Raw genomic sequence first — 288,358 nt, forward strand, 5'->3', positions numbered from 1 at the left:
AAAAATCCTAATAAAATGTGGGCAAAGGACAGCAACAGACACTTCTCAAAAGATGACATTCATGCAGCCAACAAACATGAAAAAAAGCTCAACATCACAGATTATTAGAGAAATGCAAATCAAAACCACAATGAGATACCATCTTATGAGAGTCAGAATTATGATCATTAAAGAGTCAAGAAACAACAGATGCTGGTGAGGATGTGGGCAAAAAGGAACGCTTTTACACTGCTGGTGGGAATACAAATTAGTTCAACCATTGTGGAAGACAGTGTGGCAATTCCTCAAAGATCTAGAAGCAGACATACCATTTGACCCAGAAATCCCATTACCGGGTATAAAAGGAATATAAAGGAATATAAATCATCCTATTATAAAGATGCATGCATGTGTATGTTCATTGCAGCACTATTCACAATAGTAAAGACGAAGACATGGAATCAGTCCAAATGCCCATCAGTGACAGACTGGATAAAGAAAATGTGGTACATACACCATGGAATACCATGCAGCCATAAAAAGGAACAAGATCATGTCTTTTGCAGGGACATGAATGGAACTGGAAGCCGTTAGCCTCAGCAAACTAACACAGGAACAGAAAACCAAAACTAACCTCAGCAAACTAACACAGGAACAGAAAACAAACACCACATGTCCTCACTTACAAGTGGGAGCTGAACTATGAGAACATGTGGATGCAGGGAGAGGAACAACACCCACTGGGGCCTGTTTTTGGGGGAGGCCAGGGGAGGGAAAGCACCAGGAAGAATAGTTAATGGATGCTGGCTGGGCTTAATACCTAGGTGATGGGTTGATCTGTGCAGCAAACCACTATGGCACACGTTTACCTATGTAACAAACCTGCACATCCTGCATGTGTACCCCAGAACTTAAAATAAAAGTTGCAAAAAAAAAAAAAAAAGTTACATCACCTAGAGATATATATATATATGGCCTGTATAATGCAACTCAGCAACATCTACTGTCTGGCCAATATATGATTAATTTTTGTAAATATTCAATATCACATATTTGGATATAAATTTCTGTGTGTGCATATGTAGGTATGTATACACACACACATATATATATGTACACACATATGTATATATAAAATTCTCTCTCTTTTTTTTTTTTTGAGATGGAATCTTGCTCTGTCGCCCAGGCTGGAGTGCAGTGGCAGATCTCAGCTCACTACTAGCTCTGCCTCCTGGATTCACGCCATTCTCCTGCCTCAGCCTCCCGAGTAGCTGGGACTACAGGCACCCACCACCATGCCCGGCTAATTTTTTGTATTTTTAGTAGAGATGGGGTTTCACCGTGTTAGCCAGGATGTTCTCCATCACCTGACCTCGTGATCCGCCCACCTCAGCCTCCCAAAGTGCTGGGATTACAGGCGTGAGCCATCATGCCCGGCCAAAATTCTCATTTTTTATATATATCCAAAATTTCTAAGCTTTATGTATGTATGATATATATACATATGTAGATATAATCTAATTGTAAAATTTGCTACTTGAATCCTGTATGTTAACTGACATAGAACTCCACAATGGCAGAGATTTTTGCTTATTTTTTCCTTGCTATAATCCTCAGCATGAAAAACAGTTTCTAATAGATGTTTATGGAATGAATACTAAATATACATATATTTTCTGCTTTGCAGTTCAATTTTTGAGAGAGATATATTAAAATGCCTCAATGGGCTATAACAGAAACTCCTCCGAGGGGCCAAATAATTGGGAGAAAAAGGAGTTGACAACATTGTTGAGAAATATAAAGGCCCACACAAAACTGACTGATTCAACAAAGACTTACTGTATACCTCAGGTCGTCAGGCACTGAGAATTTAAAGACGCCAGAGCTACTGTTTTGCGTCAATCCAGGGGGCACCATCCACATCCCAGTTAATGTGAGTGTGACCTCTGAAGTTGTGCCGTGCACTCCTGCACCGCTATTTGCTAGGGACCTATGCTTGTTCTCAACGGTGCTTAAAATACCTACTGGGAGGCTCAGAGGTTTGTATTTTGAGGTCCAAAAACTCTTATGTAACAAATTCTATAGTGATTTCTAACGAAATCACTATATTCAAGGCATGGATTCCCCTGTTCTCTGCCCTGCCTCAATCTTAACACCTCAAAACATACATCTCTCTCTCTCTCTCTGTCTCTCTCTGTGTGTGTGTGTGTGTGTGTGTCTCACCATGGCCAACCTGTAATGTGTTGGCAAATTCATTATAGCAGCAGATGCTCTTCTTTTCAGGGACTATTTAACTCTGGACTTTTGTAATAGTCCAAAACACACACACCTACAATGAAAAACATCTGTGTAATGAAAATATTTGTGCAATGAAAAAACATCTGTCTGAAATCTTATTTAGGGCTGTCTGCCACAAGTCAGGAGAGTTCAACCCCTGAATATGTTCCTGGTCAATGATAGTTAAACTGTTATAGCTTTGGGTAAACCAGACCTTGACAGAGCCTCCAATCAGTAATTCAATAGCTGGAAAACTGACCCCAATCATTGCTCATTGCCCCTGCTCAAAAACTGCTTCCACAGAATTAAATCATTTCTCTAAGGAAATTTTCAAAGTGAATGATTTATTAGCAATTACAAAAGAACCATGACTCTGCTTGGCAGCTATCAGAATGCCATGACCTCAATGAGTTACAATGGAATTTTCTGGAAGAATGTAGAAGAGAAAAAAAATGTCACCAAAATTTTGCCAGAAATTCTGTAAGCATTTTGATGTTTCGACCATTTTATTCCTTCCTAGGACATTTTTCTATTCCTAGCTGAATATAGAACCTGGTTGTCAAAATCATGATCATCCCTCTTTCTTATTCCAAGCAGTCAGATTCCCTGATACCTCCCTTCAACAATGCTATCAATGTCCATCTCTGAATAGCAATGTTTTCTTCCTCACCTGCTTCCATCACTCCTATATGCCCTGGGGTCTGTTGTTGTTGTTGCTGTTGTTGTTGTTGTTGTTGTTTTTGAGACGGGGTCTCACTCTGTCGCCCAGGCTGGAGTGCAGTGGCACTATCTCGGCTCACTGCAAGCTCCACCTCTTGGGTTCACGCCATTCTCCTGCCTCAGCCTCCCAAGTAGCTGGGACTACAGGCGCCCACGACCACGCCCAGCTAATTTTTTGTATTTTTAGTAGAGACAGGGTTTCACTGTGTTAGCCACGATGGTCTCGATCTCCTGACCTTGTGATCTACCCGCCTTGGCCTTCCAAAGTGCTGGGATTACAGGCGTGAGCCACTGTGCCTGGCCTGCCCTGGGGTCTTAAAAGTATGAGGAAAATATGTGCTTCGAGAAAAATAGCAGTGAAATTTGGGAACATAAAAACTGCTTCATGCACTGAGAAAATTTCCACCGCTGCACTTAGACCTCTCTTGAATGCCAAGTGCCTGAAAACTAGGGCAGGGCTTCTCTCCCACTACAAACCAAGTGTGTTAGGCTATAAGGTCTCTGAAGGCAGCAGCAGTATGGCAGGCCAGTTCTCACTAATGCAAGCCTCCGTAATAACAGTTTCAGTACTAAGTGGTTAAGTTAAATATTGAAAGTTTAAAAAGCCAGTGCCCTTATATAAAGGCTGGAATGTAACCAAAGCCCACCAAGAGTTTTGCCTAGGCTTTTTCTGGGCCTTAAAGCAGGATTCAACAAGTTTTATTGTGGGTCTGAAGAAACTCTCCAGGCTTCCACAAACAAGTTTACTGGGGCTCTGAAGGAACTCCCCAGACCTCCGTGATTTAGCAGGAGATAAGATAGGAGTAATCACCCCAGCACCTGGACCCACTTAGATTAAGTAAATTACTGAGGCTCCAGACGAAGCTCTTCAGGACTAGACCTTAGTTACAGATTAAAAGAAATTAATCACTTATGTCTTTAGATGAATGCACACTTACACGTAGACAAGACATACAGCTTACAGGGTATATAAGCTCTAGAAAACTTTCTAATTTTGAGTTGGTCTGGTGATAATTTCCAGGCCTTCTACCTGTAACTGGTTACAGAAATAAAACCTCTCCTCCTTCCCAGTTCATCTGCATCTCGTTATTGGGCCACAAGAAATAGCAGCCTAACCCTCAGTTTGACCCGGAAGCAGAATTTGGCATGCCAGCCAGGAGATACAGGGACGGTGCTGTGTTCATCGGCCAGCGGCTTGTGATGAGACAGTGTTCAGGAGGATCCCAGCAGCTGTCAGTGAGATCTTCCTGGGAACCCTCTTGAAGGGTCCTGTGGATAAAAATGCACGTCCCTTTCACTACTGGGGAAGAACGGAGATCAAAAGCAGACATGCTCAACGGGTGAGTTAACCTGATGGCATGCCAGGAGCATATTGCTTTCCTATCTGGGCTTGCTAAGCTGTTTGTCCGGTACCACCATGGGAAGTAATAGGGCTCGCTCATACACCCACTTTGCATTTCTGTTGAGATCAGGTTTTGAGTTGGTTTTGAGTCTGTTTTGCCTTAGTGCACTCCCCCTTATGTTGTCCACGTTTTGCCTTTACTTATTTGTGTATCTGTCTTATTCCCTTTGATATCATGTAAACTTGAAAATGGAAGATATTGGGTCCATTCCCGCTGGGAGGCCTCTGAGAAGGGAAAATATTTTTTAGAAGCTCAATGGTTGAGGGTCAGCTTAATTAAAAGCTAACCTCCAAGATGTGTATATGTATGTGAGCATGTTTGCATTTAAAAGGCCTTCATGTTTTTGTTTATTTCTCTCCTAGGACCTTGTCTTTTTAAGCCAAAGTTTTTTCTTCTCAGTTAACTAGATTCTGTTTTCTTCATTCATAGCTGTTTCAACAGAAGCTACTTTGGGGCTTTTAAGAAAAAGTGTAATTTAGACACTTAGAAATGTCTTTGTTTGGAAAACGTTTTTTTAAGTGCACTGTAAAAACATCACATAGTCTAGCCTCATAATACTTCTACCTTTTTGAAAACCCAGGATTCAGTGTGGGCTCTGCCTGGAGCTCAAAGATGCAGTTTAAAGATAGGGAAAGGAGGTCTTATGAATCTATAAAATGTACTTCTATTGGCATGCCTAATACGTGTATGTATTTATGTCTTTGCACACCATGTTTCACTATTGAAAATATATACAGGAGTTCTAATTAATTGGCTCAAAGAAAAATAAAAGTGCTTAAATACTTTAACAGAAAAAAGAAAAGACTAGTCAAATGCTTTTTCAAGTTATGTGACTAAAATAAAATCTTTAATAAACAAGCTAGCTTTAAAAATTATTGGTAAAGTAATATTAGAGATGTCTTAAGAGTTGCCAACGTACATTTTTGTTTGCATTTATTGATCACGTAATTTCATATTTATCTCTACCAAATACTGTAAGGTGTCAAAATTTGGCATAGAAGTTACAAAACTATAACTCATCCCAAAACAGAATGATCTTTGCTTGTGTAATTTTAAATAAATGAAACATTAATAATGGTTTAATGGAGATAGCTAAATCTTGAATTATTTAGTAAAAATACCCCAACTTCTAATCTTGTAGCCTTAGGCAGTCTAATCCACAGACATGAAGGAAGTTTGTTCTGGGAAAGGACTGCTATCATCTTTGTTTCAAAGCTAAACTATAAACTAAGTTAATGAACAAGAATAACTTGGAGGCTAGAAGCAAGTCAGTTAGGTCAGATCATTTTCACTATCTCAGTTATAATTTTACAATGGCGGTTTCATGACTTTAACTGATGACTATTGCAGTTTTCATAAATAATCGAGGTAAATGATTAAAATAAATAGATAAATGTAATGGGATAAATACTCCATAAACTTGTCATGATTTAGATTCTAAAGTTAAATTAAACAACGGATATTTCATTATTTGCGTATTTGCCAATAAGATGTATTGCAGGAAAACATTCTTTTTTGGTTCTTATTGATTTGAATAAGTGTTCTGCTGCTTGCTCTTTCTCAGCTCCCTCTTCATGGCAAATGACTCTTAGATTTGCTCTTTTGGAGTTATTTTCTAGATCTCATGGGCATTCTTTATCCCTTTTATTCTTTTTTTCTTTGTTTTTCCACTGGCTATGTATTTTCAAATAGTCTGTCTTTGAGCTCACTACTTCTTTCTTCTGCCTTATTAGTTCTGCTGTTGAGACCCTCTGATGCCTTTTTCAGTTCAGCCAATGTATTTCTCAGTTCTAAAATTTGTTTAATTTTGTAAAAAATTATTTCAATCTGTTAAATTTCTCTGATAAACTTCTGAATTGCTTTTATAAGTTATCTTGGAGTTTGCAGAGTTTCCTCAAAACTGCTATTTTGGATTCTTGATCTGAGAACTTACATATCACTTTCATTAGGGTCAGTACTGGAATCTTGCTCTATCCACTTAGGGAGGTCATAGTTCCCTATTTGCTGTTGTTTCTTATAAGCATACAACTACGTCTTCGCATTGAAGGATTCATTATTTATTCCAGTCTTTGCTGTCTGTGTTGTTTTGCTCTTGCTAGCGTATGTATGTTTAGAGGTTCCCTGTGAAGTTTGCCTGTTGATTCCCTTAGCACTAGATCACTACCTCCTTTTTGGCACTAGATGGTGCCCTAAGACCAGGTTTGTCACAGCTTTTACAACCTTTCAAAGCACCGCCCATCTTGGAAGGGAGGTGTCCCAGAGGGGATTCCCTGGCTGGGTAGGAAAGCTGGCTAGGGGTTTGTGTCCCCAAGGATCCATGCAGTGCACCTCCTACAGCATGGTGCTGCCAAACTGCCTCTCTGATTTGACATCTCTTTGTCTGGGATGGAGAGCAGCTCCCAAGTTGTATGCACTGGGGCTGCGAGCCCCACCTCTTCTATCTGGCTCCAGATGCCCTCAGGGTCCTTCTGTCTGCAGACACTTATGATGCTTCCCATCCGCCGAGACAGGAACAGCTTTCCTGCATAGGAATTCAAGATATTTTGGAAGCTGGCTGTCCACCTTGACCTCACTTTTTCTGGTGTTGAAAGCATGAGTGCTGGGGGACATTTCCAGGAAGTGCCTCACAGTTTGAAGAAACGGCATTATGAGTAGAGAAATCAATTTCTCCTATGTTCTGCTTGCAGTTTTTCACATCTTTGTGTCTGCAGGGATTGTCACAGCCTCGGTTTTGAGTTCTTGGATACTGGTGGTGATGATCTTTACACTGGCTAGTTCTGTTTCATTTCCTGTATGGGAGAGTGAAGTCAGATTACTTCTGTGCCATTTTGGTGACATCATCTCAGCCCTTATACTTTTTCACATCAGTGTGAAAAGCTTAAATTCTCACATTTTTAGTCCTATATATTTTCAAACTAGATTTCTTAAATGCCTCCTCCAAAAAAGGAATTGTAAAATCTTATCTTCTAAAAATTATATTAAATCTGGAGTTTTGTTTTTGTTTCTTAACAAGCACATTTAAACTCTAAGCATGCGCCTTGTTTGAATGGTGATTGAAGGTAATGGTAGTGGCTTTGGCGTTTCTAGGCCTGAATTGCCCCAACTTTGCTTTTACTCATCCAAACCCTGCTTTGGGAAAATTGAAATCCATTAATATTAAAAATTCAAATTTATACATAATTAATCTGAGTAATACATTTTACTACAAAAGAACTAAAAAGGGGTTTTAAAAGGTTTCACTTCTAGTTTCTCCTAAGAGTTTCACTTGCGCCTTTAAAATACCATTTTCCAAAACTAAATGTATATATAATTTTCATAAATAAATCAATCGAGTATTTTTTTAATGCATATCAAAATAAGTTTCTTGCTGTTACCCATTTCTCTAGCCATCAAGAATAGTGATACTGGTTTTGGGAGGCTGAGGCGGGAGAATTACTTGAGACCAGGAGTTCAAGACCAGCCTGTACAATAAAGTGAGCTGTAAAAAAAAAAAAAAAAAAAGAATAATGATACTTTCCTTATTTTATTTTATTGTTATTTTTTTTGAGAGAGTCTCACTCTGTCACCCAGGCTGGAGTGCAGTGGTGCCATCTTAGCTCACCGCAACCTCTGCCTCCCTGGTTCAAGTGATTCTATGGAGTAGCTGGGATTATAGGTGCAGGCCACCATGCCCTGCTACTATTTTTATTTGTATTTTTTAGTAAAGATGGGGGTTCACCATGTTGGCCAGGCTGGTCTCAAACTCCTGACCTCAGGTGATCCACCTGCCTTGGCCTCCCAAAGTGCTGGGATTACAGGTGTGAGCCACCACACCTGGCTGAATAATAACACTTTCAAAGAGCTAATCTTCTGGTCCAACCTTTTACACCATCTCCCACTCTCTCACCAAAGTGTCCTATAACTGCCCTTCTTAAAACTTTTACATCTGCAATACTAAGTCCAAATTCCCAAGCATGACATACAAACCCTTTATGATCCGGTTCTTTCTTATCTCTCCAGCCTAAACTCTTGACAATTTCTCCTTTCCAAGCCCCAAGTGCCCCACCACTTCCTCTTCCAGCCTCTCCAACTATGTTGGACTCCCCAGCGCACTACACAGAGTATACTAGTACAGGGTGTGGCCTGTTCTGTGTCTAGGCCTGAATGGTTGCAAACACCTAAGCATGTGAGCAATTTATTTGTGTATTTGGCTGTTTCCCTCCTCAGGTTCTGAGTTCTTTGAGGCCTGGGATTACGCTCTATTATATTCATATACCCACATTGTGCCTGACCCGCCGTAGGTGCTAATAAATATTTTATGAATATAAAATCGTTGAAATAATTGATATAAGAATAACCAACCAATGTTTACACAGAAGACAATACTCAGAATCTCATAAGGGATGGGAATTTTATTCGATGCTGTACATTACTGTCAGTCAAAGTGACCATTAGCACAGTTGGATCGTCAAATGTTGATGAATAATCTAAACAATGGAAAACTAACTTTAAGCCACACATTAAACAAAATAAAACATTACTGGTAGATGCATTATATTGCATTTAATAAAATGTGTTAATACTTATGAAAGTATTGCCTTTATGGAAACTTTTTTTTTTTTTTTTTGAGATGCAGTCTCTCTCTGTCGTCCAGGCTGGAATAGTACAATGGCCTGATCTCGTCTTACTGCAAGCTTTGCCTCTCAGGTTCACGCTATTCTCCTGCCTCAGCCTCCTGAGTAGCTGGGACTACAGGCGCCCGCAACCACACCTGGCTAATTTTTTGTATTTTTAGTAGAGACAGGGTTTCACCGTGTTAGCCAGGATGGTCTCGATCTCCTGACCTCATGATCCACCCACCTAGGCCTCCCAAAGTGCTGGGATTACAGGCGTGAGCCACTGGCCCCAGCCTTGAAGCTGCATCATTGTCTAGGGTAAATATCCGAGGTTCATCGTCTCACACCAAGGGAATCGAGGACACAAATACATAAGAATTGAGTTTAAGAGTAGAGGTTTAATAGGCAAAAGAAAGCGAAAAGAGAATAAGTCTCCTGCAGACAGAGGGGTGCCAGAGTGAGTCTTCTGGTTCTGTGGTGAAATGCATAGCTGAGCTTGAGGAAGTGGTGTCTCATTCACACAGGACTCAAGAGATTGGTTGGGCCAGGTGTGCTGTTAACATAGCATGCGAAGAAGCTGGCTGCCCCACCCTCATATGTTATTATGCTAATGGGCTCTTTACCTGGCCAGCACCATGTTATCCGCTTCTTTACTGCACACATGGTTGACAAAGCAAAGGGAAGACGGAGTCTCCATGTTGAACATACTTGGCCCCAGTTAGCCTTTTCCTATTGGCCCAGCTGCTGTCATTCACCTGTGCAAGCTTCCAGTTAGATTGCCAACGTCTGCAGCTCAATTTTAAGGCTGCTCTTTGTTAGAAAAGAAATGATTTGAGGGTGCTTTTCATTAAAAGGAAAACCTTACTGAGGACTTCCTTACCCTCACTATCTGCCTAAATAATTTCTTTTTAATTTCTATGTGAATATTATACCGATTATGGCATTTCACAATCATTCTAGATTAAAGGGGGCTTGATTACAAACTGAAAACCTGTATTAAAATACATACATTTTATCTCACATACAGGTAACTATTGCCTTTACAAAACAGATTTTAGAACCTGTTATAATAGAGGATGAAAGTAAACACAGCACTTACTCCTAGCTTAGGATCAAACACTTGGAAAACATCTGACAAAAGTCAATATTCAGCATCTGTAAGAAACTTAAATATACAAGAAAAAGCAAACAACCCCATTAAAAAGTAGGCAAAGGATATAAACAGACACTTTCTCAATGAATACATAGAGAAATGCACATCAAAACGACAATGAGACATCATATCACAGCAATCAGAATGACTATTACTAAAGAGTCGAAAAATAACAGATGCTAGTGAGGGTGCAGAGAAAACGGAATGCTTATAAACTGTTGGTGGGAGTGTAAATCAGTTCAACTATTGTGGAAAGTAGTATGATAGTCCCTCACAGAGCTAAACATGGAACTACCATTTGACCCAGCAATCCCATTACTGGGTATATACCCAAAGGAAAGTAACTCATTCTACCGAAAGACACATGCACATGTAAGTTGATTGCAACACGATTCACAACAGCAAAGACATGGAATCAACCTAAATGCCCATCAGTGGCAGCCTGGATAAAGGAAATGTGGTACACAAACACCATGGAATACTATGCAGCCATAAAAAAGAACTAGATCATGTCCTTTGCAGGAAAGTGAGTGGAACTAGAGACAATTATCTTCAGCAAACTAATGTAGGAAAAAAAAAAACAAATACCGCATGTTCTCACTTACAAGTGGGAGCTAAATGATGCAAACACAGGGACACAAAGAGGGGAACAACAGACACGGGGTCCTACTTGTGGGTGGAGGGTGGGAGGATGGAGAGAATCAGAAAAAATAACTATTGGGTACTAGGCTTAGTACCTAGCTGATGAAATAATCTGTACAACAAACCCCCATAACACAAGTTTACCTATATAATAAACTTGCACGTGTACCCCTGAACCTAAAATAAAAGTTTTAAAAATGAACACTTAGAGAAGAAACTTGGGCAAAAGTATTCCTGCAGGAGAAATGTCAGACAGAAACTCCCTTAATGGAGGACGTAGCCCTGTGTCTACTACTCTCCACCTGAGAAATGTGGAGAATACTTAATATCTTAGCCATCTCCCTAAATTTTCTGTCCTCACACACTTATTGCCTCAGAGGCTTGGTGGCCCAGGTTTCCTGGAACAATGTATTTGGCATAGCTCAGTAAGCTTTCTCTCGAGTTTACAATCTCCTTCTTTGGAAGTATTTTTTAAAATTCTTAAAACATATTATTTGGCCCCAAATAGTTCCTATTGTTTACTTAAGCAAGTTTGAGCCATTCTTAATTTTAGTAGGTTCTGAAATAATATTCACTTGACTTTTTTCTCTTAATTGCTGTCTTACCTTATTAATGCACATTCCCAATGGTGGCCAACAGTTACTAGCTGCTTTACTGCTGCATCATATTTCATCAAATTCAAACAGGCATAAAGAAAAAAAGGAATAGAAGATGTACAGCTCAAGGGTTGGTGATTCAGTTTGGACATTGCCCCCTCTAAATCTCATGTTGAATTGTAATCCCCAGTGTTGGAGGTGGGGCCCCTGGTGGGAGATGTTTGGGTCATGGGGGCTGATCTCTCATGGCTTGGTGCTGTCCTCACGACATGGAGTGAATTCTCATGAGGTCTGGTTGTTTAAAGGTGTGTGACAGCTCCTCCCACAACTCTCTCTCCTGCTCTCACTCTTGCATGATGATACATCAGCTCCCCTTTGCCTTCCACCATGATTGGAAGCTTCCTGAGGTGTCACCAGAAGCTGAGCAGATGTCCAGCACCTTGCTTCCTATACAGCCTACAGAACAGCCGTCTGATTAAACTTCTTTTGTTTTTAAATTACCTAGCCTCAGGTATTTCTTTTTGGGATTTTTTTTTTTTTTTTTTTTTTTTTTTTTTGAGACAGGGTCTGGCTCTGTCACCCAGGCTAGAGTGCAGTGGTGCAATCTCAGCTCACTGCAACCTCTGCTTCCTGTGCTCAAGCCATCTGTCCACCTCAGTCTTCCGAGGAGCTGGGATTACAGGTGTGTGCCACCGTGCCTGGCTAATTTTTGTACTTTCGTAGAGATGAGGTTTTGCTATGTTGCCCAGGCTGGTCTCAAACTCCTGACTCAAGTGATCCACCTGCCTCAGCCTGCCAAAGTGCTGGGATTACAGGCATGAGCCACTGCACCCGGCCAGGTATTTCTTTATAGCAACATGAGAACAGTCTAATACAGTTGGATCATCTAATAAAAAAATAAGAAACAACTTTCAAGTAAAAGAAAAGAAAACCCAGGATCCCTGCTCCAAGCTTTTGCTTGCTCAGTGGCATTCCCTCACAAATTCTCCAGTGCCACTTATGGAGAATTCTTTCCTGTATTCCAAGGGAAATCTCAGTCAGGAATCTGCATGCCCACAAATGTCTCTCAGTTTACAACAGTGAACAGGCCTCACACCTCCACCAATGTGCAAGACAACTCACAGTCAGTAATGGTGACACGTGTCTCTTCCAACTCTCTTCTGTCACCTCTTTCATCCCTCCCCACCTCCACCCTGTTGTGACCCCCATTTTTGACAAACCTGGTGTGTTAGACACTAGCTGGATTCAGAACCATGGAGAAACTATGGCACATATTGACTGAAACAAGAACTGCCACCTGACCTTGCCCAAGATTGTGTATCCAAGAGTGATACAGAGAGACTCACATTGGGAAGAAGGGATGACTCCACGTGAAGCAATACTCAAGTATTCCAGACGTTCCTGAAACATTCTAAGAATTGTCATTAATAACTTGAGACTTGCATCATCTAAAAGTGTATTTCCATCCTTCCTCCCATGCAGAATATTCTATGACATGTTTTAAAAATCCTACAAGAAAATTTCAGACAACCTCATTAGCTTTTTCCCATGATACTTAAGAAAAACATCTTTTTTTCTCATAGAAAGCTTCTCACCAGAGCTTTTAAAATTTCAACTACAATTTATTCCCCGGAGTCTTCCCACATGGCTATGAATACTTCATATATTAATGCTGCACGAAGAATACAGGGGTACATTTTCTCAGAAATCCAAGAGGGGAGGCAGTTTGCATTTACAGAGTTGGACTTTAATCACTAAGTCCATCCCTGTGAACTTACTTTACCTTAGCAAATAGTATGACAAAAAGTGGGAAACTTACCAAATACCTGACGGCACATAAAGCAAACAGAAATTTGAGGGAGAGGTCTGGTACAATGGCTCATACCTATAATTCCTTCACTTTAGGAAGCTGAGGTGGGAGGATCTCTTGAGTCCAGGAGTTCAAGGCTATAGTGAACTATGAACGCACTACTGCACTCCAGCCTGGGTGACAGAGCAAGACTGAGAAAGAAAGAGAAAGAGAAAGAGAAAAAGAGAGGAAAGGAAAGGAAAGGAAAGGAAAGGAAAGGAAAGGAAAGGAAAGGAAAGGAAAGAAGAAAGTAGAGAGGACAGGAGGAAGGAAGGAAGGAAGGAAGGAAGGAAGGAAGGAAGGAAGGAAGGAAGAAGGAAGGAAGGAAGGAAGGAAGGAAGGAAGGAAGGAAGGAAGGAAGGAGGGAGGGAGGGAGGGAGGGAGGGAGAGAGGGAGGGAGGAAAGGAAGGGAGGAAAGGGAAGAAAGGAAGGGAGCAGAGGAGTGGAAGGAGGAAGGAAGAGAGAGAGGAAGGAAGAAGGGAAGGAAAGAAGGAAAGGAAAGGAGAATGGAAAGGAAAGAAAGGAAGAAGGGAGGGAGTAGAGGGAGGAAGAGAGAGGAAGGAAGGAAGGAAGAAAGGTAGGTAGGTGAGGGAGACACAAGAACTCAACATTGAACTGGACACCTGAATATTTGAGTTTCTTTCCCAATTCTTTCACCCCATGTTGAAGTTTCTAAAACTTCAACACCCACATGCAATATTCCCATTAGTGCCCCACAGATTCACCCTTCAATGAAAGATGAAGCCACCTGAAGTTGTCTTTTTCATCAGCATCTGTATGGCTCACATCTGGCACCTAGTTAATGCCCGAAACCTGGTACCAATATTATTATCAGAGAACCTGTTCTGGCATCTAGATGCCTGCTGTCACCAGTATAGTTTCAACCTGTAAACATGGCAGTGCTAGGCAGTAGCAGTATTTTCTTCAAGGAAGTCATGATTTCCCCCCAATTTTGCATGTGTCTTTTTATTCAGACAGCATTTTTACATTTTCATTCTTTCCCTCCAGTGTTCACTTAAAATAAATGGATTCTCTTAGCTGTTTCAGGAATCATCTGGTCTAAGGAAAACTGCGTTTTCTGAGTTTTCATTTTTATTTTCTTCTTCTCCTTTCACCCTGCCAGAAACTTGGAGCACAATGATATTTTTATTTGAAGAGCTGGTCATCTTCCCTCAGTAACCAGTGGTTTCTGTGAGTGCTCTCATCAATGGTAAATTTCTGGCTTATACAGACTTTCACCTCGATTTCTAAGGACATGCAGAAAATTATTATTTGGTATTCTTGCTATTTTCTCATCTTCCATTTCTAATTCTCTATTGTGGTTCTTGGAGGGCAAATCTTTTATTTTCATTTATCGATTCTTCATGTATAATTAGATCCCTCAACTTCCTTTCACAAGCAGAGCTTGGACCTGAGCAGGTTTAAATCAAGAGACAGGGGATTCTGAGTCACATTGCCAGCATGCTGATGAATGCTATCACGGAGGCAGGCAAGGCGTAATTAACAGAACTTTCAAAGCGTAAAATGCTCGACAGTCTCTCTCTACATGCTACAGGCAGGGTGTTATATTACTCGCCAGGATTCATGGGTTCTGTGAGATTCCACTAAGAACACCTAACAATATAAATTAGGAAAAGTACACACACACACACACACACAGAGGATGGAGGGAGGAACGAGGGAGAGTGAGACATTTAGAATTTTAAGTTCTACATTTATGCTCTTTTCATTCCCCTTCCCCTAAAAATAATAAGAAACAGTAAACATGTCAAAAAGAGCAAGGAGAAGAAAGTCAGGAGACTGGATAATCCTCAGTTCCACAATGGGCTCCTGAGAGGCGGAGGCATGGGCTGTGTGTTTCTCCACATGACGCCCACACATTACTTGCCGTTGTGCTGAGGAGGGAGGGTCACCAGCAACTTTTGTTTGTTGGTTTGTTTTTAAGTAAAGAGTCCACGATTCCAGAAACCATCCTGCATTCATACGATGGCTATAAAATCATTTCATGTATTTTGCTGAAAATGTAAAACCTGGGAATATGTTCAGTCCTCATTTTACCATTTTTAGTCCTTTCTTTCAACACTCGATTTTATTTTTAAGTCTATTTTTTTGCCAGAACAATAAAACATGTAGAGAATCCAGCCAATACAGAAAGATGAAAATCAAGCCGAGAGGCCGGGCGCGGTGGCTCAAGCCTGTAATCCCAGCACTTTGGGAGGCCGAGGCGGGCGGATCACAAGGTCAGGAGATCGAGACCACAGTGAAACCCCGTCTCTACTAAAAATACAAAAAATTAGCCGGGCGCGGTGGCGGGCGCCTGTAGTCCTAGCTACTCAGGAGGCTGAGGCAGGAGAATGGCGTGAACCCAGGAGGCGGAGCTTGCAGTGAGCCGAGATTGCGCCACTGCACTCCAGCCTGGGCAACAGCGTGAGACTCCGTCTCAAAAAAAAAAAAAAAAAAAAAAAAAAAAAAAAAAAAAAAAAAAAAAAAGAAAATCAAGCCGGAAGCCCTTTTACAACCCCACTCCGTAGAGATAACCTCCGTGAACAGGTTTGGTTCTATCACACTGGAGTCTTTCTAGACATTTACAAACATATAGATGTACAAAGATACAGATTTATAGAGACATCAAAAAATTTTACATATATAAGCATATTTGAGGTATATGTGTATCTGTATTTACACATGTGATTAAACATGGAGGCAAACACGGCAAAATCTGAGAAATATACAAATGTGTGAGGCTATATTTCTAAGTATTGTGCTTGTGTGAATGTGAGGTCATGTATATTTCTAAGTATTGTGCTTGTGTGAATGTGAGGTCATGTATATTTCTAAGTATTGTGCTTGTGTGAATGTGAGGTCGTGTATATTTCTAAGTATTGTGCTTGTGTGAATGTGAGGTCATGTATATTTCTAAGTATTGTGCTTGTGTGAATGTGAGGTCATGTATATTTCTAAGTATTGTGCTTGTGTGAATGTGAGAGTCATGTAGACAGACACACATTTGTCTTTTTAAACTCTGGCACTGGCACGGTAATTCCTCTCAGGATGGTAACTGCATTTGTTTAAAAAAACTCTTTTTGTATATTTCAAACTAGCTAGAAGAGAACTATAATGTTCTCAATACAAAGAAAAAAGATTGAGGTGATGAATATCCCAATTTCCCTGATTTTATCATTACACATTGTATACATGTGCCAAAATATCACATGTACCCCCAAAATACATGCAACTATGATACATCGATAAAAAATCAACACTAAAAAAGAAAATCCTCTTGCAGGGCCTTTTGAGATGGGAGATGAGACACTGATGACATGGATATTTGTAGGAGATGAAGTAACACACCAGATAATTTTTACATTATTATTATTGCTGTTATGGCTGATGTTTATTGAGTACCTACTATGTGTCAGGTCCTATTCTAAGATGACCAAATCGATGCCCAGGAATAAAAGAGGAAAACTTGCTTCTGCCACAAGGAGGATGAGGAGAGAAGAGACAGGAGAACAGAAAAGGGTTAGGGGAAAGGGAGGCCCTCTGGCTAGGGCTACATGAGTAGTAGAGACAGTGACATGGCTCAGGGTCAGCCCTGTCCTCCCTCTTTTTCCACATTTGTCTTTTCTTCACTTTCCTTCCTAGTGCAAAAACAATTATTTTTTTCTTTTTTCAGGCACAGAAACTTAGTCAATCTTAAGTTTTGTCAATGTCCTCTTTTTTTATGGCTAGAGAGGACTTTTTGTTTTTGCTTTTATTACTTATGTATGTATGTATGTATTTATGTATGTATGTATGTATGTATGTATTTTGAGACGGGGTCTTGCTCTGTTGCCCAGCCTGGAGTGCAGTGGCGCAATCTTGGCTCACTGTAACCTCTGCCTCCCGGGTTCAAGCGATTCTCTTGCCTCAGCCTCCCGAGTAACTGGGACTACAGGTGCGTGCCACCATGTCCAGCTAATTTTTGTATTTTAGTAGAGATGGGGTTTCATCATGTTGTCCAGGATAGTCTCGATCTCTCGACCTCGTGATCTGCCTGCCTTGGCCTCCCAAAGTGCTGGTATTACAGGCATGAGCCACCGCTCCCGGCTGCTTTTATTTTTTGTTTTGATTGTTGGTTTTCTTTTCACCATAAAAAAGCTTAAATTTTCACACAAGCATATTTATTAGCATTTTCCTTATGGATTCTGGTTTTATGCCTACTCGTAAAGACCTTCCATATCCCGAGATTATAAAAACAATTTTTATTCATGCTTTCTATTAGTACTTCTGTGATTGTATTTCTTACATTTAAGTCTTCACTGTAACCAAAAATTGTTGTGAGCTATAATATCATGCAAGTGTGTTAATAAAATGCAGTGTAAGTAATATAAGAATCCATGTTTAATGACTAACCACTTGGTCCAACATTATTAGTAATTCACCTTTCCTACTGATTTGAAATGCTACTTTTATTTATATACTGTAATCCTATTAGTTCTTGCATTTTTTTCTGAATTCTCTGTTCCTTTCCATTGATTACACCATCTATTACAATGCAAATATCCTATGTTATTAATTGAGGTCACTCCATAATGGCAATGGTTAAGGTTTGTTGAATACTTATTATATACAGGTACGATTTTACATGTTTTACAAGTAGAACATAGGCATGGAGAATTTCAGTAATTTACCTAAGTGCACACACATATTAAGTGGAATAGTAAAGATTCGAACCTAGATTGTCTGGCCCTAGAGAATATCCCTTAGCCATTACATGAAACTGCCTCATAACACAGCCTAATATTATAAGGCTGTTCTACTCTTGTGACTCTTCTCTTTCCAAATTTTCCTTAATATTATTTTATACTTATTTTTATACATGAACTTTGGAATTATTATTGATAAATTCCACCCCAAATCTAATTTTACATGGGGATCCTAAAGAATGTACACATTGGGCTGGGCGTGATGGCTTGTGGCTATAACCCAGCACTTTGGGAGGCTGAGGCAGGTGGATGACTTGGGGTCAGGAGTCTGAGACCAGACTGGCCAACATTGTGAAACTTCATCTCTACTAAAAATAAAAAAATGTGCAGAGAGTAATGGCAGGCACCTGTAATCCCAGCTACTCAGGAAGCTGAGGCAGGAGAATTGCTTGAAACCAGGAAGCAGAGGTTGCAGTGAGCCGAGATTGTGCCACTGCAATCTGGGTGACAGAGCGAGACTCCACCTGAAAAAAAAAAAAAAAAAAAGAAGAAGAAGAAGAAGTAGAAGAATGTACACATTGATTTAGGAAGAACTGGTATGTCCAATAAGCCTTCCTATCCCTGAATAGAGAATACCTATTTGTCTTACTTTAAATCCCTCTGTAGGAATATTTGCAAAAATATTTATTGTGAGAAGACTTGATCTGTTCATTTTATTTCCTCACTAATTACTGCTGATATAAGAAAAGATTAACTTTTGTAAATTAATGTCAAATAGTGGTAGTAATAGTGGCATCTTAGCCTTATTTGTGATTTTAATGTGACTACTTCCAGTATTTTGCCATAAGTATAATCCTACACTTTGGTTGGAAGAGGTACTTTTATCATATTAAAGGAGTATTCCTCTATTCCTATTTTACCGTGATTTCTTTAAAGTCTGGAATAAACATTGACTTTTATCAAATGCCTCTTCTGTACCTGTCAATGTGATTATATATTTTTATCTTTTGACCTATATATATGGTGAGTTACGTTAATAAATATCCTAATACTAAACCTTTCTTAAAGTCTCAGAATAAACCCATTTGGCTTTGTGTACTCTCTTAGTCTATTGTTGGATTCTATTTGCCTTGTCATTTAGGATTTTTGCATAGATAGTCACATGTGAGAGAAGTCTATAATTTTCTTTTTGTGCTATTTTTGTCAAAATGTATATGCTGGTTTTATAAAAGTTTTTTCATGCTGTATGCTCTGGTACAGTTTTAAAATCATCATAATTATCTTAATTTCTTGAACATTTGAAAGAATTCACTTAGGAAAAAACATCAGAGCTCGGCACTTCTTAAAGGCACAGCTTTCAGAAAACCTGAAGGGATCAAATACATAAATAAAGAAAGCTGATACCATGTTGACGCATGTCTATATTGGCTCAAATCTCCACAGTTTAGGAAGAGATTGACCTAGGTAAGTAAAAAAGATTATTCATAGAAAGGACACAGAGTAAATTCATGACACATGGCAGAGAGATTGGCAATGTCATCCAGGACAGCTGGAGATGCAAGTTTCTCTTCTGGACTCCAAAACCCCTGACCAGCGGATGTACAACTGCAGATGGCCCTAGAAGCCTAACTCCCTCCTCCCAGGCTGTCCTCATCTGGAGTGTGTTAGAGATCACCTCACCTGTGCTGGGGCACCTTATTCATCATAGTTATACACGCAACAATACAACCTCAAGGACCAACACACTATCTTCCTCCTCCCCAGGCTCTCCCAGTGTGGTTCAAGTTCACTTCTGACTCTGTGTGAGAACCAGAATAAAGATTAGTTTTCCAGAAGCCTCTGGGTCTCAAGCCAGCAACCTGTAGAACAGCCTGGGGTGTGTGTACTACCTATCAAAGATAAAGAAAATACACTATATTGTAAAATGCACTATTGTGGACAAAGTAATCATTGCATACTTGCCAGATCATAATCTTCTTGAGATTGACTCCAGGTCTCATATAATTGCAAAAGCTTCATAGTGGACTTGATAACCTAAAAATAATTTTCTAATATCCTTTAGACTTTTGTCCACCTTTCCGAATCTCACATAAAAATCCTTAACAATGATGCACTTTAGCAATAATAACAACATTCTCAGATGACATCTATACCCACCCTTGCTCCGTGCTCTATGATCTAATAAAATTTTCTTCTTCCTGAGCTTGAAGGAAACTAGAAGTTGCATAGAAAATGTGTGGTAGGAAATATACTTCACAGCAAAGGATATAGAATGAATTAGGAAGGGAGACAAGAAAACAGAAAGCAAGTCCAATGAAAAGTTAATGGATTTGCGAGGTTTGGTTTGGAGAATGACAGGATATAAGTCCAAGTAATAAATTAGGGCCAGAAGGTGCAGAGCTTTGAATCCAGGCTTGCTTTATTTCATGCTTTCTTTTCATCAGGGAATGACATAGATGGATTTACATTTTGAAAAGCCCTTTCTGACATGTTGCGGGAAGTCAGGGACCCCGAATGGAAGGACCAGCTGGAGTCACATCAGAGGAACATAAATTGTGAAGATTTCATTTTAATATGGACATTTATCAGTTCCCAAATAATACTTTTATAATTTCTTAAGCCTGTCTTTACTTTAATCTCTTAATCCTGTTATTTTTGTAAGCTGAGGATGTACGTCACCTCAGGACCACTGTGATAATTGTGTTAACTGTACAAATTGATTGTAAAACATGTGTGTTTGAACAATATGAAGTCAGTGCACCTTGAAAAAGAACAGAATAACAGCAATTTTTAGGGAACAAGGGAAGACAACCATAAGGTCTGACTGCCTGTGGGGTTGGGCAGAAAGAGACATATTTTTCTTCTTTCAGAGAGCCTATAAATGAACGTGCAAGTAGGAGAGATACTGATAAATTCTTTTCCTAGCAAGGAATATTAATATCAATACCCTGGGAAAGGAATGCATTCCTAGGCAGAGGTCTATAAACGGCCGCTCTGGGAATGTCTATCTTATGTGGTTGAGGTAAGGACTGAGGTATGCCCTGGTCTCCTGCAGTACCCTCAGGCTTACTAGGGTGGGGAAAAACCCCGTCCTGGTAAATTTGGGATCAGACCAGTTCTCTGCTCTCAAACCCTGTTTTCTGTTGTTTAAGATGTTTATCAAGACAATATGTGCACTGCCGAACATAGACCCTTATAAGTTCTGCTTTTGCCCTTTGCCTTATGATCTTTGTTGGACCCTTATCAGTAGTTCTGCTTTTGCCCTTTGTCCTGTTTCCTCAGAAGCATGTGATCTTTGTTCCATTTTTTTGCCCTTTGAAGCATGTGATCTTTGTACCTACTCTCTGTTCTTAGACCCCCTCCCCTTTTGAAACTCTTAATAAAAAATTTGCTGGTTTGAGGCTCAGCTGGGCATCACGGTCCTACCAATATGTGATGTCACCCCAGGTGGCCCAGCTGTAAAATTCCTCTCTTTGTACTCTTTGTCTTTATTTCTCAGCTGGCCAACACTTATGGAAAACAGAAAGAATCTACGTTGAAATATTGGGGGTGGGTTCCCCCACTACTGGCAACTATAGGAAATGTGTATGAGGGATGGAAGAGATGAGAGGTGGGGAGACCAGAAATAACAAACAGTTCAGGAGAGGGATGGAAAAGACTGGGGAGAGAACAGCAGGCAGTAGGAATAGAGGAAGGAGAGGGAGCCCAGACTTAAGATGTACTAAGAGGAAAAATCAGTAGAACCTAGAGACCAGTTAGATGTAGGGAGCTGAAGAGACAAGGGTACCAGAGTATATCCCAGTTTTATGAGACTCATTGAAATAAGAACAGGATGAGGAACTAGGCAGCTTGGAGTTCCATTGTGGTGACTTTAAGGTGACTGTGGACACCATGTGGAAATGTTTACCTAGGAATTCTGCTTAGAAATTTGGATTATTTTGTTGCTGAACAAAAAGGAACAGAAAAATCTCAAGGAAAGGGGAGATTCTTTCAAAGGACATGGGAAGCTGAGGCACACCAGAAGTAAAAGCTAGCAGGAATTTACTCTCTCCATTACCCACCTCTCCACCCTTATGGGCTTTGAGAGCCACAGATGTCCACCCTCTACTCACTGCAACAGATTTTCCACTCTGCACCCAGAGAGAACTTTCAAGAACAAATCTATTCAGGTCACTTTGGATTCATATCTTCCAAGACCCTGAGGATAAAGTTCAAAATCCTAAATTTAGCTTTTGTCCACCTTTACAGTCAAGCCCTAGTGTATCCCTCTGCCTCATCTCCCATAACCCTGTCCCTTGCAACTGATGAATGGTGGGAGATTGAAGGCAGAGTAAAGGAATGAAGTGGCTGGAGAGATGATCTCTCATCTTCTTCTTTCTGTGGATCAGATCCACTTCCATGAGCCTCTAAATTCCTGCTCTTCTTTAACTTTCTTGCATGTGGCTCTGTCTTATCATGGAACTTACCTTTATTCCTGACATCATGTCTCAGTAATATATACATACATATATATATGTGTGTGTGTGTGTATATATATACGTGTGTGTGTGTGTATATATATAGAGAGAGAGAGTTGGTTTTTTGTTGTTGTTTTATTTTGTTTTGTTTTTGAGACGGAGTCTCGCTCTGTCACCCAGGCTGGAGTGCAGTGGCCTGATCTCAGCTCATTGCAAGCTCCACCTCCCAGGTTCATGCCATTCTCCCACCTCAGCCTCCCGAGTAGCTGGGACTACAGGTGCCTGCCACCATGCCTGGCTAATTTTTTGTATTTTCAGTAGAGACGGGATTTCACCTTGTTAGTCAGGATGGTCTCGATCTCCTGACCTCATGATCCACCTGCCTTGGCCTCCCAAAGTTCTGGGATTACAGGCATGAGCCACCGCACCCGGTCAATTTGTTTATTTTTTGAGATGGAGTCTTGCTCTGTCACCCAGGCTGGAGTGCAGTGGTATGACCTTGGCTCACTGCAACCTCCACCTCTTGGGTTCAAGAGATTCTCCTGCCTCAGCCTCCCGAGTAGCTGGGATTACATGTGCGTGCCACCACACTTGACTAATTTTTGTATTTTTAGTGGAGATGGGGGTTTCATCATGTTGGCCATGCTGGTCTTGAACTCCTGACCCCTTGATCTGCCTGCCTCAGCCTCCCAAAGTGCTGGGATTACAGTGGTGAGCCACTGTGTGCCTCTGTAATATTTTTTAACAGCATAAAGCAAACCTCCCTTAGTCTTTATACTGCGGTTCCGGATTCCCATGAGAGATACTCTGATTGACTCATTTTGAGGGTCAGGTGACCACCTTTATTCCGATCAGCTTGGACAAGGGTCAATGTCACAGAGAAAGGAGGAGAGCCTCCTCAGGGAGAGGGGAACAAGCAGGCTCTCAGAGATGGAGGTGTAGGCATCAAATCAGTGATTAGCTCTTCTATCCCAAATTCTCTCCTTTTTGTTATGTGACCATATTTCTAATTTTTCAATTCATATTTAAATTTTGTTCTAATATCACAAAGAATCAGTGCAGTCCACCCTCTGTATCTGCAGGGAATTGGTTCCAGGACCTCTCAGATACCAAAATCCAAAGATGTTGAAGTCCCTTATGTAAAATGGCATAGTATTTGCATATAACCCCTACACACATCCATGTGTGTGTGTGTGTGTGTTTGTATATATATATATATATATATTTTTTTTTTTTTTTTTTTTTGTAGAGACAGGGGTCTTACTATGTGTCTCAAGCTGGTCTCAAACTCCCAGCAATCCTCCCACCTTGGCCTCCCAAAGCGCTGCTATTACAAGCATGAGCCACCAAAGCCTGGTCCTCTCTTATATTTTAAATAATCTCTAGATTCCTTAGAATACTTAATACAATGTAAATGATGCATAAATAATTGTTATATTGTATTTTTTATTGTTTTATTGTTATTCTTATTAGATTTCTTTCCCAACTTTTTTCTATGTGTATTTGGTGGAATCTGTGGATTTGGAGGGCCGACTGTTTTAACTAAGGTAGTTTTAAAATTTCAGCTAATTCAGTATCATCTGATAGGCATGTTCTTTCTTTTATCAGATTACTTGTAGGAATACTATAATTTAAACAGAAATTTAGCTTTCTACAGTAGTCACAGAAGGCTCAGGGCTCTTCCAAAAAAAAATTAGGTTTAGAATAAAAACATTTTTATAAATCAGGAAGCCAAAAAGCACAGGTTATTGACTACATCTGTCTTTAGTAACAGATGGTAGTACTAATTGTTATTCAGGAGTGGCATATTGTTTTAATTTCTCAGGGTAAAATATGAAAGTAAATGTGCATAGATGTTTAGCTTTGAAAATGTTGTGACTCCCTTAAAACAATTCAAAAATAAGAAATAAAATGTGTTGTCTTTTTTGGGGGAAAAATGATGTGGCCTTTTTTAAGCAGAAACATTTTTAGAAAAGATCAGAAAATATCCCAAATTAGAAAAACTCATTTGAAATTAAGTTGTATATTTGCATTTGAATGAGGTGCTATTTCTGTTCATTTTGATAAAATCAGCATTCTGCTTCCAGTAATACTCAGAGATTTGTGTCAGGCCTCTGAGCCCAAGCTAAGCCATCATATCCCCTGTGACTTGCACGTATACATCCAGATGGCCTGAAGCAACTGAAGAATCACAAAAGAAGTGAAAAATGGCCGGTTCCTGCCTTAACTGATGACATTCCACCATTGTGATTTGTTCTTGCCCCACCTTAACTGATCGATTAACCTTGTGAAATTCCTTCTCCCAGCTCTGAACCTCCTGCACTGAGCACCTTGTGACCTCTGCCCCTGCCCGCAAGAGAAAAACCTCCTTTGACTCTAATTTTCCACTACCCACCCAAATCCTATAAAACAGCCCCACCCCTATTTTCCTTGCTGACTCACTTTTCGGACTCAGCCTGCCCGCACCCAGGTGATTAAAAAGCTTTATTGCTCACACAAAGCCTGTTTGGTGGTCTCTTCACACGGACGCACGTAACAATTTGACTATCAAACTTTCATTGCAAGTCACGGTGATGAAGAAGTTCTACACTTCTCACAATTCCAGAAGATTCAGAACTGACCCCTTGTTCATGGGCTCCTTTAGTGCAGATAGGGATTTTATTAATAGTTGGAAAGATAAAGCATCTCCTTCTACCCATGGCAGCTGGATCATTCTCACTACACACAGCTAAAAATGTAAATAAATAAAGGAGAGTAAGATGGAGGTGTGCATGGACATTTCACAGTTCATCAGACTGAATGCTAACAGTATATAGCTGTATGTTTAACAAAGAGGAACTCTTGAGTTTTGAATTTGACACTTGCCAAACTTAAGCATCACCTTTGAAAGAACAGCTTTGAAATCTCCAGTTACATATTCAAATTCTATTCTATCTTGGGCATAAAATAAGGCCACTGGACACCCACCTACGTAGTCTGCTTTAGGATGGAATTTCCTGCTGATCACACTCCAAAATATTTCATCCTGTGCTGTGTCCTTTCAAGGTGCAGGTAAATTTAGCATTAAATGGCTACCCTTTTGGATTAAGCATTGTGCTTCGCAGGGGACCAATTTGAAAATGTCAGTTTTTCTGAGAGAGGTCATATAGAACATCACTGGGATCTGCACCTGTAAGGATTTATCAAATAGCTGTGTAGAGTGTGGAGTAACAAGAGGGAGAACAAGAGACCAAAAATGAACCAGAGAGAGAGAGAGAAAGAAAGAAAGAGAGAAAGAAAGAAAGAGAGAAAGAGAAAATGCTATTCGTCAGCCCAGCATGAATTCAGTGATTACGCTGATGTTTCCCTCAGTGAAATACCTCTAACAACTAACAAAACTGTTGCAAGCTTGGCTCCTGCTTTGTTAGACTTATTTAAAACACAAAACTACCCCAATTAGATAGCCTCTGTGATTTGAATTATATTGTATCCGAAGGCTTGTCTGCCACATTAAATGAAGTCATTTCTATGACCTTCACTACACAACTACATGAAGAACACAAATAGCCTGTAATTTGCAACTCAATCACAATCCTGTTCTCATTTTCCAAACTGACAGAGCTAATTTGTAAAATGTATAGACACTTAGCGCAGTACCTGGCAGTGCTATTCGAGAACTTGGCATCAAATGAAACTGGCTTTATCAGATTTTTTTTTCTTCCCCAAAATTTGTGATTAGCGAGCCAGAAAGAGAAGGAGATAGAGATCCCCCATGGCTGGGATTGAGAGATGTAATTGGAGAAGATAGGGTGGCCTGTTCTTCCCTTTGAACTCAAGAAGCAAGAGAAAAAGTCAGACTATTGAAAGAGAAAGGAGGACGCAGTGAGTATACAGAGAGAGTCTAGACAGCTTGACAGTTCCTAGTTCCAGTTCCTTACTGAGTCTGACTTCACTTCTGATCCTGGGGTCTAGGAGACCCCTTGTGCCCACAAAGTAAATTCCCTTCTGCTACCTGTTTATATTTTTGCTTTCAGTCAACCTAAATGGAATTCTGTGCTCGACAGAGTTGCAATTAATACGGTACTTGGGATGGTTCTGTAGACACACCCTAATCTGTAACTGTACCACGTCAGAGAGAATTTCCAAGAAGACTTCCAACAGAGGCTTCCTTGTTTTAATGAAAGGTGAAGATGCATTTCAGAAGAATGCCCTACATACCACTGAGAAGATCAAGCAGTTGGCCACTCCTATCATCAGTATATCGAGAGCATAAAAAGTAGTCAAATGGGATTGTCCTCTGAGAAGGCAACAGAAATGCTTCTTCCATTGCCAACTGCATATCTATGTGTGCACAGATTTTCTTCATATGCTTCCACTGAGGCAACAGATTACAACAGATCAATGGCTGAAGTGTATAGGTAAATCTAGCTTAAGGATATATATTTTATATGGATACAACTTTGTATTCTTCTCATCTGATGAATGAATATGTGGTTGATTTATGATCTGATGTTCCTCAGAGAAAAATCTATTTGGAGTACTCTTACATGGAGTGATCCTATAGTTATGACTTCTCTAAGCTTTAACAAGAACTTATATTTGAGAAGAAGCAGAGTATTCCTAAGTGTTGTGGGAAGTCAGGGACCCTGGATGGAGGGACCGGCTGGAGCTGTGGCAGAGGAACATAAATTGTGAAGATTTCACTTTAATATGGACATTTATATAATACTTTTATAATTTCTTATGCCTGTCTTTACTTTAATCTCTTAATCCTGTTATCTTCAGAAGCTGAAGATGTATGTCACCTCAGGACCACTGTGATAATTGTGTTAACTGTACAAATTGATTGTAAAACATGTGTGTTTGAACAACATGAAATCAGTGCACCTTGAAAAAGAAGAGAATAACAGCAGTTTTTAGAGAACAAGGGAAGACAACCATAAGGTCTGATTGCCTGCAGGGTTGGGCAAAAAGAGCCGTATTTTTCTTCTTGTAGAGAGCCTGTGAATGGACGTGGAAGTAGGGAAGATATCACTCAATTCTTTTCCTAGCAAGGAATATTAATATTAATACCCTGGGAAAGGAATGCATTCCTGGGGGAGGTCTATAAGTGGTTGCTCTGGGAGTGTCTGTCTTATGTGGTTGAGATAAGGACTGAGGTATGCCCTGGTCTCCTGCAGTACCCTCAGGCTTACTAGGGTGGGGAAAAACCCCATCCTGGTAAATTTGTGGTCAGACCAGTTCTCTGCTCTCAAACCCTGTTTTCTGTTGTTTAAGATGTTTATCAAGACAGTACGCACACCACTGAACATAGACCCTTATCAGTTCTGCTTTTGCCTTTTGCCTTGTGATCTTTGTTGGACCCTTATCAGTAGTTCTCCTTTTTGCCCTTTGAAGCATGTGATCTACTCCCTGTTCTTACACCCCCTCCTCTTTTGAAACCCTTAATAAAAACTTGCTGGTTTGAAGCTCAGGTGGACATCAAGGTCCTACCGATATGTGATGTCACCCCAGGTGGCCCAGCTGTAAAATTCCTCTCTTTGTACTCTTTGTCTTTATTTCTCAGCCGGCCAACACTTATGGAAAATAGAAAGAACCTATGTTGAAATATTGGGAATGGGTTCCCCTGACACCTAAGGCAATATTTTTGGGGTGAGAAATGAGTGTTAGGATCCGCAGATGAGTCCAAGAAGTCCCAGAGATGAAGCAATTGTCTAATTGGTAAAGAAAAGGGCCCTTTCTCTCAGAAGAAAAAAAAAAAGCACACTGTTATTCTTTGCTCTTGGATGTATTGTTCTGGTTTTTGGAGGGAAAATAGGTGTCTTAAATCAAGAGCTCTGTTATGTGTAAAAGTTTCTTTCAAAAGGATGGGGGCTGGAAGATCTTCTGGGGATATAAAATCTATCTTTAGGATGATGGAAAATGGAAATGTAAGAGAGATTTTTCAAGTAGTTGGTGAACACATCTGAGTTGAGAGCTTTGAGAAAGCAAGTGTCTTGTGTCCTTCAGCAAGGTGGTTTCAGGGGAAGGTCTTGTGATGAGGAATTTCTCCTGTCTTTCTATCTCCACTTTTCTGCTTCACAGAATCCCTCTCCCAGACATCCACCTGTCTTTAGGTGGGAGTGCATGAGTTTGAAAGCAATGAGCATCAATCCTCTCTTTCTGGAAGACCTTAACTAATAACAAGTCTCTAATATATAGAAAATAAAACTATTTGGTATGATGAAGCAGAAAATACCTCTACACATGGACAAAACAAAATGGCCAATCTCACCATAACCAATGTTGAAAATTGGAAAAATGATAAACATTTCTTACCATTCTGCATTTTTATGAGCTCTTTGTGACACAGACCTATCCAGGAGAAATATTCCTCAGAGAATTTATGAGATGAAAAGTCATAAAAAAATCCTCTATGGTTTCTCTTTATCTTGCTATTTGAAACCCTTGTAAACATTTATGTGGGGTTTTCAGGAGACTTAAACCCCCGGTTCAATTTGAATTCAAGGTCTTTGAAGATAGTCATCAGTTTCTGCTTCCTTTAAAACTTATAATTACACAAGCACAGCCTTTCCTAATATATGGCTATTGGTCTGATTTAAAACTTGCTCATTTCAGTTTGTACCTTCAGTCTCATAGCAGCCTGAATTCTAAATATAACCCACTTCATCACAGCCTGAATTCTAAATATAACCCACTTTTCTTGAAGACATGAACCCAGTGGAGGGTGAATTCTACATAGAATTTCACACAACTGTAAATATTAGTACTACATTTACTGCCTTGGTCCTAAATCTCTTAAAATACGAATTTTTAAATATACAATTAAGTCAATAAAGCAGTTTACTCTTAATGACTGCTACACTTACATGGTCAGAGACAACTATTTTTAAATCTCATCTTAGTGACAAAAAGTTTCCAATGGATTCATTTCAACAAGGATCGATACCCAACTTCCAGGAGGAGTAATACTCCATGGAAGACTGTCTAAATATGCTCTTATTTTGGATGCCATGTTTTCCACCCTGTTAGCTACTTTCACATGCAGGCTCAGCCCTTGGTTTAGTTCCTGACTCCAGAGGAGTATATAAGAGGCCCCCAGTCTTCTGGTCTTCCTTTCTCTTGTTCTGTTTTGTTTTTGTTTGTTTGTTTGTTTGTTTTCTGTTTCTTCTTGGCATTTTATGCTCTTCAATTTTTTTCCCAGCTTTTTTCCTCTTTTGCCATCACCAGCTTTTCTGTTACAACCAAAGCTTTAACCTAAATACTTGCCAGGCAATGAGCGTTGCCAAGTTTGTGGCTTTGAATCAGTAGACCCCATATCTGAGCCTTCTCTCTGGGAAACTGAGAACATACCAGACATTCCCAATGGTTTCGAATTAAGTGAGGTTTGCTGCAACCTACTATGAAGTGATCTTGCACCAGCATCCTAGGTTATTCTCTGGGCCTCTACACATCTCTGTTCTTATTCTCCATGAAAACCTCATTGACCCTCGATACTGGAAACTTCCATGCAGAGAAGCAGAGAGCCTGACTTCATACCGCTGAATTCACATTAGTAATATCACTTCCTCAGTTATGCAAACTATTTTCCTTTTATACGTTTACTGTTTGGGACTGAGCTACTCTTGGTACATCTAATGCTACATCTATTTTTCCAAAGCTTGCAGAATTTTTAAAATGGCAATTCCATGCTGAATTATGAAAAAGAGGGTAGCATTCTAAAATGAAAACATTTTACATATATAATTCAGTTCTGAAAATCCTTGAGAAAAAGATTCATGGCAATTTGTTTTAGTGTGAAACTTATAGTAGCATTGTGGCAAGGCTATTCTAAGGTACCTAATATACACATGAGTATCCTTAGATGTACAGGGAAATGATTCTGTAGTTTTTGCGCCAAATTTTGCCAGTCAAGAAAAATGACCTTATAAAGAAATTCAAGAAGCAGAGAGTAGCCATGACCCTCCCTTCCACTAAGGTGGTACCAGCTTTTCAGAAGGAGGAATGTTTCAGCCCATAACTACCTGCCACTGAAAATATGCTTAGACTGTTCCACAATATCTCCATTTCTAGATAAAAATCCAGTGTGGAAAGAATTTGTAGCATCATAGGCAGAAGTGATAATCAAAATATTTAGTGTCTGGTAGGGTGGGGATACGGGCTGCTCAGAATGGTAGCCTAACCAATCAGACTAGATGCCATAGTACATACCTGTCAATATCAACTCTGGTTTTGGAAATCTAAGGAACAATGAATCCAAGAGACTAAGAGTATCAATATTTTGTATTGCATGCATTTTCAGTATGCCTTTTGCTCATTTGAAAGAAAGAGATGGTTTGGGTAAGTGGAAATTTGGAAAGCCTCATTTCTTAAAGTAAAACTGAGTTGCACATTACGTTATCATGCAAGAGTTTCCTAAGTTGAAGGTGCTGGACACAGTGCCTGAACAGGCAAAATAGGTAGTTAAAATAGTACTATTTGTATTGTATGGTTTTTTTTCAACAAATGCTTATCCAGAATTTTTTGAAAATCCGTGACCACCCTGAGGACCTGTCTAGGTAATTTAGAGGCTTCACAGCAATATCTGACTATACAAAAAAAAATCAGTTGAATGCTCACAGAAAATGATAATAAGGAAGAGAAAATTGATGACTGTATAAAGTAGAAGATACCAGTGGATAGGAGACAAAGAAAAGAAAGTCAGCATAGAACTGCCAAAATAGAAGAGGAAGTAATAAGGGAGCTGGGAAAACAAGGTAGTCTAAAAATAGGCTTTGTGAAAACGCATAGCACTAGGATGGGAAGTAAACAAGTTTGGGCACACGAATGTAAGAACTACAGTGACTTAGATGATAGAAAGCTGTGCTCAGAGCACCTTTCCTTTTCTTCTCTTGTCATTCAGGACAAAAGGAGTCTTTTTTGTTTTTTTTTTTTTTTTTAATTTTTTGAGACAGAGTCTTGCTCTGTCACCCAGGCAGGAGTGCAGTGGTATGATCTTGGCTCACTGCAACCTCCGCCTCCTGGGTTCAAGTCATTCTCCTGCCTCAGCCTCCCCAGTAGCTGGGATTCCAGGTGCGCACCACCATGCCCAGCTTATTTTTGTGTTTTAGTAGAGACAGGGTTTCACCATGTTGGCCAGGTTGGTCTAGAACTCCTGACCTCATGATCCACCCACCTCGGCCTCCCAAAGTGCTGAGATTACAGGCATGAGCCCCCACACCTGGCCAAAAGGAGTCTCTTAAAAAGCCAAATGAGCAGGGCCTCCAGGAGCCTTGGGTAGGCTCAACAAATGTATGGATCTTGAAGCCCTTTCTCCACCACTCACACCCACACTCTAGCCCTGGGATTTAGCTAGTACCAGGAGTCTGTGGTCCTTTGTTAGCGTTAGATGATGAATAATAAAGTGAAAAGAGACAGCATTTAAAAATAACTGTAGCTACCAAGAAAGAAAGTTTTGCCCTGTGGGAAGAGGAGGGAGAAAGGGAAGAGAGAAGGAATGAGCCTCTTGTAACCACAGTGCCATGCTATACTTACAGCAAAGGACGTTTTCTAACAAAGATGTTCAGTCAACTTGAATACATAAATGTTGAGGGATGTGTATGCAGTAGTCAAAAGTCTACCTGTAAATCGTTGTTTCATTTTTTAACCTAGTTACATATATATGTAAGTCACAGGTGATTAAAACATCTTTTAATTGAACAATGTTGATTTTTTTTCACTCTCATGTTCCATTAAAAAATTGTATTCAAACTGGGGGTGGTGGCCCATGCCTGTAATCCCAGCACTTTGGGAGGCCAAGACAGGCAGATCAACTGAAGTCAGGAGTTCGAGACTGGCCTGGCCAACATGGTGAAACCCCGTCTCAACTAAAAATACCAAAAAACTTAGCTGGGCTTGGTGGCAGGCACCTGTAATCCCAGCTACTCAGGAGGCTGAGGCAGGAGAATCACCTGGACCCGGGAGGTGGAGGCTGCAGTGAGCTGAGATTACACCACTGCACTCTAGCCTGGGTGACAGAGTGAGACTCCATCTCAAAAAAATTTATTTAAATTTGTATTTAAATTATCCACATGTACCTCTGACATCATTGTTGTCACCATCACTTTGGAATCACTGAGTACAGTGTCTACATTTTATATGTATGATTCTGGCTCTGCAATCTTTATTCTAAGCCACAAATAAGCATTCATGAAATATTATCAGTTAGTTACTTCATTCATCTTTTAGATGCTTTCCTTTTTTTTTTTTTTTTTTGGAAACAGGATCTCACTCTGCCACGTAGGCTGGAGTACAGTGGCATGATCACAGCTCACCGCAGCCTCAACTTCCCAGGCTCAAGCAATTCTCCCACCTCAACCTTCTGAGTAGTTGGGACCACAGATACACATCACCACACCCAGGTAATTTTTGTATTTTTTATAGAGTCGGGGTCTTGCCATGTTTCCCAGGCTACTGTCAAACTCCTGTGCTCAGCGATCCACCCACACTGGCCTCCCAAAATGCTGAGATTCCAGGCATGAGACAACACGCCTAGCCCATTGATGCATATTCTTGATGTCTAAACATTACCACTCGATGCATGATTCTTCAGAGAATATAGTAAATATTGAATAAATACAAAATGTTTATAATATGTGAATGAGTTATAAGTCAAAAGAACTTATAAGTCAAAAGGACTCATAAGTCAAAAGAAAAATAACTTATGCATCCTATGCTTAGCTTAAGACATGAACATTACCTGTCTTCTGAAGCTCTCTGTGGGCTTCTTCCTAATCTCATTGCCCGTCCTGCTCATCCATTTCACTCCCACTAGTAATTTATCCTTTTAAAATTTGTGTTTATCATTCCTTTGCTTATAGTTTTTTTTTTCTTTTTTCTTTCTTTTTTTTTTTTTTTTTTTTGAGAAAGAGTCTCACTCTGTCGCCCAGGCTGGAGTGCAGTGGCGCGATCTCCACTCACTGCAAGCTCCGCCTCCCGGGTTCACGCCATTCTCCTGCCTCAGCCTCCCGAGTAGCTGGGACTACAGGCGCCCGCCACCTCGCCCGGCTAATTTTTTGTATTTTTAGTAGAGACGGGGTTTCACTGTATTAGCCAGGATGGTCTCCATTTCCTGACCTCGTGATCTGCCCGCCTCAGCCTCCTAAGGTGCTGGGATTACAGGCGTGAGCCATCACCCCCGGCCGCTTATAGCTATTTTTAAAGCATTATCATTGTATTCCTGTACAATATATAGTTTCATTTTGCACATGCTTTATCTCTTTAAAAATGATACCATGCATATCCCAAAGCTGCCTTTTTGGGCTTAACATTTTGTTTATGAAATTCATTTATGTTGGGTGCACATGACCGTAGCCCTTGGTTTTAGTTGTTGTGCAGTATTCTATTACGATTATATCAGCATGTATTTATCCTTTCTACTATGGATAGCCATTCAGGTTGTTTCCAGTTTCTGCCATTACAAACAATGCTTTTATCAAATATTCTTTTGGTATTTATTGGTGTACATTTGAGGGATTTCCTCGAGAGTATTTTATTGGTTTAGGTAGAGTTGCAGAAAGCAGAATTGATTCTATAAAATTTAAATGCAAATGTGTTTATTACCAAATAAGAAATATTATAAGTTAAATTTCCTATTACAACTGACACAGCTATTTTAAAAAAATAGGGATTACCTTTATACACTACTGTGAAGTGATCATCAAAATATAACATTAGGTGAAAAAAAGTAAGATGAGGAAAAATATATACAGGTCGAGCATCCCTAATCTGAAAATTCAAAATGCTCCAAAATCTAACTTTTGGAGTGCTGGCATGACACTCAAAAGAAGTGCTCATTGGAACATTTAGGATTTTGAATTTTTGGATTAGGGATGCCTAACTGGTATACATTCTGCAAATATTCCAAAATCTGAAAAAATCCAAAATTTGAAACACTTCTGGTCCCAGGCATTTTGGATAAGGGTTACTCAAGCTGTAGAGTATTTGTCTAATCAGGGAGAATATAAAAATAAATAAATATGTACATACACGCTCACTCACATACACACTTATACTCTTTTTATTTTGTTTTTATTTTTTGAGGCGGAGTCTCACTGTGTTGCCCAGGCTGGAGTGCAGTGTCGCTATCTCGGCTCACTGCAAGCTCTGCCTCCCGGGTTCACCCCATTCTCCTGCCTCAGCCTCCTGAGTAGCTGGGATTACAGGCGCCCACCACCACGCCCAGCTAATTTTTTGTGTTTTTAGTAGAGACAGGTTTCACCGTGTTAGCCAGGATGGTCTCGATCTCCTAACCTGGTGATACGCCCACCTCAGCCTCCCAAAGTGCTGGGATTATGGGTGTGAGCCGCGGCAACCGGCCCACACTTATACTCTTAAAAGATAAACCATAAAACAAATTAAAGGATTCTCTGCAATGGGAAGGAAAAACCAGAAATAGGAACTAGACTTTCTTGAATATAAGCTGTGTTATAGACTTGACTTTGGAATAAGTGAATATTTTACATATCTTTAAAACAAATTAAAAGGAAAATAAAGCAACCCTAAAATTTCAAAAGTAAAATGAAACAAATGAAGACATTTGTGTATAAAATTGGTGGCTTAACCACATGGAGTGAAATTATTTGAGAGATTTTAAAATACAGTGATATGGCCATATATCAAATCACTCATGAGACAACTTGAAGAGGCTCCCATTGGCCAAAGATGGAGCAATTTGACTAGCAATGAAAATAATAATACATACGCCGGGCGCGGTGGCTCACGCCTGTAATCCCAGCACTTTGGGAGGCTGAGGCAGACGGATCACGAGGTCAGGAGATACAGACCATCCTGGTTAACACGGCGAAACTCCGTCTCTACTAAAAATACAAAAAATTAGCCGGGCATGGTGACGCGCACCTGTGGTTCCAACTACTCAGGAGGCTAAGGCAGGAGAATTGCTTGAACCCGGGAGGCAGAGGTTGAAATGAGCCGAGATTGTGCTACTGCACTCCAGCCTGGGCGACAGAGAAAGATTCCGTCTAAATGATAATAATAATAATACATAAACAATATTTAAAACCCATTTATTCATAATGATACTAAAATAACTGATCTAAACCTACGTGTGAATTTAACAAAACATCCAAGAGACAATTAGGGAATGCCAAATGTTGACTGAATAGTTGATGGTATTAAGAAATTGTTGGCTGGGCATGGTGGCTTAACCCTGTAATCCCAGCACTTTGGGAGGCCGAGGTGGGCGGATCACCTGAGGTCAGGAGTTCAAGACCAGCCTGGTCAACATGTTGAAACCCCGTCTCTACTAAAAATACAAAAACTAGCTGGGCATGGTGGTGTGTGCCTGTAATTCCAGCTACTCGTGAGGTTGAGGCAGGAGAAACGCTTGAACTCAGGAGGCGGAGGTTGCAGTGAGCCAAGATCACAATGCTGCACTCCAGCATGGGCGACAGAGCAAGACACTGTCTCAAAAAAAAAAAAAAAAAAAAAAGAGAGAGAGAGAAATTACTGTTATTTCTTTCAGATGTGACAAGAGTATTTTAGTCATACTGCTTTGTAGAAATACTCACTGAAATATTTATGGATAAAATAATATGATGTTATCTAAATCATTTTCCAAATGAGACCAAAATTCAGGAAACTCTATCTAGAAAAACAATGTGACCATTAAAAATACACATTAGTTTGAAAAGTTCCACCATCAGATAAGATTTAAAATGAAAACAGTGTGTTCTGGACATGAGTACTGATTGTAAACAGCTTAATTGTTTGTTTGTTTTGAGAACTGGCCTCCCTCTGTCACCCAGGCTGGAATGTGGTGCCACAATTATAGCTCACTATAACCTCCAGCTCCTGGGTTCAAGCAATTCTCGCACCTCAGCTTCCACAGTAGCTGAGACTACAGTCATGCACAACCACACCTGGTTAATTTTTTAATTTTATATTGTGGAGATGGGGTCTTCCTATGTTGTGCAGGCTGGTCTAGAACTTCTGGCCTCCATCAATCCTCCCACCTCTGCCTCCTGAAGCCCTGGCATTATAGGCATGAGCCCGGAGAGCTTGCTTATATTTTAAGTAGAATTGGTAAAACTTATCAACACACAAAAATAAAAACATATAAATGATCAAGGACAATTTCTAAAAGAGGCGAAATGCAGTCATGCAAAGTTACCATGAAGAAATTTAATTGATAATTCATTAGCAATGGGCTTACCCATTGATGTGCCAAAAATCAGAAAACCATCTTTTTCAGATAAGATTGGTGTGGATGACCTTCCAAGAGAACATCTCACAGTGCTCTCTGGAATCAACGAGTTACAGCATGAGTAGAGAGGCATGGTGTTCAAACACATCAGCAATGGCTCAATAACAAACCAACTAGAAGAACATGTTCCAGACCTGGTTCTGGAGGCTCCTCATTGGCCGGGCAGGACCCATTTATTCACTGACCAAGAAGAAGCCCTGGGTTGGGCAAGGAAGTGCCAAAATGCAGCAGGAGTCACTTAGAAGCTCTGTGTAACAGCTCTTAATGACCCAGTACAGAATTTGTTTGATATTTCAACACCTAGAGGATCCCTAGAAGATATTTGGGTTGGCTAAACATTAACTCTGTGAGTAGAAACACTCATATCATAATCAAATCCAATATTATTAAAGTGAGGACTAAGCAACATTGTTTCTCACTCACAATGCTAGCTCACCTTTTATGTGTGACTGGGAGTAGCTCCGTGGCTAGCAACCTTTGACTCTTAAATCTGTCTGTTTATATCTGTGTATTCATATGTATCTCATATATATGTGCATATATGTGTAGATACTTTTAGGCAAAAATCAACATACATCACAGAAATTCATTCTGCTCCTCTACCCACACTTATTGCTATGTTCAGCCAAAATTTTAGACTCCATTTAGTTTGAGACTCTTATCAGAATGACCTTGCCAGCCAGCCTCGTCTTGTAAATTCTACATACAAGATACTTTGTGGTGATATGACTCCCTAGCTACATTTTCAGCATTTTATCTTGCCATGACACTCTATGTTCTTGCCACATTAAATTATGTATAGATCCTTCAACAAGTACTTTATTATTAATAAGATTTTTCTCTCCTTGGAATGTCTCTCAGGCCCCCTTCATTTATAGGTTATTTCAGGGGTCAATTCAGATTTTTAGCACTTCCTGAAAGTCTCTAAGGTCACAAGTATAGCATTATAGAAAGTTCTGGAGAGCTTGCTTTTCCAAACAAGAAAACTTTCTTCCAGATCAATTAGTCAAAATCACCATTCACTACTCTCCCAAATTCTTAGCATTGCAGAGTCAATAATTTAACGGATTTATCTCCAACAGTCTGTTTATTCTGCTTACATCTATGTTCCTCCATTTCCACTGGTCCTTTCCTCATCTGGTTCAGAATTAGTGGGAGTAATTAGAAATCACTAGCAGCCAGGTATTGGGAAAATCTTCCTTACCACGGAAGGTGAAGGGATGGTTCAGCACCAAGGACAGAGGCATATGCACAGGCTTACTTTCCTGCCCTCTCCACCTCATGCATATTTTAGTCATGCTGTGTGATTATGTCTTAGATTAAGTACCCTTCCTCATTGCTGAGTCTAACTGTATTATCGTTTTCACTTTATGCTGAAATTTGTTTCTTATTTATCTCCTTTATCATTTCTCCTCCTTACCCTCACTTAGTACAATTCCTGGGGCATAGTAGGCTAAATACATTTTAGATTAATTAATAATGAATCAATCACTCAATAAATTAACAAATATATTTCAGAAAAAGACTAAAATCCAAAGAGACACAAATAAAACAATTATGCCAGGAAGCAAAAATAATATATTTGTTATTATTCCTTCAGACATCACTTCTCACCCTGGTTTTGCATCAGAATGATCTGAAGAGATTATTGACAATGCAAACTCCAACCTGGGGGACATAGGAAGACCCTGTCTCTACAGAATATTTTAAAACTTAGCCGGGCATAATGGTAAGGGAAGCGGAGGCAGGAGGATTTCTTGAGCCCAGGAGTTCAGAGCTACAGTGAGCTATGATCGCACCACTGCACTCCAGCCTGGGCAACAGAGCAAAAACCGTGACTCAAAAAAAAAAAAAAAAAAAAAAAAAAAGCAAAAGCAAACTCAAAGGTGCTTCCCCAGAAATACTAGAAATACAGAAAGTAAGAGAATTCTGATGGCGTGGACTTGGCATGTGTATAGAAGTAGGGGGACAGCTTCCACAGGTGATTTCCAAAGGCATGAAATAATTCTATAAATAATAGTTATAAGTTGTGCTATATTCCTAAGGAGAAATTAAGCATGTGGGAGGGAAAGAAAGCTCCAGCTGTCCTGCTTCATATGAGCAACAGGACCCAATCTTTTCAGCTGGATGAAATGAAAATCAGCAGGAGATGCATCTTTATTCTGATACCTGCTGGTCTCCCACTCATGATGTAATAGTACAGGCAAAGTTATTCTTTGATTAAGTTCCTTAATCAAAGTACAATCACTTAATAAAATTCTGGATATTAGACCTTTGTCAGATACATAGTTTGTGGATATTTTGCTTTCATTCTGTGGGTTGTCTGTTTACTCTGTTAGTAGTTTCTCTTGCTGTGCAGAAGCTCTTTGGTTTAATTAGGTCCCACTTGTCAATTTTTGTTTTCATTGCAATTGCTTTTGGGACTTAGTCAAAAATTATTTGCCAAGGCTGATGTCAAAAAGGCTATTTCCTAGGTTTTCTTCTAGGATTTTTATAGTTTAAGGTCTTACATTTAAATCTTTAATATATATTGAATTAATTTTTATATATGCTGAAAAGTAAGGGTCTAATTTCATTCTTCTGCATATGACTAGCCAGCTATTCCAGCACCATTTATTGAATAGGGAGTCCTTTCCCCATTGCTTGTTTTTGTCAGCCTTGTCAAAGATCTGAAGATTGTAGGTGTGTAGCCTTATTTCTCAATTCCTATTCTGTTCCATTGGTCTATATGTCTGTTTTTGTACCAGTACCATGCTGTTTTGGTTACTGTGGCCTAATAGTATAGTTTGAAGTCAAGCAGTATGATCTCTCCATCTTTGTTCTTTTTGCTTCAGATTGCTTTGGCTGTTTTGGGTCTTTTTGGTCTCATATAAATTTTAGAATTTTTTTTCTCTAATTCTACAAAGAATGACATTGGTAGTTTGATAGAAATGGCATTGAATTTGTAAGTTGCTTTGGGCAATATGGTCATTTTAATGATATTGATTCTTCCAATCCATAGGTATGGAATGGCTTTCCATTTATTTGTATTATCTCTGATTTATTTCAGCAGAGTTTTGTAGTTTTTGTAGAGATCTTTCACCTCCTTTGTTAGGTGTATTTTCAGTGTTTCATTTTCTTTGTGGCTATTGTAAATGGAATCGTGTTCTTGATTTGACTCTCAGCCTGAGCACTATTGGCGTATAGAAATACTATTGGTTTTTGTACATTAATTTTGTCTCCGGAAACCTTGCTAAAATCGTTTATCAGTTCTGTTAGCCCTTTGGCAGAGTCTTTAGGGCTTTCCAATTATAGAATCATGTCAATGAAGAGAGAGAGTTTGACTTCTTTTCCTCTTTGGATGCCTTTTATTTCTTTCTCTTGCCTAATTGCTCTGGCCAGGACTTCCAATACTATACGAATTATATAGTATAGGAGTGGTGAGAGTGGATATCCTTGTCTTGTTCCAGTTCTCAAGGGGAATGGTTCTGGCTTTTGTCTGTTCTGTAAGATGGCAGCTATGGGTTTATCATAAGTGGCTCTTATTATTGTGAGGTATGTTCCTTTTCTTGCCAAGTCTGTTGAAGGTTTTATCATGAAGAGATGTTGGATTCAATAAAAAGTTTTTTCTGCATCTATCGAGATAATCATATGGTTTTCACTTTTAATTGTTTATGTGGTTAATTACATTTATAGACTTGCATATGGTGAACCAACATTGCACTCCAGGAATAAAGTCCACTTGGTTATGGTGGATGAATGTTTTAATGTGCTGTTGGATTCAGTTTACTAGTGTTTTGTTGAAGACTTTTGGGTCTATTAACATAGATCAGGGATATTGGCCTGAACTTTTCTTTCATCGTATCTATGCTGGATTTTTGTAGTAGGCTGATACTGGCTTCATAGAATGAGTTGGGAAGGAGTCCCTCCTCCTCATTTTTTTGGAATAGTCTCAATAGGATTGGTGGCAGTTCTTTATACATCTGATAGAATTCAGCAGTTAATCCATCTGGTCCAGAGATTTATTTGGTTGGTAGGTTTTTTGTTTGCTTGTTTGTTTGTTTTGTTTTTTGTTTTTTGTTTTTTTACTGATTCAATTTTATTGCTTGATATTGGTCTATTCAGGGTTTCAATCTCTTCCTGATTCAATCTTGGGAGATTGTGTGCTTCCAGGAATTTATCTATTTCTGCTAGACTTTCTAGTTTGTATAAATAGAGTGGTTCACAGTATTCTCTGAGGATCTTTTGTATCTCTGTGGGATCAGTTGTAATGTCATCTTTGTCATTTCTGATTGTACTGATTTGGATATTGTCTTTGTTCTGTGTTAATTTAGCTAGCAGCCTATCAATCTTGTTTGTTGTTTTAAAGAACCAACTTTTGGTTTCATTGCTCTTTATGGATTTTTGCATCTGAATTTTATTTAGTTCTCTAATTTTAGTAATTTATTTTCTTCTGATAGCTTTGGAGTTCGTTTGTTCTTTTTTCTAGTTCTATTAAGTGAAAAGTTAGAATGTTAATTTGATATTTTTTAACTTTTTGATGAAGGCATTTAGGGCTTATTAATATTTTTGAATCCCTAGTTAATATGGTATGAAGTTGTTTTCTTGCAGGACGGTGATCAAACTCTAAAAATTATAATTGGTTTTAAAAATAACATTTGGTGATACACTGAAAATTTCAGTGTATTTGACACCATGTTGAAAAAGATAAAAATTATTTTAAAGTATATCTCTACTTTAGTTAGTACAAAATTTATATTTTCTTCCTTTAAAATGAAAAATAATATTTTCCATATTCCTGATCTTTCCAGAAAGTTTAATCTTCAAAATATAACAAAAGATCTTTGTTAGTTAAGGTATTCCCATTGTTCAAGGAAGAAAATCCTCTCTTAAATACAACTAGAAGCAATCTGTTTAGAGTAATATTACTAAGGATTGTGACATATGGCTTCCATGTCCTGTTTTGTCAAAATAGAAGCAGAAGAAACAACGCTGGAGGAGAAATGAAAATGAGAAAGACCATTACAAATCATCTATGGATAAACATAAAATTTATAGCTAAACAATTTGGGGTATGAATTATCAAAGACAGAAAAGCTATTCAAGGTCTAATCCAGAATCACTTCTGTACTGGTTTATGTCTTAGGAGTTTAAAATGTAAGGCATTGTAAGAGTTGTATGTGTGAGCAATGGAGTTTCTTCTGTATTAAGAAAGGAGTCTATACTTATCGAAACTCAAAAACTTCCTGGTAATTTAATTCAAAATGCTTTGTACAACCCATCAGCCATCCCTTCATCTTCAGACTGGTAAGATATTTTCCAACCAACTGTTTTTCATAACTGGGTCTGAGGTCATGTTCACATCCAGACCTGTATTTTTCACCTTGCTTGATACTTTGCCCCGTTTAACACTTCTAAATCAGAAATAAATAAGTCTGCCACACCATTCTCAGAGAGTGTCTCTCTGAGGTTGTTAGAAAGCTTTCCTAGAGACTTCCTTGAAATTGTATTGTCCTGTACAACAAATAATAGACTAGGAGTCAGGAAAACCACATGCTGAGCAACTCACCTAACATCTCTAGGCTTCAGATATTTTTATCAGCTTCCGTAGAAAAAAATTTAACAAAGTAAAATTGCTACATTATTGTCCATTTTTTGAGATTTTTGAGATTTTTACCAGTTATCAATTTATTGCCTCTTAGTTCCAAATCCACCCTTTTTTAATTAAAAAAATTTTTGTAACACTGCATTGAGATGTAATTCACAAACCATACAATTCACCCTCTTAAAATATTCAATTTCATAGTTTTTAATACTCACAGAGTTGGCAATTATCACCACAATCAACTTTAGAACATTTTTATCAACCCAAAGAAACCCCATACCTTTCAGTAACACCTCTCAATTCTTCATCCTCTCCCCATCAGCCCTCAGCAATTGCTAATCTACTTTCTGTCTCTACAGTTTTGCTCATCCTGGACATTTCATCTAAATGGAACCATACAATATTTAGTCTTTTGCGACTGGCTTCTTGCACTTGGCATCATGGTTTTGACTTTTACCCATGTTGTAGCATACATCAGTACTTCATTTCTTTTATTGCCAAATAGCATTCCATTGTATGGATATGCCCCATTACATTTATTCTACCAGTTGATAGACATTTGTGTTGTTTCAACTTTGTAGCTGTTAGGAATAATGCTGCTGGGAACATTTCTGTGTAGGTGTTTATGTGGACATGTGTTTTCATTTCTATTTTTATCCCTGGGAGTGAAACTGTTGAATCATATGCTAACTGTATGTTTTAACCATTTGAGGACCTCCCAGACTATTTTCCAAAGCAGCTATACCACTTTCCCTTCCCATAAGCAGTGTATGGGCACCAACTGCTCCACACCCTCACCTTCACTTGTTACCTGTCTTTTTGACATCTTTTGGACAGTAACAGCTATCTTAGTACATGTGAAGTGGTATCTTACTGTGGCATCCACCCTTCTTTGCAGTGCTCCGTGAAAGAGAGCATTTTTTTTTCTTTGCTGCCACAAAGTGAAACTTCCTATATAGGCTGTGGAAGGGATGCCACAAGAGGTAGGAGCTTCTTCCTGATTCTGGTATGCTTTTCTTCTCTTTCCTAAGGCAAGGCTGCCAGTGGCATGCAGGTGACCTACTGATGTCCACCTTCCTCCACGTTTGGCTGACTCCTAGGCAGGCAACTTCCTTCTTACCAGCCCCAGCGCACCTACTGCAGACCAGCTCTGGTCAGAGACAGCTCAGGAACCTCATTGACATAGGCTACCAGTGCTTTACGCCAGAGCTGGTCCGCAGCGGGTGGGGAACCCTCTTCCAGTTTATCCTTCCTTGGATTCTCTTTCCCTTAGCCCTAAAGGGTGTAACTGTCCCCTATCCTTGCTATTGCTGTGTCATTTGGGATTTTCCTTTTTCCCTTTTACTAATTGTGATTCCTAGTTAATAATATTTGTTTTTAAGAGATGGGGTCTCACTCTATTGCCCAGACTAAAGTGCAGTGGCACAATCATAGCACACTACAACCTCAAACTCCTGGGTTCAAGTAATCCTCCCATCTCAACCTCCTGAGTGGCTGAGAGTACAGGCATGAGCCACCTCGTTAGGCCCTAGTTAATCATCTTTCTCTTAAATAGTCCTTTGTGTATATTACTGATGTGATCTCTGTTACCTGTCTGGACCCTGACAAATATAAGATTCACCATCTTTTAATGCAACTAGATATATTGAATATTTTTTTAAATTAATCATATCAGCACTACTCTAAAACAGAGTTTAATTATATTTTAGAAACTTAGGTGCATTAAACTACCATTGTAATGCAGTCTAAATGACTTTTACAAATTTTCCACAGGATTATAATGTAAAAATATCTAGTAAACAAATGTAAAAAGAAAATTATAAAGGAAATTCTAAAACTGCTGAATTGTTATCATTTCAATGAAAAAACTATAGTTTTATATGATATTTTATTTTCAAATTTTCATCAGCTATCATTTGAAACAAATGCAAACACATGTGTCCAACATGAAAACAAAAGTTGGAATCAGTTGCTTCATGTATTTGCAATATGTGTGTCCCTTTAGCAGCTACTTTCTATCACATTCAGTCTAAAGGTTATGATCTGTCTTCAAATTACAGGTGAAATGAGAGCACTTGCTTATGATACAGAAGAAAATGGACTAAGGAGAACTTTCTCTGGCCATTAAGATCAAATTACAATGGAAACTAAGGAAGTGGTTCTGCATTGTCATCAGTTAGAACTGCCAAGTTTATAGCGAGCCAGTCTGGCATAGGCACAGCCCCAAACTGGGTGGAACTCTATTCATACTTCTCTAATCTATTTTTATCTTGCTACTTCCTTAAAGCTGCCTTAAATCATGTCAGAAGTCCACATCCATGCTCAATACCCAGCGTTTGTTCTGGCACCTGCTGACCTCTTGCTGCTATGACCTCTTGCTTCATTTGACACTTTCTACTCAACATATAACTGTTGGTAAATCCTGATGTGAATGTCCATGCTACAGCATTGTGGCCCTGAGATACTATCAGATACCAGAAAAAAACTGACTTTAAATATTAAGAAGCCATTAACCTGGGCCACTCAAGTGAAAAATAAAGCACCAAAATTTTACTCTCAGGTCAATGTGAACGTGGCTATCAAGGCATTCAAACTAAGCTCCAGATTGCTCTGCAGAAATACAGCCTGACCTTCATTACCATGATGCTATCATTGAAGTTGTACACAGGCTACAATTATCAAGATGGCTCCTCGAAAATTTTTAAAAATTTCTTTTTAAAATTTCTCTAGAATAACAGTGTTGGGCGTCTGTTAAATAGAGCAGTCTTATGGCTCTCCCAAACAGTTAATAGGAACAAGGCTATATAGCCCAGAATCCCAAAGTAGGAGAATCCCAATGCAGTACTTCCTTTTGTTCCATTACATCCCCAGACATATAATACTTCCCCATGAGACTAAGAAAAGGGCACAGACTTTGAGATGGCCAAACAGGGTTCAAATCAGGCCTCTACCAGAACAAGCACCATGAGTCTGCCAAATCATTGACTTCTCTAGACCACCATAAAGAGGGCAAAATACTACCTACCTAACACAGTTATCATACAGATTGAAATAAGGAAAATAAAAATTGTAGGTAATTCCTGGCACATGCGAACTATTGAATAAATGGTTATTAGGAGTGTGAAGAGAAGAAATGAGATAGCACTCTTTTTAAAGTTGGTTAGCTCACGCACAGTGAAAGAATGGCATTGATATTACTGCATTTGGTGTAAATGGCTAAAAAATAAAAGCAACTTCATATAAATTTGTGGCATGTCTCTGCCATCATTCAAACATCAAGTATGACACTGTCTCATAAGTCAATGTTCCCAACTATACGTGAAAGTTCCAGACAGCAGTCATATAGGGTAATTTGCCTTCTGTAGATAAACCTGCAGATTATCAATTATTATTAACTAAATATCTATCACCTCTTGTCCTCCCAAAATGTATATGTTGAATCCCTAACCCCTAGTATGACTACATTTGGAGACAGGGACTTTAAGGAAGTAATTAAAGTAAAATGAGGTCAAAAGGGTGGGGCACTGATCTGATAGAATTAGTGTCCTTAGATGAAGAGACACCTGAAAGCTTCCTGTCTTTCCTCCCCTTCCAATGATTCGTGCACCTGAGAAACGGCCCTGTGAGGACACAGTTAAGAAGGCAGCCACCAGCAAGCCAGGAAGAGAGCCCTCACCATAAACCAATTCAGCCAAAACCTTGATCTTGAACTTTCTAGCCTCCATAACTGCAAGAAATTCAGCCCAAGCTGATTGAGATACCAGTCAGTTCCTAAAGTGTGCTTGAAAGAATGACAAGTCTCAGAAAAAATTATGTATTCCTTGAACGTCTTAAATTCTTATGTATAGGGGTTGAGCTCACTTAAATGCATAACATGCACAACTTAGCATTCCTGATGTTTCAACAGATAATTTACTGTTTATAACCCTAATAGATTCCTCTTATTACTAAAAGGCTAGAAATATTGAAATATATTTAATCAGAAACTGCTTGATGGCAAACTAGCTTTTATAAGATTAAATACATGAATAGGAGGCATTGCATTAAAACCACTGAGAAATATTTAAATGTAAGAATTTAAATAGCCAGTTTCAAGACAATAATTATGTATTTTGAATAAAAATGCCCTAGAGTAGACTACTTCCGGTACATCCTATATTCCTATCTTTGATATTTCAAAACGTGTAGTTTTTTAGTGACTTTAAGATTCACGGATTGAGTGTGCTAGTTGATGTCAAACGTGACTGGCAGGCACATTGCCACTGAATGTGGCGGAAAATAAGCCACACGGAGAGCCAACAGCATCATCATCAGCGGGCTTAAGAATCACAGCACCACAGATCAGAGATTGACTTCTTATCAACCCTCCAGCTCCATCTCAAGGCTTTATTTCACAGCCACATCCGGGACACAAGCCCTCCCGTATATGTCCGTAGTGTTCAGTCCAGAGTTACTGCACAGTGTTGAAATTTTGCTTATTCATGGGTGAAACCAGGAATAATTTTTTAACTTGGCTTTGGTACCAAACATTTTAGTTTGGCATATAAAGCTCCTTTATTATTCTGCGGATATGAAGTCTGCCCTTTTTTGCTCATTATCTGACTTAAAGGCTAGAGGGAAAAAGGCACTTTGCTGATTCTCTAAGTATCCGTATAACAATAAACAAGTCAGAGTTTGTAGACACAAACAGGAATGCTCACACACTACTGCGAAAACATCAGTAATAAGTAACCACCATCTTTCAAATAATCTGATCTATGCACAGCTAAGCTGGATACTACAGTTTCTCCATAGTGCCAGTCTTATGACAAATTTGCAAGTTTCATGAATTTTAAAGAAACAGTGGAATGCTATAGGGCAGATTCAATAGAAAGAAAAAAGCATGGCAATTATTATAACCACCTGTATACTATAAACTAGCTACTGAAGACTGACTTGCAGGAAGGAAAAAATGCAAAGAAAACAATAAAGGTAAGTGGCAAAAGGCAAGAGTCCTTGAGAATTCTACAAATAAGCAAATAATAAAAGTATAACCAACTGTTTGAAAGAAAGCCCAAAATACTCTTAAAAAGTAGAGAAGGATTGAGAGTATAAATAAATGTGATAAAAAGTAAATAAAAGTCAGCAAAACAAATATCAGTAGTTTCAGCATATAGATGTTGAACTTCATTGTTAAATACAACCATAGTTTATAAAAAGCCTTATCATTGGTATTAATACGGTAGTTAACAAGTGAGAAGTATACACTTGTCTTACAGCTAAAGTGTTCTTACGAGGTTTGCTTAAACAAATACAAGTAGACGTTGGCTTGACTTGAAGTTAGGTGAACATAATTTCTGTGGCATTTATTTAGTAACATATATTTTTGTCCAGTAAATGTAAGAAAGTCCTGAATTTACTGTACTAGTTGAAGTTAGAGCTTATGTTTAATCCAAATCTCTTTAGCTGTAATGCTCGGGAAATAAGACCACATTTTGTATAGATTTCTTAAAAGAGACTGGTCTTTTTATGGAGTGGATCCCACTGACAATGACTCAAATATATTTCAAAAGCCCAGTCCTATTAAGTGTTGATTTCACAATATGTAAACATCAGGTAGTGCTCTTTTGGGACAATTCAAAATATTTCAGTAGGGTTTTACTAGTCTCCCAGGACATTGGGTAGCAATCTATATAATAGACATGCTAGTCCCATGTCCTGAGCAAACTGATAGGTTCTTCCAAGAACACAACCAGGAAAAGCAGCGATCATGGTGTAGTTGTGAGTCTCAAAAGAAGAAAGAAGGCTTACATCATCGTCCAGGCTTCCCTTGGGCATCTGGCCACATTTGCTGAGCAATTGCAACTGGCTGGATGTCATCACGAGCCAACTGATTTAAAGCAATGTGAACTATATTACACTAATGGATCAACTATGTTAACAACACGCTTTGCAGAAAATCTAACATACTTCAAAGCAAATCAACCAGAACAGACCAGATGTGTCTGTTTCTCATGAGATTTAAGTAGATAAGGAAATTGAAACACAAGAATTTGTCAGGACATAGTCCAGTAGGTAATTCTGTCTTGGAAACAGTGGCTAAAAGAGCCATAGAAATTGCTGATGGGATCCAGATGAGATTAAACATCTCACATCAGAGCTGTCTCCAAAACGCACACAAGACCCTGAGCAGGGGAGAGAATCTCAACGTCCATCAGTTCTCCGGCCTGGACCCCAAGCTGCTCCAAAAGTAGAAAGTGCTGTGGCTCAGTAATTGACACCTGATTGCATATGTTCATCAGTTTTACATTTGTACCATCCCTGCTGATATAAGAGATCAAGGGAAACCCTTCATGGACACCAGAGGCACCTATGGAATAGAAAATCTTGTAGAAACAAACTTGTTATTGGCAAGCTTCCATGAACCATACAGCCCACCCAACATGGAATAGGCTGGTCTTGTGTGGGTAAGATATGGTTCATTTTAAACTAGGATGGTAGTTACTGACACTGCATTGCTGTTGAAATCTGTGCATTCGTGTTCACCGCTCTATGTCATGAGACATCCAAAACAAGCTGAATAGGTATGTGAAGACAAACCAATGGCAGTCTTTGCTTTGGCTGCAAAGCTGATGAGGACTTCTGAGGCCTACTTAGAGGACATGGCCAGGCCTCACTTGGGCAAGCTGCTGACACCAGTGCTCCAAGAGTGCCTCCCCGCAGGGGGCTTAATCCCAGCTCCACTGAGCTCAGATACCTCCTCACTGTAACTTAAAAGAAGAACTAGAGAGAGTTTCTGCAGTTGTGTTTTACAGCGTAATTGAGGTCAGCCCATAGTAAACAGCTTTGCCTGAATGCCATCCTCACTGGATGCTACAAAACCAGCTTCCTTTCCTTTTACTTTGAGTTTTAGCCCAGGATAGGTTTAAGGAGAAGATCTGGCTGAGGGTAACTCAACAGCTGCAGCCAAGGTCTTGGCAAGCTGATTTTCCACCAGGTTCTGAATAAGCCATGCCTGACAAGCCTGACATTCTCGTACTTCTTTATTGAAGAAATAGCCACCACCACCCCATCCCAGTAGAGCATCTTTCTCAGCAACACCCAGGCACTGGAAGCCACCTATTTAGAAAGGAAATCATATGCATAGTATCTATACTTTTAAATAAGTTTCAAGATAATAGTTCAGTTAGATTAAAAGGCTTACTACCATTTATGTGAGAGGAAATAAAATATTTTAAAAAACAAGTGGTCTATAAACAGCCTTGCTTGCAGAAAGTATTAAAATATATTAGAAAAAAAGAAGAATTTAGATAGAAGGCATAAAGAAGTCGTAGGGTTTGGAAGAATTGGAGATTATATTTCTGCAAAAATTCAGAGAGAAAAGTTAAGAAAAACCTACCAGGACCTGAATACTGCACTTTTTTCTGTTGTTGATAAGAAAAAAGTGCTTGAGAAAACTGATGGTGCCACATCACAATATTGTGCTAGATTCTGCTCTGCTTTGGCAGGGAATTTCCAGGGAATCATTACTCTGTGTCCTGTGGGAAGGGGTGGGGGTAACATCCCCAGGCCTATCTGAAAGCTCCCTCTGAGCTACGCAGCATGTATATGTGAGATAATACAAAGCCTTTTTTAGCTTAGTCACTGAAAATGCTCTTGCCCACTCAAGGTAAAAATAGTCACTTCCAGTTTGAAACTTTGGGTAAATAGTCATTTCAAGACAATCTCCCTCCCTCCCTCTTCCTCCTCTTTCTCAGTCTTTTCTTCCCAGAGATGATATAAGTTCCTGAGGGACCTGGGTGGCCCTGACCCTAAACATTCCTCTATGTCCGATCACAAGAATGACATTAAAGTTGTAGTCTAACATCAGAAGAGAATAAATGTAGATTTGAAGCCCTGCCAGACAGAAACAGTTCATTCATATTCTACAGATATTTATCAGGTACCTCCCATGTGCCAGATGCTGTCTGGGTACTAGACTCCGCAGTGATTAAAATAGATAAAAACCTGCATTTGTTGAGCTTTCATTCTAGTGGGAGGGAAAGCAGAAACTAAATAACATGAGAACGTATTTAATTTTCTCAATCAAATTATCTTACATATCTAAACACAACTCGACTAATTGTAACCAAGACACTTTCATTGTTGCCACCAGATAGCTCATGACAGAGAGACATTCAGCCCAAATGCCATTATTACTATTAATTCTCCAAGGCCCTTCTCCTCTGAGCCCAGATACTACCTAAGGATCCTTCTTACCACAATTCTCCAGGTATTTCTTACCAATAAGAGCAGTCATCCAAGAAATAATTGTATTCTTTTGACATCCAGAATATAGCTCAAACTAGCTGCTATGGTCTTAATGTTTGTGTTATCCCAACATTTTCATGTTGATACCTAATCCCCAATGCAATAATTTTAAGAGGTGGGACTTTGGGGAGGTGATTAGATCATAAGAGTTCAACCCTTGTGAATGGGATTAGTGCCCTTATAAAAAAATCTCAAGGGAACTTGTTTGCCCTATCCTTCTGCCTTGCTAGGACACAGCTCAGAAGGTGCCATCTTTGAAGCAAAGAGGGAGCCCTCACCAGACACCAAATCTGCTAGTGCCTTTTTCTTGGTCTGTCCAGCCTCCAGAACTGTGAGCAAGAAATTTCTGTTATTTATAAATTATCCAGTTGATAGGGTTTGGCTCTGTGTGCCCACCCAAATCTCATGTTGAATTGTAATCCCCAGTGTTGGGGGAAGGAACCTGGTGGGAGGTAATTGGATGATAGTGGTGGTTTCCTCTTGTTCTCTTAATAGTCAGGGAGTTCTCACAAGATCTGATGGTTTAAAAGTGTGTGGCCCTTCCCCCGTGTATTAGTCAAGGTTCTCTAGAAGGACAGAAATAATAGGATAGATGTATATATAAAGGAGAGTTTATTAAAGAGGATTGACTCACACAATCACAAGGTGAGGTCCCACAATAGTCCATCTGCAAGCTGAGGAGTAAGGAAGCCAGTCTAAGTCCCAAAACCTCAAAAGTAGGGAAGACAACAGGGCAGCCTTTAGTCTGTGGTCAAAGGTCCAAAAGTCCCAAAGCTGTAGAACTTGGAGTCCAATGTTTGAGGGCAGGAAGCATCCAGGACAGGAGAAAGATGGAGGCCAGAAGACTAAGCCAGTCTAGTTCTTCTGCCTATCCACCCAGATTGAGGGTGGGTCTGCATCTCCCAGTCCACTGACTCAAATGTTAATCTCCTTTAACCACACCCTCACAGACACACCCAGGAGCAATACTTTGCATCCTTCAATCCAATCAAGTTGACACTCAATATTAACCATCACATCCCCTCACTCTCTCCCTGTGAAGAAGCTGCTTGCTTCCCCTTCACCTTACATCAAGTTTGTAAGTTTCCTGAGGCCTCCCTGTTAAGCCTGTGAAACTATGAGTCCCTTAAACCTCTTTTCTTCATAAATTACCCAGTCTCAGGTAGTTCTTTACAGCAGTGTGAGAACAGATGAATACATGGTATTTTGTTACAGCAGCCCAAATGGACTAAGACACTAAGTTTCAAGCTTAATTCTCCAATGTACCATCCCCCAAATTTTCACAGTTATCTTGAAAGGTAATGACTCTCTTGACCCTGATAATTTTCAATCACTGGTTAGGCAACTTTATGATAAAAATATTTTGGAAGAACTTTTGGATATAGTAGAAATTCAGAAAAAAAGACCTTGGCATTTCTTTCTAAATTTAAGATACTATTCTACCGTTAAACACTGAAAGCCAGATGTATACATCTTCATATATAAGCGTACATATGTGCTTTATGTATTTTATGCTCATATGTGTTTTATATGTGTATGCAAGGGAAAGAGTAGAAAAAAATGCTGAATCAATGATTTCCAATACTGTAAAATAGAGATATTATACATTAATTAAAATTCTCTGAGTTGAGCTCGGGCGGCGGCCGCGGGGGACAAAGGGCGGGCGGATCGGCGGGGAGGGGGCGGGGCGCGGCCAGGCCAGGCCCGGGGGCTCCGCATGCTGCAGCTGCCCCCGGGCGCCCCCGCCGCCGCCCTCGCCGCGGAGCCGCGCGGAGCTGAGCCGGCGAGCTAACCCGAGCCAGCCGGCGGGCGTCCCGGAGGCGGCGGCACAGGGAGGGGCCCAACGCACGAACGTGGCCCCGGCGGCCGCCATGGCGGACAGCGGCACGGCGGGGGGCGCGGCGTTGGTGGCCCCGGCCCCCGGGCCGGGCAGTGGCGGCCCAGGACCACGCGTCTACTTTCAGAGCCCCCCCGGGGCCGCAGGAGAGGGCCCGGGTGGCGCGGACGATGAGGGCCCAGTGAGGCGCCAAGGGAAGGTCACCGTCAAGTATGACCGCAAGGAACTACGGAAGCGCCTCAACCTAGAGGAGTGGATCCTGGAGCAGCTTACGCGCCTCTACAACTGCCAGGAAGAGGAGATCCCAGAACTGGAGATAGATGTGGATGAGCTCCTGGACATGGAGAGTGACGATGCCCGGGCTGCCAGGGTCAAGGAGCTGCTGGTTGACTGTTACAAACCCACAGAGGCCTTCATCTCTGGCCTGCTGGACAAGATCCGGGGCATGCAGAAGCTGAGCACACCGCAGAAGAAGTGAGGGTCCCCGACCCAGGCGAATGGCGGCTCCCACAGGACAATCGCTGCCCCCTGACCTCGTAGCAACAGCAATACCGGGGGACCCTGCGGCCAGGCCTGGTGCCATGAGCAGGGCTCCTCGTGCCCCTGGCCCAGGGGTCTCTTCCCCTGCCCCCTCAGTTTTCCACTTTTGGGGTTTTTTATTGTTATTAAACTGATGGGACTTTTTGTGTTTTTATATTGACTCTGCAGCGCGGGCCCGTTAATAAAGCTAGGAGATGCCTTTGGTGCAGCTAAAAAAAAAAAAAAAAAAAAAAAAAAAAATTCTCTGAGTTAACATAAAATTATCTAAGTCTGCATAATGAAAGCTAAAGCATTATCTAACCCTAACCCACTACAATTCAATTTAGGGAAAAATAAACAAATCTGAGAAAAATGTATTATCCTGAGGGGGTTAATTATCAGCCTTCACAAGTTCAACACAGTCTTTTTTTTTTTTTTTTTTTTTGAGACGGAGTCTTGCTCTTTTGCCCAGGCTGGAGTGCAATGGCATGATCTTGGCTCACTGCAACCTCTGCCTCCCAGGTTCAAGTGATTCTCCTGCCTCAGCCTCCTGAGTAGCTGGGATTATAGGCATGTGCCACCTCACCTGGCTAATTTTTGTGTTTTTAGTAAAGATGAGGTTTCACCATGTTGATTAGGCTTGTCTCGATCTCCTGACCTTGTGAGACACCCTCCTTGGCCTCTCAAAGTGCTGGGATTACAGGTGTGAGCCACTGCACCCAGCCCAACATAGTTTTATAGAAGGGCTACATAATACAGTCATTATCTTTCTGAGCAAATCATATCCATAGAGACTCATATGTTTAACATTTTTCTATCATAACTCAGAGGTTAAGGGTCCTACTTTAAATTTAAAAGTATTGGATGTGACTGTAACCACAATGGCTGACCACTATAAAAAATTTAATATTCCTATTTCATTAAAAAAGATAAAACAACATTTGGAAGCAAAGCTTGTCAGGAGAGATGTTTCTTAACGTTACCCTGACCCCCCTAATAATTAAGTACACTAGATGCCCACATCCCCATTTGTATTTTATTCATTACTTCTGGTCTCTTCTTCGTGGCTCCTTTCACCATCAATGGGAGGTAGGCCTGGGCTTGGCAGATGATGAGGGAACTGATCTAACTCCTCTCTAAATAATAAACAGCATCCCTTCAGAACATATCAAGTCCTTTACTCGTTGGCCTCTATCCTTTATTAAATATTTATAAAAAGTACAATAGTTGAATTACCAAGATCTAGCCTTTCTCTCCTTTTTTGAGTTTTTTTAACCAAAAGATTCTAAAGCTACTAACTAGCCTGAAAGACAGCAAGCCCAAAGACAGGGAAAGAAAACAAACAACAAAGTTTAAATCAAAAACAACAAAGCTTCTGAAGCATAAAACGCCAGTCTCTTTTATGCAAAAAAATTTGTGAGCTAACCATATTGTAAATTCTAGAGAACTCTTCTAAATGTATCCTGATTCCAAGTAAATATGCTTCCAAATTCAGGCAAGACTCCAAAAATGGCAGACACAGACCACTGGACAACTTCATCGAATCAGACAATAGGCTTAAACAGTAACAGCTGTCCACTCCCAGAGTGGGCTTGTACGGTCAGGTAATTCACAGGTCTTTTGTTGATCAATGGGAAAAGAATCACAGGAAGTTCAAGGCATTAATCAGTCTATACTCACTGCAAGCCCTAGTCAGCCTTCTCTCTAATGGAAATGCACTCCTCTCTCACATTTGTGGTTTTCTACCTTGCTTCCTAGCAACTAACCATGGGCTAGAGTGATGGCAGGCAGAGACCTTTGCACTAGTCCATGAAGTAAGATGGGGAAGCAGAATCCTCCTGTCTCTTTCATCAGCTCAATGAGCTCATTCTGCAAAGGGAGGGGAACCAGGACCACACTCATTCACTCTCCTTTACTGTTGCTGAGAACCGGACTCCGCCCCAGGGAGAAAATACTAATAGCACAGACATTTAACCCTGTTAATGAATTCTTGCTATCTACCAAGAGGGAGTTCCCACTTAATCACAGAACTAATCCTGACCTGGCTGGGTGCTGTGGCTTATCCCTGCAATCCCAGCACTTTGGGAGGTCGAGGCGGGTGGATCACTTGAGCTCAAGAGTTCAAGACCAGTCAGGCCAACATGGTGAAACTCCGTCTCTATGAAAAATACAAAAACTAGCTGGGCATAGTGGCATGCCTGTGATCCCAGCTAGTCAGGAGGCTGAGGCAGTAGGATCACTTGAACCTGGGAGGCAGAGGTTGCAGTGAGTCAAGACTGAGCTACTGCACTCCACCCTGGGCAACAGAGCGAGACTCCGTCTCAAAAAAAAAAAAAAAAAAAAGAACTAGTCCTAACTTTTTGACCTGGGTCAGTCACCTACATTTATTAAAAGAAACCTCAAGGAATAAAAATAAAAATTAAAAATTTTTTTAAAAACCCTAACTCCTTTTTTTTGACTTTCAAATGCACTATTAAATTCCTTTGACCCCAATTTATTTTCTGAGCTGCATTCTGACTTGATAACTCTTAAGACATCTTTAGATTTCCTAAGAAGTCACAGGCAGATGATAGAGGAACTCCTAAAGGAATTCTCAGAGGTGTCTGGGTTTTTTTTGTTTGTTTTATTTTGTTTTGTTTTGAGACAGTCTCACTCCATCACCCAAGCTGGAATGCAGTGATGCGATCTCGGCTCACTGAAACCTCCGCCTCCTGGGTTCAAGTGATTCTCCTGCCTCAGCCTCCCAAGTAGCTGGGATTACAGGTGCCCACCGCCACACCTGGTTAATTTTTTTTGAGACCCAGGCTTGTTTTGTCGCCCAGGCTAGAGTGCAGTGGCACAATCTCGGCTCACTGCAACCTCCACCTCCTGGGTTCAAGCAATTCTTGTGCCTCAGCCTCCCTAGGAGCTGGGATTACGGACTTGTGCCACCACGCCTGGCTAATTTTTTTGTATTTTTAGTAGAGATGGAGTTTCACCATGCTGGTCAGGCTGGTCTCAAATTCCTGGCCTCATGTGATTCACCCCCCTTGGCCTCCCAAATCAGCCCTCGGAAGTTAAAGGAAGTTAATTTGCAACAAGAGTTTTCCCCTAGAAAGTCCAGAAATTTACTAACCAGCACAGAAATAAGTAAGGGTTAACTGCTTACATGTTTGAGTTCATGTGAGTATGTATGTGTTTGAAAAGACCTTGAGTGATCAAATCCAGGCCTATTATCCTTTCTCACATTTTTATAAAAAATAGACACTTCTTAAATATATTACACAGGCTATTGAGATATTTTATCTTTTTACCACATATATTTGGAGATTTAATGCATTTATTTCTATCCTGAAAAGTATAATCACGTTGTGAGTCATGAAAACAGAAATTATAGAAAGACACTATAATGTTGATTGGATCACCTTGTTTGGAGGAAATTGTGTAACTTCCTTGTTAAATTATGGAAAGATACACTTAGAATTGGAAACACTAGGGGAGTTTAGAAACATTCTGTTTGCAAATATGAATATAAGAGGTTATTTAGGTTACACCAGTTTGACCACTATATTTTTGGCAAATAAAAATGTTAAAATTGCTCATTATATATCATTTAAACATTAACGCAATAGATTTTACTTTTGCTTTTTAAAAATCGCATATAAAATTGAACTTAAGAGTCATAATTACTTCACAGCGCAGCCCACCACCTTACAGAGGTATTTTTAAATCACTAAGTATAAAAGTTACAATATTTGACCAGACAAATCCAATCTGCATTTGTGGAACATTCAGACATGTGATGGGGCGGGGTTGGCAGGGGCAGCCCTGCAGGGCACAAAGTATATTTTTCTTTTCTTTTTCTTTTTTTTTTTTGTTTTTGAGACAGAGTCTCCATCTGTCACCCAGGTTGGAGTACAGTGGCGCGATCTCGGCTCACTGCAAGCTCCATCTCCGGGGTTCATGCCATTCTCCTGCTTTAGCCTCCCGAGTAGCTGGGACTACAGGCACCCACCACTACCCCCGGCTAATTTTTTGTATTTTTTTTTAGTAGAGACGGGGTTTCACTGTGTTAGTCAGGATGGTCTCGATCTCCTGACCTCGTGATCTGCCAGCCTCGGCTTCCCAAAGTGCTGGGATGACAGGTGTGAGCCACCACGCCCGTCCACATTTTTCACACTGTGATAGTCTCTTTTGGAAACTGCAAAATTCATCAGTTTCACAAAGGCCATCGTCTAGGGAGCTTGCTCCATCATTAATCACTTTCACATCGCCTTCAGCTTTCTGCACAGTGTATGACTTCTAGAGATGACTTTCAGACCTGGTTTTGTGGTCCATTAACAGGAGTTTCAAAAATCACACTGAACGTCCTCCCACAAGCTACAGAAGACATATACTCTTCACAGTATCAAAGAGTAGACTCTACCGGATTTTCTTTCAGTTCATTTGCTCATATATTTTCTTTTGCTGGTCTAGAACAGCTTGTTGCTAGCTAATCAATATTTGCTATATTTCTGTGAGTTTTTGCTGCAAATCAGCAATAACTGTGTGCTGACTCTTTTGTATCTCAACCAGTTTTTCTTATTCCTTTGCAAGTTCCAGATATAGGACTAGTGCATCCCAGATGGGTCTTCATCTTCTATAACATCACAGGAACAACAAAGATGTCTCCAGGCCGGGCATGGTGGCTCATATCTGTAATCCCAACACTTTAGGAGGCTGAGGTGGGCAGATCCCTTGAGCCCAGGAGTTTGAGACCAGCCTGGGAAACATGGTGGTCTCACAAAAAAAAATAGCCCGTGGTGGCCCACGTAGTCCAGATACTCGGGAGGCTGAGGTGGGAGGATTGCCTGAGACCAGGAGGTCGAGGCAGTGAGTCCTGTTAACGCCACTGCACTCCAGCCTGAAGGACAGAGTGAGACCCTGTCTCCAAAAACAAACCAAAATAAAAAAAGATGTTTCCAGTATAACAATTCTTCATCTTCCATTCCATCTTCAACACTGTAAAACGCTTTATGTTAAATTTAAAATGACCATGTTAATAACATAACTTCCTATTTCAGAAACTTTAATCTTAAAGAAATCTTAAGACCGGGCGCGGTGGCTCACGCCTGTAATCCCAGCACTTTGGGAGGCCGAGGCAGGCAGATTACGAGGTCAGGAGATCGAGATCATCCTGGCTAACACAGTGAAACCCCTTCTCTACTAAAAATACAAAAAATTTAGCCAGGCGCCTGTAGTCCCAGCTACTCAGGAGGCTGAGGCAGGAGAATGGCGTGAACTTGGGAGGCGGAGCTTGCAGTGAGCCGAGATCGCGCCACTGCACTCCAGCCTGGGTGACAGAGCGAGACTCCTCTCAAAAAAAAAAAAAAAAAAAAAGAAAGGAAACCTTAAGCATTTCACCTGTGCACCAACATGAAAATTTAGGCTCTCTGCTTAATTGCATGTACAACAATCTTAGATTACTTACGGCTTTAGAGCATCAAAATTTAATAGATGCTTCCTAAAATCAAAGGTAATAGACTTTTTGATACAAAAATTGTCTGGTTGTGTGTTTTTTTAAATTTCACACAAAACCACAGTCAAAGCACAATGCCATTTAGCCTGTGAGTCCCCAAAGCTATGCACAGAATTGAATTATTATGCAGAAAATGTCAACTTTGTAGTTAACCCTACCTAGCCTTTAGAGGAGAAGGATAGTAGGATCATAGCTTTTGCATGTGTTTATTTGTGTGCCCATGAGTGGTAGTGTGTGTGTGTGTGTGTGTTTTCACTGAAGCACTCCTCCAGAGAGTGACCCATCTGATAAGACATCCTCTGCTCATTTGTTATTCGTAAATAAATGGCTTATTTCTGGAATTCTTATTTAAGCACACAGCTACTGGATGCTAAAAACAACCTAGAAAGGAGTTAGGAAGTTAAACTAAAAAGATGAATTTAATGTAATAACCATAACATACTACCATTCCCTCTTTTTTCTACCCACAACTTTTATTTGTGCAACTAGATGGCTAGCCATTTGATTGCTAACGTTTCAGACCATTATGGCCAAAATAAATCACTCTATTTCAGAAAAGAGAGAGATTGTGCCTAATACTTATGATGTAAAGTAACCAGTAACTATACTTATGAACCACTTCTACAGAAATATCAGGAAATAACTAAGTGGGCCTAACAACAGAACTAATGTTCAGAGATTTAATTGGCCTTTTACAGGAAGGAAAACGACAATATGAGAGCCTACTATGTGTCCCAATAAAAGTCTCATTATCCCACCCACAGATTTATTTTAAATAAAAAGCCTACCTGAGGAGTTTTGTACATAAGTTTTTCTATAAAACATTTTATGGAACCACTTAGCCAGCCCTGAGACGCTGAAAGAAATTATATAATAACATCTGGGATAACAAATCTCTATCCTCAACGCTGCCATTTGATAGCACAAAAAGCACTCACTTAAATAGCAGAAGACAATAAAAAGTGCCAGAGTTCCTATCAGCAATACTTTTAAGTTTCTCTGATGAACATTTCTTTAAAGGTTTTCTTTTCACACTAAGGAGATGATTATACTTTGCTAAAATTCAGTGATGTTTTTGCACACAGTACTCGGCCCTCTGCATCTGTGGATTCAACCAACCTCAGAAAATATAGTATAAAAAATGGATGGTTATATCTGTACTAAACACGTACAGACTTTATTTCTGGCTATTATTTCCTAAACAATACAGAATAACACCTATTTACATTTAGAATATATCTAAAAATGCTTAAACGAAAAGTCATCAATAAGTCAACTGTCCCTATACAAATGGCCAATGGGTATATGAAAACGTAGCCAACATCACTAATCATCAGGGAAATGCAACTCAAAACCACAGTAAGGGATCGTCTTACCCCAGTTAGAATGACTATTACTAAAAAGATGAAAGATAACAGGTGCTGGCAAAGATGCAGTAAAAAGGGAAGTCTCATACACTGTTGGTGGGAAGATATATTAGCACAGCCACTACGGCAAACAGTGTGGAGAGTTTTCAAAAAACTAAAAACAGAACTACCATAACGATCCAGCAATTCCACTATTGAACGTTTATCCAAAGGAAAGGAAATCAGTATATACCTGCACTTTCTTGTTTATTGCAGCACTACTCACAATGGCAAAGACAGAGAATCAGCCTAAGTGTCTATCAACAGACAGATGGATAAAGAAAATACAGTATATATACATAATAGAATACTTATTCAGCCACGAAAAAAAAAATGAAATCAGCCAGGCATGGTGGCTCACGTCTAATCCCAGCACTTTGGGAGGCCAAGGCGGCCAGATCACAAGGTCAGGAGATAGAGACCAGCCTGGCCAATATGATGAAACCCTGTCTCTACTAAAAGTATGAAAATTTGCCAGGCGTGGTGGCGGGCACTTGTAGTACCAGCTGCTCGGGAGGCTGAAGTAGGAGAATCGCTTGAACCCGGGAGGCAGAGGTTGCAGTGAGCCAAGATCGCACCACTGCACTCCACCTGGGTGACACAGTAAGACTCCATCTCAAAAAAAAAAAGAATGAAATCCTGTCATATGTAGCAATGTGGATGGGATTATGTTCTTATGGAATTATGGGTGGAATTAGATCATTATGCTAATGAAATAAGCCAAGACAAATATCACATGTTCTCACTCGTATATGGGAGCAAAAAAGTTGATCTCATGGAGGTAGAGAGTAGAATGATAGATACCAGAGGCCAGGAAGGGTGTGTAGGTTGATGGAGGGGATGAATAGAGGTTGGTTAATGGGTACAAACATACAGTTAAAAGGAGTAACTACAGACCTACAGATAGATGGAATAAATCCTAATGTTCAATAGCAGAGAAAGGTGACTATAGTTAACAACAATGTATCATATATTTTTAAATAGCTAGAAAAGAGGACTCAAAATGTTCCCAACACATAGGAATGATAAATACTGAGGTGACGGATACCCCAGATACCCTGACCTGATCATTACACATTCTATGCATGTAACAAAATGTCACATGTACCCCACACATATCTTCAAATATTACATATCAATTTTAAAACTAGGCCTGGCAAGGTGGCTCATGCCTGTAATCACAGCACTTTGGGAGGCTGAGGTGGGAGGATCACTTGAGTCCAGGAGTTCGAGACCAGCCTGGGCACCATAGTGAGACCCTCATCTCTACAAAAATAAAAATTAAAAAAAATAGCCAGGCATGGTGGCACATGCCAGTAGTACCACCTACTCGGGAGGCTGAAGCAGGAGGATCACTTGAGCTGAGGAGTTCGAGGCTACAGTGAGTTATGATTGCACCAGGGCACTCCAGCCTGGGCAAGAGAGTGAGACCCTGTTTCAAAAAAAAATTTTTTTTTAATAAGTCAACTGTCCACACAAAATAATCCCTTAGACAACTTTCAGCTTCTTAAAAGTGGTCTATCCTGGGCATCCCCTTTGGCTAATTTAACACAAGCCAGCTTGCCTTGAACAGCGCGGAGGTCATACTCACAACGTTTTCTTTATTCTTATGCTTACTGGAGTCATGACATAAAATTCTCCTTTGCTTAGAGAAAAAATAACTAAACCCCCATCCAAAGGCAGTTGACTCCGGAGAGGTCTCTGATGACCTAGAACCCATGGGAAAATGCAGACCCCATCAGGTCCAGCTGAAGACAACCGGGTAGTTTTTGTTTTTTAACAGTTTTATGGCAGTGTAATTGACATACAGGGAAACAAACAAACAAACAAACAAAACCCTGTATATGTTGAATATATACAATTTGATGAGTTTAAACACCGGACAGACATTTTAAACTCGTTTGCCAGTTGAATTTGCGCGCCGAGGTTTGGAAACAGTTTGCGCGCCGAGGTTTGGAAACCACCAGTGAACTTCTTTTTTTTTTTTTTTTTTTTTTTTTTTTGAGACGGAGTCATGCTCTGTCGCCCAGGCTGGAGTGCAGTGGCCGGATCTCAGCTCACTGCAAGCTCCGCCTCCCGGGTACACGCCATTCTCCTGCCTCAGCCTCCCAAGTAGCTGGGACTACAGGCGCCCGCCACTTCGCCCGGCTAGTTTTTTGTATTTTTTAGTAGAGACAGGGTTTCACCGTGTTAGCCAGGATGGTCTCGATCTCCTGACCTCATGATCCGCCGGTCTCGGCCTCCCAAAGTGCTGGGATTACAGGCTTAAGCCACCGCGCCCGGCCCCCACCACCAGTGAACTTCTATCCCAATCCACCCGAACTTAAGGGAGCTGATGGCCCAGGCCCGCGCCTTCCAGCTGGGCAGGCCCAGCGGGGACCAGTTTGGCTGGCGCCTCCTCCAAGGTCTAGGAGACCTGCTGGAAAGTTCGCAGCAGGGCCCGCTCCCAGTCCTAGGCAGGCCCAGGCTCCTCAAGACGCCGCGGCTACCTCTGCGGAGCGCGGCTGATCCTCCACCAGCCCCTTTCTTCCCCCGCAGCTCCGCTGCACTGGGGGCCCCGGGCGGTGCTGTGCGTCCCTGGAGCGCGCGACACTCTCGGGCCCTAGGGACCCCGGGAGGCCGGGATCTGAGTCGGGGTGGAGGGCGGGGCCAACCGGCCTCCACCTGCTCGCCGCGCCGACTCTACCCGGGAAATGGCTCCCCCAGCCCCGGCTTTTTGCGCGAAGTCCCCTGCAGGCAAATTCGGCGTCGCGCGTGCTCGCGGGCGCGCTGCGGTCTCCGAGCCCCAGGAAGCAGAGGCCTAGGTAGCCAAACCCACCGCCTGATGGCGTCAGCTCATGTGGGCCTTGAGTCCAGCATCGCGGCCACATGAAAGAGGATGGCAGTGAGTCCTGGGCAGCGCTGACCACCAGGTGCCGGAAACCAGGGATATTCCTGTCTCCAAACGCCCACGCAGGAATCCCTTTAGCCCTTGGTTCAGCCAAGAAAGCTACCAAGCCGTGTGGCTCGGAAGCAGCGCCTCGTGGGTCACTTTCTGCAGGCTCTGCTGGGGAAACCGAGTTCTTGGGGCCTGGAGATGTCTCTCCAGGCCGACACACCCCTCTCAGGGGAGCCGTCTGGGGAAGCACCCTCCCCATCGCTCCTTCCTGTGTGTTCACCCACAGTCTGGAAACTTCTCTAGTTCCTCTGATGTCCCTCCATCCCAGCCGAGGCTCTCTGGGGAAGAGAGCGGTGTCTGTAGGGGTGCGAGTTCCTCCCCTGCAGCCCTGACTACTCAGCCTAGAGGTGCTTACTGAGGGATAGAAATCCGAATTTGCACCCAAGGCAGCCGTGGCCGTGTGAGCAACCTCCTCTGAAAGCTTCTGGGAGAATGTCTCACTTGCATAACATTCCTGAGACTTCCCTTTTTTCTTTCGTTCTTTTTTTAGAAATGGGGTCTGGCTGTGCAAACCAGGCTGGTCTAGAACTATTGAGCTCAAGCAATCCTCGAGCCTCAGCCTCCCCGGTAGCTAGGACTACAGACATGCACCATCATGTCCAGCTAATTTTTAAAAATGTTTTGGTAGAGAAAGGGTGCCACTATATTGCCCAGGCTGGGCTTGAACTCCTGGCCTCAAGCAGTCCTCCCACCTGGGCCTCTCAAAGTGCTAAGATAACAGGCGTGATGAGCCACCCCGCCTGGCCCTTTAAGACTTTGTTAGCATCAGATTTCCAAAGCACCTCTCTTCAAGCCTTAGAAGATTTGCGAGAAGCCCAAAGAAGCACAATGCCACCATGATGAACAGGAAAACGGGGCTGCAGTGAGACTGCCTCAAATTCCAGTGTAGTTCTAATTTTGAGGCCAACCTATATAGATCCATAAATGATGCCCACTACTTTGCCCACCACACACATTATTTTTTTTATTTTTATTTTTTTTTATTTGTTGATGACAGAGTCTCTCTCTGTCATCCAGGCTGGAGTGCGGTGACATGATCTTGGCTCACCGCAACCTCTGCCTCCCGGGTCCAAGCAATTCTCCTGCCTCAGCCTCCCAAGCAGCTGAGATTACAGAAGCCCACTACCAGGCCCGGCTAATTTTGTATTTTTAGTCGAGACGGGATTTCACTCTGTATTTTTCTTTTCTTAATTCTGTTATGGTAAAATCCATCAAGATACGCTAAAAATCAATCAAGCTGTGCTAAAAAAAAAAAAAAAAAAAAAAATCAATCAAGTTATGCTGTTACTGCTCTCTGGGAAATACTTATGTCAAAAAAAAAAAAAAACTAAACATATACTTTTTTTTTTTTTTTTTTTTTTTTGAGACAGAGTCTCCCTCTGTGGCCCAGGCTGCAGTGTAGTGGCGCGATCTTGGCTCACTGCAAGCTCCGCCTCCCGGGTTCACGCCATTCTCCTGCCTCAGCCTCTCGAGAAGCTGGGACTATAGGTGCCCGCCACCACGCTCAGCTAATTTTTTGTACTTTTAATAGAGACGAGGTTTCACCGTGTTAGCCAGGATGGTCTCGATCTCCTGACCTCGTGATCCACCCGCCTCCGCCTCCCAAAGTGCTGGGATTACAGGCGTGAGCCACCGCGCCCGGCCTAAACATATACTTTCTGACTGCCAAATCCCTGACTCTAATTGTGTAGGTCACCTAAACCAGAACATCTTATACCTTGCATTTCATGAAAATAGAACAACTTATAGGAAGAATGTTTTTGCTACATTTCAGGCAGTGACAATCCAAGTGCTTTTTAAAGGATTTTTGCCAGTTAAAAGCTTAAACTTTTGTAATCATAGCTGAGCACATGCTCTCTCTCTCCTCTCTAACACACACACACACACACACACACACACACACACACACACACGATGAATCTCATTAAGCACTTTTTCTCTAGCTACCTTTATTGTTCATTAATAGCACCCAAACTGAAAGCACCTTTGATGTCTTACTTAAAACTAAACATTAGTGCTATGATGTTAATGTTTGTTTCCCCGCCTCCAAATTCATATATTGGAACATAATCTAGAATGCAATAGTATGAAGAAGTGGGGTCTTTGGGAGGTGTATTAGTCGGTTTTTACACTGCTATAAAGAACTGCCTGAGACCAGGTAATTTATAAAGGAAGGAGGTTTATTTGATTCACAGTTGAGCATGGCTGGGGAGACCTCAGGAAACTTACAATCATGGCAGAAAGCAAAGGAGAAGCAAGGCACCTTCTTCACAAGGTGGCAGGAAGGAGAATGAATGGAGGAGGAACTACTGAACACTTATAAAACCATCAGATCTTCTGAGAACTCAATCACTGTCAGGAGAACAGCACAGGGGAAGCCGCCCCCATGATTCAATTACCTCCACCTGGTCTCTTTCTTGACACGTGGAGATTATGGGGATTGCAATTCAAGATGAGATTTTGGATGTGGACACAGTCAAAGCATATCAGGAGGTCATTAGGATATAAGGGCTTTGCTCTCACCAATGGGATAAGTGTCCTTATAAAAGAGGCTGGAGGGAGCTCATTAGTCCTTTCCACCATGTGAAGACACATAGAAGGTGCCACCTCTGAGGAACAGGTACTCACCAGATGCCGAATCTGCTGGTGCCTTTGATATACGAGTTAAGAAGAAATTATTTAGGCAGAGAGGGTAGGAAGTCTTTGGTAAGGTTTTCATTTTAATGAAAAGCAGCCCCCAAATCATTTTCTTTTCTAACAAAGAGCAGCCCGTAAAATCAAGCTTGAGACATAGAAAGGCAAGCTAGGAGCTTGCACAGGTAAATACCGGCCGCTGTGCCAATAGGGAAGGGGCTACCTGGGGGCTAGGCATGTTCAAAATGGGGACTCCATCTTCCTTTTCCTTGACAACCACGTGTGCAGTCAGGAGCAGACAACATTGCCCCCAGGCAAAGACCCCATTTGCATATAAGATTAGGGTGGGTGGTCAGCTTCCCCCCCGAGCTGGTAAATGTCACACCTGGTCCAACCAATCTTTGGGTCCTATGTAAATCAAACACCACCTTCTCAAGCCTGCCTACAAAACCCTGTGCTCTCCACTGCGGGCTGGAAGTCCCCTTTGGGCACCCCTCTCTCCCACAGGAGACAGAGTTGTTCTCTTTTTTTGCCTATTACACCTCCACTTAGAAACCCACTTTTTGTGTGTTCAAATACTTTATTTCCTTGGCACGAGATGACAAACCTCAGGTATATATCCCAGACAACAACACTGCTTCACCTTGATCTTCTACTTCCCATCCTCCAGAGTCATAAGCAATAGAAATTTCTGTTGTTTATAAATTACCCAGTCTATGGTATTTTGTTATACAGCCAAACAAATATTTTCTCCTATTTTGGATTGTAGTTATGTAATAACCACCGTTTATTAAACAGCAATTATGTACCAACTATTTTACATAACTTTCCTTCAAGTCAAACTGTAGCCTTATGATGCTATTGTTTATTGTGTGTGTGTGGGTTTTTTTGAGACAGAGTCTCGCTCTGTTGCCCAGGCTAGAGTGCAGTGGTGCCATCTCAACTCACTGCAAGCTCTGCCTCCAGGGTAAACGCCATTCTCCTGCCTCAGCCTCCCGAGCAGCTGGGACTACAGGTGCCCACCACCACACCCGGCTAAGTTTTAAAAAAATATTTTTAGTAGAAACGGGGTTTCAGCATGTTAACCAGGATGGTCTCGATCTTCTGACCTTGTGATCCACCCACCCCAGCCTCCCAAAGTGCTGGGATTACAGGCGAGAGCCACCACACCTGGCCATTTATTGTATATTATGCTTGCTATGTGCAGGGCACTGTACTAATTTATATACAGTATACTACCTGACTTTTTCATCATAATAGCTTTAGCAGACAGCTATTCTTATCACTACTTTATAAAGAAAATGAACTTTCAATTAATAATTTGGCCTAACACCTATTATGTGGAAGTTCTGGAATTTAAACCCTGATCTGCCTGAATCTGAACTCAGTTCTATCAGGATCTAAAAGTCTGAGTTTTTTCTAGAATATCATCCTTTCTCTCAATGTTGCCCAATTTTTAGTTGCTTAGGAGGGTTATAAATAAATATCCAGCTTACACTACATTTGCTTTATCCCCTGAGGAAATTTTTTTAAAAAGCTGCTACTTGCTAAACACCAGAATGAGGAAATGTAGTGGAGGCAAACTATGTCCTTCTGTAAGTTGGGAGCAGAGTAAATGTAGGCTGATGTTCAATACAGATTCTGTCTTAACTATTCTGTGTTTTCATTTAATCTGTTATTGTACTGCCCAGTTTACAAATTACACTGTAATTTGGTTTGTCACACAACTTTGTAATACAAGTGTGAATTACCCATTCAGGGCTACTAAGAACCTCAACAAGATCTCGTGACTTGAGCCAGGTTACAGGTGGCAGAGCTGATTCCAAACAGGACTTCAGGCACCAAAACCTGGGTCTTCTTCACCAATTAGAATGGCGATCATTAAAAAGTCAGGAAACAACGGGTACTGGAGAGGATGTGGAGAAATAGGAACACTTTTACACTGTTGGTCGGGCTGTAAACTAGTTCAACCATTGTGGAAGACAGTGTGGCAATTCCTCAAGGATCTAGAACTAGAAATACCATCTGACCCAGCCATCCCATTACTGGGAATATACCCAAAGGATTATAAATCATGCTGCTGTAAAGACACATGCACACATATGTTTATTGCGGCACTATTCACAATAGCAAAGATTTGGAACCAACCCAAACGTCCATCAGTGATAGACTGGATTAAGAAAATGTGGCACATATACACCATAGAATACTATGCAGCCATAAAAAAGGATGAGTTTGTGTCCTTTGTAGGGACATGGATGAAGCTGGAAACCATCATTCTGAGCAAACTATCGCAAGGACAGAAAACCAAACACGGCATGTTCTCACTCATAGGTGGGAATTGAACAATGAGAACAGTTGGACACAGGAAGGGGAACATCACACAGTGGGGCGTGTCATGGGGTGGAGGGAGAGGGGAGGGATGGCATTAGGAGATATACCTAATGTAAATGACGAGTTATTGGGTGCATCACACCAACATGGTACATGTATACATGTATACATATGTAACAAACCTGCACATTGTGCACATGTACCCTGGAACTTAAAGTATATTTAAAAAAAAACAAACCTGGGTTTTCTTATTTGAATTCCCTGCTTATTGATACCACTTCTTATCATTTCCTCTTATTTATACTGGGTTTTTTTTTTCCTTTACTGAAAAATTACCAAGCTTTGAATTATCCTGAAAGCTACTCTTTCAGATTCTTTTTTTCTTTTTCTTCTTCCTTTTTTTTTTTTTTTTTGTGGTGGAGTCTGGCTCTATTGCCCAGGTTGGAATGCAGTGGAATGATCTCAGCTCACTGCAAACTTTGCCTCCCAAATTCAAATGATTCTCCTGTCTCAGCCTCCCGAGTAGCTGGGACTACAGGTGCCCACCACCACGCCCTGCTAATTTTTGTATTTTTAGTAGAGACGGGGTTTCACCATGTTGGCCAGGCTGGTCTTGAACTCCTGACCTCAGTTGATCTGCCCAACTTGGCCTCCCAAAGTGTTGGGATTACAGGCATGAGCCACGGTGCCTGACCCTCTTTCAGACTCTGATTCAAATAACATTTATTTAACACCTCTGAGATCCCGTGCCAAATATTCTTGTGTGCATTCTTATCCCTACCTTATGATAACCATTTAAGGTAAGTATTGTTCATCTTATAAACTATTAGTTCTCACAAAATAAGAATCTTTTCAAAATAAGAATCCCTGGCCTCCAGGACTTTACAGTGTGGGAGGCTGACAGTAAAAGCCATGCTGATTAGAGGTGATGATATTCCCTTGGGACGCACCAAGTGTCCGTGCCGTCTCTCAACCTGTCAGCTCCCTCTTCTCTTTGCTTCATCCTGCAAACCCATCAGCCATCATGTCTACATCACTCCTCCTGAAATTCTCAAATCCCTCAGCCCTCCGTCCTCTCCATGAGCCCCTAAGCAAATGCACCCCCGGGGCTGCAGAGCACACAGCCACTCACACAGGTGCCAGTCATCATTCAGTTTCCACGTCCACTGGGCCCGTCTAAGTCCCCACTCCCAATTCTCTACATGGTTCTCCACAGCAGCTTTCTGAAACTTCTGACCTCTCAGAAGTTGATCCCTCAGTTCCTCATTGATCAGGTCCCAACTCCCTCAGCATTCAGCCATTGCAAAGGCACGTGTACCTGTGTTCATCCCTGCCTTTGTCCTCATTACCAGGGTTTGGCATCTCTTTCCCCAGAGCTCCGGAATCCATCCTTTTCTGCCCCTATGCACCATCTCCCTGTCCCTTTTAAGTAGCTCCTTTTATAAACACGCATTCTCTATTCTCTGCCCACCCACCACCCCTACTTGAAAGGGTCTGATCCTGTCACCAGGCTGGAGTGCATAGGCACAATCATAACTCGCTGCAGCTTCGAACTCTTAACTCAAGCGATCCTCCTGCCTCAGCCTCCTGCGTAGCTGAGACCACAGGTGTGCACCACCGCACTTAACTGATTTTAACATGCTTTTGTAAGGACGAGGTCTCTCTATGTTGCCTAGGCTGATCTTGAACCCCTGGTCTCAAGTGAACTCCTGCTTCAGCTTTCCAAAGTGCTGGGATTATAGGCATGAGCCACCGCACTGCAACCTCTGTTCTCTCTCATAGTAAATAACAACAACCTAAAAAGGGCTCTTCTTTAACTCTCTACCCGTTTCTAGCTAAAGTCCCTGCATTCTACCCATCACTCCACTGAAACTTCTCTTGCCCAAGTCATTCATGATTTTCCTGTTTCTAAAACTAACAGATGCTTTTAAACCCTCCTCTTTCTTGATCCTACTGGAGCATTTGATACCATTCCTCACTCTATTCATTTTCTTTCCGAAGCTTGAATGGCATTTTTCTCTGACTTCTCGGGTTGGAGGAAAACATCCCTCATGAACTCATCTTCCTCTGCCCATCTGTTAGTGTTTGGTGTTTCCAAGTCTCATGCTTGGTCCCTAGCACTGTACTGCAGGCTCACACAACTATCTATGATGGTCCCTAAGCTCACCTCCTGCCATGCACTCCCATAAATTTCATCCCTGGCTATGGTTTCAATTATTGTATATGCACTGACAACTCCCAAATCTATATCTCCAGTGCTAGGATTCCTGTTAACCTGCAAACCCATCATCTTGAATATCTCAAGTAAACAGCGCCCTCTTCATCTGGCTCCACATCAAATATTCGCTCTCTCTCAAGGAAAGGTACTATCAAGGATAGCATCCTTGTCACTCATAAGGTCCTTCCAAAGCATCAGTTGCATTTAGCAACAGACACCCAATTCTGATGATTGGGTATGGGGATAGAATTTCCCCATATTTCTCAAGTACCTGAGACACTCCTCCACAAGTGCATTTTCTTCCCACTCTACAATCCCAGTCCACCAAACACTACTATTGCTTTTCTACCTTGTGTCAGGAACTACCTGTTCTCCACTACCACCAGCGATGGGGTTCTCATTTCAACACACCTGGCAGGTGAGCCCGTTCAACAATCTCATTTTAGCCTCTACTTTCTTCGCCTTTCCTGTCACCAGTGGTTGTAGGTTGAGTTACCTGGAAGCAGAGACTGGGATGGAGATTAGAGTTCAGGAAGTTTATCAGAGAATGGTTTCTAGGTAAATACTTTGGAAGAGGATGAAGCAGGACTGGACATGGGGAGGAGCTGTTCTACTACGCAGTCTCAAAAAACGTCTCAGCCAACCCCACAGGGAGCAATTGGGATGGCCCTTCAGAGTTGTCCCACGTTGCAGCAAAGGGGCCAGAACTTTCTGCTCACATATGGACCAGTTATTGGATGTAGCCAGTCCTCTGAAGTGGGCGGTGATCTTAGGCCAGATGGCTCTCTCCAGATGAGGGCAATTTCCAGAAAGAGCTGCTGGCTGCTGGCTATTCACTGGCAGCACTCCAACCTGCTGGGGACCTGGGCATCTTAGCGACCACTACACCACTGTACTATTGAGGAAGGTACTTGATTTCTCTGTTTCCTTGTCTGCGAATTGGGGAGGAATAATTGTATTATCTAATAGGGGTAAGAATTAAGGGGGAAAAAAAAAACAATGCAGTACCTGGTGGGGCACATGCTAAGCCCTCAATAAATGTTAAGCTATCATTGTGATTATCATTACTTTATAGGTATATTTTATTATAATATTTTATTAGTTTCATTTTTCACACCTCATTCATTCAGAAGCACCTAAGATTTGGTTATAAGTTACTCTCTTTTTTTGTTTTGTTTTTTGAGACGGAGTCTTGCTATGTTGCCCAGGCTGGAGTGCAGTGGCGTGATCTCCGTTCACCGCAACCTCCACCTCCCGAGTAGCTGGGACTACAGGTGCGTGCCACCATGGCCGGCTAATTTTTTGTGTTTTTAGTAGAGACAGGGTTTCACCGAGTTAGCCAGGATGGTCTTGATCTCCTGACCTCATGATCTGCCTGCCTCAACCTCCCAAAGTGCTGGAATTACAGGCATGAGCCACCGCGCCCGGCCTAAAAGTTACTCTTGTATGCTCTCATAGCACCCTACACTTAACATACTGTATTATTATTGCCTTCTCATCTGTGTCCCTTACTAGAGTATAAATTCCTTGGAAGCATTCACCTCTTAGCCTTACCTACAACCTGGTTGGTCTTGCAGCACGCCCAACCATGGCTACCCATTCTCTCCTACCTCACACAACTCTGCACAAGGCTCTGCCATCTTTTCCCCTCCTTGCCGCTGTCATCCACCAGCCAGCCTCCAGCCCATCCCACTCACTCACTGAAGGTTTGAACGACTGGCTCACAGTCACCTTACATCTCATTTCCTGCCATCATGTGATGTGACCTTAGTGTCCACAAGGACAATCCAGACAAAATCCTGATCCCTCAGTTCCTTGATCTCCTTACCTCTAATGGTCATTATCTCAACTCCTCCTCTCCTGCCCATTCCCGTATCAGGTGTGCAATTCAGGCTGCACCCACCTGTGTGGCAAACTGAGTGTTCTGTGCCAATTGACCAGGCGTCATTCCAACTTCTAGTGATCTAGACATCATTCTGATTGGTAGCACCTTTTTTTTTTTACAGTCATTAAATATTTTTAATATTACCCCCACCCATGAGCATAACCTAAAACATGTTCAACTTTTTCCACTATTATTCAGTCTCACTGAAGCCAATTCATTGACTGCTCTGGTTTCCCCAAATTGTTGGCCTCTTTCCTTCCTTTTTATACTAAATCAGTTTAGAGCTAATGGTCTTTCAGTAAGATGTTCCAAAAAAAAAAAAAAGCTTTAACTCTGTGTCTTTTTGTAGTACCATTTAGGGCTTGTAAGATGCTGCTTTCTCCATGGCTCAGGAAAGCCCTGCTAGAGAGAGTCCCATGCCAAGGTTTATTGGTTGTCTCCATTAATTCATGATCCCCATCCTCAAATGGTCCCTCAATATGTCCTCAAAATTCCTTACGTTTCCTAGTCAAATTGCGCCCTGGCTCTTTGCAGTCTCCCAACGTGCTTCTCAAAATCTCAAATTCCTTCCTCCTGTCTTCCCTCAATGAGCAAATAAATGAGCCTTTTAACGAATCTTATGAAAAAATGAGTTAAAATAATACATGCCTATTATAATAGGGGAACATCCGAGATACATAAAGAAGAGATGACATAATATCTCTGATATTATCCAACTATAGGCCCATTGCTCTGAGGAAATCAATGTTAAGAAGCAGGTGGGAGTTTCTTGGCAAATTCCTTCAAACTCGTATGAACAAATGCAAATACATGGAGACAAGTATATGGGGCATGTATCTGTTCTGACAACAGTGGGATCATGTTATAGCTATTGCTCAGCAGTTTGCTTTTCATAGTTAGCCATAACAATGGACATTTCCACCTTTGCCAATACTTATCATATATATATGTATATATATGATATATATCTCATGTCTATATCAAATATATTGTGATATATAGATGCATGTCAATATGTCAATTATATCTTAATACATATAAATATATTATAGAGATAAACCACCCCTGTTTAGCCTGTGCAAAACTCCAGGATAATTTAGCTGCATAGCTACTCAAAACTCCCTCTATCAAAAAGAATTTCCAAACTGCATACCAAGCAAGGCAGAACAGATTATGATTAACTCAAACACTTAAATGCGTTCATGTCTAGAGAACTCAAAGAACTAGACCTTATAGGATCTAGAACCAGAAATGCCATTTGACCCAGCAATCCCATTACGGGGCATATTTCCAAAGGATTATAAATCATTCTGCTATAAAGACACATACACACGTATGTTTATTGCAGTACCATTTACAATAGCAAAGACTTGGAATCAACCCAAATGACCATAAATGATAGACTGGATAAAGAAAATGTGGCACATATACACCATGGAATACTATGCAGCCATAAAAAAGAATGAAGTCATGTCCTTTGCAGGGACATGGATGAAGCTGAAAGCCATCATCCTCAGCAAACTAACACAGGAGCAGAAAAACAAATGCTGCATGTACTCACTCATAAGTGAGAGTTGAACAGTGAGAACACATGGACATAGGGAGGGGAACATCACACACCCACACACTGAGGCCTATCGGGGGCTGAAGGGGCAAGGAGAGGGAAAGCATTAGGACAAATCTAATGCAGGCGGGGCTTAAAACCTAGGTGATGGGTTGATAGGTGCAGCAAACCACCATGGCACATGTATACCTATGTAACAAACCTGCACATTCTGCACATGTATCCCAGAACTTTAAACTAAAATAAAAATTAAAAAAGTAAAAATTAAATAAATAAATACATAAATTAAAACTAGATCTTGTAAAATATTGAAGTTAGAGTCAGGGCACTTCCACCCGGAACAATTTCTGCTGCACTAGCAAGGTCACACGACATGGATCCCTATTAGTATCTTTTTATGAAGGGATTTGTCTTTGGCATGTTGACATTATTCTAATTCAGTCATTCACTACTTGATAGACAGCTTATTCATTTTCAGTTTTCTTGCCATGACAAACAAAGCTGTAATAAATATCCTGGAACATATGGTTTTTCATAATGCTGCTGTTACTTTCACAGGAAAGATTTCCAAACTGAAATTCCTGTGCCAAAGAGAATGGATTTTTTTTATTTCATAGAGATGTTCAGATTACATCCAGAGAGGATGCAGCAATTCACTGCTTCAGAAGCCGGGTAACAGAACACCTGCTTCCCCACACTCCTGACAGCACAAAATGGGATCTCTCCCCACTTCGTTTCTTTTTCGTTTTTTCTTCTGTCAATTTGATGATTAAAAATGTATTTTCTAGAGAAATAGGAATGCTTTTATATTGCTGGTGGGAATTTAAATTAGTTCAACCGTTGTGGAAGACAGTGTGGTGATTCCTCAGGTATCTAGAACCAGAAATACCATTTGACCCAGCAACCCCATTACTGGGTATATACCCAAAGGAATATAAATCATTCTACTATAAAGACACATACACACGTATGTTTATTGCAGCACTATTTACATTACCAAAGACATGGAATCAACCCAAATACCCATCAATGATAGACTGGATAAAGAAAATGTGGCACATATATACCATGGAATGCTATGCAGCCATAAAAAGGAATGAGGCCATGTCCTTTGCAGGGACATGGATGAAACTGGAAGCCATCATCCTCAGCAAACACACACAGAAGCAGAAAGCCAAACACTGCATATTCTCACTCATAAGTGGGAGGTGAAAAATTAGAACACATGGACACAGGGAGGGGAACAACACACACCAGCACCAGTCAGGGGGTGGGGGGTGAGGGGAGGGAGAGAAACAGGACAAATGGCTCATGCATGTGGGGCTTAACACTTAGATGACGGGTTGATAGGTGCAGCAAACCACCATGGCACACATATACCTATATAACAAACCTGCACGTTCTGCACTTGTATCCCAGAACTTAAAGTAAAAAAAAAAAAAAGGATTCTCCTGGTTTAATTTTACTTACTTGACTTCTAGAAAGTGTGAGTACCTTTTTATATGTTTATTGGATATTTAAATTGTATCTTCTATGAATCACTTCTGCCCTTTTTCTTATGTGTTTTCTCTTACTGATTTAGAGAAATTCTTTCTATTGTGAATATTAATAGTTTTGTCTGTCATATCTGTTGAAAATATATTTCCCATTTCTTAGTATTTTTATTTACTGTTTGTTCATTTGTTTGCCATGAATTTTTAAAAGTATTTATGTACCAAGACAAATATATCTTTCTGATTTCTGAGTTTACTGGTTTGTTTGAGAGCACTTCACCATTCAAAATTTGCTCTCCAAAGTTTTATTCTAATCATTTGTTGTTTTCTGATATTAAATATTTGTTATTTTTGTATATGGTAGGAGAAAGGGCTCTAGCTTTGAGTTTCTTATCATTCATCTCCATATATATATATAATATATTAATTTGATCTATATTTAAATATATACTTGTACCTATATTCATCTGTCTATCAATCAATCAATCTATCTATCTATCTATCTGTAGATAGAGTGAAAATGCCATCTATCTTAGTCTGTTTTCTATTGCTGTAAGAGAAGACCATAGACTTGTTTTCTAAGAAAAGTTATTTCATCACGTTTCTGGAGACTGGGAAGTTCAAGAGCATGGCTCAGGTACCTGGTGAGGACTTTCTTGCTGCATCATAGCAGAGCAGAGTGCATCACATGGCAAGAGGGCAGAAGCAAGAGAGTCAGAGAGTGCTCGCTTTCATAAGAAAGCCACTCCTGCAATAATGAACCCACTCCTGTGACAGCAGCATTAATCTATACATAAGAGCAGGGAGATTAAGTTTCCAACACAGGAATCTTTGGGAGATACATTCAAACTATAACACCATTTTTGCCATGGGTCAAAGTGTCATATATATTTAGATCTGTTTCTGAATTCTTCAGGCTGTTCCACTAATCACTTTATTTCTGTCACCAATTAAAATCTTAGGAAAGCTTTAATAGCCAATAAGCCAGGTTTTTACTTATTAGTATTCTTTATTTTTTCATTATGTTCTTAGATTATTTTGGATACCTATGCTTCAATACTAATTTTTAAATTATTTTTATCCAGTTTATTACCAAAAAGTTAACATTCTAATTGGAATTTTGCTAATTTTGAAGTGTTGACCTATTTATGATACCATGTCTTTCCATCTAGCCCCTGATTTACTTGTTCCTTATTATTTATCAAGAAGATATTAAGGTTTTGTTTTTTTTTTTTAATAAAGGTCCTGTGCCTTTTTGTTAACTTTTTGGATACAATTATGAAAAAAAAAATGTATTCTATTTTAAAGTCTATTTGTAGCTGTCTATTACCAGAAGGAAAAAACTACTGGGCTTTGTATGGTTACCTTACATCCAGCTGCCTCGCCAAATAATGTTAGTAATTCTAGATGTTTCTTAAGTTTACTGCTTATACTATTTGTATGTATAATTTTGCTTCTTTCATGTTCATACTAACTATTGAGTTATTGTTTTTTCATATTTTATATTTATTATTATATCAGCTATAATGATTACTGTGTTATAACTTCAAGAACAATATTGACTAGTTGCACTAGGAGTGGGCATATCTGTCTTATTAAATTTAAAATGGCTTCAGCATTTCACAATTTAGTATCATTTGTCAATTGGGTTTTGTGATTTTATTTTATTACGTTTAAACAATGTATTTCCATTCCTACATTACTAAAAATTTATAAAATTTATGTTAGGAATGACGGCTGTGTTTTATTAAATGAATTTATGAGATTTGGAGCTAAAAACATGTACTTGTCTTTTCCTGCATTGATATACGGAATTATGTTACTAGGTCTTCTAACACTAAACCATCCTTGCATTGCTAGAATGAATTCTTCTGAGCATGACACAGTCTTCTTTCAATATACAGCTAGATTTGATTTTCAATATTTTATTATTTTATATCTAGATTTAAAATAGAAATGCATTTGTAGTTCTTGTATCTTTTATACTATCTTTTCAGAGTTTGATATTGGAGTTATTCTAAGATAAACTGCATTAGAGACATCTCCATGATTTCTGTGGATTAGAGTGGATTAACATAGGAATAGCCAATTTTTTAGAAGTTTGAGTTAATTCAATTATAACAGCATCTGAGTCTGAACCTTTGTGTTAAGTATAAAAATCAGCATCTCCCATATCATCCATGACAAATAACCTCTTAAGGTTTTCTGCACCCTCATGGAGTAATTTTAAGAGTTAATATATTGGTAATCCATTTTCTTTCGATTGCCAGAAGTATTTGATGGAATTATTTATTATATTCTTATGTACTTAATTTCTTCCAAATCTCATTTCAAATATTATTTTTTTGTCTCTTTTTTTCCCCTAAATCAGGATTGTCAAGGTTTTATTTTTACTTATTTGAGGGTTTTGGTTGGTTTTTTAAAAAGTAAAACCTGTTGTCCCAGCTACTTGGGAGGCTGAGGCAGGAGGATCACTTGAGCCCAGGAGTTAGAGTCTGTAGTGTGTTATAATCACACCCGTGAGTAGCCACTCCATTCCAGCCTGTGCAACATAGCAAGACTCTCTCTAAAAAAATAAATAATTAACTAAAAGTAAATTAAGAAACAAGTATTTGTTGTAATTTACATTTTCTAAAAAATATTTATTTTTATTAATTTCAACTACCCTTATCCATCATCCTACTTTCTTTTGGTCCATTTTCCTGATGTTTTAACATTTCTTAATGTTGGACTGTTGCGCCAGCTGAATATGTGGAAGGCAGGAGCCTGGAGGCCAAGCTTAGCTGCCCTCCATGCTCCCTTTACATCTTCCCTCTGTGTGCCTATCCACAGTGAATCACGCATGAGAAGGCAGACTGAAGAGAGCAGAGGACCCAGCTTGGAGGAATAGAGTCTAGAAGGGATCCCATGATCAGTTAGTCATCATCAAAGGTCCCTGCAAGTCACACATTCTAATTGATGTTTTTAGTAATGGCTCACTAGCAACCCTTCCCCTGACAACTAGTAAAAAGCAAACAAAATATTTTTGAAAGCTTTTACAGACATAGAAGGCACAGAAACAGTACAAAAGTAACAAGCACTTGAGAATGCAAGATTGCAGAAAGAAGGGACGCATAGAATTCCATATTCAAGCAATTATTCCTCTTGAGGGATTTGCTGATTAACAAACTGCAATTAGGTCAGAAGCTGAGAAACTGACACTCTTACTGAGGTGGGAGACCAAATTGGAGTTGAGAACCCAGCAAACAAGAGAGATTGAAAGGGATATTTCAGATTCTTCAGTGGGACTCCCCAAGATTCCTAAAGGACTGCATCCAGGAATGGATTAGAAATAAATCAGAACTCAAAGGACTATGACGTCACCTAAAGGCTCAAATGATATCTACAGCTTTTTTTTTTTTTTGCAACGCCCATCATTCAATCAATTACCTCTCATACCACAAATAAGACCACATGACCCCCAAAAGTGTGAGCATTAAACAGACCCACAGGAAATTACAGATATCAGAGGCATAAGACAGTTTTTAAAGTAATTATGATTAATATGTTCAAGAAATGAGATAGCATGTTGAAGAAACTCAGTAGAGAACTGGAAACTGATCTTTAAAAAAACAAGAGAAAGGAGGGGAAAATGTAAAAGTCAGTCGTAACAGTTTTTGCAGTACCTCTTATTTGCAGACCACGGGGTTTATATTATTGCACTCTTGGTGCGACTTATCCTATGTAGGTAATAGTTTTTATGAATTGTTTGAGTTGTGAATTTCTATACCTTCTATTAAAATGGACCTAATTTTTTAAATGAATTATAGAACTGGAATTATAAACAAAATCAATTGGGTTTAACGGTAGATTACAGAGCTGAAAGGATGAATGAAGATCAAAGCATAGGAAGGTAAAAAAGAATTTAGAACTACAGAAAGGAGCCAGAGAAACATTTAACACAGTAAAACCTTTTAATATACATGCAATCTGGATCCCAGAAAGAGAGGAGTGAGGGAGCAGGGCAAGAGTAATTTCTGATGAACTAAAAGCTCAGAATTTGGCCGGGCACGGTGACTAACAGCTGTAATCCCAGCACTTTGGGAGGCTGAAGTGGGCAGATCACTTGAGGTCAGGAGTTTGAGACCAGCTTGGCCAAAGCTGTGAAACCCTGTCTTTACTAAAAATACAAAAATTAGCTGGGCGTGGTGGTGTGTACCTGTAATCCCAGCTACTGGGGAGGCTGGGGCAGGAGAATCACCTAAACCCGGGAGGTAGAGCCTGCAGCGAGCCAAGACCACATCACTGCCCTCCAGCCTGGGCGACAGAGTGAGACTCCATCTAAAAAAAAAAAAAAAAAAAAAATTAAAAAATTTTAAAAATAATAAAATCTCAGAATTTGTTCTGAAATTGACAAAAGACATGAAACCACAGATTCACTTCCTCACTCATCTCTCACTGGGGGCATTAGTTCACCCAACATCCTCTTTCCCATTCTCAGGTAGGCTTGCCCTGAGGTCGGCTCGCCCTGAGGTCGGCTTTGTTCTGCCCTCTCCTCTCCACCCTGAGGAAACAGATCCACCATTGTAATGATCAAGCTCCATGGTCCTCAGCCTCAGAGGTTCTCAGTACTCACTGAGAATCATTTGGGACACTTTCTAAAAATACAGATCCCCAAACCGCTTCTCCACCCCTGAGATTATGATTCACCTGGTCGGGAGGTGGGGCTCTGAGTATCTGGTATTTTTTAAAGATCCCAAGATAATTCTAATGTGTAGACAGCAGCTGCTCAGCCTGGTACCAGATGAGTCCAACTCTGTGGGAAACATTAGAAAGATATTTTTTCCCCAAGTCAAGCTGAATTCTACAATTCAGACTTGCTAATTATAGAGCTGCTGTTTTTATCTCCATCTGTCTGATTCCTACTATTCTTCATTCAGCTTAGAATTCAAGAGAGAGAGAAAGGGGTATTATTTATTAGCAGTGAAAAACTTAAGGATTCACTAGTTAAAGATCCTAATCATAATTCATTTAATATGAAGAATTACTTCAATCTGACATTTTAGTCCTTAGTCTGTGTCAATGTATGTCTATTTTGATTAAAATTGTAATTCATGGCCAGGCACGGTGGCTCACACCTGTAATCCCAGCACTTTGGGAAGCCAAGGCAGGCAGATTACTTGAGGTCAGGTATTCGAGACCAGCCTAGTCAACATAGTGAAACCTCGTCTGTACTAAAAAAGATACCAAAATTAGCTAAGGGTGGTAGTGGGCACTTGTGATCCCAGCTACTCAAGAGGCTGAAGCAGGAGAATTGCTTGAACCCAGGAGATGGAAGTTGCAGTGAGCTGAGATCACACCACTGCATTCCAGCCTGGATAACAGAGCGAGACTCCATCCCTCAAAAAATACAATAAAATAAATACAAATAAAAAAATTGTAATTGGTATTTGTCAAGAATGTGTAAAAATTATGAGGCCTCTGTGAAAATGGTACATAAAAAGACCAAGGGTGTCCCCATGGTGGTCCCTGTGAACTTTGTGCTCCTCTCTCTTGAGTTTTACCTGCTTTTCCTGAAAAAGAAGTCAACCACAGTAGATTAGTGGCTCTAACTGGCTGTAAAAGTATGTGGAAGATTTAGGGGGTGACCCTAGGAGACAAAAGGAAGAAGCACCACTGTATGACTACTCGACTGGGATCTACTGCTATCTCCTCCACAAAATGATAAATGTATAATGAGGATGAATGCCTCAGAATGCAGACAGATGAGCTAAACAGCAAACAAGGGCAGTGAAGAATGAGTGATAACTGAAGTGGCCCCTGGCCAAGGAGACAAGGAGACTCACTTGGCCCTGGCCCAGGCATCACTAGAAAGACAAAGTAAAAGCGATAAAGAGGGTGAAAGGTTGGAGACATGCTGGTCAAAGGGTACAAAACGTCAGACAAGAGTGCTATGGTACAACATGATGACTACAGCTAACAACAGTGTAAATTAGCCAGGTGTGGTGGCACACACCTGTGGTCCTGGCTACTAGGGAGGCTGAGGTGGGAGGATAGCTTAAGCCCAGGAGTTTGAGGCTGCAGTGAGCCATGAGTGTGCCACCGTACTCCAGCCTGGGTGGCAAAGCAAGATCCTGTCTCAAAAAAGAAAAACAAAATGTAGTGTATACTTGAAAATCACTAACAGAGTAAATTTTAAGTGATCTCACCACACATAAAAATAAGCTCGTGAGGTAAGATGTATGATAATTAGTTCAATTTAGCCATTTAATAATGTAAACATATTTCAAAACATCATGTTGTCCATCATAAACATGTACAAATTTGTCAATTTAAAATTTATTATTATTATTATTATTATTTGACTCACTCCATCACCCAGGCTGGAGTGCAGTGGCACAATCTCGGCTCACTGTAACCTCCACCTCCCAGGTTCAAGTGATTCCCACCTTCCAGGTTCAAGTAATTCTCCTGCCTCAACCTCCTGATTAGCTGGGATTACAGGTGCCCGCTACCACGCCCAGCTATTTTTGTATTTTTAGTAGAGATGGGGTTTCACCATGTTGGCCAGGCTGGTCTCAAACCCCTGAACTCAACTGATGCCCCTGCCTCGGCCTCCCAAAGTGCTGGGATTACAGGCATGAGCCACCATGCCTGGCCAATTTAAAATTTTTTAAAAAAAGAAAGAAATAGATGGAAAGTATGTATTGCCTCTATTAAAGTTAAAATTAAAATCCTACTAAACTTTTTTTAACTATAAATTTCTTTCTTAGCAGTCAGTGAAAGTAAACTGGCTCAAAGCTGTGCCACAGGGGACTCCGTAGTGCCCATCCATACTTGTTAGCACCAGGATGTCACTGCAGAAGGAGCTGCTGAAACCCCACTCTTTGTGGCTCCCCATTAGCTCTCCTCTCTGGATTGTCGTGACCACTGAACAGTAGCAACCAGGATTCCCAGGAGAAAGTGAAAGATTAGGGTAAAGGAAGTGTTAAAGAATTAAGGATAGAAAATATTGTTTTGTAAATAAACAGATCTTCCCTCTGGAAAGAGTAGAGTGTATGTTGGGGTGTCATTATTTAGCAAGTATTTGGGTACCTACTGAGTGTTTTATGTAGATGTGTTATCTCAGCTCATCTTTGTGGTTACCATATACTAAAAGTGTAAATAGGTCAGGTACGGTGTCTTACACCTATAATCCCAGCACTTTGGGAGACTGAGCAAGGAGGATCACTTGAGTCCAGGAGTTTGAGACAAGCCTGAGCAAGAAGGTGAGTCTCCATCTCTACAAAAAAAAAAAAAAATTTAAAGATTGGCTGGGCATGGTGGTGTGTATCTGTGGTCCCAGCTACTTGGAAGGGTGAAGTGGGAAGATCACTTGAGCCCAGGAGGTGGAGGCTGCAGTGAGCTATATTTGCACCACCACATTCCAGTGCAGTGCTCTGGATGACAGAGCAAGACCTAGTCTCAGAAAATAAAATAATGTGTAAATAACAATATAACACTCTAATGTAGGCTATACCTGATTCTATTTAGTGACTTTCCTTTCAGTTTTCATGATAAATTAAATTACTTCAACTGAATGTTACAGTAACAAATGTTGTTGAGTTCTGCTTAGATAAAAAGCATCACATACCAGGAGCCTATAAGATCACATACATTTCATCATTTACCTGCATTTGACAAGAATGACTCTTTAAAGATAATGTCTTTTTAGCTACCAACTGGAATCATCAAGTTCATTTGCCAAAGAAGAGAGAACATTTACTTTCAAGATGTCAATCAAGATCCTTTAGCACGGATCTAAACATATAGATGCAATGAATAACAAGTCAAGTATGTGAGTCTCGCAGCTTCACTATGCAAAGACTCCGTTAACTTGCATGTGTAGGAGCTGCTTTTCCTTGCTTCATGGTTGCTTCCAGAACAATTCAAAAGAAACATACTCTGACACCCAAACGCCTTGGCAAGTGACATAGGTCTTTCCTGAGGATTTCTTGTGGACACCAGGGAAAGATAACACAGCAGGACTTTCCCAGTAAATCTGAAGACCCAACATCTTAGTTTGTAAGATTCAAAAGTCGAGATCCAGGTGTCAGATACAAGTTATCTACAAGTATATATAATCAAGATTAGAAAATAGACAAGTCAAATTCTTGTCCCTTAAGCTTAAAAAATGAAGATCCCTGGGTATATTAGATAACAATCATGTTTGTGTGTAACAGAAATCTTAAAATTAGAGATTTAATCGCACAAGGGTTGATTCTCACACATACAAACAATCTATAAGTAGCTAGTCCAGGGCTAATGAGGCTATTCCACAGAGCCTTCAAATGCCCAGCCATCTTCCACTTTGCTGCTCTGATGTCCAAAGCTTCTAAACTCAAGGTCATCTCATGGTCCAAGAGGGCGGTAATTGGGCTTGCATTCCAACCAGCAGGAAGGAGGATATGAAAAAAAGGCACATTTCAAGGGCACTTCCTGAAAGTTCCAAATAGTACTTTCATTTATCTCTCTTTGGGCCAAAATTTATTCACATGGTTGCAAGTAGCTACAAGGGAGGCTGGGATACAGACCCGCTAGCTAGACACATTATCCAAGATTCTGTGTTAAGGAAGAAGACAATGGATTTGAAGTAATATGCAATTGAGCAGAATTCATTTTTCCCACCTATACTTTCAGCTTCCAATCAAAGCTTGGGATGGGAAGAGAGTCTTTGAGAGAAGAGGATCGGAAAGGGAAGTTGGCATGGATTTCCCAGCCTTTTGGCCAACTCTACAGGGATCAGAGTTCTGAGTCAGGTGGACTCATGCCCTGATGCTCATCTGGATGCCCTTGGAGGATGCCAGTGTCCCCCATACCCTCACAGCTGGTAAATATAGTTGCATGGCAAACTGAAGCCAGTAGGCTGGAAAATGCCATTCACAGTCCCCGAGCCCCAACATGACGTAGAAAGCCCCAGCACGACATGTTTCTCCTCTGTGTCCAGAATAATGAAGAAAAGACACTGAGAGCTGAAGTCAAGACACTTAGAGATGCTAAGACCAAGGAGGTTTGCTGGGATTAACTTCATAAGATTCAAATGCAAGAGAATTATATCACCATGAAAGATAGTCTGAAAAAATTTGATAAAGATTCCTTTTGAAAGAATAACAGAAATAACTTAGAATCAGTTGAGATTTTAATAAATGAAAGCTGAAATCATGGAGGACTGCTGACAGAAACGAAGATTTGACTAAATATTATCTCATTGACTAATTGTAAATGTGGTTCCAGGAGAGAACAACAAGATGGTTTCATTGAGAACAAATTACAATTAAGAAGTGGAGAAATATTTTTATATGGGTCTAGCTAAAAAGTTAAACTTTTAGTAATGAATGATTTTATACTTTTACCTGAAGTTGTTGGATATAAAACTGAATTAAGCAAACCAAATGAGAAGTAACCGAGGTAGCGTTTTTGGGGTCTGCTTGGTGTCATTCAATTACACCAACACCTTCTAATATCGTTCATGGTTAATATTGAAAATATCTACTACCACATATTTTTCTGTGCTTGAAATTCATTTACTCATATGGAGTTTTCCACTTTGACCAGATTCCTTCTTTAATCTTAGCAAAGATGGGAGGGAATGAACAAGGGGAGGGTGGGAGGAATGAGAGAAGGTAGGGAGAGAGGAGAGGAAGGCAGAGAAATATACTAAAGAATAGAGGGTAGAAGGGAATTCTAGACTGATGTAAACTAGAGAAAAGTTTCTCATTTAAAGTGTATTTCTGGGCCAGGTGTGGTGGCTCACACCTGTAATTCCAGCACTTTGAGAAGATGAGGTGGGTGGATCACCTCAGTGCTCTGGGAGGCTGATGTAGGAGGATCATTTTAGGCCAAGAGTTTGAGACCAGCCTGAGCAACATAGCGAGATCCCAGCTCAGCAAAACATTAGAAGAATTAGCTGGGCATGGTAGCATATACCTGTAGTCCCAGCTACTAAAGAGGCTGAGGTGGGAGGGTCGTTTGAGTCTGGGAGTTCAAGGTTACAATGAGCTATAATCGGGCCACTGCACTCCAGCCTGGGTGACAGAGCAAGACTCTGTCTCAAAATAACAATAATAATAATAAAATAAAATGTATTTATTTGCTATGTTCATTGGAAGAATATTGCATAGTGTCTGAAGATTGCTGCCATGAGCAGAAATAGATTGCAGAGCCTTTGAGGTCCCCAGAATGGGACAATGACATGCTCATAGAGGTCTTCTCTAAGCATGTTGGCCTCACTGCCTGGTCCTGGGCACAGTTCACAAGAGAAGGCACCACTAGAGTGTGAAGATCACATTCGCCTGAAGTTACTCACATCTGTTCCTGTTTACCGCTGTCAAAGCAGTCTTGAATATGTTGCCATCTGCACACCAACCTTGTGATGACGGCGGGAAGGCATTGTGATTGGCGTCATTTTACAGTTCAGGTGCGGGTAAGACCACAGAGTCATCTTCTGACCTCTTTCTCCTTGTGTTTCACAGTCTGATCTGGGTGTTTAAATTGACTGCTTCAGACTACCTCTCTTAGAAAAGGAAGAACCAGTTTAGAACAATGTGCTCGGAGAAATGAAGACTCCCTATGTTCCCTCAGCTCTCTACCTCCCACACACCCACTAACCCCTACTACAGCTATGCCCCGGTGTCTTCAGGGAGCTTACCCAACAGGAGCAAGAGACCTTCTTTAAGCTGAGACCAAAAAGGTCAGAGACACCGCTCAGCAAAGAGTCAGGAGGTATGCATTCTAAGCAGCAAAGAGGTTCCCAATATTCAGGAAAAGGTCAGATGTGGGGGCTCATGCCTGTAATCCAAGCTCTCTGGGAGGCCAAGGTGGGAGGATCGCTTGAGGTCAGAAGTTTGAGGCTGCAGTGAGCTATGATGGCGCCCCTGCACTCCAGCCTGGGCAACAGAGCAAGATTCTGTCTCTACATAAATAAATACTCAGGAACAGAGAAGAAAATGCCAGTAAGGCTTGAATTTTGTTTGTTATGGGGAGAGACAGCTACGAGATGAGGTTGGAGAGGTGGAGTTGGCATCAGATCTTGTAAGTCTGGCAAGGAGACCAAGTTTTATTCTAAGCACAAGGGCAAGTTGAAATTTAATGTAAGCAAGGAATGACAAATCTAACTTGTTCAGTGAAGCAGGACATACAGTGGTTAGTAGTCCAAGCTCCAGAATCAGACGACCTAGATTTAAATATCATTGCTACCGTTTATTAAATGGGTGAGTGTAGGCATATTATTTAAAATCCACATATCAGTTTTTTCATTTATAAAAGAAAGAGAGCAACAATAATAGCCCAGCATAAGGCTGTTTTAAAATGATTTATTTGCCAAGCATGGTGACTTACCCCTGTCATTGCAGCACTTCGGGAAGCTGAGGAGGGAAGATGGCTTGAGCCCAGGAGTTTGAGATCTGCCTGGGCAACATAGTGGGACCTTGTCTCTACAAAAGCATTGGTAAATGTTACTTGTCTATATTTTTTAAAGCTAATGCAGCCTGCTGTGTGGAAAATGGATCGAGGGTGAGAGGGTAAGGGACAAGACCAGCTGAGAAGTTATTGAAGCGGCCCAAGGAATAGTTCATGGGGCTTTGTCTAAGTAAGTGAGGATAGAGACAAAGAAAAGGGTATATATAAAGCGATGCTAATTCATTAGATGAGGAACAGGAAATAATCAATGATGGTTCATGGGTTTCGGACTGAAGAGATGCCTTCTACTGAGATGAGAAAAACTGGGGGTAGAATTGGCTTAAGAAAAAAATCAAAAGTTTTGTTTTATCCATATTCAGTTTGAGATGCCTCTTAAATACTCAAGTGGAAAGGTCAAGAAGGCAATTAAATAAAACTAAGTAAATGTAACTGTAGCTGGCTAGACTTCTTGTAGCAGAGAACAGGACTAGGCTCATCATGTGAAGCTGGGTGAGGGTAGAAAGTGTCAGGAAAAATTACAAAAGACTTCGAAATGGATAAAAAAGATTAGTGGGTGTCCTGTCTAGCTTTACCATCCTGGTTATCTCCATCTTTCACTATCTTTGAGAGGCTTTGCACCTCTCAAAGACAGTAAATTCTAAAAAACCAGTAATAGTGCAAATGATTCTTGCTCACAAAAATGCAATTGACTTGTGTCTGGTGAAATGTAATGGATTATGGTATTGGAGATAAACCAGTTTTTTTATCTGTTTGTAAATTCATTTCAACATTTCTTTATTGCATATAAACATGTGCTTCTTTGAAACAACTGTAACATCTTTCTCGTTCCCTCATTAGTTAATGAATCAAATAAAATCTTCGACGAGCATGGATTTTATATTTGCATGAGAATTGTAGTTTATTATTTTTAAAACTTATCTGTTAACAAGGACATTTTCCAATGAAAAGAAGATGAAGGGGAAAAAAGTGCTTCAACCAAACACTACGTAGAGCTGTGGCCTGTATGTAACTTAACAACCCAAGGAGGAAGAAGGCAACAGAAACATCGTGGAGCCTGGACCTGTAACTAGTTAGCCTCTGGCTTTGAACCTGGGCCCCTTCATGGGAGGGGTTGTAAGTAGCATCTCGCTTCCCCACCTGAGTTCTGAATATATTGAACAAAAGACAAGTGAATGATTATTGGAAACCAAAATATCACCTTCTTAATCATAAAAGCTAGACTAGAGGTGGGGTGTGTAGCTTTGTGTGAGAGCCAGCTGGGCTTTCTATCACTGAACTCTAGAATTAGACCAACTCACCCAAGCCACACCACTGCTAAACCAGAGAAATCCTTTCAACAAATGATGCTTGGACAACTGAATAAATGCATGAAAATAGATTGAATCTCAACCTCTACCTCCCACCACTCATAGAAATAATTCAGGATTGATCTTAGGCATAAATTTAAACTATAGCTAAAACTATAAAAGTTCTAGAAGAAAACAAAAGAAAATCTTTGTGATCCTGCAGACAGCAAAGATTTCATAGGTAGGACACACACAAAAAACAACCATAAAAGAAAAAATTGATAACTTGAACTTCATCAAAATTAAAAACATCATCAAAGGGGAAAAACCTTCAGTAAATTGTACACTTAAAAAAGATGCATTTCTCAGTATGTAAATTAAAACTTAAAATCTTCTATTAAGAATAGATTTATTGTAAAAATGAAAAAATCATAATTCATAAAGTTAATGTTCACAGAAGGAAAATAATAATCAATAATAGTTACTGTTACATGCAGAGCCAAACTATTATATCATAAATTTGCAACACAAATCTACTAATATCTTCTTCTACAAGCCTCTCATTGAAATAGAAATTTATTTCATTTTATTTATTTATTATTTTTTTTTTATTTTTTTCAGATGGAGCCTCGCTCTGTTATCCAGCCTGGAGTGCAGTGGCGTGATCTTGGCTCACTGCAACCTCCACTTTCTGGGTTCAAGCGATTCTCCTGCCTTAGCCTGCCCAGTAGCTGGGATTACAAGTGTGTGCCACTAAGCCCAGCTAATTTTTGTATTTTTAGTAGAGATGGGGTTTTGCCATGTTGGCCAGGTGGGTCTCGAACTCCTGACCTCAGGTGATCCACCCACCTCAGCCTCCCAAAGTACTGGGATTACAGGTGTGAGCCACCATGTCTGGCTGAAATAGAGATTTCTTTTAAAATGCAGGAATTTTCTCAAACTAGTTTTCTTTCATTTCTAAGAAAGATAAGTAAAATAGTTTAAGGTAATGAAAATCATAATTTAAACACTTTAATTGAATAAGACCTGCTGATAACATTAAGTGCCTTAGGGAAATAGTTTGTATTGACTTGTATCCAACTCGACAGTGTTTGTGGCCAACATTTGAAAATGACTCGGTCCCCATTAAAAGCTATCAAATACTAATTTGAGGTTCTAAATTAGTGAACAGACCTAATATTCAGGAGGCTGAGGCAGGAGGATTGTTTGAGTCCAGACATTCAAGAATAGCTCAGGCAGCTTAGTGAGACCCCCATCTCATTAGATAAATAAATAAACAAATAAATGAAATATGAAACAGGGTCAGTATTGCAGCATTGCAATACATTCTCATGCACATTTCTTTCTTACGTTAATCAAACTATGACAATCTTGACATACACACATACAGAAAAGTATTTAAATTGGAACTGGTAGGAACTCTCCTATTATTGATGGAGTTTCACTAGACAGTCTGAGGAGTTTGTATGCTTTGGCTTCTGTTACCAGAAGTCGTAGAGATCTAGCAAAGAAGACAATACAGGTACTTTAAGTTGGTTGGATGAAAAAGCCCTCTAATAAAACTTGTGTTCTAAACTTTTTAAATAGGTAACATTAGCATTTCTTAAATCTTCTCCTTTTTTGTTGTATTCAGTTCCGATACAAAAACCTCTTTGCTGTAGTAAAGCATGTATGATTACTTCAACACCCTCCTACAGTAGGTATAAGGCAGCAAGTCTCCACAACATCCCACTGCCTTTTGTAGCCTACGGTATTGGACTGAACTTCCAGAAAATTCATAGTATTTGATTTCACATTTCTTCCAATACAGTTTTGACTTTTCACTCTTTTTCTCTCTCTTTGATTTATATTTCAGATCAAGGCTTTCAACAACAAAATGTTAAGTTATAAAAAGTCTAGGCCAGTGCAGTGGCTCATAGCTATAATCCCAACACTTCAGGAGGCTGAGGGGGGCGGATCGCTTGAGGCCAGAAGTTTGGTACCAGCCTGGGCAATATAACAAGATCCCATTTCTACAAAAAAATAAAAAATTAACCAGGCAAGGTGGTACACACCTGTGATCCCAGGTACTTGCAAGGCTGAGGCAGGAGAAGTGCTTGAGCCCAGGAGGTAGGGGATTTAAGTGAGTTACGTTTGCACTACTGCACTCCAGCCTGGGCAACAGAGCAAGACCCTGTCTCAAAAATTAAATTAAATTAAATTAATTAATCTATACCGTAGATTCTTCTCTATTTATGAATATGTGTGAAAAATATTAATATTAAAGAGTTTTTTCTTTTTCACCTTTTATTTTAGATTCCAGGGATATATGTGCAGAATTGCTACAAAGGTATATTATATGATGCTGAGGCTTGGGGTCCAATCGAACCTGTCACCCAGACAATGAGCATAGTACCCAATAGATAGTTTTTCAACCCTTTTCCCCCCTCCCTCCCTACTCCTGTAGTGCCCAGGATCTTTCATTCCCATCTTTATAATCATGTGTACCCAATGTTCCATCCCACTTTTATGTGAGAACATGAAGTGATATTGCAGATTTTTAAATTCTCCCTTATTGTTGATAAATAAGATTGTAACTAAAATTTAGCTTATAGATTTAAAACATTAGATTTTTTTGACAGCATGAATTGGATAACAGGTCAAGGTACAAAAATATATTACACAGTTTTATTGAGGTCCAATTGACATTTAGTAAACTGCACATATGAAAAGTGTCCGGTTTGGTCAGTTTTGACATATGTACACCTGAGCAGGTGGGACCACAGGTACACATCACCACACCTGACTTGATCAATGTTTTTTATTGTAGCCATTCAAGTGGATATGCAGTAGTGTCTGATATGGTTTTAGCTGATGTTGAAGTCTTGATATCAAGATCCCTGGAAACCATCACAAAAAAACGAGATAATGAACATGTTCATTACTTCTAAGCCCTCTTGTGGCCCTTTGTCATCCTTTTTTTTTCCCTCATCTCTCCCCTTCCCAGTGCTTTCTGTTACTATAGATTAGTTTAAATTTTCAAAAATTTTATATAAATGTGATCACATATTTATGTCACGCATGTGTAATTTATATAAAATCGCACATGATCCTCTTACGAACTGGCTTTTTTCATGCAGCCTAATTATTTTGAGATTCATCCACGTTGTATCAGAAGTTTACTTCTTATTATTGCAGAGTAGCATTTCACCATATGAATATCACACACTTTGTTCATCCATTTACCTATTGATGAACACTTGGGTTGATTCCAATTTAGGGCTCTTACAAATAATGCTGCCATGAACATTCACGTACAAGTCTTTGTGTCAATGTGTGTTTTTCTTTCTCTTGGATAGATACCTAGAATTGGAATGGCTAGGTCATATACTGGGTGTATGTTCAACTTTTTAATAAACTGCTAAACTGTGTTCTGAAGTTGCACCATTTCCATTCCCACCAGCCTGGATGAGAGTTCCAGTTCCTCCATATCCTTTTACAACACTTTGTGTGATCAATATTTTTTTAATTAGACAGGGTCTTGCTGTGTTTGCTATGTTGCCCAGGCTGGTCTCAAACTCCTGGGCTCAAGGAATTCTCCTACCTCAGCCTCCTGAGCAGGTAGGACCACAGGTACACATCACCACACCTGACTTGATCAATGATTTTTATTGTAGCCATTTAAGTGGATATGTAGCAGTGTCTAATATGGTTTTAGTTGATGTTGAAGTATTGATATCAACAATTATTTTAAGATATTGGGCTGGGTGATATGACTTGCACCTCTAATCCCAGCACTTTGGGAGACTGAAGTAGCGGGATCACTTGAGGCCAGGAGTTTGAGACCAGCCTCGGCAATATAGGGAAAATTCCATCTCTACAAAAAATAAAATAATAAAATAAAGTAAAATAAGCCAGACCTGGTGGTCAGGAGGCTGAGGCAGGAATATTGCTTGAGCTCAGGAGTTCAAGGCTGCAGTGAGCTATGACGGTGCCACTGCACTCTACCCTAGGTAACAGAACAAGACTCTATCTCTAAAAAAGAAAAAATTATAAATAAAAAATTTTAAGATATTGGCTAGGACATCAGTATTTTTAATAGTTACCCCGGTGGTCCTAATGTGCACCCAGAGTTGAGAACCACACTGGATGAAACCAATGGTCCCTTTAATAGAGGAGGTATTTTAAGTAAAGATGTTATAGCCTGCCTTTTCACACGTTTTACAGCCCTAAACCACCTTTTACCAAATCTGGTCTTTCAACAAAAGCTAACTGATGGTAGCTGCCATTTGCCACCACTGTGTGAAAGGAAATGAGGGTGGGAGAAGAAGCTTTTCAGGCCTTGCAGGGTTAATTCTAAGTAAGCAGGAATCAAATAGCAAAAATCCAGTCATCTCAAAATATCCAAAGAACTCTTACAAACTCATCAATAATACAATAAAGCCAAGTAAAAATGGGCGAAAGATCTACAGATAGCAATTAAGCACAAGAAGAGATGCTCAATATCATTTGTCATTAGGGAAATGCAAATTAAAGCAACAATGAGATACCACTGCATACCCATTAGAATGGCTTAAATCTGAAAAAAGCCACAACAGCAATTGCTGGTAACAGCACAGAGCAACAGGAGCTCTCATTTATTGTTGCTGGGGATGCAAAATGGTACAGCCACTTGGGAAGACAGTTTGGCAGCTTCTTACAAAACTAACCATAGTCTTCTTATATGATCCATGTAGAAAGTAAAAGTTCCTCTTCAAAGTTTCCCTTCTTGTTAAAGAATAAATCATAAGAGTTAAAAATAATAGTTTCTTTTAAAAACTAACTTCCTTCAGGCCTCCTTGCTTTGTGCTAATAACTCTTTGTTAAGCCTATCCTATGTAGCTGTTAAACATGCTCACAGGCATGTAGTACGTTCTATGTCCTTGTACCTTAACCAAGATATTTGTGCTGGACACGCTCACAGGTATGTTCTAGCTTGCAGCCTATGCCCCTTCCTTTTTTGACATAAGCAACTTCCTCTTTTCCTTTGTCTTTCCATTACTTTCACCTATTTAGAAAAGTTTTAAACTGTTAACCAATCGGGTTTTAGTTTAGATTGTGAGGTCTGGCTCCAGCCAATGGAGACAGGACACAGTAGCAGAGACAAACTGCATAAGGGATAAAAATCACTTCCTTCCTTTGTTCAGGTGTGCTGTAGCCACTGTTAATCTGCGATGAGCACCCTTTCTGCAGAAAGTAAAATTGGCCTTGCTGAGAGAATTAAATGTATGTTAAAGTGCTATATATTTGCAGCACCAGGGAACAAGCATTCTGTTTCTAAATAAACATTTTACATATAACAATCCAGCAATCACACTCCTAGGAATTTACCCAGCTGATCTGAAAACTTATATCCACACAAAATCCTGTGTGTGATTTCTTATAGCAGTTTTATTCATAATGACCAAAAGCTGTGAGTAACCAAGATGTATTTCTGTTAGGGAAGCAGGAGCCTAGGATGACACCTTTTCTTTTCTTTTTCAGAGAGTCGCCCAGGCTGGAGTGCAACGGTGCACGATGTTGGCTTACTGCAACCTCCACCTCCTGGATTCAAGCGATTCTGCTGCCTCAGCCTCCTAAGTAGCTGGGATTATAGGCGTGCACCACCACATCAGGCTAATTTTTGTATTTTTAGTAGAGATGGGGTTTCACCATGTTGTTCAGGCTGGTCTCGAACTCCTGACCTCATGATCCACCCGCCTCAGCCTCCCAAAGTGCTGGGATTACAGGCATGAGCCACAGCTCCTGGCCAACACCATTTTTAAATCACCTCCATCTTAAAACTAGGAGGATGACACCATTTTAAAATCTCCTTCATCTTAAAACTACCATTGCTTACCAGTCACTTACAAAGCTAAGGAGGTACCTTGGTAATGCCTGCAAGAACAAACTCCTACAGCAACAGAAAGTCCAGATGTTCCAATAGCCATAACGAGATATGTTTTCAAGATAACTATAGTTATGCTTTGATGTACTTACACACTAAACTGTCAAGATAGTTTTCTTTCAATCAATCAAATAATAAATTCTGTCATGCTGTCAACCCACCCACACACAGGCACAGCTTAGTTTAGTCTCGTAATAGACAAGACCTCTACATAAGAAAAATCTCAAACAAAGATGGTGCATTCTTCTGTTTGCTTTCTGAGACACCCTACTCTGTATCTAGGTAGCTTTCAATAAACCAACTCTTCTCACTGCATTCTGCAACTTGCCTTGAATTCCTTTTTGTGCAAGATCCAAGAACCCTCTCTTGGAGTCTAGCTCGAGACCCCTTTTCTGGCTTTCTATAGATGAATGGATAAACTAGCTGCAATATATTTATATAACCAAATATTATTCAGTAGTAAAAAGGAATGAGCTATCAAGCCGCACAAAGACGTGATAAATCCTCAATGCACATTGCTAAGTGAATTAAGCCAGTCTGAAATGGTGACATGGTGTATGATTCCAACTCCACGACATTCCGGAAAAGGCAAAACTAAAGATGTTGTAAACAAAAGGGTAAAATATGCTGTTAAAAGGTAAATATTAGCCAGGCCCAGTGACTCACGCCACTCTGAGATCCCAGCACTTTGGAATCCCAGCACTTCGGCAGGCCAAGGCAGGCAGATGACTTGAGGTCAGGAGTTCAAGACCAGCCTGGCCAACATGGCAAAACCTCATCTCTACTAAAAATACAAAAATTAGCCAGGTGTGGTGGTGTGCCTGTAATCCCAGCTACACGAGAGGTTGAGGCATGAGAATCGCTTGAACTTGAGAGACAGAGGTTGCTGTGAACCGAGATCATGCTACTGAACTCCAGCCTGGGTGACAGAGCAAGACTGTCTCAAAAAATAAATAAATAAATAAATAAATAATAAAAGAATTAATAATAAAGATAAGTATTCACTTGTCTTCTGGATAAATGTGGGCTTGCTTGTTTTTACATGACTTATCACCCCACCTATCTGACTTTTCAAAATCATATTTTTCTGAATGTTTGCCACCATTTCAATGTTTGCCACTATTTCAATAAAGTCATAGCTGCTCTTGAACGAAAAATGTTAATAAAGTAATATCTGCCCTAAAAACTGATTATCCAACCTCTGCTGACTTGCATTTATTATTAAAAGACAAATCTGCATTTATCATCAAAGACAAATTGTTTTTGCTAATTGATTATTAGCAAATGTGTTAGTTAATACCCAGTGGGTAATGTGTCTCGTGACCTGACTTTCAGGGCGAGAGCTTATCAGAACAGGAAAAAGACACCTAATCCAGTGAGATGCTCATGGGAATTTGGAAGTGGAACACAGGGACTCCCTTTAGTCTCAGTTGGTGTTTGAGATGAGACATGAGGTCAAGCTGGGCTGGGCAGCTGAATGATGAACCCAGGGCTCATCATCCCCCTTGCAAGGGTGCTAGCTACTGACTATTCATAGCAGAGATTCTCCCCAGAAATCACCCTTGACCAAAGGGATTCACTTTGTCTAAAGATATGTCCCTCTAGCCAGGGACAGCCAGCATCCAATGGCTGGTCAACGGGAGCAGTTAAAAGGTCTGGCCTAGAACTCCCTGAAGAATTGGCTGGGGACTCCGTTGCTGCTGTACCATAGTTTAATTTCTCCCAGGATCCAATCCTTCTTCCTGCCCTACGTTACAGATATTTTTCCTGCAAGCTCTCCTAGGGAACTTTCTGCACCATCTCCATCTCCACAAGTCTGGAGTCCAGGAAACCTGATCCAGGGCAATGGCTGTGGTAGACCAGAGAAAGCTGATCTGCAGAAAAAGGATTAAAAGGTTGGGCAGAGAATATTAGAGAATATTAGATATCAATCATGTAAGCACACAAAGAAAGAGAGATGGAGAGACTCCCTGGGGGTCCTGGAGTTCTTGGTCTTGTCCCTCAAGACCTGGCTATCCTTCCTGCTGTTCCATGAGCTATCAGAGCTTCTCTCCAATAACTTCCCTTTTGGCTTGAGCCCATTTGAACGGATTTTGATCCTTGCAAATCAAACAATCCCCATGTGTTTTGTACTTTTAATCAATTATACTAGGTAGTCATGATAACTGGTTTACAGACACATGCTCTAGGGAGAGACAGTGTATGCATATACAGTTGACCCTTGAACAACATGCCTTCGAACTGCATGGGTCCATTTACACGTGCATTTTCTTTTCTTTTCTTTTCTTTTCTTTTCTTTTCTTTTCTTTTCTTTTCGAGACGAGTCTCGCTGTGTCACCCAGACTGGAGTTCCGTGGTGCGATCTCAGCTCACTGCAAGCTCCGCCTCCCAGGTTCACGCCGTTCTCCTGCCTCAGCCTCCCGAGTAGCTGGGACTACAAGCGCCCGCCACCCTACCCGGCTACTTTTTGTGTTTTTAGTAGAGACGGGGTTTCACCATGTTGGCCAGAATGGTCTCGATCTCTTGACCTCGTGATCCACCTGCCACAGCTTCCCAAAGTGCTGGGATTACAGGTGTGAGCCACTGCACCCAGCCTTATACATGAATTTTCTTCTGCCTCTGCCACCCCTGAAACAACAAGACCTCTTCCTCCTCCTCAGCCTGCTCAACGTGAGGATGATGAGGATGAAGACCTTTATGATGGTCCACTTCCACTTGATGAACCTAATAAAGGTTGGATAATTAGCTTCTAGGGCAGATATTATTTTATTAACATTTTTTTCAAGAGCAGATATCATTTTATTGAAATGGTGGCAAACATTCAGAAAATATAATTTCCAAAAGTTAGAATATTTGTGCATATAGGGATGGGTGGAGTGGCTAAGTCATGTAAATATATTTTCTCTTCCTTATGATTTTCTTAACATTTTCCTTTCCCTAGCTTACTTTATTGTAAGAATACAGTATGTCATACATATAACATACAAAATATGTGTTAATTAACTCTTTATGTTATCGGTAAGGCTTCTGATCAACAGTAGGCTGTTAGCAGTGGAGATTTGGGGGAGTTAAAAGTTACGTGTGGAATTTTCAACTGCACAGAGGTCGGTTCACCTAACCCCTGCCTTGTTCAAGCACCAAATGTTTATCTCAGAGTTTCACGAATTTAATGCTTATTTAGTGCCCTGACTAACACTGGGCCCCCTCCCATGGGCACAGCCCCTGTGCAGTGTCTGTGCAAAGAAACCAGCAGCCAATTTAATTTTAGACCAAGTCCATACTTCTTAAAACCCCCTTCCTCCCTTTCTTCTCACCTCCACCCTTCTCATATCCTGCAGTTTCCCTCGAACCCTTTTCTCCTCACCTTGCTCTTAGCTCCCCATCAAAGATTCTCTCCTAAGCCTTCTTGAACTCTCTCATGTCTTCTCCACTCCTCTCGTCCTGCTGCTGGTCTTCATCCTTTCTTTTCTCGTTCTCCTCCCGCTGACTACCTCTGGAGTGTGTGAGAGAAAGAAGAGTTGGCTTCAAACAAAGGTCAGGGACAAGTAGCAGGTAAGGAGGCAGGTAGAGGGAGGATCTTGTTAACAGGCAAGAGAAAATATATTCACTATATGTAAAACATGTAATTAGTAAAAATATACTAATTATATATCCCTGATGTGGTTAAAATCGAAATCATGAGCAGAGTTATTTTTTATTGCCAGTTTATAATATTTAAAAATTTAAAGCATTGAAACTTGACTGTGACAGAAAAAGTGAGACGCACAAATACCCAAGATGGTGTCTTGGGTGTCTACTTCTGTGAAGAAACCAACACTTAGAGCAGGGGTCCCCAAGCCCCAGGCCACAAACTGGTACCCATCCGTGGCCTCTTAGGAACCAGGCCACACAGCAGGAGGTGAGCAGTGGAGAAACGAGTGAAGCTTCATCTGTATTTACAGCTGCCCCCCATCACTCACTGTATTAGTCCATTTTCATATTGCCCTTAAGAAATACCCGAGACAGGGTAATTTATAAAGAAAAAGAGGTTTAATGGACTCATGATTCCACGTGGCTGGGGAAGTCTTGCAATCATGGTAGAAGGCGAAGGAGGAGCAAAGGCACATCTTACATGGTGGCAGGCAAGAGAGCATGTGCAGGGGAACTGCCCCTTATAAAACCATCAGATCTCATGAGACTTATTCACTATCATGAGAACAGCACGGGAAAAACCCACCTGCATGATTCAGTTACCTCCTACCAGGTCCCTCCCATGACATGTGGGGATTATGGGAGCTACAATTCAAGATGAAATTTGGATGGGGACACAGCCAAACCATATCACTTGCATTACTGCATGAGCTCTGACTCCTGTCAGATCAGCGGCAGCATTAGATTCTCATAGGAGCACAAACCCTATTGTGAACTGTGCATGTGAGGGATCTAGGTTGTGAGCTCCTAATGAGAATCTAATGTCTGATGATCTGTCACTGTCTCCCAACACCCCCAGATGGGACCATCTAGTTGCAGGAAAAGCCTAGAGCTGCCACTGATTCTACATTATGGCGAGTTGTATAATTATTTCATTATAAATTACAATGTAATAATAATAAAGTGCACAACAAATGTAACGCACTTGAATCATCCTGAAACCATCCCCCCCACCCCCCACCAATCTGGAAAAATTATCTTCCACGAACCCAGTCCCTGGTGCCATGAACTTAGTCCCTGGGAGACCATTGACTTAGAGGCTTAAGACAGCCATTTATCATCATCTCTCAGGGATATGAGGCTCAGCAGGATGGTTCTCCCTTGGTCTCTCATGCAGTTGTATTTAGAGAACAGCTGGCACTGGAATCATCTGAAGTCTTCCTGGGGCTGGGTGTTGAAAATGGTGTCTTCACTTCACATCTGATGCCTCCATGCCCCACCATGTGGCTTCATTGCCAACGTAGTAGTCAGGACTTCTTCATGACTGCTCAAGGCCAGAAGAGGCAGGATTTAAGTGCTATGTTCACCATCACTTCTACTCTATTCTATCAGTCAAAGTACATTCAAGGGAGAGGGAGAGAAATAGATCCTACCTCTTAATGGGAAAGGAAGATGTGGCCACGGCTATCTTTGGGAAATACAGTCTACTCCAGATGGCATACAAGTTAGATTTTTAAAAATAAGCTAGATATTTAAATCAGAAACTAATATCAACTACAATTGAGGTCAAGTCAAATAAAATAAATGGACAAAGCTTTATAAAATGCTAAACTAAAGAAAAAGTATCTGTTAAAAAAAAAAAAAAAGAAGAAGAAGAAGAAAGAAAAAGAAAAAGGTTGCAGGATTCTGATTTCAAGTCAACCCAGGTCCCCTTACAGAAGGTGAATGTTATCTGGCCAGGAAGAGATTGACCAGAATACATGTTGGATTTGATGGTCTTGCCAACAGAATGAGGTAGTGAGACAGTCAAATTCCAACTCAATGTAGACTGAGTTTCTTTACAGTTCCATAGCACACATCTTTTAGCCACTAGCCATCTTCTTTCAAGATACCTAAGGAATTCTGCTTTTATTTTCTTGAGACAGAGTCTTGCTCTGTCACCCAGGCTGGAGTGCAGTGATGCAATCTCAGCTCACTGCAACCTCCGCCTCCTGGGCTCAAGAGATTCTCCTGCCTCAACCTCCTGAGTAGCTGCAATTACAGGCATGCACCACCACGCTAATTTTTGTATTTTTAATAGAGATAGGATTTCACCATGTTGGCAAAGCTGGTCTCAAACTCCTGACCTCAAGTGATCTGGCTGTCTCAGCCTCTCACAGTGCTGGGATCACAGATGTGAGCCACTGCGTCTGACTGAAGTCTGTTTTCATTGGTCACTCTCCAAATAGAAAGTCACCTGGGGGTTTTTCCCCCACACCCTCATCTTCATGATGGGCTCTTCATCTGTGTTCATGGCCCCATGGGTCATTCTCTTCCCCACCTCCCAAACTCTTTCTTGCCACTCCTGTATCTTGAAGCTATTTCTGGAGTGTTCTGCTAACCTCAGGCTTTAACTCTGCCCTGAGGACACCATTTCCACTGCAGCTTTCTCAAAACAAAGTGGTTTATTCTCTTAAATTCCAGCCACCTTAAGTTTGGAAGGTGAGTTTGTTGTTCTCCATGTTCCTCACTGCTACTTGCAAATCATAATTGACTAATCTTTTTATTAAAAACAAAACTAAAAGCAAACGAAAAAAGCTTTCCCTTTTGAGGCTCATGCCACTTAACTAAACAATCCAGTTCTGCTTTCTTATTTCAAAACCCTGACACGTGACTCCCTGTCACCCTTTAAGATGACCTTAAATCCTGTCATCATTCTGTTTGCCTGAGACAGTCATGAATTATAACTGTTTCTGTCTTTTTTTTTTTTTTTTCTTGACAGGGTCTTGCTCTGTCACCTAGGGTGACTGCAGTGGCATGAACACAGCTCACTGCAGACTCAGACTTCCAGGCTGAAGCCATCCTCCCACCTCAACCTCCTGAGTAGCTGGGACTACAGGCACACACACCACACCCAGCTAATTTCTTATTTTGTGTAGAGATAGTCTTGTTGTGTTGTCCAGGCTGGTCTCAAACTCCTGGACTCAAGCGATCCTCCTGCCTTGAACTCCCAAAGTGCTGGAATTACAGGTGTGAGCCACTGCACGTGGCCTACAACTGTTTCTTAGCTTCCTATCCAGTTGGAGATTTGGTACTCTCAAAAGTGTCCCAGTCTTGAGATAATAAATGATGTGGCCACCCCAATACTGACTGACTTAAACAGTTAGCTGGGATTATGCACATAGCCCCTTAGCCTCTCATTTCCTTGGTCATCTCAGCCACGCAGGCCCACGGTCACCCCTGGACTACGTCAGCACCCGTTATCTCACTACCTCCAGAAGCAAGTTCACCCTGCCTACCTTCTGACCACAATTTCCTATCCTTCCATCTGGTTTGTTTGGCCACTCCCGTGGCGGCCACACTTTCTCCAAACCTAGCCCTGCAGGAGAGAGGCACAACCGAGCAGATGGCTTCCACCTTAATTCATGATCGCCAGTTTCAAACGGACGCGCAGTCTGCCTGGAAATCCCATAACATGTTTCTGATCATCTCTCTCTCCCATTCTCTGCAATGACCTTATCAAACTTTCTCCATCTCCCCAAATTCATGCCTGGCCTACCTCATAGTTCACTCTCAGCAGATGACCCTGCTTCTCACAGGGAAAACAGAGGCTTTAGATTAGAATTTCCTTATCTTACAGCCATATGAAAGAAAATCCTTATCTACTCCAAACCCACCCTTCTGCCTTTCCAGTAAAATGAAGGAGGTCTCCTTTCTCTTATCTGGGGGCCCATTCATTTACCTACATTTGGACTCAACCCACTTCCTCCATCTTGAAAACTTTTCACCATCAATTATTTCTACTCTCTTGTTAATGTCAACTCCTCACTCTCATCTCAATTCTTCCTGTTTGAAAATCATTTTAAAAAATACATAAACGGCTGGGTACAGTGGGGCTCATGCCTATAATCCCAGCATTTTGGGATGCTGAGGTGAGAGGATCGCTTGAGCCCAGGACTTAGAAGCTGCAGTGAGCTGTGATCGCACCACTGCACTCCAGCCTGGTCAACAGAGCAAGACCCTGTCTCTAAAAATAAAATAAAATAAAATAAAATAAAATAAAATAAAATAAAATAAAAATAAAGTAAGTAAATAAATAAAATCTTCCTCAATTTCATATCCCCCAACCACTGCCTCCCTGTCCCCTTTCCCCTCTTCATAGGTGGTATGGTTTGGCTGTGTCCCCACCCAAAACTCACCTTGAATTGTAATAATCTACACGTGTCAAGGGCAGGTCCAGGTGGAGATAACTGAATAATGGCAACCATTTCTTCCATACTGTTCTCATGATAGTGAATAAGTGTCATGAGATCTGATGGTTCTATAAATGGGAGTTACTCTGCACATGCTCTCTTGCTTGCTGCCATGTAAGACGTAACTTTGCTCCTCATTTCCCTTCCACCATGATTGTGAGGGCTCCCTTGCCATGATGAACTATGAGTCAATTAAACTTCCTTTCTTTATAAATTACCCAGTCTCAGGTATGTCTCTATTAGCAGTGTGAGAACAGATCAATACAATAGGAAAACTATTGACAAGTGTTGCTTTGCTAACCATCTTCATTTTTTCACACCCTATTTTCTCCTCAACCCACTTTGGCCTCCAGCCCCATCACGCTATTACAATTGGTTTCTGAGGTCACTAACATTGCTAAAGCCAATTACCATGTTGCCGTCTTGTCCAACTTGTCCTTGCAACATCTCTGGATATGGCTGACCACATCCTCCCACATTGTGGCTTCCACAGCACTTTCCCCTGGTTTTCCATCCACCCCTTTAACGCTCTTCCCTCTGTGTTCTTTGTGGGCTCTGTGTCCTTTGCTTTGGACAGTGGAGTTCCTTAAGGCTTAGCCTGAGGCCTCTGTTCCGTCCCACACCATCGTCTCTCTATGCAAACTCATAAATCACCACCTATATGATGATTACTTAAAATGTATATCTCTAACTCTGAACCACACTTCTCTGGGCAAAGGATTCTTATATACAATTCTCTACTTGAAGTCTCCCCTTGGATGTCCTAAAGATTTGTCAAATTCAACTTGCAAGCAATAAAACTCACTATCTTCCCCTGCCCAAATGCTCCTCTTCCAGAGTTCCCCATCTTGATGATGGGACTGTCAGCCACCATCACATAAACCTGATTCTTAGGAGTCATCCTTGCCTCCCCCACTCTTCTCCCTCTGCCTATATCCAGTCCTCTTAATCTCTGGCCAACTACCTTCTAAATATCTCTCAGGTTCACCCATTTCTTCCCATTTCCACTGCTGCCAACCTAGTCAAAACCATTATACAGTTGATCCTTGAACAACATGGGTTTGAACTGCATGGGTCCATTTATACTTGGATTTCCTTCTGCTTCTGCCACCCCTGAAACAGCAAGATCAGCCCCTCCTCTTCCTCCTCCTAAAGTTGAGTAACGTGAAGAAGATGAGGATGAAGACCTTTATGATGATCCACTTTCACTAAATAAATAGTAAATATGAGGTCAGTCACAGTGGTTCATGCCTGTAATCCCAGCACTTTGGGAGACGGAGGCAGGAAGATCGCTTGAGGCTGGGAATTTGAGACAAGCCTGGGAAACATAGCAAGACCTCATCTTACAAAAAATTATTTAAAATTAAATTAAATTAAATTAACTGGACATGATGGTGCATGCCTATAGTCCCAGCTGCTCAGGAGGCTGAGGCAGGAGGATCCCTTGAGCCCTGGAGTTTGAGGTTACAAGGAGCTACGATCTCACCGCTGCGCTCTAGTCCAGGAAAAGAGTGAGACTGACTCTGAAAATAAATAAAAAATAAATAAATAGAAAATCTATTTTCTCTTATGATTTTGTTAATAATAGTTTCTCTAGCTTACTTTATTGTAAAAATACAGTACTTAATACATATGATATGTGTTAGTCGACTGTATGTTATCAGTAAGGCTTCTGGTCAACAGTAGGCAATTGGTAATTAAGTTTTGGGGGAGTCAAAAGTTTTACATGGATTTTCAACTGTGCAGCACTTTGGTACCCCTAAAACCTAGCATTGTTCTGTTACAGTAGGTAGCTAGTCAGGCATGAGCAGGGTAGGAGAGGGCTCCCCTCACCCCCTACCAGGAATGTCAGGCGACTATGAGGTGATGGTCAGGGGATTGTTAACTGTCTCTCTAAAATAATAATTGATCGCAGACGGCACCAGGGAAAGGCAGTCTCCCGATAGATAGAAACACCTGAAACTGGTGATCAGCATCTTCTGGATAAGATCTCAGGAGTTGGGCGAGTGGGCTCAAGCATGTGCACTAAGAGGTAAAATGGTGGAGTTTAACTGGCAAATGACCTTCCAGGAACATTTGACTGGTAAGGGAAGAACATGTCAAGTGAGCATGCATACAACTCCAGTAAACACACTGCGCATGCTCATCTCCCAAGTGCTGGCAGGCCACTGCTTACGTGGACAGCCCACCCCATGGGAATAATCGGGAGGAGGAACACAAGACCCTGAAGCATGTCAGTGTGTAACGCCCCAAGTCAAAAGTCAAACAGCGCGCTTCTCTCAAGTCACCCGCTTGGCCCTCTTCCAAGGGTACTTTACTTTCTTTTGTTACTGCTCTAAAGTTTTCTAATAAACTTTCACTCCTGCTCTAAAGCTTGCCTCAATCTCTTCAGTTGCCTTATGCCCCTCAGTTGAATTCTTGCTTTTGAGGAGGCAAGAAATCAGGTCGCTACAGACCCATATGGTTTCACCAAAGCTAACATACTCTGGTGCCATGTCTCAGATATATTCTGCTGCTAGTAGCTCAAAGGCCAATTGTATTTTCTTTCCCAACTTAGCTCAGAAGTCTTCCTGCACCCATTCTTTTCTTCAGCTGATCAGTTCCCCAAATTATAGCCAGAGTGATTTTCCTGAAGCATAAATCCCATCATTTGCCAGCTTAAAATATTATTTAATATATTCTCATTGTTCTTAGGATGAGAAAATAATTCTTGGCGTACTCCACTGACCCAACATGGTTTGCCCTTACTGACCTTACCTCTAACCAGACCTTCCATAACTCCAATCATACCGGTTTCCATTCAGTTTCCAATCCCTCTGCCACTCCCTTACTCCCACCCCATTTCCCAGCCCACTCATCAGCAAAAGCTATTGGTTCTACTGTGCTAGGTGTTTTTTCTGTTTGTTTTTTTGTTTTTGTTTTTTTAAATAGTCTTGCTCTGTTGCCCAGGCTGGAGTACAGTGACATCATCATAGCTCACTGCAGATTTGAACTCCTAGGCTCAAGCAATCCTCCTGCCTCAGTCTCCCAAGCAACTGGAACCACAGGCATAAGCCACCATGCCCAGCTAATTTTTTCACCCATTTTTGTAGAGACAGGGTCTTGCTACGTTGCCCAGGCTAGTCTTGAACTCATGGCCTCAAGTAATCCTCCCATCTTGGCCTCCCAAAGCACTGATATTACAGGCACGAGCAACTGTGCCAAGCCTTGGTTTTATTTTGAAAACTATATCTTGATTCCAAACTCTTCTCACCATCTCTACTGTTAGAATATTAATAAAGCTACTATCATCTTTCATCTGGACTATGACCACAGCCTCTGAGCAATCTCTCTTCTCTTGCTTCAATCGATTTTCCAAACAATCACCAACTGGCAGGATGGCTTATTGCTTAAGTCAAATCCTGCACTCAGTTGCTAAATACATTCCAGTAGCCCCCCATTGCAATTAGAATAAAACCTGAAGTTCTCAACACTGGCTACAAGGTTCTGCTTGTTCTGGTTCCTGCTTACCTGTCTGTCCCCATCCACTATCGCTGCCCTACTCTTTAAGAACATTCCAGGCACACTGGCCTGCCTTCTTTTGAACTTCCTGTGTTCCTATCTCAACCCCTCTTCTTGCTCTTCCTTCTCTTAGAATCCTTTCCCAAGTTTCTGAATGGCTGCCCCTTCTCATTACTTTGTAAAGAGGTAATCTGATCCTTGACCACTTTCCCTGCCCCACGAAAGTCATTCTCATTGTTTGATTTTACATTCTATGTGGCACTTACAACTCTGCTCAGAACCTTCCACTGGCTTTCCATCTCACTCACATCAAATTCTCTTCCACAGCTCCCAAATAACACAAAATCTGGGCACCATTTCCTCTTTGATCCCATCTCCTATCTGTCCCTCCCATCTCATTCTGCTCAGCCGTACTAACTTTCTTGGTGTTTTTCCAATATCTTAAGTGCTCTTCTAACTCAGGGTCTTTGAATGTGCTGTTCCTTCGGCCTGGAATATTCCCATCTAAGAACCCAATGTGGATTAATCTCTCATGCCATTTAGATCTAGCTCAAGTGTCACTTATCAGACAGAAACACCAGTTTCAGGTGTTTCTATCTATTGGGAGACTGCCTTTCCCTGGTGCTATATTAATTAGGATAAATAAATAATATATTTTCTCTCCTTATGATTTTATTAATAATAGTTTCTTTTCTCTAGCTTATTTTATTATGAAAATACAGTATTTAATACATATAATATGTGTTAATCGACTATGTTATCTGTAAGGCTAATAATTGGCTATGTCCAATTATTATTTTAGAGATAACAACCGCTTGATCATCACCTGATGGTCACCTGACATTCCTGGTAGGGGATGAGGGGAGCCCTCTCCTGCCCTGCTCATGCCTGACTAGCTACCTACTGTAACAGAACAATGCCAGGTTTCAGGAGTACCAAACTACCGCACAGTTGAAAATTCATGTATAATTTTGACTCCCCCAAAACTTAACCACGAATAGCCTACTGTTGACCAGAAGCCTTACTGATAGCATAAACAGTCAATTAACACATATTATATATATTTAAATAAATACTGTATTTTTACAATAAAGAAAGCTACAGAAAAGAAACTTATCAAGAAAATCATAAGAGAAATTTTATATTCTATTTATTTATTTATCATTTATTTACCCTAATATAGCCACTCCATCACCGTGCCCATCACTCTCTGTCCCTCAGCTTTTAACTTTCCTCAAAAACACTTACATTCCTTGACATGTTAAATATTAATTTGTTTATTGTCTGCTGTCTACCAAATAGAACGCACCATGCATGAGAGCAGAAATTGTTCCCTCTATTTTCATTGTTCTTAGAAGTGTAGGTGCTTAGGAAACAGTTTCTCATTAAATAAATGACAGAACTATTTGAAATTGCCTAATTAACACATGCGTCTAATTTCTTTCTTTGTATCTCCACCACCTTCCCCGACATATAAGCCTTTGAAAACACAGCTGTAAAGGAGAAGAGGAGGGTTATTCAACCGCATTTACAAATCATAACTGATTTTAACTTCCGTATTTTCAGATCTCTCCAGCAACTTTCTCTCAGGAAACTCCACTCCCAACTGACAGGTGCTATTTCCAGCCAGTCCTTTGCTATTGCAAATAGTGAGTCCATGAGTGCCCTGTGCCGTGTGCGTTACTTATTTTCATCAGCAGATCTTCGTTTTTACACTCTTGGAAGTGGGATGACGGGGTCAAAAGGCGAATCCATACATAAGTTAAATAGATACTGCTCAATTCTCTTCCACGAGGTTCAGACCATTTTGGATTTCTACGAGCAATGCATGATAGTGCCATTCCTCTACACCCCGGCCCGCCAACTGAGCGTGTTTAAACGTGGGGAGGACGGAAGAGGGTGAGGTTACCAACCTGATGGCTGAGAAAGGGCCTCTGCCCAGTGTGCCCTTCCTCCACTCCCACCCGAGAGACAGCTGAACTCCGGGCCGGGACGCGCGTGTTGCCAGTCTAGCCCTGCACCACGTCCCCTGAGGGCGGGCTGCAGGCGGCCGGGAAGCCTTGCACAATCGGCCCAAAAGAGGAAGCCCAGAAAGTGCTAAAGTAAACACTTAGGCAGACCGTTGCAACATAAATCGGCCTCTCAGTCTTTGGTGGAACCATCACTTGGCCCCAAGTCCCTTAGTCCCTCTTGCATCTAGGCTGCAAAATGGGTCCATTCGCCAGGAGACGCTCCTGAGAGAAGGGCGTGCGCGGCTCAGGTAGGGGAGGGATGAGAGAGGAAGGCGCAACGTTTCCCAGAATTTTAAAAAAAAAAAAAAATCCCTTCAAAGTTGTTGTGTAGTAGGGGTGGGCTGGGGGATAGAAAATCAGGCGCAGACTCCAAGAGTTGGAGAAAGCAGCCCCTAACTCGGAGTCCTGTACACGAATGCTTGTCTGTCCCACCGTCTCTAACCAGGGGCCCTCCTTGCACCTCGGAGCAAAGCAGCTCGGATAGCGCCACACGTCTGCGCGCTGCGTGGGAAGGGCAGGGCTGACAGCACTTCCTGCCCGGGGTAGCGACCTGGAGCCCGGGTGCGGCCGTCTGCACCGCACTTCGCTTTCCCCGCCAGAGTCCCGCCGCCTTCCCGCGCCCCGCCGCGCCTGGCAGAGCAGTCGAGGTAAGTGGCGCTCCGGGTCCCGGGAGCCCTGGGAGCGCCAGCACGGGCCCCTCGGGGCTGTAAGGAACCCGTTCGTCAAGCCCATGGGGTCCGATGCCGGGCGCTGCTCCAGGCTCTGGCCTCGTGAACGCGCGCCCCCCGGCGTGGCCCTCGAGCACAGCGGGTCCCCAGGGTCCCCTCCGCTGATCTCCACACTGGACTCGGCTCGCGAGGGTCGGGGTGTGGGGGTTTGGGGTTCGGGCTTGCCTTTTCCCGAGCTATTGCATCAGATTTGACAGATTTCCTGCCCAGGAAATTGCTGCAAGGTCAAACGGGGAACTGCTATGAGCTCTTGCACGTCCAGCAGGTCAGCAGGTCAGCAGGTCCAGGAGCCCTAATCTACCCTAATCTGGAGGGATTCTTGAGGGGCCTTTTCGGGCACTGTAGATTAAATGCCAGCCGTGTGAGAATTTGAGTGTGGCTCGCCGTCTGATGCATTTTAGAGAGTTTCCTTCCTCTAAAACTTTTGGACAACTCTTTCTTCTTTTTAAAAACAACATTTTCCCCTGAATTATTCTCGTTTTCATTTTAAAATACCATAAAGGTAGATTTGGACACAAGGCATAAGTTTCGTAATTTGGCTTGAAATGGATATTCAGAGGGCCTTTTATAGAATGAAGGAAACGAACTAGGGTGTCCCGTTGGCTCCAAGAATCTCTGCGCAGGTGTTCCGCCAAAGACCTAGCCTGGTGTACCTCTTACTTTCCTTCCAGGAAGATATTTCTTAGCATTCATACCTCTGTGGAACGTGAAATGTGTTTCCTAGAGCCACTCAGGGCACAGCGGTACAAAAAGAACTTTTCATGCGATCCTTAACGAGACGAAGTACTAGAGGAAAGTAACGGAAGAAAAAGGCCCCTTAGTTTATTACGCCTCGAGATGTTTTTTTCTGGTGGCATAACGTGGTTTAAACAAAGGCGCTGGTACTAGCTAGTATTCTTTTTAAAATCTGGGTCTCCAGACAGAAATTTCAGAAAAGAAAAGTTTGTCGTTTTTCATAAACCTAGAGCAGCGATTTTCCCTCTGGCCTCACTGGAATAATGGATGGCACATGGGCCAGGACGATGATGCTGGCTGGCGAAATTAGCAAGGATCTGCTGAGAAATACTTTGTAACGTCTTCTAGTGGCATTTCCTGTCTGCTCAACATGTGTTGTGAAAGGTCTAAGAAATTTAACTTCATCCTTAAACTATTAATAATGTGTGTCCTTAAACTATTAATAATGACTGAAACTATTAATTCCTGAACTATTAATAATTACTCATGTTTGTGTCTTTTCTTAGCACTTGGGAGACCTGGGTTCTGGCTCTTATATCTGCCCCAACTAGATAAGGATTATCTTGATTAACTTGCATGACTTCTCCCTGGACTTCAGATAACATCAGTAAAATGAGATGATTGGACTACATTATGTCTGTCCTTAAAATAGCAATTGAGGAGTTGCTATAATTCTTTGAACTGGTCCCAACTGGAATACTGGCAACATTAGAATTGCTGATAATGAATTTTTTTAAAATGGAGAAAATAATTATAATCGTGATAACAGATTTTCTTACATTCTGAAATATCAACATCTTTGAGGTCTTTTGTTTCTGAGAAGTTCCTGTAAAAGCACAGTCAATATCTGGCCTATAGATAAAAAGGCAAACTTTCGTCTTATTTGAAAACTGAGATAAGAAAGAGCCCAAACTTGAACAGGTCAATATAATATTTTGAAATCCTTCAATTGCCATTTCTCAAGAAATATAACTTTGTAATAAGAATTACTTTATGGCATTACTTTAAATCTTAAACACAATACTTACTAGATTTTATAGTATTTATTACATTTTTTGTATTTTTATATCCTAAGAATGTTCTCCAGTTATCCATTATTGATTTGCCCTTTTTCACTCATCAATGAAAGTTTTAAATAGTTCCATATTAATATTAGAATGAGCTACTTCTAAAGTTCATTGCCATAAATGTCTGTTTGATATGCCACTTTGAATTTTCTTTAAGCCATCTTACTTTCAAAGAGCATTATTATTTTCATTTACTTCTAATTCTCTTCAATTTTATTTTAATTATTTTTAATTAATTATTTTAATTAAAACATTTTAGTGAGTCCACAAATCTTATAATAAATTGTCTGCCTGCCAGAGCCTATTGGACCACAATCATTACAATTTTATAGGACCTCATGAGTTTATTTTATGGGGACTAGAGTGATCTTAGGAATTCTCACCTCAAAATACAACAATTTTTATTAACACGACTGGTATTTTCTCAGTATGAAAATGTATGCGTGTGTTTTATGTCACTGATGTCATCTAAGAGGCAAGTCACTTAAAGCTTAAGCATTTATTATAAACTCGTGTACATAATAAATGCCAGACTTTAAGGTGTAAGGTTTCTACACTGGTTGCATGGGGATTTTTTAATATGTATCACACTTTTAATTATCATGAGAAACATGACTTTTAGAGAAAACTGCTAGATATCCGGAACAGTGATCATTAGATTTCTCTTGAAAAGAGAGAACTAGCCACATGAAGGAATACCTTTACACGTATACCCAGTTAAAGAGACTAGATTGTACCTGCAGTGTGGAAGGGCAGACCCTGAGGACTGCTTTGGGGGGCTGGAAGATGTGACCTGCCACCACTGCATCATCATTTCCTAGCCAGTTTGTGACTCCAAAATGAGGACTCTGAAGATGTTGACTAAATATGCAGAATATATTAATTTCACTGAGTGGTACCATGGAAATGTCACAAGCCCCTGAGATCCCATTGGCTCCACTGGTCCCAAACCTCAGGCATGAGCAAGCAGAGAGGTAACATTCTTATTATCCCACATATTCTGGAGCTTGATTCCATGACTCAGTTTTCAAACATTTCCTGAGCATTGACCATGAACTTGAATAATATTTTCTTTCTTCTCTGTCAACTCAGTTTTCTCTTTGATCATCATATAGTAATAGTAAATAATAATTATTATAATGTTTACTTATAAATGCTACCAGGCCCTGTACTAACTAATTTAGATGTGTCATCTTGTTAATCGTCATATCACGATGAAAGCACAGAAAGGGTAAGAAACTTACGCAGGAAGTAAGAAACAGAGCTGTTGTTTGAACTGGGCCATCTGATAGTAGCACCCATGAAAAAACCTGGGGCCTTTCCACAATGAGTTTATAGTCTGGAAGAGGAGATGTAACTAGATGTAAGAGGACATGTAGAATTCCATGTGGAACTAGAGTTGAGTGCTGTGGGACTACATATCGGGGTCCCTGGTCTCCCCCAACCAGGGTCAGGGGAGAAGAATGAATAGAAGGAAACCAAGAAATAACTTGTCTTGTTATTCTTGGGAAGACAAGACATTATAATCAACTTTGAAGTTATTATCTTTACATGTGTCTTGAAAAAAGAATCTGCTTTGTTAGCAATCGTGTGTTTTCATTTTTGTGTTTATTTTATTCTAATCCCATGTGACAGCCGGCTAGGTGGATTAAATCAACAAAGCAGTGAATTTAATATTTTTTTCTGATTCTGTTGGGGATCTGTTTTATTTAGTCTCATGTCATAGACCCATCAGTGAGATGGTTGTGGGCTGGGATGGGGGATACACGCTAAATCACCCGGCAATTGTGTTTCCGCAAACTGACAGGAAGGTTTGCATCCAGACAGCTACATCACATCAAACTGGAGAGAAATAAAAAATGATATTAGAGCAAGTGAATCATGACTAGATTCATTTCTTCCTTCACGTTTTATTATGAAATGTTTCATATCTACAAAAGATGATGTATACCTATAAATCATAGCAAATAATAATAAAGCCAACATCTAGGTACCTATCACCCAGCTTAAGAAGTAGAATATTTTCCAAGGCATTTCCTGGTCTCCTTCCAATAACATTTCCCCATTTCTCAGCTAGAGGTGATCATTCTTCTGAATGTGCTAATTTTTACAAAGCTTGTAGGAAGCCTGTACATACATTTGTAAAGGATGGTGTCAAACTGGGGATTAATGAACACTGGCATGGTAGACTGGTGTCAGGTTCCCCACCGACTCTGGGTGGTCACAAGTAGTGTGTGCTGTTCAGTAAAGACAGCTTACTTTAATTGAATAGCATAAAAACAACATGTATTAGAAATAGTTAATAGTAAGTACCACAGAAATTGTGCTACCTTAGACATTGATAAAGTGACCAAGAATCATCAGTAAATAACTATGATTTTTAAGTGGAATAAACAATATGTGGCTGGGCATGGTGGCTCACACCTGTGACCCCAGCACTTTGGGAGGCTGAGGCAGGAGGATCACTTGAGGTCAGGAGTTCAAGACCAGCCTGACCAATGTGGTAAAACCCTGTCTCTACTAAAACTACAAAAAAATTAGCCAGGTGTGGTGGTACATGCCTGTAATCCCAGCCACTCAGGAGGCTGACGCAGGAGAATCACTTGAACCTGGGAGGCAGAGACTGTAGTGAGCTAAGATTTTGCCATTGCACTCCAGCTGGGGCAACAAGAGTGAAACTCCATGTCCAAAAAAAAAAAGTAACTTATATGAGGAAAACAAATAAAGGAGGCAAAAAAAAAAAAAAAAAAAAAAAGAATATATAACCTAGGAAGTGATCACCACTATTTATTTACTTATTTATTCACTCATTCATTCATTTTTGAGACAGGGTCTAGGCTAGAGTGCAGTGGCATGATTAAGGCTCACTGCACCTTAACCTCCTGGGCTCAAGCAATCCTCCTGCCTCAGCCCCTCAGGTAGCTGGGATTGCAGGTGCGTGTTACCATGCCCAGCTAATTTTAAAAAGTTCTTTATAGAGACAGGGTCTCATTTTGTTACCCAGGCTGGTCTCGACCTCCTGGGCTCAAGTGATCCTTCCAACTTGGGCTCTCAAAGTCTTGGGATCACAGACATGAGCCACTGTGCGCGACCAGATCTCCAGTTTAAATACGATTCAATCATTTTCAGTCAAAAATGTTTGCTAAGCACTATGATAGATGCAAGCAATGTCAGTGAACAAGAGACAAAGATGTCTGCATTTATGGAGTTTGTATTCTGGTGGGCAGATACAGATGCTAATCAATAAGCATAATAAATAAGTCAATAATATAGGTATTAGTAAATGAAAAGCAAGGTGAAGTTGCAATATGAAATAAGGGGTCAGGCCGGGCCTCATTGAGAGGATTTCAGCAAAAGTTTGTAGGAGACAATGGAGTTAACCAAGTGGCTATCTGGGGGAACAGTGTTCCAAGCACAGGGAACAGTCAAGGCTGTAGGGCAGGGGCATATCTGGGGATTTGAGAAGCAACAAGAAGGTCCACGTAGTTAGAGGTAAATAAGCAAGGGAGAGAGAAATAGATGTGGTTGGAGAAGTATGAGAAAGGCAGGGAGATAGCAGATCATGTGGGGTTCCAGAGGCCATTATAAAACTTTGACTTTCACACCGAGTGAAATGGAGGGGCCATTGCAGGATTCTGAGAAGGCGAATAACATGATCTGACTTAAGGCTCACTCTGACTGCTCGAGAATAAACCTGGGGGAGCAGAGGTGAAAGCAAGGAACCCATGACAAAGCGTTGGATTCTGCGTATATTTTGAAGGTAGAGCCAACAAGATTTCCCAACAGAAGGAATGTGGGGGGTTTGAGAAAGTGGAGTCAAGGATGACTTCGAAGTCTGTGGCCTAAACAAGTGGAAGGATGAAATTGTCATCAACTAAAGTGGGCAAGTTGGAGGGTAGATGATTAGAAGTTCAATTCTAGATGTAGATATGAAGTATTGATTGGGAATATTGATGTGCTTATCGTATATAAGGTTAAGAGCAGGGTAACTATTTGAGAAGATACTGTTATTGCTCCTATTTTGCAAATTCGAAATGGCAGTTAAGGGAGTTCAGGAAATTTGCCCAAGGCTACACAGTTTAAGAAATGGGACATAGGCTGTGTGGTGGCTCAGGCCTGTAATCCCAACACTTTGGGAGGCTGAGGTGGGCGGATCATGAGATCAAGAGATCAAGACCATCCTGGCCAACATGGTGAAACCTCATCTCTACTAAAAATACAAAAATGAGCTGGGTGTGGTGGTGCACGCCTATAGTCCCAGCTACTTGGGAGGCTGAGGCAGGAGAATTGCTTGAAGCCAGGAGGTGGAGATTTCAGTGAGCCAAGATCACACCACTGCACTGCAGCCTGGTGACAGAGTTAGACTCTGTCCAAAAACAAAAAGGAAAGAAGAAAGGAAGGAAGGAAGGAAGGAAGGAAGGAAGGAAGGAAGGAAGGAAGGAAGGAAGGAAGGAAGGAAGGAAGGAAGGAAGGGAGGGAGGGAGGGAGGGAGGGAGGGAGGGAGGGAGGGAGGCAAGGGAGGGAGGGAGGGAGGGAGGGAAGGGAGGGAGGGAGAGAGGGAGGGAAGGGAGGGAGGGAGGGAGGGAAGGGAGAAAGAGAGAAGGAAAGAAGGAAAGAAAGAAAGAAAAAGAAAGAAAGAAAGAAACAAAGAAAGAAACAAAGAAAGACGGAAAGAAAAGGGGATATAAAACAAAGTCTTTGCAACCCTAAAACCTTTAATTATTCTTTCAAAACTTGGAGAAGGAGTTGACCAGAAATCTTTATTAGGTAGGTAAAATAAGAATATAGTTGGCTAATCAGCAATGTTCTACCTCCATAATAATCAAAACAATGGAAATTATTTTTGAGAAGTGGAAAGCAAGAAATGAATACTTAAAAGCCCCATCCATAAAATTTTTTAAATTGTTTTTAACCGAGATGAGGTCTTGCTATGTTGCCCAGGCTGGTCTCAAACTCCTGGGCTCAAGTGATCCTCCTGCATCAGCCTCCCAAAGGGCTATTACAGGCATAGGCCACCATGGCTGACCACATACATTCTTGACCTGTGATGTAGACATTATGAAATACAAGTCTTCCATGACTGTGCATTTTGAAAACAACATTCTGGAGAAGGGAGGACAGAGACCTTTCCCACAAAGAAGTTTTTTGTGCCTGGAGGTTTAAAATGTTCATATTTTCAAAATCCAAACCAGATTTGGAAGATAGGAATGTTTCCCCCTTACACAGCTGGATTTCAAATGGATTCAAGTGTTAGAGCAGGGCTAACAATTCTCTAGAAGCTGTTGAAGAATGTTGGATAACACTGTTAAGATATTTGGAAGTTGAAAGTGGTTAGGAAGTAACCAGCGATCAAGATAGCTGACATTTCATTTATCTTAGTTATTAACTGCTATCAAGCCAGTGTAATAACGAAATAGTAATATTCAGTAGAATGCTGCTAAAAGCTATTCATTACCACCTGGTAGACTGTTTTCCATGGGGCAGAAGTTCAGTCTTTCAAGTGTGTTTTTAGGATTTCATTTCAAAAAGAAAAGAACAAATTAGTTATGTGGGGGCAGAAGCGGGGAATCCCACAAAATCTTTTTCAGGTGATTTCACATCATATTATAGTGTATTATCACAATTAGGTTACTGAATCAGTAAATTTACCTAAGGCCACTGTTTTTATAGCATTGACAAACTCATGCATCTCTACTGATCACATAACATTCACAAGTGACAGGTAGGGCAATGAACTCATTAGGTTTTGGATGCAGTATTGTTTTCCTTTTAAGATAATGGCTTCCTTCTGATTAAATTTCATAAACGGTATGGCTTAGCAAACCAAGACTGTTTCTTCATGTGTTTACTCATTCTGTGGCGTTGTATTTCCCCTGTTGTAAGCAACACACAGGATTGAAGCTGCTTGGGCCATGAATGTGGGTAAGTGCTGTGCAGTGTGGTGAAAAGACAGCCATGAGACCACTGCAGAATGCCCAAGCTAAAATGAACAGTACTTATTGTTCCTCAAGACCGGGTTTATAGAGTGGGCCACAGTACTGAAACATACACTTCAACTGAATCAGACTCTGCTCAATGTAATATAATTGGAACTTTTTCCAGTTTCACCACACGTCTATTGATGGCCAACCCCACGCCAGTGTAGGGGGCATGTGTAACTAAAATAGGGTAAGATATGGCCCCCTTCCCAGTGTGGTGGCTCACACCTATAGTCCCAGCTACTTGGGAGGCTGAGGTAGGAGGATTGCTTGAGTCCAGCCGTTTGAGGCTGCAGTGAACTATGATCACGCCACTGCACTCCAGCTTGGGTGACTATCTATCTATCTATCTATCTATCTATCTATCTATCTATCTACCTGTCAATAAATTTAATATGTTTGAAATTAGACTTAACAGTAAAAATCAAGTGACATGTCAATAGATAGATAGATAGATAGATAGATAGATAGATAGATAGATAGATAGATAGATAGTCCCTACTCTCAAGAAGCTTCCAGTCTAGTGAGAAGGACAGGCATATAAAAAAAATACATGACAGTGCAGAATGTGCAATGTTTGATACAGAAATAATATGGTGCAGACAGTGATTATAGGGCAAATATTATCTGGGGATGATCAAGAGGTGCTTTGAGGGAGAAAGGTATAGACATGCCTTTCTAGGCCAGGCGTTGTGGCTCATACCTGTAATCCCAGCACTTTGGGAGGCCGAGGAGGACAGATCATGAGGTCAGGAGATTGAGACCATCCTGGCTAATACAGTGAAACCCCGTCTCTACTAAATAAAACACAAAAAAATTAGATGGGCATGGGGGTGGGCACCTGTAGTCCCAGCTACTCAGGAGGCTGAGGCAGGAGAATGGCGTGAACCCGGGAAGCGGAGCTTGCAGTGAGCCGAGGTCGCACCACTGCACTCCAGCCTGGGTGACAGAGTGAGATTGTGTCTCAAAAAGAAAAGAAAAGAAAAGAAAAGAAATGTCTTTCTATACCTTGTGGCCAAATAGAAGAAAGATACACCAGGCACCAGATTTGTAAAACACTTTAGCAGTGCTGAAGCATAAAATGCAGTGGGAAAGGAAACGGTGAGAATCTAATGTAACACAGAATGAGTAATATTCAGATTACATTCACACGATATGGTCCCCGCAACCCAACATACTTGAGTCAAATACTGAGGCACTTGCAATAACAGAACTGTAGCACTCTGGACCAGAGCTGTCCAGTAGAAATACAATGGAAATTACATGTTAAACGTTAAATTTCCTTGGTGCCACATTAGAAACAGTAAAAAGAACCATGACATTCTTTTTTTTGAGGGAGTGCCTCACTCTGTCACCCAGGTAAGAGCGCAGTGGCATGATCACAGCCCCTCCCATCTCATTTTTTGATTTTTTTGAGAAACCAGGCACTATGTTGCCCTGGCTGGTCTTGGACTCTTGGGCTCAAGCAGTCCTTCCACTTTGGCCTCCCAAAGAGCTGGGATTACAAATGTGAGCCACTGTGCCCAATTGTGATGTTAATTTTAATCACTTATTTTATTAAATGATATATCCAAAAATGATAATAGCACTGTGGATCAAATGATTATTTTTGGATATTTCGTTTAATAAAATAAATTATTAAAAAGTGGATTGTTTGAAGTTATATTAAATTTAATATGTTTGAAATTAGACTTAACAGTAAAAATCAAGTGACATAAATTTTTACTAAAAATTTTAAAAATAATATCTTAATTTTGATATACTTCAAATTATATTACATTAAAGTAATAGTAAGATTAATATTTTTTTAATTTTTGTAGAGATGAGGGTCTCACCATGTTGCCCAGACTGGTCTCAAATTTCTGGCCTCAAGTGATCCTCCCACTTCAGCCTCCCAAAGCACTGGGATTACAGGTATCCTGCCAGTAATAGTAAAATTATTAATGAGCTATTTTATTCCATTTTTTATTACTAAGTCTTGCAAATCCAGTGTGTTTTCACACTTACAGCACATCTCATTTCAGACTAGCCACAATTAAAGTGCTAAATGGCCTCATGTGGCTAGTGGCTGAACTGGACAGCATAGATTGAGATAAATTCACAAGTATTGCATCCTATACTATGTGTTGACTATGCACTGAAAGGAGGATATTAGGTGAATTCTAAAGTATTCAGAATTTTCTAGGGTAAAGGAAGTAAACAACATTTGCAATTAGTTTGGGGCCTGTCCCTACAATCTGATTTTAATTCATCTTTAAACCTACACCCAGAATGCATTATCTGCCCTCTGGTAACAAAAACAACCTCGAATAGTCATTTGCTTGCTTTCCTTTTTATCCTCTTTCTCCCCCAACTCGCCACCACCTTATATATTATGGATTCTGCCTAAAAGTAAGAAGGACTGAAAAAGAACTGGAAACAAATGGCGAAGCAGGATGCCCTAAACCCACATCCGGCAAAATGTGATCTGTTGCCCTAGGCAACCGTGGTGGTCAACCCTTCTGTTTTCTTTTTTTTGCTTCCACCTGCTAGTTCACAAGCATAACACACTCTCATCGACAGCCACTCTCTTTGTGGCGGTGCTCAGCTCCAAAATTACGCTTCCCTTTCAGGGGAGGGCGGTAGTGCTAAGATTTGGAAAATGGATTGGAGATGCCTAAGATATGACTCAAAAAAGACTTGAGGAGATTCCAGGGCAGTTCTTTCCTTGTTAAGAATGGTTACGAATCCCTGTTCTAGAAACTATACTTACAGATGTCCTTCCAGTGGCTTGGTCTTTTAAAAGTGTGCCTGACCTACAAAAAAAAAAAAAAAAAAAAAAAAAAAAAAATGGCGGTTTAACTCAGTCTCCAGGTGCATGAAAACGCAACAGACAGAAGTAACCATCCCCTTGTGGACTTGGGTGTGTGTTTATGTTTGTGTGTGTATATATCTGGTGTGTGAAAGAGAGAGAGAGAATAAATGATTGACACTTTTTTTCCACTGTTGGTTTTAGAGGGAAAACACAATAATAAAAATGATGATGATGATGATGATGATGATGATGATGATGATGATGATAGAAATAATAGCTGATACTAATATGCACCAGACATTATAATGAGTACATTACAGGCACTAACTACCTCATCCCTATGAAGCAGGAGCTGTTGTTTTGTTTTGCGCGTGTGTGTCTGTGTGAATCTTTAGTTTCTTTCTACATTCCAGTTGAATAGAAATATTGGCATTTGTTTCAATGGGATATCATCTTGATTGACTAGAAGTGTTCCAGATATCAAATCATTACTGCCAATGTGATTCCATATTCTCCTATATAGTTATCTAATTTTCTCATCAGAACTCACTCAAAGGTGCTTGAAGGCCAGGCACTGTGGTTTATGCCTGTAAACACAACCTTTTGGGAAACTGAGGCAGCAGGATCCCTTGATCTCATGAGTTGGAGACCAGCTTGGGCAATAGAATGAGACCCTGTCTCTACAAAAAAAATAAAAAAGCCAGACATGGTGGCATTCTTCTGTGGTCCCAGCTACTTGGGAGGCTGAAGCAGGAGGATCAGTTGAGCCCAGAAGTCGAGCTGCAGTGAGCCATGGTCATGCCACTATATCCTAACCTGGGCAACACAGCAAGACCCTATCTTAAAAAAAAAAAAGTGCTTGAGTATCAGCAACATCCTTTCAGAAATGGTAGTAAGGAAAGTAAAAATATGGAGAATGGTTTACAGCATCTCAGAGAAGGGTATAAGAGGGCAAAGGGGGTTTTGTTAAACTCTGGGCAGTTTTGCAGTGGATCAAATACGGGCATTGGAATTGGCATTATATTTATTGGAAGGCTTTCAAATACTCAGCCATTAAATGCGTCTGTACATGCAAAGCACTTAGAATAATGCCTGGCTTGTAGTATGCACTCAAAAATCAAATATCTTGTTTCAAACATTTAGAACAAAACAAAATTAAATCCCCCCTAGCAGTTACCCTTGAAAACAACTCAAGTATTATCTATCTTCCTTGTATTTTGACATTTGAAATAAGCCTTTGTTATTCACATGCCTCTAAGGGCCTGAAACATTGTAGATTAAACACAATTTCACAGCCACCATATTTTAGTCAAATAGTCCGTAGGTAGATGATAAGGGTATACACTAATATTTCTATTCTTTTCTTTATTCTTCTCCTTGTCTTTGTTGAGTGGTTTTGGACAATTACTCTTTGTGGAACACTCCACCATGGCTGTGGAAAACGAGTAAATGTAGAGTTGTTTCCTGCTCTCTGCCCTCCTAGAACTCAGATCCTTTTTTTTTTTTTTTTTTTTTTTTTTTTGAGACTGAGTCTCCCTTTGTCCCCCAAGCTGTAGTGCAATGGCTCGATCTAAGCTCACTGCAACCTCTGCCTTGGGTTCAAGCGATTCTTATGCCTCAGCCTCCCGAGTAGCTGGGACTACAGGCATGTGCCACCACAGCTGGTTAATTTTTGTATTTTTAGTAGAGACGAGGTATCACTATATTGGTCAGGCTGGTCTCGAACTCCTGATCTCAGGGGATCCACCCGCCTCGTCCTCCCAAACTGCTGGGATTACAGGCGTGAGCCACTGCACCTGGCCTAGAACTGAGATTTCAAGCAATGAGATGCAGTTGTGTGAAAAGTGTTAACTCTTATAGATTGGCAAAATATACAGGACGATGAGAGACAGTAATTATTTCTAAGGAAAGATAAATTGTAAGAAATGAAAGGGGTGTTTTATTTTAAATAATCTTTATCATATGCAATTAAGGTGACATGGAAGGCATGAAGGAAAGAAACCAGGTTGGGAGTCACATTAGAGCTGCCTTCGTTTTACTTTAGTTTTTGACAGATGTGGGTTCTCACTATGTTGACCAGGCTGGTCTCAAATTCCTGGGCTCAAATAATCCTCTCGCCTCAGCTTCCCAAAGTACTGAGATTACAGACAAGAGCCACTGAGCCCGGCCTAGAGTTGCTTCCTAATTAAGAATGTATTACTAGTGGATTGAAGCATTTCTCTCAGTCCTCAGGAGGAACTCTGTGCTTTACTCAATATCTGATGTAACTCAGAGGCACCTTGGATTTTGCAAAGGATGCATTCTACTTTTGCCATTTGGACATCCAGAATCACATTTGGACGTCCAGAATCACATCTATGGCCAAATTCCGCCACTGTTGAGATCCTATTCTATTTTTTCTTCTTTTGTCTTGTATCTGTAAATTACCTTAAGCCCTTTTTCAGGAGATGTGGAATAAATAACTAATAAACACTGTAAGAAAGCCATTTATCTTCCCTACCTCTAAGTTTTCTCAATTATAAAATGAGATGCTTGGGTTAAGTTAAACTGAGTTTACTTTCCTAGTTCTAATGTTTTAAGACTATATGCATGAAGACAGGATCGTGCATGAATGAAGGCGATCTTCAGTCAATCCTCAAAAGCAGTAGATATGGAGACATCCTATATAAGAGTATAAATAACAATAACTTGGCTTCAAACCATTGAAGTCAGTATATTAGATCTCAATTATCAACACTTCCTCTCGAAACAAGGCATTTATCTGGTTTTAAAGATGGTTAGAACATGTAAATGTACAAATAAATAAAAGCCCTTTTGTGCTGTATATGGTGGCATACATAAAGACTTAGGAGACATCAAATTTACCAATGACCCATTTCAGTGACAGACATTTTTTCAATAATCAGCAATTTTTAAGGTTTGATTGATTATATCAATCGTATATTCTTAAAGGAAAAAAATGTATATTTATTCCTTCCCTAAAAACCAATAAAACCTTTAAAAAGTGTTCCAGTCTTGCACAATTATCTAAGGTAGGAATTGTTTTCATTGTACAGACGAGGAAACTAAGCCAAGAGAAAGGTTAAATGACTTGCTCAAGATCATCCAGCAGCTAAGTATATTTACAAGTACATGGTGTGTGTCACATACTTGAATGAAAATACAAGATGCCATGCCTGAATTCACTGTGTGATGTGAAAGACAGGCATGCAAATTATATTAGATGTGGACATGTAGACACCATCACAAACGTATTAACAAGGAAGCCACCAATTGCCACCTCTTAATAATCACAATTCAGGTATTCAGAAGACAATGTAGTTATCTAATTATCCAATTTCTCTAGGCCTGATTTTCATAACCTATAAAATTGAAATCATGCCACTGTCTCATAGAATTGTTTTGAGAATTAAATGAGATACTATAGATGTCTGACCTGTAGTAGTTGTTCCATATTTATAACTCCTACTATTCTTTTTAAATTTTTACATATTTAGGAGGTACGAGTGTAGATTCCTTACATGCATATATTTCATACTGGTGCAGTCTAGGCTTTTAGTGAACCCATCACCTAAATAGTGAACATTGTACCCAGTCGATAATTTTTCAACCTTCCATATTTTGTAGCCTCCAATGTCTATTTTTCCACTCCGTATGGCCATGTGTACTCATTGTTTAGCTTCCAATTATAAGTGTGAACATGCAGTATTTGATTTTCTGTTTTTGAGTGTAGCTCCTACTATTCTTATTTTAAAGTAGGTGCTGATTATGTATTAATATGAGCTAGCATATATTTCATTTTAAGTGCCAGTGGTGGTGCTGTGCCAATACTAAGAGAGTTGAGGTATAACTATTGCTCCTGTAATGTAGCTGAAGAGATTTAAAAATGTCTATAGATTGATAAACAAGTCATAAAGCAGGTCATGAACTGTCAAAGTCATGATTCTGACACTGCCAGAATGGAGCTGTGGGTCTTGAGTTGGCTTTGTGTAGTGGGTAGGACTTATCTGAGTGGAGAAATAGCACAGAGGTAATGACCATGGTGTGTTTAGAGGAGGAGAAATAAACTCCTTTCACTGTAAGCCAAAGTTTAATGAGGAGAAGATGGAGATGAACTTGGAGTGGTGCGCTGAACATGGATTGTGGGTGAGCCCATCCTATGAGATATTTGCTCTGAGCTGGGAGACATGAGGACAGCCTGCATACACCGTTGACAGTGAGGGTGGGACAGGGCTTTCCTGCCAGGTCCCTGCTCCTCGACTAGAAGCACTGGCCTTCCTCCTCCATCCACTCCTTCATCTCCTGCTTGCCTTTCTCTGATGATGTGGACTTGCCAGACTTGGTGTTTGTCCCCTTTGGACCTAGAATGCTCAGATATCCTACTGACCTGGCCATGGAAACCACTAGTGTTCCTCTGGGCTATAGCACAGACTCTAGCTCTCCTGAAAAAGGCCTCAAGGGATGGTTGCCCCTGGCGGATACTGACCAATAAGCACAGGGAAAACAATGCTCAACATCATTAGTCATAAAGGAAGTGCCGATCAATACCACAATGAGTACAACCACCATGGAGAACAATTTGAAGTTTCCTTGAAAAACTAAAAATAGATCTACAATATGATCCAGCAATCCCACTGCTGGGTATATATCCAAAAGGAAGGAAATCAGCATATCAAAGAGATATCTGCACTCCTGTGTTTGTTGCAGCACTGTTCGCAAGATTTGGAAACAACCCAAATTCCATCAACAGGTGAATGGGTAAAGAAAATGTGGTACCTATACACAATGGAGTACTATTCAGCCATGAAAAAAGAATATTATCTTGTCATTTGCCACATGGATGGAACTGGAGATCATTACAAGTCAAAAAATCCAGGCGCAGAATGGCAAACATGGCATGTTCTCACTTATTTATGGGATCTAAACATAGAAACAGGCCCAGTGCAGTGGCTCATGCCTGTAATACCAGCACTTTGGGAGGCCGAGGCAGTTGAACCACTTGAGGTCAGGAATTCAAGACCAGCCTGGCAAAAGCCCATCTCTACTAAAAATATAAAAATTAGCTGGGCGTGGTGGTGGGCGCCTGTAATCCCAGCTACTTGGGAGGCTGAGGCAGGAGAATCGCTTGAACCAGGGAGCCAGAGGTCAGAGGTCACAGGATTGCAGGACTTTATTCCAGCTGCTCAGGAACCTGATGGGACAAGGAGCTGAGATTGTGCCACTGCACTCCAGCCTGGACGACAGAGTGAGACTCTGTCTCAAAAAATAAAAAATAAAAAAATAAAAACAATTGAACTCCTGGAGATAGAGAGTAGAAGGATGGTTACCAGAGGCTGGGAAGGGTAGTTGGGTTGGGGGAGATATGGGGTAGTTAATGGGTCCTAAAAAAACAGAAAGAATGAATAAGACCTAGTATTTGCTAGCACAACAACGTGACTATAGTCAATAATAATTTAATTGTACATTTAAAAATAACTCAGAGTATAATTGGATTGTTTGTAACACAAAGGATAAATGCTGGAGGGGATGGATACCCCATTCTCTGTGATGTGATTATTATGCATTGCATGCCTGTACCAAAACATCTCATGTATCCCATACATATATACACCTATGTACCCACCAAAATTAAAAATTAAAAACAAACAGAGTGAGATACCACCTCACACCCATTAGCATGGCTATAATCCAAAAGAGAGACAGTAATAAAATATTGATTAGGATGTGGAGAAATCAGGAGGGCTTTGAATGGCTCTCCACAATCTGACAACACATGATGAAGCAAAGAGGGAACGATTTCATTTTTGACGGCTGTCTCTGCTCAGAGGCTGTCTCTGATGCAGGACTTTATTCTGGCTGCTCAGGAAATGGATGGGACAGGATGCTAAATGGTGTTGAGTAGTTCCGATTTTTTGCCAAGAGGCAAATGAGAGAGATGCCTTCCAAAACAGTACATGATATTGCTCGGCTACTTTAAATATAAATATGGGCCATGGAGTTAAGTACTGTTAGTTTATCATTAAGAAGAAAAAAATCAGGGCCAGGCACGGTGGCTCACGCCTGTAATCCCAGCACTTTGGGAGGCTGAGGCAGGCGGATCACGAGGTCAGGAGTTTCAGACCAGCCTGGCCAACATGGTGAAGCCCTGTCTCTACTAAAATACAAAAAAAATTAGCCAGGTGTGTTGGTGGGCGCTTGTAATCGCAGCTACTTGGGAGGCTGAGGCAGGAGAATTGCTTCAACCCGGGAGGCAGAGGTAGCAGTGAGTTGAGATCGGGTCACTGCACTCCAGCCTGGGCGACAGAGCCAAAAAAAAAAAAAAAGAAGAAGAAGAAAAACATCTTTGGGGATGCTCACATTAACTGAGTAAAGTTACATGGTTACTGTCATGCAAAACACATATGAAATGCAGACACTTCCCGAAGTTGAATTTTACGCTATCTCTGCTGATTTAGCTGTTCAGAATTTTGGTGGATTTCTTTTTTTTTTTTTTTTTTTTTTTTTGGCTTCTGTATTTTTAAGGCAAAGATTCCATGCCAGATTAATGAATAATCTTTCTATGGAGGGACTCAATCCAAACTGGGTTTACCAGAGTCTATTTCTTTGAAGGAGCAATCGTAAAATGGCTCTAAATTCATTTGAATTGGTCTTGGGTTGTAGTACTATCATACTTACTATAATCTCTTTGTACTTTATCATGGAGACATACAAACGTTTGCACAAATGACTCGGTAAGTATTGTTTATCAAATGGCAGAGACTGTTTGTTATCAAACCACAGAGAGAGAAAGAGCTTTTTTCCCTCCCTTTAGGTATTAAAAACAAAAGCCCTCTGCTCTCGGTAGCATTTGTTAAAAAATAACTCACATCCTACACAAAAACCTAACCCAAAATGGATCATAGACCTGAATGTAACAGCTAAAATTATTAAAATTATAAAACCCTTAGAAGAAGATGTATGAGTAGATCTTCATGAACTTGATCTAGCAATGTTTTCTTAGATAGAACACCAAATGCAAAATAAACTGGACTACATTCAAACTTAAAACTTTTGTGCTACAAACAATGCCATCAAGAAAGTATAAAGACAATATACAAAATGGGAAAAAAACATTTGAAATCATATATCTGACAAGAGTTGGTATCCAGAATATTTAAATAACTCCTGCAATATAATAATAAAAAGACATATAACCTGTTTATAACTGGGAAAAAAATCTGAGCCAACATTTCTCCAAAGAAGATATAGACGTGACCAATAAGCCCATGAAGAGATGCTCCACATCATTAGGCATAAAGGAAATGCCAGTCAAAACCACAGTGAGATACCACTTCACACCCATTAGCATGGTTGTAATAAAAAAGAGAGGCAAGAACGGGTATTGACGAGGATGTGGAGAAACTGGAACCTTCATACACTGCTGGTGGAATGTAAAATAGGCCACAGCTTTGGAAAACAATGTGTCAGTTCTTCAAAAGTTAAATACTTACAGAGTTACCATATGCCCCAGCAGTTGCACTCTTAGGAATGCCAAGAGAAATTGAAACATACATCCACACAAAAGTGTGCACACAAGTGTTCATAGCAGCATAATTTGTATTAGCTGAAAAATTGGAAACAACCCAAATGTCCATCAACTAATAAAAAGAAATGAAATGTCAGCACATATTACAGTTTGGACTGAACTTTGAACACATGATGTTAAGTGAAAGAAGTCAGACACAAAAGACCTCATTAATGTATCATCCCATTGATAGGAAATGTCCAGAATAGGCAGCTTTATAGAGAGAGAAAGTAGAATAATGATTGCTTAGGAATGGGGAGGGGAGGAGTGAATGGATACGGGGTTTCTTTTACGGGAGAAGAAAATGTTCTAAAATTAGATTGTGGTGATAGTTGCACAACCCTGTGAATATGCCGAAACCATTGAATTATACACTTTAAATAGGTGGATTGTTTCATTTCACCTGCATTCAAGGAGCTGCTCTATCCACGGGAAAATGGAAGGATGCATTTGGTACAATTTGTGCTCTGAGGTCAGTACATTAAGTAAAAGCCTTTGGTATGCCTGGGAATTATAGGGAAAATAGCAGTGATAGCAACGGAGTAGGTTTTAGGAGAGAACAGGATGGATGTCTGAAAGATGAGGTGGGAGGGGTTGATGCAGGTTGGACTATGGAAAAATTTAAAAGCCACCTTATGGAGTTTATATTAAATCCCACGGACAGTAGAGAGCCACTGAAAAGTTTTGCTACTTGAAAGAATATGACAGAACTGGGTTTTAAGAAGAAAACCCTGGTGGCATTATAGAAGCTGATTTAAGGACAGACTGTGGTGAGCCTCTGTAGTCCCAGCTACTCAGGAGGCTGAGGTGGGAGGATGGCTGTGTCCAGAAGGTTGAGACTGCAGTGAGCTGTGATCATGCCACTGCACTGCAGCCTGGGTGACAGAGCAAGACCCTGTCTAAGAAAAAAAAGGAGAGACTGTTTGAGCCTCTGTAGGCATATGAAAAATAAAAAAGAAAAGAAAAGAAGGAGAAATTGGAGATAGGAAGATGAAAAGTAAGCCGAGGGCAGAATCCTGATAAGATGTGGAAGACCTGTACTAGAGTGGTAGCTGGGGAAAGAGTGGGACAAGTTCGAGGGCATTAGGAAGGCTAAACTGACCAGACAAAGTGATCACATGTGGGACTTCCAGAATAGGTGATGCTTCTGAGAACACTGGCTTAGTCAAGGTCATCAGGCTACAGGTCAAGATAAATGTAGGCTGGCTTTTTGGGTGTTTGTTTTTTTAGCAAGAGAGGGATACTATCTGGGAAGAGGAGTTCTTGTGTCCAAGTGGCTCCTTTTAGAGACTTGCAGCACAGGAGCTAGGCTGTGCTTGGTCATTGCAGATGTTCACAGCCATCGAGTCAGCCCACCGGTGTTTCTTCTCCGAGGCTCTTCTTCCCTTTCTCTGGTCTGCTTTTTCAAATGCTAATGTACACTTCTTTTTCAGTTCCCCAATTTCTGGTAACTATCACATTTGAATTTTTCTTTTTTAAGAGACAGGGTCTAACTCTGTTGCCAGGCTGGTCTGGAACTCTTGGCCTCAAGCGATCCTCCTGCCTCCGCCTTCCAAAGTGCCAGGATTACAGACATCAGCCACTGTGCCTGGCCTCACATTGGATTTTGCTGTCCTTTGCCCAGACATCCAGTCACAGCCTCACTTCACTGCACTGTTCAACTCCTAAACCCAGGATCTGATTTTTATCCAGGGCTTCTCTGTGCTGACTTTGTCCCCAGTTCCCAAGATAACATCTGGCTTGGATCTCCCTATACCAAAACCTATACTGGCAAGCCAGGGGACCTGGGAACAGGCTGAAGAGGAGGCTGGATTGGGGCCATGTTGCATATAAACCACTGGTAGGGCTGCCTGGTGGAAATGCTCTGTGTGCAATGCAAAGTATAATTGCAGGGCTTAAAAATGAGAAGAGAGATGAAGACACAGATAAGTAAGAGTTTTATGCTTCCCTCTGAAGCAATATCTACAGAGATTAGATAACAGGAAAAAGTATAATACCAAACAAAGATCAGGGCAGATTTATCCCAAAGATAATCTGGATCATAGCTACAGTGACTAAATTATTTGCTCTGAAAGGGTAAACTTGTTGCCACCATTTCTTCAGAAATCGCTTAAAGCTGGGTCTTTTTTGGCATTTATGAAATTTGGGTATTTTTACGACCTGACTAATACCTTTGTCAAGACAGCCCCCTTGGACAGCAGAGAAGATGTATGGAACCGAAAGTGCAAGGACTTAATGAATGATTTCTTGAAAGTATTACTGAAACTGGGTGTGATGTCTCATGCCTGTAATCCCTGCACTTTGGGAGGCCAAGGCGGGCAGATCACCTGAGGTCAGGAGTTTGAGACTAGTCGGACCAACATGGTGAAACCCCATCTCTATTGAAAACACAAAAATTAGCTGGGCGTGGTGGCAGGCACCTTTAGTCCCAGCTACTTGGAAGTCTGAGGCGGGAAAGTCGCTTGAACCTAGGAGGTGGAGGTTGCAGTGAGCCGAGATCTTGCTGTTGCACTCCAGCCTGGGTGACCGAGCAAGACTCTGAAAAGAAGGAAAGAAAGAGAGAGAGAGAGAAAGAGAGAGAGAGAGAGAAAGAGAGAGAAAGAAAGAAAAGAAAGAAAGAGAAAGGAAAGAAAGAAAGGAAGGAAGGAAGGAAAGGAAGGAAGGAAGGAAGGAAGGAAGGAAGGAAGGAAGGAAGGAAGGAAGGAAGGAAGGAAGGAAGGGAGAGAGAGAGAAAGAGAAAGAAAGAAAGAAAAGAAAGAAAGAAAGAAAAGAAAGAAAGAAAGAAAGAGAAAGAAAGAAAGGAAGGAAGGAAGGAAGGAAGGAAGGAAGGAAGGAAGGAAGGAAGGAAGGAAGGAAGGAAGGAAGAAAGAAAGAGAGAAAATATTACTGATACCTTTTCTGGTAAGATCCATGAACACCTGACCAAAAAATTAACAAAGCTCATTTCCCAGTATCACTTTTTTCTTTCACTGTCTACATCATAACAAACCTAAGTTGTATCTTAATACATCATTTGCCTTTTATATCAGAACATCACTGGACCATTGGAAGGGAGTAGTGATTGATAAGTTATTAATGATAAAATAGGTACAAAACAAAGACTATAATATGCTATTGCCAAAAAATTAAGGCCATATTTACTTTATGTTTTGGATTCCGGTAGGATTTTAAAGGACCAAATTCTTTGATATTTTTAAATATATTTTCACATAACTTATGTTCTATTTTCTACTTTATTTTTATTTACTGTCCTGTTTTAATTATTTTCTGCTTTCATTACTTTTTTCTCCAAAATTTCCTCTGAAATTGACTCTAGTTAAATTGTGTATAAGTGTGTATTTTCTTTACTGTGGTTATTTTCTAGATAGTTTGAAATTGTCCTTTTGAAATTTTCTTCTCTGTTTCCTCAGCTGTTAAGGAAAATGTTTTCTACTTAAGGAGTTTTTTTTTTAATTTTTTTTAGCCCTTATTATTCATTTTCATTATTATTGTATCTTGGTCAGAGAATGTGGCTATTTCTCCTTTGAGAAATTTATTTAGATTTTCTGACATATAACTAGTTTTCAATAAATAATTTATAAGCTAAGCCTAATTTTTACTCAAATCCCCTATAACATATTTATATCTTTCCCCTATTAATCAGTCAAATGTAGAAATTAAATTTATTACTATTGTTAAGGTCATAATTTTGTAAGCCAAATTTTTACTATTATTTTCTATCGATTTAGTCTTAAAAAAATTTGTATAAACAAAATAATGTATTTTTGCATGGAAAATTTAATGATGAATCAGTTCTGAACCAAGACAAATAATACTAAATTCTTAATTACAGTTCAGCTGTTGCCTCCAGAGAAATAAAGAAAATAATTAGCTGATGACAAGAAGAACACTCTTAGTAAAGTTACTGAGCATAGTAACAAATAAATAAACAAATAAAACACCCTTCTTAGAAATAATTATAAAATTTGCTAGTCAGAAACAATACATGAAGGATACATTGTAGTATGCATTTTGTTTTCCCTAAGACATTATTTGCCTTTTATATCAGAACATAATGACTCTAAGAATTTTTAGAGTCATTTAGAATTTTAGAATGTAGTCAAGAAAGACAAGGAATTTGTTGCAGTGCACTTGTCCATCTCAAATTGTCCTCCTCACATGGACTCCCCAGCAATGTTTAGGAGAATAAAGCCACAACAGGAAGGAGTGGAGAAATCTCTTTCCCCTTTTTTATGAGCTGCCCTCACAGTAGGATGTTATATTTTTGCATGCATATGTTCATTGTTCACAATAGCACTATTCACAGTAGCAAAGACATGGAATCAGCCCAAATGCCTATCAATGATAGATTGAATAAAGAAAATATGGTACATATACACCATGGAATACTATGCAGCCATAAAAAGGAATGAGATCATGTCCTTCGCAGGGACATGGATGGAGCTGGAAGCCATTATCCTCAGCAAACTAATGCAGGAACAGAAAACTACACACTGCGTGTTCTAACTTATAAGTAGGAGCTGAATGATGAAAACACATGGACACATTGGGGGAACAACACACACCTGTCAGAGGATTGGATGGCGAGTGGGGAGAGCATTAGGAAGAATAGTTAATGGATGCTGGGGTAAAAGCTCACTGCTGCCAGCACTCACTCCTTGGTCTAAGACGGTAGGGATAGAACTGCCCCCAGAAGATTCTGGTTTTCCACGTTGGCTTTCACTTCATGTTGTTCATTTCCACCTCCTAGGTCTCGTGTCAATGTATCTGCTTGACTAATCACAGGTAGAACCCTAACTGCAAGGGAACCTGGGAAATATCATTTCTAGATTTCCAGCTTCTATATTATAGGAACACATCATAAAAGGCACTTGGAGAGGGTGTTCAGAGAGCCAGTCAAAAGTATTTACCACAAAAGTATTATAAAACGAAGGAAGGGAGAGAAAGAAAGAAGGAAAGAAGGAAGGAAGGGAAGGAGGTAGGGAAGGAAGGAAGGACACAAGGAAAAAAGGAAAAACTCTTTTTTTCTTATATAACTTATACTTTTGCTTTTATGCATAGATTCATAATTCAACAAGAATTTATTTTGCATATGGCAATGAGGATAGGGATCTGAGTTTATTTCTTCCAAATACATAGCCGATTGCTTCAATACCACTCATTAAATGCTCCATTATTTTTCTACTGATTACTAACTGCCAACTTTTTCATACATTAAATGTAAATTCTGAAATATTTGCCTTTTTCCAGTGGTTTATTTGTGTAAATCCTGAAATGCCAAATATGTTTATTTTTATTTAAAATACATTTTTATTACTTAGGAATAATCTTTTTTTTTCAGGAATAAGGTTTTATTCTCAGATAAAGTTGAGAGTCAACTTGTTGACTTTCTTTACTTTTCTATAAATACATTTTGGGACCTAATTGAAGTTGCAAAAAGTTTCTTATTCATTTAGGAAGAGTTACCATTTAATATGGTAAAGATGTCTCCCTACATTAATTCCCATAACATGGTAGTTCCCTTCATTTTTTTGTCTTTTATCCATATAGTTTCATTATTTTCTCTATCTTGAATTGACAAATTGCTTATTATTTATTTCTATGTTTTTCATAGTTTTTTGCTGTTGTAAATCTGATCTTTTGCCATGTCATTTTCTAATATTTATTGGTGTATATATAGGAACACTATTGATGTGTATATATTTACTTTACATGGGCCACCTTATTAATTCTACTTTTCACTACATAAAAAATTCTCTTGAATTGTTTATATAGACAATTGTATCACCTCCATATTTTGCTAACTTTGTTTTTTCTCCGGGGTCTGCAGGCCAAATCCACTTGGCTGATTCTGTAGATAAAGTTTTATTGGCACTAGCCATGCTTATTTGTTTGCATAATGTCTACAGCAGCTTTCCCTACAACAGCAGACTTGTGTGATTCTGACCAAGACCATCTGACTTGCAAAACCTGAAATATGTACTATCTTGTCCTTTATTTAAAAAGTTTCCCAAGTCCTGCCATAGACTGTTTATAAATGTGAGATCTTTTTCTGGACCTCTTACTGTTTAAGACTGCCAAAACAAAACTAAATAGTAGCAATAATGGCGGGACCCCTTTGACTTGTGTTTTACATAGGAACATTTTTGGTGTTTTACAGTTAGAATGATGGTTGCCATTGGTTTCTGGTAGATACCCTCTATCGAGTTAAGGAAAATACCAACCGTTTCAACCTTACTAAGAGATTTTTATCAGGAATGAGTATTTAATTTTAGGAACTTCCTGCTCACCATGCATTGAGATGATCATATAGTTTGTCATTTAATATTTTAACTTAGTGAATTATTCTGATACATTTCCCACTGGTGAGTTGTTCTTGTACTCTTAGTTATTATGTACTATCCTTTTAGAGTATTTATGGGATCAATTTTCTAAAATTTTATTTAGGAATTTTTCATCTATATTTGTAAGTAATCATGATTTGTTGTTTTCCTATTTTAGGAACGCTTTTATTTTTAGTGGCAACTTATTCTTGTTGCTGTCATCTGAAATCTGTCTGAAGACAGCAATCGGAATTGTTTAAAAGGCTCTCTTCTATTTCTTTCTTCCACTTAGTTTCCTCTGGGGTCAATATCTTGGTTTTTAATCTTGATGCTTCATGCTCTTGTTACTCCTCAAATATTTGATGACCCTGATTGTCGATTCATAATTTTAATGAAACGGTTAGAATGATATAGAAGGTGGTATAGATTTACTTGGGGACTAGAGCAAGCCTCCTTCCGGACTGACAGGCAAACTGTGGCATTCTGTAGATGAGCATGGGCATTTATAAACAGGCAGATCTCCCCTTTGGGTTGGATGAAGATCAAACAATAAGCTTCAGCCATTGTTGAGTGTTATTTGCTGAAGCCAGCAAAAATATGTACTGAAAATGGAGCACGCAAGAGTGCTTAGTAAAATTCACTAGAAGCCCAGGCATGGTGGCTCATGCCTGAAATCTCAGCCCTTTGAGAGGCAGAGGCAGGAGCATCATTTGATGCCAGGAGTTCAAGACTAGCCTGGGCAAGATAGTGAGATCCCATCTCTACCAAAAAATTCAAAAAATTAGCTGGGGATAGTGGCACACACTTGTAGTCCTAGCTACTCAGGAGGCTAAGGCGAGAGAATTCCTTGAGCCCAGGAGTTTGAAGCTGTAATGAGCTGTGATTGTGCCACTGCACTCCAGCCTGAGTGACAGAGGGAGACTCCATGTCTAAAATAAAATATAAAAATTCACTGGAATGTGGAAATTTCTTTTCCCACTCCCTTCTGATTGATTGATTGATTGGATGCTTGACTGGTTGGATGGGAATCTGCCTGACTGTTACGGTGTCCCAAGCTTTCTGGGCACTGCTCTACCTTTTTTTTTTTGGCTCAAGACCCACCTTTGGAATTAATGAGGTATTTTTTCCACATTATTTAAGGCAAGGGTTCTTGCTGATTGTACACTGGGGGCGATTATGGCAGCCCATTATTCCTTGTGACAGAGAAGTTAGATGGCCCATAGCATTTTAAAAAGATTTTTACTATAAGTTCTGGGATATATGTGCAGAACGTGCAGGTTTGTTACGTAGGTATACATGTGCCGTGGTGGTTTGCTGCACCCATCAACCCGTCATCTAGGTTTTAAGCCCCGCATGCACTAGGTATTTGTCCTAATGCTCTCCCTCCTCTGGCCCCCTACCCCGACAGGCCCTCATGTGTGATGTTCCCCTCCCTGTGTCCATGTGTTCTCATTGTTCAACTCCCACTTATGAGTGAGAACAGGACCATAACATTTTAAATAGTGACTCCTCTGGTTGAGTGTCCCTGGATTCCCATCTTTGCTGACCTGGAGCTTGGGTGTCCGCCTTGGCTGTGTCTTCAGCAGCCCTCCTCTAGACCCATACTGGACTCCACATTTTTGCTTTAGTTACTCAGTATCTACAGTCCCTTCTCTGGAGCATCTTTCAGAAGTTTCTCAACATTTTGATCTACTGATACCATCCTTCCATGCTTTCCAGACTGTTATAAAGTCTTTTCATTGGAATTTTAGGAGACAGTATATAGTCACTCCCACTATTTGGAACTGGAAGTTTTCAGTACATTTTAAATGTATTAATACCCACCTATATGCAAACACCACTATGTACCAGTTGCTGTGCGCAGGCCTGACTGTGCTCATTTAGTCCTCATGACAAATTTATTTTATTTTATTTTTTGAGACAAGGTCTCACTCTGTTGCCCAGGCTGGAGTGCAGTGGCACAATCATGGCTCATTGCAGCCTCAGATTCCCAGGCTCAGATGATCCTCCCACCTCAACCTCCTAAGTAGCTGGAACCATAGGAACACGCTACCATGCCCAACTAATTATTATTACTTGTATGTGTGTGTGGAGACAGGTTCTCGCCATGTTGCCCAAGCTGGTCTCAAACTCCTGGCCTCAAGAGATCCTCCCACCTTAGCTTCCCAAAGTGCTGGGATTACAGGCGTGAGCCACCATGCCCAGCCCACAACAATTTTATGAATTTTCCCAGCCCTGTTTTTCAGATGAAAAAGCTGAGGCTCAACCAGGTTAAGTAAGTTAGTCAACATCATGCAATAGTTAGCACTGAACCTGAGTTTCACTCATTCGGTTACCACATTCACATCTAATAAGTGTTCTGATGATACAGCAGAGCCCCAACAGGTACCATCTGAAGGACAAACAGGGATAAATCCAAGTTCCTTATTCTCTGTTTTTATTTTATTGATACATGAATTAAATAGAGAATTCACTTTTGTGGTCTAAGCAAAACCAACAGAGAACTCTGGGGCATTCTGTGTTTGCAAAGACATTATTTCCATTCTAGACATGTGCTTTCTCGCACAGCTATAAGGGAGAAATGAAAAATAAAATAGCTGCAGACCAGGTATGATTCCCATGTAGACTGTGCAGAGAAAACTATGATTAAATGAAAAGGTTCTCATTTTCCATATATGAAAAAAATACCCATAGGAAAGTGTATGTCAGTATCCTTCACAAAGAAATTGAAGAAGCTCATGTAGAGCATAAAATGTGATCAGATGTCCACTGAATTGACAGGCACCCTTCATTGCTTCATAAATGTGCTCAGATCTCAACCAGTTTGCTGTTTGTGACACTCTGTAGACAGGTAAATGTCTAGCTAGTTGACATATTCAAGGACACAAGTTTCTATTTTTTTCATGACAAACATCTCATCATTATGGCAAAAGAAAATAAATTAGTAACAATGCAGACATTTTATATATTACGTGTCATAATGATATAATAATTACTCATTGTAATTAATAATAAATTAATGATTTTGCACCTTCTGATGGGCAGATACAATGCTCAAATTCTCCATAGAAAAGACATTCACATTTTTAAAGAAAAAAATGTATAATTATGTCATTATTAATTTTTAATGTTCATCACTTAGTAATTATCATCTTTAGGTGACTAAATGACATTTTGGGCATGTTTAAGCACCGAATTTTGACATAAACATGTCATTCACCAGATGTGTGTCCTTGTGTGATACCTATCTTCTCAGAGCCTTCATTTCTTCACTTGCACAATGAGGATAATATATTTTGCAGAGAAGTGGAAAGGATGAGAGGTATAACCTCTAAAGCATAATATAGTGCCAGATGCAGTTGCCCTGGAGATGGTAGGTATTAGGATAATTTGTTACACTTACCAATTTCGGCTCAACAAACCACCCCAAACTTAGAGGTGTAAAACAGACCATTTTATTATGGTTGCAGGTTCTGTGGGTGAGGAATTCCGAGATTCCACAGCAGGGCTAGCTTGTCTCAGCTCCATGATGTCTGTGACCTCAGCTGGGAAGACTTGAGCAGCCGGGGGTGACCCAAACAGCAAGAAACTGGGCTCATCTGGAGGGTTTTTTACTCTTGCTTGGCCCTCGGCTGAGCTAGGACTGGTGGTGATGAGACCCCCTTCTACAGCCCCTCCGGGTGTCCTGGGCTTCTACTATCGAGGCAGCTGGGCTTCCAGAAGGAATGTCTGGAGAGTAAATGTTCTGAGAGGCCCAGATAGATGGCTTTTGATGGTCTGACTTCCAGAGTCACCTGGTGGCATCCACCACAGCCATCACAAGGCTGGTCATGTTCAAGGGGATGGGACACAGACCCCACTTCTTAGTGGGAGAAGTGCCAAAGAATAGGAGGCCATCACCATCATTATCATTACACTGTGAATATGTTTCTTGAATATGAAAAAGAGAGTTTTTCACCATCCAACAGGAATTAAGTGAATATTTGCTTCAAGAACTTATGCAGTTGACTGGATGCAGTGGCTCACCCCTTTAATCCCAGAACTTTGGGTGGCTGAGGTGGGAAGATCACTTGAGGCCAGGAGGTTGAGACCAGCCTGTGCAACATAGCAAGAGCTCAGCCCCACAAAAAATAAAAATAAAAATAAAAAATTAGCCAGCCATGGTGGTACACACCTGTAGCCCCAGCTACTCAGGAGGCTGAAGTGGGAGGATTGCTTGAGCCTAGGGGTTTGAGGCTACATTGAGTCATGATCACACCACTGCATTCCAGCCTGGGTAACAGAGCAAGACCTTGTCGAAAGAAAAAAAAAAGTTATGTAGTTGCCCAGAGCGGGAACATTAATAATGAGAATGAGTTTCAGTCCCCAATACATAATGTAACACGAGATTTTTTTTTCATTCTGTACCTCTGAACAACAAAAAGATGTGTTCCTTTGTAATGGTTTTTTATATATGTAGAGATGGAGTTTCACCATGTTGGCCAGGCTGGTCTCGAACTCTTGGCCTCAAGCGATCCACCTGCCTTGGCCTCCCAAAGTGCTGGGATTACAGGTGTGAGCCACCATGCCCAGCCTTCTAATGCATTTTTAACATTGAGAATAGAAGTATGAGGGATGCCTTTTTTTCCTCGTGCTTGACATGAAGCAAAAGCAAGTTTTGCCTTCACTAAAGTGTTTAGTTCTCATAATCCCTTTACATTCTTACTTGCCTTTACCTTTAAATTAAAACCAAACAAAAAAACAGTTGTCGTCTACCTGTACAGCGGTGGTTCTCAAACTTTAACGTGCAATAGAATCACATAGAAAGCTTGCTAAACACAGATTAGTGGGCCCTAGAGTTCTGATTCCATAATTGGGTTCAAGACCAGCCTAGGCAACATAGTGAGACTTCATCTTTACAAAACATTTTTAAAATTATCCCAAAATGATGGTGCACGCCTCTAGTCCCATCTTCTCGGGAGGCTGAGGTGAGTGGATCACTGGAGCCCAGGAGCTCGGGACTGCTGTGAGCTACGGTCATGCCACTGCACTCCAGACTGGGCAACACAGCAAGACTCTGTCTCTAATAATAATAATTTTGAGGTGGGGCCCAAGAATTTTTATTTTCAGCAAGAAGTGTCTGGGTGATGATAGTCTGAAGACTCACGCTTTGAGAACCACTGTTTCAGAGAAAATGTAGAACCAAACCCAAAGCTTAGCTTTGATCTCACCAAATTACTCAACTATGCAAACCTGCAAGAGCTTTTAAGTATCTGGTAATCGCTTACGAGATTTATGTACTAACTATAAGAGCAACAGCAACAATGATAGAAACTACAACTGCTGTCACCACTTACTGAGTGTTTAACACACATCAGACATTTGGCAAGCACTTTGCACACGTTATTTTATGGAATCCTTCCTTACAAAACCCACTGACATATTCCCATTTTATAGATGAAGAAACTAAGGTCATACTATGGCTAAGTTTCCCAACATCCACAGTAAATGAAAAGTTGAGCCCATGTCTTTCAGAATCCAAAATCCTTGCTCGTGCTCTTAACAGCTAATATTCTCCCCATCCTCTCAGGTGGCCAAGAAGAAGCAACTCTTCATCCCGAGAGAAGTAACAGTCTCTCTTCTTTGGCTCCTTATTATTTTATTTATTCCTTTTATAAAATTATTGTTACATAGTATAGTGCATAAGTTATTTTTATGTCTGTCACCCTCTTTAGACTTTGAACTTTATTCATTCATTTAATAAATATTCAAGGTATGAATTCTAGCAATGATCTAACAGAGAGTTTGCATTCCGTAAATGCTTCTGGAGCTAATGAATGAATGAAATCAGAAGGGAAAATCATGTCAGAAAACCTTGACCCGTCACTGTGTAGATGAACGAGTTTCTGTGAAATGAACAAGTGATTGTTATGTGTATATGTTCGTGGGTTTCCTGTTTCTCTAGGTCACACCAGACTAAGGTACAATTGGGAAACATTAGGTTGGTACAAAAGTAATTGCAGTTTTCACAATTAAGAGTAATGGCCAAAACCACAATTACTTTTGCACCAACCTAATATAATAGTAACTAAATAATAGCCACTGGTCCCGCCATCCTTGGTGGAGTCTCTGCAACCCCCGCTCATCAGCTCTTTCTGGCTTCTGCCTGCTCCTGTTCACAGAGTCCTGGATGCTTCTCAGTCACTGCCCTGTGCAGAAGATTTCATCATTCCTGTTGCACCTTCTGTGGCTCCCAGTGGCAGGACAGGCGTGTCCCCACAGGCTTATGCACTGCTTCTGGGGTTGCCTGGATTTGACCCCTCCTGAGGTGGCAGCGTCTGCCTTCCTCTGACCTCTGTGCAACTGCTGCGGGCTGAGATGTTACTCTAGGCACTTCCAACATCAACCACAAAACAGAGACGTGTGCTTTTGACTTCTGTTAGGGTCTCGAAAGGTAGTTCTTTTCTTCTTTTTTTTTTTTTTTCACTTTATAAGCTTTTTAATTTTTTTAACTTTTTGACTCTTGAAATAAGACAGCTGAAAAACACATACATTGTTCAGCTGTACAAAAATATTTTTATATCCTTATTCTATTTATCTAAGTGTTTTCTTTGTTTCTTTCTTTCTGTCTTTCTCTCTCTCTGTCTCTTTTTTTTTTTTTTTTTTTTTTTTGAGACAGAGTCTTGCTCTGTTGCTCAGGCTGGAGTACAGTGGCGTGATCTCAGCTCACTGCAACCTCCACCTCCCTGCTCAAGCCATTCTCCCAACCTCAACCTTCTGAGTAGCTGGGATGACAGGCATGAACTACCACACCCGGCTATTTTTAGTAGAGACTGGGTTTCACCATGTTGGCCGGGCCAGTCTCAAACTCTCAACCTCAAGCCGTCCGTCTGCCTGGCCTCCCAAAGTGCTGGGATGACAGGCGCCAGCCACCGCGCCCGGCCAATATAAGCGTTTTCTATTTTTTAATTCTTTTTTTGACTTCCTATTTTTATTTTTATTTTTCAACTTTTGTTTTAGATTCATTGGGTACATGTGCAAGTTTGTTACCTGGGTATATTGTGTGATGCCAAGGTTTGTGGTACAGATGATCCCATCAGCCAGGTACTGAGCATCGTCCTGAGCATTAAACCCAGCAGTCAGTTTTTCAACATATCCTCTCCTCCCTCCTTCCCCACTCTAGTGGTCCCCAAGGTCTATTGTCCCCATCTTTATATCCATGAGTACCCGATTTTTAGCTCCTAATTATAAGTGAGAACATGCAGTATTTGATTTTCTGTTCCTGTGTTAATCCACTTAGGACTTTACTTTTTTAAAATCCTTTTCCCTTTTATTTCAACTCACGATCTCCCCTTCCTCACTAACTACAACCAAGAACAACCCCAACCAGCCAAAACACAGGGGCCAGGTGGTTTCTCTGGTGGACAAAGGATGGGACAAGTGGCAGGGACCCTAGTCAGGAGACTGTTGGATCTAATAGTCCCTGACTCACAATGTTCCACTTAACGATTTTCCACTATATGATGGTGCAAAAGCAATACACGTTTAGTAGAAATTGTATTTCAAAGACCCATAGAGCCATTCTGTTTTACACTTTCAATAAAGTATCCAGTGAATTACTTAAGATGTTCAACACTTTATTATAAAATAGGCTCAGGCCAGGCACAGTGGTTCACACCTGTAATCCTAGCACTTTGGGAGGTCAAGGCAGGTGGATCACTTGAGGTCAGGAGTTTGAGACCACCCTGACCAATATGGTGAAACCTCATTGCTACTAAAAGTACAAAAAATTAGCCGGGCATGGAGGCAGGTGCCTGTAATCCCAGCTACTCGGGAGGCTGAGGCAAGAGAATTGCTTGAACTCAGGAAGCAGAGGTTGCAGTGAGCCGAGATTGCACCACTGCCCTCCAGCCTAGGTGACAGAGCAAGACTCCGTCTCAAAATAAATAAATAAATAAATAGGCTCGTTAGATTATTTTGCCCAAATATAGGCTAGTGTAAGTTCTGAATACATTTAAGATAGGCTATATTAAGCTACAGTGTGTGGTAGGTTAGGAAATGCATTTTCGACTTAGGGATATTTTCAATTTGCGGTGGGTTTTTCTGGACATAGTCCCATTGTAAGTTGAAGAGCGTCCATAATATTCCACGCAATAGTCTACCATCCTGCTTCTCTCCAAAGCCATGATCAGAGTCACTAACCTCAGCCTGTGTCCTTGCCCATCATCTCTCACCAACCCCAGCCTGTGTCCTTGCCCATCATCTGTCCAGGCATCTGGGGTAGCTCCATGATTACTGCAGTTCCAACGGCTTCATGATATTAAGAGTAACACTTACTGAACTTTCAGTTCTAAGCCGGAGCCTCCTCTAAGAACTTCACATGCATTAACTTATCAGATTCTCACCTTGACCTCATGAAACAGCTTATCATCACACCTTTTCTAAAGATAAAAAAAAAACTAAAGCACTGAGAGGTTAAATAACTTGCCCAAGATTACACAGCCAATAAGTATCAGGGCTGGATTTTGAACTCTGTCTTCACCTCTGGACAAGGGGTTTGGCTGCACCATGTGGCTCAGTGGTCCTCTAGACCGAAGCCCACCTAGATGGCCCCACATATCACAAGGGATATGTGCACAAAATAGAGACCCCCACCCTGCACATGCGGCTCATTCTGCAAGATAATTTTGGAGAGAAATCTTAGCTATTACTTTTTGTTTTATGTTAACAAATGAATCATTCTGAATGTGGGAGGTAAAGACTCAGTTCCTTTCTTGCTTCCAAATAAGAGAGTGAAAAATATTGTCCGTAGCATGTTTGAGGAGAAAGAGAGAATATTTACTAAGAAATGCAGGAAAAGAATTAAAACTGGATTGTCACTGAAAAATCATAAATGGTAGCTCAGATTTGTCTGATATAAATTTTTTTCTATGGTATGGATCACCCAATGTATTGTGGACATACAGACTGTCACAGAAATGACCATAAATCCTTCCTTCCAAACAGAGAGAAATAAACGGCACCTTGGGACCTGCACTATTTGAGCTTTTTTTTTTCTTTTTTTTGAGGCGGAGTTTCCCTCTCGTTGCCCAGGCTGGAGTGCAGTGGTGTGATCTTGGCTCACTGCAACCTCCACCTCCCGGGTTCAAGCAATTCACCTGTCTCAGCCTCCCAAGTGGCTGGGATGACAGGCACGTGCCACCATGCCTGGCTTATTTTTTATATTTTAGTAGAGACGGGGTTTCCCCATGTTGGCCAAGATGGTCTCCATCTCCTGACCTCGTGATCCGCCCGCCTCGGCCTCCCGAAGCGCTGGGATTACAGGCATGAGCCACCGCGCCCGGCCTGTTTGAGCTTCTTCATGCAAGCTTTAGCACACTTGACTGGGATCTTTACTAACAGCTCCAATCCTCTGGGGTTTTCGGTGACAGGTGCAGAACATTGACCAAGATGGGCAGGGGCTGCAGGGGGAAGAAAAATAGAAAATCCTTCACCCCACAGAAAAGCAAGAGTTGGTTGATAGTTCCAGTTTTATCCTTGAGCCACACTGCGTATAATTTTTCTGCACATGAGAACATCTGGCTCAGATCATCGTGTCTTGAAAAGAAGAGCAAGCTACACATTTTCAACAATAGAGCTGATTAAATTATAGTGTAGTGCATCCACAGGAAAGAGGCTTGGAGCCATGAAAGTGGCTTTGGAAGAATGCTCAATAATAGAAAGGAAAGCATTTTACAATTGCTACGGTCTGTGTGGACCCACCTTCTCCTCATGTCTTTATCTCTATTTCCCATCCATTTCTGAAGGCGTTCAGTTTGGCTTCCACCCTCAACACTCCTGCACTGATAACCAGGGAGGGTATCTGTGCAGTTAAAGCCAAAGGTCATTTTTTTCATTTTCATCTTGAGAACATTCAGTATCCTCATCGTGTTTGTTTCATTTATTCATTCACTCATTCATTCATTCATTCATTTACATTATCTTTTGGACGTTGGGGATGATGCATTAAATGTTAAAAAAGATCTTGGCCAGGCGCAGTCAAGATCACACCTATAATCCCAGCATTCTGGGAGGCCAAGGCCGGCAGATCACCTGAGGTCAGGAGTTCGAGACCAGCCTGGCCAACATACTGAAACCCCATCTCTACTAAAAATACAAAAATTAACCAGTCGTGATGCCACACATCTGTAGTCCCAGCTACTCAGGAGGTTGAGGCAGGAGAATCACTTGAACCTGGGAGGCAGAGGTTGCAGTGAGCTGATATCGCCCCACTGCACTCCAGCCTGGGCGATGGAGGGAGACTCCGTCTCAAAAAAAGAAAAAAAAACAAAAAGAAAGATATTAAGAGATAACAGCATACAGTTATTCATAGAGGTACGTATCATTTCTTCTTAGGATTACGAATAAAGTGTGTCTTCGCTTCTTTACATTGACAATACAAAGATTCTAAGGCATATGGAACATGCTAGGACACTCAACCCTTTGTTACTCAAGCACTTAGTCTTGTTCCTTACAACTTTTAAAGCTCACAACATGATTTTTAGGTTTATCAAAGAATGTTATGAATATTTCTACATTTCTTGGTTTCTCATTATTGAATTATATATTGCTGGAAGTTTAACAATTTCTCTTGAATTCCAACAGGAAGCATTTGCTAGGTAGGCATTTGGTACCTGATGGATAATCTTTCATGAAGGATAAATCTGCCACATCAATCTCTCTTGACTTTGAAAATTAAAATCAGGGTGCTTTGGGAATTTCTGCTCTCTTTATTGGCTGTCCTGTCCTGTGAACAGCCGTCTTCTCTAAATGGTATAATAAGTTTGCATTTCAGCACTGTCTCATTGTGAGTCTTTTTGAAAGCCTTTAAAATGATGTTGTGTGATCCAAATTTAAATTAAGAGTTAAGCAGTGTGTTCTACCACCAATGCAAATAACTCAACTGAATGACAATTGGATTCTGCTTCACTCATTTGCACATAAATGGTTGAGGAAAAGTACGTCGTAGGTGACCCCAGTTGGTGGCTGCCAAATTTCATAGTCTACTGTGTGAACTGTCATGATTTCAGAAGCACTAAAATATAGAAACATACATTCTTGGCCGGGCGCAGTGACCCGTGCCTGTAATCCCAACACTTTGAGAGGCTGAGGTGGGCAGATCACGTAAGACCAGGAGTTTGAGACTAGCCTGGCCAACATGGTGAAACCCCATCTCTACCAAAAATACAACCATTACCCGGGTGTGGGGGTGCACGCCTGTAATCCGAGCTCCTTGGGAGGCTGAGGCATGAGAATCACTTGAATGCTGGAAGCAAGGATTACAGCCAGCTGAGATCACACCACTGCACTCCAGCCTGGGTGACAGAGCCACCCTGTCTCAAAAAAGAAAAAAAAAAAAAAAAAAGTATGTTCTTGAATATAAGAAACACGTTGCCACTATTTCTCCTTTTGGTTTCAGCAATTTTTTAAAATGTTCTGCAGCAATTTATGGATTTATTTTGCAATTAGAAACAACTCACAAAATGACTACCAGTTCTAGCGTAGGCTGTGGTAGATTGAGCCTTTCAGAGAGTACAGAAAGTGGTAGTTTCAGCTCTCCAGTGGCTGTATCCTGCCTTCTAAGCAATGCCTGGAATTTGTGCTCTGCCTAGGGCTGAAGCCCAAACCTCAATGGACATGCCTGGTTTTCATTACTCCAGTAATAGGCAAGTTCATGACTTCATTGCTTGGAATCTTTAGCAAATATCCCCTCTGTGCTCCTGGAAGTTAAAAAGCCATTTGACACCAATATTTTAATGCTAAGTAAAAGAATTTTACTAATCGCCCAGGAAAATCTTCCTTGCACTAGAAAACGTTCATCCTCCAGTTGATGTTAAATGTTCTCTCCACAAAAATAATCACTGAGGTAAAGCATTTGTTAATTAGCTAGAACTAAGCATTCAACAATGTACACATACTTCAAAACATCCTCTGTTTCACATGATAAATACATATAACTGGATCTGTTGGCTTAAAAAAATAAGTTTTTTAAAAAGTAAAAAATAAATTGGCTTCCTTGCTGAAGCAAAATGAAAAATTGAGTCTAAAATATTTTAAGTTCCCCCGCTTCCTCCTTCTTCATTTTCAACTTGGAGTTGGAAGGAGAGAAAAGATTAATTTTTCTAAATCATTGCTCAAAATCTTGTGATTACCAGAAAAGTTCCACTTCAGCCTGTTTATTAAGCAAGACATCTAGACCCAGGCATCTGTTTGCATCTCCTTTTTAACCAAGATAAAGGTAGGTCTCAAGGCCATGGCCAGATCTGGACCTTGGCTTAACATTAACTGTTCTAGAGAGGAAACGCCATCATGTCTATGAAGACATAACCCAGTTTTAGAAGTTTCTAGAAGCAGTGATGTGACAAACACCCCCCCTCCTTTGAGATGAGAACGTGGCTCTATGAAAGCAGGTTTCTGTTTGACTCTCGCTGATGTGTCTGTGTCTTCCCTTGTTTTTTCTTTTCTTTTCTTTCTGTTTTTGTTTTGTTTTGTTTTGTTTTTTTGAGATAGAGTCTCACTGTCACCCAGGCTGGAGTGCAGTGGTGCAATCTCGGTTCACTACAACCTCCACCTCCTGGGTTTAAGCAATTCTCCTGCTTCAGCCTCCCGAGTAGCTGGGATTACAGGCACCAGCCACCATGCCCAGCTAACTTTTATATTTTTAGTAGAGACGGGGTTTTGCCATGTTGGCCAGGCTGGTCTTGAACTCCTGACCTCACGTGATCTGCCCACCTGGGCCTCCCAAAATGCTGAGATTACAGGCCTGAGCCACTGTGCCTGGCCTTCCCCTGCTTTTTCTTTGTGTGGATTTGAATACATGTCAGATGTGCTGTGTGGGTCTAAGTGAATGTTCCACCTGTGTTTTTCCTTCACACAGTCCCAGGCCCTGATATGTTGTCTATATGACTTACTTTCTGGAGCAGACAGGAACAGTGTAATGAAAGAGATCAGACTTGGGTTTATCCCATCCGGCAACGGATGTCCTGTGTGATCTTGGGCATGTCATTCGAACTCCTGACCACAAGCTCCTCATCTAAGAAAGTAGTGATATTATCTACCCCCACAAGGTTTCTATGAGATTTAGACCAGATAATATATCAGCAGTACACAGGAGAGGTAATATTTTTTTTCCTTTGCATAGTCTTTTCCTGCAACTGCTTTTCATTCTGCTCTTCTTCCTTCTTCCCCTTCTCTGTTATTTGTTCATTTGTTTTGTTTTGTTTTTTAACCCAGGTCGAGTCAATTTCAAAGGCTGGTTCTGCTTCTTTTTTTCTCCGGCTTTTCATTTTGAAAAGTTTCAAACCTTACACCAGTGTGGTGGTTCATGCCTATAATCCCAGCACTTTGGGAGGCCAAGGCAGGTGGATCGCTTGAGGCCAAGAGTTCAAGACCATCTTGGGCAACACAGCAAGATCCTGTCTTTATATGAAAAAAAAAATTTTTTTTGAGAGAGAGTCTCCCTCTGTGGCCCAGGCTAGAGTGCAATGCCACAATCACAGCTCAATGCAACCTCCACCTCCCGGGTTCAAGCTATTCTCCTGCCTCAGCCTCCCGAGCAGCTGGGATTACAGATGCCCGCCACCACGCCTGGCTAATTTTTGTATTTTTAGTAGAGACAGCATTTCACCATGTTGGTCAGGCTGGTCTCAAACTAAAAATTTTTTAAATTAGCTGGGCATTGTGGTGTGCACCTGTAGTCCCAGCTACTTGGGAGGCTGAAGCAGGAGGATCACTTCAAATCAGAGTTCAAGGCTGCAATGAGCTAAGATTGCACTACTGCACTCCAGTCTGTGTGACAGAGCAAGACCCTGTCTCAAAAAAAAAAAAAAAAAAGGAGAGAAAAAAAGAGAGAGAAAGAAAACAGAAAAGAAAGGAAAAGAGAAAGTTTTAAAACTTAAAAAAAAATAAGAATCACGTAAGGGACATGCATGTACCCTTCATCAAGATTCACTCATTGTTTACATTCTGACACATTCCTACTTTATTTTTTTCACCATTTATCTCTTAAGAAAAAGACATTCTGTCTTTGTTGCACAATGCATGTATTACAGTACAATGATCACATTCAGTAAATGTACATGATTTAATACTATATTCTGATATATAGTCCATATTCAACTTTTCCAATTACCCAAAAATGTCCACTTTTCTTTTTTTATTTTTATTTATTTATTCTTTTTGAGATGGGGTCTTGCTCTGTTGCCCAGGCCGGAGTGCAATGGCGCAATCTCAGCTCACTGCAACCTCCGCCTCCCAGGTTCAAGCTATTCTTCTGCCTCAGCCTCCCGAGTAGCTGGGATTATAGGCATGTGCTAGCATGCCTGGCTAATTTTTGTATTTTTAGTAGAGGCGGGGTTTCACCATATTGGCCGGGCTGGTCTCGAACTCCTGACCTCAGCTGATCCACCCGCCTCAGCCTCCCAAAGTGCTGGGATTACAGGTGTGAGCCACCACGCCCAGCCCTACTTTTCTTAAGGGTCCAGACCAGTTACTTTGTTCATTTTGCAGGATATTCCTCAGTTTGGATTTAGCTGATCTATTCCTCTTGATTGTGGTAGCAGTATCGCGGAGGTGAGGCTGTGTCCTCAGGGCATCGCATCAGTGGGGCACCTGATGTCGCATTGTCGCATTATTGATCATTTTAAGTTTGATCATTTGGTTAAAGTCATGTCCACCAGATTTTCTCAATTAAAAGTATTTCTTTGATAAGTGTTAAGTACTAGTTTTCATATAGTTTTAGTTCTGAGTCTTGTTGTGCATTTTGAGGTCATATCCTCATTTTTTCACCTACCCCGGAGTTTGACTTTGCAGAGTGGAATGCTACTTCAAGTGAATACCATGTTCTCCAACCATCTTTCACCTAATGGTCTATTCATTCATTGCTTATTCTTGCCACCCACCACGGTGGTTGTAGAATTGTGTCTTTTTAAAAAAAATTCTATCATTGTCTCTTCTACGGCTCTCCCTTAAGCTGTTAACCTACTCGGCAAATACTTTTGAAGATTTTTCATGACCAAGGTAGGCACTATGCTTAGCAACACACACAAAGGCGAATAAGACGCCTCGACCCCTGCCCCTGTGGAGCTTGAGTGAATACAGCATGTTTCTAATTTTTTTGAGTCAAGGTTTCACTCTGTCACCTGGACTTGAATGCAGTGTTAGATCACAGCTCACTGCAACCCAAAACTCCTGGGTTCAAGTGATCCTCCCACCTCAGCCTCCCAAGTAGCTAGGTGCATGCCACCTCATCCAGCTAACTTTTTAAAATTTTTTGTAGAGACTGTATCATGCTGTGTCGCCCAGGCTAGTAGTTTTTTAAATGTATCCATTTACTTAACAAATATTCACTCAGAGTCTATCATGTATTTATATTGCTCTATTTACTGAGAATCCAACAGTGAACAAAAACAGTCAGATCCCTGCCCTCATGGGGCTTACACTCTAGTTGATGAGCGGGAAGAGAGTATAATTAGAGAAAGCCTAGGTGGTAGAAAGAGTTGATTTTGAAATAGGTCAGAGCTCATTAATGAGGAGACATTAAAGCAAAGACCTAAAGGCAGTGAGAGAGCAGCTGTTTGGGTAAATGGGGAACAGGTGTTCCAGGCAGAGAGAAAAGCATGAGCAAATGCACGCTCACAGGGTTCGAGTTACAGCTGGGAGGCTTGTGTGAGCAGAACACAGAGATAAAATCCAATGGGCCAGTGATTGCGGGGGCGGGAGGGTGGAGGCAGTTGAGAAGGTAGCTGAATGTGTGAGTTAGAAAGAGGCATTTGAGGCCAGGTGTGGTGGCTCATGCCTGTAATCCCAGCACTCTGGGAGGCCAAGGCAGGTGGATCACTTGAGGTCAGGAGTTCAAGACCAGCCTGACCAACATGGTGAAACCCCGTCAGTACTAAAAATACAAAAATTAGCTGGGCATAGTGGCGCATGCCTGTAATCCAGCTACTTGGGAGGCTGAGGCAGGAGAATCACTTGAACCTGGGAGGCGGAGGTTGCAGTGAGCCAAGATCACTCCATTGCACTCCAGCCTAGGCAACAGAGTGAGACTCCATCTCAAAAAAAAAAAAAAGAAAGAAAGAAAAGAAAAAGAAAGAGGCGCTTGGGTTGGAGAGGTGCTTTGGGGGTTGGCAGCATATGTATGGTATTTAAAGCCCTAAGAGCACCCAGGGAGTGAGTGTAGACCAAGGCCAAAGACAAAGAGGTCAGGAAGGATGAGGAGGAACCCACGGAGAAGCCTGGAAGGAGAAGCTGATGAGGTAGATAGGGATGGAACCAGAATCTCTGGGGCCTGAATCTTACACAATTTTGGGAGGCTCCCTTTTAAAAAGAAGGGATTATTTTAACCTTGGGATGGGAGATGAGATTTCCCTTTAAAAAAATACAAAATAATCAACGAAAAATTAAGGACAAGAGGGAGTATTTTTTTAGAGCCAGAAAGGAAATCACAATGAATTAGCACTTTTTATATAACAAACCTGCACATGTACCCCTGAACCTAAAATAATTTTTTAAATAAAATAAAGAAAAATATTGAAAATCATGGCTAGGGTAGGAGACAGTGATAATTTATAAAGCGTATTTGTTATTAATCACTAGAGATCACTGAAGCCAAAAAGACTTTACTGTGATACTTTACTGTGAAAAAATAGTTTTCACTGCCTAAAATGAAACTCTTTATTTTCCAGTATTATTAAAATATGCAGACATTTGAAAAAAACACTCAAAATAAAAATTGACAAATAACCATAAACATCTAAAAAGCAACATTGCAATCTTTATGATGATTAAATAACTTGCTGATGTGTTTTTCCTATACTTTTGGTTGCATATTCTTTTATCTTCTCTTCCTATAGGGCATACAATTTTCTGTAGGTGATAGATGATTTGGTGTTTCCTCCAGCATGGCTGTTCAAACTTAATTTTTAGGACTGAGAGTTGAGAAGAAGTTGACTTCCGTTTGACAGCTCTAGATGGTAATGCCCCCCTCTGTAACTTCCTCTGTGGTTGCTAACTCTGGCGGTGCTTCTTGCCAGGCAACAAGGCCTCAGAGAAGTGCAGCTTTTGTTCTTACTAACATGGCACCCCATGGCATCCAATGGCCAGGCCACAGCTGGACTGCTTGGCCAGGACCACAGAACCATCAGTTCCCACCACCCTTCCAACTCCTGGGCTGGGACTGGGGGTGACATAAGGTAGCCAGGAAGCTTGGATCAAGGTGACCCCCGGGCAAGGAGTGGAGCAGCATTTCCTTCAGACCTTCTCCTTGGCATGGGACATGAGAACTAATGTCTATGAAATGCATCATGGGAGGGCTTTTGCTGGACTCCAGGTAAAGTGGAGATAGTGCTGGCAGTCGCCTGGCCCCACTCCAAGACCTAGGAACTCCTACCCAGGTGACCTCCCAGCAAGAGAACAGTGTTGTGTGCTGCTGCTGGGGTGCCAGAGGAGACATGCGGCATCAGAAGGGTCCTGCAAGTGAGAAGCCCTGAAATGTAAGCTTCTTTATTGGCTTCAAGGTACATTGGCCTCTGTGAGGAGGAAAACCAGGAAAGAAAACTGTCAGGAAAGCCAAGTGAAGAAAATATTTCCAGGAGGGAGTGATCAATAATATTAAAGGCTGTATAAGGTGCTGACTGTGAACCAACCATTGGATTTCACAACAGAGAGATCATTGGTAATCTCTTTTTTCAAAATAACTTTAATACTAGAATGCTTGAGCTTCTTCTTCTTTTTTTTTTTTTTTTTTTTCTTTTTTTTGGTAAACGTGGGATTTCGCCATGTTGCCCAGGCTGGTCTTGAACTCCTGGGCTCAAGTGATCTGCCTACCTTGACCTCCCAAAGTGCTGGGATCACAGGCATGAGCCACCGCACCCCACAGGTTGTTGGTAATCTTGACACACAGTTTGGTGACATAGTGCAAGCAAAAGTCCAGTTGGGGTAGATTCATGAGAAAAGAGAGACAAGTAGGGGAGAGTGAATAGATCCAACTATTCACAGGACTTTTGTTTCTAAAAAGAAATGTTCGTGATTTTTATTTATTAACACAACATGATAAATACAATATTTTCTATTTGCGTCTCTTCAAATAATTCTAAATTGCATTGTCCCTCTGGTTTTAGGTCACAGTGGGTTCTATGTACGAAAGCAGTTCCCCATTCCTTATATAAACACTCAAAGTAGAAAAAAAGAGGGGGAACTTAAAATAATCTAGAGACTTGGCATTCTTTCCAACCCATGGGCATCCAAGTGAAACTAGTCTACAACTTGTCTCCCAGAGCTGGAGGCCAGCCAGACAGAGGGAAGCCAGACAGGGTCTTATTCAGTTCTCTCATTTTTTTTCTAGCTGAAGCTTGACCTCGCAGAGTGCCTCCACCTTGTCCCACCCACTTATTTCCAAATTGCTTCGATTTTATGCAAAACATAAATTTTTCACTGACTTTATGCTTTGCATAAAATCACAGCAATTTGGAAACAAGCACATTTTTAAATCGTATCTTTTATTTTTTGTTTTTATTTTTTAATTTTAGAGACAGGGTCTCACTTTGTCACTCAGGCTAGAGTGCAGTGGTGCCATCATAGCTCACTGTAGCCGTGAGCTCTTGGGCTCAAAGGATTCTTCCACCTCAGCCTCCTGAGTAGCTGAGACCACAGGTGCACACCACTATGCCCGGCTAATTTTTTTTAGCACAGGGGATAGAGATGGGGTCTTGCTATGTTGCCCAGGCTGGTCTTGAACTCCTGACCTCAAGTGATCCTCCCACTTCCGCCTCCCAAAGTGCTGGAATTTCAGGTGTGACCCACCACACCTGGCCTAAATCATATTTTTAAAGATGTGGTAGCCCATCTCATTACGTGTGAGTGTGTGTGTGAGTGTGTGTGTGTGTGTATGGGTGTGGGTGTGTGTGTGTGTCTTTACTGCAAAATTCTAAGACTTTTCAAAGGATTCTCTTAGTATTTTTTTAAATCACTGAAATAAATCATGTCATTTAATAATTAGTTTTTATTTAAAATGTTATTTACAGGTAACTTTTGCCATGACAATATTGCTTACAAAAGAACCCTGGTGTCTTGGTTGTTCCTTCTATGTGACCCTAGATATGCATATACACATGTCCATATGAATTTTGTTTGTGATTCACTGCGTATTAGTCTGAATTGATCATATGACCGCAGTCATCGTCCTTTTGATTCAATAACTACTTGCTAGCCTATTAAGATTTTCACTGATCTCAGGGGTACAGCGCAAAGTCGGTTAAGTTGGCCCGAGAGGTTTCTTCATCTTAGTTCTCTGCTGAGTGAATTATTTGATATAATTTGTAACTTTAGAGATGCTTCTGTTTCCTGTTTTATGCCACACAGAAGCCTCGGCTTCCCCTTCCTCCTCCTCCAAACATTGCAAGAACCTTTAACCATATGCTGTGTTATTCTGTGAACCACTTCCTCTTGATAAAACGCTTTCATTGCATTTTGAAAAAATACAACACTGAAGGAATCAGGTAAAATTCAATATTCTAAGTTATTTTCAATCACACTGTACACAGGCGATTTCACAGTTTCCACCAGCATTTGCGAGCATCTGAATTCTGCAGTGCATATTTCATCCTAAGTGCAATCCCATTCATAAGCTTTTTTAAATTTTTTCCTCCTCTTTTGTATCTGTAGTTGTAATATGTCGACTGATTTATTTCCTAGAAAAAAAATTGCCAGATGGTATTTAATTTAAAAATAATAAAAATATTAAAGTAAATTGATACTTGGAGAGCCTCAGATTTTTTAAACTTATTTCTCATCAATTCCAGTTCTCTTTTAGTTTTGGCAATCTAGTAATAAACTCAAAACACTGTAGGGTAAAAAAACAGCAGTCCCTGTAACTCCAGCACTTTGGGAGGCTGAGGCGAGTGGATCACCTGAGGTCATGAGTTCGAAACCAGCCTGGCCAACATGGTGAAACCCCTTCTCAAGTGAAAAAAAAAAATTAGCTGGGCATGGTGACGGGTGCCTGTAATCCCAGCCACTTGGGAGGCTGATGCAGGAGAAACGCTTGAACTGGGAGGCGGAGGTTGCAGTGAGCTGAGATCACACCATTGCACTCCAGCCTGAGCAACAAGAGCAAAACTCCATCTCAGAGAAAAAAAAAAGCAGTCAATACTAGGATACAAACATTTTTCTTTAACTATCTTTAACATAGAAAGATGTACAGTATGCAGATAAATTCACTGAAGAGAAGAAATATAGCTGAGGAAAACCCACACAGAAAAATCTTCCAGAAATTTGTTTAAGCCTCCAACCATGTCTGGGATCAATAAATATTTGATGACTGACTTACGTTGTGTAAACTCGATTGAGTTACTTATCTCTGGATGCCTCAGTTTTCTCATCTAAGAGGAACCTAAAAGTGTTTTCATTTCACCTAGGGAATGAGGATGGATTTAATCAGTCAATGCACATAATGCACCAGGACAATCCCTGGCACGGAGTGAGAACACCTAATAGTTATCCGCTATTATTTTTATTGTTATCAGGCAGGTAAAGAGCAAGGGGAGATTTCTGTCTGTCTCACCCCCAGCCATGCGCAGAAACAATTGAATGAGGAGTTTTATTCTTGGTAGACAGACAGGTAGCAACTTCTCTGGTGAAGTACTGAAGACTAATTCTAACCTTCCTGAACTTCATTGACTGTGACTCATTTTAATAATCGGAAAGTCATTTTTATACCTCCTCTGTTGTTTCATTTTTTTGTATTATTTATTTTGAGCCAGGGTCTCGCTCTGTTGCCCAGGCTGGAATGCAATAGTACAATCATGAGTCACTGCAGACTTTAACTCCTGGGCTCAAAGGATCTTCCTGCCTCTGCCTCATGAAGAGCTGGGACTACAGGCGCATGCCATTATGACTGGCTATTTTTTTTTATTTTTTGTAGAGATAAGGTCTTGCTTGCAAATACTCTATTTGGTCTTTTCTTTTCATTCTCAGTGCTCTGAAATTTTCATTCGGTTATTCGTATTAGTATTTTAATCCAAGTAAAGACTAAGCATAACTAAAAATACAGCTGAAAAGGTGAAATTTGCAACCATTCAAATTAGCTTAGACAACCCGTGAGTTTGTAACATCTTAATATGGTGCCATAAGAAAGCAGGGTTTTGACAGATAAGCTCCTTATAAAAATGTAAATAATATGTGTTTCTTCGTTGTATTGACACTTGCTGCCACTGAAAACAACTCTGTAAACCCAAAACTTGATAATTACAAGAAGAAAAAAATCTTAACAACTTTTTTATTTCATGTAGAAGTTGTTAGGACCACTTGTTTGTTTTGTTTTGTTGTGAGGTGGAGTCTTGCTCTGTCGCCCAGGCTGGAGTGCAGCACAACCTTGGCTCACTGCAACCGCCACCTCCTGTGTTCAAGCGATTCTTGTGCCTCAGACTCCCAAGTAGCTTATAGGCGAGCACCACCACGCCCAGCTAATTTTTTGGTATTTTAATAGAGACAGGGTTTCACCATGCTGGCCAGGCTGGTCTCAAACTCCCGACCTCAAGTGATCCACCTGCCTCAGTCTCACAAAGTGCTGGGATTAGAGGCATGAGCCACCACGCCCAGCCTTGTTTTGAACTTATATGAAAAATAGTGTTTTTTTGTTTTCTGTTTTATTAAAAAATTCCTATTATAAACAATTTTATTATTACATATTTAATTTAATATATAAAATGGTATGCTTTTATGAATAAATCTTTTAGTTTTAAGAGCATCAAATAATCCCTTAATTTAATATCATTCTGCTCAAAATTCAGTTCCTAGCACGAAATTATAACATATTATTGTTATAACAAAGGAGTACTTAAGCGTGTTTATGTGTTCACTTTCGTTCTTACCGATCAGCAAATTTAAAATAAACACATGAAATTAGTTATAGGACGTGAATTAAGAAATAATTAAGATAGAAAACATAATGTGTTTTTATTTACTAAATAATGATTAGCCTATTACTTGAAATGTTAGCTGGCTTTAGATTGAATTAGAAAAGAAGAAAAGTCATTGATATTGTCACTCAAGTTGCCTCAAGTTGCATGGTAGTTATCAGAATTTTTCTTAAAGCAACTACAATTTTTGGTTTGAAAACGGATTCAGGCCTAAATAGATGCGAGCCCCAGTGAAACTTTTGTTTACCAACACAACATACCTGTGTAAGTATCAGTATTTACTCACTTGGAAATAGCATTGGAAAAAGATAAAGTATTATAGTGAATGAGGTTCCACAAACCTGTACCTATAGCAGCAGCTTAGAAACAGACTGTTTAATTGCTCTGATAGTTCTTGGAAACATGTTATTTGGCAGCCTCTAAGGACTGCCCGGCCCTGGAATGTGACATTTCTGAGTGTGTCACACCAGGAGCCTTGTAGAACGTGTAGCCAGTCAAGTGAGAGAGAACGTTCTATGAGGCTTCAGATCTGGACTCTAGCCCAGTTCTCATTAGTCTGGGAAGTTACTTAATCTCTCTGGGTTTCCAACGAAGCATTTCTGAACACAAACATCAACAAGATCTGATTCTTACTTAATAACGACTCCCAGTTTTCTAAGAGATTCTAACACCATAACAAAAAGAGTGTGATTCAGTGTGGCAAATGCTGATTGCAAATTTATGCCAAGTATTGTTGGCTATTTTGTTTAAATGTCGCAACAAGCCTATGAATTCGGCATTATTGTTTTTCTTATTTTACAGACAAGGAAACTGAAGTCCAGGGAGATTAAATACCGTGTCAAGTTGGTTGTTAAGGCCGGGATTTACTGACATGTTTACCAAATGCAATAGACAGCAAATCTCTGCTGTAAATGAAGATACCATTGAAGTGTTAGCATGACAGCTGGATTTTAAATGATCAGTAGGATTTTATGAAGGAGATATGGACAGAGGAGAATGTTATTTAAAGGGAATAGCATATACAAAGACAAAAGAGTTCTTAAAAGCCTGTTCAGAAAACATCAAGGGTCCTGAGGCCAGACCTGGTGGCTCATGCCCGTAATCCCAGCATTTTGGGAGGCGGAGGTGCGAGGATCACTTGAGCCCAGGAGTTTGAGACCTGCCTGGGCAACATAGCGAGACCCTGTCTCTGCTAAAAATAAAATAAAATAATGTAAAAATGTATAAATGAATTAAAAAATAAAAGGCCCCGACTGGGGCAAATTAGGAAGGACTTTGAAAGACACGCTGAGTGCCTGAACGCTCTCCACTTCATCATAAGCAGCCAGGGAAGGCTTTTAAACAGGAGCGTGGCATGTTCACATTTGTATTTGCAATTTGCAGCAGTGGTGGTGGTGAACATTTCTAGGGAGTCCAGAAGGCTGGAGACTGGGTGATCTGGTGAGGTATCAACTGTGACTTGATAGAGAGAATGAAGGCAAGGAGAAGCCTTCTACACGAAAAGCCAACAGATTCCCTGACCTACTAGATGGAAAAATGGGAGGAGTAAGGGACTTTGCCGAGGGTTCTAAGTCAGACTGATATGTGACTAATGGCCTTTTACCAAGTGAGGGCGCATAGGAAGAGAATGCATGAGGGGGAGTAACGAGTTGGAGCTGCTTAGAGGCAAATGCCTGGGGGATGTTGAATTGGCTGTTTTTAGGCAAGCTACTCTGACCGATGCAATAAGGGCCGCCCTCATCCAGGTCCAAAATTCCAGATTCCATGGCCGGAATTGCTGATCTTCACGGCATCCCAAACTCATGCAAACTGAGTTAAATGTGTGAGATTAACTTTGCCGTCGATATAAACATATGTCCTGTAAAACACGTGCATCACAGTACTCAGGATAAATGTTTAAAAGACATATTTTTGAAATGTATCCGGGTGGAAAAGAGAAACAATTTAAGGATAAAAAAACTAAAGCCTAGAAATATTAAGCATTAGGGAAAATTTCCTTGTCGTTTAAGGAACCTAAGGGAAAGTTTTAGCCTGGACGAGCGGCTTCAACCACTTCACCCCACGTCTATACAATAATAACAATAATGATCACAAAATCTAGCTGATTTTGTAGTATTTCCATTTATTTTTCATCAACAACTTGTGGTTCTTCCCAAGACATAAAATGAACTCAGAAGTGACATACTCACAAAAAGATTCTAACTCCACCCAGTCACGATGTGAGCACGGCTTGTTTGCAATGCATTGCTTCACTGTGAACTCCACCCCGGCTCTTTCTGGCTGCTAACCCAAATAACACTTTTAGCTGTCAGGGCTGGGTGTTTTTTTTTTCCTCTCTCTCTTTTAGTCTTTATTTTGACCTTTGGAAAACACCACACGTACCTATAGGCACAGCCCTGTTTTCTTACGCTTGTGTGTGTGTACACTGTACGCATGTGTATAACTCTTGTTTGTCCATTCCAAAAATAAAGTTTTCTTGCAGAGAGGTCAATTATGTCACATGATTGCATTTACAGATTAATAATTTTTGTTACAAACCGCCCTTAAGTCAAATGTCTTTTTATTTTCACCGTGCGTGCAACTGTGATCCATTCACTAGCAAGTTTACTTACGACTGTAGGTTTCAGCACAATTTTGATATTGACTCCACTTAATAACTCAATAACAGACTCTGGGGGAGAGGAATGAAAGGGCAGGGGAAAGGGCAGGGGGAAAGATTTTCAGCAGATGAATGCAGGGAGAGGTCACGAGAACGCGCTGTTGTTTTGAGTTATTTCCATCTTAGGTGGATGATTCACTGTGGCACGTCATTAACCTGTTATGTAGCAGTGGTGTGCACAGCCTGAGAAACAAGGCCTTTGGGTTCAATGGGTTTTTCTGACTCATTGATGTCACATTTCAAGGCTTTATTTTAGTGCTTTTCCAAATTTAAGGGTTCAGGAGAATGAATCAATGGCAATATTCTTGTTACTCAAATTATCTTTGGTTCCTATAAGCTTATTGTAATGCTGGTTGGCAGTTTTGAGGTCAGCAAACAAATCTATATTTATTGTTATAAAATGGATTACTCTCATAAAAAAATCTGAAATGTGTTAACACCAATAATTACTCTTAACTTTTTCTGTTAATAGTAATTCATCTGAAGGATTCCTTTATTTTCTCACATTATTGTACTCAGGAAGAAATTCACGTGAGCAGTTCTGGAATTTTATTATTTATTCCAAGAATTTCCCCTTATTAAAATAATAACTTAAAAACCCATGACAAGATTTTTAATACCATATTAGTTGTTTTGGGAGACAGTTTGTGAAACCATGGAGATAATGTCTACTTAAATACTTTCTGCCATTTTGTAGGAATTTTTTTTTTTTTTTTTGAGAGAGTCTCACTGTGTCACCCAGGCTGGACTTTGGTGGCACCATCATAGCTCACTGCAGCCTCGACCTCCTGGGCTCAAGCCATCATCCCGTCTCAGCCTCCTGAGTAGCTGGGACTACAGGCACGTGCCCCCACACCTGGCTCATTTTTTAATTTTTTGTAGAGAAGTCGATGTTGCCCAGGCTGGTTTCAAACTCCTGGCCTCAAGCACTCCTCTCCCCTCGGCCTTCCAAAGTGCTGGGATAACAGGCATGAATCACCATGCCCAGCCTTGTAGGACATTTAAAGAAAGAAGGATATGATTCAGATACTTTGTAAGCAACTGTGTGGGGATAAAACCCCATGGAAAAGATTCCTTATGCTGACTTCCCTCCTGAAACAGGGGCGGCGCCCACCTGCAGCCATCTTCCTCTCTTCTAGCTGCCATAAACACTTTTTTAATCCCAACAATACACACAAAATAGGCCAAGTATCTTCTATCATCCTTCACTGATGCTGTGTTTGATTCCTCTCTGACTTTCCCTGCACACATAGACCTAGACCTTTGTTTTCTTTCTCACCTGTTGCTTCTATACCTGGGTGCTCACCTGTCAGCTCTGTGTGGTCTGACCTTCAGCATTCACTGAGTGGCTTCCTTGGATTCAAACACACACCTCCTTGTCCCACGTGTATGTACACCTGATTCTTTGGGATGCATTTGCTACTAGGAAATGTGCTAGTTCGATGGAATCTAGACCTCTCTTAACTAAAGACCTCTTCTTGTCCCCTCCCAGTGACTCCTGGCCAACACAGTTTTACAATTTCCTGTGCTCCTGCAAGACACCTCCTACACTGGATGCCAGATAGGGCACTAGAGAAAATTAATGCATCTCATAGCAATTCAAGCATCCGTCCTCCAAAATAAAACATGCAAAACTTAAACCTCGAAATGACCATGCAATACCCTCAGTGACCCGCAGCTCAGGGTAGCTTTTGTGTTTCTCACGAGGGAGAGACTAGAAGGAGGGCAAAAGAAAAGCCACTGCAGGGGGCAGAAAATTCAGATGGAAAATGTTTTCAGTCCTGTTCGGCGAGGGTGATAAAGTTATGTAGGAGAAGAAAATAATTTTTTTCTTCTTAAAATAGGGAGAGGGGGAAATATACGATGGAAAAATTAAGCAAGAAGATTTCATTATGTCAGATTTCCTAAGTGATAAACCCAAGATAATTGTTGAAGATAATTTGGGAAGATTAAGTGCTAGCTTTGCAGGGTGGATATTTGGAGGATATGCACTGATTCACCCAAAATGATTTTACAGCCTCATCTGTTCTGATTGCTCAGCGTCAATGCTATCCTGGGTGCTAAATGTTGCTAATAGCAACTCTGTTGCTCTTGCAACAGAGTTAGTGGCAGATATATTACTGTTATCATCATCATCATCATTTACATCACTTCACTTTTAAGAATTGTGATATCTTAAAAATCATTTGGCCGGGTGTGGTGGCTAACGCCTGTAATCCCAACACTTTGGGAGGCCTGGGTGGGTGGATCACTTGAGGTCAGGAGTTCAAGAATAGCCTGGCCAACATCATGAAACCCCATCTCTACTAAAAACACAAAAATTAGCCAGGCATGGTGGCGGGTGCCTGTAATCCTAGCTACTCAGGAGGCTGAGGCAGGAGAATTTCTTGAACCCAGGAGGCAGAGGTTGCAGCGAGCTGAGATCAAGCCGTTGCACTCCAGCCTGGGAGACAGAGTGAGACTCTGTCTCAAAAATAAAAGGAGGAGGAGGAGGAGGAGGAGGAAGAGAAGGAGAAGGAGAAGGAGAAGGGGAAGGAGATCATTTGAGTCATTTTTAAGAAAGCAAAGTTAGTGTGACAAAGTTTGTTTCATAGACATATTTAATAAAGGACTAAGACACCCTGATAACTAAAGCTATTAAAAATAAAAATATGCGACTGCTAAAGTATTAAAGTCACTTAAAGGGTGAACTACAAGTTTTCAAGATAGTTTATTCAAGGAAAGGTAGATTTGCCTCGACTTGGCCTATTTCAGCCAAGTAGTTTATCTTAAATACACACACGAAGGGATAATAGTATTATGGTTATGATTTAGAAAGTATCTTTATCGGCCAGGCGTGGTGGCTGACACCTGTAATCCCAGCATTTTGGGAGACTGAGGCAGGCGGATCACCTGAGGTCAGGAGTTTCAGAACACCCTGGCCAACATGACGAAACCCCGTCTCTACTAAAAATACAAAAATTAGCCAGGTGTGGTGGGACATGCCTGTAATTCCAGCTACTCAGGAGGCTGAGGCACGAGAATTGCTTTAACGTGGGAGGTGGAAGTTGCAGTGGCGTGAGATGGCACCACTGCACTCCAGGCTGGGCGACAAGAGCAAAACTCCATCTCAAAAAAAAAAAAAGAAAAGAAAAGAAAAAAGAAATAAAGTATCTTTAGCTTTTAGTACTGCATGTTGAAATATTTGTGGAAAAATAATATTTGCTTTAAAATATCTGTTGTAGGAAGATATAAATGGAAAACGATCAGTCCAGTTGAAAATTATTAAAGCTGGACAATGTGTACATGAAAATCATTATTCTCTCTGCTTTTGTATATATTTTTAATTTCCAAATTAAAAGAATGACATAAATATGCATGCATGTACATATTCAAGTAAATATTGTGATTTGGCTTAAATATTACATACTGATTCTCTAAACCCACCAGACTTCTAAGTATGAGCTATAATTGGCATTAATCTTACAGTGTTTTAGAGCATTTTGAAATGTCCTTAGAGGCTGAGCAAGGTGGCTCAATCCTGTAATCCCAGCACTTTGGGAGGTCGAGGCGAGTAGATCACCCTCAGGTGAGGTCAGGAGTTTGAGACCAGCCTGGCCAACATGATGAAACCCCGTCTCTACTAAAAATACAATAATTAACCAGGCGTGGTGGCGGGTGCCTGTCATCCCAGCTACTCAGGAGGCTGAGGAAGGAGAATTGCTTTAACCTGAGAGATGGAGGCTGGAGTGAGCTGAGATCGTGCCACCACACTCCAACCTGTGTGACAGAGCAAGACTCGGTCTAAAAAAAAAGAAAAGAAAAGAAAAGAAAAAAGAAATGCCCTTAGAAATGGTCTGCAACAAATTCCTCATGTTACAGATGAAACAATTGATTACCGTTGCCAAACTACATACTGCTAGTTAGTGGCCAAAGGACTAGTAATGTCTCCTAACTTCCCAATTTAGCCTTGCCAAAAATGTCAGGAAACAGAGCAGCCAGTTGCGACTCACAGTGCATCCCACCCTATTTTGTCGCAAACTTTTCCGCTTCTTGGGCAATTGCTTCATTTGGTTTAGGCAAAGAAAGTTGAAAATGTAAAAACATGTTTTCTTTCTATCTCTTTTCACTTGACAGGGTGGCCATTTAAGTTCTAAGTGTTTGTCCACTCGTACTTCTAAGTAAATGTACTAAAAACTATTATTTCAGAAATATCTTTTGAAAGCAGGAAATTGTTGGGTAAATATGCTTAATCACTCCTCACATCATTTTCATGTAAGTTTGTTGTTTTTTGTTTTTTGTTTTTTTTTTTTTTTGAGACGGAGTCTCGCTCTGTCCCCCAGGCTAGAGTGTAGTGGCGCGATCTCGGCTCACTGCAACCTTTGCCTCCTGGGTTCAAGCAATTCTCCTGCCTCAGCCTCCCGAGTAGCTGGGACTACAGGCGCCCGACACCACACCCAGGTAATTTTTGTATTTTTAGTACAGATGAGGTTTCACCATATTGGCCAGGCTGATCTCGAACTCCTGACCTCGGGTGATCCGCCTGTCTCGGCCTCCCCTAGTGCTGGGATTACAGGCATGAGGCACCGTGCCCAGCCTGTTTCTTTGGCCCCAAGAAGACTAGTTTAGCCTGGAAAATTACAACTGTGGCTCTGAGGCGTTCCCCAAGGTTTGGCACAATCTTAGATCAAGCGGATTGGATAGAAGCCAGGCATGAAATTTCAGGCTAACATGAGCCTTCCTCTCAGTATAGTCCTCTCCCAACTTAGCTGCCCACGGATGGGGCTCTTAGGGGAAAGAGAGGGATGCAAAGAGTATCCTAGGATCAGGCTTTTATGAGACTGCTAATATCTCAGTTTCTTCCTTTTTCAGATGGGTGAGTCAAGTGAAGACATAGACCAAATGTTCAGCACTTTGCTGGGAGAGATGGATCTTCTGACTCAGGTAAACTTCCCTTTTTAACTGGCAAATTAGAAAACAAAAATAGAGTTGCTGAATTTCATTATAACATGACAAGGGAGCTGTCTTTTTTAAAACCCTGAAGATTGGCAACATTATATAGTTCTGATATAATATAATTGTGACAATGACAGATTAAAAAAAAAAGTTTGTTCCTGACTATACACTTTTGAGATCAGTTAGTTTAATACATTGATCAGACATACATCAAACTTGTAGTATCCAAATATTTACCAATAGAGAAATTTACCCCCAAGTTTACTACCCTACAACCACCAGCACTGAGCCATTTGCCTGTGGTTACCTTTATATAAACTCACTAAGAAAATATTATCTTTGTTTGATTTTGGGGTGTTTTTGAGACAGAGTCTCACTCTGTTGCTTAGGCTGGAGGGCAGTGGCACAATCATGGTTCACTGGAGCCTCAACCTCGTGGGCTCAAGTGATCCTCTGGCCTCAGCCTCCCAAGTAGCAGGGACTACAGGTGCACGCCACCACACCCAGCTAATTTTTTTTTCTTTTGTAGAGATGAGATCTCACTATGTTGCCCAGGCTGGATATCATCTTTAGTAAAGACTTTTTACCAACCCTTGAGGAAATGCTATATTTTAAATAACTAAGGGGGAGTTTTGGTGCCTCGTGATTAGACTGTAAGAACTTAGTACCCTCAAAGGAATGTGAAAACCACTCAGCCATAGACATAAAAAAGCCCCTGGCATCAAGATCAGATTGACTCAGAGGTCACTGAGCCCCACTGTCAGCGCCACTACAGCCAGGCAGCTGCTAACCCAGGGGCCACTAAGCCAGGTTACAGTCAGGTGCTAACCCAGGGGCCACTAAGCCAGGTTACAGTCAGCTGCTAACCCAGCGACCACTAAGCCAGGTTACAGTCAAGTGGGCTTTAGAGCGTCTCAGAGTGTGCTCGTAAATGAGCCTTTGACTAAGAAGGTAACCAGCTCATCACTTTGCTGCATAAAATGTCAAAAGAAGAATAAGCCAGTATTCCTAAATAAGATAGGGGTCTTCTAAAGCTTTCTCAAAAAAAAAAAACCAAATGAATAGTCTGTGTTTTGAAAGACTATTTATTTTAGGAAAAATAAACCAATTCTAGACTGGGCGCAGTGGCTCACACCTGTATTCCCAGCACTTTGGGAGGTCGAGGTGGGCAGATCACAGGTCAGGAGTTCGAGACCAGGCTGACCAATATGGTGAAACCCCATCTCTACTAAAAACACAAAAATTAGCCGAGCCTGGTGGCGGGTGTTTGTAATCCCAGCTACTCAGGAGGCTGAGGCAGGAGAATCATTTGAACCCAGGAGCAGAGGTTACGGTGAGCCGAGATTGTGCCATTGCACTCCAGCCTGGGCGACAGAGTGAGACTCTGTCTCAATAAAAACAAAAATAAAAAATAAACCAATTCTAGTTAGCATCTACTTTATATTCCCAATAAGATTCAGAAAAGTTTAGATTCTATGAAAGAAGGGATAAGATACAAGACAGTTGGCTTAGAGGAAAGGGTGCTGGTTAAAAGGTGTTAGGATGACAACCACATTTCTTTCTTTCTTTCTTTCTTTCTTTCTTTCTTTCTTTCTTTCTTTCTTTCTTTCTTTCTTTCTTTCTTTCTCTTTCTTTCTTTCTCACTCTCATTCTTTCTCTCTCTTTCTTTCTTTCTTTCTTTCTTTCTTTGTTTCTTTCTCTCCCTTCCTTCCTTCCTTCCTTCTTCTTTCTTTCTTTCTTTTTTTTTTTTTTTTTTTTTGAGACGGAGTTTCACTCTGTCAGCAGACTGGAGTGCAGTGGCACAATCTCGGCTCACCGCAACCTCCGTCTCCCAAGTTCAAGCGATTCTCCTCTCTCATCCACCCCGCCCCCGCCCCCCACATTATCTGGGGTTACAGGTGCATGCCACCACACCCAGCTAATTTTTGTATTTTTAGTAGAGAAGGGGTTTCACCATGTTGGCCCGGATGGTCTCTATCTCCTGACATCGTGATCTGTCCACCTTGGCCTCCCAAAGTGCTGGGATTACAGTTGTGAGCCGATAGCAACCACATTTCTAAAGATGAGGACTGTGTTTTCTCCTCCCATGGCGGAGGAAAGTTTAAGGGAACGTGTGTGGTCTCTCTGTACCGGTTCTCTCATTCCTGCAGCCAGTGGGGGAAGTGTTCTGATGGGCCAGAGTCTGGGATTTTTGCAGGACCACATTTAAGTATTGTTACTGTAAGGCAAGAACAGGAAAGAGGCTGGGCATGATGGTTCACACCTATAATCCCAGCACTTTGGGAAGCCAAGACAGGAGGCTCACTTGAGCCCAGGAGTTAAAGACCAGCCTGGGCAACATAGTAAGACTCATTTTTATTTAAAAAAAAAAAAAAAAAAAAAGGAATAGGAAAAGGCCCCTTTTAGTCTCTTGGACCTGCCTTCACACAAGGCCCTTTTGGTTTTTGCTGTTTCTTTGTTGCGGCCAAGTGGATGCAGTCATAGGTTTGCTTGGCTAAACAGCCCTGCCAACAGGTAGGTTCTCAAGATTTTAGGCTAAAGAAGTATTTTACTACAACAGACTGCATCCTCAAACAATTTGTCTCCTCCAAGTAATTGGATATTTATTTCTTTGATGTCATGACTTAAGTCATTACAGAATTATTTGTATACATGTATATGTATAGTGTGTGTGTTCACCATTACAAGACATTATTTGTTCTTTTTAAAAATTAACTACCTCATTCTCATTGACATGTTCCATTTCAAGATCTTCCTTCTAGAATAATTTTTAAGCTCTAATTTTCTATAGGGGAAAAATTACATAAAACATTTTCAAGCTACAATATGGTTTTCATAGAACATGCTAAGGGAGAAAATGTGTAAATAATACATGGTTTTTGACTTGCTGAGTAAAGTGTGCTACAGAAATGTTTGTATCATGAATAACTTTGATGGGGGTCTTTTTTTCACAGAGTTTAGGAGTTGACACTCTCCCTCCTCCTGACCCTAACCCACCCAGAGCTGAATTTAACTACAGTGTGGGGTTTAAAGATTTAAATGGTAAGCATAACCATTTCTTTTCTTAAGCAATTCAAAATCATGATGATGATTCAAATCAGTATGAAACTATAATTTGAAAACTAAATTAAAGGAACCTAAACATCATGATAAATATTGTTAAAATCATGGATTTCAGACTGGGTTTTACTGTGTCTTGATTGAATTGAGAGAATCAAGAAGATATTTTTGCCAATAACGAAAGGGAACACCATTCTGCATTTGTGAAAAGTCTCAAAATGATCTTGCACTTTAAAGTAAGGGGAGTTTCTTCTTATTACTAAGCCCATAGAGTAACAAGGAGTAGTATATGAAAATATTAATAAGGAAATGACCCTTCAGTGATAGAAATCAACTATTTCATAATGATTAATAAATATGAATGGATACTTCATATTTTATTTAAAATATTTTTAAATTTATATGTAATATATACTTATATGTAATTTAGTCTACTTGACATTTTTTCATTTTTCCTGAACTTGTCACTTTATTTTATTACCAAAAATCTCTCAGCCATGCATGGTGGCTCACGCCTGTGATCCCAACACTTTAGGAGGCCAAGGCGGGAGGACTGCTTGAGCTCAGGAGTTTGAAACCAGCCTGGACAGCATGGCAACACCCCATCTCTAAGAAAAATAAAAAAAAAAAATAGCCAAGTGTGGTGGCATGTGCCTGTGGTCTCAGCTGCTTGGGAGGCTGAGGCAGGAAGATCAAGGCTGCAGTAAGCTGTGCTTCTGCCACTGCACTCCACCCTGGGCAACAGAATGAGGTTCTACCTCAAGAAAATAAAAAACAAAACAAAACAAAAACTCTCAGTTTATTTAAGTGGAGACATCTTTAGGCCACATGCTATTCATATTATAATAAGTCTTGAGGCCGGGTACAGTGGCTTAAGCCTGTGATCCCAACACTTTGGGAGGCCAAGGCGGGCAGATCACGAGGTCAGGAGATCGAGACCATCCTGGCTAACACGGTGAAATCCCGTCTCTACAAAAAATACAAAAAATTAGCCGAGTGTGGTGGCGGGCGCCTGTAGTCCCAGCTGCTCGGGAGGCTGAGGCAAGAGAATGGCGTGAACCCAGGAGGTGGAGCTTGCAGTGAGCCGAGATCACACCACTGCGCTCCAGCCTGGGTGACAGAGTAAGACTCCATCTCAAAAAAAATAATAATAATAAGCCTTGAAGTAATCACTTTCAAGTTATTGAAAACTCCCTGCAACTCTGGAAGAAGATTTCCCAAAGACTTGCAGTGCCTACCAAAAATGTGAAAAGCAAGATAGGAGAGAAGTTCAATTATAGAAATCCAGAATTCCAAGTTTTATTTCTGTGCTTCTCTGGATTTTTTTTTTTTTTTTTTTTTTTTGGCAGAGTCTCTCTCTGTCACCCAGGCTGGAGTGCAGTGACGGGATCTCCACTCACTGCAACCTCTGCCCTCTGGGTTCAAGCGATTCTCTTGCCTCAGCCTCCCAAGTAGCTGGGACTACAGGCAAGAGCCACCACGCCTAGCTAGTTTTAGTAGAGATGGGGTTTTGCCTTGTTGGCTAGGCTGGTCTCGAGCTCCAAATCTCAGGTGATCCACCTGTTTCAGCCTCCTAAAGTGCTGGAATTACAGGCGTGAGGCATGGCATCCAACCAGGATTTCTCTGTTTCTATCATTTCCAGTAATTTTGTAACAAACCATTAGGTTCCAGTGACTGTTTCTTGATAAATTATAATATACCTCTTTTGATTTTCTCTTTTTCCTACACTCTTTTTATTTGCCACACAAATTTATTATTCCTGCCAGTCATTTCCACCAAGATGGTAACATTCATGAAGTTTTTTACAAAAGCAGGCCAGGCATGGTGGCTCACGCCTATAATCCCAGCACTTTGGGAGGCCAATGCTGGTGGATCACTTGAGGTCAGGAGTTCAAGACCAGCCTGGCCAACATGATGAAACCCCATCTCTACTAAAAGTACAAAAATTAGCCAGGCATGGTGGCAGGCACCTGTAATCTCAGCTACTTGGGAGGCTGAGGGACCAAAATCACTGGAACCCAGAAGGTGGAGGTTGCAGTGAGCCAAGATTGCACCACTGCGCTCTAGTCTGGACGACAGAGCAAGACTCTGTCTAAAAGAAAAAGCAAAAAAAAAAAAAAAAAAGCAATACATTTTTGTAAAATTATGATTGCAATAGATAACATACACTTGCACATATGAACAATGCAAATTTAGCCTTTTAGCCTCACTACATCATAACAGCCGCATGCTTTATAATCAATTCAATTAAAATTAAAATTTAATCAATATTTCAGTTTAATTGTAGTCATCTCAACTGACGCTTTCTAAGCACTAACTCAGTGCCTGGTATCACAACACTGACAATGATAGGAGCAATGATACCCAGACACCCAGCAAGATATAAACACAGTGATGTTACATCACAGTAATAAGACACTATTCTCATTAAGGAAACAAGATGTACACATGTGGTCTAATTTGGATACGGGACAAGACAATTAAAAACTACTGCTATGTATGGAAAATTAAATTTGTATGGAATTAGATTAAGAATAGATTTCTTTTGTCTTCACTTTAAAACACTGCTAAAATGAGTTCAAAATATTTTGCCCAGGCTGGGTGCGAGCCTGTAATCATGCTTGTAATTCCATCACTTTGGGAGGCCAAGACAGGAGGATCACTTAATCCCAGGAGTTTGAGACAAGTCTGGGCAACATAGTGAGATGACTGTCTCTAAAAAAATTTAAAAATTAGCCAGGCATGCTCGTATGTGCCTGTAGTCCCAGCTACTTGGGAGGCTGAGGTGGGAGGATTGCTTGAACCCATGAGGTCGAGGCTACAGTGAGCTATGATCCTACCACTGCACTGCAGCCTGGGCAACAGAACAAAAGCCTGTTTAAAAAAAAAAATAATTGCCCAAAGTCATTCAGAGAGTCAGTGACTAATTTCAGAATAAAATCTATTTCTATCCCATTCCCCAATTCCATATTACTCAATTTTATATTCATAAATTTAGCTAATCTTTATTAAAACATTTCATCTCTATTGATAAATTTAGAAATCTTTAATATATTAAAAATCTATTAATAACTAATATAATAATTCAATTTATTAAATTTGCTTTGGAAATTACTAATATAAATACTATTATGGAGGTTTTGTCCCCAAAATTTTTATAATAGAGTAAAGGTTTATATGTCAACAGTCACAATGTGATTGATTACATTAGAAAATTATAAATATGCTTCTTTAGTTCTATATATATTTTCTCTGAAAACATTTTAAATTAATTTAACTTGATTTTATAAAGAAATTATATATAAGCTGGGCCTGATAGCTCTCGCCTGTAATCTTAGCACTTCAGGAGGCTGAGGCAAGGGGATCACTTGAGGCCAGGAGTTCGAGACCAGCCTGGTCAACATGGCAAAACCCTGTCTCTACTAAAAATACAAAAATTATTGAGGCAAGGTGGTGCACACCTGTAATCCCAGCTGCTCGGGAGGCTGAGGCAGGAGAATTGCTTGAACCCAAGAGGCAGAGGTTGCAATGAGCTGAGATCATGCCACTGCACTCCAGCCTGGGTGACAAAGCGAGACTCTGTCTCAAAAAAAAAAAAAAAAAAGAAGTTGTATATAAAAGTGATTTACAGTAAAATAAACTCTTTTTTTTTGGTTTTTTTTGTTTTTTTTTTTTTGTATTTTTAGTAGAGATGGGGTTTCACCGTGTTAGCCAGGATGGTCTCGATCTCCTGACCTCGTGATCCGCCCGTCTCGGCCTCCCAAAGTGCTGGGATTACAGGCTTGAGCCACCGCGCCAGGCCAAAATAAACTCTTTTAACACATTGAGGAAACCCAAACTTTAGTCCCAGTACTGTAAACTAGCACTACTAGCATTACTGTAATATGCTGTGTGGCGTTTATGATGATGATGTCTGACAATGTATCCTTTCACAAAGCTTATTTGTTACTGAATAGGCTTCATTCCGGCTGCTCCCATTTCCTCAGTCTGGTTCATCATACCTATAGCAGCTGGAATTCTCCTCATGGATCACTTCCTTCCTGCCCATCCTTTGTTCATTATATTCACCATATCATATATGCCTGATCATCAAAGTACTCCACCAGGACTACTCACTGACACCACCTCCACTACACCACATGATCTAATCAATGTTCAGGATCACACAGATTACCATAGTAATCCCACACATGGAAGAAATCCTAAGGTGATCTCCCCTCCCTCCCTCTCACTCTGAAAATTTTTGTCTTTCCTGTCTTTTAAAAGTTAACTCCCAGCTTACTATCTTCATTACGTTTCTACCATTTAATCCCATAATTTTTTAATTCCTTGCCACCTATGGTGCTTTAATTTCTGCTATTTATCATTAATTGCTCTTGGCTGGGCACAGTGGCTCTTGCCTGTAATCCCAGCACTTTGGGAGGCTGAGGTGGGAAGATCGCTTTAGCCCAGGAGTTTGAGACCAGTCTGGGCAACATGGCGAAACCCTGTCTCTACACAAAATACAAAAATTAGCTGGACCTGGTGACATGCACCTGTAATCCCAGCTGCTTGGGAGGCTGAATTGGGAAGATCGCTTGAGCCTGGGAGGCAGAGATTGCAGTGAACCGAGATCACACTATGGCACTCCGGCCTGGGCAATAGAGTGAGACTCTGTCCCAAATAAATAAATAAATAAAAATTTTTTAAAAATTGCTCTTTCTCCGAATGTGAAGTTTTCTACAGTTAGGTGGTGAGCCTGTAGAAGCTCCATCTTCACCCCAAAGTAACAGGCACATTAAACCCCAGTTGGTTGAAATCCAGTTTCTTCTAAATAGCAGCAGTACTCTATTTGCCCTCCAAATGCTTAGGGAAAACTCCCCTTCCATCCATTTCCAATGCTCTCCCCTCCCCTACTTTTCTAAAACTCTGAGATCTTACACTATAATATGCAAGGATTTCCTACTTAAGCATCTATTCGTGGGCTTGGATTTGACTTTATAGCTGGTGTGTCAGGTGCCCCAGTGTAGAGAACACATTTCCTCCATTTATTTTCTTGGTATTAGAAACTCACTCGGATTAACCATGCAACAAATGCAGCAACAGTCCTTTAGGAATTCCTATACTTGTGCTATTGAATTAAAATATTCTCAATCTTCTCATTATATCATAACCAATCAAAATAAGGATTCCTTTCTACTCAAATATTATGCTTAAAAATTATCTTCTTTCTGTTTTTCCAGATGCAAGTAGTTGTTTATACCATTAATGTGATTTTCCCTACTAGAGTCCTTAAATGCACTGGAAGACCAAGACTTAGAGGCTCTTATGGCAGATCTGGTAGCAGACATCAGTGAAGCTGAGCAGAGGACAATCCAGGCACAGAAAGAGTCCTCGCAGAATCAATATCATTCAGCATCTCTACAGGCATCAAATTTTAGTGGTGCAGCCCCTCTTGGTCATGGAACAAATGTTGCTGCCACTGGTATCAGCCAATATGAGGATGACTTACCACCTCCACCAGCTGATCCTGTGTTAGACCTTCCACTGCCGCCACCACCTCCTGAACCTCTCTCTCAGGTAAGTGCGTGGGACCAGAGTCGGCAGGGCCATCAGCCTCTGCTACCTATCACTGATGTTCTCTGAAGTGATCATTACATTCCAAAGTTTGTGCATCCAAAGATCTGACATACTAAAAAACCAAGATACAGAGCATGCTCGTTGCAAAGCTAGAACACTGCGTAAACAAGCCACATGGGTGTACATCAAGAATGTATTAGGGTCATATTCAGGATTTACTATAGTTTGCTTAAAAAATATTTGTATGCAAACACTCTTTGATAAAACTCAGTCTTTTGGGGACATGTTTTATTAATATCATATTGAAATGTGGAACTGATTGTATATTTCCATGTCCCTGCTCCTAGCTCAGTACAGAGAGATTGGACGGCATTCATTATACATTTTCTGAGTAGAGTGAAATTGAATTTTGTTGAACTTGGCAGCCCTGTTCAGTAGGACAGGCACATCCAAGTATCACTTGTAATGTCATAGTTGGGGAGGGTGTTACAAAGCAGGCAGGTGATGGGTGCTTGATATTGATAAATTTCTGAATATTGAAAAACAGACAACTGGAAAGTTTAAATTATCATTATTTGGGATATTAACTCATAGTATGTCTCTCATAAAAGTAAAAAGAGCACTTTTAAGGATTTTCTTTATAGAGTAAGCCAAATATTTTAGAGGAGAGTCCAGTTCAATTTCTGCTTCCACAGTTGTCACACTGTGTCATGATGTTTGGTCCTCACAAATAAGAGCCTAGGGACCCTGAAGGTCATACAATGCCTTTTGAATGAACAAATATTGAACATAAATCAAATATTAAATTATACTCTATCACACACAGTGCTCTACTGTGTACTTATTATAGAAAATTTATGTGAAAATGGAGATCAATATAGAACAGAGACTCTTAATGTAGGGTCCATGAAGATTTCGAGGGGGCCATGCAACCCCTGAAAGTAAACAAAGTACAAAGTTGAATGCACTTGTGAAGCTTTATGGGCTTTCTTAAAGGGGCTTGTGGCTCAAAAAACAATTTGAGAACCACTGCTATAAAAAGATACATGCCTATATTCAAGTAATTAGAATGTAACCAGAACAGCTCCTTTCCTTATCATTATAAATAGAAGAGAGACTTAACTTGCCAAACTCAAAGAACTTTGGGCTCATAAAACACTTCACTCACTTTTCTGCCTGTTCATATGAGCTTGTCAGTGCTCATATGTTTTTTGGTGAATTGTAAGTTTAAATTTCATTCTCTTGGGCCTGGTGCAGTGGCTCACGCCTGTAATCCCAGTACTCTGGGAGGCCAAGGCAGATGGATCACAAGGTCATGAGATCAAGACCATCCTGGCTAACACAGGGAAACCCCATCTCTATAAAAATACAAAAAATTAGCCGGGCGTGGTGGCGGGCACCTGTAGTCCCAGCTACTTGGGAGGCTGAAGCAGGAGAATGGTGTGAACCTGGGAGGCAGAGCTTGCAGTGAGCCGAGATCGCACCACTGCACTCCAGCCTGGGTGACAGAGCAAGACTCCATCTCAAAAAAAAAAAAAAAAAAAAAAAAAATATATATATATATATATATATATATATATATATTCAGTGTCTCTTAACCTTTGGGGACATTAAGAACCCCTTTAAGAATCTAATTAAAAAAAATAGAAATCCCCAAAAAGACATTCTGATCCAAAAGTGTGTATATAATTTCTGAGAGTGTTCAAATCCCTGGAGATGTGTCAATCTACAGATTCCTTAGGTCGGATCCCAGTTTGTGGGCCAAGCAGATTTTTGTGATCTAAATATACGAACCACTGTTAAAGTCATCATTTCATCTTTTAAGTTACCATTCCCAAGCTATAAAGAGTGGCTGCCTTCTATATCTTTGAGCTGAAGAATTTTGTTATAGCCATTTAAATTCTGAAAATTGAATGTTTCGGGTGATGGATACCCCATTTATCCAGATGTGATTATTACACATTGTATGTCTTTAAAAAGTAATTAATACATTCTGAAAATCAAGCATGTGAAATTTGGTAACTTTTGCTAACATAAAGTAGCTAAGACACTAGCAATGACAGAAGTGATTACTCACTGGTATTATTTAATGGACTGTAATGAAGAATGTCTTGCCCTTTTTCAGGAAGAGGAAGAAGCCCAAGCCAAGGCTGATAAAATTAAGCTGGCGCTGGAAAAACTGAAGGAGGCCAAGGTTAAGAAGGTGAATCATGAATCCCATTTGCATGGGGGCAGTTAAATTAAGGACCTGTGGTTATGCTTAATGATAAAAACAAAATGAAGCCAGGCACGGTGGCTCACACCTGTAATCCCAGCACTTTGGGAGGCCGAGGTGGGTGGATCACGAGGTCAGAAGATCGAGACCGTCCTGGCTAACACGGTGAAACCCCCTCTCTACAAAAATAAAAAAAATTAGCTGGGTGTGGTGGCAGGTGCCTGTAGTCCCAGCTACTTGAGAGGTTGAGGCAGGAGAATCACTTGAACCCAGGAGGCGGAGGTTGCAGTGAGCTGAGATCGAGCCACTGCACTCCAGCCTGGGAGACTCCGTCTCAAAAAAAAAAAAAAAGAAAGAAAGAAAGAAAGAAAGGAAAAAAAGAAAAAAGAAAAAAAAATGTTGAGTGATACTTTCCAAATAGTTGTAATTTTCAAAACCTTTTAAGGACAAAGGTAGAGAACAATTGTTCTTTCTATATCATCAGTTAGCTCACTTGTGATTGATAAATAAGGGATTTGTGTTACTATAAACGTAGAGGTTTCCTTGGCTTGTACATGATTTTTTTTTTGCTGGCTTATACATGAATTTTCCTGGGAGCTGGAATGGTGGGAGTAGAATTATACCTTCAACAAGAAAGGAAAGGACCTTTGGCTTGGCTGCTGTCCAGGCAGGGGCCCTTTCAGCTCTATCTTAAGAAATTTTAAAACAAGTTTGCACATCCAGGGCTCCCTTCCTTTGAGCCGGCCTCTCCGGGATTTTGCAAAGTTCTGGGTTGATAGCAGGTGGCGCTACCTTTGGGGACTGCCTTAACTGGGTCAGAGCTCAGCTTCTTTTGGCCTGGCCTCCGCTTTTCCGCAATTGCTCTTGTGCCCTTTTCCTATGCCCTGGCGCAGCCGTCAGCCCTGCTGCTGCCCTAGATGTCCAAGTTATCTCCCAGGGTACCAAATGCTGTTTTTGCTGGTGCTCTGGTTTCAAAATAGGTTTTGAGTAATCTGCCCTTAACCCTACTTTCCTAATAAGCCTGTAACTTGATCATGCATGTTTTTTTTACAGAGTATAGGTTTTTGAAGAAGACATGTATTGTATTATAGCAAGAGACACAGCTGCATTTAACCTCACTAGAAGAATATACCTAATGATAATAAAGTGTTAATAATAGTTAGGCTGGGCGCGGTGGCTCGCACCTATAATCTTAACACTTTGGGAGGCTGAGGTGGGTGGATCACCCGAGGTCAGGAGTTCAAGACCAGCCTGGCCAACACAGTGAAACCCCATCTCTACTAAAAGTACAAAAATAAGCTGGATACAGTGGTGTGCACCTGTGATCCCAGCTACTCAGGAGGCTGAAGCAGGATAATCATTTGAGCCCAGAAGGCGGGGGTTGTCGTGAGCCAAGATTGCACCACTGCACTCCAGCCTGGACCGCAGAGCGAGACTCCATCTCAAAAAAACAAAAAATTTTTAAAAATAGTTAATTTGGTAAAGTAAGGGAAAGATGAAACAGTCTTCATCATGTTTTGTTTCGAGACAGGGTCTTGCTCTATCACTCAAACTGATCATGGCTCACTGCAGCCTTAAACTCCTGGGGTCAAGCAATCCTCCTCCCTCAGCCTCCTGAGTAGCTGGAACCACAGGCATGTACCACCATGCCCGGCTATTTTTATTTTTTGTAGAGTTGAGGCCTCCCTATGTTGCCTAGGCTGGTCTTGGACTCCTAGGCTCAAGCAAGCCACCCATCTCAGCCTCACAAAGTGCTGGGATTACAGGTGTGAGCCACGATGCCTGGCTCTTCATCTGATTTCAACTGCTGAAGCAAATAACATCTCTGAGACTCATTCAGAATTTTCTGTTGAGAGTTGCATGAATTGTCCTTTTCACATAGGGCTTTACACTTTCTATTCCCATGGCACCTATCACAGTTCTCTGAATGAAGGCGTTCAATACCTGCTGATGGATGGATATTCAGGAAGTATTCCTTGGCTGCCCCTGGAGCCAGACTTTCAAGGTTCATCTAGGGGACTCTTCCCAGATTAGTCTGGTTCCACTCATTCCAAACATGCCCAAATTTCCTTACCATTTTCTCCCCGTTTTCCACAAGTGATTAATTCCACAGCCAATCTTTGGAACTCCACATCCTCATCTGCCTTGCCCTTTTCTCAAACCTTGGTTAAATTCAACTTTCCTCCTGCTCAGTCCTGGGCACTCAGTGAGCTACCCTGGTTCAGTCACTCTCTCACCGACAAAACCATTTTTTTTTTCAGAGACAAGGGTCTCATTCTGTTGCCCAGGTTGGTCTCAAACTCCTGGCATCAAGTGATCCTCCCACCTGGGCCTCCCAAAGTGCTGGGATTACAAGCATGAGCCACCACACCTGGCCTCAGCTAATGATTTTGTTGCCCGTGTCGCAGGGAAAATAGACGCACTCAAAACAAAAGTTGTGCAAGCTCCCGCCAAGACATCTACCTATCTACCTGCGTGCATCTCTACCCACATATCCCATATTCTTTCCTTAATGATGGATGAATCATTATGTGTCTGCCGAGGGCCAGCTTCTTCTCTTGGGCTGCAGTCTCTCTTCTTGTCCTCCTGTGCTCAAAAGTCTCTGATGTCTGCCCATCTCACACATGAAGCCAGAATGAATCCTCCCGGTGGCCTCCAGTCCCTGCATGACATGGCGACCAGTCACCTCCCTGGCCTCACCTCCCAGCATTCACTTCTTCATTCCCCTCATTCCAGCTGCTGGTCTCCTGACTGCCCCTCAAGCACTCCAGGCCTGCCCTTGCCTTGGGACCTTGCCGCCCACATCCCCAGTACTCCCAATCCTTCCCCCACTTTAGTGTTCCCCTCAGTGCTTAACACTACCCTATTTGTGTGTGTGTGTGTGTGTGTGTGTGGGTGTGTGTGTGTGTGTCAAGGTCTTGCTCTGTCACCCAGGCTGGAGTGCAGTGGTGCTATCACAGCTCACTGAAGCCTCAAATTCCTGGGCTCAAGTGATCTTACCACCCAGCCTCCCGGGTAGCTCGGACTACAGGTATGCACCACCATGGCCCGCTATTTTTAAAAATTATTTGTAGAGAAAGGGTCTGGCCATGTTGCCCAGGCTGGTCTCAAACTCTTGGCCTCAAGCAATCCTCCCACTTCAGCCTGTCAAAGTGCTGGGATTACAGGCATGTAATAGTGGTTAAAATAGTTAATTTGGTAAATTAAGGAAAAGATGAAATGGGCATGTAATCCAGCACTTTGGGAGGCTGAGGGGGGAGGATTGCTTGGCCTGGCCTACTTTACTTATTTGTCCTATGTATTGCCCGTATCCCCTCCCCACCACCCCATAGGATCTTCCCCAGGGATCTTTGTCTCTTTTCCCCACCAATGCATCCCCATCTCTTAGAATAGATGCCAGGATCACACAGAGGTGAATAAGTCAAGTGTGGTCCCTGCTTGTGGAGAGTTAGAGTCTAGTTAGACTCTAGCTCTGAAGAAAATAAACCAGGGAGAAGTGACAGAGAGTATACAGGCAACCCTTCCGGATGGATTTGGTGCCAAGGAGGCCTCTCTGAGCAGGCAGCCCTGGAGGGAAGGCCTCTGGCCAGAAGCAGCTGGATGCACATGGGTGTGGTGCTAGGGGGCATTCCAGGCAGAGGAAACGGAGAGTGAAAGATGGTCCAGCAAGAATGAGCTCCGGGAGGTGGGGAAAAAAGGAAACAACTGAGGACAGAGAGGCAGCCGGGAGACACGGGGTCTCATAGGTCCACGGAGAAGTTTGAGTTGTATTGTAAGTGCAATGGGAAACCATTTGAGGGTTTTAAACAGGGGAGTGTAAGATGAATATATGGCTTTTAAAGGTCATAAAGGGCCAGGCACAGAGGATCACACCTCTACTCTCAACACTTTGGGAGGCCGAGGCAGGAAGATTGCTTGAGGCCAGAAGTTAAGACTAGCCTGGGCAACAGAGCAAGAGCCCATCTCTACAAAAATAAAAATTGTTTTTCATTAACTGGGCATGGTGGTTCACACATGTAATCGCAGCTACAGGAGGCTGAGGTGGGAGGATCCCTTGAGCCCAGGAGTTCAAGGTTGCAGTGAGCTATGATCACACCACTGCACATCAGCCTGGGTGGCAGAGCAAGATCCTGTCTCTAAAATAAATAAGCATGGGTCATACTGGCTGCTTTGTGGAAAATGGATTGTAGGGGCAAGGTATGAGAGCAGGATTCTAGCACAAAATCTCACACATGGATACACGTGTTGATCACACGTGGATGGCAGCTGAGGATGAGCTGTGCTGAGTCATTGACTTTACCTCTCAAGATAAAAAGACAAAAGAAAAAGGTAACAGTAAACTTCATAATTAGACTATTTCAAGCCCCTGGATTATGTATAAAATATATTATTTATATATTTTCAGAAGCGGAAATGAAAAGAGAAGTTGTTTCTTAGTTTAAAAGATAGAACAACCAGCAGGTTCCATCCATTCGCTTCAGCTGGAGATTAAGAGAACAGAAGGAGAGGGCAGGTATCTCCTGCCATATATCAGAAAGTGAGAGTGTTGCCATGATTTAGTTTAGATGAATTATAATGGTACACACAAAGCACAAGCTGCCTTGATTCAACAAGGAAGATGGAAAACAGAAGCCACTCTGATCAGTGAGGAAGGAAAGAAAATTACGAAGACAAGTTATGTATTTGCTCTGATTTCAGACACTCCGAATATATTTGTTCTGTGATGCAGAATATTAAGAAAATAACTGAGACACACTCATGCATTAAGAGAATAACTGCAATGTACTCATGCGTAATCTACAACATGTTTTTAAAGGATGGAAATCAAATCTATCTGTCATACTTTGCCCTCAAGTATTCTGTGGGCTGTTGACATCATTTTGAATTACAAATGATGTACACAGCTTGTGCTACAAAGATTTTGGAACTAGAAACAGAATCAGACTCATGCATTACTTTTATTGTTTTTTTAAAAGCCCTGTGACACCAGAGAACAGTTCCATGTGTAAATTTTATTACAGAAGCAAAAAAACAAAACTGTAAATGACTTAGGTCTAAGATATTTTTGTATTTAGCATCTTGCCAAAAAAGAAGAAATTATAAAAGCTATAAAATCTTTAACGGATTATTTCAATTTTTTCACCCTTGAATCACTTTGCCCCATACCATATAGTGTAAATATGAAAGTATTTAGCTTCCTAAATCACATAACTGTGATTTAATGTTATGTGTTGGTATAGAGCTACTCTTTAGCTTGCAAATGTGAAGGAAGCTGTGAAGAATAGTAAATGTAATTTCTTCTTGTTAAACATCACAAGACTTCTCTTGGTTGTGTGTGTGTGTGTGTGTGTGTGTGTGTGTGTGTGTGCATGCGTGTGTATGTGTGTGTGTTTTCTAAATTCTATAATTGTGGACATTCATAAGTACATGTGGATTAACTCTAGTTTCCAATTTCTGCAAAAAGAAACCTTTAATCATCGCCAAATTATGTGGTTTAGTATTTTTTCTCTATATAAATGTTTTTATAGAACATAAAAAACAGCAACACGTGTTTTATTTTCTCAAGAATTCCTAAGCGGGATTGAAATGTAGTCAAACATCATTAATCTTTCCATCAGAAACATTAAATTTTCTAAGCCTTAACATTGGTAGTGTGTCTTAGCACATGTAGCTACTTTACAGCAGTAATTCTCAGCAGAGAGCAGCAAGTACGCCTTCCACAGAAAATAAATCCTAGTAAAGACCGCTATTTGAAGAATTCTTCTTTTTCCATGCAACCCTCCATGACTCATTTCTAAGGTCACATGAATGGATCTTTGACACTGTGTTAGTTGGGCCTACCATTTTATCATCAAAAGACAAATACAGGGAAAAAGCAACTATCCAACTACAGATGTCTGAGTTAGAGATTTTCAAGGGAAAAAAAAAAGTATTCTTTAGGAAACCCTGGGATAAGGCTCTGATTTAAACGGTCCCTGGAGGAAGAAAGCATTTTGACTGCCCCATGTCTACATTTTGATCTTGGGGGTGTATGTGAATGTTGGAAATAGAAGGTGTTACATGAGTGCTTCAACTTTTGGTTGCTGCCTGCAACTCATCCAAATGGTTACCACCACACACACCCTTCCGTTGCTATCAGTAACTCTGCAGAACCATCTACAGGAGCTACACTCTTCAATCTGTTAACTATAGAGTGTTAGGAAGGAATGAAGCTACAGCCATACAACCCTGATCATGCTCCATCTCATCTGATCTCAGAAGCTAAACAGGGTCAGGCCTGGTTAGTACTTGGATGGGAGGCAGGAATGGGACAGAACCTGGCTGCTCAGAACCTAATCCAAACTTGTGGAGAGAAAGAAATGTTATCAAATTTATGGTTTCTCTCTCCCTTTTCAGTCCATCTAATTACTTTTTTTTAATAACGATGCGTCTTATTGGTGAATAACCAGGACCAACCATAAGCTCATATGCTACAAATACACAGGTGTCAAAGAAAATCCAAAGCCTAGCTGCATTATTTCACGAATTAATTCTGTTACATTACATGAAAATCAGGGTCTCTCTAACGAATAAGATTTTAGTTGTTGTTGTTGTTTTCTTTCCTTTTTTTTTTTTTTTTTTTTTTGAGACGGAGTCTCACTCCATCCCCTAGGCTGGAGTGCAGTGCTGCAATCTCAGCTCACTGCAACTTCTGCCTCCCAGTTTCAAGAGATTCTCCTGCCTCAGCCTCCTGAGCAGCTGGGATTACAGGCACATGCTACCACACCTGGCTAACTTCTGTATTTTTAGCAGAGACAGGTTTTCATCCTGTTGGTCAGGCTGGTCTTGAACTCCTGACCTCATGATCTGCCCGCCTCAGCCTCCCAAAGTGCTGAGATTACAGGCGTGAGCCACCGTACCCAGCTGAATCAGGTGTTTTAATAACTTTGACAAGTTGCCAAGAAAAAGTCAAGGATATTCTGTGTTTTTGTTGAAGATAAGTAAATGCAGCTTCCTCCAAACCTACAGATTTGGAATAAGATTACTATCAATTTTATTGTGAATTTAATTCAATAGAATATTTTGAAAATGGAATAAAACATAAATTAGGGGCTGGATACGGTGGCTCATGCTTGTAATCCCAGTACTTTAGGAGGGTGAGGTAGGAGAACTGCTTGAGGCCAGGAATTTGAAACCAACATGGGCAACATAGTGAGACTTTGCCTCTACAAAAAAAAATGAACAACAATTAGCTGGGTGTGGTGGTGCACACCTGTGGTCCCAGCCACTCAGGAGGCTGAGGTGGGAGGATCAGTTGAGCTCAGGAGGTCGAGGCTACAGTAACCCAAGATGACACCACTGCACTCCAGCCTAGGCAACAGAGCAAGACCCTGTCACACACACACACAAAACAACCCCAAAATTAGATTCATCATGTGCCTGCAAAACAGCTTATTTCTCAGTCTACATTCATTTCACTTAATCCAATTCTGATCTCAAATGTGCCCTGCTGTAACTATCTGTCTCTCAGTGGGGTCCCCTCAGTGACACTGTGTTGAGATATGCCCTGTGGACCTTCAAAGAATTGTGGATTAACCAACTTGGTGTCTTCAGACTCTTGGGTTGCATGAAATGGGACTCAACTCCAGCTAAGCAAAAGAGAAGAGTTTATTATAAAGAAACAGGTGGCCGGGGTGCTGGCTTATACCTGTAATCCCAGCGCTTTGGGAGGCCAAGGTGGGTGGATCACCTGAGGTCAGGAGTTCAAGACCAGCCTGGCCAACATGGTGAAACGCCATCTCCACTAAAAATTAAAAAAAAAAAATTAGCTGGGCATGGCAGCAGGCACCTGTAATCCCAGCTACTAGGAAGACTGAAACAAGAGAATCGCTTGAATCCAGGAAGCAAAGGTTGCAGTGAGCTGAGATCACGCCACTGCACCCCAGCCTGGCCGACAGAGTAAGAATCCGTCTCAAAATAATAATAATAATAATAATAATAATAAAGATACAGGCATAGCTTTTAATCTAGAAAAGTTTCTGGGCTCCAGGATGGAATAAGAAAAGGGAAAGATTATTGGGAAAGAAAGAAGCTAGCACTTTTTTTGTTCTCTTTGTTTTCTGTCTCTGCCACCAGAATGCCCTGTCTCTGAAGGCTAAACAAGGACTTTGTTTATTATCTATTTTCTCTTTTTGTGAATTGGTTTCTCCACCTCTATAATCCTAGCACCTAAAACAAGTGCCTGGCATGCAAGTGAGTTTAGATGGAGCAAGTTCACCAAACACATTCTCATATAAATGTGCAGAAACAGTAGCAACTTTGAAACCTTTATCTTAGTAGCCTTCTCCAGTTGCTGAAATTTACTGGCTGCCTCATGGTTCTATCCTCAGCTCGTCGTCAAGGTGCACATGGACGACAACGGCACAAAGTCACTGATGGTGGATGAGCGGCAGCTAGCCCGAGATGTTCTGGACAACCTTTTCGAGAAAACTCATTGTGACTGCAGTGTAGACTGGTGTCTTTATGAAATCTACCCGGAACTACAAATTGGTAAGTCCCATCCGCAGCAATGGGCTGTACTCCAAAAACCTTGTGGGTTTGCTGTATTACGGGCCTGGGTTTATTCTTTTTTTCTCTTTAATTTTACATAGAAAATAGACACGGGGTCTCACTATGCTGCCCAGGCTGATATCAAACTCCTGCGCTCAAGCAATCCTCCCACCTGGGCCTCCCAAAGTGCTGGGATTACAAGCGTGAGCCACCATGCCTGGCCTGGTTCTTCCTTGAGAAGACTTTGGTTCAAGGCTTTCACTTCCCTTATATGAGATTTAGTGCTCGACTCTTCATTTTGTTGTAGTGAAGAGAGTTGGATTCTAGCAGGTGGTGGCCAGACCTTGGGGGATATAAGCATTATTACTGCTGCTTCTCTAGTGGTTCCATTTGGGAAAGAAAGCGACTGGATGATACTGACTAAGATACTGCATGGTTAATAAGCTGAGCAGGTGGCAGAAGAGGCTGGGTATCTGTCGGCTAATGCCTCTTTAGTGGTTGCTTCCTTAACCGACCATAACCCTGCCACAGTCTCCCACCAGTGCTCATTTCCCCCTCCTCCCTCCCCACTTGCTTAATCTCTGACACTTTGTCTTGTGGAAGAGGCTCAGCCTCAGAGTGCAAAGAACAATTGGTAGAAATTGGTGGAATTTTTCAAAAGCGGAAAAAAGGTTAACTGAAGATATACTGTTACTTCTCATTCTAGGTAGTGGTGGTGGTGGCGTTGAGACAGGGTCTTGCTCCATTACCAAGGCTACAGTGCAATGACGCAGTCATGGGTCACTGTAGCCTCAGCTCCCAGGCTCAAGCGATCCTCCTGCCTCCGCATCCCGAGTAGCTGGGACTATAGGCACACATACCACATTTCTCATTTTTAATAATGGGACAGTCGTCCCTCAGGAGAGCTGGGTGGGACAGAATTGCCTGTGCTGGAAGCTTTAGGAGCAATTTTTTTTCTGGATAAAATGGTTTACACTAAAACAGTCCCTTGAAGTTGTCTTCAGTTCTATGTGTCAAGGGAAGAAATGAAAGCCTTTCTTTATGTTTTAATTCAAGCATTCACACGTTGCTTTTAGAATGTTAAGGAGTGATGTTTTGGAGTACACACTGTGACTCTCACAATTTCATTCAAAGTGTTCCACCAGTCATTGACTGACTGTCCACCTCACGTAGAATGTTTGCCACCATCTGGGACTATTTAAGGTAAAAAATGTCGGTATGAAAAAAGTATGTCTCCGGGTACACTGGCATATGCCTGTAGGCCGAGCTACTTGGGAGGGTGAGGCAAGAGGATTGCTTGAGCCTTGAGCCTGTGAATAGCCACTGCACTCCAGCCTGGACAACACAGTGAGACCCCATCTCTTAAACAAAATGAAAGAAAAAAGTGTGACAGCTGACCATTGTCACTGTGTTATGGGTTTTTTGTTTTTTTTTTTTTTTTTTTGAGATGGAGTCTCGCTCTGTCGCCCAGGCTGCAGTGCAGTGGCCGGATCTCAGCTCACTGCAAACTCCGCCTCCCAGGTTCACGCCATTCTCCTGCCTCAGCCTCCCGAGTAGCTGGGACTACAGGCGCCCACCACCTCGCTCGGCTATTTTTTTATATTTTTTTTTAGTAGAGACGGGGTTTCACCGTGTTAGCCAGGATGGTCTCGATCTCCTGACCTCGTGATCCACCCGTTTCAGCCTCCCAAAGTGCTGGGATTACAGGCTTGAGCCACCGTGCCCGGCCTGTGTTATGGGTTTTTTCATCTTGTTTTTAATGGAAGATAACTTGAAGACAATGAAAGATAAACATAATAGAAATATTACAGTGTGACATCATGTGAGAATTATTAATAAGAATCCTAGGCACCTGATGAAACTCATGAAGATTAACTCAGTAATAGCTTGCTTCTCACTTGGAACCCCTGATGTCTTGGGTCTGAAAGAATACCTTTTCTTATTTCATCAGAGAGGTTTTTCGAAGACCATGAAAATGTTGTTGAAGTCTTATCAGACTGGACAAGAGACACAGAAAATAAAGTACTATTTTTGCAGAAAGAGGAGAAATATGCTGTATTTAAAAACCCCCAGGTAAGATGACCTGCATATTATTAAACCCTATAAAGTATGAAGGATTTTCTTTTTTAAGACAGAGTCTCACTCTGTCGCCCAGGCTGGAGTGCAGTGGCATGATCTTGGCTCACTACAGACTTCGCCTCCCAGATTCAAGCAATTCTCCTGCCTCAGCCTCCCCAGTAGCTGGGACTACAGGCATGCACCACCAGGCCCAGCTAACTTTTTTGTATTTTTTAGTACAGACAGGGTTTCACCATGTTGGCCAGTATGGTCTCGATCTCCTGACCTCGTGATCTGCCCGCCTCTGCCTCCAAAAGTGCTGGGATTACAGGCATGAGCTACTGCGCCCGGCCAAGGATTTGTTTTAATGTCACCTGTATACTAACCACACCATTCATTGTCTCACAAAATATTACAAATATATTATTTTCAAATAAACACAGACTCAGCTCTTAAGCTGTATGTAAGTTAACAGCCCTTTGAAGGATTCAGAAAGAGAAGAATCCATTTTGCTTTTTTTTCATTCCAAATCCAAAATGTATCTCTCTGTGGTTGTCTGATTCTCTTCTGTCCCTGTTTCTGTGTGGCTGTATTAATCCGATATATCTTCATGCACTCACTGTTGGTTCTTCCTGCTTCCTGCTTGAAAGATGCTCTTTTCTTTGTTGTTTGTATTTGGTGCTTATATTTGCCAGGAAAACTAAAAGGACCACCTGGAAAATGTGCAAGTTACTGTGATTTCGTTACAAACAATTTGTGCAAGTAAAAAGCATAAATTTATATGTGTTCTTTTTTTCATATTTGTTCTTCATATTTGAAAATGCTTCCTTCAAGTCATGTGTACAAGGATTTCCAGGCTTTTTCCCAACTGAGGCCTCGAGCAACTATAATTGTGTGAGGGTCATTACCTTCTTTTTGAAAATCAAAGAATGTTAAAGGTGAAGAAGTTCCTCTCCATTTTCCAAACACCTTTCCCTTTTACAGGTTTAAAAAAAAAAAAGTGTCATATCATTAGAGGGAGAATTAGGGCAGCTTCCTTGTGGGAAAATGTATCCTATAAATGCTGTTTTCTGGGGTCTTCCTTAGGTTGTATGGTGGCTGACTGACAACAAAGCAATTAAATAGCATTATTTGTGATAAATATTAAGCAATAAAAATACAAAGTTTTCCACCCGTAACTACCTTCAACGCCATGCTTTTTTTTTTTTCTTTTGTTGTTGTTGTTAGACAAAGTCTTGCTCTGTTGCCAGGCTAGAGTGCAGTGGTGCAATCTTGGCTCACTGCAACCTCTGCCTCCCGGGTTCAAGCAATTCCCCTCTCTCAGCCTCCCGAGTAGCTGGGACTACAGGCGCATGACACCACCCCTGGCTAATTTTTTTTTTTTTTTTTTTGGTAGAGATGGGGTTTCACCATGTTGACCAGGATGGTCTCGATCTCCTGACCTCATGATCTGCCCGCCTCGGCCTCCCAAAGCGCTGGGATCACAGGCGTGAGCCACTGCACCTGGCCCAATGCCATGCTTTAACAACTGCATTAGTGAAGGTACCATCTAAGTTGCTGTAGCAAAGAGACTCTTAAATCAGTGGTTCAGACAAGCTACAAGCTTATTTCTCTCTCACACACTGGTCCAGGCACAGGTACACAGGTAGGTAGACCTAGTAGATTGGCTCTGCCATTTTCAATATGCGGCTTCCATCTTTGGTTCCATGGTAGCTTTTCTGCCTCGCCATTTTCCAGTCCGTAGGAAGTGAGGGAAGAGCCGGGGAAATGCACATTCAGGCTTATGCCTCCATCCCATTGGCCAGAAGTTAGTTCCATAATGACACTGAGCTACAAGAAAAGCTGAGAAATGTAGTGTCTATCTGAACAACCATATGCACAGCTAAAACTAGAGAGTTACATTCAGGGCCACCACTTTGCATAACTCTTCCATGAGGCACCTTTCCCCTTGAATCTGTAAAAATAATGCTCAGGAGTCATGCAACATGGCTATGCTATTGTATAAGAGAAGGTATAGCTATTGTCTAACTAAGATTAGCCGTGGTGGGAGAGTCAGAGATTACCTCCATACCCCTTTAGGCTGGATCAGAGATTACCTCCACACCCCTTTAGGCTGGATTTAGAAACCAAATTGACACCAGAGAGATTAACGAGAGAAAGCATACACATTTTTATCAGTTTTACATCTACATGGGGATCTTCACAAGACTCCAAAGTCTAAAGAAGTCGCCGAGGCAAGATGCTTCTATACTTTTTTAACAAAGAACAATAAATTTGAGAAGAAATGACAGAACAAAGAGGATCTGGCTAGGGGCAGTGAAGTTTCTAGGGGAGTGTAAACCAGAAAGTCTTTGATAGGTCTCAATCAGTTTAGAAGTTTCTTTTGCCAAGGCTTAAGGACACGCCTAGAAGAAAACAAACAAACAAACAGAATCACAGAAACAGTCTGTGGTCTGTGCCCTTCTCCAAAGATGAATTTCAGGGCTTCAACATTTAAAGGGGATGCCAGGCACGGTGGCTCCCGCCTGTCATCCCAGCACTTTGGGAGGCTGAGGTGGGCGGATCACTTGAGGTCAGGAGTTCGAGACTAGCCTGACCAACATAGTGAAACCCCATCTGTACTAAAAATACAAAACTTAGCCGGGCATGGGGGTGGACGCCTGTAATCCCAGCGACTTGGGAGGCTGAGGAAGGGAGAATTGCTTGGATCCAGGAGGCAGAGGATGCAGTAAGCCGAGATAGCACCACTGGACTTCAACCTGGGTGACAGAGCAAGATCCATCTCAAAAAAAACAAAAACAAAAACAAAAAAAACGTAAAGGGGAAAAGTCAAGGAGGGGAAAGAGGGAGGGGCATGGTAATGCACATGTTGCAAGAGAAAAAGAGCAGGTAGGGAAAGAGTGAATAACTGTATTCCTCTCCCGCTCAGTAAGTTGGAACTTTACAGAAGATAAGATGAACATAGAATTGCTCCTTGTGGAGATATTTAACCTTTTATTTGTAGCTGTCTGTTTAGCAACAAAAGGGTGCAAGGCAGCGTCTTCCATGACTCAGCTTTCAGCTTCCTTTATTCCTTTGGGCAGCACAAACTGGGGTCCTGCGTTTTTATATTCCTTTCACTAAAGGGCATCACCAGAAGATCTATGGGGGGAGACAAGGGTTACTTTATCTATAGTGGAAGATAAAGGTTACTTTGTTGAGTGTATTTATTCAGCTCCTTTGCAGCCCAGTTCCCAGTCTCTGGTGATAAGGGCTATTTTCTCGCCCTGAAACGCTGAGGGTTCCCCTTCAGAGGAATCCTGATGGCTTGCTGCCTGCAGGAAGAGAAGGTCGGCTCACCCTTTCTGGGACCCCAATTTCTCCAATGTTTTCAACTAGAAGTAATCAGTGCACCAATCTAGCATTTTGGGGGATGGCATGTCTTTCAGTCCTTCAGTGGGCATCTGCAGTTTGCCATGGTAACTAATGAATTAGTGCACATATCATAATGGTACACTCTGAATTTTTACAAAGTGAACCACCCACATGAAGATAACAGCATTCAGGGAGGTGCAGCAGCCTTCCTCATGGCCCTTCCAGTCCTTACTACCCGTTACAAAGGTCGTCGTGATTCTATCTCCTTAGCATTTCCTCTTTTTTTTTTTTTGGAGGCGGAGTCTCGCTCTGTCGCCCAGGCTGGAGTACGGTGGCCGGATCTCAGCTCACTGTAAGCTCCGCCTCCCGGGTTTACGCCATTCTCCTGCCTCAGCCTCCCGAGTAACTGGGACTACAGGCGTCCGCCACCTCACCTGGCTAGGTTTTTTTTGTATTTTTTTTAGTAGAGACGGGGTTTCACCGTGTTAGCCAGGATGGTCTCGATCTCCTGACCTCGTGATCCGCCCGTCTCGGCCTCCCAAAGTGCTGGGATTACAGGCTTGAGCCACCGCGCCCGGCCATCCTCTTTTTGAACTTTATATATGAAATGGAATTATATCACAGTACTTTTTTCTTTTTGAAACAGGGTCTTGCTCTGTTGCCCAGCCAGATCTTGCAGCGGCGCGATCGTGGCCCACTGCAACCCCGCCTTGCAGGCTGAAGTGAGCCTCCCGCCTCAGCCACCGGCATAGCTGGCAACACAGGCGCAGGCCACCACACCCGGCCAAGTTTTGTTTTTGTTTTTTTTAAGAGACAGGCTCTCACCATGTTGCCTAGGTTGGTTTTATTTTGCTTTGCTTTGACTCAACTCTCATTCATGCTACTGCCCACAGCACTAGCTTATTCTTTTTCACCGTTAGTATTCCATTGTGTGACTATACCAAAACCTATTTATCCATTGTCTTGTTGATGGATATTTGATTTGTTTCTAGGGTGGGGCTTTAACCAGTAATGCTGTTGGGAGCATTCTTGTACAGTACATGTCTTTTGTTGGACATGTGTAGACATTTCTCTTGCATATATACCTACGGTGCAATTGCTGGACCACAGGTTGTGCATATGTTTAGTTTTATTTTTTTATTTTATTTCATTTTTGAGATTGAGTCTCGCTCTGTCAGCCAGGCTGGAGTACAGTGGTGCAATCTCGGCTCACTGCAACTTCTGCCTCCCGGGTTCAAATGATTCTCCTGTCTCAGTCTCCTGTGCAGCTGGGATCGCAGGCCCCCACCACCACGCCTGGCTAGTTTTTGTATTTTTAGTAGAGACGGGGTTTCACCATGTTGGCCAGACTGGTCTCGAGCTGCACTTCAGCCTGCCTCAGCCTCCCAAAATGCTGGGATTACAGGCATGAGCCACCGCACCCAACCTTTTTTTTTTTTTTAATTAGAGTCCTTCTGTCACCCAGGCTGGAGTGCAGTGGCACAATCTCAGCTCACTGCAACATCTGCCTCCCTGGCTCAAGTGATTCTTGTGTCTCAGCCTCCCAAGAAGCTGGGAGGCACTCACCACCACACTTCACTACTTTTTGTATTTTTAGTATAGACGGGGTTTCACCATGTTAGCCAGGCTGGGTAATATGTTTAGTTTTAGTAGATACTGCCAAGCAGCTTCCACACAGATTCTATGATTCAGCCTCCCATTAGTATTGTATGAGAATTCCTGTTGTTCCACATCCTTGACAGCCTTTGGTGTTGCCATTAGTTTTTTAATTTAGCCATTCCAGGGGTTTGTAGTGGCATCTTCTGTGGTTTTAAGTTGAATTTTCCTGATGCCAGCGATTGTAGCATCTTGTCAAATGTTTCTTATCCATTTGAATACCCATTTTTGTGAAGTGCCTGCTCAAATCCTTTGCCATGATTCCCAGTCTCACCCTAGACTAAGCATCAACAAATGCCCTGAGGGGAAGTGTGGCTTTCTAGAGACCTGAACACCTCTTTATGGTTCATTTCTGTCTTGGATCTTGACCCCTTGAGTCCTAATTGCTTCAATAGCTCTCCAATGCCTTCACACAGATTTTTTTTAAATCCAGCATTTCTAACTGTTTTGTCTACTGCAAGCTACTTGTATTGGGCCATTCTCACACTGCTATAAAGAAATACCTGAGACTAGGTAATTTATAAAGAAAAGAGGTTTATTTGGGAGGGTGAGGCAGGTGGATCACCTAAGATCAGGAGTTGGAGACCAGCCTGGCCAACGTGATGAAACCCTGTCTCTACTAAAAATACAAAACTTAGATGGACGTGGTGAGGGTAGGGGGGCATCTGTAATCCCAGCTACTAGGGAGGCTGAGGCAGGATAATCACTTGAACCCAGGAGACAGAGGTTGCAGTGAGCCAAGATCGTGCCACTGCACTCCAGCCTGGGCAACAAGAGCAAAACTCCCTCTCAAAAAGAAAAAAGGAAAAGAGGTTTAATGGGCTCATGGTTCTACAAGCTGTACAGGAAGCATGGTGGCATCTGCTTCTGGGAAGGCCTCAGGAAACTTTCAGTCATGGCAGAGGGTGAAGGGGAAGGACAGTGAGCACCTCACATGGCTAGGGCAGGAGGAAGAGAGAGAGAGGGCATGCAACATGCTTTTAAATAACCAGATCTCCTGAGAACTCTGTCATGAGATAGCACTAAGGACATGGTGCTAAACTGTTAGAAATTGCCCCATGATCCAGTCACCTCCCACCAGGCCCCACTTCCAACACTGGGGATTACAATTCGAGATGAGATTTGGGCCAGGCCATGAACCCAAACCATTACTATTCTACCATAGCGGGAAGCAGAAATTCTCCTGATGAATTATTTTGCATAAGAATATGTTCTTAAAAGCCAACTTTTATACATTCTCCTAATCTACAATCAAATGTAAAGACCAAAATTGAAGTGGAGGCATTTTTGAAATGGCCAATTTTAAGTAAATGTATTTCCATTTTCTCAGTGTTTGGTTGAATCTATCTTCTGGCCAGTGCCCTGCGTACATAGTGGCTTCTGCCTGCTGACCTTAGAGTGAGAGAAGTAGGCTGTGATCATTCTCATCGATGTCATGACTCCTAAAAGGGAGGCTTTGTAATTTTGAAGTACCTAAAGCATTCTTGTCGAAGCTTTGTACTAATACCCTTTGATAGTTTGTTTAAGGCTGGGCACAGTGGCTCACGCCTGTAATTCCAACACTTTGGGAGGACAAGGCAAGGGGGAATTGCTTAAGCACAAGATTTCAAGACCAGCCTGGGCAACATGGTTGTTATAAAAGTGAGCTCAGCTTGCTCTTGCCATCTTTTTCATGCCTGCTTACTTGCTTTCTGCTTTTCCACCGTGTTATGACACAGTCTGAAAGCCCTCCCTAGAAGCTTCCACCATGTCCTTGGACTTTCCAACCTCCAGAACCATGAACCAAATAAACTTATTTTCCTTGTAAATCACCCACTGTCTGGTATTCTGCTATAGCAAGAGAAATAGACTAAGACAGATTAATACTTGCAGCTTAATTAAGAAAGAGCTTACCTGACCCAGAGTGTCAGTTCTTCTGGAAAATTATCAAACTGTACAAAACTCTTTAAAACTTCATTCTTAAAGTCCCAATACTGAAGTCTTCAATACTTAACAGAAGTCTTTTACAAATTATTTGTCTTTGGGGATAGTGCCTGGGAGAGGCAAGAAAGTGAATGCAGAGGGAGGCTTTGAGCTCCATTTTCAGAAGCAACAGTAAGTAAGAATTTGGAGACATTAGTGATATGCTTGTGCAGGCATAATTACTAGGCATCCATTTCCAAAGGTGACTGGAAAAGTGGCTTCACGCACCCGGGTTTCAAATGTCACCTGCTGTGTGATCTTGGTATGCTCTTTGACAACACTTCAATTCACTTCTCAGTTTGTCAAATGGTTGATGCTGCTGTACTTCCTACCTCACAAAATCAAATCCAGCATGAAAACCAGTTGTTACATTGTGGAGTTATGCATAAAAGTAAAGTGGTTTGATCCCAACTGAAATTCAGCAGTCATCTGCAGTAAAGTTCTATGTAATAGATTATCTAAAATGAATATAGAGAAACCAAACTCTGCAAATTTGTGAACAGAAAGATGCTTAATTAGGAATTCCAAAAGGATAACTTGTCTACATTTGGGGAGGCAATAGCAGATCACCCCATTTTTAAATGAAAGAAAATAGAGTTAACTCCTAATGAATTCTCCTGATGGTTGCCGTTATGCACTGTTCCATTTGAAAGTAACTTACCAGCTTTTTGGAACGGTCACTGTTTTAGCTTCACTCCCAAGAGGTAAGAGCCAAGTATGAGTCTAACTATTGAGATTTGGTGAGGGTGCAAGACCATCACTGGTTTTCCAGAGGCACTGCTGAAATCTGAGTGCACAAATACTGTTAGCTCCTGCCGTCAACTGTCAGTGGTGATCCTTGGGTATAAAAACAGATACTGCTCTAATTAGAATTTTTTCAGAGTGATTACTGAAAGGATCCCGAGGCATCTCATTGGAATGAAAGATAGGAAGTACAGTCAAACCTCCCAGGGACTGGTGTAGGGGTTGGAGCATTGCTGGGATCATGATGGCAAGCATCTTGGCCCCAGCCCTCCCTTGGGTGTCCATCTCTCTCTGTCACTCTCTGTCCCTGTGCACAGCTGTGTCATTCTTCTCCCCTTTGGTGGACTCCTTTCCTCAACTTACTCATCTGTTCCCACATAGCCCCTATAGCCAACCTCAGATGATGGCTGCCTCTATAAATGGATCTCAAACTTCGTGCTTGCATAACCCTAGAAGAAGTTTGAAAATCCATGTGCCACCTCACACATTTGTTTGCTGACATCTAAATTTTTTCATCACAAGTTTATTTATTAATTTTTTTTTTTTTTTTTTTTTGAGATGGAGTCTTGCTCTGTCGCCCAGGCTAGAGTGCAGTGGTGTGATCACGACTCACTGCAACCTCCGCCTCCCAGGTTCAAGCGATTCTCCTCCCTCAGCCTCCCAAGTAGCTGGGACTACAGGCATGTGCCACCATGCCCAGCTAATTTTTGTATTTTTAGTAGAAATGGGGTTTCACCATGTTGGCCAGGCTGGTCTTGAACTCCTGACCTCACGTGATCTGCCCACCTTGGTCTCCCAAAGTGCTGAGATTACAGGCATGAGTCACTGCACCCGGCTTACAAGTTTAAATAGATACAAAGAATTCCATGTCCAACATATTTTAAATGTTGACAGTTTAAAAAAACTATTCAATGGAATCTAAATACAGTTCCATGGCAATCTGATTCTCACCATCATCTTTTTAAGAAGCACATGAATAAGCTTTTTTTTTAATAGACTTTATTTTTAGAACAGTTAGATTCACAGTCAAATTGGACAGAAATAGAGTGTCTATATATCCCCTGCCTTCGCACACATGCAGCTCCCCCCACTATCAACACCAGCATGGCACATTTGTCACAGTTGATGAATCTACGTTGACACATTATTATCACCCAAAGTCCAAAATTGACATTAATGTTCACTTTTGGTGATGTACAATAAGCTTTTTTCAACATTTGGGACATTTTATATTGTTCCTTTTTTCCCCCCTTTGAACTGTTTCCATTTCATTTTCTCCCCAAAGATTTATCCTATTGTAATATATTGATATGCTTAAAAGTCTTTTATTATTCTCTGTCCCATACTCCTCTTCAACTAATTATGTTTATAAATTGATGGGTGAGCTTTTCTTTTCTGTCACCATAGGAAACTTAAGGGTTAAAAAATTACAGTTGACCGAAACAACATAGAAACCTTTTTTTAATTATAAATGTTGATACTAATTAAACATGAAAAGTAAAAATGGGAGGCCAGGCACAGTGGCTCATGCCTATAACCCCAGCACTTTGGGCAGCCAAGGCAGGTGGATCACCTGAGGTCAGGAGTTCAAGATCAGCCTGGCTAACATGGTGAAATCCTGTCTCTACTAATAATACAAAAAAATTAGCTGGGCATGGTGGCACACACCTGTAATCCCAGCTACTCAGGAGGCTGAGGCAGGAGAATCACTTGAACCTGGGAGGTGGAGGTTGCAGTGAGCCAACACTGTGCTGTTACACTCCAGCCGGGGTAACGAGAGTGAAACTCTATCTCCAAAAAAAAAAAGAAAGAAAGAAAGAAAGAAAAAATGGGGAGAAGGGACATCTCTTAATGTTAGAAACAGATGGAGCCATTTTCCCCCTGGTTAATTCCAGGATCAAAGGATGAAGTTCCTTATCAATTATATTCCAGTTTTTCATTTTTACAGATGTTAAGTACTTTGTATACTGAGAGACTTTGTTCATATAAATAAGTAGATGGGAACAGAAGAATTCCATTCAATTCTTTGAACTCCTTCCAAGGTACTAGCCAAAAGCCACAGGAGGATCAGTGATGATTCTTTTCATCCATCAGCTGACCAGATAATTAGGTACCTTCTATTATGTTGAAAGCAAAGAATTAGAATCCGCATGACTTCCAAAAGCATTTGTGATGAGTCGTCTTCTTTCTCTGCGCTGGTGTTTCAAGTTGTCCTTTTGTTTAGGGCCTTTGAGCCTTACCCTGGGGCGGTAAGATTCTGTGTGGGTGCAGGTGCAATTTTCCTTTCTAACATGTGAAAAGGCAATTGTGAAAGGGGCCGTCCATTCTCAGGCAGGTCCACTTTAGAAAATGGTACACTTCAAGACTGAGGATGTGACAATTTACACAGCACGTTCTTGGAGGGGCTTCATGTAATTATAGGACATGGAGGGACGGGGGGACACAGCTGAAAGACCCTTGGCCAAGGCCAACTATAGTGGCTCACATCTGTAATCTCAGCATTTTGGGAGGCCAAGGTGGGAGGATCACTTGAGGCTAGGAGTTCAAGACCAGCCTGGAAACACAGGAAACCCCATCTCTATAAAAAATCAAAATATAAATAAATTTCTTAAAAAAGGAAGACCCTGGCCTTGAATGTTGGCTCACTGTGAGTGGCTCAGGCTCCCCCATGGTTAACTGTCCTCTGCTTTACAAAGCCATTGTGCCTATTAGGAAATAATAATTTATGACATCATTTCTCATCTTCAATAGTCAGTAGGACCTAGGTGGGTGCCAGCACTCCGAACACAGTGCCCCAAAAATATGGCACCGTGGCATGCTGAGTACTTTAAACCGAAGGAGATTAGAAGGACCCAAGATGCCAGACAATCTCTGTGACCTTCTCCCACCCTCCTTTCTCCTTCCCCACTTATCCCCTGAAGCAGGTTATAGAAACTCAACTTCTTCTCCCCAAAGCAAGCCATGAAACCTAGAAGGATCACTCATGGACCTCCTCCCTTTGCCCCGGAAGGTCCTCCTGTGGCAAGCGTCCTGCCCCATACCTGGTTGGGGGGGAGAATGTCACGCAGAGACACAGAAACAAATCAAAACAAACAGACCTCGCTGAGCTCCCCCAGTTTATTGCCATTGGATCATGTTTCTCCACAATTAACCACTTCTTTCATCAGATTGATGATGGAAAAAAACAAAACAAAACAAAACAAATTATGCCAAAATATTTAAAGAATATTAAATAATACTAAATAAAGAAGGTTATTCTGAGCCAATATGAGTGACCGAGTCCAGATGACACAGTCTCAGGAGGTCCTGAAAAGTATGCCTATGGCAGTTGTGGCTTGCAGTTTAGTTTTGTACATTTCAGGGAGACAGGAATTGCAGATAAAATCATAAATCAATATGTGGGAGGTATGCATTGGTTCCCAAAAAGGCAGGGCATCTCAAAGCAGAGGCTTAACATGTCATAGGTGGATTTTAGGGATTCTTGAGTTATCAATTGGTTGAAAGAACTGAGCTTTGTCTAAAGACTTGAAGTCAGTAGAAAGGAATGCCTACGTGAAGATGAGAAGGTCTGCTGTCTATCATGTGATACTGTACCGGAATCAGGTTGGAAAGTAAGCTCCACTCTACAGAGTTAATTAAAAACACATTTCATGAGATTTTGTGGTTTGTAGGGTATGACTCCCCTGGCCCCTTAGAAAGGATTTGGGCAAGATTGCATATAATCTATGCGTTTATTTTTCTTTCTTTTTTCTTTTTTTTTAAAAAAAACAAAAGGAAAGAAAAAAGGGAATCTTGGCAAGAGAAAAAACGTCAGGCACAGTGGCTCACACCTGTAATCCCCGCACTTCGGGAGGTAGGAGGATCACTTGAGCCCAGGAGTGTGAGACCAGACTGGGCAACATGTGAGACTTCATCTCTATAAAAAAATTTAAAATTAGCTGGGCGTGGTGATGCATCCCTGTAGTCCCAGCCACTCAAGATGCTAAGGTGGGAGGATCACTTGAGCCTGGAAGGTCGAGGCTGCAGTGGGCCATGATCATGCCACTGCATTCCAGCCTGGGTGACAGAGTGAGACCTGTCTCAAAAAAAAAAAAAAAAAAAAAAAAAGGTCAGAGTTCAGTCTTCAACTTAGCGTAAAAATACGTAGTTTGCTTCTTTGGATATTGACTTCTGAAGGCTCCTATGTCATATAAAACTTTGGTTAGATGAATTTGTGTTGCGTTCCTCTTGTTACTCTCTCTTGTTATAGGGGTGTCAGCCATGACCTCTGCAATGGATGAGGAAAAGGTAAGACTTTTTCTCCCCTACAGAGGCTCTCTTGCCCAGGAGATGTGGTCTCTTTTGGGAAAGTGGGCTGGGGCAGTAGAACAGTGTTATCCTCATAAAGGCAGTTTTACTTTAAAAGCCTACTGTACAAAAATCAGTGACTTTGCCTGTGTAGGGGAGAAAGAACCATTTTCTAACCCATTGCTAGGCTTATGGCTGAGGTCACTATTGCAAAAGACAGATTAACAACAACCAAAAGAGCACACAAATTTATTTAATGTAAGTAACATAGGAGCTTTCAGAAATGAAGATCCGAAGAAACAGGAAGAACTGGGTATTTTTGCGGACAGTCGTGCAGAAGTGTGATTGCAGGACAAAAGTGTATGATCTAATGGAAATAAACTGGGGGAACTTGGCAAGGTGGGTTCCAATTCTTCTCTGGGTCCCTGTGTCTTCAGAGATAGGGACATCCCTTTCCTCTGGGTATAGGGTGGGTGCCTGTCTCACGAGGATCCTATGACTTACTTTAGAGAAGGGTCGGAGGATTCTTTTAAGACCTGCTTCAGAGGAGAAGGACAGGAAGAGCTCAGAGGGCTCTTCTTGCTTCTTCTGTTTTCTCAAATGACAAGGTGCCATAGTTTGGGATAGTGTGTCCTAAACCCTGTCACCTGAAACCAAAATAGAGGTCTGAGAATTGAGGAAGGAGTATGAACATGGAAAATCATTCCAGTATTCACATAAGCCATTCTTACTGCTAGAAGCCTAAAGAATCTCTTTTTCAGAAAAGGAATCTGTAAAGTCAGTTCATGTAAGGTACAACCTTATAAGAGGTAAAGTCAGTTCATGTAAGGTTGTGCCTCAAGTAAGTTCCTCAAATAAGTTCCTTATTATGCTACTTTTTATTTCTTCTAATAACTTTCTTTTGCTAACTTAAAAATAATATCTGGCCGGGTGTAGTGGCTCACGCCTGTAATCCCAGCACTTTGGGAGGCCAGGCAGGCATGTCACAAAGTCAGGAGATCAAGACCATCCTGGCCAAAGTGGTGAAACCCTGTCTTTATTAAAAATACAAAAATTAGCCATGCATGGCGGCGTGTGCCTGTAGTCCCAGCTACTCAGGAGGCTGAGGCAGGAGAATCGCTTGAACCCGGGAGGTGGAAGTTGCAGTGAGCCGAGATCGCGACATTGCACTCTAGCCTGGGTGACAGAGTGAGACTCCATCTCAAAATATTAATAATAATAATATCAATTTATTATAAAAGGAAAAGTTGGAAAATTCAGGAAAATATAAGGAAGAAAATCTAAATCACCCATAATCTCACTCTTTAACAATAATCACTATTGATATTTTAGGCAACTCTTATTCCACAGATTATTCTGTTTCTTAACTGAAATTTGATGGTGATTATACTCTGCTGGTGGCTGCATGAGTGAGGAGCAGAGACAGAAACACAGCTTCTTCTGCTCAGGTGTGGAAGGGTCTCAGCCACCAGCCTGGCAGCTATTGTGGGAGAAAAGTATTAATACCTTGTGGCATCATTCTTCCATTCCCTTCCAGCCTCCCTCAGCCCACCAAGGGCAGTCTCTGACCATCCAGGACCAGGTGTGATTAGAAGGAAAGTTACATAGTAATCACCTTTATGGTCCCCAGCATGGGCTACTGTGTTAAAGGAAGGTCTACCCATGACTTCGGTGCCCTGGATCTTCTCACCACCCAGTGTGGGTATGTGCGATTAGTCAGTGTATTGAGGCATGAAAGGCAACCTTAGAAGCCAGGCATGGTAGCTCACACCTGTAATCCCAACATTTTGGGAGGCAGAGCAGGAGGATCACTTGGACCCAGGAATTCAAGACCAGCCTGGACAACATAGGGAGATCCCAGTTTTGGCAAAAAATCAAAAAATTAGCTGAGTGTGATGGCATGCACCTGTGGTCCCAGCTACTCAGGAGGCTGAAGTGGGAGGATCATTTGCGCCCAGGAGTTCAAGGCTGCAGTGAACTATGATCCACTGCCCTCCAGCCTGGGCAACAGAGCAAGACCTTGTCTCAAAAAAAAAAAAAAAAAACTACCTCAGAATCCCACTGGTTTGCAGAAACAGACATTTCCTCTCTCCTGGGTCTGCAGGTCGCCTGTCTTTAGCTCCAGAGTATAACTTAGACTTAGATTTAGGTAGTTCCATGTCTTTTTTTTTTTTTTTTTTTTTTTTTTAAGACGGAGTTTTGCTCCTGTGGCCCAGGCTAGAGTGCAATGGCACCATCTCAGCTCACTGCAACTTCTGCCTCCTGGGTTCAAGCCATTCTCCTGCCTCAGCCTGCCAAGTAGCTGAGATTACAGGCATGCGCCACCAGGCCCAGCTAATTTTGTCTTTTTAGTAGAGACGAGGTTTCACCATTTTGGCCAGGCTGATCTCGAATTCCTGACCTCAGGTGATCCACCAGCCTTGGCCTCTCAAAGTGCTGGGATTACAGTCCTGAGCCACTGCGTCCGGCCCCGTGTGTCTCTGATTGGCCCTGGACAGCACAGACCTGTGACATATTCTTCTCACAGTCAATGACAAGAGTACAGGTGAATGACAGAAACACACTCTGCACCTCAAGCCCTCTGCTCAGAATCCATGCATCGTCCCGTCTGCCACATTCTATTGGTCAAAGCAAGTCACATGGCCAAACCCAACATAAGTGAAGCAAGGAAATAAGCTTCACCCACTCTGGGGAAAGTTACTGCCCGGTCACCTGACAGCGAGCAGAGAATTGGGAGTGATGGTCTGATCTGATCTTCACTCAGTGAGCTGCATTCACCCCACAGCTCTAGCCTGACTGGCTGCTCACTGGTCCTCCAAAGACACCTGTGTGCCTCTATGCATGCTTGTTCTCCTCCCTGGAAATCTATTCTCATTCTTTTTTCCCCCAGCTGAACATTGAACAACTTTCAAGGCCTCCTTCAAACTTTGACCCCCTCTGTAAAGCTTTTCTTGACCATCTCAGTCCATAGTTATTTTTTTCCTTCCTGAAAATCTCTAGATGGTGGCTCATTTTGAATTTTTGTAGTCTCTTATATCTTCCCCATCAATAGATAAAGAGTCATCCGTCCATCTCGCTATGCTCTATCTGTATTTATCTTCTCCATGTGATAGCAGCCTTCTTAAGAACAGGGATTTGAGGCCGGGCATGGTGGCTCACGCCTGTAATCTCAGCACTTTCAGAGCCCAAGGCACGTGAATCACTTGAACTCAGGAGTTTGAAACCAGCCTGGACAACATAGCAAGACCCCATCTCTACAAAAAAATTTAAAAATTAGCTGACCGTGGTGGCATGTGCCTGTAGCCCCAGCTACTTGTGGGGCTGAGGTGGGAGAATTGCTTGAACCTGGGAGGCGGAGGTTGCGGTGAACTATGATCACGCCACTGCACTCCAGCCTGGGTGACAAAGTGAGATCATGTCCCTCCCCAAAAAAAGAACAGGGATGTTTTACATGTACAAAGGGCACTCGCAAATATTTCTTCATGACCTGATAACTGTTTGCTTGATTTACTCTTTATTCCAAGAAGATGTTTAAAAAGTATTTGCTGTTTCTTTCCTATCCAGCTGTTCCCAAATGTTGCACTCCCAGAAGCTGTGAGAAAAGACAGCAAGCTGTGACCAAGAGTCTCATTTCCTATTTTAAAGTTCCTTTATTATTCGACTCAGGTTTACCCAGTTTCCATTTGCAGGATATAATGACTAAATGTTGAGTTCTGCTCACTACTTCTCCAGAGCAGCCCGCATTGAGTGGGCGCCCACACCACAGGCGGAAGTTCCGATCCGAAAGCAATCAGTCTTATTATTCTAAGAATTATTCTTATTCTAAGGACTGCCCTCCTTTAGCACAGATTTACTTTGTGTTTTTTGCTGTTTCGTTAAAATAAAAAACAAAAATAGTGTAGCATGGTCACTTAGAAGGATATTCTGGAGCTGAAAAAGTCAGAAGTATGTCAGAGAAAGTTCTCAGAGAAAGGTACAGCTACGTATCCTGCCTCTTTCGGGCACCCTGGTGAAATGCGGCCCCTCACGGTTTAGACAGGTTCTTCCCTGCAGAGAGTGACAAATGTTCTGTCTTTCCCAGATGATGACAAACACTTGCTCTGGAGTCTTTTTTTTTTCTTTTCTTTTCTTTTTTTCTTTTTTTCTGAGACCGAGTCTTGCTTTAACACCCAGGCTGGAGTGCAGTGGCACAATCTCAGCTCACTGCAACCTCCACCTCCCAGGCTCAAGTGATTCTCCTTCCTCAGCCTCCCTAGTAGTTGGGATTACAGGCGCCCACCACCAAACCCAAATAATTGTATTTTTAGTAGAGACAGGGTTTCGCCATGTTAGCCAGGCTGGTCTCGAACTCCTGACCTCAGGTGATCCACTCACCTCGGCCACCCAAGGTACTGGGATTACAGGCCTGGGATTACAGGCGTGAGCCACCGCCCCTGGGCTTGGAGTCTTCACTAGGCTCTCTGTTCACGCTTCCAATTCATCATACATGATTCAAATATCTGGCCTTCCTAAGCCAAGGTTTGCTTTCTAGCAGCACCCTGAAATCACTCTTGTATGAATGGGCAAACTCGTGTTGGATCACATTTTTTGTTATTGTGGAAAAGTATATGTAACACAGGACTTATCATCTTAACCATTTTCAAGTGTACCTTTCTGTGGTACTAAGTACATTCACATTGTTGTGCTAGATTCTCCCCTATGATACTTAAAGCTTTCTTTTTCTTTCTTTCTTTTTTTTTTTTTTTTTTTTGAGGCAGGGCCCCACTGTGTGGCCCAGACTGGACTCAAACACCTGGGCTTAAGCAATCTTCCCGCCTCAGCCTCTAGAGTAGCTGGGACTACAGGTGCATGCCATTGTGCCTGGCTCTGTACTCAGAGAATTTTAATGCTGAGAAAAAGTATTTAATAACTTGGCCAGGCATGGTGGTTCATGTGTGTAATCCCAGCACTTTGGGAGGCCGAGGTGGGCAGATCACAAGGTCAGGAGATCGAGACCATCCTGGCCGATATGGTGAAACCCCGTCTCTACTAAAAATACAAAAATTACCCGGGCGTGGTGGTGCATGCCTGTAATCCCAGTTACTTGGGAGGCTGAGGCAGGAGAATTGCTTGAACCCGGGATTTGGAGGTTGCAGTGAGCTGAGATCACACCACTGCACTCCACCCTGGCAACAGAGCAAGACTCCATCTCAAAAAAAAAAAAAATTATTTAATAACTCGACGTTCTGCCACTAATCGGCCTTGGGAAAATCACCTAATCTTCTGTTTCGTCGTCTGTAAAGTAACAAGGGCAGTGGTACCTGTGTTATCGGGTTCTTGTGAGGATGAAATGAAATCATGCCTGTAAAGCCTTAGCACAGGTTTCTGGCAGGTGCTACCTAATATGGCTAGTCGTGGTCTTCAAGCAAAACATTTAAAATTAAAATAGTTTTCTGAATTCTATATTATGACTGCACTAATTCATAATACAACATCCTTTCAAATAACAAGTAAAAGTTTAAAAGTCTTGGAAAAACATATTAAAATAAACTTTTTTCAATAAGAATTACCAAAAGAATTGTACTTGACCAGGCATGGTGGTTTATGCCTGTAATCCCAGCACTTTGGGAGGCTGAGGGGTCAGTGTGAGACCAGCCTGACCAACATAGCAAAACCCATCTCTACTAAAAATAAAAAAATTTAGCTGGGCATGGTGGTGCACACCTGTAATCCCAGCTACTCGGGGGGTGGGGGATGAGGAAAGAGAATCCCTTGAACCCGGGAGGCAGAGGTTGCAGCGAGCCAAGATTGCACCACAGCACTCCAGCCTGGGCAACAGAGCAAGACTGTGTCTCAAAAAAAAAATTGTACTTGACATATTTCCTCCTAAGTAGCTGGGACTACAGGCATGTGTCACCATGCCTGTAGTCCCAGCTACTTAGGAGGCTGAGTGGGGGAGATTACTTGAGCCCAGGAGTTCAAGGCTGCAGTGAGCTATGATCGTGTGACTGCACTCCAGCTTGGGTAACAGAGCAAGACCTTGTCTCTAAAAAAAAAGCAAATGAAAAGAAAAACTCAAACTTCAGTGTGCATAAAAATCATCTGGAAAGCATATTGGAATGCAGATTTCCAGGCCTCATCCCAGAGATTCCAGTGTAACCCAGGAACATGCATTGTATCAAGTTTCAAGGTGGTCTGGGAGTTATAATTGGAGAAACACTCCTATGGTGTAAATAAACACTTGTGCCTAGATTCGGGAGGGTCCTTAATTTAGTCACAGTGCTTCTGTGATACATTTTCTGCCTTTAATACATTTGTTATGTATGATTTTGTAAAACTCCATGTTTTTACATAAAATCCTCAGCACTTTAACTATAACAGTGGTCACTCATTATCTTCACTGTGCATATGGATACCTCAGCTGCGCTTATTGTGTAAAAATTAGACCTTGAGTGCTCGTGATTTTTTGGAAACTCACACACTTCATTTTTAGCCATCCCGTTGATATTCAGTATTAACAAAGTATGATCCAGAAATTAATACGAACCATGCTCAGAGACCACGAATCCACTTGTGAGTTCTTTTATTTTTTTATTTTCTTTTTTTGAGACAAGGTCTCACTCTGTTGCCCAGGCTGGAGTGCAGTGGCGTGATCATAGCTCACTGCAGCCTCGAACTCCTGGACTCAGGCAGTCCTCTAGCCTCAGCCTCCCGAGTAGATGAGACTACAGGCATGCATGCTGCCATGCCCAGCTAATTTTTTTATTATTATTTTTAGTAGAGACAGGGTCCTACTATGTTGCCCAGGCTGGTCTCAGACTCCAGGGCTCAAGCAATCCTCCTGCCTCAGCCTCCCAAAGTGGTGGGATTATGGGCATGAGCCACACCCAGCCTATGAATGCTTTTAGCTCATAGTCCTCCCTGTCTTTGTTTAGGCTGGTTTTCTTTCCAGAAATGCCCTTTCTGCTTCTTTCTGTCCTTAGAAGTTGCTAAATAGTAAACCTTGTGTTGTGATTAACCCAGGTAGTTCTTTTAAAAAATAAAAGAGGTCACTAACATTTACTAACATCTATATTTCTGGATTCTCTTGATAAGCCAGAATCCTGCTCCCCTACAAGGCCTTGAGCTGCCATGTGGCATCTGCCTGCCAGAGCAGTTCCCCTCTTGAGCATAGGACATGAGCTTGACCTTCACTCCAGCCTCCAGCTCTTGCCAGTGCCTTGAGGACTTCCAGCTTCCAGCATTTAACATGCATGGTGCACGCATGGACTTCAGCAATTAAATGAAGTATTTTTCACTACTGTTTTCTATCTTCGTTTTTTCATCGATTGTACACTATGGGAGGGTGAGGAGGTTTCAATCCTGCCTTGCCATGCGGTATCAGCATTTGGGAAGGCCCTGATGGTTGATTGATAGCATATGCTCTGATTCCCTGTTTATTTCACACAATTAACATCTTCTTTCCTGCAAGACTGTGAGTTCCTTGCAGCGTCTAGCATGGTAATGAACACTTACTGATCTGATCTTTTAACATTTTATTTAGAATTTCTACTTGGATAACAGAGGAAAAAAAGAAAGCAAGGAAACCAATGAGAAAATGAATGCTAAGAACAAGGAATCCTTACTCGAGGTAAGGTTAATTTTGCAGAATGGAAGAAAAGAGAATGACGTTTGCTCTATCTATTTTTAAGTCATTTTCTTCCCAGAACAATGGAAAAATCTAAAGACACACTGAATTTCAAGTTGGGGTGTTAAAATCAAATTATTACTAAATTATAGCTGTTTAGATCATTCAACTGTTTTTCTTTTTTGAGTCATTTGTTACAACATGTGGCTTTAGACAAATGAAGTGGGATTCATAATTCTTGACTTTTAAAAAGACTTGACAAATCCTCATAAAACTCATCTTCTGGCATTCCATATGTTTCATTACTTAAGTGCTCCACGGAAGTCAGACATAAGACTTCCAAATCTTATTTAAAGGGACCTCTAAGATGCTCTCCCAACATCTCAGATGTGGTAGGAAGCATGAGATTCAGAGTCAGGGACCCGTTACAGGAGGTGGCCCTGCCCAACACTGTTCATTTGCTAATGGGACAGTCCCCGCCCCCCTGAGAACCTCAGTTTCCGAATTGTATTGAATCATCGCAGAGATTCAGGGAGCTGGCGAAAGCACTGTGTTGATGACCATACAGATGTCTGTGATGACCACTATTAGGGCGTGTTCCAGAAGTTCATTTGGCAATTGATTGTTTGGAAACTTCTAGTGAGTTTTCACGTGCTAAAAATCAAGGCTCTGAGCCTCACATGGGGGCACACACCTGTAATCCAGCTACTCAGGAAGCTGAGGTGGGAGGATCACTTAAGTCCAGGAGCTCAAGGCCAGCCTGGGCAACAAAGCAAGATCCAGTCTCAAAAAAAAAAAAAAAAAATCGAGGCTCTGCAGCACATAACGCAGCTGAAATGAGTGCCAGATCTCAAGTCACAAATGGCCATGCTAGAGTTGCCCAGGTTGTATTTCCCTGAGACAATCCATGGACCTTTTCCTGAGTTAGTAAATTTTGGACCTCCCTTGAAAAATCAGAAGACCTGGTGATGCCCTCGGCCCCATTACCTGGAGCCAATTGGCTCATTCTGAAGAGCGCCCTCTCGCGTTCACTAAGGTTCCGTCCAGACCTTGCGCATGTCTTTTGCCTGCCTGCCTTCACAGCCCAATACCAAAGCAAGCAGCTACCACAGCCAGCTGCCACTCCCAAGATGCTGAGCTCAGGTGTTGCAGGTTCTGGTTCCTGGGAGCATGAGCACAGCGGGCATTTCCCAGGGAGGCACAACAAGAGAGTCCTTGTCCCAGGACTTCAGCAATGTTTTACAGCTGCATGTAAAAGAAAATACAAAGCGTGCTGTGCTATGAAAAATCATTATCCTGCTGTCTAATGGGGGTAAAAACCTGAATTTAAGAGACTATTAACAGGATGACTAATACTAGCCAAATTTGGGGAGAAATTGGGGAGTGTGAACAGAAATGTGTTCCAGCTCTACTACATAAAAATGTACTTGGAGGATGCAAAATCCAGTTATTTTGCATTTATGAAACTAAATGAGAAGATATTGAAAGTTATAAAAAAGAAAGTGAAATCTAAATTTGACTATTTGAATTGTAAAATAGAATAATATATAATTTTATTCTATTGATTTTTAAGACAAAATTTATTAAGAATTCTGTAATTCTATGCAACTTTTGAGATTTAAAAATCTACATCTAGATGTGCTTTGTTATTCTTTTCTGATACTGATGTATTAATAACTGCCTTCTTCCTTCTTTGAAAACTATCCCAAGAAAAAATATTAACTTATTTATTTTTATTCTTTTTATTTTTAATTTTTGTGGGTACATAATATGTATATATTTATAGGACACATAATATATTTTGATATGGGCAAGGAATGTGACATAATCACATCATAGAGAATTGGGTATCCCTTCCCTCAAACAATCCAATTACACTCTTTTAGTTATTTTTAAATGTACAATTAAGTTATTATTGACTATAGTCACCCTGCTTTGCTTTCAAATAGTAGGTCTTATTCATTCTTTCTATTCTTTTGTACCCGTTAACTATCCTCCCCAATTTTATGTGTTGAATTATATATAATAATTGTTCTATTTATGAGCAATGAAATAGTAACTATTTTACTTACCAGGAAAGTAATAATTTTTCTGTCTTCCATTTTATAATAACATTAATTGCTTTTATTAAATGCTTACTTTTACAACATGCCAAGACTGTACCTACCTTATGAAGTTGGGCTATTATTATTCCATTTTGACAAGTAAGTGGACTGAGGTTTAATGGCCCACAGTCACAGAGCTAAGTGGTGAGGAGGCCTTGAGGCATAACTCAGGAGCCAGGATTCTTGACCGATGTGTTATTCTTCCCCTTTTTTGGCAAATAGCATATAATATAAACAAATGCATTCGATCAGAGCTGTACACACAATTGACTTTTAGTTTAAAAGCTAATTTGCGAGTTTGTTTAAATGTGAATAAAAATGCGTGCTTTATCTTTCATGTGTGTCTTGTGTCGTCGGAATCTCAATTTCAGGAAAGTTTCTGTGGAACATCTATCATTGTACCAGAACTGGAAGGAGCTCTTTATTTGAAAGAAGATGGAAAGAAATCCTGGAAAAGGCGCTATTTTCTTTTACGGGCTTCTGGAATTTATTATGTACCCAAAGGGAAGACTAAGGTCAGAAAAAAAAAAGCACTTAGCAATAAAGCATTTCATAAGCGTCAAACTAAAGAAATCCTTACGTGGCAAGTTAAATACATTCGCTGTTGCTGCAGATTCCATAATCCTGCAACATGTATACAAATAGAACAGTATTACTGAAATCTTCTTGAGTTTTTCCATAGCTCTCTTGAAGGTAAAAGTATTTTATCTATTTTAAAGTCAGGTTTCAAAAATGATGGCAAAAGCACTTTTCTAGAGATTATTTTGTTTCTTTACCTATCTATTTCCAAGGACTTTTTACCCCTATAGTTCTATAGTCATTATAGTTAAATTTATTTTATCTGGAATCATAGAGGTATTAGAAGTCTTGATAAGGTTTTTTTTTCTTTTTTCTTTTGAGATAGAGTCTCACTCTAACCAACAGGCTGGGGTACAGTGGCATGATCTTGACTAATTGCAACCTCTGGCTCCCAGGCTCAAGCCATCCTCCCACCTCAGCCTCCCAAGTAGCTGGGACTACAGGTGCATGGCACCACGCCCAGCTAATTTTTCGTATTTTTTGTAGAGATGGGTTTTCACCATGTTTCTTAGGCTGGTCTTCAACTCCTGAACTCAAGCAATCCGCCCGCCTCACTCAGCCTTCCCAAGTGCTGGGATTACAGGCATGAGTCACTGCACCGGCTCTGGACTAGATTTTCCTTGAGATTTTAGTCCTTAGACTCTGAATATTTTTAAATCGTTCTCTGAGGTGTACTCTGAATTTCCCTGCTTAATTTAGCAGGATATTTTAGACATCATTTAACTTTTACTTGGTGATTTGGGATTATTGCCTCAAATTTATATGTAATAAATTCTTCCTTGAAATGTAATTTTAACTCTTATTCTGACCATCAACTCTCTCTAAGATCTTTCTTAGAGGATTAGGACATTTCACTCTTTTGTTCACCATTAATATATGTCTAATCTGTATCTTGGGTACGCAGAAGCATTTTGCCTTCCCTTCCAAATGCAGGGCACCACCAGTGGTATATTCATGCATTGCCAACTTCCTCTAATAAAGCTTAACCCACACTTCCAAGCCGATGAAGTTATGGTGAACATCCAGGTCCGCTACCTCCAGTAAGGAGACTCTTGTCTCTGCCGGAAGGCAGGAGGGGCATTATGGCTAACTCTTGGTCCAGGACAGCTACTGTTCTCCTTAGCCTCTTCCATTCTGCTCCCGGCCTTAGATCTGATGCTTTCCCATCTCTGCCATGTCATTCCAGTCCCACGCTGGGCACCTCACAAATGACCCACAAATAATTTGTGTTCTTTTTGAAATGTTTATGTCTTAGGCATTTGAATATAAATGGTACATATAAATAAACGTGTAACAAACAATATACTCTGATGAGAATTAAAAGTGTTTACATTTGGCCAGGTGTGGTGGTTCATGCCTGTAGTCCCAGCACTTTGGGAGGCTGAGGCAAGGTGAATCACTTGAGGCCAGGAGTTCTAGACCAGCCTGGCCAACATTGTGAAACCCCATCTCTATTAAAAATACAAAAATTAGCTTGGCGTGGTGGTACACACTTGTAATCCCAGCTACTGGGGAGGCTGAGGCACGAGAATCACTTGAACTTGGGAGGTGGAGGTTGCAGTGGCCTGAGATCACTCCACTGCACTCCACCCTGGGTGAAAGAGCAAGACTATGTCTCAGAAAAAAAAAAAAAAAGTGTTTACAGTAGAGTCGGACAAGAATACCTTCTCTCACCGTTACCATTAACACTGGGTTGAGGAACTAGTACATTAAAGCAAAGAATAATAAGTATAACCAATAGAAAGGAAGAGGCAAAGACTGATTTTTCACAGTTGACATGATTGTCTACCAGCAATATGAGATACTCAGCTGAAAAACTGTTAGAACCAAATAAATGCATTAACTAAGAAAGTTTTTTTTTACACAAACAATATATATAATGCAAATTACAATGCAAAAGAATCCATGCAGACTAGAAACAGAAAATGCAAAATTCCTAACAATAAACTTAACAAGAAATGTTCCAGATCTATATGGCATAAAATTTAAAATTTATTAAGAGGAATGAAGTAGAACTGAATCAATAGAAAGGTACCATGTTGCAGGCCGGGCGCGGTGGCTCACGTCTGTAATCCCAGCACTTTGGGAGGCCGAGGCAGGCCCGAGGTCAGGAGTTTGAGACCAACCTGGCCAATATGGTGAAACACCGTCTCTACTAAAAATGCAAAAATTAGCTAGGCATGGTGGCGGGCCCCTATAATCCCGGCTACTTGGGAGGCTGAGGCAGAAGAATTGCTTGAACCCGGGAAGCAGAGATTGCAGTGAGCCAAGATCACGCCACTGCACTCCAGCCTGGGCGACAGAGTGAGATATCATCTCAAAAAAAAAAAAAAGAAAAGAAAAAAGAAAAAAAAAGTAGAAGAAAAAGAAAAGAAAGGTACCATGTTGCTAAATGAAAAGTTATTAATTCTTCCCAGTTTTCTATAAATTTAAGGTAATTTTAATAAAAATATCAGTAGGATTTTATTTACTTGAAATTCACAGATTGATTCTAAAGTTCATGGAAAAAAGACACTCTTCCAAAATAGACCTTCCCAAAATTGTGAAGAACATCCAGGTAGATTTCCTGCCGTGCCAAAACATTAGATAAAAACAGCACGGCTAGAGACAAACAGGTCGACAGACAGCCATCTAATATAAGAGAAGTTAAAGTTAGAATTTTATATCACAGCAGTGGGGAAAGAATATGGTATTCAACAAATAGCATTGAAATAACTGTATATCCATTTAGAAATATAATTTCCTACCTCATTCCATGTACCAGACTAAATTATTGATTGGTTAAAATATCTTTAGAGAAACATGGTATAAAATTCTAGAAGAAAATAGAGGTTCGCTGGGTGTGGTGGCTCATGCCTATAATCCCAGCACTCTGGGAGGCCCAGGTGGGAGAATAGCTTGAGCCCAAGAGTTCAAGACCAGCCTGAGAAACATAGGGAGACCCAGTCTCTACAAAAAAAATAAAAAAATTAACAAGGATGACGGCACATGCCTGTAGTCCCCACTACTTGGGAGGCTGATCGGGGAGGATCACTTGAGCCCGGGAGGTCAAGACTTCAGTGACCCGTGTTTATGCCACTGTACTCCAGCTTAAGTGACAGAATGAGACCCTGAAAAAAAAAAAAAGAAAGAAAGAGAGAGAGAGAAGTAAGGAAGGAAGGAAGGAAGGAAGGAAGGAAGGAAGGAAGGAAGGGAAGGGAGGGAGGGAGGGAGGGAGGGAGGGAGGGAGGGAGGGAGGAAGGAAGGAAGGAAGGAAGGAAGGAAAGAAGGGAGGGAGGGAGGGAGGGAGGGAGGAAGGAAGGAAGGAAGGAAGGAAGGAAGGAAGGAAAGAAGGGAGGGAGGGAGGGAGGGCAGGGAGGAAGGAAGGGAGGGAGAGAGGGAAAGAAAGAAAATATAGGTTAATGTTTTTATAATTTTGAGCTGGAGAAAGCTTTCCTAAGCAAGAATAAAAACTCAAAATTATAACGGAAAAAATGGACAGATTTGACCTTATAAAGTTATTTTTAATACCTTTTGGCCAAAGATAACAAACAAGAAGTGAAAGACTGACTACAGTGACAGAGTACATTTGCAACATGTACAAACAAGTATGAATATCCATAAAATATAAAGATTTCCACGAATCAATAAGAAAAAGATAAACATACTTACAAAAAAATGCTTACAGAAAAAAGCATTAAAGGGAAAATTTACAGAAAAAGAAGTACTGGTAGCCACCGCATAACTAAAAGTTGCTCCGTCTCACTAGTAATCAGGAAATGTAAATTAAACATGAGATTGATACAATAAACAATATAGACAATATCCAAATTTTGGTGGAAGTGGGTAAGAAAAATGGACACTCACACCTAGGAGGTTGGAATGGAAACTCATACGGCCAAACTGGGGGACAATTTAGCAAAATCTATGTAAATGTAAAAGGGAGGAAAAATCCTTTCAATTGGCAGCTCCATGCTTGACAAATCTATCTCACAGAAATATAAGCGCATATGCACAGTATTTGTTGTAATAGCTAAATATTGAAATAACTTCTAATCCTCTGTAGTAGAATAGTTAAATAAATCGTTACCCCTGTACAGTAGAATTCTCTGCAGTCATAAAATGAATGTCATCTATTAATTCATGTGTCTTGATATAGAAAGACTCCTAGATGCAATGTTAAGAAAACGAAGGCAGGGGACAGTGGCTCACAGCTCTAATCCCAAACACTTTGGAAGGCCAAGGAAGGCGGATCGCTTGAGCTCAGGAATTCAAGACCAGCCTGGGCAATGTGGGGAAATAGAACAGAATAGAATACTACCAAACTATTAACTATGGTACATTTGGAGAAAAGAACAAAATAAGAAAAAGGGGTGGTAAAGGAAGATATGCATTTTATTATTTAAATACATATATATATTTTTAATTGTGACTAATATGCCTTAGTTTGTAACTTAAAAACGTAAACTTTGAACATCCAGAAGAAAATATCTTGTAAGAAAAGAATGTACAAGCATATGTAAAGAAATAATTGTGCACTAAGGTGTAAATAGTTCTGCCATCTATTCATCTATTCACTAACTAGGTAAAGAATTATAGAAGGCAAAAGAAAAAAATAATACAACACATTTGTAATTGAAGTGTAACCAAATATGTAGATTACAGGCTGCAGCCTTCACAGTGCCTGTTATCCGTGGAGGAGAGGTCTCTGTTTCCATGGCAACACTGCCTGCAGTAAAGAGAACTTGTGAAAGAAATCCTTTTTCTCAGGAGGAAGAGGAGGAAGTGCATGAAGTGTGTGCTAATTTACTGAGCATAAGTTTATCTCTCATTGTTCGTCCTGAGGGGGACTTTTTTTTTTAAATGCTCAATCACAAAATCCATCACGGACTTAGAATGGCAAAAGTCAAAATGAAATTTCTGGCTAAGCGGTCACCTTGTCTCGACTGCATCGATAATGACATCTGAAGGACAGTCCATCCTGACTCTGGGAGTCCCCAGATAGGCATTAGAACAGCAGTATAATCTTTCACTCCATTTCTTGGTCAGTGGCACCGATTTTCCTTGGCTGTACTCTTTTTTAAAAATTAATTTTATTTTTTGACTGACAAATAATAATTGTACATATGCACAATGTACACAGTGATGTTTTGATACATATAATGTATGGTGATCAGATCAAGGTAATTAGCACATCCATCATCTTAAACATTTATCCTTTCTTTGTGTTGGGAACATTCAATATCTTTCATACTGGGAAAGATTTATGCATAGATCTTACTAAATTGTCCCCCAATTTGGCCGTATCTGTTTCCATTCCAACCTTTCAGACTTGCCTTTGAGAAGAACCATACATGGCAGATGTTTATATAAGCTACCTAAAAGTCAATATTTTCTTTACTAAAATGTAATCCTTAGTTATGCCGTGAAGGACAACTCTGGAAAATTGTTAACTGTCATCTCAGTTGAAGTTTTATTTTTTTCCCTGTCTTTCAGACATCTCGAGATCTGGCATGTTTTATACAGTTCGAAAATGTCAACATTTACTATGGGACTCAGCATAAAATGAAATATAAAGCGCCCACTGACTACTGCTTTGTTTTAAAGGTATGTTATAAGAAGTCATTCATTTAGATTTATAAGCAATTTGAGGTAATCATTTTTTCAAGGAAGAAAATGTTAAATGTTATATAGTTAGCCACATGTGTAACAATAAGAAATTGTTCAACCAAAATAGGAATGAGGGAAACATTTCTATCAATTTGGGGCATTTTCCTCAAAGCCTCCTATCTGAACCTAAAACTTTAAGGTAAATCTGTCTGGGGATTTCTTCACTTCTGAAAATGAAAGTTCCACATTTTAAACAAATTAATTTATAATTTTATTGATAAGACTAAAAAAAGTTTTCAGTTCTTTATTTATTGGGCTCATTCCAACATAGTAAGTTTTTGGAAATTAGAAACTTGCAAGATGTCCTAGAAAATGTATAGAAAATAACAAAAAACAATTGTTTTAATTACTGGGTCATGAAACTTAAGGTGTATATTGTCAAAAGGCAATATGTATTATCAAATGTTAGATATGGTTTATGTTTTTTTGAGACAGAGTCTCACTGTGTCATCCAGGCTGGACTGCAGTAGTGCAATCATAGCCCACTGAAGCCTCAGCCTCCCAGTCTTAAGCAATCCTCCTGCCTTAGCTTCTCAAGTATCTGGGACTAGAGGTACACACCACCACACCAGCTAATTTTTGTATTTTTAGTTAAGACAGGGCTTTACTGTATTACCCAATCTGGTCTCAAACTCCTGGACTCAGGAGATCCACCTACCTTGGCATCCCAAAGCGTTGGGATTGTAGGCATGAGCCGCCACTCCTGGCCAATTTACATTTTTTAAAATTAGAATCTCAGATCAGTCTGATCAGGAGACGAGTTATTACAACCACACATGTGATGTGTTAGAGCCTTTCTGTATGCCTACAGAACTCTGGATTGAGGACTATGGTAAGTTTTTGTCTGTGTTTCTTTTTAGTCAAATACAGTAACCAGGCCAAATCAATCATGTTTAGTAATTTTGACTCCCTGAACAATTACAACCACTTATTGTAATCATCAAATAATAATTGGTTGCAATTCTTGGCTTTATCAAGGACTCAGGATATTCAGTGGCTTTCATTCAGATGTCCTAACCTTTTTTTTTTTTAATTCCTAAGCATCCACTTTTAACTATTTATGGATAATATTAATAATAAAAACCATTATACTAGCTCAGTCAGCCTGATACTCCCCCAGTGGTTCTCAACCAGGCATTTTGCCTCCAAGGGTTGTTCGGCCAATTCTAAAGACATTTTTGATTGTCATAGCTTGGGGCATGGAGCAGGGACTACTGACATCTAGTAGGCCAGGTATGCTGCTAAATGCCTTGCAGTGCACAACAAAACCCCCATGCCAAAGACTTCTCTGGCCCCCAATGTCAACAGTGCTGCTGTCAAGAAACCTGCCCTAGACAGAAAAGCCCCAGAATAATGACTGTGAAGGCACTGAAGGCAGGGAGAAGGCTAGATCCATTCACTCACTCATTCATCTATTCATTTAATATTTGTTGAATGCCGGCCGGGCGCGGTGGCTCACACCTGTAATCTCAGTACTGTGGGAGGCTGAGGCGGACGGATCACTTGAGGCCAAGGATTCTAGCCCCCTGAAGCCTCAGCCTCCCAGGCTTAAGAGCAATCCTCCTGCCTTAGCCTCTCAAGTATCTGGGACTAGAGGTGCGCACCACCACACCAGCTAATTTTTGTACTTTTAGTTAAGACAGGGCTTTACTATATTACCCAGGCTGGTCTCAAACTCCCGGATTCAGGCGATCCACCTACCAAGGATTCTGGCCAACATGGTGAAACCCTGTCTCTACTGAAAATACAAAAAGTAGCTGGGCGTGGTAGTGCATGCCTATAGTCCCAGCTACTTGGGAGACTGAGGCAGGAGAATCGCTTGAACCCGGGAGGTGGAGGTTACAGTGAGCCGAGATCCCACCAACGCACTCAGCCTGGGCGACAGAGAGAGACTCTGTCTCAAAAAAAAAAAAAAAAAAAAAAAAAAAAAATTTTATTGAATGACAACTATTGTTGAATGACAAGGATTATTATTATTATTATTTTTACTGCTGCATTCCCATCACCTGGAACAGTGGTGGGGCAATGAAAAAAATACAATAATTCCTGTCCTCATGGAGTTTACATTCAACATGAGGAAAATGGTAAAGAACGAAAACTATGTAATGTAAAGTCAGGTAGTAACAAGGAGCAATATGAAGTAGGGCTCGGGCCAGGGCTCCTTTGGATGGGGTGTTCACAGAGAGGCCCTCTAGGAAGTGACATTTGACAAAAGATGTGAGCGAAGTGAGGGAGCAAGAATTACCCGCAGTACGAGCCCTCCAGGAATAAGAACGGGAAGTGGAAAGCCCTGAGGTGAGAGAGGTCTGTTTGGTCAGAAGGAAGAGAGATGAGGAGCATGCCCTGCCTGCTTCTGGTCCTCGCCCCTCCTTGTCTGTTCCTGATATAGGAAAAATAAGAAGAACGGCAAGCACTGACATCGCATCTTCTTTATAAATGTGGTATGTGTGCAGAGAGACTCCCCAGCCAGGAAGTGGCCAAGTCAGAATGAGAAATCAGGCAGCATGGCTCAGAGGCCGTTCTCTCAGACAGTTTCTCAGGCCCCCAGAGATCTGGACACGAAGCGTTGCCCACTACCCTGCCCCTCCCACAAGGCCACCTGCCCTTGGAGCCACGTCTTCCCGTGTTTGGAATCCTAAGACCCTGATAAATCACCAAAATGGAGCATTCCAACACACTTTATCACCAAAGCACTGCCCACACTTCTTAAATCAGGAGAAGGTTTTGGAGAAAGTTTCTGAAACGCGGGTCAGTAAACTGGCTGAATCAGAGTCACTGGAGACTCATTACAAATGCAGGTTCCCAGGCCCTAGGCCCACTAAATCAAAATAATGATGGAACCTAGGGTTAGGGTTAGGGTTTAAGGATGGAGCCTAGGAATCTTCATTTTTCCTAAACATGGTCAAGTTTTCTACCAAGTGTTAGAACGTATCCTCACTCTAATGAGGATTCATGTAGTAGTCATGGCTCAGCTGATGATGAAATGGCCTTCAGAGTGGGCAGACAGGATGAAAGTCTAGCAGAAGGAAGCAGGAGCCAAATCCCAGGGCTGGGGTCCAGAAGCCAGAGCAGGGATGTCTGTCAAGAAAAAGACAAGGTCTCTGACTAGAGGTTCCCAGCACGGGGATTTAGACACAGTGAACAGGGGAGGGACTCAGTTTCTCAAACTGACACATAAGTTTGGGATGAGGACCTACAATCGCCAGGACTTGAACTGTCTGACCTAGAACGTGAGGTTATCCTGAGATTACACCAAGAATAGAAATCCTGGGTCCCAGAATATTGAACTAAAATTTCTAAAAATTCCTACTCTCCAAGGTCTGGGTCGTCAAGAGAGAGTTGAGGATCTCCCCAAAGGAAAAAGGGGGCTCAGAGGTGGAGAAACCAGCAGGATCGATGGATCTGGGAGTAAGAGTCATGAGCAACCCTTGCAGAATGTGTATTTCCTTTTTTCTCAGGATGATGATCAGTTCTGTTCTGAAGCCAATTTCCTCATGTGCAATCACCCTGCTCATTTTGTTCTTAAGCATGTTTCTCAGTTCCTTCCCAAAATATTGAGAATTCTTATTAACTTGCTGAGTAAAAGGGTTACTGTTGAGGTTTGGAGAACCTAATTTGTTTATGAACATTGTGGTCACTTATTTCCCTTTTTGTCTGCTGTTTTAAAAAAGTAAAAACTCTTGCTATTCTTTATTAGGGTGAGCCAGTTTCCAAAATGCAAAGAATGTGTATGTAGATGGCAAGAGGGATTAAGGATACAGGGAGGAATGTTAAGAGATTTAGGCCAGGCGCGGTGGCTCATACCTGTAATCCCAGCACTTTGGGAGGCCAAGGCAGATGGATCACCTGAGGTCAGGAGTTTGAGACCAGCCTGGCCAACATGATGAAACCCCGTCTCTACTAAAAATGCAAATATTAGCTGGGCATGGTGGCATGCGCCTGTAATCCTAGCTATTTGGGAGGCTGAGGCATGAGAATTGCTTGAACCTGGGAGGTGGAGGTTGCAGTGAGCCAAGATCACGCCACTGCACTCCAGCCTGGGTGACGGAGTAGGACTTTGTCTCAATAAAACAAAACAAAACAAAACAAAAGAAGATTGCATTATTTCATTTCGTGGCCTGATAAATCCAGGCTAAAGTTTATCCTTCAATATGAGCTTGATGACTATGGCTGTTCATGAGAGGTGCTGTCAGAAAGATTGGCGTCTGAGTCCTGGCCCTGTCACCTAGTAACTGGGTCACTGTTGAGATGCTAAGCCTCATTGCATCATCTTCAAGAGATAAGAGCAGCCAGCCCTTCTTTTGAGAATTAAATATGATACGCCTACAAAATCATTAGTGCAATGTCTAAAAATGTATCAGCACTGAGTAAGTGGTAGTTATTATTGCCATCTAGTATTAAATAAATCTCTTTATTAACCAGTGTTTCTCAAACTTTAGTATGCATCAGAACCATTTAGATTGTTAAGACACAGACTGCTAGGCCCCCAGGGTTTTTTATTTAGTAAGTCTGGGATTGGGTGCAGAAATTTGCTTTTCTTTTTTTCCTATGTATTTATTCATTTACTTTTTAATTGACACATAGTAATTGTACATTATGACACACAATGTGTTGTTTTGATATATGTAAACATTGTGTAATGACCAAATCATGGTAATTAGCACAAACATTTATCATAAAATCCTCTCCTCTAGCTATTTAAAATATACAATGCATTATTGTTAGCTATAGTCACCCTACCTTGCAGTAGGGTACCAGAACTTATTCCTCCTAACTATAACACTGTACTTGTTGACAAACCTCTCTCCCCATTCGCTCCAGTCTCTAGTAACCATTATTCTACTCTCAACTCCTATGAGATCATTTTTTTTAGATTCCACATATGAGTGGAATATAAATGTTTTTGTATTTTCTTTATTCATCCACTGATGGGCATTTAGGTTGATTCTATATCTTAGCTGTTGTGTACAGTGCTGCAATAAACATGTGAGTCCAGATGTCTCTTTGACATACCAATTTCATTTCCTTTGTATATATACCCAGCAGTGGAAATACTGGATCATATGGTAGATGTATTTTCAGTTTTTTGAGGCACCTCCATACTGTTTTCCGTAATGGCTAGACTAATTTACATTTCTGCCAACAGTGCATAAGAGTTCTTGTTCTTCCACATCCTTGTCAGCATTTGTTATTTTTTGTCCTTTTATCATAGTCCTTCTAGTTGGGATGATGCAAAATCTCATTGTAGTTTTGATTTGCATTTCCTTGATGGTTAGTGATGTTAAGCATTTTTAAAATTTTTATTGGCCTTGTGTATGTCTTCTTTGGTGAAATGTCTATTCATGTTGTTTGTCCATTTTTTAAAAAATGAATTATTTGGGTTTTTTGCTAGTGAGTTGAGTTCCTTACAAATTCTACTTATTAACCCTTAGTCAAATGTATAATTTGCAAATATTTTTTCTCATTCTGTAGATTGTCTCTTTACTCTGTTGATTGTTTTCCTTGCTATGCAGATTCACAGTTTTGAGTCTTTCTTTTTGTTGGTTTGTTTGTTTGTTTTGCTTGTTTTGTTTTGTTTTTTTGAGACAGAGTTTTGCTCTTGTTGCCCAAGCTGGAGTGCAATGGCGTGATCTCGGCTCACTGCAACCTCTACCTCTCAGGTTCAAGCAATTCTCCTGCCTCAGCCTCCTGAGTAGCTGGGATTACAGGAGCACGCCACCATTCCTGGCTAATTTTTTGTATTTTTAGTAGCGTTGGGGTTTCACCATGTTAGCGAGGCTGGTCTCGAACTCCTGACCTCAGGTGATCTGTGCTCCTCAGCCTCCCAAAGTGCTGAGATCACAGGCATGAGCCATGCCAGTTTTGGGTCTTATATTAACTATTTAATCTATTTTGAGATGATTTTTGTTTATGGTGAGAAATAGGGGTCAAGTTACATTCTTTTGCATGAAGTTATCCAGTTAACCCAACACTGTTTATTAAAGACGCTATCTTTCCCTCATTGTGAGTTTTTTGGTTTGTTTTTCTTGTTCTTGTTCTTTTGGGGGGGGGGGCGGGCACCTTTGTTTAAAATCAGTTGGCTGTAAATGCATTGATTTAGTTCTGGACTCTCTGTTTTGTTCCATGGGCCTATGTGTCTGTTTTTACACCACTACCACACTGCTATAGATTTGTAGTATATCTTGAAATCAGTTTGTGTGACTCCTCCAGCTTTGTTCTTTTTGCTCAAGATTGCTTTGGCTATTTGGAGTCTGTGTTTCCATATAAATTTTAGGATTTTTTTTTTCTATTTCTCTGTGAAGTCTGACATCATAATTTTGATAGGGATTGCTCTGAATCTGTAAATTACTTTTGGTAGCATGGACATTATAAAAATATTAATTCTTCCAATTTATGAACATAGAATATCTTTCTGTTTATATCCTCTTCGCCTTCGTTTATCAATGTTTTATAGTTTTCTTCATAGAGATTTTTCTCCTCCTTGGTTAAATTTATTTCTAAGTATTTTATTTTTGTGTAGGTATTGTAAATGGGATTGCTTTCTTGATTTTCAGATAGTTGGCTACTGTTGCATAGAAATGCTACTAATTTTTGTATGCTGATTTTGTATCCTGAAAATTTACTTCATCTGTTTATTAGTTCTAACAGTTTTTTTGGTGGAGTCTTTAAGATTTTCTACATATGAAATCATGTTGTCTGCAAACAGGGACAATTTGACTCCCTCATTTCCAATTTGGATGCCTTTTCTTTCTTTCTCTTGCCTCGTTGGTCTCGCTAAGAGTTCCAGTACTATGCTGAATAAGAGCAGTGAAAGTGGGCATCCTTATCTCTTTTGAGATCTTCGGGGAAAAGCTTCTAATTTTTTCCCATTCAGTGTGATGTTGGCTGTGGGTTTAACATATATAAACTTTATTATGTTGAGGTATGTTTCTTCTACACCTAATTTGTTGAGACGCTGAATTTTTGTCAAATGCTTTTTCTGCATCTACTGAAATAAGCATTTGGTTTTTAATCTTTATTCTGTTAATGTGATGTGTCACATTTATTGATTTGTATATGCTAAACTATCCTTGTATTGCTGGGATGAATCCCACTTGATCATGATGAATGGTCTTTTAAATATGCTATTTAATTCAGATTGCTAGTATTCTGTTGAGGACTTTTATATCTACATTCATCAGGGATGTTGGCCTGTAGCTTTTCTTTTTGGTTGTGTCCATCTCTGGTTTTGGAATTGGAGTAATGCAGGCCTCGTAGAATGAGTTTGGAAGAATTTCTTCCTTTTCAATTTTTTGAAATAGTTTGTGAAGAATTCGTCTTTATATGTTTGTAGAATTCAGCAGTGAAGCCATCAGGTCCTGGGCTTTTCTTTGATAGGAGCCTTTTTATTACAGCTTCAATTTCATTACTCATTATTGGTCTTTTTAGGTTTTCTATTTCTTCCTGTTTCAATCATGATAGATCATATGCATCTAGGATTTTAGTCATGTTTTCCTAGGTTTTCCATTCTGTTAGTGTGTAATTATTTATAGTAGTTTTTATGATCTTTTGTATTTCTGTAGTATCAATTGTAATGTCTTTTTTCATCTTTCATTTTCTTTCAGTCATCTTTCTTTTTTTCTTAGACTAGCTAAAGGTTTCTCAATTTTATTTATTTTTCAAAAAAACTTACTCTTTGTTTTCTTAATATTTGTTTTTAGCCTCTTTTAGCCTTAATATTTCTTTTCCAAATGAATGAAATTAATCTCTATTTCATTTATTTATGCTCTGATCTTTATTATTTCTTTTCTCCTACTAATTTGGGGTTTAGTTCTTATTTTTTCTAGTTCCTTGAGATGCATCATTAGATTGTTTATTTGAGATCTTTCTTTGGCTGAAAAAGTCTTTATCACCTTCGTTTCTGAAGAATAGCTTTTCTGGGTACAGTATTCTTGGTTGACAGGCTTTTCTTTATCTTTCGTCACTCTGAATATATTGTCCCACTCTCTCTTGGCTTGCAAGGTTTCTGCTAAGTCTGCTGCCAGGCATATTAGAACTCCCTTATGTGTTATTTGTTGTTGTTGTTTTTCTTGCTACTTTCAGGTACATCTCTTTGTCTTTGACCTTTGAGAATTTGATTATGATATATATTGGGGTATTTTATTTGGGTTGAATCTGGTTGGTGACCTTTGACCTTCCTGTGCATGGATATTTGTATCTTTCTTCTAATTTGGTAACTTTTCTATTATTATTTATTTGAATAAGCTTTCTATCCCTTTTCATTCTTTACTCTCTCTTTAATGTTAAGGATATGTAGATTTGCTCTTTTGATGGTGTCCCATGGGTCTTGTAAGTTTTTCTTTATTCCTTCTCATTTTTTTCCTTTTTTCTCCTTTGACTATGTGTTTTCAAATAGGCTGCCTTCAAGCTCACTGATTCTTCTGCTTGATGAATTCTGCAGCTGATGTTTTCTGTTTCATGTTTCATTTTGTTTGTTACACTTTTCAGCTCCAGGATTTGTTTGTTTTTTTAATTATTTCTATCGATCTGATGAATGTTTCTGATAAATTTCTGAATTGCTTCTCTGTGTTTTCTTGAAGTTTGCTGAGTTTTGTCATAACAGCTATTTTTGAATTCTTTGTCTGCCAGATAGCTGGCACCTCTTTTTGTCCATTTAGAGAGACCATATTTTCTAGGCTATTCTTACTCCTTATAGACATTGGGCTCTGTCTTCCCATTGTTGAGTTAGGTATTTGTTTCAGTCTTCCCTGTCTGGATTTGTTTGTGACCCTTCTTTTTCAGTGGGCGTATGCAGAAATTGTGAGCAGATTGACTATTGTATATTATTTCAGCACTAGAGGGCCTCCTAAGTCCAAGTTAGACCCGAATCCTACACTAACTCTGCCGAGGATACACTGTCCAAACTGCGTGGGCCCTGGGACACCCACAAAGGGCCCACCAGATGGAGTGGGAAAGCCGGTCAGGCTCTCAAGTCCAGAGGTTCTGTGGACCATGCTTCCCACAGTACAGCATAAACAGCACATCTGGTGCATCATTTCATCTGGCAGGGATGGTGAGCCACTGCCAAATTTATCCACCTGGCTGCTGCTAGACCCACCCCCCTCTTTGTCCCTTGCTAGCCTCATGTGTTTCAGTCCTGTTGGTACTTGGTACTCACAGTGCTCTCCATAGGCTCAGACAGAAGCAAGCCTCCTACAGAGGGACCCCGTATGGTAAGAAACCTGAGTGTGAGTCCGGGGGGACTTTCCATGTGTGGGTACTGCAGTGGCTCAGGGGAGGGGCAACATAGTCAGGGAAACCATCCCCTTACCGTCCAACTGCGGTTTCACCCATTTTTGCAGTCCAACGGGGCTTCCCAGTCTCACTCACGTTCAGTTTCCTTAGCCCGCATAAAGGCAGTTTTGTGCATGGATAGAAGCCATTCTTTCCTGCATTCTTTCTCATTCCATTCTGGGGCTATATGCAATGGGGCAGAAGTAAATATCCTCCAGGAGAAATTATGCTTCTATGGAGACCTGTTAGGAAGTAGTGGAATATCATGGAAGGAGCGCTGGAATTCTGCCCCGTCGCTCACTTGCTTCCTACCCTTACTCAGCTATATTTTTCTTTACAGTATTTTTCACAATGAAAAATTACATTACTTTAGTGTTTTGTATTTTTGTTGGCTTTCTCCCATAGCAGAATATAAATGTCGGAGAGCAAGGACTTTTTCTATTGTGTTCATTATTGTGTTCCAGAGCTTGGAGTGATATTTGACACATTGTAAATTCTCGATACATATCAGATGAATGGAGAGATTAATGGATGGGTGGATGGACAGATGAGTGGGTGGATCGATGGATGGACAGATGGATGGAATGCAGATCAAAGCCCCCTGCACCATTGTGCCCTTTAAAACATGGTTCAGGCCAGGCACAGTGGCTCATGCCTGTAATCCCAGCACTTTTGGAGGCCAAGGCAGAAGGATCGCTTGAGCCCAGGAGCTCGAGACCAGCCTGAGCAACATATCAAGACCCCATCTCTACAGAAAAACTTTTTAAATCAGCAGGGTGTGGTAGCATGCACCTACAGTCCCAGTTACTCAGAAGGCTGAGGCAGGAGGATTGCTTGAGCCTGCATTCAAGGTTGCAGTGAGCTATGCTCCAGCCAGGGCAACAGAGTGAGATCCTGTCCCTAAAGAAATGCTTAATTATCTGGGCACTATGGCTCATGCTTCTAATCCCAGCATTTTGGGAGGTCAAGGCAGGGGGACCACTTGACCCCAAGAGTTCAAGACCAGCCAGGCAACATAGGGAGACCCCCATCTCTACAAAATATTTAAAAATCAGCCTAGTGTGGTGGTGCACACCCATAGTCCCAGCTATGCAGGAGATTGAGGCAGAAGGATTGCTTGAGGACAGGAGTTTGAGGGTGCCGTGAGCCACAGTCACACCATTGCACTGTGGCCTGGGCAACAGAGCAAGATCTCTAAAAAAGAAGGGAAAGAAAGAAAGAAAAAGAGAGAGAAAAAGGAAGGATAAGAAAGAAAATAGAGAACAGGATTGAATGTCCCAGTTTACTTCCTCTTTACTTCTAAATTTATCCCACGCAATAACTCTCCTACCTCCTGACTCTGTATCTCAGAGGAAGATGGCTCCCATCTGCAACATGGCCTCTGGAACCACATTGTCAGCCACTCCCTTTGGCTTCAGCATCTTCGAACCCCTCTCCAAACAATTCTTCTCTTTTCTTTGGGCCACAAACATTTTCAAATATTCCTTGGTTTGGGGGCTCTAACTCACTCACTCACTCCCCTCAGTTGTATCTGCCCCACCTCTTCAAGCAGCACCTTTGGCCTCTGTCTTCTCTTTAACTCAGACTTCATGAGAAAGTGATGATGCGCTCCATGTCCTCACTTTGGGAGGCCGAGGCAGGGGGATTGTTTGAGGGCAGGAGTTCAAGACCAACCTGGGCAACATTGTGAAACCTCCTCTCAATAAAAAATTTAAAAACATTAGCCGGGCATGGTGGTGCGCACCTGTGGTCCCAGCTCCTCAGGGGGCCGAGGTGGGAGAATCACTTGAGCCCAAGCATTGGAAGTTGCAGGGAGCCATGATTGCACCACTGCACTCCAGACTGGGCAACAGAGGCAGACCCTTTCTCTACGAATATATACATATATCTTTTGAATTTTCTTTATTCAGACTATGGGGTACATCAGTAAACAAAACAAAGGCCTCTGGCTTTGTGGAGTTTGCATGCTACCAGGCTTCTCCCTGCACCCCTGTGGAAACCGCTATTATTAAGATTTCCAAAGAATAGTGGCTTTCTCCAGTCCTCACTGCATCTTTTGCATTGATGATGGCATCCTCATTTTATAATCTTCAGCCTGGACCACTGCTCTGTTTCTGCTGGTGCCTCCTCCTTCCCTACACACTGTAATGCCCTCCAAGGTCCTAAATTCAGTTCTCACCAGATTCCCTGTGCTCTGGCTGAGATCATATTCACAGCCACAGCTGCAATCATTGTCTGTGTTGGAGACAAATAATTCCCAATTCGTAGTGGACAGTCTCACCTTCTTCCCTAGCCCTACACATGCGGTAACCACATGTCCGAGGGGTACCTCTATTACAGACACTGATTTCAACCTTTCCTCCATGCCCTGCTTTCCACAGTCCCCTAAAAATGAATGGCACCATCACCTACTCTATTCGTTTTCTAGAGCTGCCGTAACAAACTGCTGCTAACTAGGTAATTTCACAGAAATTTATTTCTCACACAGTTCAGAAGTCCAGAAGTCCCAAATCAAGGTGATATTGGAACCAGAAGTCCAAAATCAAAACCAGAGTTGTGTTCCTTCTGAGGGCTCAGAGGCAAAATCTGTACCCTGCCTCCACACCTCTCCTAGATTCCGGCAGCTCCCAGCAATGCTGGCATTCTTTGGCTTGCAGCTGCGTGATGCCAATCTCTGCCTCCCTCAACACATGATCATCTTCTTTCTGTGTCTGTGTCTGTTTCTTCTCTTCTTATAAGAACATGTCATTTTGGTGGTTGTTTTTGTTTGCTTGTTTTTTGCTGGTTTTGGTGTTTTTTGTTTTTTGCTTTTTTTTTTTGAGACAAGGTCTCACTCTGTTGCTCAGGCTGAGTATGGTGGTGTGATCACAGCTCACTGCAGCCTCAACTTCCTGGGCTCAAGTGATCCTCCTGCCTCAGCCTCCCAAGTAGCTGGGACTACAGGTGTACACCACCATACCTGGCTCATTTTTTGTATTTTTGCAGAGACAGGGTTTCGCTATGTTGCCCAGGCTGATCTTGAGCTCTTGGACTCAAGCAATTCACCCACCTTGGCCTCCCAAAGTGCTGTGATTACAGGTGTGAGCCACTACACTCAGCTCACACCAGTCACTTTGGATTTAGAGCCCACTTTCATCCAGGATGACCTTATCTGAACTTTATTATATCTGCAAATACCCTATTTCCAAATAAGGTTACATTCATAGGTACCAGGAGTGAGTACTTCAACATAGCTTTTAGGGAGGGGGAGATAATTAAACCCATAACATTCACCTGCTCTACCAAGCTAGAAACAGAGAAAGTATGCTTGATTTTCTTCCTCTCCCCATTTCTCATTAATCTATGAGCAAGTTCTTTTATTTCCCATCAAGGTCTCCCCCTGAGCCCTCCCTCAGTTCGATCTTATTCTTCACTCAAGATCCATCTTCCTCATAGCACCCAGTGACTTCCTGTGTCATTGTGCTGTTTTAAAACTTCCAGTGCCCCCCACTGCCCAGGGGATCATGTCTAGATTCTAGTTTGACTCAAGGGTCTTCACTCAGATTCCTCTCCAGCTTAATTTCTGCTTCTTCATTCCATGGTTTCCAGACCTTTGCCATATAGAATTTCTCCATGTTCTCCATGTATATTACAGCATTCTGTCACTTCTTCCAAAGACCCTTACTTGGCCCATTTTCAAACTTTTAGTATGGAGCATACTATTTCATAATCACATTACATATGTGATTTGATTACACATTTGATTACATCATGTGTTTACGTACATCTCTCCCTAAAACACCTCCAGCGAGCATTGCCCAATTATCACGTGAGCTTTCTTATTCCTCTTTTTGTTGTTTTTGTTTGTTTGTTTGAGATAGGGTCTTCTCCAGCCCGGTCAGGAGCACAGTGGCACAATCATGGCTCACCACAGCCTCGAACACCTGGCTGCATCTATCCTCCCACTTCAGCCTCTCCAGTAGCTGGAACTACAGGTGTGCACCACCACGCCCGGCTAATTTTTGTACTTTTTGTAGAGACAAGGTTTCACCATGTTGTCCAGGCTGATCTCAAATTCCTGGCCTCGAGTGATCTACCTGCCTTGGCCTCTCAAAGTGCTGGGATTACAGGTGTGAGCCACTGGCCCCTGCCTCTCTTACTCCTCTTAATGTACCTAGGAATTAGCATACTTCTTAGCACCCAGAGATATTTGTGGAACAAAATAGGACCTTGGTTCTTTCACTAGCTTTGGCCTTGGATAAATTGCTTAGCCTCTGTCACCCTGTTTTCTCATTTCCTAAGTTCAGAGGGTCTGTAAGAGCCCTTTAAGCAGTGGCATTCCACAATCGCCCTGCCCTCTGTGTGCTGTTCTCATGTCCCAAGAGAGCTTCTCTCTCTTTATGGTCAGGAACAATCAAATCAGTTGCAAAAGAGCCTGGCCAGTGACATTGCACCAGCATTTTCCTGAAACCTCTTTGCAAATGATTATTCAGCAAAAGGCTCGGTTAGGCAATAATCTCCTTGGCAAAGTCTCAATCACGGTGGAGAACAAGCTCAGTGACTTGCTCTATGATGTCTGCAAGCCTGAACGACTTCCGTGTCACAAGGGAGCCAGAAAGGAGCTTGTTCCCATTAGGTAGCTCATCTTAGAACCATAAAATCTGAGGATTGCTAGAGAACTTAGAGGTCATATAATCCTCCTGTATACATCCACAGCACACATGTAGTGTAAGGAAGGAACTTGGTGAGACCTGACCTATAGCAACGTCTATACATCACCCCATCATCAAGGGACTGTTTTATGTTCAAAAGTCATTTTCTTTAAGGGAATGACTATGTTTTACTCTATTTCAATGAATAACATACTTAAGAAATTGTTTATGGTGCTTCTTAAATGGATAATTGTCGCTTTCTGCGTTTTGTTGCAAACACGATGAGATTTAGTCTGCTCTGGAAACTTGGCTCTCACATGACATCTACCAAAAAAAAAGTAATAGATTAACTTGAAGGTCGCAATGTCAGCTTTTTAAATATCTGGGGGGTGGGGCAGAATAGTTGCTTTCTAAGAACAATTGTAAACATTTAATTGCTGAAGAGACCAATGCTTGCCTCTCTTACATGACAATCAGAACACAAATGCTGTTTGTCGGCCAGAGAGCCGTGTTTCTGGTGCTGAAAGACAAGGGCGTTGGTTTGGCTTTGCACGTGTTATCGTTGAAGGCAATGCTGGCGGCATTTGTGGGCTGTTACATTCCAGCCAGTGAGTGCTGGCTTTAGTATATTTTTCATCAATACGTCCTTCAGGTTAATTAAGACAACAAATCCTTTTGGCTATCGGGCCATATTACCTGAGTTGATAGATATTTCCGATTTTAAGGGCCTCCAAAGAGGATCACTATTGGAGTAACATTTGCAAAATTAAAATCTAGCATTCAGGATGAGGGAATAAGCATTGAACCGCAAAAACAATAAAATGCCCAGCAGCCATTCGAAAGTGTTTCCTGTCATCTGCTGGCCAGACTGCAAAACTACAGCAACATTCAGGCGCCTGATGTGAAGTTGTCGCCGTTGGTAGAGAGAATGTCTGTGTTCCTGTTTGCTCTGCCCAAGCAAATAGGAACTGACCGTTCTTCGAGCAATGGTGATGCAATTTCTGAAGCCTGAGCGAGCTACATAAGCAATACATATTTAAAGGCAAAAATATGAGTAGACCTTCCTCAATTGCCTGAAAAAACCAAAAAGAGGAATTTTTTCTGTTGTCTCTTCCAAGTCTGAGATTTGGGTGTAATAGCTTAATACAAACACAGAAATTCTAGGTGGTTAGTCAGGAGACCCCCAGGTTCTAGTGGGGGTCACAGGGTGGAATGTATAGTAACGTTTCTGAACCTCAGTTTTCTCATTTGTGAAACCAAAAATTACTAAACTCTCGTCAAGCTCTTGGAGTCTATAAAGGTCTTGTTATCTTTTCTGGACAAAGGTAACAATCCCACAGGTTCTTGCAGGCTGAGTCATTAGAAAGTCCAGCAGAGTGACTAGACGCTGCCAGTCAGATTCCAACTGAAGTTTAAAGACATGAGACCCTTTGCGTAGATCAACTTTGAGAATAGCCATTTCCTTGGAGGTCAGTGATTTAAGATGGAAAGTGAAAGAGAAGTGGAGAGGTCCGTGCAATACCCGAAGAGAGGAACTGGACAGCTTTCCACCTTTCCTGCCAACTGAAGAGCAGACAGATGCTTCCAGCTCTCTTTGCTTTCCTTTCCACATTCAGCCCCACCAGCAAATGAGGATTATCTTAGCAGGATTAATAAATCCTCTGAGGACAGGAGGAAAAAGAAAGAGGTGGTACCATACCCCTCCACACACACACACACAAGATGCTTGTGGTTGTTAATTATTTTTCTACATAATAAAATGTATTATAATAAACCTTATAATGACCTATGAAAATTTACATGGCACATATTAATATCTTAGAACCTATGTTTGGTTGCCGGCCCCTCGCCTGATGACGGCAAGATTTCTAACTCAACACGAAATGTTGTGCTTGTTTCTTTTCTTCAAGTATTCTGACATCTGGACTGGAACACCTGCCATGTGCTGGCCATGTGCTAAGCAATGAGGGTCTTCAGCAGTGAGTAAGACAGATGTAGTTCACACCCTCATGGAAGACACAGTCTATCTGAGACAGACACATAAAACAGAAACTAACTGGGCTTGGTGGTTCACGCCTGTAATCCCAGCACTTTGGGAGGCTAAGGTGGGAGGATCACTTGAGCCCAGGGTTTCAGCACCAGCCTGAGAAACATAGCAAGAGTGTTTCTTTAAAAAAAAGAAAAAAAGCCAAGCATGGATGCATGTCTGTGGTCCCAGCTACAGAGGAGGCTGAGGTGGAAGGATTGTGTGAGCCCAGGAATTAGAGGCTGAGCCATGATGGCACCACTGCACTGTAGTCTGGGCGGCAGAGTGAGATCCTGTCTTAAAAAATAAAAATTAAACCAGAAACAACAAAAGCAATGAGGACTAAGAGGAATGCAAGGTGTTTCTCTTTCACACTTGCCCATTTCCTTGTTATCTTTGTGAGCTCCTAAAAGACCTGTTCAGCAACCGGAACCACTGCTTAGTGCCACTGGCACTAAGTGTAATAGACAGAAATAGTCCTCCAGGGTGTCCATCTGGAAGCCACTGGCCCATTTGAGCAGCAGATAGCAGTTAAGAAGGAAAGGTCATCACAAAACTCTGAATTTTTAGAAGCAGAAATAACCCTAGAATCAGTTTTTGGGAGTTATAAACCCACAATTCTCATAGGCTTTAATTCTATGACATAAGAATTACTTCAGGTAAGTTCCCTTATCTGACAAATGGAGAAGCAGCTCAGACTTCTCATGGGGATAGAGACATGATGGATGTGAAAACCTTCCAAAAGTTAAAAAGTCATAAATGAAAATTATAGTAATAATAATTAGTAAAAAGTTCTTACAAGCAAGGCATGGTACCTCATGCCTGTAATCCCAGCACTTTGGGAGGCTGAGGCAGGAGGATTGCTTGAGGCCAGGAGTTTGAGACCAGCTTGGCTAATATAGTGAGACTCCAATTCCACAAAATATTTTTTAAAAAAAAATTTCAATTAGCTGGACATGGTGGTGTGCACCTGTAGTCCTAGCTACTCAGGAGGCTGAGGAGTGAGGATCTCTTGACCCCAGGAGTTCAAAGTTTGCAGTGAACTGTGATTGTGCCACTCCAGCCAGGACAACAGAGTCACACCCTGTTTCTAAAAAATTTTTTTAAAAGATGTGCTTATGATAAATCATAAAACAAATTTCTTTTTCTTTTTTTTTTTTTTTTTTTTTTTGGGCAGAGTCTTGCTGTGTCAACCCAGGCTGGAGTGCAGTGGTGCAGTCTTGGCTCACTGCAACCTCCACCTCCCAAATTCAAGCAATTTCCCTGCCTCAGCAGGAATTTTTTTTTTTTTTTTTTTTTTTGTATTCTCAGTAGAGGCGGGGTTTTACCATGTTGGCCAGGCTGGTCTCGAACTCCTGACCTCAAGTGATCCGCTCGCCTCAGCCTCCCAACATATAACAAATTTCTCAAATCCTTTCAAAATTTAGTCATTTTTAAAAGTTACCTTCCTAATTTTACAACCAGTAATTTTTACCACATAAATCACATATATTTTTAGAGATTTTTTAAAAATTTCCTGACAGGTGCTTTGACTTCCTAATACATGACAAGTGAATACATTGTCTTGAAACTGCTTCTTTCTAGCACCCCCAAATTCAGAAGGAGTCCCAGTATATCAAGTATCTCTGCTGTGATGACGCAAGAACCCTTAACCAGTGGGTGATGGGAATACGGATAGCCAAGGTGAGAGAGCGTTCAGACTTCACCCTGTCTTGCATTTGCCAGCCCACTTAGTGACCCGGGCGCAGCTTTCCTGGTACTGTGAAACAGTTGGCCCACCCTTGGGTTCAGCCACAGACATTATCAAGTGTATTCGCCAGTGGGTTTTCTAAATGAGGAGAGCGATAGAAACACGAACCTCTCCAGTAACCGGATATTTACTCATGGCGAGTATTGCAAGCTTAGTGTGCAATTAAAAACGCAAGATGGGGCCGGGCGTGGTGGCTCACACCTGTAATCCCAGCACTTTGGGAGGCCGAGGCTGGCAGATCACGAGGTCAGGAGATCGAGACCATCCTGGCTAACACGGTGAAACCCCGTCTCTACTAAAAATACAAAAATTAGCCGGGCGTGGTGGCAGGCTCCTGTAGTCCCAGCTACTTGGGAGGCTGAGGCAGGAGAATGGCGTGAACCCGGGAGGCAGAGCTTGCAGTGAGCAGGAGATCTCACCACTGCACTCCAGCCTGGGCTGCAGTGCGAGACTCGGTCTCAAAAAAAAAAAAAACGCAAGATGGAATCTATGATCGTGTTACATAAAGACATACGTAATCAGAACTGAGTGGCCAAAGCTCTCTCTAATATGTTGGTGAAAAAATTAACTGACTCTGCCAATCTGGAAAATGATTGAATGTGTATTTGTTAAATTTTAATGGAAATATCCAAAATCACCAACTCAGACAAGTGGTGAACAGAGTAGCCGTGGAGTATTTATTTCTTCTCTATGTTTATATTGCAATTGAGTGCAGAATTTGGGATAAATGGATTCCTTTCCTTCTTTGTGTTCTCTCCCCAGTATGGGAAGACTCTCTATGATAACTACCAGCGGGCAGTGGCAAAGGCTGGACTTGCCTCTCGGTGGACAAACTTGGGGACAGTCAATGCAGCTGCACCAGCTCAGCCATCTACAGGTACTAAATGGAGGAGAAATTCCAACACATATTCAAAGCTCAGTGCTCCTGTTCAAAACGTATCCAACACACCTATACAAACAGAACTTTGTAGACGGCTTCGGAATATGTTTTCTTTTTCTTTTTCTTTTCTTTTTTTTTTTTTTTTTTTTTTTTTTGAGACAGAGTCTCGCACTGTCGCCCAGGCTGGAGTGCAGTGACTCAATCTCAGCTCACTGCAAGCTCTGCCTCCCGGGTTCCCGCCATTCTCCTGCCTCAGCTTCCCGAGTAGCTGGGACTACAGGTGCCCACCACCACGCCTGGCTAATTTTTTGTATTTTTTAGTAGAGGCAGGGTTTCACCACGTTAGCCAGGATGGTCTTGATCTCCTGACCTCGTGATCCACCCACCTCGGCCTCCCAAAGTGCTGGGATTACAGGCATGAACCACCACACCCGACCTGTTTTCTTTTTCTTCTTTGCTTTTTTTTTTTTTTTTTTTTTTTTGGAGGTAAGGTCTTGCTCTGTCGCCCAGACTGGAGCCCTGTATCTATTTTAAGTGACTTTTAAGAAAGCTTTGACCACTTATTTTATGATATTCTGTGGATAAGGTGCTGATCTCCTGTTTAGGGTGAGCTCGTAGGTAGATGTTTCCTATCAGAGTACAAATATTATATTAATCCAAGGCTCCATTAGTGCCCAGAAAACTGTCCACATGAAGAATGAGATTATGTCCCAGTGTTTTGACACCTTGCACCCAGTCCTGGACAGCATATTTGAAGGTAACATGAGTCAAAGTTTCATGTCAAAGGGACAAATTAAAAGGCAGGAAAATAAAATAGCATACCAGGACTTTTGAGGGGGAAAAAAAACCCATCTAATTCCCGATTATTCCAGGGACCTGCACATTTTGCCCAAATTTCTGTCTATTATTTCTGTGTCCAATGTACTTTTTGTTGAGGACAATGTTGAAGAGTTGTTCCTGTATTCAGTGTGGTATGAAACTGGATAGATACATTTTTTAAAAATCAAGAAGAATTTTTTAAAATATGTTTTCAAGGTTTATTCTTCAATTACTGAAACGTTTTTAAAAGTAAAATATATTGTTACTCTCCAGGATCCCAGTTAATCCAGACCCTCCTCGGTGGGCTTTATCAAATACCACCCTCACCTTCCTGAATCTTTTGCTGAATCTCATATAAAGTTTTGTCACAGAACCTCAGATTTTTCATAAGGTTTTGTGTACCATCCCATGCCTGTGAATTGCTCTCTTTGCTTTGTTTTTATTTTTTATTTTTGTAAGAAGTAGCCGGCAAGTATCTTTCTTTGCTTTAGAGATGTAAACAGCTTTGTATTTTCAGATTAACTTTCAAGAATGTTGAAAATGCTTTGCTCACTCTTCGTTTCTCTCTTCCTCCCTCTCAGGACCTATAAATGGCACCGCCCAGCCCAATGGACAGATGCCCCAGGCTGCACATTCTGTCAGTGCTGTTCTCCAAGAGGCCCAGCGACATGCTGAAACGTCAAAGGTAAAACCAGCAAGCAGCTGATATACATTCCATCAGCCCATGTTTCCAAAGCCCATGTTCTCAACCATTCGCATTGTTCCAATAACTGCTCTTTTAAAAAGCCGGGTGCAGTAGCTCACACCTGTAATCCCAGAACTTTGGGAGGCTGAGGCAGGAGAATTGCTTGAGCTTCAGTTCGAGACCAGACTGGGCAATATAGAGAGAGTTGTCTCTACTAGAAAAAAAAAAAAAATTAGCCAGGTGTGGTGGCATGCACCTGTAATCCCAGCTACTGGGGAGGCTGAGGTGTTTGACTGGCTTGAGCCCAGGAGATCAAGGCGGCAGTGATCTGTGATCACACCACTGCATCCAGCCTGGGTGACAGAGTAAGATCCAGTCAAATAAATAAATAAATAGAAAATGTAGTTCCAACAACTGAGACGTTACTACAATTTAATTTAGTTCATTGCTTGATATTTGTAATCTTAAAGTTACACATGCTGGAATCAAAAGTTAAAACCAGCTATCATCACACTGCCTAGGAAAAACGTAAGCATTTCCTTAACACTCTGAAGTTAATTAGCTACGTTTACTTTGACCAAAGTGGTTTTCTTGGTTTAGTCAAGTGATCTTAGCCCTCTCTGATAGTAGCACATCCAAGTTTTAAACGCTTGGGATTTTACTTGCCTTTTTTGAGTAAAATAGAGCAACTAGTAGTCTGAAGCCCTATATGAAGCGTTAACTGGCCCCCAAAATCAGATTAGAAGACTGTTAAAAGAGTTACACTGTAAATAGGGCAGGGCACAGTGGTGAGCACCTGTAGTCCCAACTACTTGGGATGCTGAGGCAGGAAGATCACTTGAGCCCAGGAGTTCAAGGCTGCAGTTGAGTTCTGGTTGCACCACTACACTGCAGCCTGGGTGACAGATAAAGACCCTGTCTTAAAAAAAAGAAAAAAGACAAAAAAGGGTTTCACTAAAAATGTGCATTTTCTATTTTCCCCATTAGTGTCCTTCCTACATACATCCCCAGGTGACGGAGGAGAAAATACATTGTAAAATAATAGCCAAATTGGTATAACATTCTCCATAAAATTTTTCAACCAAATAGATCAATGAGGATTCCTTTAAATCTATCTTAAAATCATAGCTAATAATTACGATTTAGTTACTAATTTAGTTCAAAACTTCTCAGCTGACTGTATAAATTCTGTTGAATATTTCTCATGTGTGAGTCAAAACAACCTTAAATAACTGTGACAACAGCATGTCACCCAGCTAGGACAGGCAGGGTGCTTCACTTTAGCAATTTTTCACTTCTTTTGCCCCTTCATTTTGTCCATCAGCCAGTCATGAAAACAACTAAATCTTGGTATTTATTGAACTTCTTATAATTTTGACAATCACTGCAGGCCTTTGAAAGTTGTATTTCTTTAATGTTCTCATTATCTTCTCAAGCCTGACAATCTCCTCATGCAATGTGCTTTCAGCTATTATTATTTTCATTATTTCTATAATGCCAGTTGAAGGAAAGCATTTAAAAATACTGAAATAAATAAAAGAATCCTAGAATAGAAATCACTTAACTATATGTGAACACCAATTCCCAAGCTGCCTGTTCAGAAATTTAAATAAAAAGAAAAAATACATCACCAGTTAAATAGCTTATCATGCGAAGTAAATAAACTAAATAAAACAGAAACTAAATCAGAAGGCACTTTATTAGAAAAAAATTCCAAATTTAATCTTCAATGGTAAGAGGCTACTAAGCAGAGAACGAAATAAACTGGAACCCTGATAAACTGTAAATTGAAATGATAATTATTACTAAAACGGATTCAATCCAGTTGCCTGGGGATGTTTCATTATGTAAATTATTATTATCTATTCCAACATTGGCAGAGGAAGGGCTATGCGTCTATTAGACTTAGGCCAAATTTGGCGTGCTAGTTTCTACCAATAGCACATGCTGGTGATATTACTTTTCAGAACTCACATATTTATCTCATTTGATCTCATCACAACCTGAGACACAAGTCATAATAAGGACTATGGGGCTAATTTTATATCCAGTGAACCAGCCAACTTTCATGCAGTTGAGAAATGGTAAACTGTCCAGACATGGTGGCTCATGCCTATAATTCCAACACTTTGGGAGGCCGGGGCAGGCAGAGCACCTGAGTCCAGGAGTTGGAGACCAGTGGCCAATATGGTGAAACCCCGTCTGTACAAAAAATATGAAAATTAGTTGGGGCTGTTGGCACACACTTGTAATTCCAGCTAACCGGGAGGCTGAGGCATGAGGATTGCTTGAACTCGGGAGGTGGAGGTTGTAGTAAGGGGAGATCCTGCCACTGCACTCCAGCCTTGGTGACAGAACGAGACTCTGTCTCAAAAAATAAATAAATAAAAATAAAAATAAAATAAAATAAAGAAAAAGTAAACTTATAGAGACCAGATGCCTTGTTCTGATTTCTGGCCCACCACACTGCCTTCCCTGAAGCTGTGAGGCCAGCTGGAGCCAAGCTTGCAATCGGCTCCTCTCTAAAAGCCCACAGTCCTGGCGAAAGGCACCTGTGTTCTCAGCTCACCAACATAAGGAGACATTGTCCCCAAGATCAGGCAAAAAGGTCTTTGCCAGGAAACATATCCTTTGTGCCTACGTTTGCACAAAGCTGTAGCCAAGAGAGAACTGTTTCCATTCACTTCTCCCCTTCCATCTCCTTCATCCTAATCAGAGTAGTACATTTAAGCCAGGAGACTGTGTGGAGGTTTTGGGAAGTCCTCAAGCCCCAGGAGTTGCCGTGTGTTTCTACTGTGTGTTGTGTGGAATAGGAGCAAGATAATTTTACAGATGCTTACTCCTGACACGAGCTTCACAACCAGCTCAACTCAGACCAAGAAAAAATGCATCCCTTCCTATATGCCGAGGACTCTGGTGGCTTGGCTTGGGAACCAAAGAGTGAAGTCATTTGGCTTCCATTTTGAAGGAATGAATGAGTCGAGGGTGGTTTATAGACTGAGGCAACCCCACAGGAGATACACCATGAAAGCCCCTTTAGAGACACACAGCAGCTCCTGGATAAGGCAGGTTCCAAGGAGGTGATACTCGTATGATCTAAATACAACACACCTCATTGAACATGGCCAGATCTTCCATTTAGAGTAGACTTGGTAGATGAGTGCCACAGGGTAACTGAACCCAGGTTTGGCTGCTCACCACTTAAAAGCCAGACTCAAGAGATTAGGGATGATGGGAGGAAAAGCTGGTTTATTTGGAAAGCCAGTAACACTATGAAGATGGTGGACTAGTGTTCTGAAGTACAATCTTAAATTTTTCAGGCTAACTGGAGGAGTTTAATGGGTGTGGGATATGGGGAAGAGGAGTGAGTTGGGGAAAGAGTTGAGATCAAGGGATGACCAGAGACTGCAGACATCTGGGTGCCAACAAGGGTCCAAAGAGGTTGGGAACTTCTCTGTCCTTGGTCAGGTCACAATGGTCATATAAATCTTTAACAAAACATAGTTGTTTACTTCTCTAATCCCAGAGTTAGTTTTTAAAACTACGTGATTGCTGGGTTTGCATGTTTATCTCAATGCTCTAAAATTATCCTTGCCTATGTGCAGGAATGGGTAAAGGCCACTTTAAATAAAAATGAAGTTAGTTACATTCGTTTTTATGCTGTTCCACTGTGACAACAGGAAATACTGTTAAAGGCCATTTGGGCCAAGTGGGGTGGCCGTAATTCCAGTTACTCAGGAGGCTGAGGCAGGAGGATCACTTGAGGCTAGGAATTTGAGACTAACCTGGGCAACACAGTGAGACTCCGTCTCTAAAAATATATATATAGAGAGAGACATATTCTGGCTGTGTTGTCCAGGCTGGAGCGCAGTGGCATGATCTCAGCTCATTGCAGCCTCCACCTTCCAAGTTCAAACAATTCTCATGCCTTAGCCACCCCAGTAGCAGGGACTACAGGCGTGTGCCACCATACCAGGCTAATTTTTGTATTTTTAAAAGAGACAGGGTTTCACCATATTGTTCAGGTTGGTCTTGAACTCCTGGACGTAAGTGATCCACCTGCCTGGGCCTCCCAAAGTGCTGAGACTACAGGCATGAGCCACCATGCCCAGCCAAAATATTAAAAAATTAGAAAAATGATTATTTTTAATTTTAAAGACCATTTAGAATAATTGCCATATTCCAGAACAAAGACGAGCTCATGAACAACCAGGAGTCTCAGTGACTGAGGGACAGAGGCTCCCCAGGGGGCAGACAGAGACTCACATATCTATGGCATGGTCCTGTCCACTAGGGTTGTTTTGTCCACTGGGGCTGTTTTGGGAATAAAGAATGCGACTCGGGAAGTTGAGACGGGAGGAGCGCTTGAGCTCGGGAGGTCGAGGCTGCAGTAAGTCCAGATCGCGCCACTGCACTCAGCCTGGGCGACAGAGTGAGACCCCGTCGCCATTAATTAATAACAATAAATTTAAAATTTCAAAAATTAAAAAAAAAAAAAAAAGAATGCTGCTGTCATTCGGTTGCAGGATAAGAAGCCAGCCCTCGGGAACCACCACGACCCGGCAGCGCCCCGGGCCCCGCACGCCCCCAAGTCCAGCCTGCCCCCGCCCCCTCCGGTGCGGAGGTCCTCGGACACCAGCGGCAGCCCCGCCACGCCCCCCAAGGCCAAGGGCACAGGCGGCGGGGGCTTCCCCTCCCCACCCGACGACTTCCTGCCGCCGCCGCCACCGCCGCCGCCCCTGGAAGACCCAGAGCTCCCGCCGCCCCCCGCGGAGTTCATGGAGCCGCCCCCGGACTTCGTGCCCCCGCCCCCGCCGTCGTGTGCAGGGAACGCGGGCTTGGAGCTGCCCCCGCCGCCGCCGCCGCCGCCCGCGCCCGCCCCCGACTCCGCCAGGCCGTCTCCCGCGGTGGCCAAGAGGCCTCCTATGCCCCCCAAGAGGCACGAGAACCCAGGGACCCCGGGCGGGGCAGGAGGCGGGGAGCAAGATTTCATGTCAGACCTCATGAAAGCTTTGCAAAAGAAGAGAGGTAACGTGTCCTAGGGAGGGGCATGGTGAGTGTGCCAGAGGGAGAGGCACCGCTGACCCGGAGCGCAGGTTTTGCTAGTAGATTATCCTGACATTTTGTTCATTTCAGATAAAATGTGATGGGAAACTTCTCACTGTTGTGCTCAAGTGCAGCCATAAACATTAACCCAATAGAGTTCAGAATATCTGCCCAAATGTACATATTGCTCCTATGTATTTTCACCTAAATGGAATGTATCTTCCCTTCCAGGTTACCTAAAGTGCTGTTTTAGGTTCATTTATTTTATTATGTTAAGAAGCATCAAATGAATAAAAGTTAAACGTTTTTCCTGAAGATGGTATTTCTAGAAAGATTATTGGGTCCATCTATCTTGAAATCAACACTAAAATTAAAAATAGCTTTCAACATTCCATGCCTTCTTAAGTCTTGGTGACCTCAGATAGATTTTTCATCTCTACCTCTATAACCTTCAGAATTTGCAGGAAAATCGAGAGAGGAGAACGAGAAAACGTGACAAGCAGAGCCTGTTTCCTTTCCCTGGAATTCGGTTGCTTGATTGATTGGAGTCCTGGACACAGGCTGTTTTGGTTTTGCTTTTATAATGCTTGAATAACAGTAATTGAAAAATACAGTTATTTAGATAGTTTTTGAATTCTCTTATTGTTACAATGCTGTAAGTATCCTGTAAATAAAAATGTAGGGGCAGGAAAAGGCAATCCTATGTATATTCTTCAACCTGAAATGTTTTCCCTCAGAGATAAGTTTAACGCCCAGTTTATCCTAGGTTCTTGGTACCTATATCTCTTCTCTTTCAAATTGGCTACTGATAGGCCTTTTACATTTTCTTAATTTTATTTATATGGCTCTATTTTTGTTTTTGTATTTTTGTGGTTTTTTTTTTTAACTGTAAAACTCCTCAAAATCTTCTTAGAGTGGAAAATAATAATGCATTTTTTTAAATAAAGGAAGATAATGCTATGTTTTAATATTTGGAGAAAAGTAAGCTCTAAATCATGCTGTCTCAACTCACGGGCTGCAGGTGGCCCAGGACCCGTTCGAATGCTACCCAACACAAATTAAAATATTAGGAGCTCTTGGCAGGGCACGGTGGCTCACACCTGTAATCCTAGCATTTTTGGGAGGCGGACTCAGATGGATGAATTGAAGTCAGGAGTTTGAGGTCAGCTTGGCCAACATGGCAAAACCTTGTCTATACTGAAAATACAAAAATTAACCAGGTGTAGTGGTGCATGCATGTAATCCCAGCAACTCCAGAGGCTGAGATGGGAGAGTCCCTTGAATCCAGGAGGCGGACACCGCAGTGAGCTGAGATCATGCTACTGCACTCTGCTGGGAGACGGAGCCAGACACTGTCTCAAAAATATTATGAGATTTTTCTCAATTTTTTGTGTGTGTGTTGTTGTTCATCACCTATCATCACTAGTGTTAGTGCATTTTATATGTAGCTTAAGACAATTCTTCTTCCAGTGTGCCCCAGGGAAGCTACAAGATTGGACGCCCCTGAAGTCTAAATGAACCTTTAAAAAGAAAAAAAAAATAGTTTTAAAAGCAAAATATTTAGTAATTAAAACTGGCAAGGTGCTCTTAATTTTTTCTGGGGCATATGCTTGAAATAGGATAGAAGGTAAATTTGCTTTACATTCAATTTAATCTCATCAACAGTAACTCCAGTTCTCATTTTATTATGTTCCTTTTGATATCAGATGCGGTAAAAACACCATTTTTCTGATACCTAACTAAATCATGGTCATTATGCAGATCTCTGGTACAATACAGGAAAGATGTCAGCAAAGAGAGGTGTGAAAATTGTCAGAATCAAAATGGAGTCACTTACATTAAGAAACTGCTGACAGACAGAGCCAGCCAAGTCCAGGAAAATAGTTTTCGTGAGGATCCTATTCTGTGATTTTCATTCAAGTGTAATGCAATCTTTGGTGTCTGGCTGAAAGGTCTTTACAAGTATTACCCATACCTGAGTAGGATTATTTAGATCCTGAAAATGCAGCAAAATTTGTTTCTTTATGAAAAGTTTAGTGAGATATTTGCATGTGGTGCAGGGAGTGGAAAAACTGGAGTGAAATTGGGAACTAGAGAAGGAGTATGTGGATAATATATGTTATGAATAATAATGTATAATCAATAATATAGGACAGTAATCCTGTATCACAGCTTATAAAAACTCCATAATTTCTTGTATAATGCTACTAATGGGCAAAGACCCATGTAATAGGCCAATTGCAACACAAACCACAGCATCTGGTAGTTTACAGAAGACGTGATTTTAACCTGCCACATGATAGACTATGAACTAAGATTTTACAGTAGGTCCTCAAGGAGGAGAATGAACATTTAAGCCTCATATTTTGTTTGATCATAGGAATCTTGGCTGGTATGATACTGAAATGACCCGAGTCCATGATAATTGAGCCTTTGAAGTGTGCTTGAGACTTATGGCTTGATGTGTGGTCCATTTTTACAGATGGTTTATGTGTGCTTGGGTACAACGTACTATACATGTTCCTTAGAACAAGCTTGTTAAGCATGTTGCACAAATCTTCTGCCTGCAGCCTGTTATCTGGTCTGTTGCATCCATCAATTACTAAGAAGGATGTTTTAAAATCTTCTGAGGGCAGATTTGTCAATATCTTTTCATTGTTCTGGCAAATTGTGCTTTATATATTCCAACACTGTTTATTATTAAGTGTGAACAAAAATTCTGTATGTGACTTCCTGGTGAATTGAACTATCTATCACCATACAATGTTTTCTGCTTTTTATCTTGTACTCACGCAGCTGTACTGTCTTTTTTCAGGTATTTCCCTGACAAATCTGTTCATTCACTTTCAAACTCTCTGTGCTTTTATGTTCTACATTTTCCACTTGTAAATGACATATAAGCAGATTTTGTTGTCTTTATATCTAGTTAGTAATTATTATCTTTTAACTGCAAGTTTATTCTTTTTAAATTTTTTAAATTTTCTTTTTTTTTTTTTTTTTTAATTTTTAGAGACAGGGTCTCATTCTGTCACCCAGGCTGGAGGACAGTGGTGCGGTCATGGCTTCTGGGCTCAAGCCATCCTCTTGCCTCAGCCTTCCAAGTAGCTAGGACTACAGGCTCATACCACCATGCCCGGCTAATTTTTTTTAAAGTAGATATGGGGGTCTCACTATGTCGCCTAGGCTAGTCTCTAACCGCTGGCCTCAAGTAATTCTTTTGTCTTAACCTCCCAAAGCACTGGAATTACAGACATGAACCAAAATGCCCAGCCTGTTATTTTTACTCTGAATGTGACTGTATATTTTGTTTTTAACATCTTATTTTGTATTTACTATTACCCTGGATTTTTCTGTTTTTTTTTTTTTTTCTTCCTTTCTTGTCTACTTCATATGATTAGAATTTTTCTCTTATTCTCTTTTTGAAGCTTCTTGTTGAAAACTTATATACTGTATGTATTCTTTTAATAGCTACCTGTAATGATAATATCCATACTCAGTAAAGTCTCAAGTTAAACAACTTTAACCTGGGAAACGCATGGACTTTGGATCACTTTGATTTCAAACACACGCGCACACACACACACACACACACACACACATTATTGTCTAGTATTTGAGGTATAGCTGAGTATCTTTTTCTTAGAATATCTTTATTTCACCCTCATTCTTCAAAGATGATTTCAGTGGACGTAAAATTTAAATTGACAGTAAAAACTCTTCGTTTTTTTAGGGGATTGTCCCCACTGTCTTCTCCCTTTCACTGTTGCTATTGAGAAGTCAGCTATCAAATTATTATTTCTATTAGGTCATTGCTTTGTTTCCCCTCTGCATGATTTTAAGACCTTTTCTTTGTCTTTGGTGCATATAGTGAGTCTAACTCTGAATTTCTTTTACTTAAGTTGCCTGATAATTCATTGAGTTTTCTGAATCTACAAATATCTGCCTTTCACTATTCCGGAAAATTGTAATTTATTTTGTTTTCAAACATTGCTTCTCCTTTTTCGCTTCTTCTGAAACTCTAATGAAATGTGTTAAATCTTCTAACACTAGCTTCCTTATCTCTAAATTTTGTGTATTTTCTATTTTTTTATCTATTCTGGATATATTCATCAGATCTTAATTCCCATTCACCAGTTCTTTCTTCAGCATAGTCTAATCTATGTTAAAGCCAACCATTTTTGGTGTTTTTTTTTTTTTTTATATAGACTTTATTTTTTAGACCAGTATTAGATTCACAGGAAAACTGAGCAAACAGTACAGGGAGTTCCCATTTGCCGCCTGCCTTACACATTCAGTCTCCTCCACTACCACAATTCTACAAAAATAGCACTGTAACAATTGATGAACCTACATTGACACATTGTTAGCATCCAAAGTCCATAGTTTACTTAGGGTTTACTCTTGAGGTTGTACAATCTGTGGGTTTTCAGAAATGTACAATGACATGTATCCACCATTATAGGATCAAATAGACTAGTTTCAGTGTCCTAAAAATCCTGTGTTCTGTCTATTAATCTCTCCCTCCCCTTTAAACCCTGGCAATCACTGATCTTTTTCATTGTCTCTGTAATTATACCTTTTGCAAAATATCATATAGTTGGAATCATACGTATGTAGCCATTTCAAATTGATTTATTTTCCTTGGCAATATGCATTTATGGTTCCTCCATATTTTAGTCTATTTTCTATTACTATAACAGAATACCTGAGATTGTGTATTCATAAAGAAAGAGAATTATTTTAGATCATGGTTCTGAGGCTGGGAAGTCCAAAGAGATGGTGCTAGTGCCTGGGGAAGGCCCACTGACTGCATCATATAACATGGCAGATGAGCAGAATGAGAAGTGGGTGCATGCAAAAAAGGGACCAACCAGGAGAGGCAACCTTGATTATGACAGCCCACTCTCGTGGTAACTAATCCATTCCCATGAGAACTAACCCTGAAAGAGATTAATCCATTTTAATGATCTAATCATCTCTTAAACCACCTCCCAGCACAGCCACATTGAGAATCAAGACTAAACATGAATTTTGGAAGGGCCAATCCGTATTCAAAGCATAGTACATACATCTCTATCTTTTCACAGCTTGATAGCCCATTTCTTTTTTGTTTGTTTCTTTCCTTTTTTTCTTTTTTTGAGACAGAGTCTCGATCTGTTGCCCAGGACTGAAATACAGTGGCACAATGTCACCTCATGACAACCTTCACCTCTTGGATTCAAGTGATTCTCTGGCCTCATCTTCTCCAGTAGCTGGGATTACAGGTGCACCACCATGCCCAGCTAATTTATGTGTTTTTAGTAGAGATGGGGTTTCATCATGTTGCCCAGGCAGGTCTTGGACTCTAGGCGCAAGCCATCTACCTGTTCCGGTCTCCCAAATTGCTGAGATTACAAGTGTGAGCCACCGTGCCCAGCCCATTTCTTCTTATCACTGAATAATATTCCACTGTCTGAGTGAACCACAGTTCATTTATTCATTCACCTATTGAAGAACATCTTGGTTGCCATCAAATGGCAGTTATGGATAAAGCAGCTAGAAATGTGTGTGCAGACATTTGTGTAAATATCAGTTTTCAGCTCGCTTCAGCAAACAGGAGTGCAATTGCAGGATCATATGGAAAAAGTGTGTTTAGTTTTGCAAGAAACTGCCAAACTGTCTTATTAAAATGCCACTCCATTTTGTTCTCCCTCCAACAAGAAATGAGTGTTCTTATTGTTCCACATCCTTGTCAGCATTTGGTATTGCCAGTGTTTTGAATTTTAGCCACTGTAATAAGTATGTAGTGGTATCATTTTTCATTTGCAATTCCCTAATGACATATGATGTTGAGCATTTTTTTCATATGTTATTGGCCATCTGTATCTTTTTTGGTGAGGTGTCTTTCAGATCTTTTGTCAGTTTGTTAATTGGACTGTTCATTTTCTTACCGTTGAGTTTTAATGGTTTGTATATTTTGGATAACAGTATTTTATCAGATATGGCTTTTGCAAATGCTTTTGCCCATCTGTGACTTGTCCTTTCATTCTCTTGATTTTGCACTTCACAAGGGTTTTTAATTTGAATGAAGTCTAGCTTATCAATTATTTATTTCATGGATGATGTCATTGGTGGTGGTGTATCTAAAAAGTCACTGCCATACCCAAGGTCATCTAGATTTTCTTCTATGTTATCTTCTAGAAGTTTTATAGCTTACTTAGCTCTCTGATCCATTTTAAGTTAAATTTTTTGAATGATGCAAGATCTATGTCTAGGTTCTTTGTTTTTGTTTTTCCACATGGATATCCACTTGTGCCAGCACTATCTGTTGAAACAACTATCTTTTCTTTATTACCTTTGCCCCTTTGTATAAGCTTATTTTGGAGTTCCACTGATTTATTTGTCTCTTCTTTGCCAATACCACACTGTCTTGATTGCTGTAGATTTCTTGTAAATATTGAAATTGGGTAGCATTCGTCCCCTGATTTTCTTCTTTTCTAATATTGTGTTGGCTATTCTTGTTTCTTTTTTTCTTTCTTTCTTTTTTTTTTTTTTTTTTTGCCTCTCCATATAAACCTTGGATTCAATTTGTCAATATCCACAAGATAAATGGTTGAGATTTCAATGGGAATTGCATGGAATCTATAGAGCAAGTTGGGAAGAACTGACATTTCACAAATGCTAGGCTTTCCTATCTGTGAACATGGCATATCTCTCTATTTTTTTAGTACTTCTTTGATTTCTTTAATCAAAAATTTGTAGGTTTCCTACTAGATCTTTTGTATATTTTGTTAGATTTATACCTAAGTATTCCATTTGTAGGGAGGAATGTGAACATAGATGGTATATTTTTAACTTCAACTTCCAATTGCTCATCGCTGGTATTAAAAGAGCAATTGCAATTGACTTCTCTACATTAACCCTGTATGCTGCATCCTTGCTGTAACTGCTTATTAGTTCCAGGAGTTTTTTGTTCAGTTGTCCTGGTGGACCCCTAAGGATTCCTCCTCTAAACCCAGGATTAACAGTTTGCATTATTGTCCTCTCCCTACATAGGACTATCAAAGGCAAGATAGGGGAGAGTGCAAGGCAACAGCTCCCTGCAGTCTTCTCCACTCCACATCCTTTCATATTGTTAAAGTAAATGAGGGGAATTAACGGTTGTGGAGCAGGTTCTCAGATATTTGCTATGAAAACTTACATATGGTAATTTGGACTTTCAGAGCTATTATATTCTGGTGGTCTTTGACGAAACTTTAGTTTTAACCTATTGTTCAATCAGTATTATTTTTTATTGGAAAAACTCATGGGAGAAAAAACAAATAATTATTTCAATAAATGGCAAAAAGGCTTTTGTTGAAATTCAACACCACACCTTGTTAGGAAAATTAAAACTTCATAAGAAGCTAGCATCTGAGGAAGATGTTTTTATACTGATAAAAGTTGTCTAAAACCACAGCAAAGGACATATTTAATAATAAAGCACAAACAGGAATGTCATTTACATTCATAGTATCTAAGATTTGTTTGACTCAGTAATGGTAAGACCCACAAACACAGAAATGACTGTCATGAAGGCAGTAGTTTATTTTACTACTCACAGTTCCTTAGAAGCTGGAGGCACAGCACACCACAAGGGACAGGACAGGGAAACATCAAGGTCAGTCAGCAGGCAGTGGGAACAGGAGAAATCATGGGAAAGTATCTTTATTGCAGTTCCATGGGAAGGAACAAGCAAGTCAAGGCAATCAGGCTTGGCATTGGCTAGTTTGAATAATTTCATTGGCTTCTGGAAAGAAGAGGCTGCTATCTGGCCCTGAGGAAATTAGGGAAGCAGAATAGTGGCCAGAAATGTAAGAGTGATAAGGAAGAATAAAGACTGTAAAAGAGATAAACAGAGATAAAGAAGAATAAAGAGTGAGGAAGAGATGATAAAGAAGGAGGTATAAACTCTGGGTTGGTTGGATATATAGGAAAGGCATACGTGCAGGCAAGTGGTTTATTAGATCCAGCAATTAGCTTACCCTGAGAGGCGCAGTCCCTCCAGGGTCAACAAGGCCCAGATGTCAAAGCATCAAATTCAGAAAATAAGAGACATGACTAATACACCGTTAAAGTCAGTATTATAATTAATATTATTCAACATTATCCTGGAGTCTCTAGCCAATGCACACAACAGCAAAACCAATAAGATAACAAATATCTAAATGGAAAAGACAGATTTTCAAATCCTTAGATGATGTATCTACTTAAAATTTAAAAACAAAGTCAAGCAATCTATTAAAAGCTATTAATTATAGAAACTAAAAACTGTCCTGTATACTATATGCCAGTGAAGCTCATTTATAAAATGTAGTACAAAGGGTGATTCAGAAGAGCAACAAGAACTAAAATATTTTCAGAATTGATAGACAATTTCAAAGTCTATAAGGAAAATTGTAAATGTTTATTGCAGGTATAAAAGAAAGCATTAGGAATAAAAGAGGTACAGGTCATCACTGCTCCACCTAGTTCCAATAACCATGATTTAATTAAATAACGTGAGTTCCCCAACATGGTTCCAAATTCAGTTGCCATGGTATTTCAACTGTGAGTAATTACATAAAGTATAAACTTTGTGTGACCTCTTCAGTCCACAAATCACAACGTAAATAACGGATGCAATCATGATTAGTGACCCATCATTTCTTTCAAAGTATGAGGTTGCCAATCACTGCATATTTGTTACTGAGTTTATACAGAGAGCAAAGCATGTCATTGTCTTGCCTCCTTGTCTCCCAGTGAGAAATCCACGTGACATTTTACAAAAATGAATAATCAAAAGAGGGAAGTCGTCAACAAATATGATACTGAAAAAAAAAAAAGAAAAGAAAAGAAAAAAGAAAAGGGATAACACAAAGTGAAATTCAAATGGCACATAAATGTAGTTGTAGAAGAAATAGTGGCCATTCACTGAGGCAGATGTTTGCTTGGTATTTCGATTCTTTTTGACAAATAAATCAATTCTGAATCTGACTGAAGCTCTGTATTTACAGAAACACAGGGGGTACAGACAGGTGTTGTGTTAGGTGTTTTTCTGTTGCTGTAAAGAAATACCTGAGGCTGAGTCATTTATACAGAAAAAAGGTTTACTGGACTCACAGGTCTGCAGGCTTTACAGGAAGCATGGTGCTGGCATCTGCTCAGCTTTTGGGGAGGCCTCAGGAGGCTTCCATTCTTGGCAGAAGGCAGAGTGGGAGCAGGCTTCTCACATGGAGAAACTGGGACCAGAGAGCAAGTGGGGGAGGTGCCCACACTTTTAAACAACAGATCTCCTGAGAACTCACTCACTGTCAGTGGGACAGCACCAGGTTATGAGGAATCTGTCCCCATGACCCAAACACCTCCAACAAGGCCCCACCTCCAACATTGGGGATTATATCTCTACATGAGTATATTAGTATATTTTCACACTGCTGTAAAGAAACTACCTGAGACTGGGTAATTTATAAAGAAAGTTTTAATTGACTCACAGTTATGCATGGCTGCAGAGGCCTCCGGAAACTTACAACCATCACAGAGGGTGAAGGAGAAGCAAGGCACATCTTACATGGCAGCAGGAGAGACAGAGCAAAGAGGAAATGCCAGACACTTATTAAACTACCATATGTCATGAGAACTCCCTCACTATCACAAGAACAGCATGGGGGAACTGCCCCCATGATCCAATCACCTCCCACCAAGTCCCTGCGTCCACACATGGGGGTCATAATTCAAGATGAGATCTGGGTGGGGATATAGAGCCAAACCATATCAACGAGATTTGGAGGGGGCATCCAAGCTATATCCTAGGTTCAATAAATAATACCACAGAATGCAATCAGAAAAATGCAGAATGTTGAAACACCACAGGATAAATAATCTGGTTTCTTCAATCAAACCTAAAGGAGCCAATAGAATGCACGTGAATAAAGATGTAGACACACATGTAGGTGATATACTCAAGGATATCAAAGGAAATTAAAGACATATTATCATCTAATTTGAATGTATACTCCTTATTCGGATCCCAATTAAAATAACTATAAGAGGCTGGGCATGGTGGCTCATGCCTGTAATCCCAGCACTTTTGGAGGTTGAGGCGGGTGGATCACGAGGTCAGGAGTTCAAGACCAACCTGGCCAAGATGGTAAAACCCTCTCTCTACTAAAAATACAAAAATTAGCCAGGCGTGGTGGCAGGGACACCTGTGATCCCAGCTACTTGGGAGGCTGAGGCAGAGAACTGCTTGAACCCAGAAGGCAGAAATTGCAGTAAGCCGAAATTGTGCCACTGCACTCCGGCCTGGACAACAGAGTGAGACTCTGTCTCAAAAATAAATAGATAAAATAACTATAAGATAACAATGATGATAATAATTTACAAGACAATAGGAAAACCTTGAAAACTGAATACTTCATTTGATACATTAAGAGTTACTGCTAATTTGCTCTAGGTCATATGATGTCAAGGACTGTTTGTGTTTTAAGTCATTAACATTTAGAGATGCATATGGAAATATTTGCAGAGGAAATGATAAAATGCCTGAATTTCCAAAAAAATGAGGATATGTGTCTCACCTACTAGTTAAATGGCTCCTCTAATTGATTCTTACATTTCTCTACCACATCTTGCCTTGAGTCGACTCTAAAGACATATTTGATGAAAGAAGGTAAATACCAGTAACATGTGAAAAGGGCTGCATCAAGAAAGCTGCTCTATCAATGAAATCATTAGAAAAATATGATGTACTCAGTGTACGAATGCCTCAATTAAGGCAATAATGAGGAATATAGGGAAAGTGTGTGGAGGTGTAGATGAAGCAAAATTGGCAATGTATTAATTGTTAGTAAGCGGATTAAATGGTAAATTGGTTCATTAAACTATTACAATTTTCTCTACCTTAGTAAATTTTTGAAAATTCTATAACAAAAAAAACTCTAGGAGCATAATAAAACTAAATATGCACAGATGTACCCCAAAATGCTGAGTTTACAGTAAATATTAGATCAATATTTAATAATCCAATTTTTAAGACAGAGTTTCAATCCTGTTGCCCAGGCTGGAGTGCAATGGCGCTATCATGGCTCACTGCAACCTCTGTCTCCCGGGTTCAAGCAATTATCCTGCCTCAGCCTCCTGAGTAGCTGAGATTACAGGCGCCCGCCACCACACCCAGCTAATTTTATTTATTTATTTATTTATTTATTTATTTATTTTTAGTAGAGATGGGATTTCACCATGTTGGCCAGGCTGGTCTTGAACTCCTGACCTCAGGTGGTCCGCCTGCCTCGTCCTCCCAAAGTGCTGGGATTACAGGCGTGAGCTACCACGCCAGGCTCTAATGATCCATTTTGATTACAATGTCATAAGATCTTGTAATCATTGAGAATAACTCGTGTGGTTTATCAAAAACATCTTATTATTCCATTAAACTTACGGATTAGAACAAAAATCATCATGAAGTTGTTTCAAAGAATATGTTCCAATTTAGATGGCTAAAAATATTTGCATATAATCATTATTACCAAATGTGGGATAGGCATGAAAATGTGGATGATCAAAAATAATTTCTTAAACAGATTATTCTATGTTGTGTATAATGATAGAAGAATTCTTTAATTCATTTGTAATTTATTTTTCCCGAATTAAGCAACTAAGTTTGAGATCGTTAGCCCAGGAAGGAGTAGATGAGGTGTAGCCTGCTTCCTTGGCTGTTGAATGCTTCTGGAAAGGATGCTGAAGAACTTGCTGGAGAAGATGCACCTGGTAAACAATGTGGGCAGATAAATACAGATTATAATTACTCAGGACCCTGATGAATTTCTACATTACTGAATGGCAAGGTCAACTTTAAATGTTTAAAAATGTTCATACTTTGGGAAGCAAAGGCAGGCAGATCACTGGAGGTCAGGAGTTGGAGACGAGACTGGCCAACATTGTGAAACCTTGTCTCTACTAAAAACACAAAAATAAGCCGGCTGTGGCGGCGTCTGCCTGTACTCCCAGCTACTTGGGAGTTTGATGGAGGAGAATGTCTTGAAACTGAATGTGGAGGAAGCAGTGAGCCAAGATCACGACACTACACTCCAGCCTGGGCAACAGAGCTAGATTGTCTCAAATCGAACAAACAACAATAAAAGTTCATACATTTTGTTTTATGAAAAATCTCAACTCTAGTTGTTACTTAGAATTTCTATTATTCCACAGAATTTCCTTAAGTACTATTTTTGTACTAAAGTAAGAGAAGGAATGTGTACACTGTCATGGAGAGTACAAATATATCCCCGTCATTTTAAGATCCCTTTACAGCATAAAGAGAATTATAATTTTCTAAAATATTTAGCAAAAAAAAAAAAAGAATGTCAATGATTTGCAATCTTTCCAAATGAAGGGCATGAATTCCAGCTCATGCTGCTTCCTCACTGGGAATTTGGCTCTATAATAATAAACTGAGGCACAAACAACACACTTCTTTCAACAGTAAACCTAAGATTGAAATGTTTATTTTCAGTGGTTTTGCTATTTCTTGGGGATTATGAAGGAAATGCTTAGTTAGAATATAGAGGGTGGATGATAATACCATGAAATTAAGGGTGAGAGATAAAGTAGAACATTTTATTGCATCACTAGTATTTTAAATATAAAGATTGCATCATCATAAATACGGGGCTTTTGGAGCCCATCTTAGCACTTCTCCCCAGGTACGTTCAATACATATCATTTTATTGAAGTTGCTTGTACACCTATCAGTCTCACCTACTAGTTAAACGGCTCCTCTAATTGATTCTTACATTTCTCTACCACATCTTGCCACTCAGTGTACGAATTTTAGGAAATTTCCCTATTACACGTGCTACTTCGAGTATGTGTGTTATTTTCAAAAACATATAAATTGAATATATAATTAGTAAATGCATGTGATATATATATATCATATATATATATGTTAACATCACACAGTAGACTTAACTCATGGCAAAGATTTTTTCTGAAGCATCTGCAGAAATCAGCCTTCTTTCCAGTTTCAAAAACCCCAACGTGGGCAAAAGAGGATCCTTTGGATGCCGGATAGTGCATGAAGCACATTGGGTTACAGTAATTTTAATATAGTTCATATTCATAATTCACAGTGAGGAAACCTGAAAGTTGCGCCCAGCTATCAGTGAATGAAAGGTAGGGCGGGGCTGCTGTGGGGGCGGGGCCTTGTGAGCCAGTGCCTGGACTCCCACATCACAAATGGAAGGGTGGCGCGTGGAGGGAACTCAAGGCCTGATTGGTTCCTCCTAAGTGGGACTGATCTGGTTGTCAGGGCAACCGGCTTTCAGTTAGAGCCTTCAGTGGATGCCTTCAGTTGGTGTCATTTGGTGGCCTTTCCTGGGGAGAGGTAGCAGGTGCTCAGCTCTGCAGGCGTGGGGGCAAGCGAAGGCCCCAGCTGCCTGAGAAGAGCAGAGGTGCACCATGGGGACCATGCTGACCTGTCGCATGTGCACCAAAGCCAGCCCCAGACAGGGCCCCCACAGGGCTTCTGCGGAGCCATCCTGTGGCTCTGACATCTATGAGTGGGCGGCCAGCAAAGGCGCAGGCCCCAGCACAGAGAAGCAGAGGTGCCCGGAGCACGTTGACCCCCAATGCCAGCCCCAAGCAGGGCCAGCTGAGGGTGCTGTGTTCAGAGCCGTTCTGCAGATCTGAGATCCACCACGTGGAATTGGGAGTAGCACCAGACTTCACTGCTTTGGAGCCTGCCCAGTCTGATTCGGGAGCCATGACTAGCAGCACATTGGCGACCCGAAGACGCCAAAAGGTAGAGAGACTACAGATACCGCTTGGCCTTAGGAGCTCCTCTGGCCTTGCTCACCCAAGATTCCCCCAAGAGGCATCCACAGCCTAGGGCTCCTCCCTCCTGCCTCTAGTTCGCTTTCCTATCCCCTGCCCCAAGCAGGAGAACTTGCTCTGACTCGACTCCCCCACCCCTTCTTCTTTCCTGTTGCATCCAGCCAGTTACTTTTCATTGCCCTGCCCAAGCTGTCCCTTAATGCCAGCCCCAAGCCGGGCCAGCTGAGGGTGCAGTGTTTGGAGCCATCCTGCAGCTCTGAGATCCAGGAGGTGGCGATGGGAGTAGTGCCATACTCCACTGATTTGGAGCCTGCCCGGTCTGATTCAGGAGCCATGACTAGCAGCACATTGGCGACCAGAAAACGCCAAAAGGTAGGGAGACTACAGATACCGGTTGGCCTTAGGAGCTCCTTTGGCAGTTGCTCACCCAAGGTTCCCCCCAGTGGCATCCACAGCCTAGGGCTTCTCCCTCCTGCCTCTAGTTCGCTTTCCTATCCCCTGCCCTAAGCAGGAGAACTTGCTCTGACTCGACTCCCCACCCCTTCTTCTTTCCTGTTGCATCCAGCCGGTTACTTTTCATGGCCCTGCCCAAATGCCCACTTCTGTGTCCTCTTCTTCTTTTCCTAGGCTGGTCAAAACTAAGTTTTCAAAATACGAAATGGATGCTACAGATTTCATTACAGTAGAGGAAATGTCTGACAGCTCTTGTATTTAAACTTAAGTAGCCACATCGGGACTCCCAATTTCATATCTTGAGTTCTAGAGCAGAGCTCTCTCTCCTAAAGTAATGGCGGAGGGTTAGAGGTACTCTTCTTGATTCTAATAATGAAAAATGATATTTTGTAGAGACAAGGCCTCACTGTGTTGCCCAGGCTGCTCTCAAACCCCTGGTCTCAAGTGATTCACCCACGTTGGCCTCCCACTTTGTTGGGATGACAGGCAAGAACCACCACACCTGGCCTTGGGAGCTGCTCCTGCTTTGTGTGTTCTGGCTGGTCTTCCAGTGCAGCTGTCAGTAAGATGCTCCTGCAGCATAGTTCCAAATCTTTCTGTGCAAATTCAGTGGATGCTGTGATTTTTTACATGGAATAGCCCCTTTATTTATTGCAGAGAAGCTGGACAATTCACACTTAGTAACATACGGCCTAGCAAATTTCATTTCTTGATCAACACACCTGTTAAAAGGTGATGCTTGTGGTCTAAATATGCAGATTCCTCATCATCCCCAAGGAAAAGGGAACCACTGCAAGGCAACCTGGGAGGGAGTTTAGGATTGTTCTGAGGCAGTGCAAGCCATTGAAATTCACACATGAGGGGACAGAAAAGACAATCCACATGTTCTTATCCCTCCATGTTCTGGGTATAACTTGGTGCTCTGTAACTTGCACCATTTTTGGCATCAGAGAAAACTGGATTTGAATCCCAGTTCCATCGCTCTTTATAATGTGATGGTGAATGTGTTTTTAACTCATCTGAGCCTCAGTTTGCTCATCTATAGAAGATATGATTGTTACGAGGCTTCCATAAGGTAAGTGTGTAAAAACCATGACAAAATGCTTGTAATTTAGAAGAGAGGATTATGAGGCTTCTAAAAGGTAAGTGTGTAAAAGACTGGACACGATGTCTGCCGTTTTGTAAATGTTCAACACGTGGACAAGGAGGGGGGTTATCTTTCTTTTCTTTTTTTTTTTTTTTTTTTTTGAGACGGTGTCTCACTCTGTCACCCAGGCTGGAGTGCAGTGGTGCGATCTCGGCTCCCTGCAACCTCCGCCTCAGGGGTTCAAGCGATTCTCCTGCCTCAGCCTCCTGAGAAGTTGGGACTACAGGTGCCCGCCACCATTCCTAGCAAATTTTTATATTTTTAATAGAGACGGTGTTTCACCATGTTGGCCAGGATGTTCTCAATGTCTTGACCTTGTCATCCATCCGCCTCAGCCTCCCAAAGTGCTGGGATTACAGGTGTGAGCCACCACGCCCGACCTCTCTTATTTTTTAGACTATTAATTTTTAGACCAAGTTGATAAAATTGGGGATACTGTATTTCTTAGACGATCAAACCAACGATCAGAAAGACTAAATAAATCACCATAGTCACAAAGCAGTTCACAATGTGTTCACTGGGTAATTTCTAGTTAAAAGTAGCAAAGAGGATCACATTGAAAACTTTGTATTATGTGGTGGTTTTCACTTACATAATCCTCTTGGTGTTTTTGAAACCATAGCTTCTAAGTTGCTCTATTAAAGTGATCATTAGAAAAATGTGATGTACTTAGTGTGTACATTTTAGAAAATTTCTTGTGTTACTCTTGTTAATTTGATTGAACATGTGTGTTATTTTCAAACATGTAAATGGAATATATATTGATTGTATTTAAATGTGTATATGTGACATAAGACTTGACTTTATAGAGTAGGCTTAGCTCATGGCAATGTTTTTTCTGAAAGCACCTGCAGAAATCACTCTTATTTCTAGTTTGTTAATGTTTCAGAGATTATTGGGAAAAGAGGGTTCTATGAATCTCAGACACTGTGTGAGGCAGATTTCGTTTCAGTGATTTTAGCATCATTCATCGTAAGACGATGATCCCTAGGAGCTTATTCACAGTGAGAAACCTCAAATGTCCTAGCAGCCAGCAAGGAATGAAATGTGGGGCCGGACCACTGGCAAGGCTGGGTATTGTGAGCCATGTGCCTGTGCTCTCAAGCTCCAAGTTTGTGGGGATGCCTGCAGGAGATTCTGGACTTGATTGTTTCCTGTAACCAGGATGTGGTCTGGTTGGGAGGGTAACTGCCCTTCATTTGGTGGCCTTCTGTGGGTGCCCTCATTGGTTGCCTTCGGCTAGTGCCCTAGTTGGTACCCTCAGTTGGTGCTCTTCAGTTGTCTGGCAGTGGTGGAAGGAGGATGAATCCGTTTGTGCTCTCTCCTCCCCCAGTCACAGTTCTCAGGCTTGTTGCCTCCAGGCCCTTCTAAAATAAACCAGATAGGCTGGCAGCTTTTTCTTTGCAGACAAGTCAGCTCAGGGTATGGGGGTTATGCGGGGTGTGGGCTGCTAGCAGAGTGCCACCTATGGCCCACGGCTGCCTGTGCCAGGCATGCTCTTGTCAGGAAGAGGCAATAGGTGTTGAACTCTGCAGACTTGGGGGCAAGCGAAGGTCCAAGCTGCCCAAGAGCAGAGGTGCCCCATGTGGACCACAGTAAACTGTCGCATGTGCATCAAAACCAGCCCCAGTCAGGGCCAGAAAAAGCATTCTGCAGAGCCAGCCTGTGGCTCCGACGTCTACGAGTGTGCAGACAGTGAAGGCGCAGGCTGGGATATACAGGTGCAGAGGCGCCCAGAACATGCTATCCCCCAATGCCAGCCGCAAGCGGGGCCAACTCAGGGTGCAGTGGGTGAAGCCGTCCTGCAGCTCTGAGATCCACGAGGTGATGATGGCAGTAGCGCCGGAGTCCACTGCTATGGAGCCTGCCCAATCGAATTACAGAGCCAACGAGGGTCCTGACAGAAGCACATTGGCCACCAGAAGACACCCAAAGGTAGGGAGGTGACAGATACTGCTTAAATTCAGGAGCTCCTCTGGCCGTTGCTGGCCCAAGCTTCCCCCAGAGGCATCCAAAGCCTCAGTTTTCTCATCTATAAAAGATGTGATTGTTTTGAGATTTCCATAAGGTAAGTGTGTAAAAACCATGGCAAAATGCTTGTAATTTGAAACAGAGTGTTACTATGAGGCTTTTATGTGGTAAGTGTGTAAAAATCTGGACACAATATAATTTTTTAAATGTTCAGTATATGGAGAAGGAGGATTATTTTTTCTCATCTAATTTTCAGAGCAAGTTTATAAAATTGGTGATACTCATATTTCTGAGACAATCTAACCAATGATCAGAAAGAATAAATAGATAACCAAGGTCACAAAGCAGTTCACAATGCATTCAGTGGGTAATTTCTAGTTAGAAGTAGCAATGATTTTCACATGGAAAATTTTGTATTGTGTTGTGGTTTTCTCTTACATAATCCTCTTCGTGTTTTGAAACCATAGATTGTAAGTTGCTCTATCAAAGTGATCGTTAGAAAAATGTGATGTACTTAGTGAGTAAATGTTAGAAAATTTCTTGTGTTAGTCTTGTTAATTTGAACATATGTGTTATTTTCAAAAATGTAAATCGAAGATATGTGGATTGGATATATATCTGCATATATGAAATATGACTTGACATTATAGGGTAGGCTTAGCTCATGGCAATGGTTTTTTCTGAAAGCACCTGCAGAAATCTCTCTTATTTTTAGCTTGTTAATGTTTCAGAGATTATGGGGGAAAGGGACTTTTATGAATCCCAGACACTGCGTGAGGCACATTTGGTTTCAGTGATTTTAACATCGTTCATTGTAAGGGATGATCCCTAGGAACTTCTTCACAGTGAGAAACCTGAAAGGTCCTAGCAGCCAGCGATGAATGAAAGGTGGGGCAGGGCCGATGGCAGGGCGGGGCCTTGTGAGCCATGTGCCTGTGCTCTCAAGTTCCAAGTTTGTGGGGAGGCATGCAGGGGATTCTGGACCTGATTGTTTCCTCTGATCTAGGATGCGTTCTGGTTGGCAGGGCAACCGGCCTTCACTTGGTGGCCTTCAGTGGGTGCCCTCATTGGTTTCCTTCGGTTAGTGCCCTCAGTTGGTTCCCTCAGTTGTTTCTCTTCAGTTGGTGGTCTTCAGTTGGTGATCCTCAGTTGTTGCACAGTGGTAGAAAGAGGATGAATCCGTTTGTGCTCACTCTTCCCGCAGTCACAGCTCTCAGGCTTGTTGCATCAAGGCCCTTCTAAAATAAACCAAACATGTTGGCAGGTTTTTTTTAGCAGGCAAGTCAGCTCATGGCATGGGTGTGACACAGGGTGTGAGCTGGTGTCACAATGCCATCCCATGGCCCAGGGCTGCCAGTGCCAGCAATGCTTTTGCCAGGAAGAGGTGAAAGGTATTTAGCTCTGTAGACTTGGGGGCAAGTGAAGGCCCAAGCTGCCCAAGAATAGCCGGGGTGCTGCATGGGGTCCACACTGAATTGTCGCATATGCACCAAAGGCAACCCCAATCAGGGCTGGCACAAGCGTTCTGCAGAGCTAACCTGTGGCTCTGATGTCTACGAGTGTGCAGACAGTGAAGACGTAGGCCACGATATACAGGTGCAGAGGCGCCCAGAACATGCTATCCCCCAATGCCAGCTGCAAGCGGGGCCAGCTCAGGGTGCAGTGGGTGAAACCGTCCTGCAGCTCTGAGATCCACGAGGTGATGATGGCAGTAGCGCCGGAGTCCACTGCTGTGGAGCCGGCCCAATTGAATTACAGAGCCAACGAGGGTCCTGACAGAAGCACATTGGCCACCAGAAGACACCCAAAGGTAGGGAGGTAACAGATACTGCTTAAATTCAGGAGCTCCTCTGGCCGTTGCTGGCCCAAGCTTCCCCCAGAAGCATCCAAAGTCTCAGTTTTCTCATCTATAAAAGACGTGATTGTTTTGAGATTTCCATAAGGTAAGTGTGTAAAAACCATGGCAAAATGCTTGTAATTTAAAAGAGAGGATTTCTATGAGGCTTCTATATGGTAAGTTTGTAAAAGTCTGGACAGAATACTTATAATTTTTTAAGTGTTCAGTATATGGAGGAGGAGGATTATTTTTTCTCATCTGATTTTCAGAGGAAGTTTATAAAATTGGTGATACTCATATTTCTTAGACAATCTAACCAATGATCAGAAAGAATAAATAGATAACCAAGGTCACAAAGCAGTTCACAATGCATTCACTGGGTAATTTCTAGTTAGAAGTACCAATATTTTCACATGGAAAATTTTGTATTGTGTTGTGGTTTTCTCTTACATAATCCTCTTCATGTTTTGAAACCATAGATTCTAAGTTGCTCTATCAAAGTGATCATTAGAAAAATGTGATGTACTTAGTGAGTAAATGTTAGAAAATTTCTTGTGTTACTCTTGTTAATTTGATTGAACATACGTATTATTTTCAAAATGTAAATCGAATATATATGGTTTGGATATATATGTGTATATATGAAATATGACTTGACATTTTAGAGTAAGGTTAGCTCATGGCAATGTTTTCTCTGAAAGCACCTGCAGAAATCTCTCTTGTTTCTAGTTTGTAAATGTTTCAGAGATTATGGGGCAAAGGTGATTCTATGAATCCCAGACACTGCATGAGGCAGATTTGGTTTCAGTAATTTTAGCATCGTTCATTGTTAGGGATGATCCCTAGGAACTTCCTCACAGTGAGAAACCTGAAACGTCCCAGGAGCCAGCAATGAATGAAAGGTGGGGCAGAGCCGCTGGCAGGGCGGGGCCTTGTGAGCCATGTGCCTGTGCTCTCAAGTTCCAAGTTTGTGGGGATGCCTGCAGGGGATTCTGAACCTGATTGTTTCCTCTGAACCAGGATGTAGTCTGGTTGGCAGGGCAACTGGCCTTCACTTGGTGGCCTTCAGTGGGTGCCCTCATTGGTTGCCTTCAGCTAGTGCCCTAGTTGGTACCCTTAGTTGGTGTCTTCTGTTGGTGGTCCTCAGTTGTTTCTCTTCAGTTGGTGATCTTCAGTTGGTGGTCTTCAGTTGTTAGGCAGTGGTGGAAGGAGGATGAATCCGTTTGTGCTCTCTCCTCCCCCAGTCACAGCTCTCAGGCTTGTTGCATACAAGCCCTTCTAAAATAAACCAAACAGATTGGCAGGGTTTTTTTTAGCAGACAGGTCAGCTCAGGGTATGGGGGTGATGCGTGGTGTCAGCTGCTAGCGCATTGCCACCCCATGGCCCAGGGCTGCCTGTGCCAGCCATGCCTTTGCCAGGAAGAGTCGATATGTGGTAAGTGAAGGTCCAGCTGCCTGAGAAGAGTAGGCGTGCCCCATGTGGACCATATTAAACTGTCGCATGTGCACCAAAGGCAGCCCCAATCACGGCCAGCACAAGGGTTCTGCAGAGCCAGCCTCTGGCTCTGACATCTACAAGTGTGCAGACAGCAAAGGCACAGGCTGCGATATACAGGAGCAGAGGTGCCCTGAACACGCTGTCCCCCAGTGCCAGCTGCAAGCGGGGCCAGCTCAGGGTGCAGAGGATGAAGTCGTCCTGCAGCTGTGGAATCCACGAGGTGGAGGTGGCAGTAGTGCCGGACTCCACTGCTCTCGAGCCTGCCCAGTCGAATTTGGGAGCCAGCGAGGGACCTGACGGCAGTACATTGACAACCAGAAGACACCCAAAGGTAGGGAGGCAATAGATACTGCTTAAGTTCAGAAGATCCTCTGGCTGTGTTGCCCAGTCTGGTCTTGAACTCCTGGCCTCAACAGATCCACCCACCTTGGCCTCCCACTTTGCTGGCATGATAAGCAAGAACCACCACACCTGGCCTTTGGAGGTGCTCTAGCTTTGTGTGTTTCAACTAATCTTCCTGCACAGCTGTCAGTAAGATGCTCTTGCAGTATAGTTCCAAACCTTTCTGCACAAATTCAGTGGATCCTGTGATATTTTTACATGGAAGAGCCCTTTTTTTTTTATTGCAGAGAAGCTAGACAATTCACAGTTAGTAACCTAAGGCCTAGAAAATTTTGTTTCTTGATCAAAACAACTGTGTATAGATGCTTGTGGTCCAAAGATGCAGACTCCTAATCATGAAAAAGAAGTCATGGCCACTACAAGGCAACCAGGGAGGGAGTTTAGGATTGTTCTGAGGCGGTGCAAGCTGTTGAAATTCACCCATAAGAGGACAGAGAAAGGGGAGCCACATGTTTTGATCGCTCCATGTGCGGGGTATAACTGGGTCTTCATTTAGTTGCACCACCTTTGGTGTCAGAGAGAACTGGATTTGAATCCCAGTTCCAACACTCATTACATCGTGATGGTGAATGAGCTTTTAAATCCTCTGAGCCTCAGTTTGTTCATCTCTAAAAGAAGGGACTCTTATGAGGCTTGTATTAGCTTAGTGTGTAAAAATCTGGGAATAATGCCTGTAATTTAAAACACGGGGTTGTAATGAGGCTTTGATAAGGTAAGTGTGTGCAAATCTGGACACAATGCCTTTAATTTTGTAATTGTTCAATATATGGAGAAGGAGGATTATTTTTCTCTCCTTTTATTTTTAGAACAAGTTTGTACAAATGGCATTATTCCTGTTTTTAAGATAATCAAAGGACCAATAAGTTTAAATAAGTCACCATACTCACAAAGCAGTTCACAATATACTTACTGGGTAATTGCTACTTAAAAGCAGCAATGATAATTAAACTGAAAATCTTTTATTATGTGGCAGTTTTCTCTTCCATAAGCCTCTTTATTGGTGGAAACCATAGAATCTAAGTTGCTCTGTCAAAGTGTTCATTAGAAAAATGTGATGTACTTAGTGTATACATTTTAGAAAATTTCCACTGTTAGTCTTGTTAATTTGAATATGTGCATTTTGGATTATGAATATGAATATGTATTGATACATGAAATAAGGCTTGACATCATAATCTTAGCTCATGGCAATGTTTTCTTCTGAAAGCACCTGCCGAAAATTGTCCTTTTTGTAGATTCCAAAAAAATCAGAGGCGATGGGGCAAAGGGGGTGTTTGAACGTCAGATAGTGCATGAGGTACACTGGCATACAGTAATTTCAGCATAAGTCATATTCATAATTCACAGTGAGGAAACCTGAAAGTTGCTCCCAGCTACTAATAAATGAAAGGTGGGGCGGGGCTGCTGTGGGGGCGGGGCCTTGTGAGCCAGTGCCTGGACTCCCATATCACAAATGGAAGGGCGGAGCGTGGAGGGAACCCAAGGCCTGATTGGTTCCTCCTAAGAAGGACGCGATCTGGTTGGCAGGGCAACCGGCCTTCAGTTAGTGCCTTCAGTGGGTGCCTTCAGTTGGTAGCATTTGGTGGCCGTTCCTGGGGAGAGGTGGCAGATGCTCAGCTCTGCAGGCGTAGGGGCAAATGAAGGACCAAGCTGCCCGAGAAGAGCACAGGTGCCCCATAGGGACCACGCTGAACTGTCGCGAGTGTACCAAAGCCAACCCCAGGCAGGGCCACCACAGGGCTTCTGCAGAGCCGTCCTGAGGCTCTGACATCTATGAGTGGGCAGCCAGCAAAGGCGCAGGCCCCAGAAGAGATGAGCAGAGGCACCGGGAAGAAGCTGCCCCTTAATGCCAGCAACAAGCGGGGCCAACTCAGGTTGTGGTGTTTGGAGCCGTCCTGCAGCTCTGAGATCCAGGAGGTGGCGGTGGGAGTAGCGCCAGACTCCACTGCTTTGGAGTCTGCCTAGTCTGATTCAGGAGCCATGACGACCAGAAGACGCCAAAAGGTAGGGAGACTACAGATACCGCTTGAACTTAGGAGTTCCTCTGGTCGTTGCTCACCCAAGGTTGCCCCAAGAGGCATCCGCAGCCTAGGGCTCCTCCCTCCTGCCTCTAGTTCGCTTTCCTAGGCCCGGGCCCCAAGCAGGAGAACTTGCTCTGACTCCCCACCCCTTCTTCTTTCCTGTTGCATCCAGACGGTTACTTTTCATTGCCCTGCCCAAATGCCCGCTTCTGTGTCCTCTTCTTCTTTTCCTAGGCTGGTTAAAACTAAGTTTTCAAAATACGAAATGGATGCTACAGATTTCATTACAGTAGAGGAAATGTCTGACAGCTCTTGTATTTAAACTTAAGTAGCCACATCGGGACTCCCAATTTCATATCTTGAGTTCTAGAGCAGAGCTCTCCCTCCTAAAGTAATGATGGATGGTTAGAAGTACTGTTTTTCATTCTAATAATAAAAAATGATTTCTTGTAGAGACGGGGTCTCACTGTGTTGCCCAGGCTGGTGTCAAACCCCCGGCCTCAAGTGATTCACCCACGTTGGCCTCCCACTTTGTTGGGATGACAGGCAAGAACCACCACACCTGGCCTTGGGAGCTGCTCCTGCTTTGTGTGTTCTGGCTGGTCTTCTGCGCAGCTGTCAGTAAGATGCTCCTGCAGCATAGTTCCAAATCTTTCTGTGCAAATTCAGTGGATGCTGTGATTTCTTTAATGGAATAGACCCTTTATTTATTGCAGAGAAGTTGGACAATTCACACTTAGTAACATACAGCTTAGCAAATTTCATTTCTTGATCAATACACCTGTTAAAAGGTGATGCTTGTGGTCTAAATATGCAGATTCCTCATCATCCCCAAGGAAAAGGGAACCACTGCAAGGCAACCTGGGAGGGAGTTTAGGATTGTTCTGAGGCAGTGCAAGCCATTGAAATTCACACACGAGGGGGTAGAAAAGACAATTCACGTGTTCTGATCCCTCCATGTTCTGGGTATCACTTGGTCCTCCTTAAATTGCACCACTTTCGGCGTCAGAGAAAACTGGATTTGAATCGCAGGTCCATTGCTCTTTATAATGTGATGGTGAATGTGTTTTTAACTCGTCTGAACCTCAGTTTGCTCATCTATAGAAGATGTGGTTGTTACGAGGCTTCCATAAGGTAAGTGGGTAAAAACCATGACAAAATGCTTGTAATTTAAAAGAGAGGATTATGAGGCTTCTAAAAGGTAAGTGTGTAAAAGACTGGACACAGTGTCTACAATTTTGTAAGTGTTCAATATGTGGATAAGGAAGATTATCTTTCTCTCATTTTTAGATCATTAATTTTTAGACCAAGTTTGTAAAATTGGAGATACTCATATTTCTTAGGCAATCAAACCAGTGATCAGAAAGACTAAATAAATCACCACAGTCACAAAGCAGTTCACAATGCATTCACTGGGTAATTTCTAGTTAACAGTAGCAATGATGATCACATTGAAAATTCGTATTTTGTGGTAGTTTTCTCTTACGTAAGCCTCTTCCTTTGTTGAAACCATAGATTCTAAGCTGCCCTATCAAAGTGATCATTAGAAAAATGTGATGTACTTAGTGTGTAAACGTTAGAAAATTTCTCCTGTTAGTCTTGTTAATTTGAACAAATGTGTAATTTTCAAAAGTGTAAATCGAATATATGCGGATGGGATATATATGTGTACATATGAAATATAACTTGATATTAGAGTGTAGGCTTAGTTTATGGCAATGGTTTTTTGTGAAAGCACCTGCAGAAATCTCTCTTATTTCTAGTGTGTTAATGTTTCAGAGATTATGGAGGAAAGGGTGTTCTATGAATCCCAGACACTGCGTGAGGCAGATTTGGTTTCAGTGATTTTAGTATCATTCATTATAAGGGATGATCCCCAGGAACGTCTTCACAGTGAGAAACCTGAAAGGTCCCTGCAGCCAGCAATGAATGAAAGGTGGGGCGGGGCCGCTGGCAGGGCGGGGCCTTGTGAGCCATGTGCCTGTGCTCTGAAGTTCCAGCATTGTGGGGATGCATGCAGGGGATTCTGAACCTGATTGTTTCCTCTGAACCAGGATGTAGTCTGGTTGGCAGGGCAACTGGCCTTCACTTGGTGGCCTTCAGTGGGTGCCCTCATTGGTTGCCATCTGTTAGTGCCCTCAGTTGGTTCCCTCAGTTGTTTCTCTTCAGTTGGTGGTCTGCAGTTGTTGGGCAGTGGTAGAAGGAGGATGAATCCGTTTGTGCTCTCTCCTCCCCCAGTCACAGCTCTCAGGCTTGTTGCCTCCAGGCCCTTATAAAATAAACCAGAGATGTTGGCAGGTTTTTCTTAGCAGACAAGTCAGCTCAGGGTATGGGGGTGATGCAAGGTGCGGGCTGCTAGTGCAGTGCCACCCCATGGCCCAGGGCTGCCTGTGTCAGCCACGCCGTTGCCAGGAAGATGTGATAGGTGTTGAGCTCTGCAGACCTGGGGACAAGCGAAGGCCAAGTTTCCTGAGAAGAGCAAGGGTGCCCCATGTGGACCACAGTAAACTTCCACATGTGCACCAAAGCCAGCTCCAGTCAGGGCTGCCACAGGCGTCCTGCAGAGCCAGCCTGTGGCTCTGACGTCTATGAGTGTGCAGACAGTGAAGGCGCAGGCTGCCATATAGAGGAGCAGAGGCACCGGGAACACGCTGTCCCCCAATGCCAGCCACAAATGGGACCAGCTCAGGGTGCGGCGGGTGAAGCCGTCCTGAAGCTCTGAGATGCACGAGGTGGTGATGGCATTAGCACCGGACTCCACTGCTATGGAGCCTACCCAGTCGAATTTGGGAGCCAGCAGGCGACCTGACAGCAGCACACTGGCCACCAGAAGACGCCAAAAGGTAGGGAGGCAACTGATGCTGCTTAAGTTTAGGAGCTCCTCTGGCCATTGCTGGCCCAAGGTTCCCCCAGAGACATCCAAAGCCTCAGTTTTCTCGTCTATAAACGATGTGATTGTTATGAAGATTCCATAAGGTAAGTGTGTAAAAACCATGGCAAAATGCTTGTAATTTGAAACAGAGCGTTTCTATGAGGCTTCTATAAGGTAAGTGTGTAAAAATCTGGACACAATATCTGTAATTTTTTAAGTGTTCAGTATATGGAGAAGAAGGATTATTTTTTCTCATTTAATTTTCAGAGCAAGTGTATAAAATTGGTGATACTCATATTTCTTACACAATCTAACCAATGATAAGAAAGAATAAATAGATCACCAAAGTCACAAAGGAGTTCACAATGCGTTCACTGGGTAATTTCTAGTTAAGAGTAGCAAAGATGATCACATTGAAAATTTTGTATTATGTTGTGGTTTTCACTTACATAATCCTCTTGGTGTTTTGAAACCATGGATTCTAAGTTGCTCTATCAAAGTGATCATTAGAAAAATGTGATGTAATTAGTGTGTAAATTTTAGAAAATTTCTTGTGTTACACTTGTTAATTTCATTGAACACGTGTTATTTTCAAAAATGTAAATGGAACATATATTGATTGGATATATGTGTGTATATGAAATATGACTTGACATTAGAAAGTAGGCTTAGCTCATGGGAATGTTTTTTTCTGAAAGCACCCGCAGAAATCTCTCTTATTTCTAGTTGGTAAATGTTTCAGAGATCATGGGGAAAAGGGGATTCTATGAATCCCAGACACTGCATGAGGCAGATTTGATTTCAGCAATTTTAGCATCATTCATTATAAGGCGATGATCCCTAGGCACTTCTCAGTGGGAAACCTGAAACGTCCTAGCAACCAGCAATGAATGAAAGGTGGGGCGGGGCCACTGGCAGGGCGGGGCCTTGTGAGCCATGTGCCTGTGCTCTCAAGTTCCAAGTCTGTGGGGAGGCACGCAGGGGATTCTGGACCTGATTGTTTCCTAGAACCTGGATGCGTTCTGGTTGGCAAGGTAACTGGTCTTCACTTGGTGGCCTTCAGTGGGTGCCCTCATTGGTTTCCTTCAGTTAGTGCCCTCAGTTGGTGCTCTTCAACTGGTGGTCCTCAGTTGGTGGTCTTCAGTTGTTGGGCAGTGGTGGAAGGAGGATGAATCCGTTTGTGCTCTCTCCTCCCCGGTCACAGCTCTCAGGCTTGTATCCAGGCCCTTCTAAAATAAACTGGACCAGTTGGCAGGTTTTTTTTTTTAGCAGACAAGTCAGCTCAGGGTTCAGGGGTTATGTGGGGTGCGGGATGCTAGTGCAGTGCCACCCCATGGCTCAAGCTGCCCATGCCAGCCATGCTTTTGGAAAGAAGAGGCAATAGGTGTTGAGCCCTGCAGACTTGGGAGCAAGCAAAGGCCCACGCTGCTGGAGAAGAGCAGGGGTGTCCCATGGGGACCATACTTAACTGTCGCATGTGCACCAAAGCTAGCCCCAGTGAGGGCCGGCACAAGGGTTCTGCAGAGCCAGCCTGTGCCTCTTACATCTAAGAGTGTGAAGACAGTGAAGGCGCAGGCCGGGATATACAGGAGCAGAGGTGCCCGGAACACGCTGTCCCCCAATGCCAGCCACAAGCAGGGCCAGCTCCGGGTGCGTCGGTGAAGCTGTCCTGCAGCTCTGGGATCCACAAGGTGGAGGTGGCAGTAGTGCCGGACTCCACTGCTTTGGAGCCTGTCCAGTCGAATTTGGGAGCCAGCAAGGGTACTGACAGCAGCACATTGGCCACCAGAAGACACCCAAAGGTAGGGAGGTGACAGATTCTGCTTAAATTCAGGAGCTTCTCTGGCCGTTGCTGGCCCAAGGTCCCCCCAGAGGCATCCAAAGCCTCAGTTTTCTCATCTATTAAAAGACGTGATTGTTTTGAGATTTCCATAAGGTAAGTGTGTAAAAACCATGGCAAAATGCTTGTAATTTGAAAGAGAGCATTACTGTGAGGCTTCTATAAGGTAAGTGTGTAAAAATCTGGATACAATACCTATAATTTTTAAGTGTTCAGTAAATGCAGAAGGAGGATTATTTTTTCTCATCTAATTTTTAGAATGAGTTTATAAGATTGGTGATACTCATATATCTTAGACAATCAAACCAATGATGAGAAAGAATAACTAGATAACCAAAGTCACAAAGCAGTTCACAATGCATTCATTGGGTAATTTTTAGTTAAAAGTAGCAATGATTATCACATTGAAAATTTTGCATTATGGTGTGGTTTTCTCTTACATAATCCTCTTGGTGTTTTGAAACCATAGATTCTAAGTTGCTGTATCAAAGCGATCATTAGAAAAATGTGATATACTGGCCGGGCATGGTGGCTCACGCCTGTAATCCAGGAACTTTGAGAGGCCAAAGCGGGTGGATCACAAGGTCAGGAGATCGAGACCATCTTGGCTAACATGGAGAAACCCCTTCTCTACTAAAAATACAAAAATTTAGCCAGGCGTGGTGGCAGGCACCTGTAGTCCCAGCTACTCGGGAGGCTGAGGCAGGAGAATGGCATGAACCCGGGAGGCAGAGCTTGCAGTGAGCCAAGATCGTGCCACTGCGCTCCAGCCTGGGCGACAGAGCAAGACTCCGTCTCAAAAAAAAAAAAAAAAAAGAAAGAAAGAAAGAAAAGAAAAATGTGATGTACTTAGTGTGTACATTTTAGAAAATTTCTTTTGTTAGTCTTGTTAATTTGATTGAACATGTGTTATTTTCAAAAACATAAATGGAACATATGTGGATTGGATATATATGTGTATATATGAAACATGACTTGATATTATAGAGTAGGCTTAGCTCATGGCAACGGTTTTTTCTGAAAGTATCTGCAGAAATCTCTCTTCATTCTAGTTTGTTAATCTTTCAGAGATTATGGAGGAAAGGGGGCTTTATGAATCTCAGACACTGCGTGAGGCAGATTTGGTTTCAGTGATTTTAGCATCATTCAATTTGGTGATGATCCCTAGGAACTTCTTCACAGTGAGAAACCGGAAAGGTCCCAGCAGCCAGCAATGAATGAAAGGTAGGGCAGGGCCGCTGACAGGGCAGGACCTTGTGAGTCATGTGCCTGTGCTCTCAAGTTCCAAGTTTCTGGGGATGCCTGCAGGGGATTCTGAACCTGATTGTTTCCTCTGAACCAGGATGCGTTCTGGTTGGCAGGGCAACTGGCCTTCACTTGGTGGCCTTCAGTGGGTGTCCTCATTGGTTGCCATCGGTTAGTGCCCTCAGTTGGTTCCCTCAAGTTGTTTCTCTTCAGTTGGTGGTCGTCAGTTGTTGGGCAGTGGTGGAAGAAGGATGAATCCGTTTGTGCTCTCTCCTCCCCCAGTCACAGCTCTCAGGTTTGTTGTATCCAGGCCCTTCTAAAATAAACTGGACAGGTTGGCAGGGTTTTCTTAGCAGAGAAGTCGGCTCAGGGTACGGGGCTGACATGGGGTGAGGGCTGCTATCCCAATGCTGCCCCATGACCCAGGGCTGCCTGTGCCAGCCGTGCTTTTGCCAGGAAGAGGCCAGAAGTGTTCAGCTCTGCAGACCTGGGGGCAAGCGAAGGCCCAAGCTGCCTGAGAAGAGCAGGGGTGCCCCATGGGGTCCACACCGAAGTGTTGCAAATGCACAAGGTTCTGCGGAGCCAGCCTGTGGCTCTGACATCTACCAGCATGCAGACAGTGAAGACGCAGGCCACGATACACAGGAGCAGAGGTGCCCAGAACACACTATCGCCCAATGCCAGCCACAAGCCAGGCTATCTCAGGGTGCAGTGGGTGAAGCTGTCCTGCAGCTCTGAGGTCCACGAACTGGAGGTGGTAGTAGCGCAGGACTCCACTGCTTTGGAGCCTGCCCAGTCAAATTTGGGAGCCAGCGAGAGTCCTGACAGCAGCACATTGGCCACCAGAAGACACCGAAAGGTAGGGAAGCAACGGATACCACTTAAGTTCAGGAGCTCCTCTGGCCGCTGATGGCCCAAGATTCCCCCAGAGGCATCCAAAGCCTCAGCTTTCTCATCTATAAAAGGTGTCATTGTCATGAGGCTTCCATAAGGTAAGTGTGTGAAAACCATGGCAAAAATGTTTGTAATTTAAAAGTGGGGGTTTCTATGAGGCTTCTATAAGGTAAGTGTGTAAAAATCTGGATACAATACCTATAATTTGGGTCACTGTAACCTCTGCCTCCTGGATTCAAGCGATTCTCCTGGCGTAGCTCCCCAGTAGCTGGGATTAGAGGCATGCGCCATCGTGCCTAATTTTGTCCTTTTTAGGAGAGACGGAGTTTCACCATTGGTCAGGCTGGTCTCGAACTCCTGACCTCAGGTGATCTGCTCACCTTAGCTTCCCTAAGCACTGGGATTACAGGCGTGAGCCACCATCCCCTGCCAAAAATGTCATTTCTTAATTAAGAAACCTGTTTCAAAGGAGATGCTTGTGGTCTAAATGTGCAGATTCCCATTCATTAGCGAGAAGAAGGGAATGACTGCAAGGCAACCTGGGAGGGAGTCTAGGATTGTTCTGAGGCCATGAAACCCATTGAAATCCACACATAAGAGGGTCAAGAAAGGGGATCCACATGTTTTGATCCCTCCATGTACTGGGTATAACTTGGTCTTCATTAAGGTGCACCACATTTGGCATCAGAGAGAACTGGATTTGAATCCCAGTTCCAACACTCATTAGGACGTGATGGTGCATGTGTTTTTAACTCCTCAGAGCCTCACTTTGCTTATTTATAAAAGAGAGGATTCTTATGAGGCTTCCATAAGGTAAATGAGTAAAAATTTGGGTGGGCAAAATGCCTTTAATTTAAAAGATAGGGTTGTTATGAGGCTTCGATAAGGTAAGTGTGTAAAAATCTGGACAGAATGCCTACAATTTTCTAAATGTTCAATACACAGAGAAGGATTATTTTTCTCTCATTTAATTTTTAGAGCAAGTTTATAAAATGATGTTACTCACATTTTTGAGATAATCAAACCAAGGATCACAAGATTAAATGAGTCACCCTAGTCACAAAGCAGTTCACAATACATTTACTGGGTAATTGCCAGTTAAAAGTAGCAATGATGATCACATTTAAATTTTTGTATTATGTGGTGCTTTCCTCTTACATAAACCTCTTTGTTTGTTGAAGCCATAGAGTCTAAGTTGCTGCATCAAAATGATCACTAGAAAACTGTGATATACTTAGTGTATAAATTTTAGAGAATATCTTCTGTTACTCATGTTAATTTGATGAAATACGTGTATTATTTTCAAAAATGGAAATGGAATATATGTGGATTGAATATATATGTGTATATATACATGTATATGAAATATGATTTGACATTATAGTGTAGGCTTAGCTTATGGGAATGTATTTTTCTGAATGCAGCTGCAGAAATCTGTCATTTTTCTGGTTTGTAAAAATCCCAGAGGTTATGGGGTAAAGGGGATTCTATGAAACCCAGACACTGCATGAGGCATATTTGGTTTCAGTAATTTTAGCATCATTCATTGTAAGGGATGATCCCTAGGAACTTCATCACAGTGAGCAACATGAAAATGCCCAGCAGCCAGCGAGGAATGAAAGGTGGGGCGGAGCCGCTGGCAGGGCGGGGCCTTGTGAGCCATGTGCCTGTGCTCTCAAGTTCCAAGTTCGTGGGGATGCCTGCAGGGGATTCTGGACCTGATTGTTTCCTCTGATCCAGGATGTGGTCTGGTTGGCAGGGCAACTGGCCTTCACTTGGTGGTCTTCAGTGGGTGCCCTCATTGGTTGCCTTCAGTTAGTGCCCTCAGTTGGTTCCCTCAGTTGTTTCTCTTCAGTTGGTGTTCCTCAGTTGTTGGGTGGTGGTGGAAGGAGGATGAATCAGTTTATGATCTCTCCTCCCCCAGTCACAGCTCTCCGGCTTGTTGCATCCAGGCCCTTCTAAAATAAACCAGACAGGTTGGCAGGTTTTTTTAGCAGACAAGTCAGCTCAGAGTATGGGGGTGATATGGGGTGCGGGTTGCTAGTGCAGTGCTGCCCCTGTGGCCCAGGACTGCCCGTGCCAGCACTGCTTTTGCCAGGAAAAGGCGATAGGTGTTGAACTCTGCAGACTTGGGGGCGAGCGAAGGCCCAAGCTGCCTGAGAAGAGCACAAGTGCCCCATGGGGTCCACACTGAATTGTCACATATGCGCCAAAGCCAGCCCCAATCAGGGCTGGTACAAGGGTTCTGCAGAGCCAGCCTGTGGCTCTGACTTCTACCAGTGTACAGATAGCAAAGATGCAGGACGCGATATATAGGAGCAGAAGTGCCTGGAACACACTGTCCCCCAATGCCAGCCGCAAGTGGGGCCAGCTCAGGGTGCGGCGGGTGAAGCCATCCTGCAGCTCTGTGATCCACGAGGTAGAGGTGGCAGTAGCACCAACTCCACTGCTTTGGAGCCTGCCCAGTCAAAGTTGGGAGCCAGCAAAGGTCCTGACAGCAGCACATTGGCCACCAGAAGACACCCAAAGGTAGGGAGGTGGCAGATACTGCTTAAGTTCAGGAGCTCCTCTGGCCATCGCTGACCCAAGATTCCCCCAGAGGCGTCCACAGCCTGGGGCTCCTTCCTCCTGCCCGGGGTTTGCTTTCCTATGCTCAGGCCCCAAGCAGGAGGACTGGCTCTGCCTGGAGTCCTCACCGCTTCTTCTTTCCCTGCTGCTTCCAGCCGGTTTCTTACTTTCCTCCTACCTACCCCAATGCTCAGTTCTGTTTCCTCTTCTTCTTCCCCCAGGCTGGCTGAAAACTAGGTTTCAAAATACAAAACGCATGCCACACATTTCATTGCTGTAGACGAAATGTCTGACAGCTTTTCTATTTAAACTCTGGTTGTTCTCTTCATTTCTTTAAACATTAGAATAATTAAGTCTCATGATAGATGTGCCTTTTGTAACTTGAAAGTACGACACTCAATTTTCACCATTAAAAAATTTAATTTTTCTTTTCATAAATTTTTGGCAAACAGGTAGTATTTAGTTACTTGAGTAACTCCTTTAGTGGTGATTTGTGAGATTTTGGTGCACCGATCACCCAAGCAGTACACACAGAATCCAACTTGTAGTCTCTTATCTTTCTCCCCCTTCCCACCATTTTCCCCTGAGTATCATTCTTTTTTTTTTTGAGACTGAGTCTCATTCTGTCACCCAGGCTGAGACTGGTGTGGGCTGGGCTGCAATTCGCTTGCAGGAGAAACAGCCTGGGTGTGGAGAGGTGGCCATCTTTGGCGGGATCCTTTCTAAGGAGTGGAGAAATCAACGTAGAGCTTCTTCTATCTGATTCTCTAACAACTGCAGACTTTCCATGAGTCAAGTTTTGTGTCAAAAGGACAAATTAAAAGGCGAGAAAATAAAATTGTAATATCAGGACTTTTGGGGAAAAAAAACAAAGCAAAAAAACCCACATCTAATTCCAGATTAGTTCAGGGACCCGCACATTTTGCCCAAATATCTGTCTGTTGTTTCTGTGTCCAATGTACTCTTTGTTGTTGTTGTTGTTTATCTGTTTTTTGTTGTTGTTGTTGAGACTGAGTCTCGCCCTGTCGCCAGGCTGGAGAGCAGTGGTGTGATCTCAGTTCACTGCAAGCTCCGCCTCCCAGGTTCAAGCAATACTCCTGCCTCAGCCTCCCAAGTAGCTGGGACTACAGACGTGCGCCACCAGGCCCAGTTAATTTTTGTATTTTCAGTGGAGACGGGGTTCCCCATGTTGGCCATGATGGTCCCAATCTCTTGACCTCATGATCTGCCCGCCTCGGCCTCCCGAAGTGCCGGGATTACAGGCCTGAGCCATCGCGCCCGGCCCAATATACTCTTTGTTGAGGATAATGTTCGAAAGTTGTTCCTGTACTCAGCACAGTATGAAACTAGGTAAATACATTTTAGGGAAATCAACAGTGAAATTTTTTTGAAAGGAAATTGGTTTTCAAGGTTTATTCTTCAATTATCAAAAGCTTTTCAAAAGTAAAACATACTATTCTTCTCCACGATCCCAGTTAATCCAGACCCTCCTCGGTGAGCTTTATCAAATACCGAACTCACCTTCCTGAACCCTTTGCTGAATCTCATATAAAGTTTTGTCACAGAACCTCAGATTTTTCATAAGGTTTTGTGTACCATGCCATGCCTGTGAATTGCTCTCTTTGCTTTGTTTTTATTTTTTTATTTTTTTATTTTTTGTAAGAAGTAGCCGGCAAGTATCTTTCTTTGCTTTAGAGATGTAAACTGCTTTTATTTTCAGATTAACTTTCAAGAATGTTGAAAATGCTTTGCTCGCTCTTCTTTTCTCGCTTCCTCCCTCTCAGGACCTATAAATGGCACCGCCCAGCCCAATGGACAGATGCCCCAGGCTGCATTCTGTCAGTGCTGTTCTCCAAGAGGCCCAGACACTCGCTGAAACATCCAAGGTAAAACCAGCAAGCAGCTGACATACGTTCCGTCAGCTGTCCCCTAAAGCCCATGTTCTCAACCATTCACATTGTTCCAATAACTGCTCTTTTAAAAAGAAAAAACAGGCTGGGTACGGTGGCTCACGCCTGTAATCCCAGCACTTTGGGAGGCCGAAGCAGGAGAATTGCTCGAGCCCTGGAGTTCCAGACCAGCCTGGATGACAGAACAAGGGCTCATCTCTACTAGAAATCAAAAAATTAGCCAGGCGTGGTGGCATGCACCTGTGGTCCTAGCTACTTGGGTGGCTGAGGTGTTTGAATTGCTTGAGCCTAGAATTTCAAGGCTGCAGTGAGCTGTCATCACACCACTGCACTCCAGCCTGTATGATAGATAAAGACCTTGTCATAAAACAAGAAAAACAGAAAAAAAAAGGTTGCATTTTCTATTTTCTCCATTAATGTCCTACATACATCCCCAGGGTGATGGAGGAGAAAATACATTATAAAATAATAGCTAATAGGTATGACATCCTCCACAACATTTTTTTCAACTGATTAGATCAATGAGGATTCACTTAACTCTACTTTAAAATCATAGCTAATAATTATGATTTAGTTACTAATCTAGTTCAAAACCTCTCAGTTGACTGTATAAATTCTGTTGAATATTTCTCTTGCGTGAGTCAAAACAACCTTAAATAACTGTGACAACAGCATGTCTCCCAGCTAGGACAGGCAGGGTGCTTCGCTTTAGCAATTTTTCACTTCTTTCACCCCTTCATTTTGTCCATCGGCCAGTCATGAAAACAACTAAATCTTGGTATTTATTGAACTTCTTATAATTTTGGCAACCACTGCAGGCCTGTAAAAGTTGTATTTCTTTAATGTTCACATTATCTTCTCAAGCCTGCACTTCTCATGCAATGCGCTTTCAGCTATTCTTATTTTCATTATTTCTATAATGTCAATCGAAGGAAAGCATTTAAAAATGCTGAAAAAAAAAAAAGAATCCCAGAATAGAAATCACTTAACTATATGTGAACATCAATACCCAAGCTGCCTGTTCAGAAATTTTTTAAAAAGGAAAAAATACATCGCCAGTTAATTAGCTTATCATGATAAGTAAATAAACTAAATAAAATAGAAACTAAATTAGAAGGCACTTTGTTAGAAAAAAAAAAAAAAACTTCCAAATTTAATCTTCAGTGGTAAGAGGCTATTAAGCAGAGGAAGAAAAAAACTGGAACCCTGATGAAATGTAAATTGGAATGATAATTATCACTAAAACAGAGGGATTCAATCCAGCTGCCTGGGGATGATTTGTTATATAAATATAAATTATTATCATCTATTCCAGTATTGGCAGAGGAAGGGCTATGCCTTTATTAGACTTTAGCCAAATTTGGCGTTCTGGTTGCTACCAATAGCATGCTGGTGATTTTTCTTTTCAGAACTCATATGTATCTCATTTGATCTCATCACAACCTGAGACACAGGTCATAATAGAGACTACGGGGCTCATTTTCTACCTGGTGAACCAGTCAACTTTCATGCAGTTGAGAAAAGGTAAACTGTCCAGGTGAGGTGACTCACACCTGTAATCTGAGCATTTTGGGAGGTCAAGGTGGGCAGATCACTCGAACCCAGGAGTTGGAGACCAGCCTGAGCAACATGGCAAAAAATCATCCTACAAAAAATACAAAAATTAGCTGGACATGGTGGCACATGCTTGTCATCCCAGCTACTCAGGAGGATGAGGCATGAGGATCACTGAGCCCTAGAGGCAGAGGTTGCAGTGAGTCGAGGTTGCAGTAAGTCGAGCTTGCGCCACTGCACTCCAGTCTGGGTGACACAGCGAGATCCTGTCCCAAAAAATAAATAAATAAATAATAAAAATTTAAAAATTAAAAAACCAGGCGCGGTGGCTCATCCTGTAATCCCAGCACTCTGGGAGGCAGAGGCAGGCAGATCATGAGGTCAAGAGTTCAACACCACTCTGACCAACATGGTGAAACCCCATCTCCACTAAAAATACAAAACTTAGCTGGACGTGATGGCCAGCGCTTGTAGTCCCAGCTACTAGGGAGGCTGAGGTAGGAAAATCGCTTAAACTCAGGAAGCAGAGGTTGCAGTGAGCCAAGATGGTGCCACTGCACTCCAGCCTGGGCGACAGAACAAGACTCTGTCTCAATAATAATGATAATAGTAATAATAATAATAATAATGGCCATTGAGAGTCATTTCCCTATTCCAGAGCAAAGATGAGTTCATGAACAACCAGGAGTCTCAGTGACTGAGGGACGCCCGCCCCCCCCTCCCCCCACCCCATCCCCCCTCCCCCCCCACCCCCCCCCACCCCCCCGCCAGGACAGAGACTCACATATCTATGGCATGGTCTTGTCCACTGGGGCTGTTTTGTCAAGAATAAAGAATGCTACTCAGGAGACTGAGGCAGGAGGATCGCTTGAGCTCAGGAGGTCGAGGCTGCAGTGAGCCCAGATCGCTCCATTGCACTCAGCCTGGGCGACAGAGTGAGACTCTGTCTCCATTAATTAATCCCAATAAATTTAAATTTCAAAAATTTTAAAATAATGAATGCTGCTGTCCCTTGGTTTCAGGATAAGAAGCCAGCCCTCAGGAACCACCAGGAGCCGGGAGTACCCCGGCCCCGCAGGCCCCAAGTCCAGCCTGCCCCACCCCGTCCGGTGCAGAGGTCCTGGGACACCAGGGGCAGCCCCGCCATGCCCCCCAGAGCCAAGGGTACAGGCAGCGGGGGCTTCCTCGCCCTGCCCGACGACTTCCTGCCGCCGCAGCCACCGCCACCGCGCCTGGACGACCCAGAGCTCCCGCCGCCGTCCCCGGACTTTGTGCCCCCTCCCGCCGCAGTCGTCAAGAGGCCTCCTATGCCCCACCCCGCCAACAGGCACGAGGCATCAATGTTCACAAGCAGCAAATGAATAAAATAAATGAATAAAAGTTAAACGTTCTTCCTACAGTATTTCTGTAAGGATTACTGGGTCAGTCAATCTTGAGGTCAACACTATAATTAAAAATAGCTTTCACTATCCCATGCCTTCTTAAGTCTTGGTGACCTTGGATTTTCATCTCTACCTCTGCGACCTTCAGAATTTTCAGAAAAATCGAGAGAGGAAAACGGGAAAACATGACAAGCAGAGCGTGTTCCCTTGCTCTGAGATTCCCGTCGCTTGATTGATTGGAGCCCTGGACACAGGCTGTTTTGGTTTTGCCTTTTTTTTTTTTTTTTTTTTTTAGAGGGAGTCTTGCTCTGGTGCCCAGGTTGGAGTGCAGCGGTGTGATCTCAGCTCACTGCAAGCTCCACCTCCCGGGTTCACGCCATTCTCCTGCCTCAGCCTCCTGAGTAGCTGGGACCACAGGCCCCTGCCACCACGCCCGGCTAATTTTTTGTATTTTTAATAGAGACGGGTTTCGCCGTGTTAGCCAGGATGGTCTGGATCTCCTGACCTCGTGATCCGCCCGCCTCGCCTTCCAAAGTGCTGGGACTACAGGCGTGAGCCACCGCGCCTGGCCTGGTTTTGCTTTTTTAATGCTTGAATAACAGTAATTTACAAAATAGTTATTCAGACAGTTTTTGAATTCTCTGTTATTACAGCGCTGTAAGTATCCTGTAAATAAGAATGTAGGGACAGGCAAAAGCAATCTTATTGATGTATATTTCAATCTGGAATGTTTTCCCTCAGAGATAGATTTAATGCTCAGTTTATCCTAGGCTTTTGTTACCTGTGTCTCTTCTCTTTCAAATTGGGTTCCGATGGGCTAAAAGGCTATTTTCTTAAAATTAAGGAAGATAATTAATGGTATGTTTTAATATTGGGAGAAGAGTAAGCTGTAGATCGTGCTGTCTCAATCCATGGGCTCCCGCGGCCCCGGACAACTTCGAATGCTGCCCGACAAATATTAAAACATTATAAGCTCTTGGCAGGGCGCGGTGACTCACACCTGTAATCCCAGCACTTTTGGGAGGCCAAGGCTGGTGGATCACTTGAGGTCAGGAGTTTAAGACCAGCCTGGCCAACATGGCAAAACCCTGTCTGTACTAAAAATAGAAAAATGAGCCAGGCGCAGTGAGCATGCCTGTAATCCCAGCAACTGCAGAGGCTGAGGTGGGAGAATACTTTGAACCCAGGAGATGCAGGCTGCAGTGAGCTGAGATCTTGCTACTGCACTCAGTCCTGGACGACAGGGCAAGACTCTCTCTTAAAAAAATTATAAGATTTTTGCAATTTTTTTTTTTTTTAGCTGATCAGCTATCACTAGTGTTAGTGCATCTTATGTGTGTCCCAGGGAAGCCAAAGATTGGACACCCCTGCAGGCTAAATGGAAATTCAAAATGAAACAAATTTAGTTTTAAAACCAAAATATTTAGTAATTAAAACTGGCAAGGTGTTCTTAATTTTTTTGAGCATATGCTTGAAATAGGATAGAAGGCAAATTTGCTTTACATTAAATTTTATCTCAGGAACAGTAACTCTCCAGTTTTAGTATATTATGTTCTTTTGACGTCAGATACAGTAATATTACGACTTTTCTTTTTTTAAATTTCGTTTTCCTTTAAGTTCCAGGATACATATGCAGAACGTGCAGATTTGTTACATAGGTAAACGTGTGCCATGGTGGTTTGCTGTACCTATCAACCCATCACCTAAATATTAAGCCCAGCATGCATTAGCTATTTGTCCTGATCCTCTCCCTCCACTCAACCCCCTACAACAGGTGCCAGTGTGTGTTGTTCCCCTCCTTGTGTCCATGTGAAAAACAGCTTTTCTGACACCTGATTACATAATGGTCATTACGCAGATCTCTGGTACAATACAGGAAAGGTTCAGTGAAGAGGGCTGTGAAAGGTGTCAGAATCAAAATGGAGTCACTCATGTTAAGAAAATGCTGACAAATAGAACCAGGCAAGTCCTTGAATAGAGGGTTCTCATGATTATCGTCAACTCTGTGCTTTTCACTCAAGTGGAACACAATCTTTGGTGTCTGGCTGAGAGGTCTTTACAAGTACTAGCTATACCTGAGTGGGGTTATTTAGATTTATCCTGAAAATGCAGTAAACTTTGTTCCTTTCTGAAAATTTTAGTGAGATACTGGAGGTGGGGGGGAGTGCAAAAGCTGGGGGAAATTGGACATTAGAGAGGGAGTACAAGGATAATAATATATCATGAACAATATATAATTAATAGTATAGGGCAGTAATACTACATCACAGCTTATGAAAACTCCATAATTTCTTTTATAATGCTGCCACTGGGGCAAAGACCCATGTAATAGGCCAACTGCAACAAAAACCACAGGATTTGGTAGAGTTTACAGAAAACATGATTTAACCTGTCACATGATAGACTATGAACTAAGATTTTACAGTAGGTCCTCAAAGAGGAGAATGAGTATTTAAGCCACATATTTTGTTTGATCATAGGAATCTTGGCTAGTATGATACTGAAATGACCCAAGTCCATGAGAATTGAACCTTTGAAGTGTGCCTGAGACTTATGCTTGATGTGTGGTCCATTTTTACAGATGGTTTATGTGTGCTTGGGTACAACGTACTATACATGTTCCTTAGAACAAGCTTGTTAAGCATGTTGCACAAATCTTCTGCCTGCAGCCTGTTATCTGGTCTGTTGCATCCATCAATAACTAAGAAGGACATTTTAAAATCTTCTGAGGGCAGATTTGTCAATATCTTTTCATTGTTCTGGTGAATTGTGCCTTATATTCTGACACTTTATTATTAAGTGTAAACAAAAATTATGTATGTGACTTCCTGGTGAATTGAACCGTCTATCACCATGCAATGCTTTCTGCTTTTTATCTCGTACTCATGCAGCTGTATCGTCTTTTTTCAGGTATTTGCCTGACAAATCTATTCATGCACTTTCAAACTCTCTATGCCTTTATGTTCTATGTTTGTTACTTGTAAATGACATCTAGTGGATTTTGTTGTGTTTATATCTAGTTCAGGAATTATTATCTTTGAACTGCAAGTTTATTCTTTTTACTTTTTAAATTTTCTTTTTTCTTTCTTTCCTTCTTTCTTTCTGTCTTCTTTTTTTTTTTTTTTTTTTTTTTTGGAAACAGGGTCTCATTCTGTAACCAAGGCTGGTGTGCAGTGGTGTGATCATAGCTCACTGCAGCCTCAACATTCTGGGCTCAAGCCATCCTCTTGCCTCAGCCTCCCGAGTAGCTAGTACTACAGGCTTATGCCACTAAGCCTGGATAATTCTTATTTTTTGTAGAGATAGAAGTCTCACCATGTCATCTAGGCTGGTCCCTAACTCCTGGCCTCAAGCAATCCTTCTGCCCTGGCCTCCCAAAGTGTTGGGATTACAGGTATGAGCCACCACGAATGGACTCTTCTTATTACCTTTACTATGATTATATATGTGTATTTGTTTTTAACATCTTGTTTTGTATTTCCTATTACCCTGGATTTTTCTGGAGTTTTTATCTTCCTTTCTTGTCTACTTCATGTGATTAGTCTACTTCATTTGACTGTGTTGTTCCTTTTTTTATTGCTGTTTTAAGAGTTCTTACTCCCCTTTTTAAGCTTCTTGTTGAAAAGTTCTATACTGTGTCTATTTTTTGAATGGCTAGTTATAATGATAATATCCATACTCAATAAAGTCCCAAGTTAAACAACTTTAACCTAGGAAATGCACGGAGTTTGGAACACTTTGGTTTCACACACACACGCACACACACGCACACACACACATTATTGCCTAGGAGTTGAGTTATGGCTGACTTCTTTTTTTCCTAGATTATCTTTACTTCACCCTCATTCTTCAAAGATGGTTTCAACAGATGTAAAATTTCAATTGACAGCAAAAACTCTCAGCTTTTTGAGGGAATTGTCCCCACTGTCTTCTCCCTTTCACTGTTGCTGTTGAGAAGTCAGCTGTGAAATTATTATTTCTATTAGGTCATCTCTTTGTTTCCTCTCTGCATGATTTTAAGACCTTTGTCTTTGGTGCCACAGTGGGTATAACTGTGGGTTTCTTTTAAGTTGCCTGATATTTTACTGAGGTTTCTGAATCTAGAAATATCTGTCTTTCACTATTCCAGAAAAATGTAATTTATATTGTTTTCAAACATTGCCCCTCCTAATTCGCTTCTTCCAAAACTCTAATGAAATATATGTTAGGACTTCTAACTCTAGCCCCCCTATCTCTTAATTGTGTATATTTTCCATTTCTTTATCATTCTGGGTATATTAATCAGACATTAACTTCTATTCACTAATTCTTTTCTTTAACACAATCTAATCTACATTAAAGCCATCCATTTTTGTTTTTTGTTTTTTGAAATAGACTTTATGTTTCAGACCAGTATTAGATTCACAGCAAAATTGAGCAAAAAGTATTGGGAGTTCCTGTTTGTCCCTTGTGCCCACACATGCATGGCCTCCTCCACTACCTAAATGCTACAAAAATCATACTGAAACAATTGAGGAACCTACATTGACACATCATTAGTATCCAAAGTCAACAGTTTACTTCAGGTTTACTCTTGATGTTGCACAATCTATGGGTTTTCAGAAATGTACAATGGCATGTATCCACCATTATAGAATCATATAGATTAGTTTCACTGTCCCAAAATTCTGGGTTCTGCCTATCAATGTCTCCTTCCCCTTTAAACCCTGGAAACCACTGGTCTTTTTTACTGTCTCCGTAATTATACCATTTCCAAAATATATAGTTAGAATCACCGTATGTAGCCATTTCTAATTGATTTCTTTTTTTAATAATATGCATTTATGGTTCCTCCATATCTTAGTCTATTTTCCGTTCCTATCACAGAATACGTGAGATTGGGTAATTTATTTTAAAAAGAGATTTATTTTCGATCATGGTTCTGGAGGCTGTGAAGTCCAAACAGCATGGTGCCAGTGTCTGGGGAAGGCCTGCTGACTGCATCATCACATGGCAGATAAGCGGAAGGAGGAGTGGCTGCGTGCAGAAGGGCACAAAACAGGAGCAGCAACCTTGCTTATAACAACCCAATCTCATGGGAACTAATCCATTCCCATGAAAGCTAACCCCATAGCCCCTGAAAGAGATTAATCCATCTTAATGAGTCTTAAAGCACCTCCCACCACTGCCACCTTGGGGACCAAACCTAAACATGAGTTTTGGAAGGGCCAATCCATAGTCAAACCATAGCACTCCATTATCTTTCCACGGCTTGATAATTCATTTCTTCTTTAACTTTTTTTTTTCTTTTTTTGAGATGGAGTCTCACTCTATCATCCAGATTGGAATGCGGTGGCATGATCTTGGCTTCATTTCTTCTTATCACTGAATAACATTCCATTGTCTAGATGAACCATAGTTCATTTATTCATTCCCCTATTGTGGGACATCTTGGTTGCCACCAAATTTTAGCAATTATGGATAAAGCAGCTAGAAACTTGTGTGCAGACACTTGTGTGAATATCAGTTTTCAACTCACTTAAGCAAATAGGAGTGCAATTGCAGGATCATATGGAAAAAGTGTGTTTAGTTGTATAAGAAACTGCCAACCTGTCTTCTAAAGTGGCTGTTTCATTTTGCTTTCCCTCCAAGAATAAATGAGAATTTTTATTGCTCCCTATCCTTGTCATTGTTTGGTATTGTCAGGGTTTTGTATTTAAGCATTTGAATAGGTAGGTAGTGGTATGAGTTTTAATTTGGTATTTCCTAATGACACATGACTTTAAGCAATTTTTTCATATGCTTATTAGCCATCTGTACATCTTCTTTGGTGAGGTGTGTGTTTAGATCTTTTGTCAATTTTTTGACTGTGTTGTTCCTTTTTTTATTGCTGTTTTAAGAGTTCTTCGTATATTTTGATAACAGTACTTTATCAGGTACGTCTTTCACTCATGTTTTTTCCCAGTCTGTGGCTTGTCTGCTAATTCTCCTGACTGTGCATTTCACAGAAGTTTTTAACTTGAATGAGGTCCAGCTTATCAATTACTTTTTTCATGGATCATGCCATTAGTGGTGTTGTATTTTAAAAGTCATTGCCATGCTCAAGGTCATCTAGGTTTTCTTCTTTGTTCCAGAAATTTTATAATTTTGTGTATTACAGTTAGGTCTATGATCCATTTTGAGCTAAATTTTGGGGAAGATGTAAGATCTGTGTCTAGATTTTTGATTTTGCATATGGATATTAAGTTGTTCCAACGCCATCTGTTGAAAAGACGATCTCTTCCTCATTGTATTGCCTTAGGCCCTTTGTCAAATATTTGTATAGGTCTATTTTGGGACTTTCTGTTCTGTTCCATTGATCTATTCATCTGTTCTTTTGCCAATACCACACTGTCTTGATTGCTGCAGTTTTCTTGTAAATCTTGAAATTGGGTAGTGTTACTCCCCCTGATTTTCATCTAATACTGTGTTGTCGATTCTTGTTTTTTTTGGGTTTTTTTGGGCTTTTGTTTGTGTTTTTGTTTTTGTTTTAGCCTTTCCATATAAACTTTGGAATCAATTTGTCAATATCCAAACAATATATTTCTGGAATTTTGATGGGGATTGCATTGAATCTAGAGAACAAGTTGGGAAGAACTGATATTTTGTTAATGCTAGGCCTTCCTGTCCGTGGACATGGAATATCTCTCTATTTAGTCCTTCTTTTATTTCTTTAATTAAAATTTTGCAGTTTTCCTCATAGATCTTTTATATATTTTGTTAGATGTATACCTAAGTATTCCATTGGTGGTTGTGGGAATGTTAACATAAATGGCATTGTGTTTTTAATTTCAAATTCCAATTGCTCATTGTTGGTGTGCTGGAGAGCAACTGCAATGGGTTTTTCTATACTAATCCTGTATGCTGCAGCCTTGCTATCAACGTTTATTATTAGTTCCAGGAGTTTTTTGGTCAGTTGTCCTGGTGGCCTCCCAAAGAGTCCTCCTCCAGACCCAGGGTTAAGAGTATGCATTATTTTCGTCTCCATAAACATGACTATCAAAGGCAAGGTAGGGGAGAGTGCGAGGCAACAGCTCCCTGCAGTCTTCTCCACTCCACATCCTTTCACATTGTTAAAGCAGGTGAGGGGAATTAATACTTGTGGAGCAGGTTCTCAGATATTTGCTGTGAAAACCTACATATGGTGATTTAGACTATCACAGCTATTACGTCTTGGGAGTCTTTGATGAAACTTTAATTTTAACCTTGTTCAATCAGTATAGTTTTTATTAGAAAAACTCATAGGAGAGAAAACAGTTATTTCAATAAATGTAAAAAAGGCTCTTGATAAAATTCAACACCACTCCTTGTTAAAAAAAATTAAAACTTCAGAAGAAGCTAGCAATTGAGGAATATGTTTTTATACTGATAAAAGTTATTAGAAACCTACAGCAAAAGGCATATTTAATAATAAAGCATGAACAGAAATGTCATTTATTTTCATGGTACCAAGGATTTGTTTTAATCAGTATGGTAAGACACATGAACACAGAAATGAGTGTCATCAGGGAAGTAGTTTATTTTGCTACTCAGGGTTCCCTAGAAGCTGTAGGCACTTCACACCAGAAGAGGCAAAACAGGGAAACATCAAGGTCAGTCAGGAGGCAGAGAAGACGGGGGAAGCAAAAGCAAGAATATTTACTTCACTTTCCACAGGAAGGAACAAGCAAGGCAGGGCAACCAGTCTTAGGATTGGCTAGTTTGAATAATTTCATGGCATCCTGGGGAGGCGAGGCTGTCCCTAGTTGTCGGCTACCTGGCCCTGAGGCAATTAGGGCAGGCGGATAGTGGGCAGGGATATGACAGTGATGGTAGCCATTTTTACATTGTTTTGTATAGTATTTATTGATTCAGGAAACAAACACAAAATTCTGAATAAAATGACTTGGAAACTGAAAAAAAAAAAGAAGGATCAAGATGGATAAAGAGATATAAAGAATAGAGGGTGATAAAGGATGAAGAAGGGAGTATGAGCTCTGGATTGGTTGGTTTATATATGTAAACATACATGCAAGCAAGTTGCTTACGTCCAGGAATTAGCTTATCCTGAGAGGGGCAGTCCCTCCAGGGGCAACAAGGCCCTGGATGTCAAAGTATCGAATTCAGAAAATAACAGACATGACTAATACACCATTAAAGTCAATATTATCATTAATATTATTCGACATTATCCTGAAGTCTCTAGCCAATGCATACAACCAAAAAACAATAGGATGAACAACTATTTGAATGAAAAAGACAGACTTTTAAATTCTCAGATGATGTATCTACTGAAAATTTAATAAAGTCAACCTATTCTAGAAACCAAAAACTGTCCTATATACTACATACCAGTGATGCTCATTTATAAAATGTAGCATAAAAAGTGATTCACAATAGCAACAAGAACTACATGTCTAGAATTGATAGACAATTTCAAAGTCTATATAAGGAAAGATATAAATGTTTATTGCAGATAAAAAAGAAAACATCAGGAAGGTAAGAGTTATAGGCCATCACACTCTACCTAGTTCCGAGAACCATGATTTAATTAAGTGACATGAGTTCCCCAACATGGTTCTAATTTCAGTTATCATGGTATTTTACCTGCAATTACATAAAGTACAAACTTCTTATTAGTTCTTCAGTCCACAGATCACAGCCTAAATAACAGATGCAGTCATGATCAGTGACCCAACACTCCTTTCAAAGTATGAGGTTGCCAATCACTGCATATTTGTTACTGAGTTCATACAGAGAGCAATGCATGTCATTGTCTTGCCTCCTTCTCTCCCAGTGAGAAGCCTATGTGATGTTTTACAAAAAGGAATAATCAAAAGTGGAAATTAATCAACAGGGCTAAAACTGCAACAGAAAAATAGAAGTGATAACACAAAGTGAAATTCAAATAGAACATAAATGTAGTTACAGAAGAAATAGTGGCAATTCACCAAGGCAGATGTTTGCTCTGTATTTCAAGTATTTTTGCCAAATAAAACAGTTCTGAAACTGACTGAAGCTCTATATTTACAGAAATACAGGGGCAGAGAAACGTGTTGTGCTAGGCTGTTTTTCTGTTCCTATATAGAAATACGGGCGGCTGGGTAATTCATAAAGAAAAGAGGTCTAATTGGCTGAGTTCTGCAGGCTTTACAGGGAGCATGGTACTGGCATCTGCTCACCTTTTGAGGAGGCCACAGGAGGCTTCCAGTCATGGCAGAAGGCATAGCAGGAGCAGGCTTCTCACATGGAGAGGGTGGGAGCAAAAGAACAAGTGAGGTGAGGTGTCACACACTTTTAAACAACAGATCTCCTAAGAACCCACTCACTACCAGGAGAACAGCATCAAGTTATGGGGAATCTGACCCCATGACCCAAACACCTCCCACCAGGCCCCACCTCCGACATTGGGGATTACAGATCAGCATGAATACATTAGTCCAATTTCACACTGCTATAAAGAAACTACCTGAGACTGGGTAATTTAGAAAGGAAAGTTTAATTGACTCAGAGTTATGTATGGCTGGAGAGGTCTCAGGAAACTTTCTTTTTTTTTTTGTTGTTTTTTTGAGACGGAGTCTCGCTCTGTCGCCCAGGCTGGAGTGCTGTGGCCGGATCTCAGCTCACTGAAAGCTCCGCCTCCCGGGTTCACGCCATTCTCCTGCCTCAGCCTCCCAAGTAGCCGGGACTACAGGCGCCCGCCACCTCGCCCGGCTAGTTTTTTGTATTTTTTAGTAGAGACGGGGTTTCACTGTGTTAGCCAGGATGGTCTCGATCTCCTGACCTCGTGATCCGCCCGTCTCGGCCTCCCAAAGTGCTGGGATTACAGGCTTGAGCCACCGCGCCCAGCCAGGAAACTTTCAATCATGGCAGAAGGTGAAGGAGAAGCAAGGCACATCTTACATGGCAGCAGGAGAGAGAGAGATCAAAGGGGAAATGCCAAACCCTTATCAAACAACTAGATCTCGTGAGAACTCGCTCACTATCACAAGAACAGCATGGGGGAATTGCCCCCAGGATCCAATCACCTCCCACCAAGTCCCTCCATCCACACATGGGGGTCAAAATTCAAGATGTGATTTGGGTGGGGACATGGAGCCAAACCATATCAATGAGATTTGGAGCGTACATTCAAATTATATCACAGGTTTAATAAATACCACAAAATGCAATCCAAAAAATGCAGTGTCAAAATACTACAGGATAAATAATATCGGTTTCTTCAATCAAAACAAAATAAACCAAAAGAGTGCAAGTGAAAAAAGATGTAGGTGACACACATGGGTGAGATACTCAAAGATATGAAAGGAAACTTAAGACATCTTTTCATCTAATTTTAATGTATAGTCCTTATTTGGATCCCAATTAAAATAACTATAAAATAAAGATGATAATAACAATTTACAAGACAATAGAAAAACCTTGAAAACTGACTGGATATTTAATTTTATACATTAGGAATTTATTGCTAGTTTGTCTTACGGTCATATGGTGTCAGAGTTTGTTTGTGTTTTAAGTCATTAACATTTAGAGAGGCATACAGAAATATTTGTAGAGGAAATGAAACAATGTCTCCATTTCCCAAAACATAATTGAGGACATGTAAATTACATCTCAATTTAGGCAATAACAAGGAATATGAGGGAAGTGTGTGGAGGTGTAAATGAAGCAAAATTGGCTGTGTATTGATTATTAATAAATAAGCTGATTAAATGGTAAATGAGGTTCCTTAAACTATTAAAATTTTATCTACCTTAGTAAATCTTTGAAAATTCTATGATAGGAAAAAAAAATTCTAGTAGCATAATAAAACTAAATACTTACTGATGTATTCCAAACTGCTGAGCTTACAGCAAATACTAGATTAATATGTACTAATCCATTTTGATAACAACTGTCATAAGATAATGAGAATAACTCATGTGGTTTATCAAAAACACTTTATTATTGCATTAAAGTTACTGATTAGAACAAAAACGATCATGAAGATGTTTCAAAAAATAAGTTCCAATTTAATTGGCTAAAAATATCTGCATATATAATCATTATTTTCAAACATGGGATTGGCATCAAAATGTGGATAAGAAAGAATTTATCAAACGGATTATTTTATGTTGTGCTTAATGACAGAAGAATTCCTTAATTTATTTTTCCCAAATTAAGATGAGCAACTAAGTCTGAGATCTTCAGCCCAGGAAGGAGTAGGTGAGGCGTAGCCTGCTTTCTCGGCTGCCAAATGCTTCTGGAAAGGATGCTGAAGAACTTGCTGGAGAAGATGCACCTGGTAAACAATGTGAGCAAGTAAATGTAGATTAGAATTGCTCAGGACCCTGATAACTTTCTCCATTTCTAAAAGGCAAGGTCAATTTAAAATGTTTAAAAATGTTTATTCTTTGGGAGGCCGAGGCAGGCGGATCACTGGAGGTCAGGAGTTGGAGACCAGCCTGGCCAACATGGTGAAACCCTGTCTCATTGGAAGTTACACAAATTTGCCAGGCGTTGTGGCACACATCTGTACTCCCAGCTACTCGGGAGGCTGAAGCAGGAGAAATGCTTGAACCTGGGAGGCGGAGGTTTCAGTGAGCCAAGATCACGCCACTGCACTCCAGCCTGGGTGACAGAACGAGACTCCTTCTCAGAGAAAACAACAACAATATCAACAACAAAAAAAGTTTATACATTTTAAGTTCTATGGAAAACCTCAACTCTAGTTGTTACTTGGAGTTTCTATTATTCCATTAAACCACTCCTTAAGAGTGCTTTCTAAGTTTTTGTACTAAACTAAGTGAATGAAGATATACATTTTAATCTTAATACCTCTTTACAGAATTTAGGCAATTGTAATTTTCTAAAATATTTACAGAAATAGAAGGATGTCAATTATTTGCAATCTTTCCAAATGAAGGCCATGAATTCCAGCTCATGCTGCTTCCTACTGGTAATTTGGCCCCATGGTAAAAATCTGAGGCACCAAAGAGCACACCTTTTTCCACAATCAATCTGAGATCAAAATGTATATTTTCAGTGCTTTTGCTATTTCTTGGGTATTACAAAAGAAATGCTTGGTTATGACAGAAAAGGTGGACGATTATCTATACTAAGAAATTAAAGGTGGGAGATCAAGTAGAACATATTATTGTGTCGCTAGTATTTTAAATATGAAGACTGCATCATCATAAATACAGGGCTTTTGGAGCCCATCTTAGCACTTCTCCTGGGTACTTTCTATACACCTCTTTTTATTAAAGTTGACTGTATACCTATTGCTCTCACTTACCTACTAACTTAAGAGCCCCTCTAATTTTTACATTTCTCCACAGCATTTTGCATTGAATGGATTCTCAAGAAATGTTTGAGGACAGAAGGTAAACACCAGTTCCATGTGTAAAGGATTGCATGTAGAAAGGCTTGACAAAATGTTTTTCTTCTCCTGCATGAGAAGTTGTCATTCAGTTACCTTTCTGGTTCTGTTCCCCTGGTGTCCTGATAAGGTGGTATGTCAACTCTATCACCATACAGCGTTGCCTAAGAAGGACAAGTAAGACCTGGACTGGGAGAACTGCAAATACCTGATAGGATGCGTTGGGCTTTCCTAAGCTTGGTGACTCCTACTATGAGGCAGGTCTCTTGTGAGGATGCTGGAAATTATGCCTATGGAGTTGTTACAAGAGACATTGCTTTCTGCAGAGCCTGAAGCTTCTAAGGCAGGGCTGCCCCTGCAGGTTCACGGTGGGGCTCTCAGATCCTTGCACATGAGTGGAGTTGCCGTGCCTTACTGCTGGTGTGGACTGCTCCAAGGTCCCCTGCAGGTGGAGAACCTGGTGGTGCCCTGTCGGGAAGCTTTGTTCCTGTGCTCTGTCTCTCTCAGCTGGCCGGGGCCAGGTGTGTGGCCTGTGATAGTCATTTGAATCTGAATGTTTACTTGACCCTAAGACTTAAAACACCTCCTCCCAACCTGCCCCGGGGGCGCTGCCTCAATACTCAAATATAATTTTGAAGAAGGGATGGAAAGAAGGGGGGGACATAAAAGATACAGAAGAAAAGAGACACGGGCCAACAAAACAGCTCACTGAACACTGTGTAGTTTCCCCTGCGGAGACACATTTACCTAATGATAAATGCTGAGGTGTCTCCCTTCTCTTTGTTTCTCCTTCAGATCAAAAAAAGATTCTATTTAAAAATTTTATACTTTCTGAAATGAAATGTCAGGCTAATTAAACTACTGAGATAAAAAGCGAATACAAGTTCCAAATTAGAAAGAGCAAAATGGTTTCTCTCTTACTCCAACTCTGATCAGTGGCTGATGATGTCAGGGCATTCTGTGATGAAAATGGTTCTGAGGCTACAACCGGTTTGAGAGAGAAAGAGGGTCATGACTACCAATAACGTACCCTCGGGGCATGGGACAGGAGAGTGGCAGCATGAGAGCCAGGGCCATTCCTGTTGTACAAAATACATAACGTGCGATGCGTTTTTAAACAGCTAATGATGAAATATTTGAGGCAGAAAACATGTACAGAATAACATCATAGACACCTGTGTAACCTCCATTCAACTTCAGCAATAAAATACTTTCAATGTGGTTGAAGCCATATTGCATGATATTGATAGAATTCTGCTTATTTTTATACTATATTTAAGTAGTAACACTTTGTTTGAATTCCTTTGCCATTTGCTTGTTTTGCTTAACATTAGAAGTGAGATTTGGCTGGGCACAGTAGCTCCGTCTGTAATCCCGGCACTTTGGGAGGGGCCAAGGCAGGAGGATCACTTGAGCCCAAGAGTTCCAGACCAACCTGGGCACCATAGTGGGACTCTGTCTCTGCAATAAGTAAAAAAATGAGCCAGGTGTGGTGGTGCACACCTGTAGTCTCTGAGAGGCTGTCAAGAGAGGATCGCTTGAGCCTGGGAGGTGGAGGCTGCAGTGAGCTATGATTCATGTCACCGCACTCCACCCTGGGTGACAGAGCGAGACCCCATGTCTAAAAGTTTTTATTTGAATTGGGAGAGTCATTCTTGCTAATACATGCAGCTCTAGTTTATCCGTCTTCATTGCTGTCAGGATTAAAGTGGACTCAGGCTGGTAGTACCATGGGTATCTGAAAGGAGCAAATGCTGCTGCCCTCTGGAGAGACATACCCTCAAATTCCAGTTCACTGGATTTCAAACAGAGACTGAAATCCACAATTCCAAAACACAAACAATGAACAGCAGAATCAGACCCTTGAAAGGTCAAATAATGTATATGTGTGTGTGTTTAAATAAATATTTAAAAATGTTAATGAAGCATAAATAGAAAATATGAGAAAATAATTCAACTGATAAACCAAAGAGAGACTAAGCAGGGAGAAATCCAGGAAGCTGGTGTTGGCAATGGATTTTTAATTAATAAAAATGAACTGAGAAAAGTCAAGCATCTTACCTCTGAGAAATCATTCCTTTCTGCTTTCTGCACTGCAGATTCTGCCATCCAGTTCCTCAGCACATACCTAGTGTTAACAGCTTAAACGAGGTCGAGAGAGAGCACATCTGGAAACAGCAAATTAATAAATTACAAACAACAACTATAAATTAAGTCATACGAAATCACCACTATATTTTATAACCTTTAAGAAGTTTGCTGGAAGAGTCAAAAGAGAAGACACTATCACTATCGGTCCATTAATTATTTATAAACAAAGTACAGCATTTATTAACTTTTGGTGCAGAAAAAACCTTTTGTGAGCATTTTCATGAATGTTTTGTTTTTGTTTTCAGTGTTTCATCACAATCTGCTTTTTCTTTCATCATTTGCAGCTCAGTAAGCATTTTATAAAGCCAATGAAGTAGGTAATTCATCTGAATTAGGCCCTGCAGCCTAAGTGGAGAGGAGGAAACAAAACAAAACAGTTGCTGCTTTTAACGCCCAGAATTAAGGTCTGACGCGTTAGAACCACGTCAT

General features: G+C 41.3%; 3 protein-coding genes, 1 long non-coding RNA gene and 1 pseudogene across 15 annotated transcripts in view; 3 read left to right on the forward strand and 2 right to left on the reverse strand.

Annotated features, from left to right (window-relative positions):
* The first annotated feature begins 52,139 nt into the window (after nt 1–52,139).
* On the forward strand, nt 52,140–52,995 carry LOC135965036 (protein phosphatase 1 regulatory subunit 14B pseudogene; annotated as a pseudogene).
* Nucleotides 52,996–62,027: 9,032 nt separating this feature from the next.
* LOC135965039 (uncharacterized) lies at nt 62,028–106,800 on the reverse strand. Of its 4 annotated transcripts, XM_074001262.1 has the most exons (4): nt 106,703–106,800; nt 98,106–98,380; nt 96,791–96,919; nt 62,028–79,119 (listed from the first exon to the last, which is right to left on the reverse strand). In XM_074001262.1, exon 4 carries the CDS (start codon nt 62,868–62,870, stop codon nt 62,205–62,207), a length of 666 nt encoding a protein of 221 aa, XP_073857363.1. In that variant the 5' UTR covers nt 62,871–79,119; nt 96,791–96,919; nt 98,106–98,380; nt 106,703–106,800; the 3' UTR covers nt 62,028–62,204. The 4 variants fall into 4 exon arrangements, 2 of the variants coding, with proteins under 2 accessions (XP_073857363.1, XP_073857362.1); XM_074001261.1 differs by lacking the exon at nt 98,106–98,380; XR_012417541.1 differs by lacking the exons at nt 62,028–79,119; nt 98,106–98,380 and adding an exon at nt 88,860–89,022.
* A 540-nt stretch (nt 106,801–107,340) lies between these two features.
* APBB1IP (amyloid beta precursor protein binding family B member 1 interacting protein) lies at nt 107,341–236,308 on the forward strand. Of its 6 annotated transcripts, none has more exons than XM_065520428.2 (15): nt 107,341–107,448; nt 160,883–161,024; nt 161,436–161,507; nt 164,474–164,561; nt 169,847–170,139; nt 172,265–172,342; nt 180,724–180,883; nt 182,835–182,956; nt 202,467–202,553; nt 205,027–205,170; nt 210,710–210,820; nt 228,398–228,496; nt 229,326–229,440; nt 230,844–230,947; nt 235,450–236,308. In XM_065520428.2, the coding sequence occupies exons 3-15, from the start codon at nt 161,436–161,438 to the stop codon at nt 235,987–235,989; spliced, it is 2,013 nt and encodes a 670-aa protein (XP_065376500.1). In that variant the 5' UTR covers nt 107,341–107,448; nt 160,883–161,024; the 3' UTR covers nt 235,990–236,308. The 6 variants fall into 6 exon arrangements, with proteins under 6 accessions (XP_065376500.1, XP_073857358.1, XP_045255649.2 ...); XM_074001257.1 differs by having other exon boundaries at nt 235,474–236,308; XM_045399714.3 differs by lacking the exon at nt 160,883–161,024.
* An 18,652-nt stretch (nt 236,309–254,960) lies between these two features.
* LOC135965037 (uncharacterized) lies at nt 254,961–273,440 on the forward strand. Of its 4 annotated transcripts, none has more exons than XR_010577877.2 (4): nt 254,961–268,535; nt 270,359–270,460; nt 271,894–272,008; nt 273,061–273,440. XR_010577877.2 is itself a non-coding variant. In XM_065520431.2 (4 exons), exons 2-4 carry the CDS (start codon nt 270,368–270,370, stop codon nt 273,401–273,403), a joined length of 564 nt encoding a protein of 187 aa, XP_065376503.1. In that variant the 5' UTR covers nt 254,961–269,924; nt 270,359–270,367; the 3' UTR covers nt 273,404–273,440. The 4 variants fall into 4 exon arrangements, 3 of the variants coding, with proteins under 3 accessions (XP_065376503.1, XP_065376502.1, XP_065376501.1); XM_065520431.2 differs by having other exon boundaries at nt 254,961–269,924; nt 271,894–272,021; XM_065520430.2 differs by having other exon boundaries at nt 271,894–272,021.
* An 11,138-nt stretch (nt 273,441–284,578) lies between these two features.
* Nucleotides 284,579–288,358, reverse strand: part of LOC107130770 (uncharacterized) — a 10,331-nt gene continuing 6,551 nt past the window's right edge. Inside the window, exons 2-3 of the long non-coding RNA XR_006700809.2 lie at nt 287,840–287,946; nt 284,579–284,698 (exon numbers count right to left, since the gene is read on the reverse strand). This is a non-coding gene — a long non-coding RNA (uncharacterized lncRNA). The remainder of the gene's footprint in view (nt 284,699–287,839; nt 287,947–288,358) is intronic.

Source organism: Macaca fascicularis, chromosome 9 (assembly GCF_037993035.2).
Source record: "Macaca fascicularis isolate 582-1 chromosome 9, T2T-MFA8v1.1".
Lineage (NCBI taxonomy): Eukaryota > Metazoa > Chordata > Mammalia > Primates > Cercopithecidae > Macaca > Macaca fascicularis.

What these genes read in the sequence shown, in the direction of transcription:
- APBB1IP (XM_065520428.2), top strand. Translation starts at nt 161,436, where the DNA reads ATGGGTGAGTCAAGTGAAGACATAGACCAAATGTTCAGCACTTTGCTG. An exon ending in CTGTATTTAAAAACCCCCAG is followed by an intron (nt 182,957 to 202,466) that starts GTAAGATGACCT and finishes CATTTTATTTAG; the next exon opens with AATTTCTACTTGGATAACAG. An exon ending in ACCAGCTCAGCCATCTACAG is followed by an intron (nt 229,441 to 230,843) that starts GTACTAAATGGA and finishes CCTCCCTCTCAG; the next exon opens with GACCTATAAATGGCACCGCC.
- LOC135965037 (XM_065520429.2), top strand. Translation starts at nt 268,303, where the DNA reads ATGCAGGACGCGATATATAGGAGCAGAAGTGCCTGGAACACACTGTCC. An exon ending in CCACCAGAAGACACCCAAAG is followed by an intron (nt 268,536 to 270,358) that starts GTAGGGAGGTGG and finishes CCTCCCTCTCAG; the next exon opens with GACCTATAAATGGCACCGCC. An exon ending in CACTCGCTGAAACATCCAAG is followed by an intron (nt 270,461 to 273,060) that starts GTAAAACCAGCA and finishes CCTTGGTTTCAG; the next exon opens with GATAAGAAGCCAGCCCTCAG.
- LOC135965039 (XM_074001261.1), bottom strand. Translation starts at nt 62,870, where the DNA reads ATGGGGAGGGTGCTTCCCCAGACGGCTCCCCTGAGAGGGGTGTGTCGG.